Raw genomic sequence first — 270,328 nt, forward strand, 5'->3', positions numbered from 1 at the left:
GAGTATCAGAGTCGTGATACTAATGGTAATATGGTGTGTACATATAGATTTGATGAAGAATTAGTAAGAACAGCTTTCATTTACACCTTACAAGGACTCGCTGTATTTTGGTACTCACTTGAGGAATGGCGTCTGAAAGGATTACTTCCGTATGTCAGTGTCTGGACTGGCCCAAATCGAGATACCATTTCGTTCTTTCTCTTTCCACAATAGCGAAAGATACCGATAATCGAAGGAAAATTAACTTAAAATCTCTCAGCCTTTATTTCTCAGTTATTAAATTAAATTTTTTTGTTGAAATTTCAAATGAGAATATAAACAACAATATACATTAAAAATAGTTTATTTTTTGCCGAAATGCAATTACAAATTCTTTTACAAAAGGCTATTTTATTTCTTCTTTTTCTTTTTCTTTGAAGGCCTTTCCTTTGTCGTCTGTGTTGGTTGTTCAGGAACATTTGTTTCTACCTCCATTGGCTCTTCTGGTTCTTCATCGATTTCTTTCCTTTTGGAGCCATCTACCGGTGGAACACTGAAACCTGGGATCTATTATCAGAAGAAATAAATTAATACAATATACCATTAAGAAGTTTACAAATAGAATTCAGACGAAAGTGAGGGAGATTTGATATACTAACCCCATTTGGTGAGCAAAAGGCTCAATATTTTTCCGACTACCACTTGTTCATTACCAAATTGCCCTTTGTCGTTACTACCTCAGTACAAAATAGAATATTTGTTACTGTTTTATGTTTCAGCACAAAAGGACCTTATAATGACTATCAAATAAATACATTATATCCTAATTCCAGTTTATGGTACAGATCATTTATGTGGTGACGTGGAAAATAAATTTTAAAATCAAATGAGGTAATTTAAAGTACTAAAATAAATTTTGTTCCTAGCTATAAATAAAACCTGTAACACAACTGACATTAGAGATAATTATTCGAATTTAACGGTGTCCAAGTCTGATTTTTTTATTTATTTTTTTTTACCTACCACTATACAAAACCTCATTACCTAAATAGAAAAATGAAGACTGAAAAGTAGCTTAATTATTTCTTTTGTTTTCTGATCCTGTAAAAGTTTACTCTATCTTTTTTCTTTCTTTTTTTTTTCTATCCACTGATATCAAAGTACTATAAACAGTTGATCTACAGAAGTGCAAAGAAAAATTTCGAAGAATTCTGTTATTTAGAGAAACTAAGTGTATCTTCAATTGTGTCATACCTTCCCTATTCTGTTTCGAACCATCGTCATCATCTATGGAACTTAGGTTTCCTCCCTGCAGAGGTTCATTTCACGCCAAACAAAAATTATTATTGGATTAGAGAATCAACTTCAATCTTTACCCACTCTCAATGTCAGAACATGATGCTGAGTGTGCATAAAATATTTTGAAGTTGAAAAATCATCAGGCGGTGTGACGTTCGATGTTTAATGAAATTGTAAGATGGCGCGAAAATGAGGCTGAATGAGGATAAATACTAGCAGAATGCCCATTCTTCGTATGGAGAGAATGTTTCATTTTGGACATGAAGGGCACTAAAACTGTCACCAATCAACTTAGAGACACCCAAAACTACGAATTCAACACTACTATCGGTTATTTTCAATTATTTTTACACGTCATCATCCCCCCTTAGGAGTACTAATGGGGGCTGAATTTGGATTTAAACGGCATCGCAAGTGACACTATTCATCTCTGCAACCCCGAAAACTATGGATTCAACACTCATATCGGTCATTTTCGATCATTTTTATAGTATATCTACCTCCTACTCATTTTCCAAGTTGCGGAGTTGAATTTGGATTTAAACGGCATCGGAAATGTCACTGTTCGTCTCAGCGACCCCGAAACCTATGGATTCGACACTAATATCGGTCATTTTCAATCAGTTTTATGTATCTTCCCCCTCTCCTAAGTTGCCCCATCAAAGTGAAACGATAAAGAACATCCCAGGCCCGAACCTCATCTATGTTGAAAATTTGATTGAGATCGGTCGGATGGTTCAAGAGTTATTGGAGCTTGATATTAAGTCACAAACATAATCATTTTCATTTTCATTTATATAGATTAGGATAGAGGTAGTAACAAGTGGATTTTTAGTTGGCTTTTGTCAGCGCATCCTGACAGGAGTTAGTGTACTATGTTTTTGTATGGTTACCTTTGGGAATTGTCTATGATGGGTGACATCTGGTCCCACTTAGCCCAGTCAATGAAAGGTGAAAACGAGACAATATTGGAAGAAATTTGTAACAAGCTTATTATCCAGTACTCATTTACAGGTATTTCTCGCAAGTTCCCTGATTTTCCCCCGGTGTTTATCCTGTTAACCCACTTTTCAACCATTTACAGTATCAGTCATACCATCGTTACCATAGACCCTACCGTCTATAAATAATGTTCAGTAAACTTTGAGCTGTTTAGGAGAAAAAAATCGATACTTGCAAAAATTTGCGAGAACACCCGCGCGCACCGTGTTACACGGGCCAATACCGGTGGCACTGTATAACAGCTGCCCTGCTAACTCATTCGCCTCTCTGACGTTACCCTTGTCTCTCTTTTAGGTGTGATTTAATAAATAAGAATAATAGAAATGCTTGTAATGCAATAACATTCGTAAATATTATAATTTTCTTACAAAAAGTAGGCAGATGTAAACAGCTTTATTCTCCTGAATAAAAGTTCATATTCAATTGCACTACCAGGTTCGATTCTGGGAGAATTACCCCTAATCCTTGAAACTTTTTCCATTATCCACCAGCTATGAATCCGCCGTGTTCTAGACTGGCAACAACCGGCAGCTGTGAAATTTACGCCATTTATTGATTAAAATCATATCTTAATAAATAATTAGCACTTTTCACATCATCATGGATCTCCCACCCATCACTGCGTAAGTAATTTTCGTTTAGGCTTTATTTTGTTTTCAGTTATCGGTCAATTTCTTGTTCAACAACAATATATTTATAGTGTATAATGATATTTAAAGTAATTTTACAACATATTTACAGTAATAGCAATTCCTCTGTCTTCGTACATAAAAATAACCTCCACTAAATCCGTGAACACCTACTGGATGTTCTTTAACCTCTTAATATACGGATTTTAAACAGAAAAATATTTCGATTTTAATGTATATTTTAAATTACTGAATTGAAATAATCATTTAGAACATTACACAGAAGGCTGTTCGTTGTATATCCGACCTTTTCGATTCAGTGTTGCCAACTGGCGTATTATACTGGAACTATGGGTTTGCTGGTGGGAGCAGTGTTGTGTCTGACCTTGTAGGTGTGTGAGTGTTGGTAATGAGTGTTATCAAATAGCGCCGAAAATCAAGCAGTATTGGCAGGGTAACGCAATGACCCTTTTCCATGCAAAGTTTTCGTACGTATGCACTGTGAAATAGTGTCGGGAGAATGGGTTAACATTCGGGGTGACTACTGCGAAAGCTTTTGTGGCCCGTTACACACAATAGGCTCTCCCTGCGAAACATTCACTCACGAAGACCACAAAGAAAAGGACTGCAAGCAAAGTGACACCTGTAGCGCTAAGGGGGATCCGTCAATTGGCGTGCCAAGAAAATCCCCCCGATACAACGTGATATGGGCCACAGATCCCACCTTGCACCGCGAACTGTGAACAAAACAATTCGCAAGCGACTCAGGTTGAAGTATGTGCGGAAGACTCGTGTACACTACCTGCTACTGCGTCATATTGAAGAACGTAAGGCGAATGAGAGTTCTAAATAGAAGAAAGTTGTCACAATGGATGAATCACATGTCCATCTCATTGTTTGTGGTCACATTCGGGCGATCACATACCATAACATTGACGGCAAGGGGTGCAACTTTGTTCGTCAGTGCAGCGAAAGTTTCCCTCGTCGCTTTATGGTTGTTACGGGATTCGGATATGAGTCAGTTGATGATAAGCATTGTGGGCGAAAACGTAAAGGTGAATGCAAGATACTTCCAATAATCCGTTCTTACCTCTATCTATCGGCGAGACATCATATAATTGTATGAAATGGACGCGAACCAGGTGATGATCCATATGGACAAGGCTTCGAGTCATACCGTCAGAACATCACTACGTTTTTGTCAGGAAATGGCACAGGAATTAGGAATTCGTGTCATTCAATTTGAAGACATTTCTGTGACAGAAGCCAGTCCAATGGACTTTTGGGTGTTTGGACTTAGAAACGACATCTTCAACATCGCCGCCCGCGATTCTAGATGGTCTATGGAAAGCTTTAGGGAGGATTGGGACAGAATTTCCATGCCTGTCCTGCGCCGGAAATTGCTGCAATGGAAACTGTGATGCCGTGTGATAGTCCACAATGCTGGGGCAGGGTGTCTACTAAAATTCCGAAATGAAATTTCGTGACCCTTTCCTTCGCAAATCATAACATTTAGTAACATTTTCAAGTGTAAATCTGGGTGCAATTTAGGCCGAATTTTCATGCGTGCGATAGAAGTGTGGTTTGTTTGCGATTTTGTAGGATCTAAAGCCGACCAGAGACATTTTTGGTGGTAAATTTTGACGTTTTATAGAACCAAATTTTCCAGTCTATACTTATATTTGCACAGATAAAAAAAACTCGTGACCCAAAAGCTAAATTTGGTGACTTTTTCTTGACTTTCGTGACTGATAGACACCCTGTGGGGGTCTAATAGAACATGATCGATGGTGGCGGCGAGGTGAGTACCCGTCAAAAATGGTCAGATATACAATGAATAACTTTCTGTAAATGGCGATGATAATATTGATTATTGACAACTCAACAATGAAATACATGCATCTGGAAAATCCTTTAAATAAGATCCCGAGTATATTCGTGGTCCCAATGAGACCAATACTACCTATGGAACTTCCGAAAATAAGCAAGAAAATGCATTTGAATAATCAAAATAAAACAGTACTGAAATATCGATTAGTGTACTTAGACAATTGTTTATATTTTATGGACTGTCATTAGTCCTAAAACTTGTGTATATTAGTGTATACACTAAACATGAGATCTACTGTTTATATGTTAATGGCTGTGTGATAAGCTCTGAAGCACGTAAACAACTTCAAGAGTTCTATCTGGTGGAAACATACAGACACATAGGAAAATGAGTATAATAGTCTTTTTAAATGTACGGGTAAATAGAAGTTAGCACAGGTATATTCGAAATTTTATATTTTTGATAAAATTAAAGACCCAGGTATTCTCGGGCTTTTATGTTAAGAGGTTAGAGAACACTTTCGAAAGTGGGCTACAAGATAATGTCAATCTTACAGAAGTAACGTATGTGCTTGATAAAGATATTCTCATACATAGTGTTAGTGCATGATACCGATGGCTAAGAAATCGAACCCAAAGAGATGTGAGGATTATAGAACTATTAGTCTCATATCTCATGCAGCTAAAATTCTGCTCCGAATACTGAACAGAAGGTTATATGGAAGAACAAATAAAGATGTTGAGGAAGAGCAGTTCGGGTTCAGAAGAGGCAAGGGCACAAGAGATGCTATTGAATTATTAAGGGTGATCGGTGAAAGATTTATAGAAAAAGCGAAAGAGGTGTATGTTGTATTTATTGATCTAGAAAAGGCTTTTGACCGCGTGAATTGGGAATTGTTGTTGGGAGTTCTAACAAAGATAGAGTTGGAATGGAAAGATAGAAGACTCATAAGAAACTTATACATGAACCAACAAGTAAGTTAGGATAGGGGAAGAACTGACGGAAGAGAGTGCAATTGGAAGGGGAGTTCGACAAGGATGCTGCCTCTCGCCAACACTATTTAATGTCTATCTAGAAGAGATAGTGAAAAAGAGCCTACATGATGATGATGGCATTTCGGTAGGAGGTAGAATGATTAGATGCATAAGATTTGCAGACGATATGGCCCTTGTTGCAGAATCTGAAAAGAAAATCAATAAAATGTTAGAAAAAATGAGAAGGGGCTTTGAAGAATATGGGATGAAAATAAATGTTAGAAAGACAAAAGCCATGGTGATTGGAACGAAGGGGTCTGTGTCAAATATAAAAGTAGGAGGGGAGAAAATAGAACAAGTGAATAGTTTTCGATACCTGGGTAGTGTTCTTAGTAATGACATGAAATGCGAACGTGAAATAAAAGCAAGGATAGGAATGGCGAAAGAAGCCTTTAAAAGAAAGAAAAGTCTGTTCTGTGGGACCTTGAACAAAGATGCTTCGTGTGGAGTGTTGTGCTGTATGGGGCGGAAACGTGGACATTGCGTAAGGGTGACGAAAATCGACTGGAAGCCTTCGAAATGTGGGTGTGGAGAAGAATGGAAAGAGTTAGTTGGGTCGAGCGGAAAACGAATGAGAGAGTGTTAGAAATGGTGGGTGAGAAAAGAACACTTTTAGATATTATTAGGAAGAGGAAGAGAAACTGGTTGGGACATTGCCTAAGAAGAGATTGTATCATGAGTGACGTCCTAGAGGGTATGGTGGCGGGAAAGAGAGGGAGGGGGCGAAGGAGACTACAATTAATGGATGATATTAAAACAGAAAGATCATACGCGAAGACGAAAAGGTTAGCGGAGGATCGTGGAGCATGGAAGCTTCTCAGCTGCGGCAAGTGACCTGCCAATAAAGGCAGAATACCTATGATGATGAGCAGAATAATTCAATGCACAGTGAGAGAGTAAAGAAGTATTGTGAATATGCAATATTTAACTAGGAATAAAATGCATTTGTAGTATCTGATGGATATCTAGACCACCTAACCACAAAAAATGAAGAGCAGAAGAGTGGCACAGGAAAAAGTGATAACCAGTTTGATGCCATCTAATCTTTCACGCCAAAAGAACGAACACTTTTTACGAAACAGAAAAAAAACTAACTTATTGAAATCAGTTGCATTGCAAATGAAAAAAGGGGATTCTTTACCCTTATGGCAGAAGATGATGCTGACTTTGTTATAGTACGAGATGCCATTGAAAAATTGATTAGAGCCCAAAGATTGTGGGTGTTGGTTACTACACAAATTTGTTGGTTCTATTAGTAGCTCTTACTCCACAAAACAACAAAATGTATATTTGTGAACCAAGAAGTAGTAAGGATGACACCTTTTTTTTTTTTTTTTTTTTTTTTCAACGTTGAATCGCTACTTCATCAGTACAGAGAAAAGAGAAAAGCTCTCCTTTTTGCAAACAAAGTAACTGGTTGTGACACAACATCCTGTTTCTATGAACTGGGGAAATAAAGTGCTGTAAATATTCTTTAAACTTCAAAAGAGGCAGTAAACCAGGATTTGATGTATACGTAATGGATCTGAGTCAGAATTCCTGACCGATACTGAAAGGTTTATTCTACGTTTGTATGGAATGCGTCGCTATATCTATCTAAATGAAGCACGATATTTCAAAATTACTTTGATGACAAAAATCTACCCTCAGATCTAAATTCGACCTTGTCAAAGAACCTACCACAACAGAAGGATGTAAACAATATCCACTCAGCGTGCACTTAAAAGTGTTGAGCTGGATTGGAAATAATTTGTCGGCAAATAAATGGGGATGGAAGTTGGAATCAGGATGGAAAAAACAAAAAAAAGAAAAAGAAAGGAGAGTTCTGCAGCCAGTCAAAACACTAAAGCACTTTTCATCCAATCTTTTGTATATTATGTTTTGTTCCTCCAAATCACGATGTGAGAATTATTGTGGGTGTCCAAAGATTGGATTGAATTGCTCGTCAATGTGTAAACATTGCAATGGGCTGTTCTGTGTAACGCAGCAATTAAAGTTGATTGTAAAATTGAAGTTTTTATTGATGACGAATATGCACATGATTAATTCGGGGGTTAACCTTTGAGTTTGATTAAAGAGGTTTAATGATGTACGTTTTTATTGAACTACTTGGAAAAAAGGATTGGATTGTAAATATGTAGAGGTTATTTTCATATACAAAGGCAAAGGGATTATTAATACATTACATACAATGTAAAATTACTGTAAATATTATTATATAGCAGTGGCGTATTAATAATGACACGCTCAAGCTCTTCCTTACTGCTGCAATAGCAAAATGATTCAACTTACATACAGCATGTTCTATTTGTGATCCGATGTTTTATTTTTATTTTTTTAAAGAAAAAAGAAACAATTGTCACAAAAAAGTGTTGTACGGTCATGTTTACTAAACTTACTTTTTAGAAGCCCTATACAGGATGTCCATAACCTCTTGGATCAAATTTATACAGCTGATAAAGGAGTCCAATATACATAATTTGAGATAGGCAACCGAAGGTCGAAAACGGTTAGTTCAAGCGCCACGTCATCTTGAAGTTGCAGCAATCTGTAGGAACAAGTACGACGTTTCAATAACAAATGTATTTATCAAGTGAATGTATCCTGCTTTATTGTGCATAACACTACATCTAAGTATGTAAAGTTTAGTACAAACACACTACTGCTGCATTGTACGTACCAAAAACTCACAGTCACTGTGTACAGTGACGTCCACCAACCTTGATTCACGTAGCACAACGCGTAAGGAAATTTTGCCTTACTCGCTCAAATATCCCTGGTGTCTCTTGCACAATCAAGCAGGCAGCTAGGACTCTTGCAAGCAAGTCATCCTCGGATTCTACTGGCGATTCATATACCAAGGACCTTCCTTCCTTCGTGATGTACTGCCTGAACTATTGGAGACTGTACTTCTAGGTGCCCGCGCGAGAATATGGGTGCAACATGATGGCGCACCTGCCCACTTCGATGTGGATGTTCGCCATTATTCGAATACAACTTTTCGTAATCGCTGGATTGAAAGGGAAGGTCCCATCCTCTGGCCAGCGCACTCCCAAAATCTCAACCCTCTCGACTTTTCCCTTTGAGAACACATCAAGTCCTTGGTGTATGAATCGCCAACAGAATCTGAGGAGGACTTGCTTGCAAGAGAGGACTTGCTAGCTGCCTGCTTAATTGTGCAAGAGACGCCGGGAATATTTGAGCGAGTGAGCAAAATTTCCTCAGGCGTTGTGATACGTGAATCGAGGTTGGTGGTCGTCACTTTGTACAGTTATTGTGAGTTTTTGGTACGTACAGTGCAGCAGTAGTTTGTTTGTACTAAACTTTACATACTCAGATGTAGTGTTATGCATAATAAAGCAGGTTACATCGACTTGATAAACATATTTGTTATTGAAACTTAGTACTTGTTCCCACAAATTGCTGTAAATTCAAGATGGCGTGACACTTGAACTAACGTTTTGGACCTTCGGTTTCTTATTTCAAAATGCGTATATTGGACTCTCCTATCACCTTTATAAATTAAACCCAAAAGGTTATGGATAACCTGTGTAACTACTTATTACACCTCAGCTCGCATTTGTTTTTACCTATATTACCTATATTAGCAATAATTATACTGAAACATACACTAATCTCAAACTCTAAATCACTATATTTTGATGAGAAATTACTTATCTTCCATCGCAGTTCAAAATCAGACATTTAACTATCATGTCGATTCTCTCAACTATTATAGAATATCTCCTTGACAACGGTTGACACCACTATATCAACGTACAAACAGAAACATATCTACCAATCTACAGACATTACCTACGTTATTTCTTTCTTTCTTCTTCTATAAAAATGCTTGAGCACTGCTGCCCTGATTACAAAGGAAATATATAAAATACAACGTTGTCGTTGCACTTGTGTATAACACTACATAATATTTCAGCAAATTAGTTATATGTCGTATTCTTCTTTTTTATGAGCTCTGTGTCGCTAGCATATGAAACGGGTGCGAGAAAGTGGATGAATAAGTTGTTGAGTGTGTTGTAGACGAAAAGATTGGAAGAAACATTTTAGTATTTTCGTGTTTCTGTAAGTTTTTTTTTTTTTTCCGTAAAGATACGTGAGACGTACGTTTGGCAACATACGTTGAAGAACTGTAACAGATATACATGCAGGGAATAAAAATCTGGATTGACATTATCCGAGGCTATCCGAAACAAAATAAAAATGAAGATAAGAAAACCTATATACTCTCTTTCAGCTTAGTAACTGACAATTTCCCGAGTGTCGTCAGAAAATAATCCCTATAACCCTCAATATTACTAATGACCATGAACAAGTTACTTGATATATCATGGACGTCACACCTGCATTGAATATTGGATTCCTCTGGAATAAATAATGTATTAAGAAGGATTTCACTGCAACATTTATGCTAATGATAACAACCTTAATAATCATAATGTATTACCTCAGGCGAAACAAGCTTGAGAACAAGTTTCTCGCGCTGAACATTACTTCTGTCCAAACTCAGCTGAACAACGACTGGATCGAAAGGTCGAAAAACGACTTTCCCACATCTTTGAGAAGGCTCCTGTAACAAGATTTCAAATATAAAGGTAAACAGAATTATTTACACCCTACAACAAGTAAACAAAAGTAGTACATTCAAGAGTTTATTCAAAATTTCGGTTACAACGGAAATTAGGTTCTTTCGTCGCTCACTACAAGACTGTTATAAAAAGAAGTACCCATACTGATATTTTTTACAATAAACTTTTGCAGTGCAGTAAACTTTACAGTAAACTTTTGCAGTGCATCGTAAAACAGCCTGACGGAAATTATTAACAAAATGCTTTCTTGGGTCAGGAAATATAAAAGGAACAAATAGTTTTTTCAAACGTAATGTTTAAAGTATCAATAATTTTATTTAATAATTATTACTGGGAAACCTTCTATTACTAGATAACTATTCCCAAAATAAGATTTTTATTTGTAAATGAAATATGTTGCGACATCTTACTATAACATCTATCATTTGCCCTAAGTTCGTTATATCAGAGTTTCTGGAACTAATTAAAACGTAGTTTAACTCACTCAAAATAAAATATATTTAAACTGATGTATTTTCAGAAGATTTTCTGCATTTACCTTTTTATTTTTCACAAAATTACTTCTTTATAATTGACAATATATCCACTATTAATGTCTTCTTGCATATTCTATTTGAACAAAAATATGTTTATTCGTGTCTGGCCACAAAACTTAACAAGTTTTGCCATAGAGAACAAGTTCATGTCTGGCCATAGAGAAAAATGATAACATACGTTACAAACTGTTGTCCATATCAACATATCCATATTTATAAATGTTATCGTTATATTACACAGAATACAGAAATAAAAAAAATAAATCAGGTACCATTAATAATTTTCGTATTACTATAGTGCCTATATTTCCATAATCTTACCTTTTTTCAGTTGCCACGAAAAGAAAGAGGAAAACACAAAATGAAGATAAGTCGTATCACTTTCCTTTGATTTTTTCTAATAAATTTATTACTGTCGAAGTGCAAGTCATTTCACAAGTTGTATAATGTAGCTACTTTACAGTGATCTGCTCGTAAATTGCAGCGTGAGTTCACTCATTTCTCATATTAGCTGCACGCAAAACATTTACGCAAACTTAGTTTATCCGGAAAATTTTGAGTGTTTCTCTAGAAGAATCCAAGATTTGATTTTAGATTGATAGAAAGTTGAGCTGAGTTGAGTTGATTTTGAGTTTAACGTCCCTTTCTGCAATGAGACTATATGAGACGGGACCTACTGATTAATGTGGAATCAGAATCACATGTGCTCCCATCGTGGAGCCGAATCAAACCCGGGTCTCCCACGCCAAAAGCGCGTACGTTAACTGCTTAGCCACGAAGAAGCTCACTGATGGGAAGTTTTGTGCAGCTGAAACGGGTAGGTTTGTCTAATTCCTTTGTTTCCCCATTTTTGTCTTGGCACAAGTTTACAGTAAAATTTATTGTTCTGAAGATACCAGCTCATCCTAGTGATATTTACATTATAGACAAAATACTAAAATATAAAATTGGAGTAACGGGAGATGAAATGAATGGAAGATAAAAATAAGTATAGCTAAACGACTGTACTGACTTAGATTTCATTAACCTATTTCATCTGACTGAAATTTCCGATTATTTATTTTGATTTGCAATGTATAATAGAAATTTTCACACATTAAGAAAACAATTTCTGCCATAAAATTTGAGGCGATCTGATGTTTAGAACTTTTTAAATTTCTATTTAACCACTGACAAATGTTGATGCTATCGATAACCAACGAAATGAGTCACGTCCAAGATAATTTACTGAACTTAATTTATTGTTAACCCCCAACAAATACTTATCTTCAAAAGATGTGAGTACGGCATATCAACATAAAATACACTTACCTCTTCATTATATACAAATTGCACGTTAGATGTCTTATTTTCTCCTACCGATGTCAAATATAAGGTACCTTCGAGTCCATATTTTGGAATTAAGATATGTAATGCGTTCTTACGAATGAATAACACGTAGCCTTGTTCATCATTCACTCTCTCTCTGAAGAACAGCTAAATAATAAAATAGAATTTAAAAAGAATCACACTGAATGGAATTAACAAAACAAGCATAAGAGAAGTTTAATATCATAAAATAAACATTAATCAGATAGTGTTTGTTAATAGGATAGTTAATATAAATACAATATTAAGAATTTATTTTCCTCTATAATTATATTTTAAAATTTTATCAGACTTCTTAGATGCGATACTCAGCAGTTACGCCGAAAAGAAAGGACATCTTATGAACAATTAAATGAAAATCAAACTGTTCACTAACACGTAATCAAGTTTCTCTAACATAATACTGTGTTTATATTGTACATGGTATTAATAATTTGACAGCAAGAACAGTACTAATTTCCAATGTTGAATGTTAGGGAATATTTGAAATTTAAGAATGTATTATTTGTTCTTTTAACGAACAGAACATATATTTAACAAGAACATAGATATTGATTTAAATTTTTTTTAAAAAGGCGTAAAAATGCTTTAAGTTTCGGTTTATCATTTTATACGAGGTATTAATAAAGATTACTTATAACGTTTTGGAGGTTAATCTACTCATAGAAATAAGAAAACATTCCCGTAAACAATTTCTCAGTGTCTTTATTTCAGAAACACAGGCTACCGAAAGTGTGGCAAAATTAACTTTGGAAGCTAAATATCTCCAAAACGACTAGATATAGAGCTGGGGTAACACGTTATCGTCTTACGCTTGTAATCGGCTCTAATCAAAAACGCCTGAGTCAGAATGTTTTAGTGGTGTTGCAAGGGATTCCGGAAAGGAAGTGATGGATTCTCCGTATATTTAATTGGAAAGTCAGATGCGACTCATGATGTACAGAACGACATCGCAGGAAGTAACAAGAATTCATTGGGAGAACATCACATCTCGAACAGAATCAAGATCGCGAAGAATTTCTAGCGTGTTGTGTGTGGTTTTATAATTACAGGAGAAAGTAAATGTTGGGAAAATAAAAAATACATAAAATCTTTGGTTTAACGGCACACAGTTGAAGTAGATAGGTGGTTAATAAAAGTTAATGATAATGGAGCACGGTGATTCAGTGATAGTGTGTTCTACAGCAAGGAGTCCCTAGTACGTTCCCAGTCGAATGGGTGGATAACACCGGTCCTTTTTTTTTTTGGAAGGAAGTGTACTTCCACTTCCTACTACATTCTCATTCCATCAAATTCTTCCATAACCACTAAATTTCATTTACCAGCAATCTCACTTAGCTCACAGGACATGATTGCGCGACTAAAGGTTTTATTTTATCCACAACACTAATTCTCTGCGATAGTTATGAAACCATATAGAACACGCTAAACAATCAATTTTTATTACTTGCTGAGATGTTCCACACGTCATGAATGGGGTCCATCTTTCCAACCGAACTATCCAAAATCACTTGCATCGGAACTAAAACAATCGGGTCCATCTTTCCAACCAAACTATCCAAAATCCCTTGCATCGGAACTAAAGCATTCTGATGCATTTCTGGATTAAGCAGATTATAAGTCTATGATGATAATATGCCGCCTTACACTATGGCTAACAGTTTTGTAGATATTCACTTCCAAAGTTCATTTTACCACATTTTTGGTAACTAATATATATATATATATATATATATATATATATATATACACCTGAAAAAAGTGATCCCAATGAAATGCTTACTGGATTTCTTTCTTGTTCCTGTGGGTAGAAACACCTCCCAAATGTTGTATAAGATCTTAAATAATCCGTATATACAGACTAACTATTATTATTATTATTATTGTGTTCTTATTGTTGTTTCTGTAATTACTACTTCGTGTGAACTAAGGTAACCTTAAGTTAAAGATATTAAATAGTAATATCTTTAACCTCAGACATCTCTGAAATTATGTAAACTTAACCCGAAAGCTCTGCACACATCCTTCTAATCCTGTTCTAACACTCCTAAAGAATATTGCAAAAACACTCTCAGCATACAAAAGCTTTTTTTACCCGCAGATCAGAAAATGTCCATTGACGTTAGGCGACTTATAGATGTAAAACCATAGATTTTAACATAAAAAGCGTAGCGCAATATAAAAATAAGTATTTAGCAGTTAGAAATACAAAATACAGTGAATGGTTTCAAATCTACATAAAATATGTTTATTAAAAAACCCAACTAAATACAAAACATGTAATTGCAAAAACAGACGTTCTACTTGAATAGATAGACCCCGCGTAGCGTAGTCGTTAACATTCACACATTCGGTGCGAGCGGTCCCGGGTTCGATTTCCAGTAAGGGCATTCGGTCGAAAAAGTGTAAAAAAAGATTTTTCAGGGCAGCCATCCTGAATGAGGTTTTTCTGGGTTTTCCTCATTTACACCAGGTAAATGCCGGGATGGTACCTAACATATAGGTCCCAGGCCGCTTCCTTCCAACCTCAATCCTTTCTTCCTTCCCCTTCCCCGGATAGTGGGCTCGCCGAGAGATGTCATCCCTCATACGTGACGAGCTAGCATGCCCACAGATGTCAAAAGCCCAGAAATCTAAATCCTAAATGAATAGGTATAAATTAAAAACAGAGAAACAGATGCTAGGTTTATTATATTGGAACTATTATTGACAGTAATCAAGACGATTTAAATAAAACGTGACATTCTCCGCGTTAAAATTCTAGAATACAGGATCTGACAACTCTCAGCACGTTTAATTTTTTTTTTCCTGTTCATGTTTGACCGCCGGAGTATAATTAAACAATGAACAAGAAGTTTAGTTAATGGATTAATTTCTTATATACGTTCAAGTAATTCCTTAGTTAATTTTCTTCTGAAGGCAAAAGAATTTATTCATTCCAGTCAATAACGGAAATATACTTACATGTGTATGAAGGGCAACTGAAGCTCTTCCTGCATATTGTGCCATGCGGTTACGGTAGTTCAAATTATTACAGATCTCTTGGATCTTACGTTTGTCCAATAGTTCTCGGTATGTTGTATCTGCTCCTATGCATACAGCTAATAGGCGGTGAACTAAAATATCTGCATACCTGAAAACATAACAGAAAATAAACATGGAATAATTATGATAGATTGATTTGATTGGTTGGTTGGCTTGGAATTTATTTTATTTTATTTTATTTTATTTTTTTTTAGCACCGAGAATATATAAGAAGTGGATCTACAATTAAACGTGGGATCCATTTTCAGCACCGAGCATGTATACGACGTGAATCTACAACTAAACGTGGGATCCCTTTTCCGTACTGGGAATATATAAAATATGGATCTACAGCTAAACGTGGGATACCTTTTCAGCACAGAGAATATGTAAGACATGGATCTATAACTAAACGTGCGATCCCTTCTCAGTATCGAGAATATATAAGATGTTGATCTACAATTGAAATTGGGACCCATTTTCAATACCAAGGGTATTTAAGATGTGGATCTACAATTGAACGTGGGATCCCTTTTCAGCACCGAGAATATACAAAGTAGATCTACAATTAAATGTGGGATCCCTTTTCAGTGCCCAGAATATATAAGCGTATGTGCAAACGATACAGCTAGTACAGTTCTAATTAATTAATTGGAGTTTAATGTTTTTATGGCGATTGGCAATTGGAATTCTGGCGATCAATTTTGAAATCGGAAACTGTTGATTTCTAGCACTTTCGGTTTAAATAGAAAATTAATGGAAGAGATGGAATCTATTCTTGGAACGATGAATCGATTTCATAATAATAATAATAATAATAATAATAATAATAATAATAATAATAATAATAATAATAATGTTTATTATTAAATGTTTAAATGTTTATTAGGGACAAACAGCTACAGCCACAAAGTGCCCCCAAGAAGGATTATACAAATATAGGGCGCTTACATTTAAATAACAAAAATGAAACATGCAAAAAAAAAAAAAAAAAAAAAGAAAAGAAAAAAATACATGCAATGGGTATTACAGATAGAAATACAATGAAAAGCATAATGAGAAAACAAATAAGCAGAAATATCATCTTAAGTACATCTCAAACAAGTACACCCTGTCATGAGACTAAAATAACATTGATATGAGTATACAGTAGGAAAAAAGTATATAACATATTAAAAGGAACATACATATAGTCAAAGTTACAAATGAACATACATGAAAATCATAAAATAATATAAGCATGATTTTCAAATCAATTGACACCTTAATTAAAGTACACTCATACAAATACAGAAATAAAAATAAGATAAATTTACCAAAGAATACAAAATAAGCATATGACATATGAAACTCATAACCGAGATAATAATAATAATAAAAAGAAGTGTAGTATCCAAAAAGAAAGCAAAGATAAAAGAAAAAAGATAATAGGAAAAGAGAAAGAAAGTTAAAAGAGAGAACAAGAAAACAACCTAAAAAAAATTTAAATTTTCAAAATTAAAAAAAATTTTTTAAATTTCAAATGGCACCTTACAAGTTAAAAAAAAATATTTGTCCTTTAGAATTTTAATTAATTGTGAACGAATTTTAATAAAATTACTTTGAAAGATATCTATAGCATTGTAGTACTTATTGGCTGTATCTTTAGTTTTATAGATTGAACTCTTCAGGGTAGGAACATTCGAAACAAAGGGTACAAAATTTCTAACATTGCGATATGGAATTTTTATGGACCAGAGACCATCAATAGAAAAGACACCTTGAAGAATATTATGAAAAAAACTTAAATCAAAAATACACCGCCTATCAGTTAGAGGTAACAAATAAAGCTCTTTAGATATGCAAGACAGACTCTTATCTTTGAAGTTTTTAAACTTCCATCGTAACCAAGCCAAAAAATTGTTTTGAACAGATTCTATAGCATTTACAAAATACTTAGTTTCACAATTCCAAATAACAGTGCAGTACTCCAGATGGGATCTCATATTGCAAATGTACAAAGTCTTACAGGTGATGACACTCGAAAAATTACGGCATAGACATTTTAACATAGCTAAGTTCTTCCTAGCCTTTGCTTATTGAATAATAACTTGTTATCCAAAATTATTCCTAAATCCTTGACATAGGATCCAAAATCGATTCTCTGTTTACCGACTGTGTAATTATACAAAAGAAGATCAGTTTTCCTTGAGAAAATTATGCCTTTAGTTTTGGTAAAATTCAAAGGCAAAAAATTGGTTTCAGACCACTTGACCACTAATTCAATATTATCTTATAAGGATACTTGATCTTGAAAGGTTTTAATTTCTTTAAAAATTTTTATGTCATCGGCATACATCAAATATCTACAATTTAACTTCTCAGGTAGATCATTTACATACAACAAAAACAGCAACGGACCAAGATTAGAGCCTTGAGGCACACCAGATGTTATATTATGAATAGAAGACATATAGCCATTATACCTTACTTTGAATTTCCTATTGTTTAAGTACGAATCTAGCCACTTTATTATTTGATTCAATAATTTGTACTTATACAACTTACTTATCAATAAGTGATGAGGTAATTTGTCAAAAGCTTTGGCAAAATCAAAATAAATAACATCTGTCTGACCACCCGATCGAATAACAGAAAACAAACTATGTACAAAGCATGCCAAATTTGTAGTAACTGATTTACCATTTATAAAATAATAATAATAATAATATAATAATAATAATAATAATAATATAATAATAATAATAATAATAATATAATAATAAGCTTTTACCGTTTTCGTTCTTTGAATACCAATATTGAACCTGTAAGTACTAGTTAAGTTCAACCTTTCTGTTTTAGGAGTGTTGCCGGTAATAATGGTATGCTTTCTAGACGCACTGAATCGATTCCAAAAAAACGTTTATTGATACCTCATACTTTTTTGCTCTGATACCTGCTGACAGCAAACGAACGGACATAGCCGTTCTATAAGACTTACAACACATGAATAGGATAGTTTAGAAGATTAGAGCAACACAGAAGATCTAAAAAGAAAACTTAAAAAATTAAACTAGGTCCGCAAATTGTCCAAAATAGGATAGAGTGGAACTTATTTTGGTTAGCCTGGTTCCGATCTACTTGCCAGTGAGATGTCATCTGTTAGACTAAATAGCTGCAGAGATCCGAGCACTCCTAAGATAGGACACTACTTGATTTCGTTTATTTTCACACTACAAGCAAAAAGCTATTCCCGACAGTTCTAGGTTTTCACGATTATGCCCTGTTTATTAAAGGAGATGGATAAATAAAACAAGTAAATGATGAAAAATAGATGATGGAATGAAGAGAACGAAAATATATGAAAGAACCTTGAGAAAATTCACGGAAAGAAGCTCGTTGTTCATCATCAGCACACATGGCCTACAATCAAACCTACAGCCTTCCTCATTGCTCTAGTGGCTAGCACCGATAGTTTTGGTACACAAGTTCTCGAGTTCGATTCCCGGTGCAAAAGCATCGAACGCACTACAGTAGTTAAGATCCTAATTTCAACTGTAGATATCGACCTATATAGCACTGCTATCAATCACACAAACCTACTATTTTTACGAACCCACTCTATAGTATTTACATACCTACAAAATATGAGTACATTCTGCCTACATTGTATTTTAAAGTAGGAAATTGTTCTGACAGGCAATGAAAGTAAATAGTAGCGGCTCTGCAAATATCTTTGTTTTGTGTTCCACGGTTATGCTCTTCAGGCTGAAGGAGATGGATGAATAATAAAGTAAAGGATTATAAAAGGATTTTATGGACTGAAAATGTGACCCCCTCCCGCAAATAAAATGGACACAATATTGTCCGCCACAAATTCAAATGCCCTTGGGTCGAATCAAGAACCCCACGCACCAGAACTAAGCGCTCTACCAATGAGTCCCCATAGCCCCGTACACTCCAGGATCTTGATTTTGGTATTTTGGCTATTCCAAAAATCGGCATTTCAATGGCAGTAAAAATAAAACTATTTGTACCGTCCACGATAATATCGATGTGTTTGACTGTTATTGTTTGCATTTGTGTTGTGTTGCATACTACTACATAGTAAGTTTAACATCTCTTGTAGTACTAAGGTTATATAAGGCGTGGATCTACAGCTTAACATGGGATCCAAGCTACATGAGCTCCCGCCGAGAATCGAGCAGGAGTATCTACAGGCGGGTTCTAGGGTGCAGGTTGCGTCATGGGATTTTTTTGCGGGGGAGCTTATGTTTTCATTAGAAATGGTACAGTCAAACTGGAGAAATGGTAAATTTACGACAAGAAAGGACATTAAAGGAGCAGAATTGTAAATTTGTAGGGCAGAATGGTAAATTTAGAAGGAACAATGGTAAACTTGAGGGGGTGTGCCCAAGCTTTTGGGGGGATGGAACTGTAGAATCGAATCCAGGTCTTCCACGCTGAAAGAATGTTATTTGCACTACTTGATTATATATTACAAGATCTTGTAGTTCCACGATTGTGTCCGTTAGGCTAAGGATGATTAAGGCAAGTAAATAATAATAATAATAATAATAATAATAATAATAATAATAATAATAATAATAATAATAATAATAAAGAAGAATTGGTGGAATGAGAATGTGGGAGTACCCTGAGAAAAGCCACGAACACGATGTTGTCCATCATAAACTTACTTGGTTGCAGAACGAACCAGGGACCTACGCACCAGAGGTGAGCGTTCTACAATTGAACCACCGTGCCACCCATATATTAGAAGAAAAAATACAAATAGTAATAAATTCAAAAATATTAACTAAATTCCCAATATACTGACACAATACCTTCTAATTGGAGACGTAAAATGAGTATATATTGGCGCAGCAAGTCCGTAATGAAAAAATTCCGCTTCCTGCATCATTCCACTGGCAAAATACACAGCCTGCAACATGCATCTCGTTGCCATAATTCTTAACATGGTGTTGAAATATGGATTGTCCGGTTTAACTGCTTTGTCCAGTGATTCTGCGAGAGCTTTGCCAGTTTCCACATTGATTTCAAATCCCTACGAAAATAAATAAATACAAATGAATATTAATTAATAAATTCTGAATAGATAATTTTTCTTCTTTTCTTAATATCAGAGTCAACTAACGTATGATGATAATAGATATGTGTTCATAGAATAGCTAAGGGTAGTTAAGTCTGACAGAACTGGGAAAACTGCTGAACGGAAAACTACCTTGAAAAAAAAAGTGTTCTACATGTTCACCACCATCCTCAACATACTTTCTCATTTTTTTTATTTATTCGCTTCTTAAAGCATTAACTGCAAATTTCGTTTGATGTTAGTTGTTCACCTCAACATTATGTCTGATTAGAAACTGTATCCTAATTATAAAAGAGAAACATCCGTACCTCCGTTCGGATACGCCCTTCTGGAGAACTAATATAATAAACACCTAAGTTAGATCATGGTCCACTTACGCGCCAAAAATCTTCAAAATCGGTCCAGTATTCTAGAAGCCATCAAACATTTTTACATTTATTTTTCTTTCTACAAATACTTATTTTTGATATACTTAAGGTATAAGATACGAAATGAAGTTATGGTCATTGTACGCTCTTACATAAAAGTATTCATACAACCAATTATTTAAAATTATTTCAAACACTAAAGTATCAATAGGCACACGACAAAGATGAAATAACACAAAGGAGACTGAACGTTGAATTAATCTGAGATCTCTGAAAAACAAGAAAAGCTAGTCATATCATTGGTTAGCTAAATTGATAGCGTAAGCCGAACGGCAAACAGGAGATCAGGGTTTGTGTTTCGGTAAGTTCAACGGACATGTTATTTGTACCAGTCCATGTAATTCTTTATTAGCTGAATGAAATACCTACCAAATTTTTTCCAGCCTTGATAAGAGGTTCAAAGTTCGCAGGTGGGGGCTCGGGATGTCGCCGCAGGACAGCACACTCTGGAAATTCTTCCAGAATCTTCTTGGCAACGGAGATATTAGCGAGCAACATAAATTCTTCCACCATGGAATTAGTTTCTCGTAGTTGTTTAGCTTGAACTTCAATAGGATCATGGGTTTCACTGTCCACTTGGAAACGGATTTCTGGCGATGCCAAAACTAACGCTCTTTAAGATAAACAGAAGAAAAAAGAAAGTCAATATGTTTTTATTTTCTTCTACTAAAATAATAATGCATTAAATTCCACTTGTCATTGTTAATTGACTTGAAAAAAGAAAAAAAAAAAGTTCTCAATCTGATCTCTATGTGTATATGTATGTTCGCGATTATATTGAGAACCGTTAGTCATATTTCGATGGGTTTTCTCATTATACGAATAAGTTATAACTAAGGGAAGTTATTCGTATATAAGATTTCAAAAAAAATAATAAATAATTAATTATTAAAAAATTCAAATAATTTCAGCAACACCTGATGAAAAAACTAATCTTGAAATATGCGGTAATCGATAATCTAAAATCTAAATGGGGTTGCATATAACCAAGGGGTTAAGAACCTTCCTGTAGCCAGCTTTCTCCAAATGGTTTAGCTCTGTTTCGTGATGGATGTTTCGATCATTGGCGATGTCATGACTGCTTACATGCAACTCTTGCTTAACTTTTGCCACAACATCATCCACTTTTTGTGTGATTGGTCACTCGCTCGATAAGCTTCTTGGATATCAAAACTTCCAGAAAGAAAGCGAATGAACCACCTTTTCTGGCTGTTGCTTTTGATAACGTATCTTGCTCATGAACAGTACAAATTACAGAAAAATAATCGACTTCAAAAACGAACTAAAAAGCATAAAATAAAACCTTCTTTTAAAAGAAAAGAACTGAAATGAAATATTTAAGTTTTACGTCCCACAATTATGCCGGCTAGGCTAAAGGAGACGGTGAAGATGAGAAATGAATGAAATGGTGAAATGAAGAAAGCAGGAGGACCCCAAGAAAATCCACGCACACGGTGTTTGTACACCACAAAATTAACTTGGCGCGGGCTGGGATCGAACCCAGGATCCCATGCACTAGAGGTGAACACTCTACCACTGAACTACCGCGGCTTCTTTTAAAAGAAAAATAATCGACTTTAACAAAAGCAGATAAAAGTGCTAAAAGCAGAAAATAATTTATTACTATTACCTGTAAACATTACTTGAAGTCGTGCCAAGCCAAATGTATTAATGGCTCATAAAATTACCACCAAAATAATTTTGTATTAAGCAATAATGATGTATGAACCCTATGTTATTAATTTTCCTTTACTAGCCTGACATACGATATGTCTTCAATTACAGCAGTTACTCAACTGTTTCACAAAACTGAATCAACACTACAAATTCTCTCTTGGAATCTCCAGTCAGAACCGTGCGCCTACCATGTGAATTATACCCTGCACAGGATATAATTTTAGTTGAAAAATATCTGGGTAAAGACCTTTGATTTGTAATAGACATGCTTACCGTATTGGCCTGAATATAGTAGCTTACATTAAATGCGTTTACCTCCAAGGACTGTAAATAATCCTAAGCAATACCTATCACCCTAAAACTATCAATAATGAGAATACAACAAAACGAAGAAAGAAAAAGCAAATTAAAAACATAGAAATATTATCAGAAATATAAAAAGTAACATAAACATAAAACTGAAAAAATGACACCAATTTAACTTTTTATGGGCAGACGAGGTATAAGCTAACCTCTATCTAACTTAAACAATGACAGTTACCATGCAATACACAATTCACTTCTGATGGCATGATATTATTGGCTTGTCCATACACAAATTATGTCGTCCTTTCGTTAAGATACGTTTGAAGCTGTGCAAACGATCGTGCAAATATATCGCTATACAGAACCATATTGGAACCACTTCACGCAGATTTAGGATTTAGATTTCTGGGCTTTCAGCATCTATGGCCATGTCAGCTCGTCACGTTTGAGGGGTGATATCCCTCGGTGAGCACACTATCCGGGTTGTATCACCCCGCCATTTGCCTAGTGTGAATGAGAGAAATCCAGGAAAACCTCATTCAGGATGGCTGGCCTGAAATATTAGCCGTCTTTTCATGTGTTTGGTTGGTCAACAATAATTCACCCTATCGGCGAGGAGCGTTAAATTCCACATCTCATAGCTGGAGATATATATAATTCCACGATAACAGCGAGCAATTTAAATAGGATGTATTCACGATTTCTAATAAAAATGGCAAAATTGCTTGTCTTCAGTTATCACAAACCCTAAAGTTTTGCCAGATGTCCGGAAACAAGAATGGTTTCCGTTTACATAGTCGCGTCCTTTTATTTATTTATTTATCATCAAACTTGCTTCCAATTTCACATTCTAATCTGTTCTTCCCTTTTTCTTAATAATTTCTCCTTGATCTTTAGTACCGACAGTTTCCTCTCCTTCAAATTTTTCACATACCTCGGCTATTGAACACAGGAGCTTCTGTGGATTGAGTCATCCAATCCATTTGATTAATACTTTTTTCAATTTATTCATTTTTATCTTTCTCTCTATTGCAATTCAATAGTTCAAAATGCATATTTTTAAATCTAAGGGCACGACACCCTTGTAACGTCTTAATAATAAATAAATAAATAAAATATATTCATTAATGGCACTTGTCTGCAAACACAATTTTAAACCAATATGAGTAAATTAAGGTAATATAAATTACGGATTTCCATAAAAAAAACAGAAAAATCAGTTCATACCCGTTGTCTATTCTCTTTTGTTTTAGAATCTTTGCCAGCTTATTCAATCCTCTTAGAGATTTAGCTAAAGTATCCTGTTGAGTTGGATCATCAATCTTATTCTGGGCTTCCTCGTATGTCATTGCTCTTCTTGACCTGTGAGAAAATTATGAATAAAAGAAGTTACTACTGAAAATTTTAATACACTCAAATATTTGAATATGTCAACCAAATGAGTGTATTTATTAATAAATTAACTTATTAATAAACATATAAAACATTATATCTGTATCCTGATGCAAAATTAACCTATTACTAGAGTACAGTGTTTTAGTCCAGGGAAGTTGAAAGATTATACTGAACGGATAATCCTACAGGCCCAGTATTAGCAACTGTACCAGTTTATAAAGCTCTAAATCGTCTCTTTATTTTATCTATAAGAACTGAAACTGTCTTGGCTGTTTCGTTCGACTAGAGTTTAGCGTCCCCTTTCATCACCGAGGTTATATGAGCTGCTCAGCTTAACGTGGGATCCGAACCACATGAGCTCCCACCAGAATCGAACCCGAGTCTCCACTGCTAACCATTCAAGTTTTGTCTTATTTCGGTGTTTCCTATCTGAAAACAAACTATAAAAAAAATCCCAGAAAAATGTTCATTTGGTATCGAATAAAATTTTACGCGAGCTAGATCAGTTACGCATAAAGGCATACTCAATTATGATATAAATTAGAATGGTGTAGAGTTATTTTGCTTGATTAGTTTAATATATATTTTACAGAATATTAACAATTTATACTAGGCGACAACTGATTCTACATCTAAATTTATTCAAAAACGAAGTTAAATCCAAAATTAACTAAAATCATTTCACTATTTAATCTTTGAAATAACTAAACTTTTTATTCAACTCCAAATTTATTTATTTTTAAGTTCTAACAGCCCTTTTGCTCTTTATTCCAACATTGGATTACTATTAATCCATGGTGCTTGGGGTCCCGGGTTCAAACCCTGCTCCTGCCAAGTGAACTTTGTGGTGGACAAACATCGTGTGCATGGGTTTTCTCGGTGTTCTCCCGTTTCCTCCCACTTTCTTCATTCCACCATTTCATTCATCTCTCATCATCACCGTCTGCTTTAGCCTAACCAGCATAACCGTGGGACGTAAAACTCAAAAATTTCATTTCATATACTATTAATCCAAAAAAACTTATAATGATATATGTCGAATCTAAATCTTTTCCTTAACGACACATCAAACAAACTAAAGCCAATAAAACCAACGCAACGTAACGGGGAATGACGCTTTTATATATTACGAGGCGCACATCATAAAAAGGGCAGATAATGTTTTATGCATAATAACCTAAAAGGACACAAGAAAGCGCATTAAAACACATTTATTATGGTGCACTTAAAGGGCGTACGCCTAAATACATGTATTGCTATACAGTAAAATGTAAAGCAATATAGCATACATAAGTAGCACTACGCACAATGTAGCAGTATGTACATATATATGTTATACTCTATGTAATGATGATGAGCTTGGTTCTACAGAGTGTGTTAACAAAGTTTCAGGGCTGGTCTCAAAGTAACAAATGCATTACATATTTTTCTACAACGAACTAAAAGTCTTCAAAATATGACCCTTGGGCATCAACACACCGCTGCCAGCGGGTTTTCCATTGTTCATAGGCTCCCTGGAGGTGTTCGCGCACTAGGTTGTGAAGGAACATCGTCGAAGCCACCTGGACCACTGGAATCGTGCCAAATCGCTTCCCTTTCAGGTCTTTCTTGATTCGGGAGAACAAAACAGTCGCAAGGAGCTTGGTCGGGGCTGTAGGCTGGATGCGGCATTGTTGCCACGTTGAACTGTGCCAAAACTTCACTTTTCCCATCTTCAAATCTTCTGTCACTAACTTGAACACAGTAGTAGGACCCAATCCCAGTTCATCGGCAATTAATTTAACACTAAGACGATGATCAATGTTGAAGAGTTCACGCACTTTCACCAGATTTTCCTCAGTTAAGCTTGTTGCAGGTCTCCCAGGGCGGTCATCGTCTTCAACGTCTTCGTGGTCCTCTTTGAACCTCTTGTGCCATATGCAAAGCATTGCACGTGACATGGCGTCTTCTTTGTAGGCTTCCTGAATCATACGAAAAATCTATATAGCTGTTTTATTCAGTTTCGCACAGAACTTGACAGCATAACGCTGCTCCAAATGTCGCTGCATTTTCAACTCACTCAGGTTTCGACGGGAGCCACTAGCGATCTACTCACTCTCGCGTCTCGGAGGTAACTGACGCTTGTGCGGCGCTTAGCTGACACTCCCCTCTACTGCACCCTGTCAGTAGAACGGGTTTGCGCGTGCGCCCCTATACAGATAACACTCAAGTCTTGAAACTTTGTGAACGCACCTTGTATATCATTTAACTCTTGCTGTGAAACTTCGTTTTAAGCACATATCTATATTCTATAAAGAAAGTTTGGAATGTAATATTCATAACAATGAGTAAATGCAGTACAGCATCCTTAACCGTCCCAGAACTATGGGATGAATACGTTTACTGATTTCTAGCCACATTTAAAACCTTATATTTTGCCTTTTCTTTCTTTCTTCGCCTATTCAGAATAAGTTAAGTCTGGTTTAGCGAAGACGAAGTAATAATAATAATAATAATAATAATAATAATAATAATAATAATAATAATAATAATAATAATAATAATAATAATAATAATAATAATAAGCACAGGGTCTGTATTTTAAGTAATGAGAATATTTTTGTCCTGACGCGACTATACGCCAGAGCGCGCTGGGACCGGTTGGAGTCGGTAGTAGCAGGTTTGACATTGAAAGCGTTCCACGCGGCAGTTGCCTGCTGGCTTCCGTTGAGGCATATTCACGCGCGGCGTGGACGTCTGCAAAGAAATTTGTGCAAGAGCAAAACGCAGCAAAGCACTGAACAGCGTTGAATCAAATTTTGTGTTCGCCTTGGAAAATCTGGTCCATCAACGATGGAAATGATTCAGAAAGCGTACAGCAATGAAAGTTTATCACAAGCTCAAGTTTTTAGGTAGCACAAAATATTCAAAGAAGGCAGGGAAAGCGTGGAGGACAAACCACGCGCAGGTCGCCTGTCAACCTTAAAAACCGGAGACAACGAACAACGTGTGCGAGATTTGCTTAACTCGGCCGCGGCGTTTTAGAGTGTTCGTTTTATCGCGGATACGCTAGAATCGATAAAATGGTTGTTCACAAAATCATCATCAAGGATTTTAGGATGAGGAAGATATGCGCACGGACAAACAAATGCAAAACCGCGAGGTCGTTTTAGAACGGATTGAAGAAAACTCTCAATTTTTGGACAATGTCATTACCGGAGATGAAATTGGATCTTCGAGTACAACTCCGAAACAAAACGGCAGAACATCGAAAGGCACACTCCGCAGTCGCCTCGGCAAGAAAAAGCTCGCATGTCCAAGTCCAGAATCAAAGTATTGCTATTGTGTTTTTTGACAAGAAAAATGTAGTCCACTCGGAATTTGTGCCTGAAGGACAGGCAGTTAATGGCACCTTCTACGTGGAAGTGTTAGAAAGATTGAAGAGGCGGCTGACCAGAAATTGCCGCCGATTGGAAACTTCATCACGACAATGCGCCATGTCACACCTGCTTCGTGGTTAGAGAGTACATGACGAAAACTGGCATCACAACGATTCCTCAGCCTCCCTACAACTCCGACCTTGCCCCTGGAGACTTTTTCCTATTTCCCAGAGTGAAAAAAAGACCTCAAAGTGCACTACCACGGAACCCTGGATGCTGTCAAAGCGGCTTGCACGCGTGCTCTGACGGCTGTTCTAGTTGCTGACTTTCAGGGAGCGTACGAAGCTTGGAAAACTCGCCTGCAGAAGTTGTTGCGTTCAGTCGAATAATAAAAACCATGTTTAAAAATGTTTGTAAATAAAATCTCCAACTTAAAGTGTGTTGACGCTCAAGGAACATACTTTGAAGACTACTACAGGTTTGTAGCGATATCTGTAATAAATTTTGTTTTCATGATTTATTCTCATTACTTAAAACACAGACCCTGTAAGTAGTTCAAGGCCATAAATTAATTTTACATTATCTATTTCTACCACACATAAGCCTTTACGTTAAATATTATTACTCTTATCCTTTTCATCTATCCACCTAGTAATGACTCTCTTGCTTACAGTTCCTTACTGATGACAGAAATACTGATGTGATGATCTGTACTCACATCATCAGCTACAGTTCCTTACTGATGATCTTATACATACCTTATAATACTTTTGCAGTACCGTGTTTTTACTATTTCAGCATCGTGTGTCATTTCCCAAATGCAAGAAAAAGCAAATCGCTCTTCTCCACCACGAAGGGAACATAAATTGGAGCTGAGGAGTTCTATAGAAGTAAACAAATAAACAATTAATAATAGTAATAAATTTATGCACAAATGTATACGCAATATAAAATGTAAATTTAGTTATGAAGAAAATATGGAATTAACGGTGAAAAATAATCGATTTTCATTAAAAAGAAGCTCACTAACTAAATATAATGTCTACTTTTATTCTGAAGAAAATCAGTAATGCAATGGCACTTATTTCCACACCATTGATACGAAAAACATTCTGTAGATTCTGTATAATATATAAAGAATGAAAAATGCACGACTTGATCGAGAATTATATGGAGGAATTGGTGTGATGTAAAATCGATTATTTTCTCCATTTATTATATGTAGATCTCAGTTATTCTACTAATGTAATATGTTCCTTACCAACTTCTCGGTGATGGTGTTTGTTATCAAATTTGAACTTCTTTGAAAACAAAGGGTGAATGCGTGCAAAAACCTGTAATATGACTCCCTCATACTTACCCTATTTGCGCCTCTTAAAAACAATCTACATGAACATCCCTCTAGGACATGGAGTAAATTAAATTCACTGTAAACGGACCAATGGCAGAAATGTGTAAAAATCAAACGACAATACTTCAACAGCCTTAGACAGTACACGAAACTTGTAGCTATTTTGCCATTAAATTCTCATTTTTTTCCTTTCTGTAAACAAACTTCTACAAAATCAGAGTATCACTTTCAGAATGACCCTTAAAAGTCTCCCTACACGCCCCTAAATTATTTCTTTGTTAAAGTTGGCCTTGACAATTCACTTTCTCATTTCCCAATACTTAAGACCTTTCCCAAAATGAAAATGAAATGAAATATTTAAGTTTTACGTCCCACGGTTATGCCGGTTAGGCTACAGGAGACGGTGATGATGAGAGATGAGTGAAATGGTGGAATGAAGAAAGTGGGAGGAAACGGGAGAACCCCGAGAAAAACCACGAGCACGATGTTTGTCCACCACAAAGTCCACAGGACACGAGCTGGGATCGAACCAAGGATCCCAAACACCGGAGGAGAACGTTCTACCACTGAGCCACCGCGCCCCCTGGCCTTTGGCAAATTGGTAGACATTAGACCACAGGGTATGCCACTCAGTGATCTATATAAAACCTTTAGATTACCCATAAAATCTCCTACCAAAAACAAGCATAATTGTTTGCATTAAAAGAATTTAAAAAAAAGAAACAAGAAAAAGAAAACAAATATCAAGAAAATTGTTACAGTAGTTCTGAAGTCGCAATTGAAACGCCCTGAAACTACTTCCTCCTACCCGAAAACAGATTTCACCACGTTTTGTGAAAATCATGCCATTAGCATCGTTCTAAGGGTGAAATTCACAAATATTCATTCACTTAACCAAGGATTTCTTGCTTTAGGTTATAGGATATAAGTTACTACACAGCTAGGAATTAGGGCTCATGTACTGTTACAGAAAGTATTTACAGTGAAACCTCTACTAACGGACACCTCTATAAAGCGGACACCACCCGTAACGAACATATTTTGTAATCCCCAAACATTGTAATAGGGAAAAACATATTGGCAAACCTCTCCAAAGCGGACACTCTCTAGTACGGACACGGACTGTCTTTTATAGGTATTATTTACCTCCGTATTACGGACACTTTCTCTAGAAGCAAGTTGAAAACTGTACTAAAAATACATTTTTAGTAATTCATACATGTGTCACCAAGGAAGCATTGAGACAACATTTTGCTCCTTCAACTGTCTGCTCAGCAACCTAGACGAAGCGTCTCTGTTTAACAACTCTTTTAAGTCCTTTGCTTGCATCCCACTCCGACTCAAGTTGTTTTAGACACAAAAGTGATTCACAGTTGCCCGCTGTTTGAGATGAAACGTCATGGTAGTGTCCCGCTGGAATCTCTATCAAACCAGAAAAAAAGTTTAGTGCTTTTTACCCGCAGGTATGCATATTGTCTCAAAAAGGACATTTCTGGACTGCAATTAACCCACAAATTAAAGCGACATACTGAAAACGTAGGAAGTAGTGATGAATGTAAAGTGCAGAGAACTATGACAACTTATTTCCATGTTGTGCCTCGAACATAGAGTATTGGATGGCGGAGAATACTGCAGGTACAGTAACATTACTGAAATATTCGTAAATACATAATTCATGCAAAAATATATTTTTTCTAATTGCATATTACCTTGTTTACTAATTGACGTATGAAAATATTGAAACCTCTTTAAGGCGGACACCTCTCTATAGCGGACAAATTTTGATTCCCCACGGCTGTCCACTTCAGGGAGGTTTTACTGTACTTTTCGATACGACTATAAAATACACAACGCAAGGAACCTTTTTCTGAAAATGCTTTAGTACTATACTCACTCACAAATCACGCTTTTTTTATTTATCTATTTATTATTATTATTATTATTATTATTATTATTATTATTATTATTATTATTATTATTATTATTATTATTATGAAGGAAAGGCTTACCATTTTACAAACACTTTTCGTAGATTTAACACCAATAATGGCACCAGCGCCTTCATTTTATCATCATGTTGCGTGTCGGATAGAACTTTCACAAGAGCAGCATCTGGCCCGCATATTTCTAGCTTCCTCCATCATTGTACCAAGCAATTTTTAGCAATATCACAATATTGCGAGCGGTGACATTGTGACTTTCATAATTTTTTGGTGTTCTTCACTATTCAAATGCATTTCTCAAATTATGAATGCCCACATATGTTCTGAGATACTGCTTTAAAAGTTGTAACTCACACGCTGGTAACATATTACTCACCAGGAATTGACTACTTGTTTTATTTTTAGGAACGTTAGTGTGTAACTGAAGCTTGGAACTTTCTATAGTATCAAAAAAGAAGATTTTAAAAAAAGGCAATTTATGGCTTATAAACAACAAAATTAGCTTCTTTTGTTATTAAATTAATCTAATAATATGCAAAATACGGCAAGTTTCGAATTTCAACTCCAGGAATAACGAAGAGAAACGTAACATAACCTACCTGGTACCATGTCTATTCTTTTGTCCACCAAATAAACTGTAGTAGCTCTCAATGCTGCTTCTTTGTCGAGGGCGTTGCCTGGTCTTATAAAATGACTCACATCAGCAATATGCACACCAACCTGAAGATAAAACATAATTATATTTTATGTAGTTGGGTCAATCCAAACAATTGATCAAGAAAAAAGAAAAATTGCCGCTCAACCTTTTCAAAAAAATCTAATTTTTTCATGAATGTTTATACTATATCAGAGTTCTTCAAAACCACGATTAATTATTTTTCAAAACATCCCGTAGCGACGCAGCGGTCGCCACCATTTTTCTTTTTCTCGATTTCAGGCGTTTATGTTGTTTTGAATATCTCAGCATGTATTTGCCCTAGCAAATTGAAAATTGCTGGGCGTGTCCAACTTATGCAAAGCTAAAACTTTGTCCTCTTAACATTTTTGCCTAAAACCCTTGAAGGAGGTGAAATCGGGGCCTACAGTAGCAACATTTTTGGACATTGAAGACATGTTTGGGAAGAGGAAGAAACTGACGTAGAAGTCTGAATTTTTGTGTGCGTGTAGTCCGGGGTCAAACGTTTATACTCAAAAATTTGCATACCTGTAGCTGCTCCCAAAGGCCTGAAAAAATGTCGTAAAGTCGGGGAATTATGCCAATTTGCCATATTTCACTGTCCAATATCTCCAATAGGCCTGAATAAAAAAAAAAATGTAATTTTGGGAATAGTTAGTCCTTTAGCATACCAAAACACACAATAAAGCGCGTTTTGTATTTCTGAGCAGAAGGGGCCAACATATTAAGGAATGGCAACATACTCTAGGAGGTGTTTTGTTGACAAATTCAACTGGAAATTCGTTGATGTGAAGTAAAATAAAGTAGAATGAATGGCTAGTCCAATTAAGGCTCTCAAGCTCCTTTCTTTCCTCTAGTTGTGACTCACTGTCTTATCGCCCACAGAAGCACTGGTGAAAAATGCCGCTGTCAGCAGAAGGAGAGAAAAGTCAAAATGCATACTTGGTAAAAAGGTCCGTAAGTACTCAAGAATGATATTCAATTCTGTTTGTTGTTGTTTTAACTGTCAACTCATGGAGGAGACTGTTGTCCTTTCGTTTGATATACATTCCCCAGTCAGTGAACACTCACTCATTGTAAACACTGACTGAGGAATGTGGATCAAACGAAAGGACAACAGTCTTCTGCATGAGTTGACAGTTAAAACAACAATAAACATAATTAAATATTGAAACAGCGAGTAGCAAGAGACTTCACATCAACGAATTTCCAGTTGAATTTGTCAACAAAACACCTCCTAGAGTATGTCGTCATTCCTTAATATTTTGACCCTCTTCTGTTCAGAAATACAAAACGTGCTTTATTGTGTGTTTTGGTATGCTAAAGGACTAACTATTCCCAAAATTTCATTTTTTTTTTAACCAGGCCTATTGGAGATATTGGACAGTGAAATATGGCAAATTGGCATAATTCCCCGACTTTACATTTTTTTTCAGGCCTTTGGGAGCAGTTACAGGTATGCAAATTTTTGAGTATAAACGTTTGACCCCGGACTACACGCACACAAAAATTCAGACCTCTACGTCAGTTTCTTCCTCTTCCCAAACATGTCTTCAATGTCCAAAAATGGTGCTGCTGTAGGTCCTGATTTCACCCCTTTCAAGTGGTTTTAGGCAAAAATGTTAAGGGGACAACGTTTTAGCTCTACACAAGTTGGACACGCCCAGCAATTTTCAATTTGCTAGGATAAATACATGCTGAGATATTTAAAACAACATAAACGCCTAAAATCGAGAAAACACAAAATGGCGGCAGCCGCTGCGTCGCTACGAGATGTTTTAAAAATAACTAATTGCGGTTTTAAAGTACCCTGATATAGTATAAACATTCATGAAAAAATTAGATATTTTGGAGATGATCGAGCGGCACATGCTTGATCATTTAGAATGGATTACCGGGGTTCGATTCCCGACGGGAGTTTATGTGGTTGGGATTCCACGTTAATCAGTAGGTCCCGTCTCATATAGCCTCGCTGCTGAAAAGGATGTTAAACTCAGAAACAAGTTACAATGGACTGACTCAGTTAACTTTTACATACATAGGCGCCGACTAAATGAGTGCTCCGGGACTCAAGCACCCATTGAAGATTTTTAACGGGTGCTCTGAATCCACTGATTTCTCAGTTTTCCTTTGGCCAATGTTGCAAAACACATTTGCAATAGAAAAAACAAAATTTCCATGTTAAGAGTTTTGTTCAATGCAAAGTTTAGTTGATCGTGGTAAAAATAAACACACAAATATTATAAATAAGTAAATTAATCCTATGCCTTTCATTTTATTACAGTATGTGCCCCCTGTATTATTACAATATGTGCTCCCTAGTGTGTATTGTGTGTCCCCTTGATGGCTGTTCATGCCTATCAGAATCCACTAGTTTGAGAACCCTGGTCTCTTGGATCTGTTAAAAAAAATACGAGACTCGAGATATGATTTATACAGGGTGTCCGGAATGGGACTGACGGTTTTTAAAAGTGTATAGTTTTAATATGGTCAGAGATACAGAAGAAAAAAAGACATTCATATTGAAGGAAAAATCAAAAAGTTTTGTCCAGCAAATTTTCACACTTGAACAACAACCGGTGACGGCGCTAGTATCGCCGATAAACAGAAATGGCGTCGGCAGTCGAAAAGGCGCAATGCGTGTGGACTCCACGCTCTCCTGATGTTACCCTCCTGGACTTCTTCCTGTGGGGGTATGTGAAAGACCTTGTGTATTCTGGTGAAAAGGTACGTAACCTTGATGAACTGAAGAACCTTATTACTAATCGATTGCTTAAGTATCACCTCAAATGTTACAGAATACGTGAAGAAAGATTAAGTTCAGGCTAGATATTGTAAGAGTTACAAATGGAACTCACATGGAGTTACACTGAGTTACAATGACTTGTAAGTAAGACCAATTAAACTTTTTGAGTTCTACTTTAAAATTCTTTTTTTTTTTTCTTCTGTATGTCTGACCATATTAAAACTATACACTTTTAAAAACCGCCAGTCCCATTCCGGACACCCTGTATTAGAAGTATTGAAGTGTCAGCACCCATCGAAAAAAATTAAAAGTCTATGTCCACATCCTATTTATATCTTATTCCTCTTGTTCTAGTAAGTTCCTCACAGCAATATTCGCTTCTCGCAATAACAACCTGACATCCGTCATCTTTCATAGGTGTTTCACAGTCGAATTGTGTCTAATCACGCAAAAGCATCAGAAACGGACATTTCAACAAATTTCGCGTTTTAATTATATTAGTCACTAAAACCATTATTTTCTCTGTGTTATTTTTCATTTCAAACGTCATTTGTTTTTCTAATAAATTATTCATTAATCGATCCGATCATTAATTCTTTCTTCCATTAATGTTATTTAAATAATTATTTTCTCTAAAACTTTATTTTTTATTCGTACACTATTCTTTATTTCAATAGCTATTCGTTTTCTTTAATAGTTGTTCCATATTTTAACCTCTCTTAATTTATCATTTAAATAATTATTAGCTTACTCCAATAATTACTTATTATTCAGGTAAGTATTCGTCAACAGTAATTACTCGTTAATATAATAATATTTCGATATCCTATTAACTATTCGTTTATTCTAACAAAAAACAGTTTCGTTTCACAATTGTGAAAATACGCTAGACTTTGAACTGTGCGAATTCAATGTTGAAACAGATCTATACCTTTTGGCTGCAACAAAGGGATATCGCTAGATGAAGCTTGTTAATCTGACGCTGAATACATATCAAAAACACTTTCTTGTTGTCTTAAAATTATTCGTTGAATCTATTCCATTAAACTGCGTTGCTCAGGGACGGCTTTAGGATTTTAATATTGGGTAGGCCCATTCAATCGCTCAGGGTTTCTTTCAGAAAAAAATGTTCCGAGGGGGCATATTTGGTATTCCGGGGGACACACTGCTGATACTGTTCTATTTATTACATTATAGAGGTATTATTTTGGTCTATTCCGGGAGGGCACTTTCAGAGCTCCGTGGGGGGAGGAAGTGCCCCCCATAAACATGTCTGGAAGAAACACTGCCCTCGCTTATGGATACATACACATTTGATTGAGTAATAACAGTAGGAAATTACTTTTACAGTAGTGGTTGATGCTATTGGACAAATAATTATCTACAATTAATGCAGTTACTCTTTATTGTATCTTTTTGCGTTTTTATATTTTTCAAAATTTTTGGGTAGGCCCGTGCCTATCCGGTGTACCCGCTAAAGCCACCACCGCTGTTGCTATGTACCACCGATTTTAATTCAATGGCGAACAAAATTAAAACCGAAAATGGTTGATTTTTACCATTCCGGTTTGAATAGAGTCTTAACGGAGGATATGGATACATCCTTGGGACGCTGAATCAATTCCAAAAAGCCGCTTCTAGCTATCTATTACAATTTTTATTCTATGACAATAAAGGTTGAAGCTGGAAGTACTAGTAATTTCTTACTACTTCCGGTTTTAGTAGAGTAATATAGGCCAAACAGCACTATTTTTTTACATGTTGAATTTCCGAGAAACTGCCTATCGCTATCTACTACCGTTTCTGTTGTATGGCAATCAATGTTGAAACCGGAAGAACTAGTAAATGTTACCACTTCCTATTTTAGTATAGTAATACGAGTCGAGATGGCACTCTTTCTTGACTTGATTAAAAAAAAAAAAAAAAAAGCTTGTTTCCATCTGTTACCATTTACATTCTATATATATCAAAGTTCAAACCGGAAACAGTTGATTTATATTACTTCAGGTTTGTATAAAGGGCTAATGGAGGAGATGGTGAATATATTCGTGGGACGCTTAATCGGTTAAAAAAAAAAAAAAAAAAAACTGTCAATGTCTTTTACTGTTTTTTCTTCTATTGAAACAGGACATACAATTAAATTTCAACCACTTTCGGTTTAAACAGTGTTACGGGTGGTGATAAGTATGTTGTCTTGAGATGCTGAATCGATTCTAAACATTGTTTGTCTCTTATCTATTACGTTTCTGTTCAATGGCTAGCAATGTTCAAAAACAGATCGATCGCAAAAATATATTCACTTACCTCGTAATTTCCATTTTCCAGGTCTCTGCAATGGAGTGCATCGTCAATATCAGTACAGCCGGGAGGGTCAACACTGCAGATATCTATATGCCGAAGATCTTCTCGTTTGGCAACATCCTACATGAGAAAACAGAACAAGCGTGAATACTTAGATGCTCTTATAAAATCCCACACGACAAACTATTAAAACATAAATTAAATAAGTAATACCCGCGACTAAACCAGGTTTCCCAAGTATGGATTGATCCATTCCAGGACAAATATCCGACGATACGCCTATGTATATTCATTTATCTGGCAATGATTCAAGAACCGAGGAACATAGCTATTACCAGATATTTGTATTTTTTTAAAAAAAGTTTGACATATTTCGACAAGTATCTGTTGTTCATTTATTTCCGCTGGGTTCCAAATTCGTGAGACACATGAAACTTACATTGCTTACGTGTATATTCTGCATTGAAATATTATAATGATAGAGAGAATTGCACTTTTTTTTTTTTTAAGTCTCTGAAAGAGAAAAACTTTAAAGAGCAAAGATAAGTAAAGCAGGGAAAATTATTTACATGAAAATAAAGTGAAACATACACGCGTCTATGCTTTCTTCACCTAGCAGATATTTGGACCCGAAAGTTGAGTTTTAGATCCTTGCATTTAGATTGAGAGTGGAAGTAACAAAATCACTCTGCTCATCCATTATAAAGCTAGAATTCTAAACACCACACAATTAGTTTTATTACCAGATATATTTTTAACCCAGTTCTATGATTTACATTTTTAAAGTATATAACTGCATGAGACGCGTATTTCTTTCTTTCTTTTTTTTTTTTTTTATGAAAATTTAAATTTCGAAGAAGTATCTTTATCAACTTCACAAATAAGCTAAAACGAAATAATACTTTTAGTTACATGGCATATTCCACTCAAACAAATAATGTTTAGGGTCGCACTTACTGGGATAGAAAAATAGCAAATTTTGGTCTTACTAAAAGCATCACTAACTTTTTATTTAAAAAAAAGAAAAGAAAAGAAATCTTGTTTTTAAAAGGATTGTCAGTACACAGAAGAAAAGGTACTACTCCGTGAACGCACACGGATGCTCTTCTTACAACCGCTCCTGATGGGAAGATCAGTCGTCGTTCCTCAGCTGTATTTTTTTTTTTTTTTTCTGAGACTAGCGAATGCAACAGTTGCAATCTTGTACTTTATTTTCTTACTGTGACCAACGTACTGTATACTCATAATTCAAGAGATGGAATATTGAATTCCGGGATTGCAAGCGTCTCGGTGAACAAAAAAAAAAAAAAAAAAAAAAAAAAAAAAAAAAAAACTATCCGGGACAAGACTAGAATTATTGTTAATCCCACCCAAACTGAGACAGTTTGGAACCCTAGACTACACCAGTGGTTCTCAACCGATGTGTCGCGACATACTGGTGTGTCACGCAGTCCCCTAAGGTGTGTCACGAAATTTTGGAATTTAAAAATCATGAATTTAATAATAATAATTAGTTAAAATCGATACAGACTGTACCAGTCAACCCCTCCAGCGGTAGCAGTAATGCTCAGTGCTATATAGAGTCCTTATAGAAACTAACTGGTTTCACTACTATAATAGATATTATTATTATTCCTATTATTATTATTATTATTATTATTATTATTATTATTATTATTTATAATGAAAATATCAAAGAAGTGTGTCGTGACGTCCTGGACCTTCAGTAAGTGTGTTGTCAGTCAAAAAAGGTTGAGAACCACTGGACTAAATTATCACACATTAACTCTAAAATTAATATCTCACACACCTACAGGTCCTACGTCCGGTCTCTTTCGCAGGTTATTACCAACACTTCTCTCGCGGGATTTTCTGAGTAGCTTGGCGGTAGTTGTTTACTGCCACCTGACCACGGCGGACTTCGCCTGAGACCAATAGTTCACACCAAAATTATTTACCCTATTATCATTGTCATATCCTCTAGAATAAAGTATTCAATTTGCCTTAGGAACCAAGAATTATTTAATTCGAAACACTTGTATCAGAAAAATGCGCTCCCATGTGCTCGAATGGTTATAACCTGCTCAGTTTGTTCATGTGGTTTTTGGTTCGATTTTCTTTGGAAACAATTTTTAATGTTCACTCAGTTAAAATATATTTAGTTGCCATAGCTCTTATGGACCATAATACCAAGGAGTTCATACCCGCAAATATCTCAATCTCATGCAGTCACACCAGTTCATAACACACATTCGGTTGTAATGGAATGGTGGCCTTGATCTTCCCTGGGACCACTGACTTTTTAATTTTACACTTCCAACACTAATTACCAAAGACCAATAAAAGATTCCTTTGCTTTGAATATGCTATCACTGGCGCAAATCCCGGGGGGATGAGGGGTACATGTTTCCTCCAATTTTGGAACTGGGGGACTGTCCCCCCATTATCCTATTTGAAATATGTTTTTTGGAGAAAACTGTGATTATTTGTGTTTGATTGCCGCAAAGGAAAGTGAGATGAAATTGACGCTCCCCCCACAGAATAAGCCTCAAATCTGCCCGCCACCAAATGTTGAAGACAACTCTGCTCCCTGATCCTCCACAGGATTGTTTCTCAACTTCACAAATATTTTGAACTTCGCTTAACAAAAAATAAATAAATAAAATAAATAAACAAATAAATAAAAATAAAAAAACAAAAAGAAAAGAAAGAAACGATCTTACTTGTCCCCCCAATGTTGACAGATTTGCGCCCTTGTATGCTATAACGCATTTTCATTTACTATAAAGTGACATTTTTGTCATTATCTTTTAGTAAAAGAAGAGGAAATTCCAAAATTATAGATTTTTTTTTAATTCGGGAAGAATTCTTCTCGCAATCGCCTAAAATTCTTAATTTTATTGAACAATTTTAAGATTAAACAAGTAGCAGTGTCGCAGTGTAGCCTACACCAGACCGGAAAAAGTTTGGTTCGTTACACTATACTCAACGTGAAAACTGAAGTTTGAATTTTCCCTCACTCTTTATTCCTTACTCTAAAGTTTATTAAGATGAATGATTATTTTAAAAACAGAAAACACTTAAGTCTAAATCTGTCGAGTAGAAAACCAATTAGTTTTATTTTAACGTTGTAACTCACGGACATACTAGTATTTTACAACCTGAGCATTATATTAACTCACTAATCTGAACAACAATGAGAGCAGTTTATCAAGCAAGGGTGATATTCATAATACTTCCGTAGGAATACGTAGGAACCAATTTTTGGTTGTCCATATCTTGGGATCAACTGGACAGAACATCTCTATCAACCAAATAGATTCCTAAGTTTTTATTCTCTGCATCCTAGCCAAAATTGATGGATGATTCATCAAATATTGCCTGAGATTGTGTCTCCTGGACGGACACACGGACAGAGTAAATATATAAGGGAATTTTTGGCAAACCGAACTCCTTAAAAAATTATAGCATACGTACGGCCAACATTGCAAAGTTTCAAATTTCTGATCCAAATAGTTCGGGAGTTATGTAGCGAATGTGTGCATGCTTCAATTACATAAATCATACCAAAAAAAAGTTGGAATTCAGTTCATCATTCGAACTTATACAGACATGATTTTTTTAAAAAAGCGAATAATTTTATTAGAAACAAAGTAATAAGCTTACATGGAATTTAATTTAATCTCCTTCAAAGTACTATCCTTGGCTAGCAATGCACTTATCTTAATGTTGAATCCATAACTGGAAGCATTTCTGCAAGGCTTCTTTTGGAAGTGGGTTCAGTTGCTCTATCGTGGCCCTCGCAAACGCGCATGTCAGAAATGGCGTCAAAACATTTTCCTTTAAGCATTGTTTTAATTTTTGGAACAAGCCAGAAGTCGCATGGTGCTATATCTGGAAAGCACAGCGAATGTGGACAGACAGCAATATTTTTGCGGGTCAAACATTGCAGATCAAAAGCAAGGTGTGGCACGGCGCGTTTTCGTGGTGAAGAAGGAAGCCATTTGCCCACTTAATCTGCGGTTAAAATGATTTTCACGGACCCATACGAGTTGTTTAGTTCTTCGGAATGCTTTCGAATAAGTATTCCCATGTTTGAATAAATCATTTGTGTCACTTTTTACACGTTTTCATTTGTTTTTGACGTCAAAGGACATCTCGATCGTTCTCCGTTTTCAACCGACTCCTTGCTGCTTTTGAATCGCTCATACCACTTGTAAACAATCTTCAATGCCATTGCTACATCGCCAATACACTGATTTTGACATTTCGTGAGCTTCTTTGGCACTTTCTTTTTCAGCTTAGAACAAAACTTAATGTTGGCGCGCGACAGACACACTTAACGCGTCCTCACTCTTCTGCCTCTGGAAGCCAACTAACATGTCACAATTCGTTCAAACTCGACACTGGCAGTACCAAATGTTTAGACTACCGGGCTTACTAGCTGAAATGGATACAGCATCGATAGATGGCACTGTGCATCTACATTCAACTTACTTTTTGATCACACCTTGTACGTCTGTAATGAAAGGATCATTTTCTGAGAATACGCCTCTCAAATCTAAAAAGAAGTTGTGTATGACATACTTGTAATACACCCACCAATAACATAGTTGTAATAAGGTAGGTGCAGGTAAATACGTCATGTTAAGGTTGTTGGATTTTTTACGGCCTTAATTTACATGAAACACGTAGAACAACATATGTGCGTTGCAGAGTAGCCTTTTCCGATTGTAGAAAAAATGTACCAATGAGGCCACTCACTTATATTTTGTACCCAAGGTAAAAAGTGTTATAAACTGCCGTATTTACCAAACATGTGCAGACAATTACGCCAAGTCTAGGATTCTACTAGAAACTAGTAATAAATCTTGCAACTGCTTATATCGTCTGTATTATGCTAACTCAAATATTACTACACAACATGGCTGAAGCAAAACAATAGAATAATCAAAGTGCAAGATGAAGATAAAAAGACAAAATGTATAAACGATAACCTTCAAAGTTGAAACAAAGTTCCAAACTTAAAAGTTTTAGTTCATAAGAAGATTTAAAAACAGTGTCACTGTACTGTGACTTAAAAATACTACACCGATATTAAGTGGAACATGTGTCTTCTGCAGTCAGTCCTGCACAAACCCTGGCGTATTTCGCTGCATCATGCTTGGTATTGATTTAGTAGCCATAGAATCACAAATACTGAAGTTACACTTACAAAACGAAGTGTTCCTAGACGGTCACGAAATAAGGCATATATTGTTGTAAACCGACAATGGTCTAAGTTAGTACGGTACTAATAACGACCGGTACTAATACGGTACTAATTCTTACCTCTATTGAAATAATAACGCACTTCCACGGAACCTTCCCGAAGCAAACAACACTGCACGACTTGGCAGTCTCAGCACTGTTTCACGGAGTATTCGTCAAATCGGACTTGTCCAAGCCCGTGGCACATATTGTAGGTGCATTCTAGCGGATTTCGTCAGAAACGTCCCAGCATTGAACACTTGCACCTGCAGTTACCTTACATCATCTTAGCGAGGGAAGAAGCAGACTTGGCTCCCGTTCTGTCGCATAGTAGGGCCAAAGCACTGAATTCTTGTCAAAAAGTAGGAATGCGCAATATGAAGCAGAAAACTGTATATATAACAAAAGTTCGGTGCGTTTGGTGGCTACAATAATTTATTAAATATATAGAAGAAATATTTGGAATACAGTTTTTAGGTGGCACGCACCAAGATGCACTATATGTACATGTCTTTGAAAGTGTAAAAGAAGATCCGTGGTCTGAAATGTTTAAGTTATTTCGATATTATTTCATCAAAAATATAGAGTTTTACAACACAAACGGAAATATTCCTTATATTCGCGCCTAAATTATATAACATATTATATGATTGTGATAAACACACGCGTGGGCAATACGCTTTCTTTGGCAATTTACGATTGGCTTACATTCTTGCGCATGAGAGGAAAAAAGTCTAATTATTCAATTTACACCTGAAAAATAATAAAATTAAAGAAAAGTTCTTGCTTTTCAAAATTATTTCAAAGTTGTGGAGAATTCGTTATGACAATGAAGACGCCAGGACGATTCAATACATAAAAAAATATCTCATCGCAAGTTCTCGATATGAATATATTGAGTTGAGTTGAATTTGAGTTTAACGTTCCTTTCAGTAGCGAGGCTGTGGAATCCGAACTACATCAGCTCCCGCCGGGAATTGAACCCGGGTCTCCCACGCCAAAGGCGCGTACGCTGACCGCTTAGCCACGAAGGAGCTCAATATGACTATACAAGGATGTCCAATATACAACGTAACCCGAAGTTTGGGATAGTAGAATTTTGAACTGAAGCGATACACAAATAATGGTTATACCAAAATGAAGCCTTGTTCATGCGTATATTTTTAAGCTAGGAAGCAACGATTGAATTACACTAGGAACCACACTGTGTTGCCAGATGTAATCGAATGTGTAAAACAGTTGTTTTTTTTTTTTAAACTTATAAATTGACTCATAACAAATACGTATGGATGTCCTGCTTTTAACTTTCTGTTTATTTAGTTGGAGTAGCTTGTAAACTATGGAGCAAAAAAAAAAAAAAAATTTTTTTTCATTTCCAACGATAACGAATCAGACGAGGCCTTTGTAAGGGGGAACTAGGAAAATCGTAGTTTTCATAAATTAACACTCTGAATTGGCAACACAGCTGATGTTTCAGTGCATCAAAAGGTGTGTTAAGGATCTGTCTACATTATGCAATTCCTGAAAACAACGAAACAGAAACTTTGAAATTATCATGATAAAACTTCTATTCACATGCACCCGGCAACATTGCTATTCATTTCTATGGGGCTAGAGGTATACGAGAACAATTCTAGAACTATACAAGACCTGGAAACGAACATTCGCAGTGCCATTGAGAACATTAACACTTTTACTCTCCGTCAAGTTCTGCCAACATGGTGAAACGTGTGAACCAGTGTTTGAATCAAAACAGGGGCACTTCGTGCATCGCTGCAGAGCTGACAACTCTTTACGTGATAGTAGCATGTTGCCGGGTGCATGTAAGTAGAAGTTTTATCATGATAATTTCAAAGTTTCTGTTTCGTTGTTTTCAGGAATAGCACCATGAAGACAGATCCTTAACACAACTCTTGATGCACTGAAATATCAGCAATGTTGCCAATTTAGAGTGTTAATTTATGAAAACCACGATTTTTCTAATTACCCCTTACAGATGCTTCAGCCGATTAGTTATCAGTGGAAATGAAAAATTCTTTTTTCATAGTTCACAAGCTACTCCAACTAAACAAACTGAAAGTTAACAGAACAACATCCATACGTATGAGTTATGAGTCAATTTATACGTTTTGCAAAAAAAAATTGATTTACACCTTCGGTTACATCTGGCAACACCGTGTGGTTCCTAGTGTACAGCTCACAGATGACGAGAAGAACCCTAAAACAGGGGTAGCGGGGAAGGGTCAACGATACGGTAAGGCCATTTTTGGTTTTTGAGGTGTGGTCTACACTTAGATGTCGTCTGCTACTCCGGGTAAAGTTATATGTGTGCTATTCCGTAGTGTCATTTGAAACCCCCATGCGAAAAGTAGGCGAGCCCATACCTACGTCACACTACTTCTGCTAGGGTTCTTCTCGTCATCTGTGAGCTGTACTTCAATCGTTGCTTCCCAGTTTAAAAATATATGCATAAACAAGGCTTCATTTTGGTATAACCATTATTTGTGTATCGCTTCAGGTTCAAAAGTTGTACTATTCCAAACTCCGGCTTGCATTGTATTTTGGACACCCTGTATTATCAGATATATTAAACATATGATTTACACGTATCCTTAACCTGTTCAGGTTGTTTCATATATTGCATCGTGCAATACGTGGGCTCATTTCACGGATTTGATTGGAACAAACTGAGCTGGAGCGAAATCTTTCCGCTACGACATATTTAAAAAATCACAGACGTATTATGCCATATTTTCTACTAAAATGCCATTCTATCGTTTGACCATAGTTAATATGCCGTCAGTACCACAGCATTTTCCAAATATGATATTAAGTAGTACTACTACACATCATATCACATTCTAAATATACAAAACGAAACATATGGGTAACCAGGGCAAGAGTGAAAATGCTATTGACACTGATGCTATTCAGCCGGTTCGCGAGAACCGGTTGTTAAAATATTTCGAGTTCGCAGAACCGTTTGTTATAGGCAGACATAAACACACACACACATTCACACACGCAAGATCTAGCCAAGAGTGGAAGAAAGACTCCAAACAAATTTATGAAAACATCTCTTTATTTTCCTGCTTGTTTGCATTGTTGTGAAAGCAAGCTACTTTGAATTGTTTCAATTCAATAGGCAGACACAATTTGAATAAGAATTCCGGAATTTCGCCCGGAATACTTGGACCTGTGAGTGTAATGAATGTGATATATATATAATGCCTATTACGTGTGCTACCTATTTGTTTTCGTATGATTCCGATATCTGTATCAGTTCCGGATATATGTGTCTTCGAAGCAATGTGTACGAAATATCGGTCTTTTCATCGATATCTCGGACGATTGCTTGTCATGACCCATACTGTCATTTCTCAAAACATGGCCCTTTTCTGGTGGGACACCCTATATATATATATATATATATATATATATATATATATATATATATATATATATATATATATATATATATATATAAAGGCGTATTCCAAAAGCAAGAGCGTATTAAAAAAGCAGACGCCCGTGCGAAACAGGATTTATTGCCAGAAATAGGTGCCTACGGCTACTTCACTTTTCCACATAATCACCATGCCGTTTCAAACACTTTTCGCAACGCTGCACCATCTTCGGTAAACTCTCTGAATAGAAGTTTGCCGCCTAGGATTGGAACCAGTTGGCAACGGCCACTTGAGATCCTAGTCGTTTCCAAAACGTTGTCCAACAAGCTACTGTTTCAAACGCAAGAATAGGAAGTAATCGTTGGATGCAAGGTCGGGACCGTATGCTGGATGATCAAACAGGTTCTAATGAAAATCTTGAATCTTCTCGACGACGACAGCGGTATGAGGACGCGCGTTGTCGTGAACGAGGATGATTCCGGATGACAGTTTCCCGCGGCGTCGATTCTGAATTGCACGTCGCACTTTAGTAAGCGTGTCACAGTACACGTCAGCTGTAACTATTGTCCCACGTTCAAAAAAACCAACAAGACGCTCTTGTCGTACCAAAAGACAGTAACCATCACTTTGCGACTCGAATGAGGGGATTGCTTAAACTTTTTTGATTTGGGTGAACCTGAATGGCGCCACTCCATGGACTGTTGTTTGGATTCGGTGTTGGTGTACGAGATCCACGTCTCGTCGCGCGTCACAATGTGAAAATAAACATAATTTCCCTGTTCTTGATAACGATCCAAAAACTGTCGGGCACTGCACATTCGTTGCTCTTTTGTGCTGGTTCGTAAGCATTTTCGGCACCCACCTTGCACCGTGATATCCAAGCGTTTCTGTGACAATCCTGTAGATGATAGTCCGTGCAACCCAGGGAAAGTCATAAGCTGGAGCACTGAGCGTCAATTGCTGATCACTTCGCAGTTTTGGGTTCACTTGCTCCATGAGGTCATCTGTCTGAATACTAGGCCTGCCACTCCGACCTTTATCGTGACGTTGGTGCGACCATTTTGAAACTCGCGACACCATTTGCGAACCTTTTCTGCACTCATTAATGTAGGTTCATACACAACGCGCAATTATCAATGGATATCAACAGCAGAAGTTTTTTTTTTTTTTTGCAAGCAAAAACGCATCACACGGTGCACTTCACAACTAGCGGCAGAAACAATTCTCGCGGCCATTGCGATCTGTCTTCCAGGCAGCCAAACTCCCGCTGAATCAAGACAACCACTGCAGTGGCTTCGTCAATAGTCCGTCATTGGTGTTTCATGCGTCAAATTGTGTTCCGGCCTATCTCATTTCACTATACATCGACGGTCCTTACTTTTCGAATACGCCTTGTGTATATATATATATATATATATATATATATATATATATATATATATATATATATATATATATATATATATATATATATATATATATACGTACAGAGAGAGAGAAAAAACCGGTTGTTAAAAAATTAGGATAGCACCACTGGCTATTGAAGAAGAAGTGGCAACATCGGGAAACAAGCGAATGTTTAAAATTAATTCGGCAAGACACATGTTGGAACAGAAAAGAAGGGAAACCGTGTGTGTGCAGTGTGAAGAACAGCAGAGTGGAAAGTTCGTTGCAAAAGGAAAGAAGTAAAAGATCCGCAGGTAAATGTCACAGTATATAATGTAGTTTCAGTTGAAGGCACAGGACTGGAAATATTTCGTGACAAAACAGTATCAAATTCGTATTTCTTATCAGTGGTACGCAAAAGATAAAAATGCTCAGACGAGAGATAACAGGCAATTATTGGAAGATACCTGAGGCGGGGCAAGAGTGTACGTTCACCCTTGTCCCTTGTGGTAAAGTTGGGTAAAGCAAATATAGGAGCCAACATGTAACATTGTGTAAAAGACATTTGCAGGGGTAAGATAGAAGTTGGCGGCCGTAGACTACTAACAAAACGATTGCATTATCGTTTAGAACAGCGTTTCCCAACCGGTGTGCCGCGAATGGGCCGCTGGTGTGCCGCGAGGAAATCGAAACAAATTATTAATTCGATAGGGACCAAATTGCAAGACAAGGGGGAAAATGTATATTTGTATTTCACATTACTATGAACCTCTACTATAAATCTACAATTTTAAGTTTCATACTGTTACTTTTCTGTACATTTTTAATGTTGAAAAACGTATTTATCATTGTCATGACCATTATTGCTTCTTTATTGTTGCAGACTATTTCGTAACTTGAAATTTTAACATATCATTCAATAAATTCAACAAAGCAAACATGCATACAAATTACCTACATTTTTGTTTTAAAAGTATAGGGATTTGTTTATTTATTCGTTATTTAGTGATCTTTCCTTTTAGTTAAAGGTTAGATACAGTTTTCGAAAGAGAAAATAGATTTTTAAAAACCCGAGTCCTATATTTCACAATCTCGTGCTGCTAGAGGCAGCCTGTCCCTCTAAGAAGACATGAACGTTGGAAGGAAAGATTCCAACGCCTAGTTAGCAGGCTAGAGTCTCGTTCGTTATCGGAATCTCGTTTATGGGACATAATTGGAAGCCCCAATCCCTAGCACGAAGGAGGTTCAGCGGGTTACCCGGACCTTTCGGTCAGGGAAGACACGTTGATTCCTTCAGTGTGGCGCGCGTGCGGCCCAGAACATCTAAGGGCATCACAGACCTGTTATTGCTCAATCTCGTGCTGCTAGAGGCAGCCTGTCCCTCTAAGGAATCAACTATGTCCCAGTATAGGAATCAATCAGTCCCTCTAAGTCCTATATTTCAATGCAATTGTTTATTTTATTTTAAAATTAGAATGAAAAATAAGCATAATGATTTAGCACGGGGGAAAATCAGTGATCGAGCTTTCTTCTCTGTAAGAAGGAGATCAGTAATCACATAAAAATACCACGGTATTTTATATTTACAAATAATAATAGTAATATATATATATATATATATATATATATATATATATATATATATATATATATATATATAATATGGGTGTGCCGCGAGAATTCAAGTTACACCTGTAGTGTGCCGCAAGTTGAAAAAGGTTGGGAAACGCTGGTTTAGAATATCGAGTTGTTGAGCATTTGCCATGTCGCACGGGAACATAAAAGAACCTAGAAGCAACAAATAAGCAATTCGCATCAAAGTCACCCACATACATGGGTACGCCCTGCCAATTCTGTGGGAAATTATTTCCGATACCCCACACGGTGAAATGTGAATTTCCTGTATCATATGCAACAAGTGATCTCACGAATAATGTTCCCCAATCTTAAAGGAAATCTGTATATGTGTGTGACCACTGTGTGCATTTTTGTGCTTCGTGATGAATGTTAAACTGATTTATCCTATTTTCATATTTTGTAATTATAACGTGTATGATATACAGTACTGTAACACTTGTTGGCAGTTCCGTTTGACATTAATTTGTTTGGTATTTTATAACTTCCTTAGTTCTATGTTACCAGTACATATAAATCTATATGATTCAATGTTTTTTTTTTTTTTTTTTTTGTGTGTGTGTGTGTGTGTGTGTGTGTTTATGCCTACGTTTCTATGTTTTGATTCGACTGTGCATTGTTGCCCCAACCGTTGTTTACTCTTACACCCACTACATAGGGCAAGAGTAGAAAATTTTTCCTTCGTCAAAACTATGTTATTCCTCTGTATCCTTTGTTTAATTTGTCGCAATTAAACTGTATATGTTATTAGAGATAACAGACTTTCACATCGAAAACATTGCGTTTTTCTCTGCCACCATTCCATCGCAATTCTTTGATTTACAAAAAGTGTTCACTCTTGCACTGGTTGCCCATACATGTGGGTTGTGTCACCATGTTTACCAGCCACTGAATATCTATACGCAACATAGGGATATCTATACGCATTCAAAATCAACTTTCTATCTTCTGTCACTAAGCAACGCCTCTCCGGCTTCAGCGGATAACCAAGTTTACACTGCCATGAGCTCATTGTAAGCTACTATCACTTCATTTCCTGCACAGTATCTTATGTATACACTATTAAGGCTTCATTATAACAAATTATATCGAGTCAATATTTTACTTCATTTTTCGAGTTTTTGCCAAGAATTGCCTGGTTTGGCTCTACTGTGCGTCGTAATGAAAAGCATGCCGTAACAACAGATTCAACAGGGAAGGCATTTCTAACTTTATTAGAACGAAAGGTTTTAGGATATATTCAAATTCGTCGCTTGCAGTTTGCGTTCTTACACATCCTAGGGTTTAGCGGTAAATTTGATTATTTTTCCAAATTTAACCTTTGACTTCCGTATGTTGAACGTCTAAAATTAAGTAATAATAATAATAATAATAATAATAATAATAATAATAATAATAATAATAATAATAATAATTTTCATTGTAATGCTTTTAATTCGGAATGAAAAGCATCAGCTTTTATTAGTACTAATAAATATTAACTTACAAGCATCACAGCAACGAGCATGATTTGTGTCACATTATTTCCGGTTTAACCTATTTTCCACTCCCACTTATACAACTACAGGTATATACCGCTGAGGTCACGGTGGAGCGCTCACTTTTGGTGCGTGGGGTCCCTGGTTTTGATTCCACATTGTGACAAGTGGGCTTTGTGGTGGACAAATACCGTGTTCGTGGGTTTTCTCGGGGTTCTCCTGTTTCCTCCCACTTTCTCCATTCCAGCATTTTCATTCATTCACTCATCATCGTCGTCGTCGTCGTCGTGGTCCTTACTCTTGGACGTAAAATTACAAGTTATTTTTCCCTTCAATTATATACCACAATTTAATTTCACAGTCAAGAATGCTGAATAGAAAGGCAGAAGGGACAATCACTTGCTACTTGCATGTAGAAAGAGAAGTGAAGTATATACAGCAAAATCTGTTTTCAGCGGAATCGAACGGGGCATGCAAAAATTTCCGTTAAAAGGTAGGTTTCCGGGAACGAAAGTAAACCTATGGAAAAAAAAGCCTACTGAAATAAAGTAAGACGCTGTGCATGCCTTAATCAGTTTTCAGTATTTATTTCTAGTACTAATTAATAACGCAAAACTTACAATGAACAAAAAAAAAAAAAAAAAAAAACCGTATACACATTAACATTTATTTTTTCCAATACTCAATGAGGTTTTCTGTACATATTACTGCTTGGCTACTTGACTTTCCACAATCACTTTAGCCAGAGAAACCGCACTAAGCATACCAGTGTCAAATTTTCGACGTAAGGCAAATTGTTGCAGTTCCTATAAACTTTAGATGGCACCTTGAAAGTCTTTAACTACATTTTTCTTCCAACTCAATGTCATATTTCTTTTCATCCTCCACCTCTTCTGCTTCTTTAACTTTTCGCATAATTTTTAATTACAGCATCTCTATTTGTTGTGATAAATTCGGTTTGCATATCAATGTATGTTTTACTGACAACGTACTGTATTGTATATGATACCATCATATAATATTAGATTTGCTTACTCACCCACTACAGTATTTAATGTGTTGCCTGTAGTTAATAAAGTTATGAAAGGTGCATCAATAACACTAGTTAACAAAGGTTTTGTTACATAAAAGGAAATACCTGTTCTTAAAGGAACTTTTTGCGCTGAATTCGAATATACACTCGGTTTTTCTCCATCACGTATGATTTTCCCGTAACAGAGGGATTTTCGGGAAAATCCCTCAAAAATTTCCCTTTTCGTTTATTTTACACCCCAAGATCTTGTCCCCTTGCATATACTAACATAGAAATTATACCTAAGTATACTTTGATTCATATTTAACAAACCCTCCAAGTTTCGTAATAATCGCTTTATTCTTTCTATAGAAATAAATATGTTTGTATGTATACTGTGTGTACTGTTTATTGCACCTGATAGTAATGCTTTCAGATCTCTTAAGTTGAGGTAAAACGTTTTGCTTTATTACCACAAACACATATATAAAATATAATACAATATAATTTACAAGTGTGACAATTTACAATAAACAATAATACAAATGTACCAAAAGGTCATGAAAAGACAATCAAAACTATCACAATATATGAAACTTCCATTGGGTTACAAAAACGTACACTACTTCCTTCTTTTGTAAGAAATGTTGCATTCTCTAACAAGACCCTAACAATAGTCCCCCATCATTGAAGGATCCCATCGTCCCTGGTACCTTTTCTCCATTGCCATTATATCTTGGTGGAATCTTTCCCCCTGTTCGTCGCTGAGAGCACCTAGGTTAGCAGGAAAGAAGCTGAGGTGGGAGTGCAAAAAGTGGATTTTTAAAGACATCCTACAACCCAACTCTTTGTATTTCTGTATCATGTCCTGTACGATTTCTGTGTAACTCTCAGCTTTGTTATTGCCCAGAAAGTTGCGCACAACACACTTAAATGCTGTCCAGGCAGCTAGCTCAGCACTGTTTAACTTGATGTCAAAGCTATCATCAAGCATTAATTTCCTAATTTGGGGACCAATAAACACTCCCACTGAAATCTTAGCATCACTCAGGTTAGGAACTTATCTCGCAAATACTTGAAACCTTCACCAGATGTGTCCATGGCTTTGACAAAGTTTTTAATAAGTCCTAACTTGATATGAAGTGGCGGTAGTAATATCTTATTAGGATCTACCAAAGGAGCGTATTTGACGTTGCATTCTCCAGGTACGTAATTCACTCTAGGTTCCCATTCCTTCACTTCATAATGTTTGTCATCAGCTCGGCTATCCCATGAACATAAAAAACATTGGTACTTCGTGTAACCGCACTGCAGTCCTAATAAAATACCAACTACCTTGAGATCACAACATATTTGCCAACAATGGTCCTTGTAATTTATAAGATTTAGCAAAGTTGACATGGTGTCATAGGATTCCTTAATCTTCACTGAGTGCGCAAGTGGTATAGAAGGTTTTTTATTTCCATTATGTAAAAGGACAGCTTTAAGGCTGACCTTTGACGCGTCGATAAATAACCTCCATTCTTCTGGAACGTAAGGAATTCCTAGCTCTGCCATCAACCCATTTATATCCGTACATACGCACACATTATCTTGCATTGAGAAATAGCTTGAAAATTGAACATGCCTTGTCCTGTACACTGATATGTTCGTTTCTGCATCCAATAAGTTCCACTGCTGGAGCCTTGATCCCAGAAGTTCCGCCTCTTGTTTTGTCAGGTGCAAATCACGGACTAGGTCATTAAGTTCACATTGACGGATGAAATGTGGCTCGCGAACACAGTCAGGAATGAACGTTGGATCCTTGGATGTACATGTTGATGTCGATGGTTCATCAAGGTCATGATCATCATCAGAGTCTTTTGGCCATATCTCTTCCCAGTTGGTAGGGGGCTCGGGAAGTGGAAGTTCTTTTGCATTCTGTTACATTTGATAACAAATATTGATAACCATTTCATGAACAAAACGAAAAAAACTTGGAGAATTGTATATATATGTATTAAGATATACATATACTGTACGTTAAAAAAAAAAAACGTTGGAAGTACATTCTATTTTTATACACGTTTCTAATTTACAGAGAGCAATACAAGTGTGTTGTTGACTATTGTAAATATTCATTTTTATGTCTGTGTTTGTAGTAATAAAGCAAATCGTTTTTACCCCAACTCAGGAGATCTGAAAGCATTACTATCAGGTGCAATAAACAGTGCACACAGTATACATACAAATATATTTATTTCTCTAGAAAGAACAAAGCGATTTTTACGAAACTTTTAGGGTTTATTAAATATAAATCAAGGTATACTTAGGTATAATTTCTATGTTACTATATGTAAGGGGACAGGAGCTAGGGGAATAAAATATCTGAAAAAGGGAAATTTTTGAGGGAATTTCCCGAAAATCCCTCTGTTACGGGAAAACTGTACGTGATGGAGAAAAACCGAGTGCATATTCGAATTCAGCGCAAAAAGTTCCTTCAAGATCAGGTGATTTTTCTCATGTAACAAACAAAAAGTTTAAATTTGTTAACTAGTGTAATAATTGTTTTACATGCATTATAAAGAACGCAAGCGGATACACACACCTTTCTGCATAATAATTCACGTAAAACAAAACTTTATTAACTAAAAAACAAATCGAACCACTTGGCATAGCGGCCCATTTGTGAGCCTAAGCCTGCTCCAGCGCCATCCGCTAGCGATCGGCTGAACTACGTCCAGTCTAGGAGCAAGCACGTGGTTAGCGTGCTACAACGCGCTGTCCCTAACGACCGTCATGTCTTATATTCACCTGACTCCCCAACTTGTCTCACGACGCTGGGTGGACGCCGAAAATTGGGAAGCACCAGTCAGGAATCGAACCCGGGACCACGCGGATATGAATCCAACGCTCTAACCAATAGACTACGAACATAAATCCAACCCTATTTTATTAACTACAGGAAATATATTAAATACTGTAGTATTGAGTAAGCAAATCTAATGTTATGACACGTACCTATTTCCAAGAACCGAAATACGTGGGGGACGGGGCTTTCATGCAGGCTCGTATCCACGGGGGGCAAGAGGGGGCCGCCCCCAAATTTTGGCTGGCCCCCATAAAATTTCACGGTAGGCTTGCAAATGAACTATAATATGATGATGAAGTATAACATGATTGGGTCGGGCCCCCCCTAACTTCCACCGGGCTCCCCCTAATTTTTTGGGTTGGCTACGGGCCTGCTTTCATGTATGGTTATTACGTTGTTGGATATCCAAACAAAGATACGCAAATCCTGGGGGAGCCAAACTTTGAGGGAGGGTCCCCTCAGGTTTGGCACCAATGCAAACATCTTATTTAAGGTATTTATCTTTCTTTGTGTGCATATAGTAAATCTATGCATATAGTCCGTTTATTACGTTCATAGATACATACAAAATACGTTAATATTCCTACGTGAGTCACGTAGAGTAAGACAATTTTCTGAGTATAAGATAGCGGGTACGTTTAATTGCTTGTTTATTCTGCATCTGAGAAATTGTTTAGAATGGTAGCTATACATTGCTCCTTTCTATTTCTGTTAAAGAAGATAAAAACATTTATTATTTAGATATACGTCTTCATTTATATATACAACGATGGCTATATTTGTAGTAAATCTGTACTTGATATTTCTCTATAATATACGCGCCCACTTGCATTCCGTTGTTTCAATATCCGCCTTCAATTGTTTCATATCTTAAAATGGTAACAAAACTAAGTATGATCACCTAAGTCTAATCAAACTAGGAACAACCCATGGGTTGGATGTGTTCTAAGCGTGCCAGAAATAAGATCATACGAAAGATCTGGCACAACACTCTGAATAAAATAATTGCGTTATTGCAGTGAACATGGAGAAGAAATCTAGCAGTACTAGTGCCAAATCGACAGATAGATTTATAGATAGATTCTTACTCCGATTCAGAAACAAACACGATTCACGATCATCTACTACCACGTCGAACCAGATGCAAATGCCAATAACACAAAAACCACAAAGTGGTTCAGATTCGCGAGAAGATGAATTCTTCAACGACTTTCACTATGACTGGCAATACAGGAAAATTACTTTAGAAGATCTTGGTCCATTTTGTGATCAACTGGGAAAATTTCTAAACTATGTGCGAGGAATTCAGGATTTAGTACACCTCACGTATCAATTACCGAAGTAAGTAATGCGGATGACGAACCAATGTATATAAGAATGTGATATAAATTTAGGAAATCCCTGATTACATTAATTAAAATTTTCAAGCACAATAACAAAAACAATAAGAACATAATTATACGTACATTTAAAAAAATCTTTATCACCACGAATGCCAGATAACTAAAATTATAATTTCGACTATATTCAACGGTTTATGTACAAAAGATAGTAGATTTTACATTGCAAGTTCCAGTTGGAATCCTTGCACAGACATGATAAGTAAGACTAATAACATAAGTACGATTAATTTACAATTTTTAAAATGATAAATGGTGTTGTATATTTACAGTTAAGACATGTTCGATGAAATTGTGCGAGAAACACCGGCATTACTAGAGCAGACGGTTTTACCAAATTTTGACAAAGATTTCTTACATTTCAAGTTAGGTTAGGTTGGGTTATTAGGGCATTACTCGAGCAATCAAATCTTTAAATTGCCGATCTGGTAGAACTGTCTGCTTGAGTGAGCCCGAAACAGCTACCCACATGTGTTAGGTAGTCACTATAAGCTAGTCAAATTGTCAACATAGGGCGAAGCAGGAGGGCCTGCGTGCGGGGCAAATTCGTAGCTAGCAGGCGCGTTTGTGCAGTGGGTATGCACGTAAAGGCTTATTTCAATATTTGCTAGCATGAGTTTGTTCTCATGGTTGAAAGTAGGACCTAGTGCAATTATTTGTTTGCGTAGGATAACACAGGCTGCGCAAAGTTAACTCTTAAATAGTGAACTCTTATTTTCAATAGAAATGTTGCTGCAAGTTTCACGTATTTAAATGCTATAAAAGAAACAATTCTGAAACTTGAGATACGTTTTATTTCTAGTAGTAATTCCATACATAAGTAACTATTAAAATACCGGAATTCTAGTGATCAAATTGGGCAGCTAATGCTGTACGGACTCTGTGTTAAAACTCTTTCCGTTAGAAAAAAAAAAAAAACTGAACGATGAAAAAAAATGAACTATGGTTTCGATTCAGAATAATAGCAGAACCCAATCTGGCCAGCTTTGCTCGTACATCCAGTAAGTTAAGCCACGAATTAAGTTATATCCAAACAAGGGGCTCTAAAACCATTTGACAAATAGAATTCTAACACAATCTTGAATCTCTGCCAATAATTTTACATAGCGAACACACGCTGTTTCTACTAGCGGCTCTTTTAGGTTTCGTTATCATCACGATAACTTTTGAAGTGAAGTATTTAAGTTTTATCCCACGAATATACCAGTAAGACTAAAGGAGACTGATTATGAGAAATGAATGAAAGGGTGAAATGCAGAAAGTGGGAGGCAATGGGAGAACCCCGAGAAAACTCACGCACACGTGCTTGTCCACCAGAAAGCTCACTTGGCGCGAGCTGGGATCGAACCAAGAACCCCATGTACCAGAGGTGAACGCTCTACCACTGAGCCACGGCGGTTCACAATAACTTTTGAGAGGGAAACGGACTTCATATTTGAAATCCCTAGAGTAGACCTCCCTCACAATGTGGTTAAGAGCAGTTTAGAGCTATTATTCGTTACCTGCATGTTCAAAATAAACTGGAAATGGATTGTAGAGGAACTCTGGTGTTGTTAGCTTAATTGAGGTCATTGAAGGTATGACTACACCAGTTTTGAACGCTTATAGATTTTACGAAACACCTGTTGGTCTACTATACTCGTTATTATAATAATTTTTGTTGCTGCTAATGCTAAATTGCACTTATAATAAATTTTGAAACACAAGTATGGAAGCAACGAAGTGAGAAAGGGATGAATGAACTGCAAAACAGAAAATAGTTTTAGGTTCTTATGCAACCCTGAAGTTATGGTCAGAATCTATTGATTAACGTGAGATCCAAAACACAAACGGGGCTTGAACCCGGTGCAGTTGGGGTGCGCAGACCATCATGCAAGATTGGCATTTACAGAATAGGCCAGGGTTTCTCAACCTGTGGTACGCGAGCCGCTTTTGGTAGTACCTACGACTGCTGGTGGTATCAATAATTAATATACTTTGGTGGTACGCCTGTGGAAAAGGTTGAGAACCCCTGGAATAGGCCATTCCGCACCACATTACGTTGCCTACAAAAGCTGGATTAGAGGACTACGCCACTGGTCCCAAGCCAACACAAAGAGAAAACGTAGGTATGCATTCATGTAATCAACACGTAAATTATGAGTTTCTGTAGAGGTAGGGGTAAATGTTCTTGACAACGAAATAATATACGTGGATGTCTTTGAACAAACCCTGTATACACGGACCCCTCCAGTTAATATAATTTTCATTAGAGACCAGGACATGCCGGTAGCCAGCCCAAAAATGTAGGGGGGGGCGACCCAACCATATTATAGTATAGTTCATTTGAAAGCTTACCGTAAAAAATTTACGGGGCCAATAAAAATATAGGGGGCCCGTCCCCCCTAGATTCCCGTGGATACGAGCCTGGACCAGGATATGCTATCTACATAGGGAATTTTCTTTGTCTTTGTCCCTGGCACGCTGTGTGTAATACTCTCCTCGACTGCATTGGTTTGGTGGTTAAAATATCGAAATTTTACCTCTGGAGGGAAACCACGCCCTCTGTAATGCAACCAATGGATGGACCGAGGCTATGCGTGTGACGTCACAAACCATACATGTTTAGAAAGCAGGTTTGAGTGCCCAGTCAAGTGGCAGTGTGTTGTTGAGCAAAGATGTAGGAAAGTGCTCCATGAAGAGTACAGAATTGCGAGTCACTTCCCTTTACGTGTTCAAACTGCATATCTAGCTGCGAAAAGCATCAACAATGCATTTTGGACAGAGTGGTGAATAAATGAACCATACGCTGTTGGTTTGTCAAATTGACGTAACATTGAAGAGTGGATCACGTGCCATTGACAAAGAACATGTTTTGATGAGCTCCTCCTCAGGAACACCTTGGAAACGAAGCCTCGGAGATGAGTTAAGCACACCACACCATTGTAGCTCGGCGGCTCCGCGCAATCAGCATGGTGAAAAAGTTACAATTCATATGATTACGCAAGGCTCGGCTTCTGGGACTATTCCGCTCTCTTGTATGTACGGAATAACCGAGAAGGTTTCCCGCGCGGACTTGTCACTTTTGACGGAAAATGGATATGCTACGACAATTATGAAAGGTCAGGACAGTGGTTGGATCATGTTCAATGTCTGGGGCGGTTTCCCAAACCACACCCTCCACTTACAGAAGGTGTTGTAGCTGTTACGGTGATCCATAATATTCTTCTTCGTCGAGGTGAAACCATCACTGCGGATCGTTACAGTGATGAATCCCATGAAGTGGATCGCAAACTTTTCCGCGAACAATGGTCGACAGACATGATGTCCTCATGCTGTACCAAGAACACGCCCACATATCGCTCAAAGGATGGTCCAGACTCCCCATGGGGTGCAGTATGAAATAGTTTCTTAGCCACCGTATTCTCCTGATCTCTTTCCCACCCGCTACCACTTCATTCCGGCACCTCGACTACTTTTTGGTAGGGATGAACTTCTCTGATGAACGGGTGGTTGAGTTCATTTTCACATTGCAGATTTATGACTTCTTAAAGTCTAAAAAAGTCACCTGTTTCACCCGAGGCATGGGCATTATATAGTATCCTATAAACATTATTCTTTTATAGTTTCCTTTCGCACAAGGGCAAAATAGTGTGATGTAAAGCTCAAAAAAAGAATTAAATTAGAATCTTAAAAAAAATCTAATAAATATCAAACAAATATTTACAATTTATTTTAGAAATCCAAGTGGAATAGTGAGGTTATTTCTAAGTATGCTTAAAGAACGATAATCGTACATGCCATAAATTGATACCAGTTAAATTTAGGGTAATTCAGACAAGGATCTAATGCTCAGGTATACACTGGATAAAATGGGCTTCAATCCTGCTTTACACTGGATAAAACGGCAAACTATGGTTTAGCTCCTCCCTTGATCATATCCTGGATACGCCACTGGGGTAATTCATAAAGATCTTTATTGTTTTGCAGAATCGTGCTCAAGTAACGTAGTATTCCTGAATGGAAAGAGCAACTACCAAAGTTTCATTTCGTATTGCGAAAAGCTGCTAGTTCGTGAATGCGATTCAGTAGCAGGAAGAACAGGATCATAAAAAATAAGAACTGTTTTACAAACGTCAGAGCTTTTCCACTAACTCTACTTGTTCTACAATTGAATCTAGCGGTGAAAACTGCTTGTCAGAAGGTTAGTGGGAAATACTGAGTTTTTAGAAGCTAATCGCTACAGGCACATAATATCAAATTATAGGAAATTAAGAAAAAATCAATATTAGAAAGTTATGTTAGTTGAATAGTAAAGCAGTGACAATTATGTTCCATTTTTTAAGCGCAGTTGGAAAACATCCTTTCCAGGAACTTTTTGCTTGTATAAGTTTAGCCTCTCTCTTCAGCATCGAGGCTAAAAGAAACGTGGACCTACGGTTTAAGATAGAATGCGAACCACCATAATGTGTTCAAATTGTATAGTTAAATCTTGTTCTTAATTTCACTGTTACAGAAGAATGTAAGTACATCCCACACTAATAGCCTTCCTCCCATCTATCATATTTATAACAGAACAATCCTCTCTACATTTCCTAACCAGTTCTGTCTCCTCTTTTATCTCCTGTATTGTCACTCTGTCCTTCATCTTATAAACAGCTTCTCGTTATCAGGGTGTCTATCGGTCACGAAAGTCATGAAAAAGTCACGAAATCAGAAAGCGGTAATGAAAGTCACGAAATTTAGCTTTTGGGTCACGATTTTTTTTATGTATAAATATAAGTATAGACTGTTCTATGAATATAAAAATTTGTTCTATGAAACGTCAAAATTTACCACCAAAAATGTCTATGGTCTGCTTTAAACAGTACCAAATCACAAGCAAAGAACGCTTCTATCGCATGCATGAAAATTTGGCCCAATTCGCACCCAAATTGCTCCTGAGAATGTTACTAAATTTTGTGGTTTGGGAAAGAAAAGGTCACGAAAAAGTCACGAAATTTCATTTTGCAATTTTAGTAGACACCCTGGTTATCTGCTTCATCCAGATAATCTTCTCAATTTTTCCCTTAAGGGTTTTACAATTTTTTTTTTTTTTTTTTTTTTTTTTGTTCATCGCAGTGATCATGATGTTATTCCGAAAATGCTTCACTCGAAACGGCTGATGAGTTTTTTTTTTCTTTTTTTCGCAAATAGGTATCTTCTTCCTTCTTCCTAAAGCTTCATTCGCCATTTTATTCTTGGTATTATTCCTAGTTCACACGTAAATCATCACTAATACTATTTCAGCTGGAACCCAACCGACCATACACCCCATGACAGCTATCGAGGGTACAGTCGTCTAGTGATGCACGTTGAACTGTGGTGTTTTGTCAACATATCGACTTTCAACGTCATCATTTTTTGTTTTCTAAATTGAAGTTCACTTCTCTTAATTTAAGCATCTCTCCAAATGCCTCACGACAATGCCAACAGTGGGAATTCTGTCCTCATTAGAAATCGAACACCAGACCAAATGCGCTAACCCTTAGCTGCATATGAAACTGACTCATTAGTCACCTCTTTTTTTACTACTCCTTCAGCTTCTACATTTAATATTACTCCCTTTGACTCAAACTCAATTACATTTGTGTTCGTTTTTTTAATCATTAGGATTTTTATAAACCGATTGGCCAAGATGAAAGATAAGAATTTAAGGGTAACTTGACGCGACCGCGACTGCTCCTTTCTGACTAGCATTATCAAACACATAATCTTTGGGCATAAACTTTTAAGACACTAATTCAGAACAGGTTCCAATGTTAGAAAGACCGCGTTTATTTTAAAGCAACTGAGATACGCCTTTTTTCCTTTATAGAACTAAGAATTTTGTACATTTTCTAAAGAAGTATGTTTCAATCCATGTGCAGTAACAATTATATATTTAATCTAGAACATATATGCACGAAAAGTACTTCTGTCTGAACGATAGTGATTTTTTATATACATACCTACATACCTTTTTATATACATACCTACAAAGTTGGCAGTGATGGCGGTAATTACTCGGTCCACGTTGCCAACCAATGCGAAAGACAAGGGTACGGTACTAATATACGCCGAATGAAGAGCAAGTAGTGAACAAATGAGAGAAGTTTGGCACGCCAGGTTCAACATCTGAGAAACACATGCGATTGGACTAGTGATACAACATAGTCTTACTAGAAATGAGGAATTGATATGTTTACGCGAGGTTACGTGGGGAATGCCATTATTGCCAAGATGCCTCTTCTTTGCTTTGGGGATTTACTTATTTAGTCTTATTTTACATGGCGAAGTTAAGGCTAACCATGCCTTCTCTCCCACAACAAGGTTAATGATAAAGAGACTTTTAAGTACATTAAAAGAAATAATTATGAAATAAAATCTTTAGTTTGACCTACCGCGGTTAGTTAAATCTGTCTTGAAGATAAAACAACAAAATAAAATGAATGAAAAAATTAAGAAAAACAGAATTAGAGGAGAAAGTGGAAAGAAATAAGAGAATCTCAAGAAAATCTAGATAAATGATAATGCTTTTTTAAAAAAAAAGATATTTTCCATTAGTAAGATACTGCCGGATTCCCATTTATCTCACAATTCATTTTAGAAAGTACTAGTTATAAACCTAGTCACTTCACTTTACTTACATTCGTAATGCTTTTTTACAGTGCACTTCAAGACCGTTTGGACACTCATGCTAACGAACTGGATTGTCTATATAGAGAGGTGAAGAGTTCCCTACACTCCATACAGCGAATTAAACAGCAAATACGAACTGTTCGCAAGGAAAAGACATCAGTGAAGAAAATATGGAAGAAGATACAAGACGAAGGTAAATTACGATACAGAAAGAGTCAGAAATATGGCTAAGGGTTCGATCCCATGCTTGACCATGTTTCGTTTTTCCCGAATAGGGTAGTGGCATTTGAAACAAAATACGGAAATCAACACCAGTGCTTAGCACGTTTTATTTATTACTTTGCCTCAATTTATATACACAAGCAACAATATTTTAATTATTCATGCATTGTAATATGGGCCATAGATTGGGAAAATATCTACATCTAAAGGTCTATGATTAGTAATATTTTCCAGAAAGAATTAACATTTGAAAACCAAGAAACGTTAGCATGTAAAGATAAAGCAGCCTGAAAGAAATTCGTCAATCTGCTCCTCTTTTTTTCTTTTCTTTCAGCGCAATAATCCACTTCCCACACCGATGGAATTTACGCACAAATGTAAGCGAAGAATAACTGAAGGCAATACAATAGTACGTCATAAGTACTGGTATTTGATTCCAATATTTGGCTTTCAAATACCATTATTCTGTTTTCAGAAATTATAATGTCAGTGCAACACACAATCAAAAGTGTCATCGTATTTCTGACTCAACCTATATATACTTAATTTCCTAGGGTAATTGAAATTTCTGAAAGAATAATTCACCTTGATATGTTTCATAGTATAAAGGAAAGTTTAATTAAATGTGGCAGAAATGACGCTAAAAAATTGAAAGACCTATGTTTACGGAATTGTCGGAATGAGGCGCGATAATCGCTGTCGATTTATACATCAGCTTTACATTGTTGCGGCAAGAAATCAAAATCAAGAGGCGTGGTGTTCGTGTTAGAATGTTAACTTTTGTCCATATGTTCTATGTTCATCCATATTATTCATTCCGTTTTAACTGCAGTCAAATACAAAAAAGCCAATTTTAAATGAAAATAAAATAAGATAAAATCTTACCTTAATTGTTTTGAGAAACAAGGAAGGACAAACAGTCAATATATCCTACCACAAAAGAGTAGTGTTCAAAATATATTAACTTGTAGTTTTACTTGTTTATGGTAAGCAGTAATTCCAATTTTATTTCTTTCGTATTTAGACTAAATTTGACAACCCTGTTCAGGATACATCGTAACCTTTATCTGCCATGGTGCTTTAAATGGAACGCTCACTATGACTGTATTTTTGTTTTATTATGTTAAATTCATATCTTTATTTTTTTCTCTACTCTTCACATCTTTTTAAGTCTAGTTTCTCTTGTTTACTTCGTGACTACAGCTGTCCAATTCATAGTAATATTGTGTTTGTGCTAAGAAAATGGTCTTTACAAAGACTGAATTAAATACATAATTAAAAAGTTGCACGGATTAGTCTCTGATTGTATTAATTCAATTTGTCTTTGGGCAAAGTTTCGATATACATCTCTTGAATTTGATAGAAAAACTTCAGTAAATATTGGAAAGATAGTGAACACGTGATGCCACCTGTTGGTAACTGGAGTTCATTTACATTTATCTCAACTGTTTTCATGTATGTGAACGGATACTGTATATTTGTTTCGTGCGCGTAGTACTTCGTTCGATTCCTAGTGGAAGCAATCAATACTGCGGCTCTCTCGACCAACAACAAGAACGATATAAGAATCTAGATTTTCATTCAACTTTAATTCTAAAGAATTTCAAACACATTATTACTGTATTATGAAAAGTATTTATGCATTCCAGCTCAAGAAGAGATATTATTAAAACATATTAGATTAAGGGAAATGGGATTGATCAACGCTATTTACTTTCAGTTGTACTATTTTCGGAGCCAAACTAGAATCGCAATCAATATGCGCTGTACTCGGCATCGAGCGGGAAAGTACGCATGGTAGTAACTGACTAGTCTGAGTACTTGAGTCAAGCATGACGTACTTTTACCAGTACTTCCAGCATTATCTGTTTCTAGTGGGTTCAAAATGGTTATTTTTACACTGACCTACAAATACTATGATGAAAGAGAACACTACAATTTTTGCTTAAATTCCTGAAAGAAGGCATTTTAAAGACCACATGGATACCGATAAGGAAGGCAAGAAAATAAATGTGAAACACACACACCGGGCTATGCTTTTGTTACATAGCAAATATATTGTTTGGAACCTAAAATGCGAATTTTGGAACCTTGCACTTAGACTAAAAGCAGAAGTGACGAATTTACTTAACTCATTCATTGTGAACTTAAAGTTTCTCTTAAGCCAAAATCATAATTTAATTATGCAATATATGAGGTAAATATTCATCAGTTTAAAAACTTAGTACTATATTAAGTTAACGTTTTTCTTCTTCTTCTTCTTCTTCTTCTTCTTATTATTATTATTATTATTATTATTATTATTATTATTATTATTCACTGAGTGTATCAATAAATATCCGTAGTGTAAAAACTTAATACTTTTTAATTCACTGGGAGTATCATCAAATATAAAATTTTCATTAATTACTCGTAGTTCATATTTCAGAAACGCGTGAAATGGAGAATGTAATAGCCTTATACGACAAACCGATGTACACAAGATGGGAAAATATCAAGGGTACACAAAAACCAGAAACATTGGAGCTACTTTTACAGGACATAAAGGTAAGTGATCGTATATCCTTCTGTACATGATAATTCCAAACTTTACAAGAAATAAGGTAAAGAAAACTACTGGAAGCTTAAGATGAACGAAACTTGAAAACTTTTGGATAGGGTTTACTAAAATACTATAAAGAAGATCGAAACCAATGTTTCTTTAAAATTCTCATATATGGTATTAAAATGAAGGTATTCGTATAATGGTTATGATATATTATTTTTAAGCAATAGGGGGGTCAATCCAAATGAAATCGACCAATGATGGTTGCTGACGAAATTTAGTTTTTGATTAATTTTTTTACCTAAGTTTGTACCATATTCTGGGAGTTGAAAACGGGTATTCATTTATTTTTTTAGCCGCACAGGTTTTGTCGTAGCGGCCATTTCGTATAGGCGCCTGAACGTATTTTGAACTTTTCAGAGAATTCCGTTAAACGCTGTAACATTTTAGGTTTTAAAGATAATGAGTTCAAACCAAAACCACATGAAAGGTAATGGAATGGACAACATTCTGTATTCTGTGGACATTGGAGACGTACTTTAGAACGTCGGGGAAAAAAGCTCTGAACATTGATATTGGAAACCTAAACATGTCCGTTTTGGAATGTATATTTTGAAACAAAATAAATAAGACTCACTTTTAATTTTTTGTCTACATAGAGACTAGATAATAGACAACGTCCCAAACAAGTTTCAGATCTCAGAACCATATACTTGATTTTTTGGAAATTTTTAAACATTACGAATTTTCGAAAATCGTGTATTTTCACCATCAAATATCCCAGGAAGGACGTGAGTGAAAAATCTGAAATTTGCACAAAATACACGATAGTTGTGCAGTAACACATGGGTAAAATTGCATCATTGAGACTTGAGTAGTTTCTGAGTTATAAGTTTTTTCTTTACTGGGACTTAATATCATGAAGTGCCATGAGGCGTGGATATAAACTTTGTATGAATCGTATCTTGTACAAAAAAAAAAAAAGCGTCTGTTATTTCTTTTCTGCCTATAGCGCTGCTGTTAAGACATCAGTGAGGTAAACAGTTGACTAATTTGTGAACATGGTTTGGCACTGATATTGAAAGTACAACCTGTAGAAATTGTGAACTCTGTGGATGTGAGTTCCCGGATAACCTTAGTGATTGGCACCCACACCTTGTCATTCGTAGGTAGTTTAAAAGAAGTTCTTGGGCCATGGGGATGGAAAAAAGAACAAAAAGATCGTCCTGACTGATGTCTTTAGTTCTCTCAATCCGCCATTTCTCGTCGTAAATACAGACTACGGTATCATTAGGTGCAAATGACAACATGCTATGTTTTGGAAGTACGGAAGCACTGCAATCAGTAATCACTGCTATGTTTTGTGTTTGCGTCAGAGATACAAATCTATGATATGATCTGGTATTGATAATTCTCTTACAAGTAACAAATCTCGATTTTCTTGCTGTTTGACTGCACTTCTTCTGATGAAACATAGATAAGTTGTATGTCTGAGATACTATCAACACAAAACCTGAACATCTGTTCAGTTGTTAATATTTCGAATTTCACATCAATGCAACAACTTATATCTCGGAAACAACTCAAGTCTCAGTAATGCAATTTTACTCATGTGTTACTGCACAACTATCGTCTATTTTGTGCAAATTTGGAATTTTTCACTTGCGTCCTTCCTGAGATATTTGATGGTGAAAATACACGATTTTCGAAAATTCGCAATGTTTAAAAGTTTCCAAAAAATCAAGTACATGGTTCTCAGATCTGAAACTTGTTTGGGACGTTGTCTATTATCTAGTCTCTATGTAGACAAAAAATTAAGGTTGAGTCCCATTTATTTCGTTAAAAAATATACATTCCAAAACGGTCATTTTTAGGTTTCCAACATCAATGTTCAGAGCTTTTGCCCCGACGTTCTAAATTACGTCTCAATGTCCACAGAACAAGGAATGTTGTCCATTCCATTATCTTTCATATGGTTGTGGTTTGAATATCTTTAAAAACTAAAAAGTTACAGCGTTTTACGGAATCCTCTGAAAAGTGCAAAATACGCACACGCACCTATACAAAATGGCCGCTACAAACAAACCTGCACGGCTAATAAATAAATGAATACCCGTTTACAACTCTGTGAATGTGATACAATCTTAGGTAATAAATAAATAAATTTTGTCAGCAACCTTGATCGATGAAAATTGGTCGATTTCATTTGGATTGCCCCAACTATAACAAAGTCTAATGTATTACTGTAATTTCCACATATGAACTTTTTTCTGTGTTTTAAAAAAAGTTTAGAATTGTACACGTATGTATGAGGTACAATTCTAGACATAACGATTTTGCAAAATTGTGTTTTAAGTTGCAAGATCACACACAGTTCAAGATAGATGAATTTTGATAAGCGAGTCAGTAAAACATGACATATAAGAAATAGTACGTGCCTATAAAAATTCTGATTCCAGCAACTTTTTTTCATTGTTTCGGAGTGGCATGGTTTTGTTCCAGTGTTTTCCTTCAATTTCTACTGCATTTTTTCGCCTCATAGTTCCAACGAAAGCTAATATATATATGAAATAATTCACATTTTTCCGCAATTTACTTCATACTTGAAAGATTTACAGGAGTACCAAATACCATTTTCTTTCGTGAGAGAAGTTTGGGTCCAACTTCTGGTAAGAATGCATATGGTTCGGAATTCAATTAATTGATAGGATCACTTCTCATATACTTTGTGCTGAAAAAGAACGTTTAATTTGTAACACACTCATGTGGGTAGCATTATAAATCAGTAGTTGATACACGAAGTGATAACTAACCTGCATCGTCTGTTTGTCAAAATCTCACACTCGCATTATCTTCAGGCTATTAATGATGATATTATAATAAAATACTTATCGAGTTAAAGTGTGTTGGTACCTGCCGTTGTTATTGTCTCTCTTGACACGTAAGAGAAAGACATGTAAAACTACTGCTTTCTTCAGATAAAAGTATGTAATTAAAGACAATGGGCCTTATGCAGAGTCGTTTTGACGTATGTTTAGCATCATACTAAAGGCCTGACTACTGCAGGAAACATGTTAGTCGAACTCTTTACTATAGCACTAATCACGCGTCACAAAGACTCTGCAAAAGGCCCACTCTGTTTAGAGGATGTTAAGTAATAAGCATTATGTATGGGAAAAGAATGTTTAGTGTTAACTACATACTCTGTGGTAGGGACATGCACTTATAGTCTGTGAAAATAGTTGTGTTGACAGGTTCCAGGTTCTAAATAGATACAGCAGATTGACATGCGAATGTATTAAATTTTGATATTTAAGCGAAGTTTGTAGATTAGATTCTATTCGTTTACACGTGATAGTGTATTTGGAATGATCTTAATACACGACGTAGTTAGGGGAAAGTGGGTACGATGACATAGAAGTACAACACTCGCCCTTCGCCTGTGAGAAAGATCCCATGCAACCGTTATGACATTAGATTGAACAACATTGTCTCCATAAATCTTCCTGGAATTTTTCCATACGCTTCCACTATCTTCATTCGACTAACTTTCCATCATCATTTAAGAGATCCATCCACTTATAGCCACTATTGCACCAGACTGCTTCAAATTGTTCTTGTATACAGCGGGCTGAGCCAAACTTTATTATTTCACTTGATTTTTTGACGTAGCTCAATACTTCGGTTTATAAGCAGACGCACTCGACATGACGGCTCCGATAATATGTGCTTTTTCGTATTTTTACTACTTTTGAAGAAGAAAGCTATCAAATTCTGGTCATCAGACATAAATTTTGATCATGATAATATTGAGTTGAATGATTTTCAGGATTTTTTTTTTTCTTCCATACGACAATGATGATAGCAGTGGTGTGGAATATACCACACTATAGCTATGTTATCAGTAACATGTAGCACTGTCTGTGGTTTCGTTAGGGTCTGAAGTATGGACTGTCAAGTTGAAAAGAAGGGTCATCTCAGGACACATTCCCCTGCACGAGTTCAAGAAAGATTCTAATGCCCCACAGGCATCCAGAGATATCTGTGCAAGATGGAGAGGACACTATTGCAGAAAGGACCCGCTGGAAGTGATTTGACAAGTTTCGAAATGGAAATATTGACCTGAATGAGGTCCCACGTTCTTGTCGCTCATCTTACGTTGATAGGTCCATTTGAACGACTTGATCCACCGTGCTCCGGTCAAAGCACCCGGGAATTAACCACGGAAATCCCAAGTAAACAGGCACCTGTTGTGCAACACCATCAACGTATGGGAAAGGTTCAGAAACTGAGTTCGTGGGTGCCTGATTCGCTCAGTGCAAACAACAAAACCACCGTGATGCCATAGTTGTTCTTTGGTTATCATCCAACGTGAATCCTGTCGGCAACACCATTTTCTCTCACGTATTGTTAACGGAGATGAGAAATATTGCCCGTACGGCAACTTTAAGCAGAGGAAGGAATGGTTCATCCCAAGAAGACAATGTTGCATATCTGATGGGACAAGAAAGAAATGATCTACAGTGAACTCCTACCCAATAATCGTTTCATCATTGCTGCTGTATACTGTGATCAACTCCAATCTGTTCATGCAGCGCGTAACTAAAAAGGTCGAATAAAAGACAAGGACAACGCTAAACCAAATGTGGCTTATACGACAACTGTTCTCATTTAGGAGCTTTAAGATGTTCTTTCTCACCCGGCATATTTTCCAGATGTGCTTCCTACAGACTACCATCTTTTCCAGTCCCTGTCGAATGAACTCCGTAGCAATCCTTCAAAAACAATGAGCAGCAGCAAAGATTTCATTGACGACTTTTATGCAACCAAGTCAACGGCTTTTGTTTTTAAGACATCCAAAAACAGCCTGAACGTTGGGTACAGATTGTGGACAATGCGCAGGCATACATCAGTGATCCATTGTCTGGTTAATTCAGCCCTCCAGCAAGATATGTATTAGTGGTTTCCAAACGATACGAACTAATGAATCAACCCAATAGATCCTGACCGGAAGTTGTACAGTTGTTTAAAATTACTATGGATGAGTTGCACTTAAATGATGCAGAGAACTTCCGAAATCGTTTAATATTCAACGAAAGTCCTGTTTATCTACTGAAGAAAACAAATTGTGTCTACTGTACAACTTCCTGTATAAAAGCGACACACAAAGCTCGAGTAAGTCTGTAGTACCCATGAGATAATTAGCAGCACATTACCACATGTGCAGTGAAACCTCCTTTGACGGATACCTCTCAACAACGGACACCTCTCAGATCTTTTGTCCCGGCAAAAATATATGTTCTCTTATGAAACAAAACCCTCCCTTTAACGGACACTCAAATACGGACGCGGATGGTCCTTTTTTTTTTTTTTTTTCAAACGTTTCAATAACCTCTTCATAACGGGCAGAAATTATTTTCTGTTCTGCAATATATTACAGTAGACATAAATGTTTTCCCCCCCACAAATATATCTATCATGAGCCTAGATCTGGTGAAACCATCAAACAGAAGAGCTTCAAGCTGAACTTAAAATTCTTTTTTCTGCCCGCAATAAACTGGTTTCTGGTGGAAATTCTAGAAAACCATCAATAGGTAATAACACTCATGCAGGGTCAGTCGTATGGCCAAGAATTCTATGAGAAAGATCTTCCCTTCTTTAACAAATTTAGTCCTTTTTCCTCTGGGCCTTGCATCTTTCCCGACAATTTTATAGATAACAAAACAGACATTGTTTTACAATAACATTTTTAACGAGCAATGTTTCCTTTCTTACTTTTTTTGGAAAGCAACATTTTTCTTTTACTTATGATACTGGAACAAGTCTGGGTTGGAGCTTTCCCGGCTTCCTTTTCCACTTTCTCTAAGAGGATACTCTTTGTGATTGGGGCTGTGTCAATAAACACATGCACTCTCAATAACTTGCCTTTTCATCCATTCCACTAACGAAGATTCGTGCCAGTACAAAAACACACACACATTATGTTTCTTCCTCAGCCGTATTGAGCATTCTCAGAGGACACTTGCTAATGAGTTTTATTACCCTTGTAGAGGAAGAAGCATGCCTTTTTTGCTAAACAAAAGAGTTTAGCTGGTCAGTTGGTTTCTAACGCATCTTTTGAGAAGGATCTGAAAATTTCAAATAAATGTAAAACGCTTTCCTCCCTCCTTTCCAACACACGCAGTATCTTTCGCAGTATACGAATATATTATTACACCTCCCAGCAATATTATTGTTTAACAGAAATGAATTTCTCCTTCATCCCTCCCAGTAATTCAAATACGTACTAAATGGAGTATTTTCATATTGAATTTCACATATTTACGCTCATATATAATATATTTACTGTATATTATTGCGTACAATTACTGTTTGAGAAATTAAATTTCTGTAACCTCTCTGTAACGGACAAAAAATCATGTCCCATTGGTGTTCGTTATTCAGAGGTTTCACTGTATTATTATTATTTTATTGTAGATGTTAGTACCATTCCATATTGTTTAATGATTGAAAATACTCGAAGTTTCAATAGTTTTAGTATATGAATAGAATACTTTTGTCTTGTTATTCATCATATTTCTTTGCGAGTACCTACCGTCGCCACGAACCCTCCCTCTCTGGTCTTGGTTCTTGCGTGTTTGATTTTGTAATAATCTCCTCACTAGCCGTTGGCAATTTTGAAAAGTTGTCTGCCCAAGGCAAGGAAGAGAACACTAATGGCTCCACGTAAAGGGAATTAACGCCTTCTCGGATAGCAACTTTTAAAGACATAATAATGGAAAAAGCATACATTTGAGGTGGTTATATGTCTACACTTACCAGTATAAAGTCACCAGTAAAAGCTCTATATGTTCTTTGAATAACGATTTCCTAATGAGATGATCACTTGAAATGCAGTTTCCGGTAGTGTTCAAAGAGTTAGTTTTAATTACGTCAAAAGAAACTGAAATAATATTTAGTTAAGGGACTGAACTGACGTAGGGCTAAAATATTAAAAAATTATGGTCTACATCAAGATATTTAATTACCGGAACGATTTCGATGAAAGATTCCATCATTTTCAGCGACGTTCTTTAAAAATATCAAATGTTCCCTTAATCACATCCCTTGGTGCCGGGCATATCTCGTTACCAGTACCAATTCGTTTCACATGTGCAAAGCAATACCTTCTTACTGAAATAAAACAAGTAGGCTCAATGATGGCATTCCAATTAAGCCACAATCAATCAATTAATGAGAGAAAAACTGCAAACGCGTCAATGGAATCATACGCAAATAATATTGCACATCCGAAGAGTACCTGTAAAAGTCCTTGGAGATCACGGTCGACACCAAGAGATGTGATTAAAAGAAATAGTTGTTGTTTTAAAGAACACAGTTGGTGTGTTAAATATCTTGACGTATATTAAGGTCAGTCTTAGTTAATGAATTAATATTGGCCGACTCGGCCAAAAATTATTGTCAATAAACATGCAAGATGTATATAATCACTTTTGAAGGCGATTATACAGTAATATTGAACTGTACGTTAAGTATAGATACTGCTCTTCACCAGTCCTTTCTCACTTGTAGTTCTACATTCGCTCCTACTTTACTTGCTTATATTGACGTTCTCCTTTTATTTCTCTCAAGAAGGTCTATATTTAGAGTCCAATAGAGTCCAATATAGAGTAGTTTATAAATCCAACGGCTGTTTCTCATACATGTTCGTACTAGTGTTGAAATTCGTTATTCAAATAACTGTTCATATTTCAATAATTACTCAACCACTAATATAAAGGGTGCGTTCATTAAAAGAACGGCAAATTTCGTTAATACTGGAACAAAGGAATATTTAACACTATACAAGTCTACTAGTTAAAATATATATATATAGTGTGCTTCAAAACAACAACGACAACGTTTGGGAGGTGATTCCTGATACCATAATAAGACAAAAAGCGTAGACCATCATAGGTGCACAAGTGCTTCCTTTCGGAGTTATAGGCTGCCGAAAACATAAAAAAATGAACTTTAAAGGTCCATAGTTTCAAAACTATGGGACCTACCGTAGTCGGGTCAAGACTTCACTTAGGAACTAATATGTGTGCTATCCAAAAATGCATGTTTCAGAATCCTGCGATACTCACGCAACAATTTTTATAGAGGTAGTTGGTGAGTACTTCAAATTATATGCCCGTAGTCGAATTCCCTCTATAAAAATTGTTGGAAGTACCTCAGGATTCTGAAACATGCATTTTTGGATAGGACATATATTAGTTCCTAAGTAAAGTCTTGACCCGACTACAGTAGGCCCCATAGTTTTGGAGCTATGGACTTTTAAAGTTCATTTTTTCATCATGCTTTTGACAGCCTATAGCTCCGAAAGGAAGCATTTGTGCACTCAGGTTGGTATATACTTTTTGTCTTATCTTGGTGTCAGGAATCACTCCTCAAACGTTTTCGGTGTTGTGTTGAAACACCCTGTATAAGTAGAATGATACAGCTAACTTTATAAACAGATTACACACATAGTTCTTCCTCAATGGATTCCTTCTATATTTTCGTTTTCGTCTTTATTCGACTCGACTTATGTTAGCAAATCGAATGTTGAGAAAGGTAGCCGTCGACAACAGAATAGTTTGAGAAAGTCACATACAAATCGTTGTCCATTATAATTTGTAATCCTGACGCTCTAAGAGACCGTGTTTGCTAATAATAGTTACTTAAAAACAACGTGGGATTGAACCAGGGATCTCTCGCGGCAGAGGTAAGCGTTCCATCATTATCCCTTCTTATAATGCAACATTTTATTATTATTAGAGCGTCTGCACACGTCGCCGGCAATGACGGGTCCGGTTCCGACAGTGCCAGGCGATGGAATCGGCGGCAATGTAATCAAATAGTAGCTTGCACACGTTTTCCGACCCGACAAAAAAGCCGGTTGAACTCCCGGGACCGACAAATGCAGTCGGCCTAGCCGCCGACAATGTCGGTGTCGGCTCCGGCTCCGGTTTTGTCGGCGGCAATGCTTTCTTATGCGTGGATACACACGCAGCCGGTAATGCCGGAGGCGGCTTGCTGATAGGTTTCTTCAATGTGAGTGAGTGGCAAAGATTATGTATTCTTGTTTCTTTTCTTGAATTTGGATTTTTTGTTTACTTCAGTTTTTTTCTGTTATTTTCCTTTTTTCACATCACTTCAATATATAATGAAGAATGAAATAATCAAAATGGCTGTGAGGTACCACAAATATAGCGGCTTGCTATTTACATAAATTCTCAGCAAGGGAAATTCGGATCTTGTTTGAATTACCCAACTACGGCAACGCAGAAAGTGAGTTTCACAGATGTATGTATGTATATTAATTTATCATCTTCTACAGCCGAAACTTACTTAAACGATTTAGACAAAGGGGTCGTCGTTGGATTCGTTTTGATAGAGAATAAGTATGAGCATATATGAAGTCATAATAAAAAAATCAACATGGCGGAAATGAACAAAATGGAGATATGAAGAAATTATGAATCTAGGATAGTTACCCAGTGTTTATCCTGTTAATTATGCAACCCAGTAGTAGGGTATGAATAACCTTCATAATAAGAAAACAAGGGTAACATAGGTTGTAAATAACATTAAAGTAAATAAAAACTAAAACACAACTACAGACAGAATTGAAAAAGCACAAACAGATCAAGAAAATTTCCAGTCTTGTGATTGCATGCTGCTTTACCCTATAGATCATAATAAAAATATTCATGTACTGTGTGTCTAATTTGACATTTGCTCCATAGAACGATTGTGGACTGAGTGAATAGGCAACCGTAATGCTGCCTTTTCAGATTATTATTATTATTATTATTATTATTATTATTATTATTATTATTATTATTATTATTATTATTATTATTAATTTAAATACCGTGATCTCAGCCAGTTTCAATTTTGAGAAACTTAAAGAGATGTTAAAATTATGGCAACAAAAGTGAAAAAAAAGAGAAAGAAACCATATAAACCTCGTGCGCACACCACCAAACACACACACCTTGTTTTTTCGCTCTTCTGTTTAGCCTTCCTCGAGGGGAAAATATAAAAAAATAATAGTTTGCAAGACTGCTTATATCAATCATTGATAGCGATCAGGTTTCTCCTAAACATTTTCTTTTTGTGTGGATTGCCTTTCTTGGCTCTGTAAGATCATAGTACGTAATTTGAAAAAAATTCGAATCATCTTTCCGCAGATTTTCATATAATGTATAAAACGAACCTTCCACATAACGCACTGTCAACAATGGATAGATCCAAATCTTTCTAGTGCTGCTTTGTTTTCTCTTTCTTCGCCGTTACAGCAAGGCAAGGAGATATCATTTGTTTATTGGACTCATGTTCTCTCGGCACTGGCATTACCGGGATGTGTGTGCAAAGCAACACCGGCACCGGTTTTGCCGGCCACGTGTGCAAAGCAACCCCAGTTCCGGTTCCGGCATTGTCGGTGCCGAGGCCGACATTGCTGGGGAAGTGTGCAAACGCTGTTAAGTATTCTGTCTGAAGAGAGAACATTTTTTTTTCGTATTAAGTTCGCGTCTGAAGATGTTTCTTCCACGTTTCTCGATCTTCAGCTTCCTCTTTTTACTCCCAATATTATCTACTATTTTTCAAATAATCGATCACTTAGTTCTTTTTCCTATTTCTCGCTTTCTTCCATCTTCCCTTCTGTGGCGTTATGAGAAAACAATCTCTTCGCAACATATATTCAATCCAATTAGTCTTCCTACGAAGGATATAACTGAAAAGCGTCTTCTTCTCTCCTACCAATTTCAAAACATCTTCGTTTGTTACTCTCTCCGCCTGTTTTCCATCTTCTTCCGCAATATTGCGAAACTCTGAATACTTCTTCTCTAACTTCCGTAATATCCATGTGTCCGAACCATACAATATAATACTTCAGATATAGCACCTGACCAGCTTCTTCCTTAGTCCAATATTAAGCCTGCTCGGCAGGAGTGGTTGTTTTTAGATGAATGCCTCTTTGGCTACAACAATTCTTGATCTGATCTCTTTAGTGCAGTAAGTATATCTCGTCAAAAGATTTCCCAGATATTTGAAATGATAAATCTCTTCAAGTTTTCTTTGTACTACTGTGCATCCGTAAGGGCGAGTTTCCACCAGATATCCTCATGATTTCAGACCTATCAATGATTATTTCCATCACATTTTCTCAGTGTCAAATATTTTATCCATAGTCTCCTATAATCCTTCTTCGGTTCTACTTATAATAACCGCGTCATCCGTATATCTCACCTTGTTACTGATCTCTAACTTCAATTCACTGTAAACGTTGAATAACAGGGGTAACATACTATATCCTTGACTTACTCTTTTCCAAATTTCCACACTATTGATTTCTCCTTGATTCAGGTGCAATTTCACTCTGTCATGTGTACAGGTTGCGAGTGAGTCGACGATCTCTCCAGTTGACCCGATTTCTGTAAGTATTTTCACTATAATACTGTATGATAAAATTGACATTTTCACTATACACATGACATTTGATAGGATTATTTTTATTGCACTTTCTTCTATTTAATTTTATGAATCAGAATTCAGCTGTTTACAGATCGATACAAAATAGTTAGCAAAATTAAAATCAATTAATCTGAAATGTTTATCCACCGATTGTAAACAAAACAGTTTTTTACAGTATTCAGTTATTTCTTGGTACTTATCACTGGAACGTTTTGCATATAATACAAGTACTGCTACATGCTGGTACATTTCAGTCAGAACATGAGTGGTAGAACGCAGCATTGATTTTGACATTTTGCTCTACTTTTCGGAGCCGCAGTTTGCCTCTGTGCGAGAAACCAGTCACAATCATGAACCCTTTTGGGAAACTCTCTGCGCACTGCCGGAAGAACATGCTTCGGCCCTTGGCGTCAACAGGCCTGTATGTAATGACGCAAACCTTACCACAGTCTGTGAGGTCAATCCACGCCTCACCACGGGTAACAACAAACTTCCATCGATCGCCCGCGAAATGACGTTCATACAGCCTCCTGAAGTTCCTTTTTAGCTCAGCTACATGGCATGGTTTCAGACCATGCACACTGCTCTTGTGAATGATCGTGAGGAATAAATTCCTATTGTCATCTGAGATGTGCGGCACTTGCTGGTCATCGCATGCTATGTGGGCAATTTTCAGAGGTCGCCATATGTCGAACCAAACACCATATCGGTGAGATCCTTTTAACGACCTACACGACAATTACGCACTTGACACATTTTTATAATGCACGATTTCGTAAACTTAGCATCGGAAAGGGCCACAATGGACCTTTCAGAATGTGTTCAATTTCGGCTGCATCAGACGGAATAAGTACTTGTGAACTTTGTATAAGTAAATACAACCTTATTTACATTTAATACAGCTCTTATCTTAATAATAAAGAGCAAAGACAATTCATCTTCAGCTTCATCTATTGATTTTCAAATAAAGGCAAGCAGGAAGGTGCGGAGCGACGACAGTTAATTATTAGACGTTCGCGTAACCCACAGGCTGACACTTATCGCTAATATAATAAAACGTGATCGCCGTTAGGGAAAGACAAACAACAATCTGATACTTTACAATGTATTTTGCTACATACATAAATAAGTAACAGTTATTCCAGCAAAATAAAAACTGGCAACGAACGACACGTTCTAGAGTCACATAAGTTAGATTTTCTCGAAAACTGCCATTGAGAATTTATCCTCAAGGATGTTATCTTGCTCAACTCAATGTGAACTGTCGTTTAATAATGTGTCTCATATTTGGACAATATTAGCTATGAGAGTAAGTCAAAAATTATCTGCAATTTTTACATAAGTCTTGTTCGTACTGACCTCTGTCCTCGTTAATTTTGTTGTTATACTGTTGTGGTCATGCTACGAAAGTTTGATCATAATTCCTCCATTTGTCTTTCTTTTGTTACAGATATATCATGGCTGCTTCATTAGAAGTTTGTACCAAAGAGGAACAACAAGTAGTGATCCAGTTTTTGTGGTCGGAAGGTGTATCAGGAATCATGGCTAATTTCCACACGATGTGCCACTTCATCAATAATCACTTGTCTGTCTAACAGAACTATGTCACGTGCACGCTCAATGTTGTCTTCATCTGTGGACGTAGATGGTCGTCCGCCTCCTTCCTCGGGCATAACACTTGTGCGACCATTTTTGAATTTTTCAATCCATTCGTAGACACTCCCTTGCGATAATACACTGTTCCCGTATTGTGCCGACAGTCTTTGATGGATTGCGGCCTCTGATATAACTTCCGACGACAAAAGCCGGATCACTGCTCGTTGGTCCTCTTTGGTGCAAACTGCTAATGGAGTGGCCATGATCTGTGCAACAAAAGGAATTAGGATCAAACTTTCATAGAAAGACCACAACAGCAAAACAATAAAATAAACTAGAACGGAAGTCAGTATGAACAGTATAAGAAGAGTTACGTCAAAATTGCGAATAACTTTTGACTTACCCTTCTAAAAATTAAAATTTACGAGTTAATGATAATTTTAAGCTATATGTCACTGCTAGTATCATAATGATGGTATATTTCAGTCTCAGTTCCATCTCAGTGACTCACATGATTCTCGTACAGCTTCAGTTTTTAGATTTACAAACTAACAGTTATTTTTCTCCATCCTCTTAAACATTACGCATGAGCTTCTATACTGACGCATATCATTTTGTTCAGGTACATAAGAGCTATCGATTTGTATGTTTCACCTTTTGACAATTTTTTCGTTAAATGCTAATAATATTGTATTTTAACTGTTTGTTCTAAAACTTTTTTGAAACTTCCTTGTCAGTGTCAACAACTGTGATATTTTTAATAATTTAGTATATTTTCACAGCACCACGACGAAATCGATATAGTTAATACGGATGAAACAACAAAAATTAATTTAGCAGATTCATGTAGAGGCATGTTTCCTTGAGGAAATCGATAAACTATGATGGGGCATGGTGGCTCAGTAGTAGAACGTTTACCTCTCGTGCATGGGGTCCCTCGTTTGATCTCCGGCCAAGTAAGTTTCTGGTGGACAACATCGTGTTCGTGGGTTTTCTCAGAGTACTCCCGTTTCCTCCCACATTATCATTTTGCCAATTCATCCATCATTATTCACGTGCCTTAATCATCCGTCTCCGTTAGCCTAAAGGACATAATCGTGAGACGTTGAACTGCGAGATTTTATTTAATTTCATTTCAAAACTATGTTTCATATTCACATCAAAGATGTTTAATGTGAGTCTCTTTATTACTCAACACACATCGAGTCTGTATTCAAGTTCCTGTTATTCACGTTGTGGCATATGAGGATCGAAATGATGTAATGGCTTCTGTTACGCCTACTTTTAGATGGATGGTAAGGATGATTTGGAGGTTTTGTGTACAGCGCATCTCCCGAGAAAAAAAAAAAAAAAAAAAAAACTCAAGGCATAACATCCGAGAACCATGGATGCCAAGGAAATATGAAATCTTTAATTGAACGTCCCACAGTTGTGCTTTTTTATTATAAAGGAGATAGGTTTATGATAGTGAATGATTATGAAAAAAATTGTGGAATGAAAATATGGAAGCAAACTGAAAAATATGGTAGTTCAGTGGCAGAAGAATATAATGAAATCTTGAAGTTTTACGTCCCGCGGTTATGCCGGCTAGGGTAAAGGAGACGGAGATGATGAGAAATGAATCAAATGGTGGAATGACGAAAGTCGGAGGAAACGGGAGAACCCGAGAAAATCCACGCACGTGATGATTGTCCACCACAAAGCTCACTTGGCGCGAGCTTGGATCGAACCAAGGACCCCATGCACCAGAGGTGAACGCTCTACCCTTGAGCCACCGCGGTCCTCTCACAAGGAGACTTACGGAAGTACTCATCGATTTGAATGAAACTTTGCACACTTGTAAAAATAATCGACACGTATTTTTTTGTTTCGGCAATGGTGAAGATTTAAGGGCAGAAACCACCCTTTGAACGTTAGGGGTGGTCTCGAAGCATAGATAGAAAACATTCATTTAATATAGAAGAAAACATACTGCCAGGGGTAGGGTAGGGCAGCTGATTCAGAATCTGATGTCAAAATCACAACATTAAAAATGGCGGATCCAATATGTGATTACGATTACAAAATGTCTTCTGGTTTGAAATTCTCTGCACTTAGCCAAGAACAGGGGTTATTACGAGAAGGTTGCTGACGGATTTGAAATCCCTTTCTATTGATTTAAAACCCCTTTATTTTAACGGAATGATTGAATAAAGTGAGTCTCTACACCTCTCCCTATTCGGGGTACTTATGTATAGTGAGTACTCTCGCCTCTAACTATGTCAGAACTTCACATATCCTCAATTATGAATTTAATGAGAAAACGATTCACAGTAATATTTCCTTTAAAAAAAAAGTTTTTAAAAAGTTAAGAAAAAGTTAAAAAATGATATTTCGTTTCGGTAAACATTGTTTCCACCAACCTCACCTTATTACAGTAATAACTGTGATAAATCGCAAAATGCAGCACAATCTTCTTCCAACTAGCTGTTTTTGTATCACGCATATCTAATAAGATTTACAAATCTGGGAGAAGAAAACTGATTATGAATCAGTGATTTGGATCTAAATTATTTAACTACGGAAATGTAAATATATGTTATAGTTGTACGGGAAATATCAGTAAAATGTCTCAAGATGTTTTTCTACGGCCTAAAGACGAACACATCAAGAGGCTGAATCCTACCAGTTGTTAGTGCCGAATGGTTTCTATTTTGAGATACTCTTTTGTTCATAAATTAGGTTGAAAATTTGATTAATTGTGACCACTCTACGAATCTAATAACAAAAAAGATTTTGCATTAGGCGTCGGGAGAAAAACTTCTTGAAACGTTGAAATCATGATCTCGCAACACCTGATACTAATTTCCCCGAATTTGATGCTTTCACAAGGACGTTTTCAGATTAAAAGATGTTATTTTGGACTATAGAGCCAAATATTCCATTCTTCTGCAACATAATTAACAACGACGATAACAGAACACCATTTTCAGAAATTAAAGGCTGTATTGTGTAGTTGTAAGTCATAGATTTATAGACTGTGCCACACTTTCTACTGTTTGTCTCTGTAAAGTCTGGTGCGAGGGGTCCATAGTTCGATCTCAGCACAATGTAGTTTATGGGAGACAACATCTAGTCCGTGAGTTTTCTCGGAGTTCTCCCATTTCGTTCCACACTGTCATTCCACCAATTATTTCGTAATCGTTCACTTTCATTAATCATCCGTCTGCATCTATCTACAGGCAATAACGAGGGATCCCCTTTCTCAGTCGCCAACTAAAAATATTTTCCCCACGAAACGATGTTTACCACGAAGTCTGGGATGGCACCAGCGACTCCTCGCACCAGAGGTAAGCGCTCGATATTTAACTACCACCCCCTTCTAGACGTGAAGGAAGGTCACTATCGGCAGGACAAGCTCGGCCAATCCATCTGTTTGGTAATCGTACTTGAAAATTGAGCTGTCTTCTTTGTGAAAATGGGAGGTGTAGGTACTCCGTCCCGTCAGAAGATGAAGCCTGGATATCTTGTTCTAGGACGGCAAAAGCCATGTCTATGCCATGTTTAAACTGTCACTGTTTCCTCATCGAAGGGAACCATGGTGGCTCACTAGGAGAGCAATCATCTCTGAATCCTTAGTTAGATCCCAGGTCTGCCAAGTGATTTTGGATTATAGCGCAAAACACATTCGCAAAAAGAAGTAAAACAAACAAACTGCAACTACTTACCCGTGTTTCGATACCCTTTCGAGGACATTGTTCTCCAAAAGATTACACCATTAGAAGGTTAGTGACTAAAATCCGTTTCAAAAGACTACAAATGTTACTATGCAATCAGCAACTGAAGTTCCACTCTTGCCTCGCGTAATTAATGTTTCCTATTCCAATATCACATAAATTAAATTAAGAATAACATTGGTCTACCCTATAATTCTCTCAGTGTGATACTGAGCCAACGATATTGATTTTTCGATGAAGGGACAGAATTTCTGTTGCTTTTATTGGAAAAGCGATGTGATAATTTAATTCCTATCACGCATCTGTAAACAAACATCAGTGGCCAGTATTGAATTTAAAATAATCCCCTTGTATGTCTATACATTGGTTTAGGACGGTATTTCCATTTCTGAAAATAGCCGTGGAATTCATTTTAGAATCAGAAACTTTCAGAACGTGCGCTTGATCGAACCAATACTCCATCAGCTTGAGATTTTGGATTCATTAATTGAAGCATATACCAACACGCCTACTCACGTCACTTCAACAAATCCCCACAAGGATTATACCCTATTTTAAGGACTATAAGACGCACCTTAATTTTTAATCATTTTTTTTTTAAATGCCGTAACATTTTTACAATGTTTATTATTAGATTGCAAAGCCAGACTTAAAAAATTCTTAGTTTATAACATTGCGCACGCACTGTTTCCAGTTTTTCGCACAGTTTGCGGTCTGTATATTCTAATCTGTGGTTCTGGATTTGTGATGGTGAAGCGGGAGGGAGACAGTGAATCCCCGCAACTCATGTTCGTCGCATCAGTGCACTGCTGCTGCCAGTTGAGTCCAATGTTGCCAGATAGAGATAGGTTCTCCGCAGCATTGAATATATGGCCATTTTTAAGACTGGCGGGAATTTTAAATCAAACACTGGACATTTTAATATTAATTTACAGTTTAAGACGCACCTGAATTTTGGAGGCAATTTTTCGAAGAAAAAAGTGCGTCTTATAGTCCGTAAAATACGGTATTACTTTGCTGTGCCTGCAATTAAATTGTTACTTGTATTTTAAGTACGTGCGTTGTCTTTACACTAATTCTTATTTTTATTTAACAGTCCAAACAACAGGCCCTTGATTACCTCAACACATTGGCGACACGTAAACTTGGACAGCTTCAAATCTTCATTCCAATGCATCAGCAAGAGGATGGTTCCAAGACCACTGTTACAGAGGATAAGCCAGCTCCTTCGGCGATACCTAGGCGACCTCGTCATGGCTCCATGAATGAATTTCGTGCCTCGTTCCGACGACGGAGACCAGCTGAACGGCAAGAAGCAAAAACATCACAGCCATCTCAAACCAATGATCTACCTTTAGTCCCGTTCTCTTTAATAAACAGACCTTTCCATGTTCTTACGTCAACGGTGACACAGGTGGACGCTGCCAGCAGTGCAAATAATGTAATAACGAGTTCCAGCACCAACTTATCTAGTTCAAATACTTCCACGATTTTTGGTAGCGGATCAAGTTCTCGAACCAACAGTGATACAATGGGAACAGAATTCCAAACGGAGATGAGATCTGTCTTGCAAGCGCTGTTTGGAGAAATACGAACTCGCGGACAAACACGACCTAACAACACAAGTGCTAGTGTTACTGTGAATATTGACCCGCCTGACACTTTAGAACATATAACTGAAAACCATAACGCAGACATTGAATTATATAGCCTTGGTGAAAGTCCTTCCCAAAACCAATGAACACTACGGGTTATTATCTCAATTTTTTTCTTTCTTTTTCTTTCCATTTAAAAAGGGAGTCCATAAGAACAGAGGAAATACCGACACAAATGTCCCTCAACAAAATATTTGTTTTATGCGCTACTTGTTAAATTTTTACTTCTTAATTCTTAATAAGCACGGGAAGGAAGCAGTTATTTTAACGAACAATTATTCTCTCCGATCAATTCTAAATCATACAATGAACCAAGACCACTTTAATGAAAATATATTTTATTAAATAAAGGCTTAAACTATTTGTATAAATTTCTCTTTATTTTGTGGCTACCGCCATTTATAGTATTTATTAATAATAAAAAAGGTCAATAAAATAACAAGTAAAGGAAAAATATTAATGCAATGCTACTACCAAGAATATTTGAAGAAATATAAAGCGCCTGTAAACTGTCTGAATAGATTGTACGGGCTTTTTTTTTTTTTAAATACTCTATCACCAAGTATATAATTTTTTAACATAAATGCGTCCTTCTTAATTTTGTAAGTGGATCCAAAGATTTAACCAAGGTACTTAAGAGTCTACATTATACGTATCATGTTCGTGACTTCAAATGAAAATTTTATGTATTGAGTATGGTTATGTACTGTATACATATATGTTTCAAGTTTATCCCGTTATTTTTCTCTCTTATTTGATTATATCATTACTACGGGGTCCCCTGTACTGTAGAAGCGAAGATAGATTACTTCTTCCAGGATACAAAAATTTTCTCTTTAACGCTTGATACCATTTTACCTCCAAGTCTAAATAACTTCAGCTTCAAGCATCGACACTCTATATTTCATAAAAATGTTCCACTTTTCATGAAATACAAAGGTCATTTCATAAATAATGCACAAGTTGGCAACATTATGCAGTAGATGATTCAATTACAATAAATCTTGCTTCATTTGAACTTGTGTTACACATCTGGGCTGTGACAATTGTTGGAATTGGGGGCTGCAGGTTTTTCGGTACTGTGTCTGTTGACGACGTAAGAATGAAACTTGACGTGGCAAAAACCCGACAGAAATCCACAGTGTTTTACGTGAAGTTTGCGGAGAGGTAACAATGGACCGTGGTAGTTTCTCGTTGGGTTACTCGTGTTTGTGGTGTTTGTGAGAGCCTCATATTCCCACGACCAACAAACTGTCAACGAGTTCAAAGGTCAAACAAAATATGATCACCAAGGAATCTGATCAGGCAGAGTTTGATGTGGAAGAGGTATCACAACACTAGTGTATTATCGTGACTTCTTACAAAAAAATCCAAACTCCGTTGCGGAGGCTGCACTACTTATGCTTTAGGACAACGCTCGTCCACACTTCGGGAATATTGTAAGTGAAAAGCTATGCGAATACGGTTGGGAAGTATTTGGTCTAGGAATTAATTCGTGCGGGTGGACAAGAGATGGCGCAACGAACGGAGCGTCCCACAGTTCCGTGTATCCACACATGTGTTGCAAACCCCTGTCATCGCGTATCGTTCGTAGTATAGGGCAGTGGATTAAAGCGTCAACAACACCAGTTTGTAGTTAAGTGAACATGGCGCAATTTGTGCCTGATAAAGTGTTTTTGCGGGGTGTCCTGCTGCATTACTTTAACATGCAGAAAAGTGCGACTAAAAGTCATCGTATTTTGGTGGAAGTGTATGGTGACCATGCTCTAGCTGAGCGAACGTGTCAGAAGTGGTTTGCACGGTTTAGAAGTGGTGATTTCGGCTTGGCAGACCAAGAGCGAGCTGGACAGCCAAAAAAATTTCAAGACGAAGAATTGACAGCATTGCTCGAGCAGGATTCGTGTCAAACGCAGGAACAACTTGCAGCAGCATTAGGCGTTGATCAAACAACAGTCTTCAAACGCTTGAAAGCCATGGGAATGATTCAAAAGATGTCACATTGGGTTCCACATGAATTGAAAGACAGAGACGTTGAAAGACGAAAACCATTTGAGAATTGCTGCTTCAACGACAGAGCAGAAAGGGGTTTCTGCATCGAATTATTACGGGTGATGAGAAGTGGATCCATTACGAGAACCCTAAACGAAAAAAGGCCTGGGTGAAACCAGGTGAACCAGGTCCATCACAACCAAAACGAGATATTCACTGTGCAAAGGTTATGCTGTGCATATGGTGGGATATGAAAGATGTGGTGTACTATGAGCTGCTGCAACCGGGTGAAACTATGAATGGAGAACGTTATCGACGACAATTAATGCGTTTGAAGCAAGCTCTGGCCAGAACACGAACAGACATGATAAACTTATTGTTCAACATGATAACGCTCGCCCACATGTCGCAAAACCGGTCAAAACCTATTTAGAAAATGTCGGATGGGAAGTTTTACCCCACCCGCCGTATTCACCAGACGTTGCTCCTTCGGACTACTACTTGTTCGATTGCATGAACAACGATTTGATTGGACAGCGGTTTACTTCTTCAGAAGATATCGAAACATGGGTCTCTGACTGGATCGCTTCCAAGGATGAGGACTTCTTTCGCCACGGAATCCGTACATTGCCTGACAGATGGGCGAAAGTGGTGGCTAGCGATGGACAATATTCTTCTTAAGGTATTTATGTATTTTGTGTTTGTACTACAGCTTCAATGTGTGCGTACCAACCGCACGAATTAATTCCTAGACCAAATATTACTTCATGCTCCCTACAGTCCGGACATGAGTCCACCACCAAGCTTCTACCTATTGCCGAAGTTGAAACAGCCTATACGTGGATATCGTTTTCCATCTCTTGAAGAGCTTTTTTTTTCTGCCATTACCTGAGCCATTCGATACCTGAACAAAAATGGCGTCTAGATGGAATACTAAAACTTCCCGGACGTTGGGACTCAGTCATCAAAAGCAGGGAGACTAGACTGAAGATTTGACATAGATATTATAAAAATTTAAACACGTAAGCAAACAAAAATTAGTATGCATTATTTATGAAGTGACTCTTGTACTTTAAAATATTATTTCCTGAAATATCCTTCATCAATTTCAACCTGAAACAACAAGCTCCACAATAGAAATCTCAAAGAAAGCAGACACGCTGTTTCATGAAAATTGGTTAATGTATTATTATTATTAAATTATTTCAACTTCTTAAGGCTTTTAAATTATTTCAACTTCAATCGCAATAGCAATTAATGAGGCGTTCCGGGTAGTAAGAGCGAATTCAACAAAACTTACGTGCAGTCCGAAAGTTCGGAAATTTTCTTTATGGTGTTCGAGTAATAACATCAAACTGTTTCTCGTGTCTGTATGTATAGTTTGTGGAAGTCGTTCCTCTTTCCCTTAGCAAATAAAGTTCAACAACAAATGGATGATCATTTCCATCGTTAGAAGTGCATTTTCAGGAAACAAGCACTTGTTGAGTTAACCCTTACTGAAAGGAACGCCTCAATTATTTTCCGAAAGAAACGCAAGCTGCACGTTATTTAATGAAAATAGGAAAGTTTTAATAAAGTTTACCGTATATTTGCTTTTTAATCGGGGTAAATTTGCACTCTTATTCTTCATCGATTTGCACTCAAAGCAAAGGGGAGGGATAGGAATTCACAGAAAATCTACGTCATTTTTTACCATTTTTTTAAAAAGAATGTTGTCAAAATGTTATGTTATCACTAAGGCCCGGGAGTTTATGTTATAACATATATTTATTTTACATGGAAATCGGATAATGGGGTGAGATCACGTATCAGGCGAAAACCAGCTGAAATAAGCAAAGTTGATAGGACATATTTTGACATTTTCCAATTTGGAAACATATTTTTTTTCACTTTTCTAATGATAAGACATATTTCTATATATATTTTGCAGTATACTGGCACAAAATCGATAATTTTTTAATTTTTTCTTATATGCCTTCTGCCAAAGTAATAAAATCCGCGTTCCCGCTGTGGTCGATTGACCTTGTATCAGACTATGCGAAACGCATTTGGTTTTCTACCAGGTTAAAATTTAGTATGGGATAAATAATACCGCCTTGCGTTATAATGCCGAAAATCGTTTAAAACAAAAAGCTCTCTGGTCATTGTTGAACGTGCGCACGACAATCACAACTGTATTTTTTTTTCTTTACATTTTTCCTTTTTAATAAAAACAAACAAATTAGAATTTTGTGCTGAAAAAATAGTTATTTTTACGTCAGTCAAAATCAATAGTAGTTTTAGCCAGGTATGCATCGGAGCAAGTGTAGAGAATGCCTCCTGTGAAGCAATCTGTTTCGTTGAAGTTGAGAGCACACGTTGCAGAATTTGGGAGCGATGTGTTCTCTACAGATGACAAGTTATTGTTCTGTAAATTCTGTGAATCCAATGTGGGATATTCGAAGACATCTTCTGTATTGCAACATTTAGATACGACGAAGCATAAAAGAAGCATTCATTATGCTCCTTCTTTTCTACAACCAATAGTACACATCTCTTAAGTGGAGTTGTATAACATTCCAGGATAGCATGACGTACAGACTGATGTTTCCTTTTTATAGTTACGAGGCGGAAACTAGTTAGTTGAGGTTGAATTATTTATTCCCCTCTACTTTTTTACTCTTGAACACTGACAACTCGACACAACACCACACGCAAAGTTCATTACGGTTGGATAAATTTTATGAAATTTATCGTGGAAAAAAGACAAATGCATATCGTAGAAGCACACTTACGCTCGCTTCAATCTTTATACTGTATATTTGCGTTTGTCATGGTTTTAAACTCAAAACGTCATATACGAAAAAGTTAAGGTTTCATTTTGCGTTCACAATCCATTCACATCCAAGATCACGTAAGTATCGTAAAATTCTGAATCCATGAAGACCCCCTCTTCCTATTTTCTGTTAACAAAGGATTACAAAAGAAAAGTTAATTTACAGTACGTACTGAGTGTTTTTAGAACTTACTATAAGACTACACTAAAATCAAATTATATACCGATCTCCCTTAGTTCTCCTCACTGGAAGGGTCCACAAAATCCAGAAATTGAGTTGAGTTGAATTTCAGTTTAGCGTCCCTTTCAGCAGCGAGGTTATGTGAGACGTGGACCTACTGATTAACGTGGAATCCGAACCACATGAGCTTCCGCCGGGAATTGAACCCGGGTCTCCCGCGCCAAAGGCGCGTACGCTAACCGCTTAGCCACGGAGGAGCTCACAAAATCCGGAAAGTTTAAGGTTAAAGTGGTGGGCAAGGAAGAGGGTGAAGTTAGAGCTTAATAACATTTATGATTCTCTTGAGTAAACAGAAACACTTGTATGTCTGAAAGTAAGACGACCTCATATTTTTAGCTACGAAATTGCGGCAATTTTTTTAAAAAAACTCAGATTCAGAAACATACGGTATATTATATATAAATTTCTTCTGTACAAAAAAAAAAAAAAAAAAAAAAAAAGTAATACATGTAAAGCACAAAGCCAAAGTAAACAGTTTGTATAGTCTCAATTGACAATGAAAATGGGATTACCGTAGACATATCGGTATTTTATATCCAAATTTAGTATAAATTGTACTATGCTCCCTCCTCTGTTGAAAGGGGTGCCGGCGTTTGTTGATGCGAATCGAAAGAGGAGTTAAGTACTACGCCAACATAGATAGCTGGACAATACATGTATTTAAATATGTAAACGAAGTTGAGATTTTCATTTGTTATTTATTTCGTCTCCTCCATCTTGCCTGTCCATGTATTTCATTCCTCTAAACTACCTACTTTCAGCCTTCATTTTAACATTTGGCGTCCAGCTGAACGCTTCAAAGCTTCTTTCCTGTTTTGTAATTTTCCCTTTTCTCCCTCTGTATTTGATGAAGTATTTAGCGGAAGTGCTAATAGTGTATCTTTCTTAATGTGAGTGATTATTTGCACTATTTTCTGTTAATTCATTTTCCATTCCCACTTCGGATTTTTTTAATTATTATTCTTTCAATTACGCCCTCAGCACCCAATTTATTGTTACGCCAGTGGGCCTTAAAAGATTGTAGATTGTAGTGTTAGAATCTACGTCCGTTACTCCACACAACAACTCTCAAGTGAAAATATTGCAATAGATAACTAGAGCGATTATCTCGGCCAAGTTTGTTAATGGAGTCCATCTGTTAGCATCCTTATATGTAACAACGACTTACGTCCGTCCGTTAGTCTAGTGCAGCGTTTCCCAACCTTTTTCAACTTGCGGCACACTACGGGTGTTACTTGGATTCTCGTGGCACACTTATAGATATTATTATTTGTAAATATGAAACAAGGTGGTATTTTTTCTGTGATTATTGATCTCCTCACAGAGAAGAAAGCTCTATCACTAGTTTTTCTCCGTGATAAATCATTATGCTTATTTTTCATTCTAATTTAAAAGTAGAAAACAATTGCAATGAAATATTGGACTCAGGTGTTTAAAAATACACTTTCTTTTTAAAAACTGTATCCAACCTTTTACTAAGTAGGAAGATCACTAAATAACGAACGAAGAAACAAATCTCTTTTACTTTTAAAACACAAATGTAGGTAATTTGTCGAAAGGGTTGAATGATATTTTAAATTTAAGTTACAAAATAGTCTTGAACAATGAAGAAGCAATAATGGTCATAACAATGATAACAATTATTTTTTTTTTCAACATTAGAAATGTACAGAACAGTAACCTGGTATGAAACTTAAAATTGTAATTCATAGTAGAGGTTCATAGTAATGTGAAATATAAATATGCATTTTTCCCTATGTTTTACACTTTGATTGCTATAAAATTAATAATTTTGTTTCGATTCCTCGCGGCACACCAGTGTGCTGCGGCACACCGGTTGGGAAACGCTGGTCTAATGTTTCCCAAATGGCGTACCGCGACATACTAGTGTGACGCAGACTCCTATGGGGTGTGTCGCGATATTGTGTAAAATTTGGAGAAACAATATATAAAATAGAGTAGGAAGGATAAAATACATTATTTGAAACGAGCTCGAGAGAATGAAAACTACAGCTCTTGAGTTGGGAGATTCTTATTGTTGACATGGTGGGTGCTAGCTGTACAAAGGAGAAGTCACGAAGAAAAAGGGACAAGACGATTGCAATTATTTTGTGGCCTAAAGGTAAGCGTAAGCCATCGTAGAAGAGTAACTTTCTCTTACCCTTTTTCTTAATAACTAGTTAAATCTGGTGCATCTGGTAACAACACACAAACTACCAGTAACTAAACTTTCAATGAAAAAACGAATGGTCAGACTTGTAAGGCGATTCTACCATGAACAAATTCCTAGAAACTGCAATATACAGTTCTTATGCATGGTATCAGTATCCTACAATCGCAAAACGGGCCATAAAAAAGTTTTGCTGCTATTTTCAGCGTCACTTTTGTGTGAATCTGCATTTTCTACAATGCAATGGAAATAATGAAATCAAAACAGAAAAAACAGACTGGTACATCTTGAAAATGATCTGCGTGTTGGCCTCTCAACCACTGTAAGGTCACTTATTGACAAACTCTGTGGAACACATTAAGTGTTGACTTCACATTAACTTTCGTTGAGAGTCAAAATATATATATATGGGACTTCCGGTGTATTCCAGGCACTTATCTTTGTCTTTCTCTGATGCCACTTAACATGTTATTTGTATTTAGAAGAATCACCCCTTACGTGTACACATCTGTCTGCGCACACTGGATGCCGGATATTTAGAATTAGATGCTACATATTATTATTACCAATATATTATTATTATTATTATTAATCAAAACAAGTAATCAAAACTATTATTAATCAACAGTTGACACTGCGTTAGTCAACACAATAACTTTTGAAGGGAAGTGAATTTTTGAGAACACTCTATCCATATCCAAATCTCTACTATTGAAACAAATGTAGTAAAAGTTAAATAGCAGCTAAAATTTCTTTAGCGGTTGACATCTACAAGATGAAACTGAAGCTTCTAATGCGAGATCCTTTTTTTTTACCACCTTATTATAATATTAACCTCCATTAAAATGCGACACTGAAGACAATAAGCTGCTTTGTTACCATATATAAAATTGAATACTTCTTATCAGAGCCTATACAGAAATCAATGCCTACTAAGCTTAATAAAATATAATTTACAACTATCAAAAACTATTACTATAATACGATTATCTAATTTTTTTCTCCACCAATCTGGTCAGTTCGCATAAGGGATTTTCCGTATTCTAGGATGTTCCTTTTTTATTCTACCGAAGGCCATATTCCTAAAAGGTTCTTTCGACATAGAAACAAATTTATTTCTTTTATCCGACTATTTGTATCAGGCATCCACCTACTCCAACCAGTTCCTATATTGCAGTCAACTTCTTTCATCAAGATCTGATTTTGTAATCATTTCACTTACTGATTCTTGAAAATTTCTTGCACTTTCAAGCTTTCGGCTCTTTCCTGGAGTTTCAGCAGAGGATAAAAATATAATAATAATAATAATAATAATAATAATAATAATAATAATAATAATAATAATAAATAAACATTAACGAAATATAAAAGAATGGATCACCGGGGTAGAGCAGTGTAAAAATACCTTGTCGATTGTTGCTTGTCACTCATCAAATAGTGCAACACACAGTGAACTTCCGAACTCAAGTTGTGTGTTCTTTCTTTCAGCCTGAAAAAGTTTTGCAAATGTTTATGCTGTAATTGTCGTGCCAACATTAGATGCATATTTAATTAAAGTTCCTTATTCCTTGTCCTATAAAATCCATTCAAACATTCCATTAGCATGATTGACCCCATACGCAGATGAAATTATTGGAGATTATCAGTGCGGATTTAGACAAAATCGATCAACTATCGACCAAATATTTACCATTCGACAAATACTCGAAAAGAAGTGGGAATACAATACCCTGATACACCAACTATTTATTGATTTTACAAAGGCTTACAACTCGGTTAGGAGAGAAATATTATACAACGTTCTTACAGAATTTGGAATACTGAAAAAGCTAATTAGATTAATTAGGATATGTTTAAATGAATCCCAAACAAAGTCCTGTAGGAAGATTTTTGTCCACGAGTTTTCACGTTGAGAATGGCCTGGAACAAGGAGATGCATTGTCGCCATTATTATTCAAGTTTATCCTAGAATACGCTATACAGAAAATCAAAGATAGCAACCAGGGCCTAGAGTTGAATGGTATTCACCAGGTTTGGCGTATGCTGTTAATGTAAATTTAATAGGGGATGACAGAACAATAGAAAGAAATGCAGAGGTCTTATTAAACGCTTGCAGGTACATGGCCTTAGAAGTAAATGCAGAGAAAACTAAATACATGGAAGTTCGTCGGGATCGTAATACAACAAATTATGGATGCGTTAAAACATCAAATAATACTTTTGATAAAGTGGGCACTTTCAAATATCTAGGATCAATATTAACCATATTCATGAAGAAATTCAATGTCGACTAAAAGCAGAGAATTCGTGTTATTATGCAGTTCAAAATCTCTTGTCGTCACGAATTCTGTCGAGGAATTCGAAGTTAAAAATATATAAAACGATAATCATCCCTATTGTTCTGTATGGTTGCGAAATATTGTTGCTTATTCTGAGGGAAGAACATAAATTGAAAGTATTTGAGAACAAAACGCTTTCAGTCTTAACTGGAAGACCAATCGGAAAACGACCGATAGGAAGACCTAGGCACAGATGGGAGGACAATATTAAGATGGATCTCGCAGAACTAGGAACACAAAGTAGAAACTGGATCCAGTTGGCTAAGGGTAGAAGTCAGTGGAGAGCTTTTGTGAACGTGGCATTGAACCTCTGGGTTCCATACGCCATAGAGTGAGTTAGTTAGTTATTTCTTGTTTAACATTTTGAGTTTTTAGAAAAATAAACAAATTTTCAAAAACAAGTCTCTCTATTTCATTCTTGGTTCCAAACAAAATTCTTGAGTCTACAATTTTGTGTTGTGTTGCATTTACAAGTTTCGAAAGACCTGTTTTAGTATCTTTAAGATATTCCTCGCTATGCCTACATAACCCTCCGGGCAACTGCATTATATCTCAGATTCCAGATTTTTCATTTGGATCGGTGTAATAGCTCTTAAATTGGTTAACATTCTTTTGGTTAACATTCTTCTTTGAAAGGTTCTAATGCTGTGCGCAAACCGTATTAAGTAAAAATTTTGTTCAATTTGAGGAATACAGGTTGCCCAACCACTTAGATACCTAGTTTCAATAAGGAATCGGTCTCTTTCTTTAAATCAGATTCTAATAAAGAAACCTTACAGCATGAAGAAAAACCTTTTTCCACATATTCGCATTGATCACTAATGAAATATATATATACACTGTGTACCTGCAATGAGGCTTCTGCTGAACACTTGTAATAAACTTATTGTCTTCTAAGATTTAGGCATAAGTAGGTAAGTTTACCTTCCTCCCTATGTTCCATGGTGAACGTTAGGGTGGATTTAATTTAGCTTTCTGGTTAAGAAATCATACTGCGAATTTTCTTTCTACAGGAAAAGTACGTCACCAACATATCTATGGTACCACACCGCACATAAATCTTGTCTGAGTTTCTTCCTTTCAAAAATGTGAAGAATTAAGTTAGCCTCGAATTGAGATAAAAAGTTGCCTATGGCTAACTTGATGAAATATGTCTTCGAAAAAAAAAAAAAAAAAAATCATGTCAAACATCTGTATATGTATTGTATGTACTTAGCTTCTTCATGCACAAGGTAAAACTTGCGGACTCAAAGACCAGTTCGTGTGGGATAGAAGTATACAAATCTACTATATCAATTGAAGCCATTTTGATATGTTTGATTGTTGGTTAGATCACAGATTTACTATGAGTCAATTCTTTTACATTTCCTTGGCTTGTTTTTAATTCTATTTTTATCATCCATGAATAAGGCTCCAGGGATGAGCCGAAAGCTCAAGGAAATGGAAGGAATTTTCAGGAATCAGAATTTAAAGTAAGTGAAATGATTATTAAATTCCTGTAATTGTCAGCATTTGTTCAATTTTGTAGTGTGTGCGATCCCTAAAATATTTGTAGAAGATTTTAAATCATATTTACATTCTCATTGGTAAAAGAGGATTTTTTTCTCTTGTATAACACAAGTTTTCGCTTCCTCAATAGCTACCAATGAGGTCTGACAGTGGGAAAAACATTGGTTAAGAAGTGTGGAAAATTGTAATCCCTATTTGAACTAAGACTACACTCCTGACGCAACAGCCGTTAGGGGGCCAGGGTATAACAGAAGGCTTGTGGCATTCATGCTTTTGGAGTGATGTGTGGTCAAGCACATCGGCTTCCCTTGCCATTAATGCTGGCTTTCTAGACTGGAGTTCGCTACTTCTTTTTTTCAAGCAGCTCCCCAATAGTCATCATGACGCTAAGTGGACCCCGCAATGCCAATCATTTAGTGAGTATGAATGGCCGTACATCTTTCTTTTCATCAGACCCAGCATCTTGACTTCGCTGATCTTATGAGAACCGGATTTCAGTGTGAATAGGGCGTTGGCTCTCCTTTTTGAATAGATCATAGAATTTCTGTAATAAATTTATGACCAAAGATTCCCCTCATTCGTCCCACAGTACCTCTCTTTTTTCTTTGGCAACCAAAAGCCCCTCCAACCTCTTGATTTTATCCTTAGTCATTTTATGTTTAATGTACCGTATCTTTCAGGTCGGTTTATTATACTCCTCGTTAGTACAGATGAAACATGAACCAAGCTCAACCTCAATTCATTGATTTTTTTTTTTTTTTTTTTTTTTAATTTAACATACAACTCCATCATGTATCTCAGGGAACAAACATGGTGCCGTATTTTCAGTTGTCGCTCTTTTGTTGAGTATTAGTATTCTTCCTATTTCTTCTACTCTATACGTGTAGAAGCGTCAGCTAAAATGTTTACAGCTGTGTATTATAATAATATTTTTTCAACTAATTGCTAATAATCGATTTGTTTTCCATCCCACTTCGACATTTCTACATTCCAAATACATATATACAGGAATACCTTGCATATTGCTGTCAACTGGTTCCTAGAAATGTCTGCAGTATCAAAACCGCGTTGCTCGAGATCTATTTACATTGAATTTGAATTGAATTTAGTTCATGACAAAAATTTTGGATGATATAAAAGTTTAATATATATATACTTCTTCAATTGTAAATAAAATAATGAAATCTAAGGTTTATGTCCCACTGTTATGCTCTGAAGCTAAAGGAGACAGATGATGAATGAAAGGAAATGATTACGGTCTGAGAAGGAACTAGGCTGAATATTCTACCATTGTGTCATCGTGTCTCCATTCTTTTAATTGTAGATATTATCATATTCCAAGCCAATATTTGACTCAATCAATACAATAGTTCCTTCTATACGTGCTATTTCCTGTTTTTATTTGATTATTAGAATTTGAATTGGCAAATGACATCTTGCAGAACGAATTCGTAAATTACATTATTTTACATTACATTCATAAATAGATGTAATAATAAAACCCGTGTTAAAGCCAAGTATTCCTGCATATAAATGACCTAATAGGTCACATGTACTTACCTCTTCAGTGATTATCCACGGAAGTTTTGGAAGGAAACTTAGAACAGCTTCTGAGAACTTGCTGTGTGGTACATCGTGTTCAATCAACAGGACCTCATTCTCTGTCTCCTTGTCACCAATGTTACCCAGTGCACGAACAAAGTGGCCCTGCAAGTATAGTATTAAAAAACTTCAATAACGCACAAAAGGAAATCAAGATTGCCACAAACCTTTCATCAAGTATTCAGTAGTTCCCATAACCAACACAAAAATTTACTAACAAAATAACACACGAACAACATCCTTCCAATTATCCAAACTTAGTAAAAATAGGTAGAAATACAGTTTTAAGTAACAAGGTAGGTATGCAGAAAGCTAAGTTTTCACGAATTATTAACCGCGTATTCATAGCATTCCGCATATAACAAACAGAATTATATGCCTTAGATATTAAAAATTACAGGATACAGTGGTAGAACAAAAGCATAATAACGTCAGACTACAGAAAGGAAAAAGCCTTCATATATAAAATATAACAAGTGATGCTCAGCTTCAGGCAAGTTACAGCAGTACATTACACGTTATAATGTAACACCACACAGGATACAGTAAATACGAAGTGTCCTAAAATAGTGTTTACACTCTTTGAACTTTAATAACAGGAGCACTAATAAGAATAAGAAATGAAATGAAATTTTTGAGTTTTACGTCCCACGGTTATGCCGGTTAGGCTAAAGGAGACGGTGATGATGAGTAATGAATGAAATGGTGGAATGAAGAAAGTGGGAGGAAACGGGAGAACCCCGAGAAAACCCACGCACACGGTGTTTGTCCACCACAAAGTTCACTTGGCGGGGGCTGGGATCGAACACGGGACCCCAAGCACCAGAGGTGAACGCTCTACCACTGAGCCACCGCGGCCCCTTAATAAGAATAAGAGTTGAGCATTTTTGGTGTTCTTAAAGTTATGTATATTCAAATTGATTCCCATTCGTAACGCTTTAGAACAAACCAACAAATTAGCAGTTATAGTTTCTAAGGCAAAAGGAACACATGTAGTCTTTATTGTATGTTTCACGTCACTCAATGTCTGTGACTTTGTGGATATCTACTGTTCTTACTAAAGAGGGATATCTGAGTGGATATTCATACAATTTTTTGTTAACTTACTGACTTTCTAAGGAATGTTACCTCCAGAAATATATGCAAGTCTCTATGGTAATGAAATGGAGCTCCACCTTGTTACACAAAGCAATTTTCATCTGAATAAAATTGCTGAAAAGACACAACCCTTTCTCACACGGAACGGTAGTTTTTTTCACTTGTCACTGTTCCTTTAAGGAAGAATAGTTTACAATTCCTGTGAAGGACAAACAAGCACCATACTGTTAACCAAGGAAAATTAATTGCTCCTTCCCGCGCAACTTAGGATTTTTTATTTGCCAAGTACACATAATTGGAACGATTGACAGTACCATTCAATTTCAAAATAGCCTGATCAGATCGTCAACGCAATAAAATGCTTATTACTGTTGCATACGATCACAATCAACTTACAATCCCTCTTATTTATCCCTTCGTTTTCTTCCTTGCAATAGCTGTATCCAACGCAGTACTGTCGCTAAAGTTGCCAGTCGTATAGAAAAGTTCGAATTTGCAACTTGATCGTAGATTAACTTACGCGGACTACGTTAAAAATATGCGAGTCTGCACACATTATTTTAAAATACGAGTGATTGCTTGTTTTTCTATCTCTACATACGCATCTCGTACTCCCGAACTTATATTACCATCTACGAACACTCTTAAGTATCAGCTGAATCAATTCTGCACCATTGAGAAAGGCATAGTGCATAGCTATTACCCATTTATACTAGGAAGCTAGATCAAATACATTATTCTTTATCTGGATGCTATTTTAAAAGGTCAGTAATGACACATAGAAACTGATACGAAATTTTCCTTGTATTTTAATGCTGTATATTATTATTATTATTATTATTATTATTATTATTATTATTATTATTATTATTATTATTATTATTATTAACATGGGTATTCTGCCATTATTGATAGGATACTTGCTGAAACTGTGAAGCTTCCATGCTCCACGGTCTTCCGCTAACCTCGTCGTCTTCACGTACAGTTTCTCTGTTTTGATATAATCCACTAATTATAGTCTCCTTCGCCTCTCCCTCTCTTTCCTGCGACCGTATTCTCTAAAACGTCTCATGATACCGTTCCTTCTTAGCAAATGCTGTATATCAGTATCACTTTATCATTGTAAGCTCAAATTATACTAAAAACTGTTCAGGTGAATTATTTTCTCTACACACAATTATATTAAGATTGGCATATACCTTGAAAAATTTATAAGAAAAGAAAATTTATCAAAAGTTATTTACCTTTTAACTTGGAACTTCATAGCAATAGATTATTATTACTTCAGAAACACGAAAATACAAACAAATGATATTGAAATAATCTGCTAGACATTAAAATGCAACAATAAGGAAGTACAGAATGGACATTTACATCTGGAGAATACGTAGCGGATGGAATGATAGTAAATTAGCGGTGTAGCCACACGACCTATCACGTACGCCGACACATTCCCTGAAAACAATAACCGGAGACAGGCTAGACAGCTGCAGTTCAGTACTGACAGTGTGTTGCGGCGACTTCAGTATGCCTGGAAGGTAAAACAATGCCTCGTCATCAAATGTAGTAGCAATTCTGGCAGCCGCTTTTGATCGCGGAAGAAATCTTTGAAATTAAATGAAATCTTTGTTTTACGTCCCACGGTTATGCCGGTTAGGCTAAAGGAGACGGTGAAGATGAGTAATGAATGAAATGGTGGAATGAAGAAAGTGGGAGGAAACGGGAGAACCCCGAGAAAACCCACGCACACGGTGTTTGTCCACCACAAAGTTCACTTGGCGGGGGCTGGGATCGAACCCGAGACCCCAAGCACCAGAGGTGAACGCTCTACCACTGAGCCACCGCGGCCCGTGATCGCGGAAGAACTATGGTATATCGGGCTACGGATTATTCTTCCGTGATATTAGTGACCATGTAGGGAGGAACGCAACCATAATGATGAGAACATGGAACCGATGGCTCCAGGAAGGCAATGAACAACCACCTGCAGAATTCCAGCGGCTGCATCATACCGCGTAAGACAATTTTTGTATGTATGGCTATAGCAGACTCAAATACGGGCGCACAAATTCGCAGTCCCCCTGAACTGTTCGATGTCATCTGGTTGGATGGGGCTAATTATTGCGGCACATTTGACTGCACAGCATAGGCCTGTGCACTTGCAACGGTACGTTAAACGTTGAGCACGGACAACCGAATGACACGACATTATCTTCACGGGCGACGCCTGCATTCTGCATCGCCACACCAATGCGGCAACTGGCGTTATGGTATAGTATACCATTGGACTCCGTACCCGTTGGCGTCTAATAAGCATTGACGAGTCTTTGACTAGCCAACGGTACATCGACGAGGTGTTGGACCCGTTCTGAATAGAGACAGTTTTCAACAGAATAATGCGCGACCGTATGTAGCACGTAGCGTCCTATAGATACAGTATTTCACTGTTCTCTTGGTTGGCGTGTTCACCTGATCTCTCACCGACTGAACATGTCCGGTCCACAATTGCACAATGCTTCGCACACACATGGCTTGTCATATCTTAGAAAGCTATTCAGGGTCTAATATTCTTTACGACTCGTCGTGCACCAGCCGTTCTAGACACCCGCGTTGAATACACGCTACTGACCTCCTGGACTTCCTGCTACGCTCTCGTGTACTGTCACCCATTACACACAGCGATCCTAAAAAAGCATTTCACAATTTTACTAAGGTTGATTGAAGGGTAAATGTCGCACTCAAAGAAGATATAGGCCCAAAGGTGTAGCACGATGGAGTAACAGACTTCTCAATATAACCACGGCCAACTCCAAAACATATTCTCTAGAAACGCTACCTCACATGCATAGGCTATTCTAGCAGCAGACTTCGGCGTCAGAAGTTTCTCACTCAAATTCAGGAGAGAAAAGATATTACCTGGTACAATGAATGGAAAAGATATTACCTGATACTGTGAATTCGACAGTAGAAGAATGGAAGCGGTCTGATGAATTACGATCGTTTGAGCCGTCTAATAAATCACGATCATGCATACCGATCATGTAGTACCAATACTACAAGCCGGTAGCGGCCAGTGTAGTATGTTGACATAGTCACAACTAGGTTTCCTGGTAGTTGCAGACAAACGCATAGTTGATGTCTGGTACCGGTACGATAATCTTAGTACGTACTTGTTTTTAAACGTCTTAATCAGTACAGAATCAAAGTAAAATATGTACGTGTAGAATATGGTATCATTTTGCAAACCGAAAATTTTGCACCGCGTTCCACACCGAGAATATATCCATTTTAAGTTTTTTTTTATGCATAAATTGAATACAATTTTAATACTCTTTTCATCGTAACTTTCTCGTAACAAATAACCAGCATCTTTTGCTTTAAAATTATAAAATTATTCAAGGTAAACTTATATATCAGCGTATAAATAACGGATTTCAAGTTATCTGCACTAAGTACGCCAAAAAGTAATACAACAATATGCAAAATTTTTTAGCAGCACGATGTTTCTAACCAAAAACGTTTTTTGTTGTTGTTGTTTTCAAATATTTTTTTTATTTTCCCCTTAGTTACAGTATTAACAACCAGCTTAAATGTCCTTTCTTAGAACGGGAAAAATAGGTTTATGGCAAATATATGAAAGGTATATTTCAATCCTTTTTGCAGCCACCTTCGGTTAAGAATTTGAATCGAGATGAAAAGATAAGAAACCTAACTAGACCCAAGTGCTACTTTAAAAAAAAAAAAAAAACTTTCAAACGATACGGCCATTATTGTTTGCGCAAAATCTACACCCGTCCCTTACAATACGCATTTCAATCCAAGTCGAGGGCTAATGATAAATACTTAGGTCAACCAAAGATATGTTAAAAAATTCATTTTAAATGTCCTTATTTTTCGTCATTTTATGAATACAAAATGGGAAATTAAAATATTACAGAAATGTTGTTCCGTTAGAGGCATAATTTTCGAAAACCCAGGGGCACGTTTCAACTTATTTTTAATAAGGATTCTATGTACCGAGTTCTAATTTGAAGGCCGCGTGAGATACATATTTTTATCATAAATTTCAACCTGTCCCTTCTTAGGATATGCATTTTGATGAAAGTGACAAGAAAAAACTCAGGTCAAGTGCTAAGTAAACTCAAAATTCGTTTTAAATGGATCATCCGTTTTCCCTTGATGAAGAAACAGACAGCGTCGGTGTTATTTTTATTTTATATACCTAAGTAGAGAAAAACATAGAAATTGCTTCCCCCTTAAAAGCGGAATATTTTAAAACTCTGGAGCATGAAATGATAAAAATTTACTCGATCCAAGTGCTATGTTCAAAAATTCATTTCAAACGGTTTAGCAGATTTCCCGTAATGATGAGACCGACAATGTCGATTTGAACATGAAGGGAAAAAGAATAGAAATTATCCTCTTTCTCCTTCAGAAGCGGATGAGGAATTTACATACTAAGTTTCATTTTCCTAACTTGAGTAACTCTTGAGACACTATTTTTGGCATAAATTTTGATCCGCCTCCTCTCCTTGAGATAGGCATTTTAATCAAAGTGACATGAAAAAACAGCTTGAGGTAGGTACTATATTCAAATAATCATTTCAAACTATTCAGCTCATAATATATATTATATGTAAACGTACCAGTTACGGTAAAAGGCTATGATATGTTTGCATGATATGTATAACTCTGAACTAAAAATTGAGAATTGAATGTTAAATGGATTCAATCTTTTTCTTCAAGTGTTCTGTACAATATGAAATGATTAAATTAGTGTACTGTGAAAATTCTTGGTCTATTTATTATAATCTTTAATATATCACATTCAATTGCTGTCCCAGAATAGGCAGAAATATTGCATTTTATTTCTGTTTTAGCAAAATAAATTTGATTTAAGTCATTGATTATATATCTATCTATCTATATATATCTATCTATCTATCTATCTATATATATATATATCTTTCGATTTAAATCACTTTGACGATTTGAATAAATTAACCCAGCCAGCGGACGACTACCGACATTTCATATCTTTGCCACGTTGGATTGACGCTGTACAAAAGGCGGAAAGAGACTTATAAGCTATTAGAAAGATAGAGGTCATAATTTTGTGATAGGTCGAAGGTCGGTGTAACTTTAATCTTACTGTAAGTGTAACAGAATTCTGACAATAAAGAATTAAATAAATATAATTACGGATAACTTACCATTGGATATCTCGAGTTTCGTGGCCATGAATCAATGGCAACAATTATTTTCTGCTTACTTAGAACATCGGCTTGCCTCGTCTCGATTCGAATTTTGGGTATTTTCTTCTCAGCAGGAATGAATATATGTCGGACGGCCTGAAATAGAAAGAAAATTATATTTCAGAAGTCTATAAAAGCATTATTAAAAGTAGTGATCCACACACAGCAAATATTAAACTAACCGTTTCATAAAATAGTAACATTTTATTATGTATTGACAATAATTTTCAAGATTTAAAATCTTTATTTGCAACTACAATGAAAATTAGTGATTTCTTGATAATTGCAAGCCTAAATAAATTGTTTAATATGATTTCAATAGAGTTTCAGTCGATTTCTGGAGGGTAAAAAGGCAATTAATAGACATTGTTTAAAAAATAAATAAATAATAAAACAATCTGATTATTCGACATAAAGTGAGATAAGAGAGATTTTTTTCAAGACAAGTTCTTCCTTAATCATTTCGTCTACCTACAGAGCTTCCTAAGATACGTTAAGGAACACAAATGTCACCAAAAGAACATAACGCGTGTTAATTTGTGTCACGATGCAAGTGGGAAGCGTTCCCAACATTTGCTGTAACATGTATGCATGAGTTTTTAATGGGACTTCTTTTAATAGAAAATCGTCCGGTGTCCCCGATAAAAGTGCAAAGGGGGCGCAAAACGACCATGTTTATTGCGCGCTATAATATAGTATACTAGCAATTTCCTGTGTGGACTTCTACAGTGGTTTTTGAAGGAACTCTTTTACAACAAGTTCGTCATCAAAAAATATGAAATTCAAGAGATAACCGATGTCCCTAATCTTGGTTCCACTCAAATGCTAAAGGTAATGTAAATATTAAAATTGGAATAAGATTAACTAATAAATAAAAAATAATAATTGGCTATTTTTAGAAGTTAATAAACTTCTCCTCACTGGCATGAATAATGATATAAAAATGATTATACCTAAGTGGATTGTCAAATTTTTCCAATTCGCCGAGTATCCTCTCTTTCTAAATCTGTCACCCTATTTTAGCAGCTACCGCGCGCCTTTAGTACATATGATCTCGGGTTCAATTCCCGATGCGAGAGCGTTAAACGCATTACGCTGATTCGGATTCCACCTTAAATTGCAAAGCCACGTCTCATGTAGCCTCGATGCTGAACAGGAGCGCTAAATTTCAACAAAGAAACAAACAAGCACACAAACAGCTGGATTTGGCGTCTTAGCACGGAAGAGACATATAGTAATTTGATTATTTAATACTACATGTGCTGAGATTAAAATGAACTTAAAAGCAGAAAATAATTTATTACTATTACTGTATCTACACAAAAAATATATCTGAAATCGTGTCAAGTAGAACAAATATACTGTATAATAAAAATTACTTCGATGGTAATTTTATGAAGCATTAATATGTCTGGCTTGACATGACTTCAATTTTTTTTTTTTTTTTTTAGAGATAATAGTAATAAATTATTTTATGGTTTTTAGTGTGTTTTTGAAATCCGTTATATTTCTTTTAAGTTTGTTTAATATTTCCAGTTTCGAGGTCCAAAGATACTAGGAGTGTTCAAAAAGTATTGAACCTTTGGCTGGCCAAAATACATTTGACTGATTTGGAAATCCTAAATACTAATCCCCTTCAAAGTAGTCTCCTTGGTAATGCACACACTTCTCCCACCGCTCCAGCCATTGTAAACACTTCTGAAAGGAAATTTTTGGAATGGTGAGCAACCGTGTCGTAGCATTTCGCATAATATCTTCTCTCTTGACTCAAATCATGTCCCTTTTAGTGGTATTTTCAGCTTGGGAAGTAACCAAGTCACACGGAGCCATGTCGGGTGAGTAGGGAGCCTGACAGCACACAGGAAGGTTATGTTGGACGATGAAAACCTGAATCAAATTTCGCAGACATTCTCCTCATGTTGAAATTCTCGTTCATAAGTGAATGGTTTCCGCTTAGGTGTCGCCAGGCTTTTGGAAAAATTTGATGCAATATCGCTACTCAAGTTTTCCTGTCATTTTACAAAAATCTTACATCCGACGACCGCTCACTACACGTCTTCACTCGTTGGTCAACTGACTCTTTCTGCGGGCAGGAAAAAAATCACAACTGAGCAAGAGTGTCCCCTCTACATCTACACTGAAGAAAGTCTTCCGCGGTTTATTGGTTTACGCGGGAAAAAAATAAGGTTCGATGGGTTTTGAACATACCTCGTACATCTCGCAGTGGGTGACCAATCTCAGAAAACGTGGATGATATTCAGACAAAAGTGGAGAAAATCTGGCATGTAAGCTGTCATGACCGTCAATGACCTAAACGTCCATCACCAAACAGTGTTAAACCATTTGGAGAAAGCTTCCTACAAAAAATGTTAACCCCTTAGTTATATGCAACCCTCCTTTGTTGATTATCCGATCACCGCATATTTCAGGATAAGTTATTCCATAAGGCGTTGCAGGAATTATTTGAATTATTTTTATAATTAATTAATAAAATGTTTTAAACATTTTATACATAAAAACCTTCTGTGGGAATAGTTTGTCGATTAGTGAAAACAGCATCGAAATTTGATCAATGCTCCTCGACATTATGACCAACATACATGCATACACATACGCATATTGTAAGGTTTCATACCCTCAAGTATAAGTAACTGCATGCGTTTACTATAAACACATGCTCCTACCACGTAACACGTGTTATTGTATTCAAACAAACAGCAGCACACGACGGAAGAAAGTTATCAGGAAGACACGAAGAAATCTCGGAAGGAAAAGGAAGACGGCCGACTTCCCCTTCAAGATGGTGTCTATAAAAGAGAACCGAGCCATCCGTGCCAGTGCTTATCGCTAACCTACCTAAACTGTCTCCCGAGACCGCTATGGGTTACGTAAATTTCTTTTAATTACCGTCTGACGCCGCTCTGGGCTTAGACAAATAACCTTCAAATCAGAGGCCACTTTGTGCCGAAGATTTTTCCACACTGGAAATACATTTTTCTAGACTTTGAATTACTTACAAGACTATTGTAAATGTTTATAGAAGACTTTATTTTGTAATAAAAGGTAGGGTTCAAATCCCGAACTTATCACTCAGACTCTACCGACCACTCTATTGCAATATACACACTCAATTCAAACTGGGAACCTTTTGTTTTATTTATTTATTTATTATTTTTTTTTATAAAATCAGTTAAAAAGTAACTTAAGTACACTTACCCCTTGAACTGGACTAGGCTGTAGAATTCCACAATACTGTCTCCATTTTCGTCTGATAATCCCGACAACCTTCCCTGTCGGTCGTTTCTCAATTACCTTCCCTTTAGGTTTGATAACGTCCTCATCCTCTAAGATATCACCTATAAAATTAACATCATAAGATTATAATTTTTAAAGACTCTGAAATATTACGCACAGGATATATTGCTGTTATAGATCAATGGTATTTAGCTGTGTGTTGGGTTGCTGAGGAGATTCTCATTCGTATGGTCAGGACAGAAAAAGCTAGGGGTAGAAGTGTTTTCCCTGGTAACTATTCATATTGATTTTAAATTATTTTTTACATAAAAGTATTGACTTGTATTCTTTAAAGAATATTTCAGAACATAGTAAGCATGGAGATTTGTATGAAATACCCTAATAGTGTTCCGAACATTGTCTCATATGAGGTATTACACTTCTGAGATTGTGATTTCAAAGACAAATAGTAACGTTATTAGAATTCTTAAAAACATAGAAAACAAAAACCATGATGTGAATATGTCTTAATAAAATATTTCTTTAAGCTGGTAATATGGTCAAAGTGTGTGGTAATTAAAGCAAACAAGAGTTAAACATCTTCAGGAAACGACCATGAATGAAATTTATATATTTAGTCAGATGAGGATAATGAAAGTACAAAGCCTCGCCTACTTGGTTTACATTATTTAACCCTAATAACTTTTTTTTAATTATTATTTCGTTCACTTCAGTCCTCGCGGATCTTTTTACGAACTGAATAGGTATGGGAAAAGTATTAGTTAACTTTATGAATACATATACGAATGAATTGCTTTACTTTATCAACATTTGTATAAAACTGACCACAAATAAAAATGAAATCTTTACGGGTATGCCGGTTAGGCTAAAGGAGACGGTGATTATGAGAAATGAATGAAATGGTGGAAAGAAGAAAGTGGGAGGAAACGGGAGAACGCCGAGAAAAACCACGGGCACAGTGTTTATCCACCACAAAGTTCATACGACGCGAGCTGGGATCGAACCAGGGACCCCAAGCACCGGAGGCGAACGCTCTACCACTGAGCCACCGCGCCCCCGACCACAAATAACGTAGGGATTACAGCTCTGAATGTTATTTCCAACCAACCAACAAATAAAATTATTAAATAACTGTTTGTATTCCAGAATCCAATTTTGTTCTGTTCCGTTCTGACTTTGTCTTCGTATACAGGCAGTCCTCACCTTACCTCAATACGTCGTTCCAGTGCTTTTCGTCTAACCATAACCAAAGATCTGTCCCAAACACACACATGAAAAAAAATACACAAAAAAATCATAAAACTACTGTTTAATAATACTGCAATGCAAAAAATCAACTACATAATATACTTTATAAATATGATACAAGATCTATCAGTATCAATGCCGCTGGTAAGAAAACACAAGTGGTTATTAGTAGTTTAAGAATAGTTAATTGCCTTATTAATTCGTACCTCACTCACTATACTACTATCAAAATAGAATTTACAAATTAAATACCACTTCTTACTTCAGATGCAAGTACCGTTCGTAAATTTTACTTACATAAAGAATTTCTTACGTAAGTATGAGACTGTTTGTAATTGATTAAGTTTTTGACTAAATTCGGAACAGCTTGAAGAATTGCAAATGATCAAAAGACGTAAATAACAATGTTGACTGACACTATTCAAAAAAATTTGAGTTCAAGATATGTTTATAGATAAAATATAGTTCTTAAAATACAAACTTACTTTGGTTAACATCTTGTTTAAACTTAGTATATATCATTATTTGCGCTTCCGTTTTTATTTGAACTTGTTTACGGTAAGAACATAGTTGAATTTATTTATTAATGAAGTTTCAAGTAAGCCAAAACCAGTGTTTTTATTAAGCGGTATCGCATCGCAGTTTGCGATGCAAAAACATGGAAATGTGATATAGATTGAAAAATCTATAGCAAATTGCGATGCATTTTATTATTACCACGGAAGCTAAAATAAGGAGCAAGATGCAAATAATATAATTATTATTTCAAGAAACTTTTCTTCGAAGGGTCGGTCGCTGCTACAAAAAATGCCACGATTTTGGGTTACAAAAAAATTTCCATTCTGTCTTCCCTTTCCTTTGTCGGGTTGTTGCTAGTGGATCATCTTCCAAACTTTCTTAGGTTTCTGGTCATCCTATACTTGTTTCTTAGTGTATAATAAAAAATATAAAAAATAAAAAATGTCCCTTAAAAAAAAGAGCATTGGCAGTAGAAAAACCAAGTTCAAACTATATTGGAGCAAGCCGATACATAATGTAGTATGAATGGGATTTGGATATGGTTAGTAAAACGCACAAGTGTGTACAATAGACCACTGAAAAAGGAATGGTATTCTTCAGCGCCGAAAATATAGAAAAATACACTCGTCTTTCTCTCTTCTCGCTTTTCATTTGAAGTACTTATATACCGACTGATATATTGGATGCCCATTTATGCCCCTTGTAAAAACCAACATACAGCAGTATTTCCAAGATTTCTCCTCGCCAGACGCCACGAACCTAACTCAAAAAACATTCCGAACTTAAGGGACTTTCTCTCCCTTTGTGTGTGTGTGTGTGTATGTATGTGTGGATCTGAAAAAAGAACAACCAATGCGACGTTCTTCTCAGCCAAATAGTGAAGTACTTTCGTATTTATTGGACTTCTTTTATGAACCTATAACAGGGTGTCTACTAAAATTCCAAAATGAAATTTCGTGACTTTTTCGTGACCTTTTCTTCACCAAATCATAAAATTTCCTAACATTTTGAAGAGCAAATTTGGATGCAAATTAGGCTGAATTTTCATCCATGCAATAGAGACGTACTTTGCTTGCGATTTGGTAGCGTCTAAAGCCGAACATAGACATTTTTGGTGGTGAATTTTGACGTTTTATAGAACGAAATTTTCCAATATGTACTTACATTTGTACAGTTAAAAAAAAAAAAAAAAAAACGTGACCCAAAAGGTACATTTCGTGACTTTTTCGTGACCGATAGACACCCTGTACAATTAGTCATTATAGTACAGAAACTGCGATGCAAAATTTAAAAAATGAAATTTGTATCGCAATTTGCTACACAAAATGTAAATTGTACAGAAAGAAAAAAGAAAAACGCTGTCCAAAACGTACATTAAAGATATCATCTCTGTATTTACCTGATATTACTAAAGAAAACCTTGGAGACAAGTAAGAATTGTCGACATCAGAATTCTAATTCGCAACCTTCCGACTGCAAAGTGCTAACGCTAACCACATCTACGCATGCATACGAGTGCCTATATGCATAATTGTTTGATTCTGGTTTAACGTCTTCAGTGAAAGCTACGAAACACAGACTTATAGTTTAGATGTAATCCGAACTACATAGGATCTTACCGTAAATCGAATTTCATATCCCATTAGAGCACAGTTAACGGAACTAGAAGGCGCGCCCTCCTAAATTCTACCTGTTTCTGTGAATTATGTTGTACAATAATCCAAAAGTATGATTGGTTGTTGCAGTTTAACGTAATTTTTTAGCATTAAGACGTTAATTACAACTTAGCATGGGATCCAAACCACGCTAGCTCCCACTAAGAATCAAATTCTCATCTCGCGCCACCAAGAACGTATGCTAACCGCTCCTATAAAGCTGCAAGGAACTTTCCACAGGCACGGTATACTCTCTTCTCTTATTATTTGGTGCTGATTGTAAACTTTCCTTCCCCATGAATAATGCTAATTGCTTGGACACGCAGGAATTCTCCTAAGACGGATAAATATGTGTACTATTTATATCCGCTCTGACATAAAATTCACGATTCCATGCTTTCAAATATTCCTTCTTCGAAGGAATCATCTACTGAGTGTGTAGTGCTGAAACATGTGTATTAAGAAGTGAGCGGATAAATCGCTGAGGAAGGTACACGGAAGAGATTTCACTTTGGCATTATCACACATCCACTCACCTGCCTACCTCAGTATACTACTCATCGATTTATCTGTAAATCTAAAATTAATTCTTTCTTTTATATTCTCTGATAAATATTGTAATAGCACCTACTTACGCGTATGAAAAGCCTGACTTTGAAAGCTACCAAAAGCTGTACAAACACGCGCCGCTAATCACAGATATTCACGTTTAGTTGCTTTTTAAAAATCGGAAAGTATACATATTTCAGTACATTAAGCTTCCTGATTGCAAAGTTGCTTTCGAAGTTTTGTCTTGACTTTTCTTTGCATCCACTGCAAACGTTTTGATTTTTGACACACCACTCCTAATATCTCATCGAACACTAAGTTGTGGCAAACATGGTTTTGTACTAAATTGATCTTCTAAGCTGATTAGAATAGTATTCTTCGACAAATAACTGGTGGCTGCAGGTAGGAAGTAAGAATGATTGGAGCATAGGAGTTTCTAATACGCTGCTCTCATGGGGTTACAAATGGATACAACTAAAAATTGACTTACTTAAGATGGTGGTAGTATAAGTTTCTCTAGAATCAACGAAACCCTTAAAACTTTTACAACTTGTTAAAAGAAAAAGAAAACCATTGATTCAAGTAAGGGTATGTTTATACTTTATCATAACACACAGTCTGTTAAGATTTAACACAAATATGTGTTACATTAAGTTAAAGTTATGCATTTTGACCTATTATTTTTTTTAATTACAAGTCAAACTTTAATATTACTCTGGAATTATCTCATAATTTTATCTATCTATATATATCTATATATATCTATCTATATATATAGATATATCTATATCTATATCTATCTATCTACATCTATATCTATCTACCTATATCTATATATCTATCTATATATATGTGTGTGTGTGTGTGTGAAAAAGATATCTTTATCACTTAAAATTAACGGCTTGAAATAGGATAACTTAACTACATAACACTATACAAAGATGTCTGTTTTTTATTTATTTATTTATTACTCAACACAACAGGCAGATGCCCAATTAGAGTGTTAAAATATTACAATACATTTTACAACAGTTTTTTAGTGCCTTACAGGACATTGTACATACATCAATTTTATCATATTTTTGGCATAATTTGTAATAGACAGAACATAGTCTCCAGTTGTCTATCAAAATAACAGTATTTCCATATCCATTGACACTAAACTAGATTTTATGGAAATTATGAGGCGTTATCTAATTCAACTGCTATGGAAATCTTGGTGCAATACTGTAAACCATAGGATTGTCTTGTTTATCATAATAATGTACTCCCATTGATTGTCTGGACTATCTTTACTCAGATTTAATTTTGGATTCTTCGTCCTGCTGTAGTAAAGATTCGATTTGGTCTGTAAATGATGAAAATAGTTTTTCCATGCATATCAGAACAAAAACAGATATTAAATAAATAACGTTCAAGAAATAACTGCGAGTAATAACATGCTCGTCAAAGTTGACAGGAATAAAATCAACGAAGTATTATAGCTCCTTTAAACGCCACGACACACCACTCCGGTAAACAAACTTTCGATTTTAATAAGTAATGGTTATATTTTACTCGTACAAATTTCTATCGAAAGTATGAACTCCTATCATCATTGATATTCTGCCATTATTAGCAGGTCACTTGTCTCAACTGAGCTGCTTTCATGCTCTACGGTCTTCAGCTAACCTCTTCGTATTCATGTACGATTTTTCTATTTTAATACCGTCCATCAATTGTAGCATCCTTCACCCCTCCCTCTAGCATATCCCTCATGATGCAGTTCCTTCTTAGCCAATGTCCCAATCATTGCTCACAAGGGATTGCTTACTCGGCTTAGTGATAAACAAACTACAAACGTTGAAGAAGTAACACAATACACGAAAACTACCCACATCTGTTTGTAATACAAGAAGTTCTCAGTTTGTGAGTAACTCGAATTCCTAATAGTTATCAATCGCCGCTCCGCTACGTTCCTGCCTCCTTGCCTTTATTTGAACATGGATATTGATTATGTGAACATGAGCATGCTTTGATGTTTACTATTAAGAGAGATCTCGAATTGTTAAACGGTAAAATTTTCTCAGTAGATGATAGATTACATTGTGAAGTTGCCATATCAGTTTCGAGGAGAAAAATTGTTAGACACGAACACATTTTATACATGATTCACTACGAAGGGAAATGAGAATTTGTATTTTCGTTTCATTCAACACAGCTCGCTTTCAGGTTATTAATTAATTATATTCAACAATCAAAAGTGATAATTTCAACTCACGAAAAGAAATACATTTATCTACAACTAGATAAGTTATCTCTACGGTGAACATCAAGAATAGGTCTACCAATACAAAATAATTACAATATCCCCTTTTGAACAAAACAGACTCTTAAAATCTTTAAAAATAAGCAACGTTATATTCCTTGGTGCAGGGTACTTTACGGGAGCTTTAAACATTATGGCTATAGATAAAAGTAAAATAATTTTTACTGCAAAATTTTCCCAGATGATGGCAGCGAAACATTATACAGGGTGGTCCAAAAGTAAGTATACACCCCTGCATTGATCAAGTATAACATTCTACTTTATAGGTTTATTTGCTTCAGCTCTTCAGAGTATAAGATGTAAGTAAAAACATATTAAGAACAAATAATAAAGAAACTAAGTCTACCTGAGGATAACTATAAGAAATTATATAAAATGCAATTAGCTGATCACTATGGTACTGTATACCAAATTTTGGGCCACCCTGTATAAAGATATGGATAGTTGGATTAATCTGTCTGTGTATAATGTATGTATGTATTCCAACAAATGTGCATTTCTCTGGAGACGTCCAAAAAATTTTCGTTCGCATAAATTTTCCGAAACTGCATTTCGATTTCTCCGCATTTTCTAGCCTCAAGTGTATTGTCTTTTCAATTTCAAACATTTCGCATGTAAAGCTATGTTTGGCTATTTGTATACAGAGAAGTAATTGTCAAAAAAAGAACAGATGTACTGAAAAATATGAATAGACAAATTCAACATGATGCCGTATAGGTTTAACTATTTTTCATACAATTCAATATGTATCTGATACTGTTTCAAAAGCAAACTTAAAAGTAAAAGATAAAACTTATGATTCTTGCGTCAAAAGTTTTCGTTTTAGGCAGTAAGGTATTGTTCGAAGTTTTGGTAGCTATATTCTCGACTAGTTTAAAAAATATACAGTATGTATAGTTGTATACACACCTGTATAAACTCCATTACAACCCTAACTTAAAGTGAGCATACCCAACTATAAAAGCATCAGATGGGTATAAGCCTCATACCCTCCATTACACTCTTGTTTATAAAAGACGTGTCCATATTTTGGCTTTTCAAATATGGTAATCTTATTCCAGTATAACCCTGGAAAGGATACGGCAACCTCAACCAAAATTGGTACACATATGACTTACCACTCGAAGAACAAAATACAGAGAGTAAGACACCCTTATTACCGTAGAGAGGTGGAAAGCGGGTGCCACGTAAATATAACTGAAAACGATCGATATTAGTGTCGAATTCATAGTTTTCCAGATCGCTGAAATGAATATTGATACGTCCAATAACGCTTAAGCCGAAGTTCGGTCCCCATCCGTATGGGAGTGAAAAATAATGGGAATCAGGAAATCAGTTGACCCGCTGAAAATGACTTTTGGAACATAGTTACTACCCATCTGAAACTGGCTTTTTATCATATTACTTTGATTCATACAACATATTCTGGGGGGGGGGGGGGGGGCGTGTTTCAGAATTTATGCTAAAAGTAAAGTATCTTACGGATTTTTATCATTAAACTTTCACTGAAATAAGTTACGTATCCTAAGCGACAGGGGACTTCACAAATCTATTTTCCCATGTGAAGAACGGCCATTTCAGCTAGTTTCGATAATTGAGAGGATAAATCAATTTTTCATTTCTTCAGATTTACCAAAGAAAAATTAAAATAATATACAAGTTATATTTTCTATCTTCTTACCTGGATCTTCCTCGACATCTTGCAGAACAACATCACTTGGGGCCGACCATTCACTTTCTGGCAAAAGTTCAACAGCAACAGTATCTCCATCAACAGCTCGATTTAAACCTTCTCGTCCTTGAACTAGGATCTGAAATTAAGTTTTCGCTAAGGATAATGCTTGAATTGTACAGCACTATTTACTATGCGTATACATCATGGGTACAAGTGTTAATCCATCTTGTTCAAACATTATAGTTTAGAAACAAAAGAGATATGTGGTTTACTGATTAAATAATACAACTGCACTACATATACCTAAAATTCTTGATGTTTCATAAGATACTATTCAAATGATATTAGTATCAAAGAAGTATTGTTAACCAACTAATATTTCAGAGGTTATATCTCCATTTCACAAAAAACTATGACTTGCCAAACGCTTGTTGTTTGGTGACGTTTGGTCAGCATATCGATTACAAAGCACTTATTTCTGACTTTGATATCAATAAATAAAACAATCTACGATTCATAAAACTTTACTAGAATTTTGGAATATATTAAAGAGTTGAACGTTTCAGCTTGGAAGTAATTAAGAGACCACATGTAAGGTAAAATGCTTGTCTTATGTAAGAGATGATACAAAAATAAACGCGCTGAATCTCTTTTGGGAGATATTTTGCTTCAATTTCAGCAAAATTTATTTTCTTATTTACGCCTATAATGCCTATATACTATTGATGCTATGGATTGCTGAAGCGAGAACTAATTTCAAACCGAAACTATAGGATTAACACACACGAGTTCTATAAAAATCTGAATATGATTAATAAATATTCAGGAAAATGTGTTACATAAAATTAGAGAATGCACTCCATTATTGGCCTATTTCAACTGCAAGCAATTAAAACGAATGGAAATTCTCAGGAAAAAAAGACCATACTCGACAAAATTGTACATTTTACGGAAGTTGTCATATAATTTTTATTTCAATCTTCAGCAGAGAGTTTGTGAGATAATTAATGGACTTCAACTGCAAGAGTGGGGATTATGTGAACACCTCAATAAACTTATACACCATATTGTGTCAAAATAGAACAATATTTACAGAAGTTATCATGGAACATATTTTCTTATACCGGGAGGGGGAGGAATAGTTCACTCTCTAATTCTCGATTGATTGTAAATCCCCTAACGGGAATGATTGTAAAGCCACAGAAAGTATACTTCATGTTCCATGAAAATCTAATATTTTTATGAAAGATATGTTGGACATATTTTTTAACCTGAGGGAGTGAGTAAACATACCACATTAGGGGACTAAATTCACCGCTCATTCTTGAGTGACTGTAATCCCAAGCACAGGGAATTACGGAAAATAGTCACAGAAAATGCATATATTGTATTAAAACTCATGAATTTTACATAAGTTATCATGGAAGTCTTAAAAAAAAAAAAAAAAAAAAAAAAAAGGTTAATTACCACTACGTTATTCTTTATATTGACTTCACCCCATGTAGACTGAATAACTGGGAAGCCTTAAAGAAAATGTACGACATATTACACTAATCCGAACAGTTGTAGTGGAAATCATCAAGAAACATATTTTTTAAATTGGGGGAAGGGAAACGATCCATACCACATGAGGGGGTGAATTGACCGCTAATTCTCGATTGTTTTTAATCCTAAACACTGAGGTTACGGAGGAAAAAAAAATGAAATGAAATCTTTGAGTTTTACGTCCCATGTATGCCGGTTAGGCTAAAGGAGACGGTGATGATGAGTAATGAATGAAATGTTGGAATGAAGAAAGTGGGAGGAAAGGGAGAACCCCGAGGAAACCCACGCACACGGTGTTTGTCCACCACAAAGTTCACTTGGCAAGGGCCGGGATCGAATCCGGGTTACGGAAAAAAAGTCAAAGAAATTGTACATTACACCCAATGAATTTTACAAAACTTATCGTTGAACTCTAAAAGAAATCACGGGTAGGGGGAATGAGGAGGGTAACTCTACTATTTTATTCTTTAGTAATTCGAATTCTCTGCAGAGGGGATAATCAGGAAACCGGAAGTAGTAGATTTCTGCCACTTCCGATTTGAATAATAATAGATAATATCTATTATTAAAACGCCAAATCGAAGCCAAAAAACCGCTTTACTCTATGGCTGATCGTTTTTGCTCTATATAGATCAATATTGAAACCAAAAGTTGTAGTGGATTTCTACCACTTACAGCTTATAACACAGTAATACGGGTGGAGATGGTATCTTTTCTTAAGCCACAGAATCGATTTAAAAAATCGCTATCTATTACCGTTTTTGCTCTATAGTGATCAACATAAAACCGAAATGGTTCATTTGTAGGCCTACTACTTCAGACACACAAATCTCCTCCATGGATGAACTTGGTTCCTTACTTTTGGCCCCCTACATTCTGGCTAAATTTAATCGTGATCCAACGAGTAGTTCTTCAGATTTTTTTGTCTTCCGCACAGACAGACTGAGTAAATATATATATATATATATATATATATATAAGAGTTTTGGTAAACCACACTCGTTAAAAAGTGAGAAAATTAGTTTAGTCAAACGTAAAACCGAAGACAAACTGACAGGGATAGTTAACTGTCTGAATTTGAGGTTAACACCCCTTTCAGCACTTACAGCTAGATAAGACTTAGACCTATAGCTTAGTGTGGGATCCGAACCATATAAGCTCTCACCGCGGATCGAACCCGCGTCTCCCGCACCGAAAGCGATTATGCTAACCACATATCCACGAGAAAGATGACAGAAATAGAAAGAAGAGAATATTGGAAATACTTAAAAAAAGATTAAAAGAAAATGATTAGGGTACTGCTTGAAAGTCTGTACTCGGAGGAAATGATAAAAGGTAAGGCAACAGGAAAAAGAGGAAGGAAAGAAGACTACACTAATGGATAATATTAGAAGATAATGGTTACGTTAAAAATTGATTGATTCACTGAATGGAAGATTAGTGTCCCTTCTTGCACAGAGGCTATATGAGAAGTGGCCTACAGCTTTAACGTGGAGTCCGAAGTACACGAGCTCCCATCGGGAATCGAACCCGAGTCTCCCGCGCCAGGATTTTCTTTTCACTAATTGATATATTGTGGTAAGAAACAGCATGAAATATATCTAATAGGTAAATGTATCTCATATACAATGTCATCACCGACTTCTACGTGTCATATGGCACTAATACAGTTTACAATTGACCTTTCGCGATTGAAGATTGTGTATAAGAAGTTTACAACTGCATTACATCTATGAACGTTGGTGACTGCCACTATTGGCACTCGACTGAACCACACTGACTTTCCTGGAGCATCTCTCTTTGTAACTGTTAGTCTTCTTGGTCAGCCACTCCACATTTGTCACACAGAACAGAAATCACAGTTTTGAGTGGAATTGTATTCTCCGTTCCTTTTGTGGAATATTGTTGTGTGTCGCACATCTCATGACGAAAAGACAGTTTTTCTAACAGGGAATCCATACTCATCCTTCCCAATACCAACTGAATTTCTCCCTCCCTATGGGTCTAGTGGCTAGCGCATGTGTACTTGGTGCAGGAAGTCTCGAGTTCGACCCTTGGTTACGGTGGTTCGGATCCTTCTTAAATTTTCGGCTCGGCCCGCGCTGGCTCAGTGGTAGAGGCTTCACATCTGGGGTCCGTGGCTCGGTCCCAGCTCGCGCCAAGTGAACTCTGTGGTGGACAAACACCCTGTGCGTGGGTTTTCTCGGGGTTCTTCCGTTTCCTCCCACTTTCTTCATTCCACCATTTCATTCATTTGTCATCATTACTGTCTCCTTTAGCCCAGTTGGCATAACCATTTGAGGTAAAACTTAAAAAAATTTATTTCATTTTTTAAATTGTCGATTCACGGCTGATATAGCCTGTGCTGATACGAAGCAACAAATAATTAAAAAAAAAAAGTTTGCCGACAATTCACTACTTCGCTACTCCGTATTCTGTTAGAGTACTACATGAACTAATGTGAAACACGTGGAAATTTTCTAAATAAGTACTTTTGGTACAAGTGTAGTTCCCAAAGGCACGTTTCACCATGCGATCATAACCGTTTGTACATATCCCAGCCTACTACACACTTAAGGTTGATACTTATAAAGCACTCTTACCGATTTCTCATATCCTTCTACATTCACAGAACCTTCCAGAAAATTTTCTCTCGACGCATAGAAGGTTCCTTGTAAAAGTCGTCCTGCTTTGATGTCATCGTGTATCACACCCGGAGACAAATGAAGAGGAAAAAGTGGTTCCTTTCCACCTTCATGAACAAAATTCCTTTTGGACAACTTGTCCCACAATCCTGGATGATCAGTGAAGCCTTCCACATACTCAGTAACTAAAAGGAAACAAGAATAAAATCTATAAGATTTATACACAAATTCATGTCTCACGAATTACAACTTTCACAACATGTACCCTAATAAATGGCAACTAAGAATTATTTGAATTTCCACCTCAATTCAAGCCTTGTTTATATTTTTAGCTGTTACCTCAGCCTAAAGCGCCCTTCTTGTTGTATAGTTGTTTGTGAAAATTGCAACACCGAGAAAAATTTGTCCGAATGTCACCAAACTTGGAGGATGAGTGGAACCGTGTGATTAACTCTGCAAAGAAATGGCGCGCAAGCAGGCATGCCAGCAGAAGTTGGCACGTAAGCCATAGTCTAAGGCTTTAGAGTTTGTAGCAACTGCAAACGATAAGGACGTAGTTGTAAGCGTCTCCTAAAAAATCTCCACACAGACGGTTGCACTGCAACTATCGATTTAGCCTTTGCAAAATGTACAACAAAAAAAACTTTCTGCTCACTAGTCGCCATCTTCGCTACAAGCGCTTTCTAACGGCAGACAGAGAAAACAGTGCATGCGCATGCGTGTGTACAAAACTGCTTCAGTTGCTCTTTCATTTGACGTATTATCTATAATTGTAAATTAATTGTAATAAATACTACAAAGTCTTAAATTCCTGACATTAATTTCAAAACACCCTGTATTTATTTATTTAAATTAATTTCTATGATTATCTTTCAATGCTAAGGGAAACGGTGGTAATGATAAGGTGAGATGAAGGAAGTGGGAAGAAAAAATAGAACGCCAAGAAAAGCCAAAGACAACGTTTTTGTTTACCACCCTCCTGCAAAGCTCATTTGGCGTGAGCCGGGATCGAACCAAAGGACCCCCAGCAGAAGAGACGAGCGTTCTATCACTGAGTCACCGCAGCTCCTAATCAAATTCTAATTTATGTAATTTTCATTAGTTGATTTTTCCTTAAGAAAGAAGCTAATTATCGAATATACGAGGTATGTTCAAAAAGCATTGAACCTTATTTTTTCTCCGCGTAAACCAATGAAGCAAAGAAAACTTTCTTCAGTGTGGATGTAGAGGGGACACTCATATGCAGTCGTTTTTTTTTTTTTTTTTTTCCTGCCCGCAAAAAGCGCCAATCGCTGGAAGACGTACAGTGAACGGTCGTCGGATTTCAGTTTTCTGTAAAATGACACAAAACTTCAGCAGCGATACTGCATCAAATTTTGCCAAAAAGCTTGGCGATACTCAAGCGGAAACCATTCAAATCGGATCGGTACATTCAATTTTGAACCAGAATAGGGACCCGATTTGAGTGAAGAGAAGACATCATGCGGAATGCGACGGCACGCTTGCTCACCATTCTAAAAACTGTGTTCCAGAAGTATTTCCAACAATGGCGGGAGCGCTGAGAGAAGTGTATGCATTACTACGGAGACTACTTTGAAGGGGATTAGTATTTCAGATTTCCAAATCAATAAATTTATTTTTGCCAACCAAAGGTTCGATACTTTTTTAACATACCTCCTATGAATTAAACAAAAGGTAATAATTTGAAACAGAAAATTAAGGGGCATAATGTGTACCAACCATTTTAGAGTGAGTCTATACAGTTCATATTAATATTGGTATGTATATCATAGATTAGAAATACATAGAAAAATACACTCTGTGACGTTATAACCAGGTGTCAAAACTCAACTGGATAATATGTGATTAGTGCATCAGCCTCTAAACCGGAAATACTCAGATACATAGACACATGTTACATTATTTAATATCATCAAATGAATTTACCTGTGCTAACTTTGATACCCTCTTTCTCAGCTTTCTCCTTGTTACCCTTGTCATCAGTCAGAAGAAGAATTTTCACTTGTGACGAGCCATCCGCACCACCTTGACTCAGCTCCAAATGTTTCTCGTACCACAAACACGCCGTACGAATCGCTCGGTCGTTGCGATCATTCACTGATTCCTTTGGCTGTCTTTCTACATACGTATCTCTGCAGAAGAAGAAAATAAATATGATAATTACAAGAAGTAAATAAAAAAAATTAACAGAAAATTTGAAAATTGTGGTTACTGATGATGCAATCCCACTGCTTATCTAGGGTCCCCTTACTTTAAACCTGCATCTTTTGTTCTAATAAAAAAATGAGTCAAAAACATTTCTCTTTATGAATGACGGTCACCGATACAGGACTTTGATCTCCTTAATGTTGTATTTGAATGATTTAAGATGCTGAAATAAACCCTACACTGATGAAAGTAATAGAATATTACCAAAGCTGCTCACATTCATTATTTTAGGACGCAATACACGGTGGTAAGTGAAAACACATTATAAACATGTGTCAATTTCTGTCGTTAAATAGATACTTTATTCCTCATATATTCCGAAGATGCTTATTGAATAATAAACTAAACATAGTGAAGTCCCTAAAGTATTAGTGAATACTGAAATAGTTTGAATTAACGTATAATTCTCCGAATTTGCAAGGCAAGATTATACGTATATATTTGATTTGCTCGTCTCCAGTAACAAAGGTTTCTTAATATTTCAAAAAGCTGCTCTCGCTTTCCTTCATAAGGAAACCAAGGGTTATATTCAAACCATTTGATAGAATAAACTTATATATTTAATAGTGAATGAACTTCTAATGGAATTACGAAGAAGGGTATGTATTAATGAAATAGGATCATTCTACGTACGATAATTTTTGAAATGAAATGCAATGAAATCTTTAAGTTTTACGTCCCACACGTCCCATGAAGTGTAGCAAAATTCCTCAAGTGTTAAACTAAATATGATTAATATTTAGTTATAAATCTCAATCAAATTTTAGCTTCTTTATATATATATATATATATCCCGTGCAAAATTGAAAAAGAAACACTTTCATTTAAACAACAAACCAGCCGTCTTAGAATTTGTATGTGAACCCCTTGAGCCTTTGTTGCAATCTCCAGCCACGGATTTATCTTTATTGGTGGAAATTTCTTAAATTTAGTAATTTTACGTATAATGCAAAATCTATTACAAAAACAAACAAATGTTAATAAAGGAAATTCTGACTTCATCTTTGATTTTTATTAATGAAATTTGTGATTACCTAATCTTTCTTGATATTACGTTTCGGACTGTCTTTACTTAGTATCCTTCAAACACACTCCTTTCAATTAAGGATGGAGGACAGTGAGATATTGTAATATCTTAAATGGTATGTTTGGAAATTTTTAGATGCTTAAAGTCTAGAAACTGCTTCTTTGTTCTCTTTAGATTCCCTTAAATATTCACAGATCCTTGTGCTTACGTTCCTTGTAATCATGCCAATGTATGTGTCAACACACGCACAACTAATTTAGTAAACCCCACTTAACCCTTTCGTGCATAACGCCCTCTGGAGTGGACACTGCTGATTGGTTACGATTGTGTCCTGTCGGAACTCTCTACCCGCAACCCAAGTGCATTCTTTTTCAATAGAAGTTACCTGGGTGGCCTGACGATCTAAATTTTTCTGCCATCTACCAGGAAACTCTGAAAGCTGGGGTGTGAAGTCGTCGGTGCATACTTGAAACTGGCATGGAAGAGGCGTGGCGAGTTCTGAAATATCTGCTGACATCTTCTACAGAAGGTGTGCCACGCAAGTGATTTTTTTTTCTTTTCTATGTTACAATGTCTGAAACAAGCTGACATCATGATATTATCTGGTTTTGTTCTTGTATCTACAAAAATCATCCAAACAGACATGTCCCATGTAGTGGACAGCATGCACTTGAAGCACATTTGTCTGCAACAATCTGTCCACTGTAGTGGACTTCATGCATCTATTGAAGAAATGACTGGTTTTGCAAAAAATGGTGCTTGCCACTCATAAAAATGTAATTGGGGCCTCTATGGCAACCAATAAGCCTCTTCAAGACTTCTGACTAATATATGTGTGAAATCTGGGTTCGATTTCCAGTTGATGTCACTACACTTCACTCCAACACGTTATGGCAGACAAAATTGGTATGTTCAGAATACCTCCCAAAAAAACACCTTTCCTGAAATCAATCTAAATCAGGAACATGTAGACCTGTACACACAAACTGCCTTGAACATATGTTACTCAGTATATTGAGGATGACGGAAATGAATCAGCATAAGCGAAGGAAGAAAAGGAAACTGAAGATCCTCCTCTGAATAGAAGGAGCCAAAGACTACAACAAGCAAAAGTGTGGTGGTCAAAATATGGCAATAAGTTTTCTCAGAATGTTTCTCCATTTCTTAAAAATAACAATGTAAGTATTACAGGAAATGAACAAATTGATTTGTTTTCGCAGTTATTCACAGATGACGTTGTAAATGACATTGTTTCAGAACAATCTGAATGCGAATCAAAATGGCAGTGTTGGTCTTATGATGAAGTTTTAAGTTGTAAAGTTGTAGCTGACGTAATGTCAGTAAACCGATTTGACCTCATATGGAGATATCTACATTTCTATGATAATTCAAAGCCTAGAGATGCGAACGAGACTTTGTAAGTTATGATATGTACTGAATAAATTGAAGAAGAGATTCGAATTTGCTGTGAATGATGAAGAGTATGAATGCATTGACGGGTAAATCATGCCATTCAAGGGTAGACGTAACACAAACCAATGTATATCCACGAAGCCGAAAGCTTGGAAGTGAAAATTTCGGTAAGTGCACACAGTAGTGGTTATATGTACAATTTTGTTGAATATGTTGATTTTTAACTCTTATTGCTTGTACCAAAATCACTTTGGCAAGTTTTCTACAATATAACATTTATTCCATGTATTTTTAGTGCAATTTTGCAAACTTTATGTGACACAATTCAGAAATGATTATCTTACCCAACATGCATAAAGTCCATTCAAGTGGACAGATAAAGATAATAATTAAATTGAGTTGAGTTGATTTTGAGTTTAACGTCCCGTTCAGCAGTGAGGCTACATGAGACGTGGACCTACTGATTAACGTGGAATCCGAACCACATGAGCTCCCGCCGGGAATCGAACCCGGGCCTCCCACACCAAAGGCGCGTACGCTACCCTTTAGCCACGGAGGAGCTCAATAATTAAATTATGCTAAGATAATATCAAATTTCAAAATTTTGGGTTTTACATGTTATAGTACATCAAGAACAATCTGCAAGAAAAAAAATAATCATAACATGTCAATGAGAACATAATTCACGAATGAAAGGGTTAAGGATATTTTAGGAATAATTAACACTTCTGACTCGAGTATATACACTTATTTATTAAAACTAAAATATAGTGTAACGGTTTCCACAACTTAACGTTATCTTCATCAGACACTAACTGAAAGAGATATCTTCAGAGCATAGAATTATATACTAAACTTGAAAGTACTAAGATTCGTTGTTTGTATAGGAAGTCACGTGAGTCTTTCTTCCTCGGACCTCATCTGTCGGGCATCTGCTTTGACTTAATTACTCTTCCACCTGTGTGTATCTTTTCCAAACATCTGTAATTCACCTGTTGTTTATAATTGACCAAATTGCCTTAAAAACTTTTTCTTAGTACTCCCTTGATACGTATTGCATATAACTAGCATTACATATATAGCTGTACCGTCGCATTACATAACATTTTGGAAGTATTGAGAAGGATACCGATCTGTATCGGATGATTCAGATATTTAAAATCTAAATTAAATGTTCAACTTTTTCGCATCGAAACTCGTAAACAAACTATTAAAAAACGAAAAGTAAATAACATATAGTGTAGATGACATTTTGTGATTGTTAACTGGTAATTTAGTTTGGGAATATGAACATGTAAATGGATAGAGACTCGGATCAAAATGTCTAGTGCTAAAACCAACTGTAAAATTACATTTGTGCTTAGATCTAAAAATAATAACCAGATAAAATTAAATAATTAAAATTAGATCGAGCTGTTGCAATTAATATTCTATCAATGATTTGCAGTTTTACAGAAACATAGTGATTTATAATTAATTAGTACTTTTGATGATGTCTGTATGCATATATACATTGAGAATCTAATTCTAGTTTTGAAAACAGCCATTTACAGAATTCGATGAAGAAATACGAGTGATTTTAATAATACGATAAAGTATGAGAATCATGTATAAAGATTATAATATATATATATATAATGAATACTTTATGTGTAAAAAAAAAAACTGTGGAAAGATTTCAGAATTGATTTTAATTAAAATATCATATAAATATATATGTTTTCTTAAATGCTGCATCATCTGGTCGACATTTTCATAGAGTTTAATGCACAGCTTGAGTATTACTAGTCAGACGTTCTTCATTATGGGAGTTTCTCCATCAGTACACGAACCTCACATACGAATATACATTAAATGTACAAAGTAACATTACTGTAAGAGCAGGTGAGTTACAAAATATATACTAAACTTGGAAGTACTAAGATTCGTTGTTTGTATAGGAAGTCACCTGAGTCTTTCTTCCTCGGACCTCATCTGTCGGGCATCTGCTTTGACTTAATTACTCTTCCACCTGTGTGTATCTTTTCCAAACCTCTGTAATTCACCTGCTGTTTATAATCGGCCAAATTGCCTTAAAAATTTTCTCTTAGTACTCCCTTGATACGTATTACATATAACTAGCATCAATTCCCCGCTTCGTTGGGTTAAATTAAGAAAAAAAAATAGTAATATGATCCGTTAGTCAGTCACTTTTTACTATTAGTAAAGCCTTCTTTGATATCGGTCATTTTCAATGATTTATCACTCCTCCCTCCCTTATGTTGCGGAGCACGCATCGGAAGTGTCATTGTTCATCTCAGCGACCCCCAAAAACTATAAATTCGACACTAATATCGGTCATTCTCGACCACTTTTAAAAGCCTGTACCCCTCCCTTAAGTTACAACGTGAAAGTGAATCGATAAATACTATCCCAGGCTCGAACCTCATCTATGCTGGAAATTTGATCGAAATCGGTCGGGTGGTTCAATAGTGATGAAGTCCCAAAGACAGTCACTTTCTTTTTTATTTTTTACCTAGGTACATATATATATATATCCCCTTCCCCTCCCCTAGTTGCACTGTCAAAGTTACATGATAAAAATTATCCCACACCTGAACGTCAGCTATGTTCAAAATTTGATCGATATTGGTTGGGTGGTTCAAGTGTTAAGTTTTATTTATTTGTGTATATAAATTTTCCCCTCCCCAAACCCTCCCCTAGGTTTTATCAAAGTGATATAATAAAAACCATTCCAGGTCAGAACCTCATCTATATTGAAAATTTGATTAAGATCGGTTGGGTGATCTAAGCGTTATGAAGTCACAAAGACACTTTTTTTTTTTTTTTTTTTTTTTACATATATATCTCCACCCTCCCCCTTCCCTATGTTGAACCGTCAAAGTGAAACGACGAAAAGATCCCAGGTCAGAACCTTATCTATGTTGAACGTTTGATCGAGATCGGTCGGGTGGTTCAAGAGTTATTAACTCACGAACATAATTACTTTTATTTTTATATATGTTGATTTTTTTTATATCCCCCCCCCCAACCCTACGTTGCTCCATCAAAGTGAAGTAACAGAAACATCTCAGTACGAACCTCATCTATGATGAAAACTCGATCGAGATTGGTAGTTTGGTTCAAGGGTTATTAAGTTTTATTTATATTTTTTTTATAATTCCTCCTCCTCCCCTAACTTCTACCGTCAAACTGATATTAAAGCACTCCCTGGTCCGAACCTCATCTATGTTGAAAATTTGATCGAGATTGGTCGAGTGGTTCAAGAGATTAAAAGTCACAAACATACTCACTTTCAATTTTATAATATAGATTTAAATGTAACAAAACTATACTAAATACAAATGATTATAAATACAATATAAAAAATACATACAAAAATAACAAAAAATGTAACAATATATAAAACTATATACAGGGTGCGGAAAAAGTCCCTGAACAGTCCAATTTATCGCGAAATATATAGATGAGCAAAACAAACAAACAAACAAACAAACAAACAAACAAACAAACCAAAAAAAAACGTGTTAAATAGTTTTGAAAAAGCTATCCAATGATACCAAGCACAATCCCTATCAATTTCGGGGGTAATTGTGGTAACTTTTAAAATTTTAAATGGGAACCTACATTTCTTATTGCACATTTGGATTCTCCAGAAAAAAAAAAGGACAATGACTTGGCCCAAAACTGAAAACAGCGCCTTCACGTATGGCGCTTGACTCGACACACAAGAAAAAGGGTAGTACCAAAACATTATGAAAATGCGAATTTTCAGTCCGGTACTCTGTGGCCATACGATTACCGTACTGGATTGCGGAATCAAAGGTCCTGAGTTTTATCCCTGCTCAAGGCAACGTTTTTTCTTTTGTTATTCAAGTTACATCAATACAAATTTCGATAATTATTTTGCAAACTAGTTTTATAAACTGGTTCTTAGTAATAGGGATATTAGGGTTAGAGTTTATAGGGTTATTTACAACACAAACAATGCATTTTTTTGTCGCAATTTGCATTTTCTTACAACTTAATAAATTATGGACAAATACATTATCTTTATTGCAGTTAAAATATATGAATTCATTATTTGGGTACAAAAAATTCACATAAAAAATGTTACTCTGCGAGAGATCGAACTCTGGATCTCTGACTCAGCTATTCATTACGCTAACCGTATGGCCACAGAGTATGGGACTGAATTTGCATTTTGATAACGTTTTGATACTCCTCCTTTTCTTCTGTGTCGATTCAAGCGACATCCGTAAAGTCACTGTTTCCAATTCTGGGTCAAATCACTGTCCCTTTTTCTGGAAAACCCAAATGTGCAATAAGAAATGCGGGTTTCCATTTTAAATTTTAAAGTTAACTCAATTATCCCCAAAAGGGGCGGGGATATGGGGTCGCGTTTTGTATCATTATATAGCTTTTTCAAAACTATTTAACACGTGTTTTTGTTTGTTTTGTTGATCTGTATATTTCGCGATATATTAGACCGTACCGAGACTTTTTCCGCACTCTATATAAATATATGAATATTAAATATATGGATATATATTACATGTAAATCTGTCTAGTCTTGCTCTTTTCATTCAATTTGTTCCAATAATTTATTTCATAGCTTATGTATTAACAGCCCAGTAGTCCAGTTCATTAATTTATCATTCTTTTCTTTATTTATCCTTTGTTCCCTTCCATTTCCTTACTATCGGTCTATTCTCCCTTTCTAACCCCGTACACATTCCCAATCTATATCATGACCCGTTTCTTTAAGATATTTTTTCTCTTAAGTCTCACATCATCCCTATGTTATTTTCTTCTCTTATTTTCTACTTTTAAAGTATATCTAATATGCATCAAGGGAGGACTAAGAGAAAGTTTTTAGGCAATTTGGTCGATTATAAACAACAGGTGAATTACAGATGTTTGGAAAAAATACACACAGGTGGAAGAGTAATTAAGTCAAAGCAGATGCCCGACAGATGAGGCCCGAGGAAGAAAGACTCAGGTGACTTCCTATACAAACAATGAATCTCAGTACTTTCAAGTTTAGTATATATTTCTATGCTCTGAAGGTACTTCTTTCAGTTAGTGTCTGATGAAGATAACGTTAAGTGTAGAAACCGTTACACTGTATTTTAGTTTTAATAAATAAGTGTATATACTCTAATCAGAACTGTTAATTATTCATTTAGTGAGTTTTAGAGTCGTGATGGATAGAAGGACATTTTATCCACACGATACTTCTTGTAGTTGCTGAAAGTCTCTTAATTGTTGATAGATAAAGATTTTCTTTATTTTAGTTAAGTACCGCTATTATTTGTCACATATGGATCTCTCGGATGTCAAGTAGTTTAACTCTAAAAAACTGATAAATTGGTCTATTGCTTTCATTTACTTACAGACGTATTCAAATTATTAGACTCAACATTCAATTTCTGAATATTTTACTGTTCTTACAATATTACGTGAGAAAATACGTTCGAACTTCGTCCAAATTACTACTTTGTAACTCTGTCCTAATTTCTACTGGGTGTGGTATATGCTTTTCAATATCAATAAAACAAATGCGTACGTAACATTCAAATATAATTACTATAAAGTGTGTATATCCAAATTGGAAACAAAAAATGAAATGGAATACTTACAAGAAAATTATCTCTCACACAAAGATTAATATTTCTTATGAAATATCTTATTAAGTCTTTTATCCTTTGTGGCATCCTATGTATGAGTTTAGCACATGTTGCCTTCAATTCAGCATCGTGATACTACAAATTGTTGATCTCCTTGATCAACTGAAGTTTGGTTCTAATGTGCTTCTTCTCTAGCTTTTCTTTCATGAAGCTTCAAAAGTTTTCAATCGAGTTCATATCAAGACTAGTGCCTAGACACGGAAGAACATTAATTTCGTTGCCCTCGAAGAATTTTGCCTCAGCTTTGGCCCAGTGGCATGGGGCTCCAACATGCATAAAGATGAACTGTACGTCGTCAAACCAGAGTGCAGTCTGGGAAAGCAGTTCTTGAAGAACTTGTAGGTATTGGTCGTGCTTCATTATCCTCTTTACTATATACAGTCTTCCAGGCCCGAAGACGAAGATCACACCCCAGACCATGACTGAAGTAGGATGCTTCACGGTTTATTAAAGACATTCCAACTTGAAATCCTCCCAGGTCAACGTCGCACATATTGTGAACATTCATCAGACACAGAGATACATGATTCATCACTGAAACACACTATTCTCCAATCCTCAGCAGTCCAATATTCTAGGCCACGTGCCCATTCGAGGCCATGATTGGAGTAGACTCTAATTTTTGTTTTCTTTCTTGACCATGTGCTTTTATTCCCTCGGTACAAAGAATCCTTCAAACATTTTCAGACCAAATCTCTGCGCCATACTCAGCCATTTTTATGCTTAAGTTGCACTTATGTTTCCCAGAGCCAATCTTTTTAGTTTTCTGATATTTCTTAGCGATAGCTTTGGTTTTCGCCCACACTTCCCAACCCTATTCTGGTTCTTGTTCATTTCAACAGAGATTCTACTCACAGATTTTTTTTTCTCTCCCAACTCTACTAGCAATGTATTGCCGTGTATATCTTATTTCCACCAGAAGTATTTTGTTAAATTCCATTTTACACGGAGGTCTTTTGCTTTTCCCATTATGCTGCAATTACAGGACTACACAGAATAAAAGATTGATACACGAAACACGTCACGATCAATTCAAACTGGCCTACTCGAACTGTTGAACGCTTTGAATGTCGTTAACTTCTTGCGACAGCAACCACAACACTTTACACTGTAACTTGTTGATAGGAACCACAAAGCTGTCTACAACTGAAACACCACTTTCAGAATTCCCCCCTCCTCTCCCTCACTAATACCATCTGCTGTTCAATAGTGATATCATCACTTTAACTGTACAGTAAACAAATGAAGGATCCTATATTGGTGGTTTAACCATTAAATTAAATGTTCTAGAACTCTGAAATTAGGACTCCTACATCAATTTTGCATTCTTCGAGCGTGAGTTTAATAATTTAAAAACGTCTGTATATGGGAGGGTACTCTTTTAAGAGATTTTTGTAAATAGTAAACTACAAAACTATAAACTATGTAGGTTTTGGTTGTTAACGTAACAGAAATAAGAAATGTTCATAAGATAATGCATTTCAAACTTCACTCTAGAAAAGCTGAATTTTGGAGTTAGGGCATTAGGCATCCGAACAGTCCATATTTTGATTGAATTGATTACCAGAAAACAACTATGTGCCTACTTACTTGTGATGTTCATTGACGAAAGTATAAAACCTTCGGTCAGGGTTCACTAAAACATCTTTCAATCGTTTGTAAATTGAGGAACTTCTGTGCTTAACTTCTTCCAAAACAGTTTGCAGAATTATTACATTATAAAATGCTTCTTCCTCTAATACGTCAATCTGAAAAAATAATCAACACATATTGCAATTAAAAATTTAAATTTACATATGTAGTTAGTTCGTTGATGGATGATTCTTATATAAATAACTGGTGGAAGTCCAGGCAAAGAATACAATATAATTGTATAATTAATATAAAACGGGAAATCTGAATATCATTCCATTCTCTTTGCCTCTTTACAAGCGGAATTTTCGAAAATGCTGCAGTAGATTTCACCATTTCTAATGAATGATTTATAAATCAAATTTCGCGCCTCCAACTTACGTGGATCCTCATACTTAGTATTTTCTGAATAAATACTCAGAAATTTTAATATATACAAATTACACCCTTTTCCCTTTCAGGAGAGGAATTTACGAAAACACTGAAACACTTATTTCTAGAACTCTAATTCTCTAAGTTGAAATAATTTTTTGCCAAATTTTATATATATATATATACCACCACTAACGATCATATACGGTAGCAACACAGCAAAAATTTACCCTTTGCTCTCCATTTGACATTATTCAATCGATCCGAACTTTTTCAAAAATTTCATATTATGTACTCAATTTCTCTATTGAAGTTTAAATAAAGCCTTGAAACTGTTATTTTTGGCTCTAATTTCGAAAGAACGAAAAAAAAAAAAAAAAAAATTTAAACTTCAAATTTTATTCAATTCATATCCTTTGGATATTACATCTTTAGTCGACTGTCCATGGACTATCTGGCTGGCATCACAACGATGAGGTCAACTCTTAAACTACGCAATTCGAACAATAGAGAGACTGTTTTAATGCGTGAGAATGTTTTGTTTCCCAGAGAGTGAACGGATTTTCATGGGAACAGCCCTTAGATGAGGGTGGAAAAAATCATGATTTCTTTTTAAAAAAATCATTTTTGTTGATTTCTTTATTTAAATCAAATCTTTCTCTTCGTACAATACAAGTCGCGAACTGAAGAAAAAACATTAGGAATTAGTATTAAATGTTAATTATGCCATTTAAGTGAAAGTTTTCGAATTAATTTCCAATCCTTAATCTATTTCAATCCCAAACAATGTTTCTTAAGTATTAAGAAAAAAGTATAGCAACGTTTATCAACATAACACTTCTTTTCACGAAAGTTGCTGATACTTGGCAAGGGTTTTTTTTTTTTTTTTTCTTTTTTAAATCGAAACTAGCTTGCGGCACGAAATCCATACAAAATACGTAAATTCCGCTTAAAGTTATAAAATATTTAGTTCGTTCAATAATGATTGGCACTCCCCCCTATAACTGGTGCCAAGTAGCAGTTTGAAATGTTTGTTGATGTATGCATTAAGATAGACTATAGTACTATCAAACCCCACTAAATGGTTTTCTTTCCTTCCGTAAGTAGCAGAATGTAGCAGCAGTTGTTTCAACGTGCCAGGACGCTGGTGGACAGCGAAAAGACAGCATGGAAGCAGACACACATGGGCAACGGTGGACAGTGTGGTTTCTCTGGAGGGAAGGAGTGAATACATCAGACATCCACAACAGATTATTAGCCGTATGTGGGGGCACAGCACCAAGTCTCAGATCCGTGTTTCGAGTATCCGAATTCAAAGAAGGCAAAGACATTGCTGCAAAAAACAAAAGCACTGGGCGTCCTGCAACTCCACGCACACCAAGCAATGCCGCGCGAGTGAATGATCTGATAATGGAGCACAGTAGAATCACGTTTGATGAACTAGAGAAAGAAGCAGGTCTATCACGGGGTTCCCTCTACACTATCATTCATGAGGATTTAAAGCTGCACAAGGTGTGTGCACAATGGGTGCCTCATGACCTCACTGTTGCACAGAAACAAAAGAGAGTGGAGATTTGCCAGCAGTTGATGCAACAGTACAGTGTAAATCCGACCGAGTTCTTTGAGCGTCTGGTCACCGTCCTCTACGAGACTCCAGAGGAGAAACGCCAGTCCATGGAATGGAGGCACCAATATAGGAAGTTACGTGCGCCGCTCGGTACGTGCTGCGGTACGTGAGGTTTGGGCGCCGCCGTTTGGACACTGGACGTTTGGGTGCGAAGCCATTTGGGCGCGAGTTAAATTAAAAAGTCATCATGTTAGGCGCTGAGTACTAGGTTCTTATCAAGATATCACAAGGTGTCTACTGCAGTGGAAATCCTTGAATTATACTGGATTTTGTTTTACATACTAGAAATACTGAAATTTCAAAATTCTAAAAACTGAATTAACAATTAAATTTTGTAAATTTAAGTTTCAACCAAAGTTAAGTGTGTTTTTTATTTGATAACTTTTCAAGCCAAAGATAAGTAGACCAGACTAGATATGATTGACTACATTACATACATAGTGAGCCTATTCCATTTAAAAAAAAAAAAAAAAAAAAAAAAAAAAACCTTAAAGCAGGCCTTCTACTGTAGTTACGCAATAAGTGTGAATGTCAAACACATTTCTAGTGGCTAAATGACCAATATATATGTACACTTAACTATTATTTTTCACTTTGAAATCGTTCTTTTTTTCCCTTTCGCCACTTTCTATAATGCAGATTAAATGCTTACAATGGGGCGGGAAAAAAGTGTGTTAAGTTTTTTTGATTTTTATATTAGAATGTTAATAAAAAAAAAAAAAGTAATACTAGAAATACGGCATACTGCAGTTCCTAAACTCAATGTCTTTGACACACTGTATTAACATCTTTCCCTCAACTCGATTAGGATTTAGGATTTTTAGATTTCTGGGCTCTCGGCATCTAAGGCCATTTAGCCCGTCACGTTTGAGGGAGCACACTATCCGGGGAAAGGAAAGGAAGAAAAGATTGGGGAAGCAAGGAAGAGGCCTGGACCTATCAATTAGGTACCACCCCGGCATTTGCCTGGTGTGAATGAGGAAAACCCAGGAAAACCTCATTTAGGGTGGCTAGCCCGAAAGAGCGTGTTACACTTTTCCGACAGAGTGCCCCACCGGGAATCGAACCCGGGACCGCTCGCACCGAAGGCGAAAGCGTTAGCGACTACGCTATGCGGGGCCACTTCCCTCAACTGGAGTGCGCGGAAATCTTTTATTGGTAGTTCTTTATTACACTTAAGGAAGAGAAGAGTTTGGCAAACGTAATATGAAAAAAAAAAAAAAATTAATATTCATAAGTATGTAATTATTAACTTTAAAAAAAAAATACAAAAATTAAATCAATATGTTTTAATTAACATTAAGAAAATTTTTAACAGTTCGACTATTTCCTTCATTTCCTAGCTTTCTTATATAATACAAAAATCAGATCAACATTAGATCAGAAGTACAAGAATCGTGAACAAGCGAAAAATCAATCCATGTCGAGGTTAGGCAACAAATGCCACAAACGCATTAAACTATTTAATTTAGATGAATAAATAAGATAGAGATGGAAAATATACAGATAAATAAGGTGAGATAAAGATAGAAGTGTAGGAAATGTATATATCTTGATTCGCGCTTAGTTTTCAGTGCCTAGCTTGCTTTATATGTCATAAATTGTGATTTTTACTATGTACCTCGCGCCCAAACGTCCTGTCCCGCACTGGAAGCCCTCGTCCCGAGAAGACAAGGATGGGACTATTCGTGCAGAAACAAATGGCGACCGTTTTCTGGGATCAGGAAGGGATACTGCTGGTGGAATGGCTCCCTCTCAATAGTCCATCAACAGTGAGAGCTACTGCAGTTCACTGCATTGACTCCGCCGACGCATCCAACAACGCCGACAAGGAAAATGGGTTCGTGGCGTTCTTCTCCAACACGACAATGCACGACAACATGTCAGTCGCCAGACAATTGACACAGTGCATGAACTACGGTTTAGTGTACTGCTGCATCCTCCATACTCGCCGGATCTGGCTCCTAGCGACTATGCTTTATTCGACACAGTGAAAGAGGGCATGGGAGGTAAAAAGTTCAACACAAATGATGAACTCCAAGCATTTGTCCGCCAGTGGCAGAGAGATACCCCCAAAGAATGGTTTGCTACACAAATAAGCAAGCTTTCAGAACGGTGGCAAAGGTGCATAGACATTGCCGGGGAATACCTCTAAAATAAACTGTATTCGTTTGTTCAATAAATGGTTCCTGTGAAAACAAATTAATTGTAGTGCCAATCATTTCTGAACGCCCCAAGTAAAAAAAAAAAAAAAAAAAAAAAAAAAAAAAAATCGGAGAAGGGATCGGACTCCTCTAAATATGCCCCTATTGTCTGGGAACAAATACAGATGTACACACGAAAGAATTTTCATCTTAAACATCCGCGGTGATTTCCCCGATGGAATAATCAAAGGCTTAAAAACCCTGTGTTACGAAGAGACGAAAGCAGGAGTTCCCCGTTACCCGTTCAGAAGGGGATTTTTCCTACTGTTGTGTACATATATTTGAGTCTCGTTGTATTATGATTATCTTCCATAATAGAAATAACAGAACAGAAATGAGACTTTACTTATTTTCACTTTAAATTAATTTATTTCCGAACTTCACTTAAATCAACGATTTTTAAAAAAACAAGTAATTTAAATCAATCTGATCCACCCTGCCTTAGATCACTGCCATCTCTAGTCTTCTACGGACTACGTTGGCATTGATCACGCAACGCCTCAGTGATTTAATTTTGTAGTCGCTTACCTAGGTTCAGTACAGGAACCTTGCAGCCGAAAAACTGTTCAGTTTTCATACAGCGCTTGACACAGTATTGAGTGTAGTTATAGTTTGTATCTATTTGATGTAGAAACAGTCTAGTGAAATATCCGATAGTTGGTTATACAGGTATTAACCTATGTGAGTGCGAAGTTATGCAACTTGAGTGAAAGCATAGAACATTAGCGGCGCCAGAACATTCTGCAATGACAGAATTATTTGAGAAGGAAGCCAAAGACAACCTCACATCGCCCAAGTAAACTAGTGAGCAGTTCAACACGCCCTCTCCAGAGTCTACTAACAGAAGAGGACAGTGGAGCAGCTTTCGTGTATTTCGAATTCGTTACGATTTTACAGTGTGGATAAATATTTAAAAGTGTATGCAAATATTATAATACTCTGAAACAGCTGCGCAAATCATGGAAAGTTGTTAAGTACATTATTTTTACATAATCACATAGGCACTACTGAAGTCATAATCAAAAAAGGAATATTTCTAACTTTACGAGCTCGTTTTAAAGATAGTTTGTTTTTGCATGATATTTGTTTAACGACTTCTTGTATATTAAAATGTGTGTGTGATATTTTCGTTCATCATATTTAATCTTTTAATACAGTAAATGTCAATTTACTTATTGTATTTTATCCTCATGTACAACAAACTTGTAGGAATCTACGAACAGCCAAATAATACATATTGTAGCGCAATTTATAATTTTTTTCCCTACGTTGGGTATTACTTTCTCCTTTCGGAAATCTAGCCTATGAAGGGAGGGGAATACTCATGGAGCTTCCAGCTTCTACCTGTGGTCGGCAAGAAGTAGAACATTAAGTTAGTGAAGAAACGAGAGAGAGAGATGAAATAATATAATTTTATTATTCATTCCGTATCTATTTCCTGAGCTACACGAAAGATCACAGATAGGCGGTACAGCCTTTATCACTGAAAGTGGTCCTCTCTGAGATACGCTGATCTAATATATATATATATAAACTGTTCCCAATGCTTTTAAACTTCTACATTTTAGAAACTGTATCCAAATTCTAGTTAAACTACGTTATTGAATAAATTCGGTACAACCACGACAAGCTGAACTTCCATTGTATGGAGATAACCCAATTGCAACATCAACCGATTCACGATGCTGGGTCAACATAAAAAATTATCCCCATACAGGGAATCCGGAACCACAAACATCGAAAGCACATGTGATAATCGTATTTCCATCGGCTTCATGATTGTATTTCCGAACATATACAACAACTAGTTCCGGAAACTACTGCCCGTTCACACCTTGCAAAGCTCTGGCGGCTCAAGTAACCGCCACTTAGAGTCAACCCGACTTAGTTGTCTGTTCGCTCATTGTGTGCGCTACCAACGTTTTTCTTGTTTGAATGAGTGCTTGGAATAAAAAAGAAAAAAAAAACTTGTGTTCCATTGACACTCATACCTAACAGTTCACTTTTTCGTTTAAGCTCAATACTCGGGAGTTTTATTATTTATTTACTTATTTATTATTATTATTATTATTATTATTATTATTATTATTATTATTATTATTATTACAGAGCCAAGAACAACAATAACGTAAATAATTTATTCTAGTTTGTGATAAGAGCGTTCGTGTCTACGGTCCCAGCGCGGATCGAATCATAGAAGATTAAAACGCAACAGCAATGGACGTAAAGGTAAGTTCTTTTCAATATTAAATATAGTTCGATTATATTCTGTGAAACGCTTTGTAAGTACGTCAATATACTTTTTTCTGTTTGCATTTAATTCTTTGTTTTGCGTTTAACAACTACACGTTTATATGAGTAGTAAGAACACGTTTTAATAGAATAGGTCACGTTTTACAGTGCAGTGCTACAAAAGGACAAGTACAAATGTCAGTTCTTCAAAGTCTGCGTTCATCTTTCATTGCATGACAGACGAAGAAAGCACAAATTTATCTCATTACATTAAATACTAGGGCATAATATATGTTAACTATTGTGTTCAGCTACATGTTACTATAATTTACACATTGATATGACTCACCTGATCGAGTACAACATTCGTATCTAACAACAAGTAATGTGGATAGTCATGTTGCTTGCACTTCGAACTTGGACGCGCCTCTAAAACCAGCTCTTCCCGTCTTTGTTCGCACAACATACATACTGCAGAGCCACACCATATATCATCTCGCAGGTAGTGTTCTCGAACAATCTGCAAAGGACAAGCCATGTGAACTAATGAATTTAACTGTAAAATGTTAAAGATTTTCGCATTAAGAACAGAATTGTGATAAACACTGATAACAAATTAGTTATTTCAAAAAGAGTCAATTCATTCAAATTAATCAATAGAGCGCAAGTAATCATTTCTTTCGAATCAGCAAAGTAGTTAAGGAACTGATTCGTGATGAATCGATTCGTCTAAATACACTTGGTAACGTCCAGTTACTTTATGTTAGAATAACTGTACATAATTTTGATCTAAATTACTTATTATAATTTAACTATACCTAACTTAAATCCAATATAGTCTTATCCGTATCACGAAGTAATTCTATATTAACGAAACAGTTCAACGTGAACGACACCTCTGTCGACTAAATCACCGACCTAAAGCTCATTTTTGGATTTTTTTTTTTTAAAAAAGGACATTGGGAAAAATAACTTAATTTCGAACTTTATTAACCAAGCCTCGTATATTCTCTAACATTCTAGAAACTCTTTCATCATCGCCTTGGTATTTTGTACGTTAGTGTTGGTAGGCCTTACTTCGATTTTACGGCCATATATGACCGAGGAACAAGGACTGTTCACGTGATAATAGCGTGCTTAGAGAATGTTCCTTCGAGTCTGATCTTCGGGACAATCACTTTCCACCTACGCACTTTTATAACTAAAAGCTTATTGGATAATAATTCTGGTCCCGACGCTAGGAGTGAACATCGGGTTTTTCCCAGTTGACCGTATACAAGCTTTGGTTTGCTAACTAGAAAGCTCAGTGTGTTTTTGGTACGCGTGCCTGTTGGGCAATTTTTCGAAGAGCACCCACAAAGCCGAGTAGGGTGCGTCACTTCCCAAGATTAAGAGGGAAGCGCTCCCCTTGGAAGAGTCGAGCTAAAGTAAAAATTCGATTTGTGAGTCGCACATAGTAAACATTAACATTTTCAAGTGTGTCTATAGTATCGGTGTTTCCGTAATGAACGTTTGAGTTTGAACCAGCGAGTAACAAGGAACTAAGAGCTTCAGTTAAGACGATCACATATTTCTGTTAGTGGAAAGCTGAATTGGGATCTCGAAGTTACTTACACCGCTCCAAGCTCATCCTGGCCTCAGCCTAAAAAACTTCCTGCCAACCTGTCATCTAGTGGATTCTACCCCTGGGCCCCAGCGATATCAACTGACCGGTCGAAGATTAACCGTGAGTAGTTAAAACATTGATTCGTTCATATATTTTAAAAGTCACCACTTCGTTACACGTACTCGAACAGAATTAAAAAGGAAAGATTAAAATAATTAGAGAACGTTCATAATAATTACTCGTTTGTTTGTAATTATCTGTATTATTTTTAATTGTATATTTCATATCTAGCAACATTATATTTTTACATAGTTTAACTAGGTCTTGTAATTGATATTGTTTAGTGAATTCTTGTCCGTTAATACTCTCGCCAAAATTCACCATTCATACATATTTTACCTTACGGTACTTATGTTTTATTGACCTGTGTGCCCAGCTTCGGTTTCAATGAGATATAAGTGCGGAAGTGATTGTGCCCTGCCGTGGCAAAGCTGGGTAAATGCAAATGAATGTTTAGGCTTATAGAATTTCAACGCCGGCAGGGAAACACGATTACAACTACTTCTAAACTGGTAACGTGTGTGAAGATTTCTGCCTTCCTCTGAAACCTTGTTGAATGAAAAGTAAAATAGAAACTTTTATCAATCGTATAATTAGTTTTTTTATATATAAAAAGTACAATGAACAGTTTCTACATTTATCAAAGACAGTAATTAGTTGTCCTTTGTAATGTAAAATTGGAATGAAGTTCCTGATAAATGTAATTCACTTATTCAGAATAGCTGACAACTATACTGAACTCAGCTTCTTAGACACTGAAAGATGCATTTAATTTCTTCTTTTTCCTTGATTCAAACTTGGAATAAATTTTTAGATAATTTTAATTAACTTTCTAGTTGGTTGTAGAACCTAATTACATATGTAAATAAACACTTGAACAAATTCCCATACATGTGATCAGTTTAGCCATTTTTATACGCCATCGATAAAGGTGTCTGCATAAACTAAAGCTGTTTTATTAAAATTCGACTTCTCTGTGATATAAGGTAAAATTGTATCTTTGAGTTATTCATCATGATTCTATAGCATTTAGCAGCAAATTACACATAACTTATCCTTACTACAAATAAATATTCATTTATCTACCATTACATGAATAATCATCTGTTGAAGACGGAAATTGTGACGAATGTTTTCTCCAGGGTGGAAAAAAATCATGATTTTTTTAATAAAAATCATTTTTGTTGATTTTTTTTATTTAAATCGATTTTTTTGATTTAAATCAAATCTTTCTCCTCGTATAATACAAGTCGCGAACTAGAGAAAAACATTAGAAATTAATATTAAATGACAATTATGCCATTTGAGTGAAAGTATTTTGATTTAATTTCGAATTAATCCTCAATCGTTAACCTATTTCAATCCGAAACAATATTTCTTAAGCATTAAGGAAAAAAAAAAACGTACAGCAACGTTTATCAACATGACACTTTTCTTTTCACGAAAGTTCCTGATATTTGGCAGGAGTATATTTAAAAAAAAAAAAAAATAGAAACTAGCCAGCGGTACGAAATACATGTAAAGAACATAAATTTCGCCCAAAATTAACTAATTAACTCTATGGCGTATGGAACCCGGGGGTTCAATGCCGCGTTCACGGAAACTCTGCACTGACTTCTATACTTAGCCAACTGGATCCAGTTTCTATTTTGTATTCCTATTTCTGCGAGATTCATCTTAATATTGTCATCCCATCTGCGCCTAGGTCTTCCTAATGGTCGTTTTCCGATTGGTCTTCCAGTTAAGAATTTGAAAGTGTTCCTATTTTCTTCCATCCTGGCTACATGACCTGCCCACCTGAGTCTCCTAGACTTGATGACCCTAGCAATGTTTGGTAAACCGTATAAATTCCTCGTTATGAAGTTTCCCCCATTCCCGCTCTTCTTGGGTCTGAATATTCGTCTCAGGATCTTGTTCTCAAATACTTTCAGTCTACGTTCTTCCCTCAGAGTAAGCGACCATGTTTCGCAACCATACAGAAGCAGGATGTCTACCAGTCAGGGAAAGTCAGTTGATTATGCTTGCTTGCTAGACACCTTGAGAACAACAGACATATATATTTTAATCTTCAAATCCCTGGACAGAATTCGTGACAACAAGAGATTTTGAACTGAATAATAACACGAATTCCCTGCTTTTAGTCGACATTTAATTTCTTCGTAAATATCGTTTTCGTCTGTTAAAATTGATCCTAGATATTTGAAAGAATCCACTTTATCAAAAGTATTATTCGATATTTTAACGAATCCAAAATTTGCCCTATTACGATCCCGAGGAACGTCTATGCTATGTATTTAGTACATAAATTTCGCCTAAAGTTTTAATTTTTTTTCGGAAAGGGGATCGGACCCCTCTAAATACGCCACTATTATCTGGAAACAAGCAAATAGACGTGGACATAAAAGAATTTCTGTCTTAAATGTCGATGGTGGTTTCTCCGTTGGAATAGTTAATGACTTAAAAACACCATATTACGAAGAGAAGAAAGCAGGATTCTCCCGTTACCCGTTCAAAACGGGATTTTCCCTAATCATCCTCTGCATGATACTTGTTTTTATACTGTGCTGTACATACATTTGAGTCTCATTGTATTATGATTATTATCTTCCATAATCGAAATAACAGAACAGGAACGGAATTTTATTTATTTTCACTTTAAATCAATTTATTTCGGAATTTGATTTAAATCAATGATTTTTATTAAAAAAATCAAGTGATTTAAATCTTGATTAAAATCGTGATTTAAATCAGACTGATTTAAATCAATCCACCCTGGTTTTCTCTAGAGTATATATATATATATATATATATATATATATATATATATATAAAACTAGCGACATTAAACTGTCTGATTGAGAAGTAAAATATACGTTTTGTTTTATATAGGTCCACAAGCATTGTGTGTAGCATAGGTAGCCAATGTGTGGACCGCGGTCCCCTAGTCGATCAACAAGTTGTAAGAGGATATCACAGTGGTCTATCTGTATCGATCACTGTTTAGTGTTCTTTAATTCCTTTTGTTGGGCTGTGAACAGACAAGCAGACCGCCACTGACTTCAGAAGTTAAAAAAAAAAAAAAAAAACTAAGTTTAGTGATTTTCAAATCTAAAAAGAGTGGACACGACTGATGTATAGGCATTTGATTGAAGATCAACAAAATTATACAAATAAATTACAACCAAACTGGTGTAGTTCTCTTTAATGCACTACTATGAGCTTTCCAACTATTAACATATGTAATCACTATAGATTTATTATGCACATGACTTGAAACAATATCAAGAAAATTGTAAGTATTTCAATGATTACCAGAACACACTATTAGTCTCTCGACAAATCTCATCAAATGCTTTCCCTATAACACACCAAATAATACATTCGATCGCGCCTCGTTGCTGGGCGTATATGAAATGCAGTTCCGAAGTTACAATATCAATCCCCATGCTAAAGAGCAATATATAAAGACAATGTAAGGCATATCCTCTCTTCTAATATACAAGGTTTGTCCGGGAAGTGGTAGGACTGATTTTTTTCACTCCAAAACGTGATGAAGGAGGGTGATATTACTGCGCTGGTGTTGGGTGATGATGGGTCTTAGCTACCAGCGCACCGCCGTCAGTAGTCTTCAAGCTTCACGGAGTGTAGATCGAGTTTAAAATCAGCCCCTTTCAAGATGCCTTGCCATATCCACAATGAATCGTTTGTTAGAGCAGCGTCACGCGGTGAAGTTTTGCGTCAAATTGGGTAAGACTGCGAGTGAGTCCTATGACATGATCAAGACTGATTACGGAAGTGATGCCATGGATCGATCAAGTGTTTTTGAGTGGCACAAATTGTTTCGGGAGAAAAGAGAGCAAGTTGATGATGAGTATCAGTCAGGACGCCCTTCAACGGCAAGGAATGGTTCACAGAGAGTTTGTACCGCCTGGTCAGACTGTGAATGTTGAATTCTACGTGGAAGTACTTGAAAGACTTAGAAAACGAGTCGCTCGTGTACGTTACCAATTGCTGGAACTTGGAATTGGAAGCTTCATTACAACTATGCGCCGAGCCACACCGCCTTTGCTGTCATTGACTTCCTGACCAAACATGGCATCACACAGCTTCCCCAGCAGGGCGGAAAGACTTAAATCACTTGATTTTTAAAATAAAAATCGTTGATTTAAATCAAATTCCGAAATAATTTAAAGTGAAAATAAGTAAAGTCTCGTTTCTGTTCTGTTATTTCGATTATGGAAGATGATAATCATAATACAATGAGACTCAAATGTACAGTATGTACAGCATAGTATGAAAACAAGTGTCATGCAGAGAATGATTAGAGAAAATCTCATTTTGAACGGTAACAGGGCAATCATGTTTTCCTCTCTTCGTAACATAGGATTTATATTGTAAATCGTTAACTAATCCAACGGGGAAATCACCATCGACATTTAAGACGAAGATTCTTTTGTATGCGCGTCTATATATTTGTTCCCAGATAATAGTGCGTATTTAAATGTGTCCTATCCCCTCTCCGAATTTTTTTTTAAGATTTTATAACTTTAGGCAAAATTTATGTATTTCGTGCCGCAAGCTAGTTACAATTTCCTTAACAATATGCCCCTGCCAAATATCAGTAACTTTTGTGGAAAAAAAAGTGTCACTTTGATAAGCGTTGCTGTACTTTTTCTTTAACGCTTAACCTTTCAAATTATATAACTTCTTCAATATTAGATTTAAAAAGTACCAATAAAGCTTTCTACTTCGTTTTTCCAGGACTGAAGGCATTGTAGAGCACGTTACATGTGCTTTCACGCCTCTCTGCGACGGGACAAAGGATGTGAGAACTTCATAAATTTTAAAAAAAGATATTTTTTGTTGTGCCTATTTTTATTATTTTTTGGCGGGCCTACATTTATCATTCAGAAGACTGAAATTCTGCACACTCGTTCAGTGCACCCTTAGTATTTTTCAGATGTTTTTCAGATCTCTACGTGAAAACAGGGGGGTCCAGAGGGGCAAAAATGTAAAAAAAAAATGGATATTTTTAACAAAAAATAGTTTTCTTCGCGATTTTCCCGCCTAAGATGGAGACACATGAATGGTACCATCTGAAAGGCTGTTCTATTCTGAAGAGAATTCTATTCTATTCTAATGTACGAATCATGATCTTAGGATAAACAGGGATGTCTCAGGAAACTGTTACCTATGATCCTGTTTTATACGGGAAACTGGGGTATTTAGGGATATTATTTTTCGCGGGCTTACTTTTGCATCTAGAACTTTGAAATTTTGGACACTCATTCACTGTACCCCTTAGTATTTTTTAGATTTGTTTCAGATTTTTGCCTTTAAACAGAGGCGGTACAGAGGGTTAAAAAGTAAAAAAGGGGATATTTCTTAACAGAAAATCCCTTTCTTCGTGATTTTCCAGTCCCAGATAGCCTACACGATGGAGACATTTTGGTGGTACCGTTTGAAACTCTGTTTTATTCTGAAGAGAATAATGCACAAATCATGATTCTAGGATAAATAGGGATGTCTGAGGAAATTTTTATAGGTAATAGTATACATGAGAACCCCCTGATCTGCGTTTCTTCTGTGTTTTATTACCACTTCTACATGAAATACCATAAATTTTCTACGTAGTGCAATAGTAAGAAGTATCCATGTGCACAAGACATGCGATATGCGTTAAATTCCCCCCCCCCCCCCACACACACACATAGTCATAGATAAAGTACAAGGGCACTACACATGCAGATATGAAGTACAGGTACGTTCTTTTTTATTTTCGTATCAGTCGATAAGTAAATAAAAGTCGCATTGTTACCCCCTTTCTAAGTTCGTACATACTCAATGAATAATCCCTAAAAGTATGAGCGTCCTGCTCCTTCGGGAATTGATGCAGCTTCATGTATACTATCCTTTTTATATTACATCCGGGTCATCTGGGTATTGTTGGAATGTTCTTAGCTTATTGTTAAATATTTTTGCCGTCCTTACTATTCAAGATAGAAGCTTAAAATTTTGTACATACATTTAGTACAAAAGGGGGGATTTTTTCCACCCTTAGTATTTCCCAGTTGAGTTTGAGATCTGTGCGTTAACACAGGGAAGACCAGAGGGGATCAAAACTTGAAAAAAAAAAAAAAAAAAAAAAAAAAAAATCAGAAAAAATCCCGACTTCTCTCAAAATTTTCCGCTTTAGGGACATGATAGAGAAAATGTGAATGTTACCGTCTTAAAGGCTGTTTTATTCTGAAGAGAATGAGGTATGAACCATGACCCTAGGATAAATAGGGATGATGCTTGACTGAAAGTCTATAATTAAAAAACATAATTTAAAATTAAGAAACATTGTTTGGGATTGATATAGGTTAACGATTGGGGATTAATTCAAAATTCAACCCTAATACTTTCACTTAAATGGCATATACTAATTCGTAATGCTTTTTCTCCAGTTCGCGACTTGTATTATACGAGGAGAAAGATTTGATTTAAATAAAAAAAATCGATTTAAATAAAAAAAAAATCATCAAAATAATTTTTTTTAAAAAAATCATGATTTTTTCCAGCCTGTTCCCCAGCCACTCTACAGCCCAGAAATGTCGCTCCTGCAGACTTCTTCCTCTTCCCCCGACTGAAAAGGGTCATAAAAGGACGGCACCACGGCTCGGTCCAGGCCATTCAATAGGAAGCTGAAGAGCATTCCAGTTTCTGCGTTCCAGGGAGCTTTCAGTAATTGGCAGAGTCGCTGGAAACGCTGTGTTGGTGCAGAAGGGGCATATTTTGAAAATTATTAAGTCGAAGTGTCAAAATTGTGAATAAATTATTTTTTAAAAATTCAGTCCTACTACTTTCCGGGCAAATCCCGTAGTTCGACAGAATAGGATTCATCTGTTATTAGGAAAGAAACCTAACCTAACCGAGGTATCGTAACTTCATCTATCCTAAACTAACCAATCCATAAGTAGATATTTTCACGTTGACATGCTGGCGGGCCTTAACGGATTTAATCCCTTTTAAATAATTAGAGAAACGTTACCGTTCATACCGCTATGATTTCTAACCAATTAGATTCGTGAGGAACTGTTCCGAGGAACGAGTTCCTTAGAAATCGATTAAGTAAATGAATAATTCAAGTAAAAATCTCACATTTGATCAATTTCAAGACTGTGCCATACGATTTCCTGAAAGGGGGCTAGTGTAGTTTTGAGCACCACATTTTGGAATATTTACAGACAAAATTCAATACTTGGTATGACAAAACATGTTTATAAGGAACAAATTTCCGCAGGCGACAGAATAAATACAAAGTAATACAGCTGTATTTTATGGTTACAAATGTAGGTCACTAGTGTAAAATCATTACAAGTGCTTTACGACGGATAAAGTAGCTGATTGCATATGAAAGATGACTCTATTGGATGCTATTTTTCACTGGCGGTATATTTCTGCACAGTGAACAGAATCTGTATTTTAAGCTTAGAAGTGCAGCGATATCAGTATGCTGTATGCCATGACAAGTGCTGTTGAAACTCGTACGATTACCAAAACTCATTTCTTTTCAGCACTCTCCTTTACGCTCATACCCACCATCGCGGACGACCCCTCCGTGGGCCCACCAGCTTCGCCCTGCTCTGACTCAGATAACATTTCTTTTTGGCACTCACCTAGCACAGGCTGGTTGGTGTTTTTGGCGCTGTAGCTTTTATGCCACACATCCGCAAGCCGTATGTATACGCAAATTGTAAAATAAATAAATAAATAAATAAAAATAATTTTAAAAATTGTAAATCTTCAACAATTACTCCGGAGAATGTTCCGTTAAGGGGGTCCAGTAATTTCTTCCACACGAAAGTTGCAATTTCTCCGCTTCTTTCCATTGATTTTCGTTTGATTACATAATATAACGTTATATTAGGTTAGGTTAGTTTTAGACCCCCTTAACGGAACATGGACCATTATTTCTAATGGCTCCTGAATTTTATCTATGTCACGTGAGATATCTTCATGTCGCCCAGCAGAAACCTTTTAGGAGAGAATAAGAAGGAAATTAGTGAAAGAACAAAAATTTTTCAACAATTATTTCTAGTGGTGCGCTAAAAGTGAACCAATACCGAAAGTTGACTTACTTCGGTAGTTAATAACTTGGTTTTAATTATGTATAGAAGTAGCCCCTAGATTTAGGTTAGAGTCTAATGCCTTTCAGTTGCAACATTATATGAAACGTATACCTACATCTTAACGTGAGATCTAAATGACGTGAGCCTCCTCCGGGAATCGAACCTGTCTCTCCCGAACAGTAAAATTAGAGAGTAAAGTTCTTTAATAAATTAAAATACCCCAAACCTACAATTCGTAAGTGTATCTGCTGGCTCCGGTAAAATGCAAGTGACACGCATTTCTATATATTTTAATACTATTTTAAACACTAGGGTGAATCAAGCAAGGGCGAAATGATGTAAGAAGACACACACATACAAAGCATTTAAATAAGGTATTTTAAAACATTACCTTCAATATATTTCCTTTCTTTGTTTTTCTTATAAACGTCTTTTGCGTTAACATGGTTATAATAACTACTCAACTCTTATTTGGCACATAACACTCATCAACACGCTTCCATTTTCGAATGTCTTTTGTTCATCTGAAATTTACGCTCTCAGAATTTCATTTGTTATCTCGTTCCACTTCTTGACAGTGGATATTTCGTTTCTTTTTTTTAAGTTCCTAGAGGCCTTATGCAGAGTCGTTTGAATTTTGATTAGTGACTTACTAAAGAGTTCGACTAACATATGTTTCCTGCAGTAGTAAAGCTATTAGTAAGATACTAATCACATGTCAAAACGACTCTGCATAAGGTGGTATAAATCTAATACTTCACAAGCTACAAACTATGGGGCCTATGTAGGGTCGTTCTGAATTGTGATTAGTGCCATACTAAAGAGTTGACAAACAAATACTTCTTGCAGTAGTCAGGCCTTTAATATTACGCTAATCATACGTCAAAACGACTCTGCATAAGGCGGTACGAGTCTAATTTTCACAAGTTCTCATAATTTGTGTGGCTCAAAAGTTTGACAAGAACTTGTGTACAGGACAGAGTTTTCACTAGTCAGTTATCAAATTTACAAGTTAGCTTACATACATAGAGAACGTGTACTATATGTTTGATTGTTTTCGGTAGTGCTAGTTAATTCAATCAAAAATAGTGATAACAGAAGTGAAATTAAATATTTTCAATGCAATAAGAAATTCTAAATATATTTAGTTTGATAGTAATTTGACATAAAGTAAAAGTAAATGAATGAGCAAAACTAGAAATATTGCAGACGTCCCAGACCCAGGAGCTCGCTGAAGCATACAGAAGTAATTCATAAGTTCGAAACATATATTAGGGTAAAATAAGTAAATCTACATTAATGAAGATTAATACTATCTGGCACACGCTATATATAAAGTAATAAAAAATAATAATTCAACTAATCTTAGATTAGATTCCAATAACTTCGGTACATCAAAGAACGTCTAGTAAAACGTACTATAAACATGTAAGTAGGCATGGTGAAAAAGTCCAAATGTAATTTAAATGTTCAAAGATAAAAATATTAAATTAAATTAACACGTTATTTGGAATGTATATTTTAATGTTTGCTTAAAATAAACTAGAAATTTTCCTTTATTCACAAAAATTAGATAAATCAATGAGCATTTATTTTACTATACAGTTTCTTGGCCAAATTTGCACCAAGGATCTTATAAAATAGAGGATCTGCCCTTACAACAATATCCTGAAGCCATATGTACCAGTTTCTCCACTCCTACTCTGCCCACTCCGCCCAATAGGATCGCAATGTTTTGAGCCAACAATCATGGCGGAAATGAATGTAGCCAATCAGGCAATGACAGAATCGAGAGTAGCCAAGCAGACGTGCCGATGCTCGGTTGTTTTTTGGCTTCATCGATTTAATAGGATGAAGATACATATGGGCAGATCCTCTATTTATAACATCCTTGGTTTGCACTCTGTATCAGACTCTTAATTATTTCAACACGAGAACACCAAGCTATTTATGCGTGTTAATTACACAAACGCCGTTTCCAATCTCTTGTAGATGTTTACGAGTAAACTACAAACTAACAACACCAGAATAGTCTTTTCTAAAACAGAATCATTGAAAAAGTAAATTAGTGCTCTTGTAACACTAGTCAAAAGTGTTGTAGTTAGTATTTTACGCTTGTAGGTTCGAGAAATAAATACTCGTATATTTATACAATCATATGAACAAGTATTATAAGCATGTGAACAATTATCTCAATCATATGAACAAGAATTACTATTCTATTGTGCTGCCAAAATGTCTTGAGCCGTGGCAAAAATGCGAACTAAAGCTCACACCCTCACCCACCCACGCGTTGAGCCAATAGGGGTTCAGCTGTTAGTAAGCGAGAGAAAGCGAGTGGAATTCCTCCAGCCGATAGCAGCGCTTTCTACGGAAGACTAGGGATCAAGTCAATGTGTCATATCTTTTAGTAGCTTTGAGAAACTGGTCACGGTTCTGGGGCCTCATTATGTAATAGTTCGTGACAGCTCTACGTAAAATTTGCGTTTACTTTCTGAAAATGAATATAATATAGTAATTTTGACATAAAGCGCCAGTAAAGCAAATCTTCAACGTTGGCATAATCTACTCTTCGCCCCTCCGAGCGCGATGGGCGATGGTCACCTCAATATTTTTTTCTCGTCCCTTCGATCCCCATTTTTTTATGTACAATCTGTGAATAATAACAATAATAATATGTAGAACTAATAATAATAATATCCAAAGCAAAAGAAGCTTAGTTTCCTTGCCTCCCCTCTTGCCCTAAACTACTATCAAAAATCCTTGAGCGATATTTTACTGTACTATGAGCCGCAAATTTTGTGGAGCGGGAGATGTCATTTGTGGTACCCTTCCCAATATATGCAAAACGTAGTTTAACGCTAATAATGCAAAGGCGCGTAACTGGTATCCATGTATAGCAAAACACAGAATTTGCGATGTGTACATGTATACTTGCCGCGACCTTATCCTGATAGCCGAGATACGCAGCTTCAATTCAGGCGACTCCGCGCACATTACATAGTTCCTCCCGTTACACAAGTAAAACATTACTTAGGAGATCAATTCAAAGAGCTAATTGAGTTCAAGTATATAAAAATGTCAATACAGAAACAATATTTAAAATAAATGATACTACATTTATTAGTAAAGGGTTATGAAAATGACGTCACAACTCAGAATCGGAAAGAGAGAAGGAAAGAAAGAAGTGAAAAGCCGGCAGCTAAGATGCGAGTCTCTTGCAAGTGTTGCAAGATTATAAACTTGAAAAACCTTATAACAAAAGCAGAGGACCAGTAAAATTACTTAATTTGTCAATGTTAGAAACCGTCCACAATGGATAGGAAATGGCTTAATATTTTTATATGATATATAAATTAAATAGAGTAACTACACCATAAGAAACTTCATGCCTGCTGATAAATGAAACAAAAGGAAGAACGGAATTCACATGTAACTTCTGCAATTTTTGTGCAGAGAGTAACACTGCTCTGCCAAATATCATCTTCGCGTGTGCGTTAGAGTGAGTACGTGGGTGTACTGAAACTGAAACCATGAAGAGTGTTAAGCGCGAAGTTGAAAATATGAATGAATCCGAATTATCATCTTCTCAGTATTATCGCAAACACGAGGAAGGGAAACCTCTTTATAGTCAAGCAAAGTAAATTGCCAACAATTTGTACGCTCGACTAAGAGAAAAAAATGCAGACACAACTATTGAAGAAATTGTTAATATGATTGTTGCCGGTTCGCTGTGGTTTACTCAGTGTCAATGTAGAGTTGCTGTGCTTTTAGAAAAAAAAAAATCGTATTTTTAATTTATTGTGTGGGAGGGTGGCTGCTCGTATGTTTCTGTTTATGATTGACCATTTCCAGGTAGATATATGAGAATAACTTCATTTCTTATCCTTTCTTACCTTAATCAATTGAAATGAATAAGCAAAATAGTTTTCATGCTCTCGGGTTTTAATTGTGAGGATTGCAAATACATCACATGCGAATTTCCAATACATTTATTACTATTGTCGTGTCTTCATGAATTATTAAAACAAATAGACCAAAAAACATATTTTTTGTAAGCGGCAGGAAAAGGACGAGAAATCATCGCTCCGCGAATATCAGCTGAAACTCAGAACAGCGCCAGTTGAAACCCTGGCGATTGAGAGCCAAACCAAAACACACACACACACACATACAAAGGCTTCCCTGTGAAAAGGTTCGCGCGCCGACATGTATTAATGCGCTTGTGATGCGGCTCTCAAGTTAACATTGCGTTTAGTATAGTAATGGAATTAGGTCCGTGAACCCATTTCGTTATGATATGCGTCAATACAATACAAAATGTGCTAAAAAAAAATGAATAGTGTATCTCTGAAAGAGTAATCTTAGTTTTCAATTTCGATAATGAGCATAGAGATTGTAATTGAGTTTGAATTATTTTCGTCGTGCTCCAAAAATTTTAACGAGGACTAATATGAAAACAAGCAGCTTATAACATGTAACATAACCACGTTCGTCTTTTGGTCTCATTCCGTACAGTTTGCAAAATTTTGTGAATGCAACGTAATGCCAAAGCTGGAATAAACAATTATGACCATTATGCCAATATTCGGATACTAAAATGTATATTTTGCATAGCGTTGATACACCACTGTACGAAAATAGACCCTTTGGGCCTTATGCAGAGTCGTTTTGAAACGTGATTAGTGATATAGTAAAGAGTTCAACTAACATAAGTCTCCTGCAGTAGTCGGTTGTTTAGTATGACGCTAATCATACGTCGAAACGACTCTGCATAAGGTGGTTTGTCTTCATGTTAATTTTGTAATTACTTTCCATCAATAGTTGAAATACTGCTAGAATCATATGTTTTGCCGAAAATAAACAAACAGACGAGCAGCACAAGAGTTGTTTCAAATATGTTACTTGTTCAAAAGTATCGTTTTCCAGTTATTTTTGGGTGTATTCTTGCTGGGTTTTGCGCAGGATTTCTGTATAGGTATTTATGCGAACTTACATGTTAGAATTAAAATTGGAGTAAAGTTCGTACATGTTGAATAATATCCGTGAATGTTCGTGCTCCTTGCTAATGTACCTTAGTTTCGTTCCTTTCGTGTATTAGAACATATTTGCCAGAGTAGCATAATTCATGTCTGAAATACACGGTTTGAGGTTTTTGCGTGTTGCATTCTTGTACACTAAAGAGATTATGAAGGACAGTACCTATTATTTATTTATACATATGGGGATATAGTATACGTAAGACCGTCTGAGTTCCAGAAGAAGCTGGACGCTCATACTTTTAGGGATTATTCATTGAGTATCTACGAACTTAGAAAGGGGGTAACAAACCCACTTTCATTTACTTATCCACTGATACGAAATAAAAAAGAACGTACCTATTTGCCCTTGTACTTTATATGCTATAGCGCATTACATTATATGCAACAAGGATTTTGGTCTGCATCATGATATAAATTTAAAAATATTTAACATTTTTCGAATCGAAATCAACAAAATTTATTCTAGAAAGTAAAAACTATGTTATCTGTGGTAAAAATAGGATGTTAAGCACATATAATGAAGACAACGCAGTGATTTAATTTGGTAACGTATAAATATATAATATGAAGTATCCTCGCGCACGGAAGACAGGGGGTTCTCATGTATACTATTACCCTGCCTTTTTAAGGTCGTACATAGTCTATGAATAATCCCTAGCAACAGAAAGGAACCAATGAGACCTGTGATTAATACTAACAGTGACGGGATATCACTGCCTTGCCCAAAGTAAAGAGTTACCGTAAGAAGTATCCATGTGCACAAGACATGCGATATGCGTTAAATTTCCCACCCCCTTACACACACAGTCATAGATAAAGTACAAGGGCACTACACATGCAGATATGAAGTACAGGTACGTTCTGTTTTATTTTCGTATCAGTCGATAAGTAAATCAAAGTCGCTTTGTTACCCCCTTGGTAAGTTCGTAGATACTCAATGAATAATCCCTGAAAGTATGAGCGTCCAGCTCCTTCGGGAACTGACACGGCTTTACGTATACTATATCCTTTTATGACAATTTCCCTGAATGACATTTAGAATCTTCGTTTCATGGCTCCAGAACTGAAATTAAATCTTTCAAATGTTACGTCCCATGCTCATGCCGGCTACACTAAAGGAGACGGTGATGATGAGAAATGAATGAAATGGTGAGGAGGAAACAGGAGAACGCCGAAAAAACCCACACGGTGTTTGCCCACCACAAAGCTCACTTGGCTCGTGCTGGGATCGAACCAAGGACTCCATGCATCAGAGATAAACGCTCTACCACTAAGCCACCGGTGCCCTGACTTTAGAACTCAGTACCTTGTTTTTGTTTAAATTGTGATAAAGGTGGACAACAACGAGTCCTGCGGGGCTTCTAACCCCTTTGCTCGCCCAGCTATATTTTGTGAAGTAACACAGATCTGGATATGTGCAAGACTGGGGGAGAAACTGAAAGCTATCCATTTCCAGCCCTTCACCTATAACGGATTACGTCTCTCGGCGAGCACATTGTCTACGGAGCAAGGTTCTAGAACATAGGTCCCCTTCCCATTTAGCTGTAATATAGACAGAAAACAACGTGCCCTACGAGGCTGTAACCCGCCTTTACTCGCCAACGCTCGATCGGCAATTCTGTGTGAATTAAATATTAAACTTCGGTACAGAAAGAGACCAACTTAGCTACTAACCTATATGGGGGAGACCTGTGTTCTAAAACCTTCCCGTCTACGTTAGTGAGGATGGAAGCGGCCTGGGAGCTGTATATTAGATACCATCTCGGTGAATTAGGAAAGACGTAACTGAAGTTGGCTGGTCGAGAAAGACCGTGACACCTTTTCGACCGAGTGCCTGCAACGAGATCCAAAGCTACTCAGTACTTATTATTAACGTACAGTCCGAACCACGACTGGGACTCAAATCTGCTATTTCATAGACCATCTTGCGACATGAAGGAAAGAGGAATCCATGATCATTTGAAATCAACCGCACAGTTTAGGCGGTTGCTCCCACACTACCTCGGCCCGAACGAGGTTGAAATCTTCGAGATTCAATGTGTGAATAGCATCTTCTGAATTAATCTTAGAGATTTTGTTTCGCATTTATTCCGTTAAGCCCCGCTAGCTTCTCGATATGACAGTAATTACTTATGCATAGGTTAGGTTGTGTTTGATTTCTTTCACTACTTAATATATAGGATCGTGCGGTAGGGCTTATCGGAAATTAATCCTTTTATTTTAGGTACTACTTTTCATCAAATTATTCCTTAAGAACCCATACATACCGCTGAAAATTGTTTACCATGCTTCATGTGACGCTGTAGTAAAAACTTGATAGTATCATCTTGATTTTTTATTTTGGAATTCCTGCAGAAAATTTTTGACTTACAAAAAAAAGCTCATCGCAAAAAGACAAACAAAGTTCTGCTATCGGGCATACCGGTACAATGTGTCAGAATTGAGAATGTGTATTGTTCAGCCCGAACTGTGTGTAATCTAAAGCAAGAATCAATACTTATGTGCCAAGTATCTGCTCGGGTAGAATGTTAGAACTAGGTTGTGCACGAATGCGTATGGGGTGTCGATCAAATTAAAGTCAACTAAATGAGAGTTAAGTATGGCAGGCGGTTGAAAATTTATCCTAGGTCAAGTGCACTGTTGATTGTGTTCTCTTACCTTTCCTGTAATCTTTCTACAAACCAGAGAGTCAAACCAGTAATCTTATGAAATAGTACTAGTGATACGGTACTGTGTGTATTGAAGAAGCAAGCGAAAATTTTTATATTTACATTTGCTTCGTCTTTCCTTTAAAAAAAGTTAAATACCAACCAACAACAATCATTCTTAACTTTTCCAGAACCTTATCTCACAAAATCTTTTTTTAAGTAGAATTTATCCTGAAACTTAAAGTTGCGGCATTTTTTACTGCTTTATGTTTGAGTGATGTGTATAGGCCTAACTCGAAGGATATTGGTTTATAGGCCAATAGGAGCAACTTGAAGGCCTAATAGAAATTGTAGTTGTTTCACGAAAATTAGGCATTTTGAAGGAAATTTACCGTTAAACATAACTGATTTGATGAATTCGCCCTCTTCCCTCCGATTGATTTCGAATTAAACAAAGCAGTAAGTCTGTAACTTCAAACAGAACATAATCCTTGTTTTATAAAACTTTGGAAATTTTTACAAAATTTTCTCAAAATACATTTTATTAAAGTGGGAGGGGAGGTAAAAATTAATTACCTCCTCACTGACCGATTACGACCTAATGCTGTGAAGATGATAGGTAGTTTTAGCAAAATGTACCCCTTATGGCACGAAAATCGAACTTTTGTTTTTGTTTTGATGATTTTTTTTTTTTTTTTTTTTAAATCGAGGGCTATTCAATCCCACATTCCTAATTGATATTCCAGAAACTTTAGATGCCAGAGTGCACGCAAATCGAATAATTATATGAGTTATCGTGTTTTTATTTATTTATTTTTTTAATTGTGGGAAGGAGTATTCACTTTTCATTTTGCTCGAACTCCGTGAAGTGAGAAATGTGGAAAAGTCTCGAACATAAACCGTGTTGCATAAAAATCACATAATAGTATGTAGAAACTTCTTTGAAAAATGTGGGAAGTAAGAATTCATCCTTCAAAAATAGCGGGGAAGTGAGTCCACGCCATATTCTTGAATGATTTTAATCCTTGCAGTGGGGATGTTCTCAAGCCTCAAATAATATACTCCATCTGAAACCTGTCGAAAGAAATTATTTTATTATATTTATGTAAGGAATGTAACCCCCCCTTCCCCAGCCTGGAGGACCAGGGTTTTCTGTCGGCGTTTTCTTGGACATAAATATAATGAGCAATGATACAATTTTTTAAAATAAAAATAATGGAATTAGAAAAGTTTTTTTTTTTTTTTTTTTTTAATTTATTTTGTTTCACGTAATTGTGTTAAATACAATACGTCCTTAAAGTTAATATTATTGAATGGAATAATATAGTAACAATTTGAATGGAATTTAACTGGTAAGAATTTTATTTAACTCCTGACGGAACTGCTCTGTCATAACTTTCATTTTGAACATCCATAAAAACGAGTTAGAAGTACTTTCAGTTACTTTTCGGTATACATTAACTTTCCAGTCACCCTGTAGTAACAATTAATATAAAAAAAAATGTATAGTAAATAGTAATTATATTTTTAACAGTCACTTTATATTTCCTGCAGACAGGTATTTATAAATAATCATCTACTACGTAAGTATATTTCAAGGAAAACTTCTTCCTTTTCGTCAGGGAGTGACCCCTTCACATGACCCCTATTTCTCATTCACATATCGACTCTGTGCTTATCCTTGTAAGTGTTACACTTGAAGAACAACAATAAAATTTTAAAATTGAAAATCTTAGACTGTGTAAACGTCAAAGAAAATTAACGAAAAAAAAAAAAAGTTATTTTTAGGCGGACCTCAATAAATAAGAGCTTTCTATACAGCAAGAACTACTGATTGTGTAATTGTACTGAATAGTTAGTTCTTGGTATGTAAAAAGCTGTTTATAAACTAGCTAGTCAAACACAATGAAACCGTAATTATTTTGTATATTTCTTTACGTTAATTTTCGTTGAAGTTCAATCAAAGATTAGCAAAGAAACAGGTTCATGTAAATAAAATATGCAATCATTGCTGTCGAATGAAGAGATACAAGTCTTTCTTGAAATATAGCCGAAGGTTATTCACAAATATCTGTCCTCAAGGAATATGAAGGTGAATGTTAAAAATAGAAAGATAAATGTTTCTATGTTCTTTAAGTAACTACGTAGAAATTACTTTTGTTGCAGACAATCCTACATGACCGACCTTCCCGAGAAGCGAGCTGCTTTGTTTAAAGCTGATGAAGAAGGGAAAAAGATATTTCAAGCCAAAATTGAAGAAATGAAAGCGAAATTAAAATAAAAGAAAGTAGCTGTTGATGAAAATATTGTTCAAGATTTGAAACACCAATGTGACCTGCTACAAACAAATGAGATTTTTCCGCATCTATTGAACTAAATAAAATAATATATATCAAATATCATGGCGATGTTCAAGTTTCTCAATTTATTTTTTATTAACTTGTAGTGGTAATGTTATATGGTGATGTTTTGTTCCTGTAAAAGCAATAGTACCAATGTGCAGGTAAATCTGACACAGGTACAATCAATGATAAAGTAATTTTTTACATGTCAACTTATTTGGTATCTCGTTGGGTCAGATTTTGCATTCCTGCTTTTCTCTATTGTCAATATAATATTTCACCAATCCCCATTGAAACTCGAAACGTTCATTGCGTCGAAATTAAATTTCTAAAAACTGACTGATTACGGTTGCAGTGCCTTCCCGTTGCTAACAAGGACAGAGTATGTATTAGCTGTTACCGATTCCATCTAAATTCACATGTATTATTCATGACAAAAGGGCAGATCCTTCTTTCGTTCAGTGTATTATGCATACCGAGACTTAAACTTTTAAACTTGAAACTTTTCTTGACTGTTGCTAGATACTGTCTTTTTCAAGTCTAAATATGAATTTTTGTGGTACATGTATTTTCCAATTCGTAGGTCAGTGGTTCGGATCTCGTAGCTAGTTCCATTTCTATTTATTCCCCTTGCCATAATTTGAGTTTGTGTTGAAATTCGTGTGCTTTCCTTTTTTTTAAATAGTGTTTGTTCTGTAGTTATTTATTTGTTTATTTAGTTGTAAGAGTGGCCAACTCTTGCCATATGCGACAGCGAAGACATAAAAAATGTGACGGAAGTTTACCGTTCATGCTACAATAGAGTATAGCATTAAACATCAAATTCTGTATAATTATGTGGGCAGTGAGTAAGCACTTGCTCAATCATAGCCCCCTTCGTCAAAGCGGGTTATGGTCTAGCCGAACGTGGTGTTAAAACAATTCATTGTTATTAAGTGAGCTTCTGTAATTGACGTACAACATATAAATTATCTTTCTTTTCATGTGCTTTCGCTAAGAACAATCATTTAGTATACATAAATTTTGGCGTAATGCAAATTATGTACTGGGTGTACACCGTAAGACTCCAAAATTTCAAGACCCACAGTGGCTTACTGGTAGAATATTCACCTATGGTACATGGGGCCCTTCGTTCGATTCCGGCTTGCTTTAGGTGAGTTTTATGGGGGACAGACATCGTATGCGTGGATTTTCTCGGCGTTCTCCCGTTTCCTCCTACTTTCTTCATTCCATCATTTTATTCATTCTCATTATTATCGACGTAACCGTCGGACGTAACTGTGAAAGCTTTCATTTTATTTTTTCAACATTTCAAATAAATGTAAAAGAAATGAACATTTGTATTCCAACATTATTATACATAAAATGATAATATAATTTTAAAAGTTTTATTGTAACACAAATTAGTACCTTCAGTTCAGTACACTAGCATATGGGCGCCTTTGGTGGCACGAAAAATATGTAACCTGTAGTTAATGTCAAGTCAAATGCAGCATTTCTAATGTGACAAGAGTTTGTGGCATGTTTTTAAGTCCAGTATGTTGTCAACTTCTGTAGCGTACACTTCGTCTTTAACGTACCCCATAATAAAAAGTTTGGAGGCCATGGTGCCTCAGTGGTAGAGCGCTCATCTCTAGCCCCTGAGATCCCAGCTTCCGCCAAGTGGACAGACACCAGGTGCGTGGGTTTTCTTAAGGTTCTTCCTTTTCCTCCCACTTTCATCATTCATCTCATTATCACCGTCTCCCTTAGCTTTGATGCATAACTCCAAATAATGATAATCATAGTAAATAAATAAATAGTCAGTGGCTAATGTCGTAGAAGCCAAGAAATTGATCCGCCTTGGCCAATCCAATGATTGGGAATGTAATATTTCAGGAACTGAAGGACTTAGTATGGTGGGGCACATCCTACTGAAACATTACTGTCAGCTGCGTGTGTGCTATATGTGGTACAGCAAATCTCTCCAACATATCCAAGTAAGAGTTAACGGTAACAGTATCTTGAAAGAAAAGCAACCCCACAATTTCATTATTCAGAAGTCCACACAAAATATTAACTTTTGGAGTCTCTCTCGAGTTTTCTACAAATGCACGAGGGTTTTCAGCATTCTAAATTCCTACATTGTAGTGATTTACTTTACCCGATAGGTGAAAGGAGGCTTCATCTGAAAACATTATGGGAGGTAAACGTGTATCGTTATCAGCAACACGATCCAACGTAGTGATTGCGAATGTTTCGCGCTTTGATCGGTCATGAGGCTGGATTTCCTACACAAGTTGTATTTTGTATACATGCAAGAGCAGTCAGCGATGAAGAATTTTGTGAACTGTCAGCCTTTTCATTCCTAGTTCTCTCTCTCTCTCTCTCTCTCTATTTGATAATTGACTTCTTTGGACTCCGTTCGAACGATCTGTGTTCATTTTGTAAACCCTCTTCCTGAATGCTGTAATTTCCACCACCACAGCACTGCTGTAAACTGATCACTTCTTCTTTTATAGTCTTGAAAGTCGAAGGATCTTTATTGTATACGACGAAAGTTTCGTTGCTTTGTCACATTTATTAGAGATCGCCATTTTAGAAATGATTACTGCTGCAGCGCTAGTATGGTTCTAGGGCGAATTTAGCAATCGAAAATTGGTTAAAGGACGATAGTTTCAATGATCATGAAGTTTACGAAATTACCAAAATACTAGAGGTAGTCTATTAACAAAGTACTTTACATATGACAATAAAATCCACAAACAGAAAAGGGGTGTGCTGTGAGTCCCGTTTACTCTCCCTCCTTTTAGTAAATATAGTCATGAAATATTTTGAAAATTATCCGGAAACACTTTAAATTTCTTAGGTATTACAGATTTATAGATGATTCTCATTAGTGTATAAAAATGATGAGAAATTCCAGAACCTACTAGAATATAAGCTCAACAATATTAAATTAAACCCCGAAAAATTACCACCGAGGTAAAATTAACATTTTTTTAAAAATTTTAATTAATGATTAATAGAAAAGCAACAAATTAATTTGAAATTATATATGGAACAAAATGCTTGTGACTATTCATACTAAATCAGTACATTCTTACAAAAGGAAATCTAATGCTTAAATTAATTTGTCTTACGTGTGTACAGAATGGTTTCATTGAGTCAAGATCTTGAAGAATAATTGTGATTTATTTTTCGATGTAGGGAAAAAAATCTTACATTTCTACTAAGATCAAAACAAAAATTAAATTACTGAAAAATGAATATCTTATGTGGCCAATCTTGTCTTACAAAATCAAGAAACTAGCTATTAAATTTGGTTATAAAGTACTTTATTCTAATCACGTAAAGGGAGGAAAATCACTCGCCGTTTATAATAGTTATTTTCTTGATAATTTGGTTCACTCTAGTCTATACAAAGTCAGTTGCAAAGGATAAATCATATATTGGCATGATCAAAGGGAACAAAAGGGTTAAGATTAAGGAATACAAAATTGGTCTAACTCTCAGGATTATCAATGCTTGACTACGTCAAGACATTAGATTAAATATGTAAGAGTTTTACACGTTTGCGAAGAAAGGTGTACGAATCGTATTTCACGTTCATCAAAATTTTGAAAAAAGGATTAAATTTGGACGAAGATAATTCGGATAAACCATGGCATAATATACCGTATTTTACGGACTATAAGACGCACTTAAAAACCTGCATATAAAATTCAGGTGCGTCTTATCCTCGAAATTAATATAAATATGTTCAGTGTTTCGTTTAAAATTCCTGCCCCACTCTTTAAAATGGCCATATATTCGATACTGCGGGAAACCTATCTCTATCTGGCAACATTGGATTCAACTGGCAGCAGCAGTGCACCGATGCGGGGATTCACAAGCTTGCTAACACTGTCTCCCTCCCGCCCCCGCCATCACAAAATTGCTTAAAAATTAAGGTGTGTCTTACAGTCCGTGAAATACGGTAATCAACAACTTTTAACAAACGTTAGTTAAAAGTAGTCAGAAGTTCATATTAACAGTTCTTAAGAGATGTAAAATAGCAATTAATTATAAAAGCAAATAAATACTAACATTCAGAATTGGCATTTAAATTATGGTAAGAATGATAAAAATGAAAAATACTGTACGCTTCGCACCAAAATTGTATTTAACACCAAACCGTCACTAAAGCATTTTGGCAACTCTGACACCAGTAGTACTCAGAATATAGCGCCATGTTAGTTTCAACGAATTCAGTCTGTTTGTTATTATTATTATTATTATTCGTTTCTTAGTTCTTTTCAATAATAAGTTACTGATATGCTTCCTTGCCCGATAACAGCTCCGTACAGTTTGTGTCATTAAACTAATTATATAAATTATATACTAATAAAAGGACGAAACAAACTGGATCTTTTTACACCAAATCCTCTGCACGTACGAATCATTAACTGTATAAATACATATTTGTAGCTTGGCTCAAAACCAAGAAGCTCGCATTATTATCGTCCTTAAATGGATGACATGATTCCCCCCACATATTACTAATAAATAAATGCCAATCTATGAACTCCAAATTTACCCATACGTAGAAAAAAAATCAGAAAGATTCCAAGTGCGACCTAGAAATAACACGCAGTACCATTTCGGCTCGAAGGATATGGGTGTGACAATATGGACCAGTGCGACTGCTAGGAAAATATTCTGTACCTACTGGGTTGAACGAAGGTACCAAAGACAGATTTAATAATTTGTTATGAAATCAGTGACATTACATAGCTTATCCTTGCATAAGTGACTAATGCGCGTGCTTTCTCTACGTATGATCCCTGGTTCAATCTGCTATGAGAGCTGCTCGCCTCAGAGTAGTGGTTCATATTAGTGATACCTAAATTCAAATAGTTCATTAATCGAATAATAAATAATTATTCGAATATTGAAAACGAATATTCTGATATTCGAATAACTAGTTTTAACGGGGGACGTTGAGCTCTGATCAACGAATGAATATAGTTGCACTCCAAGCGTACTTGAAGTATAGTTAGGTAAATGTCTATGTACAGTATGTTTACAACGCCTTGGTTCGATCCCAGCTCGCGTCAAGTACGCAAGCTTGGTGGACAAACACCATGTGCATGGATTTTCTCTGGGTTCTCCTGTTTCTTCCCACTTTCTTCATTCCGCCATTTCATTCATTATTTCATCATTACCGTCTCCTTTAGCCTAGCCGGCATAACCGTCGGACGTAACACTAAGATCTATATTTACAACACAAAATGTCTTGATCATATGCTTATATCTTCGGTCGTGTATGAGAAAAAGTCATAAGGTGCCCAACTATATGTTTCATTGGTTTAGTTATAACAAATCTGCGTTGGAGGTTGTTTTACAAGTGCTAATGGTTTCTTAATGTTATCTGTGTGTTACCTTCTACCCTACATTTTGTGAGATAAAAGGGTGAAGAACGACCACACCTGCTTCTGAAATGTCAAAGAAACTTTTGTTCAGATTGGTGGTGCAGTGGGTGTATTCAATTTTCAAGTTATTATGTTAAATTCATTCTTTCATGGGCAGCGGATATTTTTTTCTTCATGTACAGTCAGAAACAATATTAAGTACAGATTGGAGATATCATTTCTTATACTTCCAACCTACACTTAATATTGTTCTGACTGTATAATATATAAAGAACAAATATGTGTTCATATGCTATTAAAAGTAAAATCACGAGGCGCCCACAAAGAATAAACTTAGTACACTTTCTTATTGTGAAATATCCATTTAACTGTGCTTCACAATTCCAAGAAGTTTAATTTTCCTTTTTGTTTTTAGTTGTTAAGTGATTAGGGTATTAGATTGATGTGTGTAATTGGAACAATGGTATGGAACAAATCGAAAAATATAAGGAACATGTAAACATTGTCGTATCGTATTTTTTATATACGAGCCATTCCATGTCAAATCAACACACACTTCAAAAAAATTATCTTGTCAGATTCTGATGAAATTTGGTATACATTTTATTACCTTTGGAAAATGACAAATCCTGATATTTCAAATTAATATGTGAGTTGCTTTCGAAATTACAAGCCCCCATTTCTCAAAATTTCCCAAAAATTGAGACATTTGCAGTTGACGTGATATTGGTTAAAGTGTCTTTTTAAAACTTATGACAAAAAAGCTTTCATATGGAATATACTACTATAGATTTAAAAAAAAAAGTTTCGAGAAAATAAAAAAATTTAAATTTAATTTCTTCAAAAAACCATATTTTGAAATTTTTCAAAAAAAATATATTTAAATAAAGTATTCGAACTGTTATGAGTGTATCCCCTTAGTTTTATTTTAGGATCAGCATGAGATCACTTGTTACAAGAATTTCCACTTCCAAACGTGGAGTTTAAGTTTATATAAGTCCTTGTTGTAAAATAAATGAAAATATTTTTCTGCTTTTGCAAAAATTGCAACAAATATGAAAGTACTTGTCAAACTTGATGGATTACTTCTTGTGAAGCATTCCACATGTTTTGAATGTAGGAGCAGAACTCAACTTGACGATTCACGCAGAGATTGCGCAGACACGTTCAAACATGCATCGACTCGTTGACACTGAGGTACTGGACTTGACATAAACCTGATTTTAGTATACATGTGTACAGATATAATGGCATTTTGCTGCAGCAGCGTTTGAAAAGGATCCCTGTGATGGATTTGGTGGCATATTCAAGAGGTTGGCAGAGCAAGCAAGTCTATAGTGTCCATATGATAATCAAATTTTTATACCCTGGCAGCTTTTCGACTGAACAGCGGCAAACTTTATTCAATGTATTGTACACTTGTTAGTCAAGAAGAATTAAATGGATTTGTACAGCGGATGCACTGTGTAAAGTGAACCTTGTGATCCTGTGACTATGCACCTTGTCTGACGAAGATGGAGTCACAATTGAAAAACGCCTTTAAAGTTCACTCTAAACTTGAAAGAACGTTAGCAGTATCCAGACTTGAACTTCCAAATATAGACAAAAACCTCGTCAATATTTTTATTTTAGAGTGTGGTATATTATTATTTTGATTTTAATACATTCTTATTTGTCTCGTGTGATTTATTACTATTATTATTAAGGAACTAAATTAAAGGTCTTTTCAACACCACGGTTGGAAGTAAAAGCTTTACGTAACAAATAGTCCCATGCTAAACTTACACTAAAACTTCGAGGATGCATTCACAAAACAACCCAATTTTTTCTAATTTTTGAAAATTTTAAAATATATGGCTTTTTGGTCAAATCAAATTCATTTTTTTTTTCTCTCTCTTATATACGTACCACCTGAAAGTTCTTTTCGTAAGTTTAAAATGACACTTTAATCAACATCCTAGGTTCTTCAGGTCAGCCTCAAATGCCAATCAAACAAAAGTCACTCACGCAATTTTTGGTAAATTTTGGGAGCCTGTAATTTCAAAACCGGTTCAGAAATCAACTTGAGTTTTCACCTTGTTCCACATACTGGTGATAACGGTTAAAATATAAATTTCATTGCTATCTGTAAAGATCGATCTGAAACCTTGTGTTGATTTAATATTGAATGGCCCATTCGATGAAAACATATCGAGATTACTATTCTCTTTCATTACCTTAACGACGAAGAATGTAATTTTAAAAAGAAAAATATAACTTAAGATAAAATATAACAATAAAATTGCTAAAATGTAGTAATAGTATTTATGTAACCGAAAACTTCATGTACACTTCAGTTATTGATAGAACTCGAGTATCATTTTTATTACACAATGTAATGTACTAGATCTGTTTTCGTAAGGAAGACACAACATATTGATAATTATGCAGCAGTGAAATATTGATACACACATTTTTAATAAGAAAGCAAAATTATTTTACTACTTACGTAGTAGTTGTATGTAATGTAACTTTTAAAAAACATTTGTTCCTCTTGTGTGTTTAAAAACAAAAGACTGACTTTGTAATAAAGTGATGTTAGAAAATAAAATATATTCCTGTTTGGTAATTTTTCTGATTTTAATTTGTATCTCCATATAATATAATATTTTAATTTGAAGTTGGCACACCAAAGCAACCATGCATTGTGAGAAACATGTATTTTAAAGTTGTTGCTTTGTGTACGCTTATGTAGAAGTTTCATTCTGCTCTACGTGGAAATAACATTCACGTTACGAGATGCTTATGTTTGAAACCAATGAGGCAGTTGGAGAAACTAGCCGGAGATAACTCAATTTTAGGGAAGATTTTTTTTTCCACGCTAATATAAGGGACATTACTAAAGATAGCAACCAAGACCTAGAATTGAAAGACACTCATTATGTTATGACTTATGGTGATGATGTCAATCTCATAAGGATAACAGAAATATAGAAGTTTTATTAAATGTCTGCAAGGACATGAGATTAGAAGTAAATACAGAGAAAATTAAACACAAGGAAATTCGCCGTGACCGTTATACTCCTAATGATGGATATGTTAAAATATCAAGTAATTTTGATCAAGTGCATACTTTCAAATATCTAGAATAACATTATCAGTCCAAAATCATATCTACGAATAAATTAAATGCTCACTGAGAGAAGGTACATCGTGCATTTTAGTCCCAATTTTTTTGTCTTTGTGAATTCTGTAGAAACATATGAAGCTTGAAATACATAAAACGATAATTATGTTTGTTGTGCTGTATGGTTGCGAAATATAGTCATGTAGCCACAATGAAATGAAAAAAAAAAAAAAAAAAGAGACACTTTAAATATTTTAAATGAAAACCGAACGAAAAAAATATTAGGGAGACCTAAGTGCAATGGAGAACAATAAGATGGGCCTCGCAGAAATAGGAATACAAAGTAGAAACTGGATCCGGTTGGCTAAAAAAGACAGAAGTCAATGGAGATCTTTTGTGAAGGCGTCATTGAACCTCCGGGTTCCACAGGCGTTGTGTGTTAGTTTTTTTTCACAGTGTAAAACCACGCTATACTTCAACTATTGGAATCTAATATTGAGACCGAATCAAGGGTGAAGATAAAACCTATTCTTGGGACTGCATCCATATAAAAAAATTCACTTCTTAATCTTTACGATTTTCCTTCGTTATATGTCAAAACGAATACTGAACAGAAGATTGGAAGAACACATGAAAAAGGGCAGGATAAATCTTACAGGGTACGACTTCAAACTGAGAAATTCTGCAGAGCAAACTGCTAAAACCATTTTTAAAAATGCATTTGGGCCAGGAAGGCGAATGAACTTGTTCTTTTCTAATTTCGTTCCGGTAACACAATGTTGCAAAATGAGCCGTATGGGCACTGATCAACATTAACATTCGGATAAGCCCTTCAGGCACACTGTAAAAGAGGACCCTCAGAAAAGTGTTCGTATCATTACAGATGAGTTGGACACACACTATACCACTGTTATTGGAGCTTCGTGCAATCAGTATGGTCAAAAATGGGTGCCATAAGAGTTATGACCGTAAGGTGTGCAGTTCTCTGACTAGGGAGTACCCGGGATGGTTTCGTGCATCAGATTATTATTATTCTGATGAGAAAAATGGATCTACTACGATAATCGTAAAAGGTCAGAACAGTGGTTGGATCGTGAATAATGTCCAGGGACCTATTTCTCGAAGTTACAAGTCTTAATATGTTTTTTACAAGTTGTACAATATCCTGAAGTAGAACTAGAATAATAGTAAATGTCACTTCTAAACACTAATGCTGATACCTTTAATTCATCATGATTTCATGTTATATACAATTGTACAATATTCATTTTGAAATTTTTTAAAACTAGTATTACAAGACTAGTAGTTTCGAGAAATAGGCTCCAGAACGTTTTCCAAAATGCCTAGAAGATATTGTTATTGGTATGGTGGTTTACAATGATGGTGAACCATATCTTTTTCAGCCGAGATCAAATCATCATTACATATTGGTACAGTGTTCAACTCCATAAAATGCACCGCGAACTTATCCGCAAGCATTGTTTCCTCATATTGATCAACAAGGTTTGTCTACATGTCGCGCAAAGAACGGTGCAAAATCCCTACGAATTTCAGTACGAAAACTTGAGACGTACATTTCAATACAACTGTTTCTTTTTAATTTTTGCAATCTACTTTTTAAATAAATATGCTACGGAAGAAGTCCGTAGCTGATAGGTAAAAGTATTATGGTGTTGCCAATACAATGTCTCTATATTGAGAATCATTAGGTTGTTTCTTTATACTGTATTATATTGATCCTCTGCGTATCATACAAAAACTTTATTTTAATAGTTTAATAATTATACAAAATTCACATCAATACACACGAACATCAATGGAAACAAACATTTGTTCCTTATTTTATCTGGAAAATAAAGACAGTAACACTTTCACTTCAAAGATATATGTTTTCACTATTTCCTAGAACATGTCGCCTAAAGATTCTTCGATGAATTTCTTGTAGACGGACATAAACGTAGCCACAAACGCTTCCAAATGAAAAATGTCTTTATTTCCCTGGTGAAGTCGGTGCTCGTAGAAAGCAGCCTTCTCCGTAATTTCAATTTTCAGCTGGATATCGCAATTCTTGATCAACTCTTTCAACAATCTCTGAAAAAACAAAACACAAATAGAAAAAAAGAGGCTCATATTTACTGGTAGTGTTATACACCATGTTAATCCTGTGTAGTAGAGAATTTTTAATATGTTTTTTGTAACGAAAATAATAAAGTTCTGCAATTTCTTACTATAAGTCAAGAGTAACACCAAGATCAATAATAATTATAATAATAAATACCACAAACAATGCCCAGAGTAGATGTATAGTAAGTCCATCACAACTATTATTTTTGTCAACTTCCCTGTTGAATTTTCAAAATCAAAGACGAATAATTTAAGGAAAATTCATTTGGAAGGTAGCGGTCACCAACTCCAACCAAAACATTTGTATTTACAGTAGAATTATGTTAAGGTTTACAACTTGTTTACGAAATTCTACATCATATAGAATAGTTTTATTTCTAAAAATAAAGGTGTCGGTACGCTAACCTCAGGTTCGTAATGATTAAAATAGTGGCATACCCTTCAGGATATTATTATTGTTATTAATATTAGTATTATTATTAACAATAATTATAGTCCAGCAGCATATCACTGCAGTCTTGTAACTAAAAACTCTTACGTACATATATATACGTAAATGATTCTTACATCTTAGTGATTTGTTGTTTCTCTCTCTCTTTGTAAACGGGCGAAAGTAAGCTGCTATTGTTTGTTTTCAAAAGGCATCAAGAGTTCTACAAATACTGAATTTCAATAACAGCACACATAAGCAGCAATAACAGCTTTTACATAATATTCTTCAGAATACTAATCATGCTACCAAAATGTTCTAAAAACCTCTACTAAATTAATGGATAAACTTTGCGAAAAAAATCTAGACGTTTTCACTTAATCTCCTTCCTAATAATGAATAAAAAAAATTAACCGATACATTAAAACAGGAACTAAGCACATGAACACCTCCGTTCTCATTAAAAAAGGTGCCGATACGCCGTACAGTTGCGTACTGCCAGAAATATATATATAGGGGGAATGGTAATTCGATGCATTCCTTGCAAAGGAATACTCTACAAGTACTTTGGGACATTTTCACCTATATGAACCGGGGGTCCCAAATACATAGTTTCTGAGTAATTTCCACATGTGTGATTTTTTTTATTTGCTGGCTAACGACAGGTGCGCGAGAAAGACCCACTTTCACACATCGTAGAACGATGACATTTTGCATGTGTAATCCTGGATTCCTATATAGGCCATTTGTAATGCACATCTCGTCACTCTGCACTGTTGCTGTGTTATAGGTCCGAAAGTGAAGTAAGGTGTAGAAATCCAAAATGCATTACTGCACCTCAGAAAGCAGCGTGGCAACATCGCAGAAGTACTTGCCTCTATGAAATGACTGCATGGTTAGGGAGAGGTGGAATGAAGATGGTGTGTGGTCAAGAGAAAACGCGAACTATGACGGATTTCATACCCAGGGTCAAGCATCTGTCTGGCCAACATTCTAACAGTGAACGGGTACATTTTTTCCACGAGGCGGAACCTTTTGTCAGCATGCCACTCTCTGCTTTTATTTTTCACAAGCTTTTGTTAGTGCTGCAGTGCTAAATGTGTTATTTTGTTATGATTTTCCAAGGTTTACATTTTTACATTTGTAGAAAGCTTATAACATCAAGTTGACTTTGTAGCTATTGGTACGGCAATGGTCGTTAATTTTGTTTTGAGTTATTAAAGCGATGTATTCGATTGCTATTTATTTGTTTATTATGTATTTATGCAAGAAAATGACTGAAGGAAGGGTTCGGACCTTCAACTACGGAGTCACATAGGTCTTTTAGGTGGGTCTAGAATTTAAGAAACTGGCCCTGACCTTCTAGAAGGTACCACCTCAGCCTTCGCTTAATGAGAGTGAAGAAAACCAGTGAAAACCTACTCAAACCAACGACAGCGCGCCGACGTATCACCAGCAAAGGAAGTCCGTGTTCAACTCTGAGCGACCAAAGTGATGATCATTTTATTTGGAATCAGCATGGGGTTATTACTATTACTTTCCAGGTAAAGGATACCAAAATTACCAGGATATACTAAGCCTCAATGCTAGGTACGTTGCGGGATTCTGTGAAATACCAGAGCGTGGCATTCTGACAAAATATTTCCACCTCGTGGAAAACAATCACCCCGTTCATTGTTAGAATGTTGGCCAGACAGATACTTGACGCTGGGTATGAAATCCGTCATAGTTCGCGTTTTCTCTTGACCGCACACCATCTTCATTCCACCTCTTCCTAACCATGCAGTCATTTCATAGAGGCATGTGCTTCTGCGATGTTGCCACGCTGCTTTCTGAGGTGCAGTAATGCATTTTGGATTTCTTACTTCACTTTCGGACCTATAACACAGCAACAGTGCAGAGTGACGAGATGTGCATTACAAATGACCTATATAGCAATCCAGGATTACACATGCAAAATGTCATCGTTCTACGATGTGTGAAAGTGGGTCTTTCTCGCGCACCTGTCGTTAGCCAGAAAAAAAAAAAGTGCAAATTACTCAGAAACTATGTATTTGCGACCCCCGGTTCATATAGGTGAAAATGTCCCAAAGTACTTGTAGAGTATTCCTTTGCAAGGAATGCATCGAGCGAGAGAGAGCAGAGCGAGAGAAATGAGTCACTATAATTGGCTGAACGTGCTGTTGCCATAGAAATAGTTCTTGCCTGATTGTTATGACCATGTGCGGGAAGGAAAAAACAGAAAAGCAACTATCAGAAAGGACAAATTGTATTAAATGAAGTGTAGTCATTATACTATGTTCCTTTCACGTTTACCGTAATTATCCTTTCTCGCTTCAGGTAACGTCAACAAGACGTTTAGAAGAAGTGTTAAGGGGATCTTATACCTTTTGCCACTGGTTTCTCAGTCCCCATAAGATAACATGTAAATTTTACTTCATGAATATCTAACGAAATATGGTACGTAACAACTTAAAATCTTCCATATGAATAGAGAAAATCAATAGAAATTAAATAGTTGTTTCAATTTCACGCTTAATGACGTAGATCGCGAGTAATGAACATTTTTTGGTAATATTATAGTGGACTATATATTACATAGCGGCTGAATGTATCTGCTCCAATTTGGTCTTCACGAACAGATGTGCTGCTGACAGGCAGGGATTTCCCTCCCCCTCTCAAGTCCTTTTCCAATGGGTGTGGTAGAACGCCCCGGGTGCCACCCTCATCCTATTTGTTTCCTTCGTTTCTGCAGAGCAGGTAGATTTTCTTGTAAACGCCAGAAAGAAAGAACACGACAATTTGAACTCTTTGCTTCTTACGATTTCCTGCTGCTGCATTAGTTAGTTCCAACTTTATAATAGCACTGCCTCAATTGTAAAAAATATACTGTGGGTAGTAGGATCAAAAGTTCGATACAGATCATGGCTGAAATTTAGCGTTCCTTTACAGCACTAAGTTTGTATGAGACATTTACATGAATACAAATTACATAATTCCCTCTAGTGACTGGGATTTGAAATTCGCAGCGGGTAGTTACCTCCACTCCCTGGCAACATTATGCAAATTTTCAAGAAGTAATGAAAAAATCAACTTTACTTCAAGATCCATTCAACAGAAACGATGGACTGAAACCCATAAACCAAATTGCCTGTGAATAAACATACGTAAGTAACACTTTAAAAATACAGCAGCTCTTCCCGTTGGTATAGTGCCTAGCTCGCTCATTTTGGAGCACTGATCTCGGGTTCGACAGCCGGTGGAGGAGCCTTGAAATTTCAATGCGTTACTAAGGATACGGATCCCACTGAATGCTCCGTAATCATTAGTCTCTCACAACACTGGTGCAGAAAGGGAAGCTAAACTCTAAACCCACAAAGCTAATCAAGCTAATAAAGGACAGACGGAGTTATGTCACCATAATTTAGACTACGTGGGCGATTTTATAATGTTTCAGACTATGGTCATAAATATAAGTAGAACTAGGGCTTCGAACATTTCTAGTTCTTGTTACTCATTTTATTCATTTTGTTTCCATAATTTGTTCTGTAGTCTATAAGGACAATTGTACGGCATTAAATTCAAAACTTCAAAACTATTTTTTCTTTCTACTTCTATTGCGGCTATTTATTCAAAAAATATATCATTTAGAACTCGGGTGATTCTTTTTGATACACCATGTACTTCGGAAGTTCTCGCTACCTGAATATCTCATTGCGAAATTAAATGAAATATTCAGCTTGACGTGCCACGATTATGACGGATAGGCTAGGCTGAAGGAGACTGTGATGAAAAATGAATTAAATGGTGGAGTGAAGAAAGTTGGAGGAAACGAAAGAACCCCGGGAAAACCTACGCGCACGTGTTTGTCCACCACAAAGTCTACTTAGCGCTAGCTGGGATGGAACCATGGACCCCACGCACCAGAGGTAAACGCTCTACCACTGAGCCACCGTGGTCCCTCATTGCGAAATGATAAGCATTCACATCCCTCAATAACTTTTTAAGTTCTACGCCTCATATAGCTTCGATGCTATTCAGGGACACTAAACTCCCAACTATACACATTTATACTATTTAACCTTGTAAGCTTTTACTTTTCTTTTAAGTTAGTGGTAGTAATATTAGCTCTTACTTCTCACTATATTGAAAAAATCTATTGGGACTATACTACATTTTGATTACATGTTTGCACAACGACGATGCCTATACCTTGAATATAACTTCAGATGGAATGCAATGCACAAGCAATTCATATATCCTCGTACGGACGTCGAATAACCTCTGTGGACTCTGTTCTTGCAAAATCAGTTGAGCTGTTTCCGATATGTAGACCTCCCAATCTGGAAGAGTCACTTCCTGATTCGGCTGAAGTGGATACCTATTGGAATAAAAACAGTTATATTAGTTTGAACTAAGGAAAGATACCACAAAATAGTAAGAGCATTATTACACAACACTACCTTTCTAATGTTTTCAACGGCTGTTGGTAAGATCAAATTGATATCTTACATACAAGGAGGACCATTTATTTCGTAACTTTTAAACCAATACATAAAACTCGATTAAATTTTGTAACAAGCAAATATTACAAATTTCTTACGTAAACTTACCGTAAACATCCAAATTTTGGAGGATTGTACAACAGTAGCAGCACAAAATGGGCGCGTCAATGATATCGGAAGCACCTTAATGTCAAACACTGCGACCATAACATCATGTATTTCTAACAAAGTTACAGGAAAGTAAATATTTTACTTTCTTCAAGAGATTGTATTTCGCAAAAGTGCTTAGATAAGTATCACATTCACTTACGCAAAAGTGCTTAGATAATTATCACATTCACTTACGCAAAAGTGCTTAGATAATTATCACATTCACTTACGCAAAAGTGCTTAGATAATTATCACATTCACTTACAGAGATGGTTTTCAATAGATTTAAAGATCTCAACTCGTTCTGAAGATATGTTGAGCATTGGTAAAGTTCGCAACAATGGTTTAAAATTATATAATCTTGAAAACTTGTTATAACTACAACTACCAAAAACTATTGTTGTAATGTTATAGAAACAGACAAAAGCAACACCTTTTTGCTATAAACGGCATTACTTATTTAACTAACATGTTACAAAATGTCATCAATTTTTAACGATTATCCACTGATAGAAGTTATAGATTATATATTCACAACAAAAGTGACTTACAGCTATGTACTTGACTATGCACAGTCATGTTACTATTTCTTCTAATCAAAAAGAAGTTCTTCACTTCTCTCTAGTTTCAGGTGTGATCCTGTGAAAATCAATTTCGCAGAAATCACACCTAAAATTAACAAGAAGTGAAGAACTTTACTACACTAAAACAACTTAATGATCTGAATGATATAACTGTACATAGTCAAAATAAATGTTAACCACATAAATCTCAAAATCTACGATAATGTTTGCGGAGTTTAAAGCTGCCACTGGAGAATTATGTTTACAACAGCCATAAAAAGCAAATTTAGTGGCAATCATGTTAGAACAACAAATTTAAAAGACATACTGCAGAATTCTCATTAATTGTTAATTTACACAACAGTCTTTTCATAAAATCAGCGAGTGGACTCTTAAATACAGTGATAATAATTGGGGAATTTAAAACCGAAATGAAGTCTACAAAATACTCTGTGTAAATTAATGTCTTTTATGAAGAAACTAAAACTAAAACTAGAGATATGAAGATAAGTGGTCCGCTTACTCAGTATAAGACAGTTGCTAATGACGTTTCTAGTGAGGAAGAAAATATACAATTAAACAAATAGGGATGCACACGGTAATTCACTTTTTTTTTAATCGATAAGTTTAAAAATTATAAGAGCGTTTCAAGATAAGTGGTTTACCCACTGACTCATTCCTCATCAGATCTTCGAAACTTTTAGGTGCAAAGCGTTCATATATTGTATAAATATTCTCCTCGCATCCTAGGCTTAAGATAACACGCTTGTCGCTATTTTGTGTAAATCAACCCTAACGGAGGAAGAAGGATTTTTCTTTTTATTTTGTAAAAATAATCTTTAAATAAATGAGCGTGAGTCCGTGGAAACGCAAACCCCAACGATGTTACTTTGCAAACACAAGCGAGTGCGAGTCTCACTGAGGACAGTGGTCCTAAGATCAAGAATGTTAATAAGCAAGAGATCGAGCTAGCGAGAGTCCCATTGACGATTGTAAGCCCAAGTCCTGGCAGCGCGAGCTCAATGAAATTACTAAGTGTAAGTCTAATTGACGATACCAAGCTCAAGCCCTTAGCAAGCGCGAGTTCAATTAAATTAAGAAGCGAAAGTCTCATTGAAGGAATGAGCCCGAACCCTAAGTGAGCACGAATCTCATTGGGGATAGCGAACCCGAGCTCAATGAGGTTAACGAGTGAGTCTCATTGACGTTAGTAAGCCCAAGCCCTCTCAGTTCGAGTTCAACGAAGTTACTAAGCATAAGTCTCATTGAGGATACTGAACTCAAGCCCTTAGCAAACACGAGTTCAATCAAGTTAATGAGTGCAAGTCTCACTGAAGATAGTGAGCGTGAATCTCATTGGAGATAGCAAATCCAAGTCAATGAAGTTAATGAGTGAGTCTCATTAATGACTGTGAGCCCAAGCTCTTAGTGAGAACAAGCTAAATGAGGTTAGTGGGCGCGAGTCTCATTGACGTTAGTGAGCTCAAGCCCCATGAGCGCGAGCTCAATGAAGTTAATAAGTGCAAGTCTCATTGAGAACACTGAGCTCAAGCCCTTAGCAAGCACGAGTTCAATCAAGTTAATGAGCGCAAGTCTCATTGAATATGATAGAGCCCGACCCCTTGGGTGAGTGTGAACCTCATTGAGGATAGTAAGCCTACCCCATAGTAAGCGCGAGTTAAACGAGATTAATAAGCATGTCTTTCATTAAGGATAGCGAGTCCAAGCCCTATGAGCGTGTGCTAAATGAGGTTAATGAGCATGAGGCTCACTGAGGATAGCGGGCTCAAATTCTTAGTAAGCTGTCTCATTAAGGATAGGGCGAACGAATCCTTAGCAAGCGCAAGCACAATGATTTTAATAAGCGTGTCTCATTCAAGATAGTAAGCCCAAGCCCTTAGTGACCGCAAGCTAAATAAGATTAATGAGCACTTTTGAGGATAGCGTTCCCGAATCCTTAGTAAGCGCAAGCTCAATGTGATTAATGGGTGTGTCTCATTGAAAATAATGAGACAAACCCTTCGTAAGCGGGAGTTCAATTAAGTTATTGAGCGCGAGTCTCATTGACAATGAGCACGAGTCCCACTGAGGATGGCGAATCAGAGATCAAGTGAGTTGGAGTCTGAGCTAGCGCGAGACCCAATGAAGCTACTAAGCCTGAGCCTGCGCGAGGCCCAACTGCAAAATGATCAACTCTGCACTACTTTTAAAATGTCACCAACACATTCCCGTTTGGTAGGTATGTCAAACAATACTAGTACATTGATTTTAATTATACTCCATCATTTCATTACTTACTGTTCCGATTTACATGCTTCACAATGAAGTATAGCTCGCCTCAAATTTCTGTTTGATGCTTGAGCTATTCGAACTGCTAATTCTGGCGGCAGGGAAACTCCTTCCTTCTTGCATACATTCTAAAGGAAGAGAAAGGAAATTAATAACAAGAAATCTATTTTACAGAAATGTAAAAGGAAGTCACATATAATTCCCATTTTGATTTAGTTTCCTATTCTTTCTGTATTATGTTAAATATTATTTTAAATGGTATTGCATGTACAGCATTTGCGAATTTAAACTACTATAGAATTATCATTTATTTAACTATACTCATTGCCTAATTTTGAATATTTTTATTTTTGTCAACTTGGAAATCCAATGTACTATCGTAATTTGTGCTAGTTTTTTTTTTTTTTTTTTTCCTGATGATAATCTAGAAATTTTAATCTAGCCAGAATTGGATATGTAAAATAAAATGAAATCTTTCAGTTTAACGTCCAACGATTATGCCCTTTAGGCTACGAGAGACAGATGATTAAAGCAAGTGAATGATGATGAAATGAGTGTGTGGGAGGAAACGGGAGTGCTCCGAGAACCAGAAGTAAGTGCTCTACCACTGAGCCACCGTGCCCCCTTTCCAGTCGAAATATACGACGAACTGTTGACATGAACGTAAATTAGCTTGGGAGGAAAGAATGTCCACCTGTTAACATCTTCTAAGACCAGCTAAAGCTTGAGTAAAATCAAGTTTATTATGTCTTTCAATAAGGGTTTGGCAAAAGAAAATTATATATTCAACAGACAAAACTATAGACGTTGGGCAATATAGGTTACTACAGGATAAAGTAAGTATCTCTGAAACTACACTTGAAACTGTATGATGTCCTTTGAACTATATATTTCAGGAAGCACTAATTTCTAGTGCTATAACTCATGTAGATAAAAAGTGACTTTAGGCTTGTCCACGATATTGCATGATTACACAAAATTGAATTAATTACTTTGTACAGCTCGTGTGAAAACGTGAAAAATTCACTTTAAACTGTATTACAATTATTATTCCAGATCAACAAACACCTACAGCCAACTCCCTAGCCACACTGGAATACCGCCGCTCATGAAATCAGCGATGTTATGATGTGTCAGATCTCGGTCAAAGGAAAATAATTGACCAGATGGTGTTGGCATTGCAGCGATCATCCACGTCGTGAGAATAAATGGGAAGCTACTTGAAAGAAAGAAGTATTGAACTCTGGTCTAGAAAGCCAGTATTAACGGCGAAGGACGTAGATGTGCTGACCACACATCACCCCCGTAGGTCCTGTTTTTTTAATGAACACCTAGGCAACAATTCTACAGGAACAAAAAACAATTTGAGATGGACATATATCAGTCTTACATCTGAACCTTTAGTTCTCCTTCTTAATAATGCTCAGCATTTCTCAACAATAATTTCTAAAAGATACTGTAGTACATCCTACTAAAAGCTGAGGGTCTAGGTCAAAACCCCCACACTCAAGAAATGTCAAAACGCCCACACAAACGGTCATAACCCCCACACAAATGGACAAATCTCCCAAACGCACGAACGGTCAAAACCCCCACAGCCAAAACCTCCACACTCAAGAAATGTCAAAACGCCCACACGATCGGTCATAACCCCCACACAAATGGACAAATCTCCCAAACGCACGAACGGTCAAAACCCCCACAGCCAAAACCCCCACACTCAAGAAATGTCAAAACGCCCACACAATCGGTCATAACCCCCACACAAATGGACAAAACAGCCACACATAGCAACGGTCATAATCCCCACATAAATGGACAACTCCCACAAAATCGGACAAATCCCCCACACTCTGAAATGATCGTCATTTCACGTCTTTGTTGCGGCTCTTTATGACGCCCAAGAAGAATAGTTGCAACATCAGTTTAAGTGGAATAAAAAATGTTATTAAAAAGTACAAGGGCAATACATGAGTATGGGGGTTTTGTCAATTTGTGTGGCAGTTGTGACTATTTCTGCATGTGGGTGTTTTGTCCATTTGTGTGGGGGTTTTGTCCATTTATGTGGGGATTGTGACCGTTGCTATGTGTGGCTGTTTTGTCCATTTGTGTGGGAGTTATGACCGTTGGAGGTTATGACCGACTACCAGTGTGGGGGTTTTGGCTGTGGGGGTTATGACCGTTCGTGTATTTGGGAGATTTGTCCATTTGTGTGGGGGTTATGACCGATCGTGTGGGCGTTTTGACATTTCTTGAGTGTGGGGGTTTTGACCGTTCGTGCGTTTGGGAGATTTGTCCATTTGTGTGGGGGTTATGACCGTTTGTGTGGGTGTTTTGACATTTCTTGAGTGTGGGGGTTTTGGCTGTGGTGGTTTTGACCGGTTCCCAAAGCTGAAGGGTATACCAGTTAAACATACAATGATTCAACAGCCCTCTTATGCAATTTCGACGAATACGAACGGTTCATGATTATTATCACAGCTTTAAAATATATTTATTATTAAGATTTCAATCGTCGTTTGTTTACCTGCAAAACTTTAACAATATCCTCTTCGGTTGGTGCTGGCACACGAATAGCCAAACATCTGCTGCGAATGGCAGGAATAACTCTGGAAGTGGATGTTGCCCACATAATCAAGCGACAAGTTGCCATGTATTTTTCCATCGTTCGCCTTAAAGCGTGCTGGGCATCCTTAGTTAATCGATCTACTTCTGATAAAACCACAACTGAAAGAAAAAAAAGGAAAATTATAGAAGTTAAAATTTTACAATGCACAATACGATTTTTTTTAAATCATGAAACTTCATTACTTATTCTACAAGTTCTATAATTTCTGCGCTGCACGCCAACGCTCTATCGCACGCATATCTTCATTTGGAAGGAAATAAAGACTTTGTTCAGGATTAACGAAATAACGAATAGAAATTAGTCTGTCTTAGGCAGGGGTGGATCCAGAACGGACTTCTGGGGGGGGGGAGGCGGTGGACTGTAATACTTAGAGCTACTTTTAGGAGCGTCAAACTCGGGGATGGATTTTATTTATATATAAAATAAAAAATGTTTCCTCTTCTGGGGTGGGGGCGATCGCCCCGATCACCCCCTTCTGGATCCGCCCCTGGTCTGGTCTTAGGTAGATTTTCTCTAACTTGGAATCATAATAAGTAACACGACATCTTTCAAAACTATCAACTACTTTAATAAAGCCAACGTAAGTGAAAGAACTGTTAGTACATGCCGTAGAGATCCAAGATTGAAACCAACGCAAGCCATCCTGCTTAAGTTTTCCATCTTCTACAAAGCGAATACTGGGATATATAGGCCCTGCCGACTTCCTTATGTTTCATCTTTTTGCTATGTAAAATAGGTTAATGTCTTGAACATTGTTATTAAAACTAACAATAAATTATGGATTCAGCTTCCCATAAAAATAGAATTCAGAATTCCAAATAATGGTTACTATTTAATGAAATTTCCATCAAACATTCAGTTTTACCAGACTTGTTATAACTTCATTTGGCCTCACTCTATTATAGACAAAAACTTGGTGCAAGTCGCAGGTGGGAAAAGCTGCTAACTTTTTTCTTCTTTCCACGTTGTTCAGGGTGTCCAGCGACCATTTTTGAAATTTCAGCACATTTTACTGAATTTTTCCCGATAGAACAGTGCTCGATTTTAGCGAAATTAATATGATTCTACTTTAATTGTAAATGTGTACGCCATGCTTTTCACATAATTGAATTATTGTTTATGTTCTCATAGAATCAAAGCTTACCACTGTAAGTCTTATAAAAAGCTGATAAGCATTGAACAGTATTACACTGAGCTCATCGAGAAGATACAGTTGGCATTAACTAATAGTCAATACCACCAATCCTTTGAGTATTTTGACAAAATAATATGCCATATCATCACTAATTATAAATTTGTGCTGTCACACTACCTACTTTTCTTTTCAAATCCTTCATTTGCTCTCATATCAACACTACTTCCCGGATCGTTTTGTCCACAGCTCGCTTTTTCCTTTCAACTCTTTGACTACTCTAGCCTGCTTCTTCTTTTCTTCTCCCTTCGTTCAAGATCTGCTGTTTTTCAATGGCCTGTTTGTAGCGCGCTTATGAGTTTTGTAATGCTTGATTCATTTCTTGTTATATCTTCAACATGCCATAGTGTTATCAAAGAGCCTTCCTTTTATTTCGGAGCCAAACACTCTTAATTAATCAACACTTGACGGTCAAGACTGGCATTGACATGTGGCAGTACAATCATCATTTTAACAAAATCAGAAACATATTCAAAATCACTTATTTCGTTCATTATGTTCAACAACAATATTTCTAAATTATATTTTTTTTCTAGTACATGATTCAGCTACTATGAGAAAATACATAAACATCAATTACATATCCAAAAGACATTCAATACAAGTTTGAACACACTACGTTATCATTTATTTACTCACCTATGGCGTTGTTCTCTGCGTACAAGACTATATCAAATTGAACAACACAAAAGAAACCCACCTTTAAACGGTTTTCGCACTTTATTCACATTGGTGTTTTTTGTACATTTTTCATACAGCGAAAAGCATTTATTTCACGCAAACTTTGCAGCAGTTTTACCCAATGATAACGATAACAATCAGAAAGTTTGTAACATTTTAATTATTTTTTACTTCTGTTATAAAAGTTATTTTGGTATAAGTAAAACAGCATGTTTCAAGTAATATTGTGGCAATTTCACCCAACAATATCAATAAATGCAATCATCTTGAAATCGAATTGTTAGAAGATATATTTGGCTTTTATTTCGCATGCCTATCCCCTTTTCTTTTTCTACCTGATATAAGTCTTTTAAAAATGCATTTAATTGCCAGATAGATACTCATGTAAGCACAGGAATCAAAATATAAAAGCAGATGGAGTGCTACTAACCATTTAAAGACATTAATCTAGTACCCAGGAGTTCTCAAACTTTTTCAGTTGAGGCTCCCCTCAACCACTAGTCTGAACGCGCCTCCCTTGTCAAAAATGAAATGTGTCAAGAACATAAATACATGTGTTCCTAAAAGGAAGACAATGACTAAGATAAACTATGTTTCATTTATTAATCACTAATGGAAATATCTCATTAACACTGGTGATCCACATTGTACACACTGACTACACATTTTAATTTTATTAACCGCTGTTAATAATTATAAATTGTGGTAAGTCAGATATTTATGTTAAAATTGAAAAATACGAGCAGAGAGGGAATTTACATAAAAACCGACACATTTAAATGTTGAGCAAAGTCAATGGGATGTGTGAGCTTGTTTTGAGTCACACAATTTATTAAATCTCGGTAGATATTTTTGAAATGACAAGACGCATCTCTTTCTGGAGATTCAATTTTGACCTATATTTGGATTTGATCACCGCCATGGCTGAAAATCCGGTTTCGCAGAGATAGGAAGTTGCAAAAGGAAGGAAGGCCTTCTTATAATTCCGGATACTCATTCCTTACTGAGTTCCAAAATTCAGGCAACAATGTAGAGAGAAACTTGGTCTTCAATGTTCTGTCTGAAGAGAGATCAATGAGGTATTCCTCTTCTCGGGTGGTGAAATTTGGTGGATTCTTTGAGTTGAATGGGTTCACGACCCAGTTGTGCTGTGTGTCCTCTGGAAAGTACTTCTCAAATGAGACATAAAGTTGTGTTAAGAAGACATACTACTCTACAGATCGTTAGTGTACATCTAACAAGCATTATACACGTTTAAGCTAAAGGTGAAAGGGTCATCCCTGATTGTAAGTGGAACAGAGGTGATACAAAGGGTTAGTCCACTATGTATTACTAAAGAAGAAGGGTGCAGACTCAAGTATGGGTATTGCATTATAAATATGTCCTTTTGTAGGGTCTTTTTTTTAAAACACCTCGCGCTTCCTCTTACAACCTTTCGCGCCTCTCCAGGGTGGCGCGCCGCACAGTTTAAAAACCCCTGATCTAGTATAATTTTCTCACTAACATCGCCATCCTTGAGAAATTCGAGTAATATACGTTCTAATTTGCAAAACTCTTCAGAACTGTCTCTGGGTACGTAATCTCATCAGTGGAAAGCAAACAACATTTATCAGAATTTAATTGTGTTTAGTTATCTGTAGTACACCTCACCGGACTCTACATCTTAAATGTTTAGTAACTCAGTTTTACTATATATATATATAACCTTACCTTTAAACTCTCTTTGTCCGGTTGAATCCAGCTGATGAGTTTGTGCCATATTCTTGACCAATTCCTGCACCACCACTCTGTCATGAATACCAACATCGCTAGGATTCACTTCTATGTGGTAGTTGCTACTTACAGTCATTATCTCAATCTTCTTCTTTGAAGGCGTCTATGAAGATAGAAATAATAATAATTGTTTTCCATATTATTTTTTTAAAAAAAGAAGAAACATTAGTAGAAAAAATTCAATATTTAATATAATAGAATTAAAGTGACCTAGACACAATTATGGAAAAGTGGATTGATTTGGGCGGATTTAACAGACAGAGAAAAGAGCAAATAAGTGACACTGTTAATTCATACCAGTCCTCAATTGAGTTTATATTGCATATAGAATCTTAAAGCGAAAATATTACGTATAAAATTGCATTCGCCAAATTTAATAGTAGTATATAGCTTCTGAAACAGACTATCAGGTAACCAAGGAAGTTCGTCCGGTTTTCGACATTCGTCAAACACGGTCCACAAAAATTTTAAACACCCAATTTATTCTTCGAAATTATCACTATTGGCTTCAATGCTATGTTCGCAACGAGACACCAGCTTATAAATGGCCTTTTTGAAGAAAGAAAGAAAGAAAAAAAAAACTTTTTTTCTAGAGTCCAAAAATCGAGATACAGCCTTTGTAACATCGTCATGTTTTTGGAACCGCTGTTCCCGTAGATAGTTACCCATGGCCAAAATCACGTAATAGTTCGATGGGGTGACGTCCAGGGAATAGGGTGGATGAGGCAGAACTTCCCAGCCCCGAGTTTTGATCACCTCTTTGGTCGGTTTTGCCGTATGAGGTTTGGCAAGATCGTGGAGAAGGATAACTCCTCTTCTGTTGACCAGTGCTGGCTGCTTCTGGAGCAGTGGAGCTAAAACTCTTTGCAATTATGACGAGTAGACTTCGGCTGTTATGGTTTTTCTGCTTCCTATATATTCATAGTGGACTAGCCAGCGCTGGTCCACCAAACACACAACATTATCTTCTTTTGGCGGATGTCCGGATTAGCGGCCAATTAGATCGAACCAGAAGTCGACCAATGATGTTCCCTCTTCCGGCTATTAGACATGATCCGCTTTCTCGTCATATGTTAATCCATGATCCGCTTTATTATGGCGCGACAGCAACAAGCGGATGTTCAATCGTTGGAACTTATTTCCCTCGGGCAGGACATGAGGAACCCACTTGCTTAGCTTCCATGTCATCCCAAGGTTATGAAGACGTGATCGAATGATTTCGTCAGATACTCCAAACCTGTGTATAAGCTCCTGGCACTTTTGAAGAGAATTCTGTTTGATTTCCTCCTCCAGCTGGACTTTGTCGAGTGTGGATGGACGACTAACATAAGGCTTGTCTTCAAAGATCTCGTCTCTGGAAGAAAAGCGTCTGAACCACTTTCAAGCAGTCGGTTCACTCACTGATGTCTCTCCAAACGCGGAGAATATTTTTCTAGCGCCCTTTGCAGCTTTATTTACTAATTTGTACTCGTAAAGCAAATCTTCCTTCCCAGCGACATGTTCTTTTGAAGACTGCGGTTCCTATAAAACAGATAGCAAAACACGCGCTCTCTACTGAATAAGGTTTGAAAGGAATGTAAACATATGACGTCATCAGAATCAATTTGACCACACTAACACGACAAAAGTAACTGCTCTCAAAAGCTGCACCAACTTTCTTGGTTACCTGATATAAGAGTCTATCCATACCGCAAGTCTATATTCTTAAACGGTACATGATAAATTTTTATTTAAGTTTACAACTTACACAAGCACATATTCTGAAACACGCTTGTCTAAAATATCTCTTTTCGCTCTTAAAATGACAATGAATATGTAACAAACAAAATCAAATTCAGACATAGGAAACCAGGATAAAGATTCAAAAAATGTAAGATTTATGCATGTATTCAGCGAACCGTCGATTCTGACGAGAGGAAGGGAAAGGAAAGTTAAAAATGACCTAGAAGTATACTTTTACTTTGTCCTGGTCCACTGTGTTATAAGTTGGTCATCACTGAATTAAAGTACGTATAATTTTCGTTAAAATTTACACTAGCCTTTCAGATCCAAGCTGCATAATTTAACTGTGTTAAATCAAATTTACTTAGAAAATAAACAAAGAGACAGAATGAACATAGAAAAAAGAATCTTTTGTTCTCTGCAATTTACAGAACTTTATCATAGTAAAAAGACGGTATAATTGAGAGAGTCTTGACTATTGACCTCACAGGGGTTCCAGACCCGACCTCTCGCCTGCCAACAATTGAGTTACAAGTGAGAAAGACCAGATCTAAAGACTTTTGACTGTTTACAGTTCCTATCTTTACTGACCGAACATTTATTAGCAATTCGTAAAAACAATTCAACGATAGCGGCTATTTTAGTTGAAGAAGCTTTGGCGATTGTCTTCGTCTGTTATTCCATAATTTCTATTGATACCTACACCAAATATAATAGCTGAAATGATAATAAAGTTACCACAAACTGCATCTTATCCATTCGCAGTTTCTCGACGCCTCCGCCATATAATTCTCGCAAAATGCAAAGAATTCTGGTCTTTTTGCCTGCTCCGGACGGGCCATACACCAACAGGTGAGGGAAGTCTCCTTGCTGAACCTATGAAGAAACAAAGGAGAAATGACTAAAAATAAAGTTATGCCAAATAGACGCAACGTGATAGACATCAAAATAGAAAGATGAAATAACCTTTAAAAAGTCTCCTAATTTACTGTTTTCATTTACTTGAATCTCATCAAAATCAAATTTCTTACTTATTATACTTATTTGCGATTTTTTGTTCAGGGATGCAACGAAATCCTGCAGAGCAATTTACAACTTCCCGTACTCGCCACTCTGTCCAAATCACATGACTCCAAATTTATAGCTATTTCCAACACGTGCGTAGTAATTTATCTACAGTTAGAAATTGATAACTGGTAATTAGCTGGGATTAGGGTTAGGACTTAAGATTTAGATTTCAGGGCTTTCGGCATCTATGGCCATTTAGCCCGTCACATATGAGGGTTGAGGTCTTTCGGCGAGCACACTATCCGGGGAAAGGGAAGGAAGAAAGGATTGAGGAAGGAAGGAAACGGCGTAGGACCTGTATGTTAGGTATCATCCTGGCATCTGCCTGGTGTGAATGAAAACCCAGGAAAACCTCATTGAGGACAGTTCATCGGAAAAAGATTTTTTACACTTTTTCGACCGAGTGCCCCCACCGGGAATCAAACCTGGGGCCGCTCGCACCGAAGGCGTGGTAATTAGATGGACAAAGGCACCACACATCATCCACGAAAATTGTTGTTAAAACTGTTTTACTGTGCCTGATAAATCCCATCTAAGCTGAGCAATATCGTATGTAAGAGTTCCAGTCATCTGATCAACAGTGAGATCATACTTTTCCTTCAACGAACTCGCACTCAAAACCAATTTGTTTAACATATCATACACTAGTCAGAATCAACGCTGAATCCAAAACTAAACAGGGTAGGTAATATTTAAAGTATTGCCATGTCAGATGGGGATCTTAAGCCAATCGCTCACTTCCATTATTTTTAATTCACAGATTTTAAGGCAAATCTCTGGTCAATTTACTCTTGAATGTACAGGGTACGGCAAAAGGATCTGATGTTTTTTAATAGCAAAATTTTGAAGAAGACGTCATTAAAGTGATGTCAATTTCTCGCCATGCATTTTTCAAGTCTCCTGCCGAGGCTGTCAAAAACGAGCTCCAACACTGTGTTTGGTGTGACAGCGATTTCTTAGCATATGACCCCTATAAGCTCGCCCCATGTACATGGTTATTTACACCATCCTCGATTTACAATATCCCCACAAGAAAAGTCACAGATACTAGAAGAAGCGTTCGGACTAGCCTCCACATCTTGTCTTACGTGATCAATGCTGTCTGGTCTCCTGGCTGACCTTGGACTATTTTTTGACTTCCGTTTAAGAGCTGACCCGTTTCTCTTAAGTTTTCTATCCATAAGAAAATTGTGCTACGGATAGATCACATCGTTTCTGATCCACGTTGAAGTGTTGGCGGAATTGATGCTTTGATTGAAAAAAAAAAAAAAAGGTTTCCACGAGAAATGCACCATGCTTACACGACCACAGCTCCATGGCTACTGATAAAGTCACACCTTTTCCTCCCACTACACTTATTCTCATTGCTACGCACCAATTAAACCGGCAGATCATTTTGCTACACGTCTAGAAATGGAAACCACTTGGCTGACGTCATCTTTAAATCCTAAGAGACTGTTTTCAAGATTATTATTTAATAAACGTTAAATGGCACATGTACCCCAATAGGCTGACAATTTTAATATACAGATCCTGTATCAAGTAATATATAATAAAAGTACGGCCAATTTAAGTAATATCTAACCTACGTACAGGTCTATGTTATGTACCTAAATACATGCAAAGTAAAAATAGAAAGAGTTAACACATTCTCAATACGAGGAAAGATCATAACAGCGCTGGCGCGGAAGACGAATTACCGGCAAACGCAGCATGGCCAGTCGACCTAGAATTTTGTTGTTGGCGCAACTAACCTTTTCCGCCTACCGAAGCAACGAATTTCTAATCAATAACTCAAACCTTCAGTTGCTGGACATGTTGCTACTTCCTACCTTCCCGTTGCTGTTGTCAGGTTTCCTCTTATTTTGAGGGCTATGTATAATAAAGTGGGAAAAAATCTACTACTAATAATGATGGTCACCAACTTCACCAATAAACATAATACATTTTCTCCGAAATCGAGACGGTGCCGGGTAAATCTTTACTTTAGATTTCATGCATTAGTGATTCGGTCATACGATTCTTCGATTCAGTGATATATTTGATTCTGGTTTGGTTCCGCTAGGTTCGTTACTGTTTTTCATGTGGCCTATGCTGTGTGGTTACACGATTCAAGATGGCTTCTACAAGTAATGGTATGGTTATTCATGTTCCTGTAAAAGTTAAGATAAAATATGATGAAAACTCCGTGAAGTGCAAAAGAATTGTAAAAATGGAACTTTGTCTACTCCTGTGATAGGTTGCAACGTTTTAAATGTGGTAAAATTAAAAGTGAAGAAATAATTGAAGACTGCAGTGGTTTTGAGTTGAGTTAATTTTGAGTTTAACGTCCCGTTCAGCAGCGAGGCTATATGAGACGAGGATCTACTGATTAACGTGGAATCCGAATCGCATGAGTTCCCGCCGGGAATCGAACCGAGTCTCCCACACCAAAGGCGCGTACGCTAACCGCTTAGCCACAAAGGAGCTCTAGCAGTAGTTTTGTCCAACAAGCAAGCAACATGGCAGCCGAGTTAATACGCATACATCTGATGGCTATTCTGATAGTTTGCTACAGGTTATTAAATGTTTTACAGGAGACATAGGATTATTAAAATTTGAAAATGAAGAGCTAGGAAGAAGAATGAAGTAGACGCCTGACAAGATTATCCTGTATACAAGCCAATTTCTACATTAGAGTTCTCAAATGAACTCAGTAAGAATCTTGGAAACGAATCAGTGAACCCACATGCAATGATTACTAGAAGTGAAGTGTTCAGTGAACAGTATTAAAGAAGTAAGCAAGAAAAAGATGTTTTTTTATAAATATGAAAACTAGCCTAAGGTATTCGTATATTGACAGTCATGGTAGGGGATTGGCAGAAAAGAGTTAACCATAACTTGAAGCAGAATGTAGCAGCGTCAAACCTGGTGCAAAAAGCGTTGATCTTCTATCGTGCGTTGATAGCAGAATTTTAGATGCGGGGGTCAACTATTTTGTTACACTAAGTGGAACTAATGATGTAGCTTGCGACGAGAGAAATTAGGTTGTCAACAGTATTAGGAGTTGGCTCTCTGAACTAAATTACTGTTAAGATAATTGTAGACAATATCCCACACAGATATGATATTAGTGAAGAACTATGAGTTAAAGCTGTTCAAAATACGAAATGTAAAGTTAAAGAATTTCCGCTATCTTATTCAGAATGTGGAATTGTTAGACGTATGTAATTTAAGTAGAGAGATGTATACAAAACATGGCATGCATTTTTATCACTTAGGGAAAAGAGTAATCAGCAGGGTTGGCAAAAACCATGGTTTTTATTAAAAAAACCAAAAAAACCGGTTTTTATGGTTTAAACCAGGTTTATTTGGTTTAAATAATTTGCTCTATGTATTCATATCATATATGGACAGAAATAAGTTTGTTTCGCCTTGATGTTATTATGTAACAGCCGGGTTATGCTGGAAGGGGTCACATAAGCTTAAAGCGGAATAAAAACTGCTTCTCGAGTTACATCCGAGAGAAATTGTCCTCCATTTGAACTCGGAACCAGGACTAATTGGCCACAAATGCGATACGTCTGCCGACTCACTCACGAAGAAATCCTGATAAAAATACGTTGTACTGACCTTACATGCTTCTTAATATAACTGTCAAGAGTTATTTCAGGACAAAAAGATGAACAGTTGCACAAGTGAAACCATTATACAGAATTACATATGGACAATTTCAAAGTACTACAGAAGAACTAATTTAGTTCAAGTTAGTTAACAACGACTTTTATTGGTCCAAATTAAAGAAATACAACGACTTAATTTGCATATCAGTTAGAAAAGTGACTAAAGATACGAATTATTTGAGTCCACTTTGGCTCAGACTCATTTATACATAAATAGATACCAAAGATACTTCTCATTTCACTAAATGCCTCTCGTGGGGTCTGTATGACCCCCCCCCCACACACACACACACACACAAAGTACGATGTATTTTATCAATAGTAAACATTGAAACAAAACAATATTTAGAATTTTTCTTTGATTGCAATTACACAACAATAATAAGAGCTACAAAAAATCACAAAACGAACATTTATAAACTTATATAAAAAAGTTGCTTCTGTAGTATAATCTTTTTGAGTAATGAATGGGGAATTTAGGTCTGAATATAATACGAATAATGTACGGGAGTGAAAACTGATAACTCACAAATGTGTGTTCATCAAGATTTTACAAACACTTACACTTTTACGAACATTTTTCGTTATTTGGTTTAAACCAGTTTTTTTTTTTTTTTTTTTTTTTTTTTTTTTTTTTTTTTTTTTTTTTTTTTTTTTGAAAAAACCAGCTGGTTTAAACCTTGGTTTAAACCAGCCAACCCTGGTAATCAGTATTAAGATCAGTGAGATAACTGACAAGGATCTAGATGTTAAACTTAAGCATAAGGTTGCAAATACCAATGCCATTGTCAGTACAGGAAAACTTCTCCCGATCCCATGAGTAAGCTGAATGCTACGTGAGGTCGAGTGAAAACCTCACGTCTAACGAAGATTTTTGATCTTATAGAAGCAAATGATTTTAGTAAATGTTTAAAAAGAAAAAAAAGTTATGTCTTTCAAAATTGTAGTACTGATATAAGCAGGGAGAATTTACTGTTAGTATAGTTAAATTTTCAATTGATAAGACACAAATTATCTGAACTTGAATTAATCTTACCTCTGCTTCCTTCTGATATTGTGTGTGTAAATGAACACTGTCTACATAATGAGATGAAATTTACTTGTATATACGAACAAGGTACGCGTTAGCTGCTATTTTCTGTAGAGAAAAAAACAATACGCGGTGGTGTAACCATTTATGTAAGAAATGGCACCAGCATCAAATATGCAGTCCTTAACTTACGTTGCTTTTGTGTTGAGCAGCATTTTGAAGTACCTGGTTTGTTACTTAAACAAAAGAGAGTAATAGTTATTTCCTTGTATCGGATACTAACTTCAGATATAAATATTTTCCCCTAATGCCTGGGAGAAGGTAAATAGCTATCTTAATAACTACAAAAACCACAAAATATTTTATATTGGTGGTATAAATATTAATGTCCTTATTAATATATCTACTAAAGCACTATGTTGTGAATCCCTTAGGTCTCATGACTTATTACATTAATGATCAGCCCACAAGAAACTGATTACGTTTGCATAATGCTTTTACTAACGAAGAAAAAAGTAGTTTATTGTGCGGCACTATAGTCTTTGTTATCTGACCACGAAGGTGTATGGCTTTCGTTTCCTGTAATACCATCAAAAATGTTAGTTATTGTGTAACCAAAAAAATCCGATTATTAAGTGAAATTCACATACAAAAATTTAAGATCTAGGTTACGGAACTTAAATTGGGAAAGTATATTTTTAAACTGTACCACTATTTGGGAAGCTTTTCACAATGTTATGCGTCCTTGGTTTACGTATTAGAATAAATGCTGGAAGTATATATATATTGAAACAGTTCTTAATTGGTATAAGCCACGTTAAATCACAATGGGATCGACTAATCATATTGCATAATAACTGCCAATACTACACGATTACCGACTGATAAAGAAAAATATAAACTGCTAAAAAGATACATCCATAAAAGATATTAAAGCAGCAAAACTTACTGCAAATTAAAACCTGATAAATAACTCACAGAATAAATGTGCAATAGCTTGGCCTATTCTTAATAAGAAAATCAGAAAACGTGCTGTTCGAGACCCCATACCAATATCTGAAAGCGAGTGTAATGAATACTTTGTGAACAGTATAACATAAGTGATAAATTAAAACGTGAAAACTTTCTCTGAAAAATAAAGATATTGACTTTAGAAGTTTCCTTACACAGCAAACTGTAAGTAATATTAAGTCAAATTTTTGGTGGACTGCAATAAATACCAGAACAGTTTTATTACATGTTAGTAAACTGAAACCTTCAAACAGTGAGGATTCCCATGGATTTTCAAATAACTTGTTAAAAAAAATAATTGATGTTATAGTTGAACCTTTAATTTACATATTTAAATGGAAGCTTCTAGAGGGAAGCTTCCCTAACTGCCTTTTGTTGACAATCACAGTACCCATACATACGAAAAGCGACAAAAGTAAGCCTAATAACTATCGTCCTATATTCTTACAAGGAGGAAAGTACTTGGGCTCGAACGGGTTAATACGCACAAAAGGCATAGCATGTATAATGTTAGCATCCCGGAAGCAAACAGTGATGTCCGTTTTTCTACAAGATTGTGTAAACGTCCGCAAGAGCAGAGCAAACTACAGCATGTGCCATAATTACAGGGCGTTAGCTCCCATAGGTCGCGCTTCATCAAACTTTGCTATGGTACCCTGCTTGATTATCTTTAACTGTACTCTACGATTTCCTTTGAACGCAGCCGTGTTTTGCCGTTTCTTTGCTACATATTGTAATACGTATTTAATATTGCTTTTTGTCTTCAGTTTCGGGTATCATTGCAGGAGTTTTTTTATATGAGCTGAATCCGCGTATGTAATAATCCTGGAATATATTCTCTAGTGTGATACCAGTAAACTGTGTCATCACATTGTCGACATTACACCTTTTCAGCGACGGTTCGTATTCACTTTGGCTACTTTCATTATCCCTTGCAGGACTTACAGTGTCATTATACGTTCTCACTTCTTCCTCTTCATTCTCTAGAAAATCTTTACCACTGCGTTCTAATGTTCGGAGACTTTCAGTTTCTAACTGATTTCCATATTTTTGTATAATTAATTCTTCTAGAAAATATGCAAATGTCTCATCTTCCAGATCAATTCCTTTCTAATGACGTACCTCGCATCACACTTTCACTCCAACCAATCGCATTACATTCATTGGATTGATTACCACTCTCCGCGCCATTTGACGTCTCACTACAAATTCAACCTTTCCTCATGCGAAAAACTAGTATTTGCAGCTTTATTGTTGGAAGTAGTGTAGTGGTAGACATGAGGTGGGCTCTCTCTTCCCTTGTATAGCGCCATCTATTGGTGCAAATTTGCACCATCTTGCGGACAAACTGACATCACCTATCTTTTTAGGGGTACTGACACTATTCATCCTTTTATTTCTACGCATATTTTTGCGGTCGAGCTCACGTACTTTCCTTGACGGTCAAATTCGCACAAATATAAAAGCATGTGTAATGTTAGCACCCCTGAAGCAAATAGTAATGTCCGTTTTTTGCAATCTGGTGTAAACGTCCGCAAGAGCATACCATGCTGACAGGGCGTCTATAAATTCTGACTCCGGGCTATTTTTGCGGGAACGTTTGAGTGTATGGAAACATCGGCGCACACGTATCCCATTATTTTTGGGGGAAAACATGTTGAATGAAAACGTATTACCCCAGGGGCCCCCGTAGGGTCCACCTCACAATTTTCAAATGGAAAGGTGGGTGAAGAAGTATATCGTTTGAAAGGCATTGTGAAAAGAAACAAACTGCAAGAAGTCCCAAGTCTGTATGCGCACCCTATGCAAAATGGTGGTCATAGACACTTTCATGACAACTGTGTTGACATTTTGACTATCTACCATTATGTACATGGTGAGCGTAGAGATTCAGGACTTGCTTCATCTTGTTTCTTTTCACAATACCTTTCCAATGATATACTACTTGACCCCCCTTACCATTTGAAAATTTTGGTTGGACCCTGTCTGGGACACTTCGGGTGACCCTGGGACACAATTTTTTCATTCAAAATATGTGCCTCTAAAGATAATGGGATACACTATGGGGCGTCTATTTTTTCATTCACCCAACCATTTTCTGCAGAAAATGGCTCGGAGTCAGACAGTATAGACGCCCTGTAATTATGGCACGTGCTCTACTTTGCCCTGCAGACGTTTACAGCATATTGCAGAAAAACGGACATCACTGTTTGCTTCCGGGCTGCTAACATTACACATGCTTTCCTTTTTGTGCGTATTCACCCGTTCGAGTCCAAGTACTTTTCTTGTTAGTGCCAATTATTTCCAAAGTTTTTGAGCAATGTATTAAAAATCAATTATCAAACTATTTCAAAACGAATAAACTGCTCCACACTTCGCAATTTGGATTCAGACTTTTTTTTTTTTTTTTTTTTTTAACGACTAAGGCTGTAGAAATTATAACAACACTATAATTTTGAAAGTAATTTATATATGTGTGCAATACTGCTAGATCTGAGTAAAGCTTTCGATACAGTGTTACACGATTTATTGGTTGCAAAATTATATTATCACGGTGTTAGAGGATTTGAGTTATCATTAATGAAGTTCTATCTTAGTAATAGACGACAGGATGTCCGTACTGCAAATAAAAGGTCAAGTTTTTTTGAATGTAACATCATGTGTGTCTCAAGGGAATGTGTTAAAACCTTTACTTGTTTATATGTATATAAATTTAAAATGTCATCTACACGAATAAAGTATAAAGAACTTTATCTCAATGAACCTACGACAAACCTTCATTTTTATCTTGGGAATCAGACGTGACTAATGTAGATGCATACAATTCTGTAAATTTTCTGGGAATCTATCTTGAATATTGTTTTTAATTCGCAAACTAAGGACAACAGTTACTGAAACCGTGTTTCTTACAACATTTTATGCTCTTTTTTACTTTGTCATTTACAATACAGTAAATTATCGTGAGGTAATTCATCGGGTGCTCAAATTGTCTTCAAATCGCAGAAGAAAGATATAAGAGCAATAAGAGGTTTGGCAGATTATGTATCATGTAGACCATTCTTTAAGGAAATGTAGAACGTGACAGTTCCTTCTAGGTACATTTATGAATGCCTTGTACACATTAGAAAAAATCAAGATGGTATTGGTTATCGTAATAATGTTCATTTATATAATACAAGACGTAAAGATGATTTAAATACCCAACATGTTAGGCTAAATACATACCAAAGAAGCTATAAACATACTGGCATAAAACTGCATAATTTATAACATCGATTTCGAAAACCAATGTAAGGCATTTCTTGTAAATAATGTTATTTATATTCATAGTATTAATGAATTTGAAGGGAAGTGTAAATTATAACATATAATCTGAGTTTTGTATATTATTAACGCTGCCTATTGCAACAATCATTGTTTAACAACAATAAAAATTATTCTATTCAAGTGTGTTGCTTAGGAGTGTTTATTCTATTAATTTGAATGGCTAATTTAAAAATGAGATAAGTCATTATCCATAGTTTATGGTGATCGTTTGAAAGTGAGTTATGAAGAAAATGTTCTTGCTATTTAAAACAAGTATCTGTTAAGAATGGAACTTCTTAGTAAGTCAACATTGCAGGTGCGTGAAATTCTTGTATTATCATATGTTCATATCGGTATTACTAAATATGAAAATAACATGCATTAGTGTTCACTTGTTGCAACATTATGTTCGAGAACTATCTTTAATTAATTAAATCTTTGTAGAAAGGTTTGTTTCGCGCAGGGCATGCCTGGCCGGGGGATAAAGGGGAAACGTCTCCCTCAGAAAATTTTATAGCACAGACTCTTCCCCAATATTTCGACAATGATGATATACTGGAATAGGAGCGTCGATTGTCAATTAATGATCCCTGCAATGGGAAAAGAATTACAATTTTATTGAAGAAAATTCTGGAACAACTACCGGGATATATAAATGGAGTACAGAACGTGACGAGACTGTATTAGCTACACCGACAACTACCATAAAGTGTGCACACGTTCAATTACAGCAAAAAGGAACTTTTGAAATATACCTTTACAAAAATAATAGATTCTAATTGAAAGTACGCAGCTCTTAAGAGTCTTTTTATTTTGTACAGCTACCGCTTTGTGGAAAACTTACAACTTGCTTCCAAGGCAAAAATATTTCGAATCTCACTTACGAGGGAACCTATCCAAGTGCAACTCTGACTTCGAGTCGAGACTATGGCCGTTCGATACCTTGTCCCAAAAGAACATAACACGAAAACGGATACATCCTCGATCGCAACCGTTGCGAAGATATAAGCGTGAAAAGTTAGAAATTGAGCTTCAAACTATACATTACAAAGTCGGATCCCGGGTCAGATTTTTCGGAAACGGTCGGGTAAGGAAACTCAGCGAATACATATCAAATTAGTGTGGGGAGCCCAGCACCTTTTGAATGAAAGATTTGTGTCCCCGGGGCACTCGCAGGGTCCCAGGCGGGGTCCAACTCAAAATTTGCAAATGGAACCAGGGGTCAAGTAGCATATTGTGTGAAAGCTATTGTTAAATAAAAGAAGATAGAACAAATCTCAACTCTCTACGATAACCCTGTGCAAACGGGCAACTGGTCAAAATGTCAATACAAGAAATGAAATCTTTGAGTTTTACGTCCCACGGTTATGCCGGTTAGGTTAAAGAAGATGGTGATGATGAGTAATGAAGGAAATGATGGAATGAAGAGAGTGGGAGGAAACGGGAGAACACGAGGAAACCCACTCACACGGTGTTTGTCCACCACAAAGCTCACGTGGCGATGACTGGGATCGAACCCTGGACCCCAAGCACCAGAGGTGAACGCTTTACCACTGAGCCACCGCGGCCCCCAAAATGTCATACCTTGCACTTTTAAACGTGTTTTTCTGTTTTGTTATTGTCGCAATTTAACGGATTTAGAAGAGTGGCCATACATTTTCTGATGTAGGTTGTATTGACATTTTGACCAGTTGCTCGTTTGGGTTATCGTAGAGAGTCGAGATTTGTTCTATCTTCTTTTATTTAACAATAGCTTTCATACAGTATGCTACGTGACTCCCGGTTCCATTTGTAAATTTTGAGTTGGACCCCGCCTGGGACCCTGCGAGTGCCCCGGGGACACAAATTTTTCATTCAAAAGGTGCTGGGCTCCCCACACAAATTTGATTTGTATTCGCTGGGTTTCCTTACCCGACAGTTTCCGAAAATTGGCCCGAAATCTGACTTTGTTATGTATAGTATGGAGCTCAATTTCGAACTTTTCACGCTTATACCTCCGCAATGGTTGCGATCGAGGATGTATCCGTTTTCGTGTTGTGTTCTTTTGGGACAAAGTATCCAACGGCCATAGTCTCGACTCGAAGTCAGAGTTGCACTTGGATAGGTTCCCTCGTTAGTACTTATCAAAAGTTTCATGCTCAGTTTCAAATATTTCTGCCTTGAGATTTTATCCTTACTCTTCCAAGAAAGCGGTAACTGAAAGAAATAAAATGTTGCTTTCTAAGTATCTAAAATGGTTCCTTTCTTTCTAAAACTTTAGCACTACAAAGAGAAAAGAGAAAATGAGGAATGATATCTTTTATAACAAACCGACTCTTGTTGTATTGGCTTTGTGTTAAAATAGCAGTATTGTTCGCCAACCTCGATAATCGATGAAAGACACATTACAACACTGAGTTTACCTTCGGAAATATAACTAAAAACTTGCCTAAAGAAATCATTTTCTTCATGTGCGGGTATGTAGATCTCTTTTCGTGTGCTTTTTAACGTACTGTTCAACTTCATCAACTGGACTGTGTGAGCGTGCGCCACTGCTTTTGAGTGGACGTGTTTTCTCCAACAGTTGTTTAGTCAACTGAGGGATTACAACCTGCAGCTGGCAATAGAAGTTAGAATCTCCGTACCAGGTTACCATCATCATCAGTGTCTACAGGAGAAAATCCTCAATCTGCATGTCTAGCAAGTGGTTCAGATTCTTCCCATCCTTTGAACTTTAAGAAGCCCCATCAGGCTTTCGTGTTACCTACAAATTTTCCACAACAATCTGTGAAAGGTCGAACATTGAAATTTGTGCCACTTGGTTCCAGACATTTCCCTGACTGCCCGTGGACCCAACGTCATTTTCTGTTTTTACTGTATGACTCCTTGAAAAACAATAACGAAAAAGTTCTTATTAAAAACATGAAGACACTTTCACTATGTAGGATTTTGCAACTGGAGGAAGGCTAAAGAGAAATTCTGTACGCACGGAACTTCAGAAAGCCATAAGCTGACTGTAATGCCCTACACGCAGAGATAAAATCCAATAGAAAACCAAGTAAACAAATTTCAGATAAACAACTGAAAGCCAGGAAATGTCTGGAAAAAATTATTTCAAGTATACGCAATCTTACAAGACAGGGACTTGCATTTAGAAAACATGACTTTCAGTTGATGAGCTTTCATATATGTAACAAAATCAGATCTCAAAATCTCTGTTCTTTGTCATTTCTGATGGTTCTCGTGATGTGAGTAGTAAAGAACAATTAAGTATTTATGCCAGATGGATTGATGAAGATCTCTGTCCTCACGAAACTTTTCTTGTCCCTACAGTACAAAACTACTGGCGAGTTTATAGCTTCAGTTATTCTCGATGCGTTAGTGAGATTCCAGCTTCCAATTGCTCAACTCAGTGGACAATTTTTTGATGGCACTCAAAATATGAGTGATGTAAACATTGGTGTTCAATCTACCGCATATAAACAGCAATCTCTTGCCTTGTACGTACATTGTGGAACTCACTGTGCCAATCTTGTGATTAAGGATGCCTGTAGTGCGTCAGAAATAGAGAGAAACTCTTTGCAGTAGGTGCATGAACTAGGAGTACTGTTTTCGCACTCACTTCCAGTGTGTCAGATCGAGGATAATGCTAGTAGTCCCGTCTCAGACATTATAAACATTAAACCCTTGGGTCCCACTAGGTGAATTTGTAGACTCAGTCATATAGTGGGAGCTGATGAACATTATAAAGGGTACGAAAAGATGAAGACTGAAGGAATTGTCAGCACATTTCAGAATCAGTAGCTGGGCTTTTGCAAATTTTTGAAGAAGTATGTATGTTTCTTGGGCTCAAAATGGCTAGATGTATAACCAGCAAGTAGGAGCTTCTCAACACGACACTTCAAGGCAAATTTTCAGTGTCAAAATGGGAAACAATGCAACTCATAAATGAAGATATAAACTTGAATAATATGCTCAATCACTGACCTCAAGTTCATTATACTGTCATGAAACCTACAAGCCAATAGCATCGCCCTGGAAACCTCATTAATTTTAATTAATTTTGTCAAGAGTAACATAAATAGGATTTTTGAGCCGCTGGAATAGGACCTGTTACCCACTATTGATAGGACTTATCCCAAATTGCAGATTTTAATTCATGTCATGTAACATTTTGAAAATTTGGGGAGGGGTGCAGTGCTATCAGCCTGTCTTTAAATTCGTCCCACAATGTTGAGTGAAAGGTATTGCCCCCCCCCCCCCCTTAGAAAATTTTTGGTGGGCATGCTTATGTTTCGAAGCTACTGCGAGACATTCTGTCAATGTTATTGGTGTGCCCACTTTAACTGTGGAAGTCAACGTGGTACTGTTTGAGTGCAGAAAGTATAATGTTGGAAGAAAGAGAGAGAAAAGCTTAGATTACAGGTGAAATTTGTTTAGAAACTGTTGATGTTTTTGTCAGTGACTGTCCCAATAACAACAAAAGGAGTTCTGGAAATTTATTAGATGTTATTTCGAAACTATGTTAATCTCACTATTATTACGGATTGCTGGAGGCGTTACTCTTTGTTAAATAGTGCTGGATGGAGCCACTTCACTGTGAATCATTCATGTAATTTTGTTCATTCAATTCCTAGAGCATACAAAATATTGAGAGTATATGGTGTCATTTGAAGAGAAGATTCGCGGTTCAGAAAGTATGATGTTGCAATTAGAGTATTATTTATGGTGTAGGAAATTTGTATCGAAGCTACATTTGGTCAAAAATATCTGATTTTTATAAAGCATGCTAGTGAATTATATTCTTCACATTTAACATTTCGGATGTGTATATATTTTTTTCTTATCCTATTTAAAATTTATGACATACAGTGTTGGCGGGGGTTGGGGGGGGGGCTTGCTTCCACCAATCTTTGTGTTTCTCGTAGTATATATTGATACTATTTCTTGTTTTTTTTAATGGTTGGGAGTTAGGGAGGTTTGTCACCTAAAGTGCATAATCTAAGATGTTTCTACTTTACATTTACATTCTTTTTTTTTGGGGGGGGAGACTATGGTGGTCCTTGGTGTTATTTTTCCGTAATCATCTTACACACTGCCTATCTCTTTGTTACCATATAAAAATGACTACTTCCTTCTCCTTAGAAATCGAAATATAAGCTAGTATCAATGGCGCCAAGTGTGTCCTACGCACGGTTTGAAAAAAAAAAAGAAAAAACACACCTAGACCATATGGGTTTTTTCGGGTTTAGTTGTTTTTTTTTTTTTTTTTTTTTTTTTTTTTTTTTTTTTTTCGAAATATTTCAATGTCTTTGGGGTAAAAGTTAAAATATGATTTATATTTCAAGATTTTCATCGTGACTTGCAACAATTTTCTATTCACTGCTTTTTGAAAAAAAAAAAAAAAAAAATGGCCAAATGGCCACCATTTTAAAATTTTATATGGATCGCCGAGAAAATCTACATAGCAAATTTAGAATGGCTCGCGCTTCTGCCCTCAAAATTTCAACTTAAAAGTCTGAAAATTGCGCTTTGCGGCGTGGATACCCGCTATTATGAAATTTTACGTTGGTATGTCGCCAAAATCTATACAGGAAATTTCGTGTGTCTCGCGCTTGTAACCTGAAAATTTAAACTTAAAAGTCTAAAGTTGTACCCTGTGGTATAGGCAAACAAACAAATGTAGATCGAGTCATCCCAGGAGCCTCAGTGACGTTCGCCAAATGTGAATACCAGATATATCAATTTAAAACAAAGATATAATTCATGTTTTATAAAATAAATGGTTTTACTGTTGAAGTTCACTTCCGATACTTTGTGCGTTCAATTACGGGAATTTCCAAAGTACTTGTTAAAAGACGGTTCTTTCCCGAAAATTAATTTTAAAAACTTAAAGAAAGATATAATTCATATTTTACAAAGTAAATGTTTCAAAATGTCTTAAATGAAATTAAATATCTTGCAGCGTAAAATAAATAGTTTTATTGTTGAAGTATGCACTACCGATGCTTTGTGCGTTCAATTGTGGGAATTTCCCAAGCATTTCTCTTACGACGGGCCTTTCCAAAAAATGCAGCTTTCCTTATTGTACATCGAAACTTCCACTAGTACGGAAGTTTGAATTCAGCACTTGAAACAGTAAGCGTTACGTAGTCTTCGGAACTCCGAGCATTAAACTTCCTAAATTTGACAAGAATTTTTACGTTATTGTTGGTGTTGAATCTACAAAATGGTTATTTGAAGAGTAGAAACAAATGACTGAACTAAACTGTAGTTGTTGGAAAACCAAATTTTACTGAAGAATACTTATGTTATCATCAAAGGTAAGAAATAATACTAATAGGTCTTATGCATTTACATATTTACTGGTAGTACCAGCACACATGGTCTTAAACCCGTCAAACGTATGAGGGATAACGCACCTCGGCGTCGGCGAGCATGCTATTCACGGAAAGTATTTTCTAAAATATAAAATGGCATATTTTACTTCAAATAGGCTATAAACACAATCCATACACTAATTTCTTCTATAATTATCCCAAGCTAAGGTATTTTTAAAATTAATTAATTAATTTATTCATTTATTTATTCAGTGCATTCAGAATTTTATAAAAGTCTTATGTTGAATGTTGTTGTATATTTTAAAGCAGGGTGGATTGATTTAAATCAATCTGATTTAAATCACTTGATTTTTTAAATAAAAATCGTTGATTTAAATCGAATTCCGAAATAAATTAATTTAAAGTGAAAATAAGTAAAATCCCGTTTCTATTCTGTTATTTTGATTATGGAAATTAATAATCATAATACAATGAGACTCAAATGTAGAGTACAGTATAGTATGAAAACAAGTGTCATGCAGAGCATGATTAGGGAAAATCCCGTTTTGAACAGGAAACGGAGCAATCCTGCTTTCTTCTTTTCGTAACATTGGGTTTGGGTTTTAAAATCGTTAACTATTCCAACGGGCAAATCACTACCGACATTTACAACGAAATTTTTTTCTTGTGCGTGTCTGTTTGTTTGTTCCTAGATAATAGGGCGTATTTGGAGGGGTCCTATATCTTTTTTTTTTTTTTTTAATTTATAACTTTAGACGAAATATTTATGTATTTCATGCCGCAAGCTAGTTCTGAGTTTTTAAAAATAGGCTCCTGCCAAATATATAAGTAACTTTTGTGAAAAAAATGGCATTTTGATAAATGTTCCTGTACTTTTTCCTTAATGCTTAACCTTTTAAATTATATGACCTATTTTTAGGTGATAGGGTAGAATCTTCATTATTCGATTAAAAAAGTACCAATAAGGCGTTTTTACTTCGTTTTATTCAAGACTGGAGGCATTCTAGAAAACGTTACATATGCTTTTACGCCTTTCTGCGTTGAGGCATAGTGTGTGATGACGTCGTAAATTTAAAAAGATATTTTTTGTTATGCGTATTATTATTATTATTTGGCGGGTTACATTTTGCATTCAGATGACTGAAATTTTGCACACTCGTTCAGTGCACTCCTTAATAATTTTCAGATGTTTTCAGATCTCGTGGTGCAGAGGGGCAAAAATGTTTAAAAAATGTTTTTTCGTAATTTTCCCGCCTCAGATGGAGACATATGAATGGTACCGTTTCAAAGGCTGCTCTATTCTGAAGAAAATGATGTACGTACTATGCTCCTAGGATAAATAGGGATGTCTCAGGAAACTGTTATCTGAGATCCTGTTTTATACGGGAATCTGGGGTATTGGGGGAATATTATTTTCCACGGGCTTAATTTTGCACCTACAAGATTGAAATTTTGCACATTTACTCAGTGCATTCCTCAGTATTTTTCAGATGTCTGCCTTAAAAAAGGGGGAGGGTCTGCAGAGGTAAAAATTATATATATATATATATATATATATATATATATATATATATATATATATATATATATATATATATATATATATATATATATATATATATATATATATATATATATATATATATATATATATATATATGTATGTATATATGTATGTATATATGTATGTATATATGTATGTATATATGTATGTATGTATGTAACAGAAAATTCCTTTTTTCGGAGATTTACCCGCCTCAGATACATGATGGAGACATTTGAAGGGTACTGTTTGAAAATTTGTTTTATTCTGAAGAGAATAATGTACAAATCATGATCCTAGGATAAATAGGAATGTCTGAGGAAATTTTTATATTACATCCGGGTCACCTAGGACATTGTGCGAATGTTCTTAGCTCATTGTTAAATAATTTCATCACCCTTACTACTCATGATAGAAGCTTGAAATTTTGTACACACATTTAGTACACCCCTTAGTATTTCCCAGCTGATTTTGAGATTGTCCGTTAACACAGGGGATCAATTTCTTTTAAAAAAAAAAGTAAAAAAAAAATGCCGATTACTCTCAAAATTTCCCGCTTCAGGGACATGATAGGGAAATGTGAATGTTACCGTTTCAAAAGCTGTTCTATTCTAAAGAGAGTGATGTATGTACCATGATCCTAGGATAAATAGGAATGATGCTGTAGCTGCTTGACTGAAAGTCTATAATTTACCTTTAAAAAGAGCCATAATTTAAAAGGGTTAAGAAACATTGTTTGGGATTGATATAGGTTAAGAATTGGGGATAATTTAAAATTCAACCCCAATACTTTCACTTACATGGCATAATTAGCATTTAATACTAATTCCTAATGCTTTTTCTTCAGTTCCCGACTTGCATTATACGAGGAGAAAGATTTGACTTAAATCAAAAAAATCGATTTAAATAAAAAAGATCAACAAAAATGATTTAAACAAAAAATCATAATTTTTTCCAACCTGCTTTAACGTGAAAGCATCTAATTCGCCCAAGGAAGTCCAAAATCTGATAAAAATCACTTTCAATGTGATCACCTTAGTTTTACCTATATAGTAACAAAAAGCTCAAGTGGTGTATGCTCCTGTTGAGTTTTTTTTTTTTTTTTTTTTTTTTTTTTTTTTTTTTTTTTTTTTTTTGCGCGCGTGATGGATATGAGTTAACGTCATGTGCTGATAGTGTTGTTCTTCATGTGTTCTTGCTTATGATTTGACCTTGTTACAGGTCCATTTTGCTCGTGTTGCTTTCTACTATGCATTAAGGTGTTTTCCTGGCAGCACATATCTAATAAAGTGGATGTTCCTTTTTACAAAGAAAAAAATCAGGTTGTCAATACTGTACGTGTCAATGAAAATAACACTCTTTTTCAGCGATTATTTGTCCTTCATGGTAAATGTTGGGCTGGATTAACCCATCTAGAGGTCTGGGGCTAGAAAAAAAAAATGCCGCCTCTGCTGATTTCGCCTAATACATTTCTGTGAAAGTTCAGTAGGAAAGTTAAGGGAATATATTTCGTACTTTTGGTCATATTTTATTTTATGATGATGAATGTACCTTCATGATTCTTTTTAGATATCCAGTTGAAAATTTTATCACAGTGGAAGCCCCCTGAGGTCCTCCTCCCTTAATCCGGCCCTGGGTAAATGGAAAATTTAACTGTGAACCACTCCCCTAGTTTCGTTAATTCTATTAGTAGGGCAAACACGCAAAATATTGATAACGTTTGGTACCATTCAAAAAGGAGTTTGAGCTGTACGCATGGTTCAAAATGAATGCTGATGTAGTTCGGCTATGAGGCTATTTATGGAGCAAGAAATTTTCTTGTAATTATAATGCTGGGAAGAAATATTTATTCATAAACTAACTTGCCCAACTATATTCACCACACTAAAATTTCAAGTATTTATTTATTTTTTCATTACTTTAAGATACATACTTGTTTCTGGTCTGGGATTGTTTCCTTTGCAGCAGGCCTACATAATCTTATAAGCTGTTTGTATTAGTTTTAGCACTTTAATTGTTGTCAGGGGGTTGGAGGACTTGCCCACCCTCATGTATATAGTCTAATGTAAGATTGATATTTCTTTCCATTTCAGCTTCGGGCCTTAATAATTTATTTATGTTTTCTTATTACACTGTTCAACAACGAAAATGTAAATTGAACAAAATCAGCTAATTCTTATTGATTTTGTGGTGCTGATCACGAATTTGATAGTCATTTTCGAATATTAGCTCTACTTTTCGTTTTACAGGCATGTCTAATAATAACGCTTTAAAAATAAATATATTCGCTTCGTTTGGGGTAAAATGTTACACTGATCCGGCAACACTGGAGAAACTATATGAACGCTTGGTTTCATTGTGTTCCTTATCTCAGTAGTGTTCTGCTATTGTTAGAAAAGACAGGTTTAGTGCAGTTATCAGCGTTTTGGGTGTGACGTTTGTGTATTGCAGGACATAAAAATACAACTACAAGTACGCAAAAATACTGGTATTTCGAATGTATATTTTTAAATAGTTGTCGGAACTATTTCAAGTGACATTTTGAGGATTTCAATAAACAAAAATTCCGCGAAATTGTGTAAACAGTGCGGATAGCTTCTGCTACGTGTGTGGGGAAGTGACATTTTCCTCACAAAAGCAGACTATAACACCACTAATAAGAAAAGCCTATCAATATTACTTTGGTTGTAAAATTGGAGACCAAGATAAATCTTGGGCACCCCACATTGTGTGTAACACTTGTGCCAGCAATCTAAGAAATTGGATTAATGGCAAGGGGTGCTCAATGCCTTTTGCAGTGCCCATGATTTGGAGGGAGCCAAGCGACCACATCAGAGACTGTAATTTTTGTATGGTTCCTTCCGTCAAGAAGGGAATTTCCACGAAGAAGAAGCGGGCCTTGATCTATCCTAACATTCCATCTGCAATGCGCCCTGTTCCACATGGAGAAGGACTACCTATTCCTGACCCACCTAAAGAATACGATCTTTTTTCTCATGATGATCAAGAAGTTGAAGCTCCTGAATCAAGTACTTCGAAGGACCCTACGTTTGTTGTAGAAGAACCTCCATGTGAACCACATAGACTTACTCAAGAGGAACTAAGTGATCTAATCAGAGACTTGGACCTCTCGAAAAGCAAAGCCGAAATTTTAGCGTCACGCTTAAAGCAATGGAATTTATTGCAGGAAAAAGTAAATATTTCAGTGTATCGGAATAGGGAGAAGATGTTCACTTCATTTTTTACTATGGAAGACACACTTGTGGCATGTACAGATGTAAATGGTCTCATGAGGGCACTTAAAATTAATTACGAACCTACGGAGTGGAGGCTCTTTATAGATTCGTCCAAGGTGAGTTTAAAGGCAGTGCTTTTACATATTGGAAATGAACTTCCTTCAATTCCTGTAGGTTACGCAGTCCATATGAAGGAATCTTATGAAAACTTGAAACGTTTACTTCAAGCCATTAAATATTACGATTTTCAGTGGCTCATTTGTGGTGACCTTAAAGTAATGGCACTGTTGCTAGGTATGCAGTTAGGGTATACAAAGTATTGTTGCTTTATATGTGAATGGGACGGTAGAGATCGTGGATCTCATTACCGCAAAAGTGATTGGAGTACCAGAGAAACTCTTCAGCCGAGAGTGAAAAATGTTCAGCATGAACCACTGGTAGATCGTAACCGAATTTTGCTTCCCCCTCTACATAGTAAATTAGGTCTTATGAAAAGTTTTGTTAAGAGCATGAACCAAGAGGATGAGGCCTATAAGTACCTAAGAAGACAATTCCCTCGAATAAGTGATGCCAAAGTTAAAGAGGGTGTTTTCATAGGGCCACAGATTAGGCAACTATTCAAAGATCACAAGTTCGACGAAATTCTCCAAGGTGAGGAGAAAGCTGCGTGGGAAAGCTTGAAGAGTGTTTGTTCACAGTTCTTGGGAAGACACCGAGCAACAAATTACAAACTGGTAGCAAAGTTGTTATTGTGCTACGAAAATCTTGGTTGCAATATGTCTCTGAAACTCCACTTTCTTCATTCACATCTAGACTTCTTTCCCGAAGATTGTGGAGCAGTAAGTGACGAACATGGTGAGCGTTTCCATCAAGATATTGCAGCCATGGAGAAGAGATATGAGGGAAAGTGGAGTTCTAACATATTGGCCGACTACTGTTGGACTACATAGAAGAATTAGAAAGAGTTGAGAAATATGAGGAAATGTACAAGGAGGTGACATCTATGGAATTTCGGAGGAAACAAGGGAGTATTATGATGGCAGTAGAAAATAAGAATGGGAAGGTAGTCAGCGAGAGAAATGAGGTCATAGGAAGGTGGAAAGAATACGTTGAAGACTTATATGAGAGTAGGGATAGACCGTGTAGCCTAAATGTTGAAGTGGAAAATGAAGTAGGCGAGGATGATAAAGGATTTAGTATTCTTCGGGATGAGTTTGAAAAGGCTATATCCGAGATTAGGAATAGAAAGGCAACAGGAATAGATAACATACCAATTGAATTCATTAAAAATATAGGAGACAAGGGAAAGAAAGAATTGTGGCGACTATGCAATGAAATATATGAAACAGGAGAATGGCCAAGAGACTTTCTGAAAACGATCATGATACCGATGGCTAAGAAATCGAACCCAAAGAGATGTGAGGATTATAGAACTATTAGTCAAATATCTCATGCAGCTAAAATTCTGCTCCGAATACTGAACAGAAGGTTATATGGAAGAACAAATAAAGATGTTGAGGAAGAGCAGTTCGGGTTTAGAAGAGGCAAGGGCACAAGAGATGCTATTGGATTATTAAGGGTGATCGGTGAAAGATTTATAGAAAAAGGGAAAGAGATGTATGTTGTATTTATTGATCTAGAAAAGGCTTTTGACCGCGTGAATTGGGAATTGTTGTTGGGAGTTCTAACAAAGATAGGGTTGGAATGGAAAGATAGAAGACTCATAAGAAACTTATACATGAACCAACAAGTAAGTGTTAGGATAGGGGAAGAACTGACGGAAGAGAGTGCAATTGGAAGGGGAGTTCGACAAGGATGCTGCCTCTCGCCAACACTATTTAATGTCTATCTAGAAGAAATAGTGAAAAAGAGCCTACATGATGATGATGGCATTTCGGTAGGAGGTAGAATGATTAGATGTATAAGATTTGCAGACGATATGGCGCTTGTTGCAGAATCTGAAAAAAAAATCAATAAAATGTTAGAAAAAATGAGAAAGGGCTTTGAAGAATATGGAATGAAAATAAATGTTAGAAAGACAAAAGCCATGGTGATTGGAACGAAGGGGTCTTTGTCCAATATAAAAGTAGGAGGGGAGAAAATAGAACAAGTGAATAGTTTTCGATACCTGGGTAGTGTTCTTAGTAATGACATGAAATGCGAACGTGAAATAAAAGCAAGGATAGGAATGGCGAAAGAAGCCTTTAAAAGAAAGAAAAGTCTGTTTTGTGGGACCTTGAACAAAGAGTTGAGAAAAAGACTCATAAAATGCTTCGTGTGGAGTGTTGTACTGTATGGGGCGGAAACGTGGACCTTACGTAAAGGCGACGAAAATCGACTGGAAGCCTTCGAAATGTGGGCGTGGAGAAGAATGGAAAGAATTAGTTGGGTCGAGCGGAAAACGAATGAGAGAGTATTAGAAATGGTGGGTGAGAAAAGAACACTTGTAGATATTATTAGGAAGAGGAAGAGAAACTGGTTGGGACATTGCCTAAGAAGAGATTGTATCATGAGGGACGTCCTAGAGGGTATGGTGGCGGGAAAGAGAGGGAGGGGGCGAAAGAGACTACAATTAATGGATGATATTAAAACAGAATGATCATACGCAAAGACGAAAAGGTTAGCGGAGGACCGTGGAGCATGGAAGCTTCTCAGCTGCGGCAAGTGACCTGCCAATAAAGGCAGAATACCTATGATGATGACTGTTGGACTATTGCAAGGGATGCTCCAGATGTAACCTACAAAAGACAAGCCAAGCGAAGACGCTCAAAATAAAATAAACATATTCCTGTACAAGGGATCACTTGAAACTTTTGTCTACATTGCAGTGTAGTTCTTGCACAAAAAGGTATTTGTACATATTTTTCACGTTTTGATGTTAATACTGATTTTTATTACGGAATTGTTAATGTTTAACTTGACCACGGTTACTTTATTTTCTGTATCGCTGTGAAACTTCATTTTCTGTACCGTATTTGCGCAATTTAGAAAAAGGAAGTACAAGGGAAGTACAAAGGAAGTACAAGTAGAAAGCTATAGGTTAGGGTACTTCTTAACTCCCCAGCTTATCACATCACAGTGAAATAGATAAAAAAAAAAAAGTGAAATGTAGGTTTTTACAAGGATTTTGCTTAAATGTTCTATAAATATAAATACATTTGTATATATACAGCTACTGTTGTACAAGGGCGTTTTTTTCACAACCTGAGCTAAGAAAATTCTTCTATTATCATTTCCTTTCATATTATGCTTAAATGAATGTAAAAATCCCAATTTCAAAGAATTTACATACTTTCGATCAAAATTTGTTGAACAGTGTTATCTATTGTGTGTGTTTTATAGCAGACGAGAAATATGGAGGTTATTACTGTAATTTTTTCTGTTCCTATTTTATACATTGCACACTTCAAGTTCTGATAAATTTAGAATTGAAAACAAATTATCTAACCGCGTCAGGGCAGGAGAGCAGCAGGGAGACCGGAGCGACAGAGAGGATGTGCTTAAGCGATGGTGACTGCGCGCGTAAGCGTGGATGTTGAAAAAAACACTATGCTACTATGGGTCAATTCCTTTGTTAACACATTCACTACGATTACATACATTTATGGTTTGTACAATTCCGACAATGCCTCCAGGAAAGTATGGACAATTTAATAGAGAACTTGGCAAGTCTTTACTTTGACTCAAACAGTGACATTAATCGGTTCTTATAGGTTCAGTCACTTCTTGGACTGTTTCTGCGTGAGTCGCTTGTTGGAATTGCTCGTGCCTTTGGTGTGACGTCGTAGTTCATGATGGTAGTTCTTATTTTTCCTACTAGGTGTCTGCGTACAGTCATATGGTAATTTGTTCGTGTGATGTCACATGTACTTTCTGCTTGTATGTGTGCTGTTGTTAGTGGAATGCGGGGAGCGCGTAATTGAATTTTCGTTTCATGGCGACGATCGAGTTTGCAAATGCTATTGAGAAACCGTTTCATGAATTTAATAGAAAGAACTTGAACTTGTCGTTCTTAAATAAGTTTGTATTAGATTCGGATATTAACTCATATCGCTTTGCAGCAGTGTGTGGTTTGAGTTACAGAAAACCTATCATGGTTGTGGTCTAAGGCTGAAGATATTTCCGACGTATGGTAAAAGTGGGTAAAAGCAATTATGAGTTCAATATTCATGAGTGCGCATATATTCATTTTGAGCTCAATATTCATTTTCCTATGGCGAAATGGTGAGTGTTTTCTTTTTTAATTCATATTATCTTTATTCTTGATTTGTTTTGCATTTGGGTATTAGGCAAAGTATTTGGTTTGCTGGTGGTTGTCCTATTGTCTTGTTGAGATGTAATTTATTTTTCTTTGTCATGCACTGATTTATGATTAGTGACGATTTTTTTAAATTTTTTTTTTCCTTATGTTAGCTTTATGGTAGTGGTGTGATTATTGTTATTTTGGATGTTTTTATGGTACTTGAGCGGGAGGTTTGGGGGCGGTATCCCCCCATTTAGATCTCAAAATTGATAGTTACCGCTTCACTTGAATTGATTTCTCGGAAGACTTTAGGAATGGTGTTTAGTAACATTTTGGCCCTTGTACTTATAGTATAATTCTTAACATCGTACATTACTTTGACTGTGATAGTAACTGTAAGCGATTCAACTGATCCGGTTCCGGAGCAGTTTAGGAATGATTCCTAAACTGCTCCGGGAACCGTATCAGATGAATCGGTTGAAGTCACTGTTTGAGTCAAAGTAAAAATTTGCCGAGAACTTAAATAAGAACCCTGATACATAATATTAAATCTGCTTTCTTCTTCTTTTTTCTACCACACAATCAATACGATGTTCACTTTTGAATATATAACTTCCTCCATTTCTTTATTTTCAACGCCTTCCTATATTTACCACATTTTGTGCTCAATTTCAGTAATCCGCGCCTTTCCACAAAACGTAGTAACTCTTGGTTACCACCACCGTGACTCCTATCGGAACATGACTCATTACACTGTTGTGTCTGGATCAGCATGCCTCCATTTAAAAAGTAAGTAGAAATACGCAGCTTTCCACATGCTAAATGAAATGAAATGAAATCTTTAAGTTTAACGTCCCACGCATATGCCGGTTAGGCTGAAGGAGACTGTGATAATGAGAAATGAGTGAAATGGTGGAATGAGGAAAATGGGAGGAAACGGGAGAACCCCGAGAAAACCCAGGAGACGTTTGTCCACCACAAAGTCCACACGGCGCGAGCTGGGATCGAACCAGGGAACCCAAGCACCGGAGGTGAACGCTCTACCACTGAGCCTCCGCGCCCCCTTCCACATGCCAAAATAGCACATTAAACTACTTTAGTTCTTATGAATTTCACATAAAATAACCGATTCATCATTTTTTTTCCTGTAAATTTTACGTATTTTTCACATATATCTGGACCGACTCTCCGGCACTCATCCCAATTATAAGTACACACACTGCATTCAAAGAATAGAATCGTTCACTGGATATATTCTGGTAAAGTTCTAGAACACAGGTCCCCTTTCAATTTAACTGTAAGAAAGACAGAAAAAAAAAGTGCCCTGCGGGGTCTAACCCTCCTTCACTCGCTCACGCTCGCTCGGCAATATTATGTGACTCAAATATTAAATTTTGGTGGAGAAAGGAACCAACCTAGATACTAACCTATATGGGAGGGACCTGTGTTCTAGAACCTTTCCATACATTCTCGTCTTATACCGGTTGCAGTTACTGTCCTAGTCAAAGTAAAATCTTGCCGAGTTCCATAAACACACATTGTTCTCTAAGTAATATCTTTATCCTACAGGTTAACCCAAATATTAATAAAAGTGCTGGCGTAGTATTAGCACACTACATTTTGAAAGATTTATAGGTAAAATTCACTACTTTGCATGAAAAGACAAGAAATAAAAACTGCAGATGACAGAATTAAATACAAATACAATTGTATTCTTGGTTTACAAGTGTAGGATTATTAGAGAAAATCATTACAATTGGTTCACGATGGATAAAATAAGTAAGTGCATATGAAAGATGACTCTATGAGATGCTATTTTCCACCGGCGGTGTATTTCTGCCCAATGTACAGAAGATGTATTTCACAAGTGGAGAGTTGCTAGTATGAAACCATGATAAGTACGATTGAAATTTGTAACATAGACAAAAACTATTTCGCTTACGCGTACACCTACCATCGCTGACGCGCCTGCTCCCTTCGAATTACCTCCGCGCGAGCCCACCAGCTTCGCCCTGCTCTGACTAGGTTAGATAGCATTTGTGCCTTTTAGAGGCCACTTAGTACAGAACCACTAGCTTTTATGCCATTTATCCGCAAGCCATATTCAGACGCAAATCGTACGACAGTTTTAACTTTTCAACAATTACTTTCGGGAGCCCCCTTGAATTATATCTATGCCAAGTCAGATATTTCCTGTCGACAAGCCCAAATCTTTTGGGGGGCAATAAGGAAATTAGTGAAAGAATTATATGTTTTCACCAATTATTTTGAGTATTGTGCCAAAAGTAAACCTGCAAAGTAAAATGGGCTCAAAGAGCTGACGCTTCTACCAAATAGATTTATAGGTAAAAATATGTGAAACATTTTTGTGAAGGAAAGAGGAACTGAATACAAGTAATTTCGCGTTAAGTTCCAAAGTTGGTCGTAAGTTTCTAGTAAAATTTACCAGGAAGAAATGAATAATTTGCGGAGTATGTTTAGTACAAGAGGTCCAGAAGCACGTAAAAAACACAAAATTTACAGGAGAAATGGGTGATGCAAGTACTTAGACCTAACATAACGTAACCAAATCTGACCTAACCTAACATAAACTTACCTGAACTAACCTAAACGTAATGTTAGTAGAAATAAGCGAAATTATATTATCTTATGGAAAATTATGCAGGACTTCTACACTAATATAACATAAACTAAACTATCCTAACGTAACCTAAATTAGCCGAACCTAACTTAAACTAACCAACTCTACCCTAAACTAACCGAATGTGAACAGAAATTACCAAAATTGTAACATTTTTAGAGAAAAGAACTGGACCCCTTCTGCTAAACATAGGGCTAATTTGCTTGTCTGTGTGGTTGATAATACCTTTGAATTAAATATTAAATTTTGGTAAAGAAACGAACTAATTATTACTCTTTTAACCAAAAAAAAAAAAAAACTAAATTCCTGTCAGTGCACAGCATATTGAAATGAATTTTGAGTGAATTGATTGAAGTGAATTTTCATACAACTCATGGTCTGCATTTAAATAGCTTGGGTAAATCCTACGTATGTGATAAAATAGTAGAAATAACCCTAAACCAATATTTTGGTAAAAGTACATTAGGTAGGGTTATACCGGTACTTCCAAAAAACGGGTAGTAGTAACTGAGGTCGATCGAACAAGAATGGTACACCCTATTGTGAATAGTAAATCTAATGCGTCCAAGAGTATACTAGGTTTAAGAGATAACTACAATTATAGTATAGGATATATTAATATACAAGGTCTTGATATGAAAACTTTGGTCCTAAATGAAGTGGCCAATGAGAATAATATCGATGTTATCTGTTTGTCTGAACATTGGTGTCACGAAGATAATATTAAATTTAACAAACTGGATAATTATCACTTAGTAAATAGTTACTGTAGAAAGTGTTACATACGAGGAGGGGTAGCTATATATTTAAGTACCGAGATTAGAAGAAATTGTAATTCGTTAAATCTTGAACACCTTTCTGACGAACTAAACTTTGAATTTTCAGGAATCGTCATTGGTGATATAAAACTAATTATAGTATCTCTGTATAGATCCCCTAATGGAGACCCCTTTAAATTCTTAGACAAACTTGAAAATTTATTGAATTATCTTAGCAAGCCTAATTTTAATAATTATAAGATTATTATTGGGGGAGACCTTAATGCAGAGTTTGATGTAACAACTAATAAACAGACAGTCACTGAATTCAAAAATATTTTAAGACAATTTAACTTTTACTACGTAAATAGTAAGCCCACAAGAGGTACTGCATGCATAGATAACATAATAACAAATATTAATAGAGCTTATGCTACTAGTACAGTTATAGACTTTGCCTTTTCCGATCATAATTTGGTTTTACTTAAGATAGATAAGAAGAATTTCGAAACTCTCAATATTGCAGATGTAAAATATGTTACCACTAGGCCATTAACTGAAGATAAACTGTTAAATTTTAAAACTGCCTTATCTTATGTAAATTGGGTCGATTACCTGGGCGGCTCCAGCAATGTTTATGGAAACACACTATCAGCCAATGAGGTTTTCAAACGTTTTCTTGATGTGTTCCTTCATATTTTCAACTCACAAATTCCAAAAAGGAAATGTAAAGTTATTACTAAAAACAATAGAAAGGGAAACAGAAACAACAAAATGAAATGGTATACTCCAAAATTAGCTAATATGAAATGTAAACTAATGACACTGTATAATCGATATAATAATGTAAAGTCTAAAACAAATAAAGATGCATATACAAGTGCTAAGAAGGAATAGAAGCTTGCTATAATTACAGCTAAGAAAACACACATCATGAACAACATTGAAGCATCAAATAATAAATGTAAAGCCGCATGGAAAGTAATAAATTCTGTTGCAAACGAGAATAAGAAAGAAACAATTCCTATAACATCCGATGAATTAAATAATTTTTTTATTGAATCTGTTGACAGAACACGTAGCAATGTAGTATGTTCAACTACACTAGGGTCAAACACCACTATACCAAACCGTGTACAGCATACCAACTATAGATTTAGTTTTGTAAGTGTTACTCCTAATGAAATATATGATATAGTCAACAAAATGAAGTATTCTGAAAGTACTGACATATATGATTTGTCAAGTAATATAATTAAAAAAAGTAATAGATCATATATTATTTCCACTCACTTTTTGTATCAATAAATGCTTAATTGAGGGATATTTTCCAAGTGTGCTCAAAGTAAGTAAAGTAGTTCCAATCCATAAAAAAGGTGATAAGAGTGATCCAAGTAGTTACCGGCCAATTTCTCTAGTCCCTATTTTCTCAAAAATAATAGAGGCAGCTATGTATTCTCAGCTGAGTAAGTTTTTTAATGAGTATAATTAAATAAGTGAATCTCAATTTGGTTTTAGGGCAGGCCTATCAACAGTTAACGCCATTGACGTGCTGGTGAGAGAGGTTACACAAGCTTTTGAAAATAGGTTCTTTGCTCATGCTACATTTTGTGACCTGAGCAAAGCTTTTGACTGCGTAGACCACAGTCGACTCTTGAATAAATTAACTAGTTACGGTATAAATGTCACTGGACTGACCTTAATTCAAACATATTTGGAAGACCGAAAGCAAGTTGTCTTTACAAACGGTATACAGTCTCAAATGAAAAGTCTAAAGTGTGGCGTTCCTCAAGGGTCGGTGCTTGGTCCACTGTTGTTTACCATAATGATCAATGATTTACCAAGTTGTGTACAAGCTCAATCAATATTGTATGCTGATGACTCCACTTTTGTGAACATAAACCACGATGTAGATAACCTTGTACAATTGGCAAATAGCGTTCTAACTCAAGCAAGTAAGTGGTTTGAAGCTAATTGTTTTCATCTCAATAGAAGTAAAACACAACACATGTTATTCGGCTTGAGAGAAGTTCCAAATATTGACATAACAAATAGTGTAAAATTTCTGGGTATTTATGTCGATAGTAGGTTATCATGGGAACCACATATTCAGTATATAGCTAGTAAATTATCTAGAGTTGTCTACCTTTTGAAAAGACTGAAACATTATGTGTCGGATGGTTACGTAAGAACTGCATATTTTGCATTCTTTCAAAGGGCAAATTTTTACTTTGACTCCAACTGTGACTTCAACCGATTCATGTGATCCGGTTCCCGGAGCAGTTTAGGAATCATTCCTAAACTGCTCCCGGAACCGGATCACATGAATCGATTACAATTACTAACACAGTGAAAGTAATGTACGATGTTAAGAATTATACTATAAGTACAAGGGCCACAATGTTACTATACGATGTTAAGAATTATACTATAAGTACAAGGGCCACAATGTTACTATACGATGTTAAGAATTATACTATAAGTACAAGGGCCACAATGTTACTATACGAAGTTAAGAATTATACTATAAGTACAAGGGCCACAATGTTACTACTAAACATCAATTCAGGTGAAGCGGTGACTATGAATTTTGAGATCTAAATGGGGGGCTACCGCCCCCCAACCCCCCCGCTCAAGTACCATAAAAACATCCAAAATAATAATAAATAATCACACCACTACTATAAAGCTAAGATAAGAAGGGAAAAATTAAAAAAAAAAAAAAACACTCGTCTCTAATCATAAATCAGTGCATGACAAAGAAAAAAAAAATTACATCTCAACAAGACAATAGGACAACCACCAGCAAACCAAATACTTTGCCTAATACTCAAATGCAAAACAAATCAAGAATAAAAATAATATGAATTAAAAAAAGAAAACACTCACCATTTCGCCATAGGAGAAATCTCATGAATAATGAACTCATAACTGCTGATTCCACACACGAAAAAATAAGATACCAAGAACTCATGCACAATACTCAACATTACTAAAAATGTTCCTTTCCGCACACACGTCGTTTTATTAAACCGAGCACACTTGCTATTATTACAAACAAGAAACCAATAAACGTCCACTTTTAGAATACGTCGAAAATATCTTCAGTTTAGACCACAACTATGATAGGTTTTCTCTAACTCAATTCAACCAATTCAATTACGCGCTCCCGCATGCCACAAACAGCTGCACACACATACATGCACACAGAACATGTGACTACTAACCAACTACCATATGACTACACAAACACCTAATGGGAAAAATATGAACTAAGACGTCACACCAAAGGCACGAACAGTTCTAACAAGTGACTCACGCACAAACAGTTCCAGGAAGTAACTGAACCTATAAGAACCGATTAAAGTCACAGTTGGAGTCAAAGTAAAGACTTACCAAAAGGAATTAGAATTATGACAAATTCACATCAAACAGCGCATTGTAAACCTTTATTTAGAAATTTGAGAATATTAACTGTGATAAATTTGTATATATATACAGCTATTTTGTTCGTGAAAAACAGACTACCTGAATTACAATGCAGATACAACTTGCATTCGTACAATACAAGGTACAATAAATTCATAGATGTACCATATAGGAGACTCAATAAGTCGAAGAACAACTATGATGTAATAGGCATAAAATTGTATAATGGGTTGCCAAGTGAATTATCTTCAAGTCCCATGAATGTGTTTAAGCATAAATTATACAATTGGCTAATAGAAAGACCGTTTTATTCATTAGATGAATACTTTACGCAAATTAAATGTGAAAGTTAACATATTGTAATTTTGATGTATATTTTGACGTTGTCTATTGCCATAATTGGTTCAAGGACAATAAAATTATTATTATTATTATTAGTGATAGTGAAAGTATTACAAGTATAAGTGTCCTCTTCTACTATTCTCGCCGGAAAGGTTCTAGAACACAGGTCCCCCTATATAGCTAGGTTGGTTCCTTTCTGTATCAAAGTTTAATATTTAACTCACACAGTACTGCCGAGCGAGCGTGAGCGAGTGAGGGCGGGTTAGAGTCCCGAAAGGCACGTTGTTTTCTGTCTTTATCACAGCTAAATGCGATGGGGAACCTGTGTTCTACAACCTTGCCATTCTCGCCTATGCGTATACCCCCGTCGCCGACACGCCTGCTCCCTACGGACGCACCCCATTGCTAACGCTTGAATCCCCCTGTCGCTCCCCTCTTAAATGGCTACGTAGCACAAGTTGGTTCGTGTTTTATGCACCGTTGTTTTTATGCCATACGTCCACAATGTACTTATACTAAGCCCTCCTGAAGTCAATCCGCAAGTAGTAATGAAGCTCCTCATTTAGTGCATGCACTGCTAAAGGAAATACAAAGCTCTAACCTCATCTCAACATGTAAGAAATGTTTCAAAATTTGGTAGAACCGTCTGCTCAAGTAATTCCATTAAAATCGTTTTATATATTGCAATTACAAATTAGTATTGCGAGATCAGTTTATATACAATACTAATGACAACACTACAGCTGGTTGAAATATCATACCAAAGAAACAAAACTTACCAAATATTTTAAACGAAGTGCTTGCTCCTTGTGATAATCTAGCTTTGAAAGCATATTTGGTCGGTGTTTATCTATCCATAGCGTCATTGTGTATGTATTTTTGCAAGAAGTTCCAAAATATTACAGTTCAAGTACAAATTATTCCGTATCCGTGTAAGTTCCCGCGCAACGCATATTGATAGTGATTTGTTTGCCATAGAGTATATGTATACTTCTTAGAATAGCGACAATGGGACAATGCGACTAAAGAAATTAAATTTTATAACCATGTGTAGGGAAACGATTACTGATCCAAAATACAATTTATTCTTCTACGATATCTTCTTGCCCTAGCGAAGATCGCTTTCCCGGCAATTATAGGCGGTAATGTGAAAGGAAAAAGACGGAAGAATGAGAAGAATCTTTAGAGATGATTATAAGATGCGACATGCGAAATGACGTAGATCGTTGTAAATATAGATAGTAGGCGTGTAGAACGGAAGTAGAGAGGGTGAAAATTAACGAATTGACATTGAAGGGACCAGAACCAAGAAATTTATGGATAATGGTGGAAAATGGCAGGTGATGTTGCTGGTAGAGAGGAAAAGAGAAAATGAGATTATTGATGGTGCCAGTGTCAAGACCACAATTACAGAGAGGAGTACTGCGTTTTCGAAGAAGAAACAAGGTTGGGGAATATAAAGAATGTGAAGTCTGTTACGGAGAATAAAATGGAAGTAGGAGGGAGGGGGAGTGTGAAGGAACCAAGATGGGGAACGGAGAGAACAAAGACGGCAGTAGCGTAGCCAGGATGTGTGTTTGGGGGAAATGTCTGTTATAGGTACATATAGAAAAATTACAAACAAAAAATATATAAACATAAAAATATATAAAAAAAATACAAACAAAAAATATATAAACATAAAAATATATAAAAAATTACAAACATCAAAGTACCAAAGTACATTGTCGGACCTCTTTGGGGGGGCCCGCCCCACCCCCCTTCCCTACGCCACTGAAGGACGGTGCCAGTACCAACATGCCTTTGTACAAGAAGCATAATAAGCAGTCCAGCGTTGGAAATGAAGTGAAGTAAGGAGCGGAAAAAGGTCGATAGGCAAGACTGAAATATCAATAGGAGTGCCGTGAAAGGCTTCATATCGGGAAGCTGCATCAGCTAGTGAATTCCCGAGGATATCTACATGGCCCTTAGAACAGATTAAGCACGTGTTAAAGTTGATGGAAGTACGAAGATGAAGAAAGAGACGGATTTCAGGGAGAATTCAGGAGGATTTCGAAGTTCAAAGGGAAGATTAAATATAATTTTTCAAGACGGAGAACTTGATTTAAGTAGATTGAATGGAAAAGTTACTGCATGTAATGGGAACTTTATTATACCGTAGGGGTCATTCCGTACGCTTTGCGTCAACGTAACGAAAAGCCTGTATTTTTGTTTGCAATAATAGCGATAGTAGTGCATGTTTCGCATTGCATTACGCTTCGCAATATTTGGTAAATCTAGTACGAAATGACCCCCACAAATTCAATTTTGATGGAGCAGGTCAAGAATCTAAGACTATATATTATGTTACGACATATTTTGTTCTCGTTTCATATACACTTTAGTATTACCTAACCGTTATTGATAACTGACTCTTTCTTTCCTGTTTCAACAGTGCCGCTATCGTGCTTCTGGTTTATAAACGTAACGCATCCTATCTGCATATGCAGTATTGGAACTATTCACAAGCTATTGTTTGTTTTATTAATTTTTCAAAGCGTTGTTCTTATCTAACGTAAGACAGGAGGGACGAGTTCATTTTGGGGGACTGACTTATGTTCACCTTACATTTATATATGCATACCAACAAACAACAGAAAGTTACAGCTAGGTTCAAGTGGTCAAAATGGACCTCAGCTCCCTGGCCTCCTCTTCGCTATGGACATAGAGTGTACATGCACATTTCAAAAAGAAAGGGTTTGAAAATTACTGCTTCAATCCCGCAACATGCTATATGCATTTTGTAGTGAGCTATTAAGATATACAAAAATCCAGAAAAGATATGAACTTAGGAGCTTGAGCCTTTTCCTCCCCCTGCTAAAATTCTGTGTATGCTACTAATGAACATCGTTGTATCCATGGGTTTCTCTTTCCTCCATGTAATGGTCGAATTTTCATTGCACTAATTTCTTCTTTTTCATTTCATTTCATTTACCACATATCCTAAGAGCAGGACGGGAACATTGAAACTATAACTTTTCTTTTTCATATACTACGTTGTGTAAATTAGTAATACTATAAATACGCAGTTGACAATGCTGGAAGTAATATGTACTGCTACTTTCTTCTTCCACCATGATAACAGCGGGGCTAAGTGCCCTCCCCTCATCGGTCAGCCTCGCATCATAAGGTCCCGCATCAAATGGATCTGATGATGTAGATCTAGGCGTTTGAAACCTTTGGTTGAAATCATCTTGAAGAAGGCCAGTTTCAATGGATTGTTTTCTCATTCCTTAAAGAGTCCCTAGAAGTCTTAGCTTCGGAAACTACTGTATATTTGTCATAGAGACTCTATTTTGCCTTCCTCACTCTTTCTATATTCACTGAATTTCGAGATTAGAGATTCTAAAATAATAATAATTCAACAAGAACTGAAAGTAGTAAATTTAAGAAATAATAAACACTTCTGACCAGAGTATATACACTTGTTTATTAAAAACTAAATTACAGTGTAACGGTTTCGACAACTTAACGTTGTCTTCATCAGACACTTCATCAGAGTTAGTGTCTGGTGAAGACAACGTTAAGTTATCGAAACCGTTACACTGTAATTTAGTTTTTAATAAGCAAGTGTTTGGTCAGAAGTGTTTATTATTTCTTTAGTGAATTCCAGAGTTGTGATGGATAGAGTAGTAAATTTAGTTTTAACTCTGTTTGAACACCTCACTTGTGCTGCATGGCTAGCGTACGAGCTTTCAGTGTGGGAGACCCGAGTTAGATTTCTGATGGGGAAACTCATATGGTTCAGATTCCACATTAAGCTGCAGGATTCCGCTGTCTCATATAACCTTGATGCTAAAAGGAACGCTAAACTTTATAATAACCAACTCACCCTATTTGTTTATTTAATTTGTCTTAACCTCTATATAAAAAAAAAAAAAGTTGCTATTAGGAGATACTAGCATCAATTACCCGCTTTGCTGGGTTAAATGAAACAAAATAGTAATATGTTCTGTTCACCAGTCATTTTTTACTATTACTAAAGCACTCTCTTATATCGGTCATTTTTATATTTCTCCCTCTCCTCCTCCTCCAGGTTGCGTGGCTTAATTTGAATTTAAACGACATCGAAAGTGTCACTGTTAATCTCAGCGACCGCGAAAACAATGGATTCGGCACTAATATTGTTTATTTTCGATGATTTTATATATCCTCCCTATGTTGCAGGGCATGGCATCGGGAGTGTCACTGTTCATCTCAGCGACCCCGAAAACTATGGATTCGACACTGATATTGATGATTTTAGTTCATCTTATATATCTGCCCCTCCCCAAGTTGCGGGACTGAATTTGTATTTAAACGGGATCAGAAGTGTCACTGTTCTTCTCAGCGACCCTGAAAACTATAGATTCGACACTAATATCGGTCATTTTCGATCATTTTTAAATATCTTTCCCTCCCGTCCCCTAAGATACATCGTCAAATTAATATTATAAAAACGACGAAGGTCCGAACCTCGTCTATGTTGAAAATTTAATCGAGATCGGTCCGGTGGTTTAAGAGTGAAAATTAAGGATGCGCACGAGACAATATTTGTGGCTGTCTCGTCTCGAAAATGTATTGTAAAAGTGATGTCTCGACTCGAAAAATGTATATTTCACTATTGGAAGAGCCGTGTCTCTACTCGAATTTTGTCAGGAAAATCCTGTCTCGATTCGTCTCGTGCGCATCCCTAGTGAAAATGTCACAAAGACAGTCACTTTTATTTTCACTTTTATATCTCTCATCCTCCTTCCCCTCCCCTACGTGGCACCGTCAAAGTGAAATGACGAAAACATCCCAGGCCCGAACCTTATCTATTTGAAAGATTGATTGAGATCGGTCGGCTGGTTCAGGAATTATTAAGTTTTATTTATTTTATATATATGTCCCCTCCTCCCCTTTCCTCCCCTATGTTGTACAATCAAAGTGAACGATAAAAAAAACTACCCAGGTTCGATCCTCATCTGTGTTGAAACTTTGATCGATATCGGTCGAGTGCTTCAAGAGTTAACTCATTGACATAATCACTTTTATTTTTATATGTATTGATTTTTAGATATCTCCCCCTCGTCTACGTTGCACTGGCGCAAATCCCGGGGGGACGAGGGGGACATGTCCCCCCCAATGTTGGACCTGGGGGGGACTGTCCCCCCCAATAATCTGATTTAAAAAGCGCTTTTTCGGATTTGTGTCCGACTGCCCCAAAGGAATGTAAGATGAAATTGATTTCTCTGGGCTTTTCCATTTTTTTAAAAAAAGAATCGTATTCTGTAGTATTTCAAACTGAACTTCGTGCTGTAGTGAGTTTAGTAGTCTCATCAATATGTATTAATTCCACTTCCGCTATTTGGGCACAAATTGCAATAAATGCCAGAGGAGGATATGCCCCTCTCCTCATGCTGGAAAGTTGTCTCAGCTGTAGGTACGGGCACAAATTCCGGGGAAATGGGGAGACATGTCCCCCCCAACATTGGAACTAGAGGCTCTCCCAATAATCCGATTTGAAAAGTGCCGATTTGAAAAGTGCATTTTGCAGATAACTGTGATGAGTTGTGTCCGACTGCCACAAAGGAAAGTTAGATGAAATTTGTTTCTCTTGGCTTTTCCATTTATAATGAAAATGAAGGCGTGCGACTGTGCGTGACGTAACCTCATATGAAATCTTATCTCCTCCTCTCCCCTAGGCCCTAGCACACGAAGAGTATATAGACTATCCAATGTCAGTAGAACCCATCTTTTCAGTAAATGCGCATTTAATATATTTGTAGTATCAGCCTAGGCATCTACTCATGCTTCGTAAGCTAACAAACTCTATAGCCTATGGAACTCGGAGGTTCAATGCCGCGTTCACAAAAGCTCTCCACTGACTTCTATTCTTAGCCAACTGGATCCAGTTTCTACTTTGTATTCCTATCTCTGCGAGATTCATCTTAATATTGTCTTCCCATCTGCGCCTAGGTCTTCTTAATAGTCGTTTTCCGATTGGTCTTACCGCTAACACTTTGAAAGCGTTCCTACTTTCTTCCATCCTGGCTACATGTCCTGCCCACCTAAGCCTCCTAGACTTGATGACCTTAACAATGTTTGGTAAGCCATATAATTTACGTAGTTCGTCGTTATGAAGTTTCCACCATTCCCCATTCCCGTTCCTCTTGGTCCGAATATTTCTCTCGGGATCTTGTTCTCAAATACTTTCAGTCTATGCTCTGTACTCAGTAAGCGTATGATTATCGTTTTATACATTTTAAGCTTCAAATCCCTCGACAGAATTCGCGACGACAAGAGGTTTTGAACTGAATAATAACACGAATTCCCTGTTTTTAGTCGACATTTAATTTCTTCGTGAATATGATTTTCGTCTGTTAATATTGATCCTAGATGTTTGAAAGTATCCACTTTATCAAAAGTATTATTTAATATTTTAACACATACATAATTTGCCGTATTACGGTCCCGACGCACTTCCATGTATTTAGTTTTCTCTGCATTAAATTCTAAACTCATGTCCATGCAAGCGTGTCTAATAAGACCTCTGCATTTCTTTCTATTTTTCTCATATCAACCCCTACTAAACTTACATAATCAGCGTACGCATAACCTGGTGAACACCGTTCAGCTCTAGGCCCTGGTTGCTATCCTTCATCTTCCTTATAGCGTATTCCAGGACAAAGTTGAATAATAATGACGACAACGCATCTTCTTGTTTCAGGCCATTCTTAACGTGAAAGCTCGTGGCCAAAACTTTTCCTACCCGGACTTTACTTTGGGATTCATTTAAACATGCCTTAATTAATCTAATTAGCTTTTTCGGTATTCCAAATTCTGTAAGAACGTTGTACAATGTTTCTCTCCTAACCGAGTTATAAGCCTTTCTAAAATCAATAAATAGTTGATGTACCGGACTACTGTATTCCCGCTTATTTTCGAGTATTTGGCGAATGGTAAATATTTGGTCGATAGTTGATCGATTTCGTCTAAATCCACACTGATAATCTCCAAACATTTCATCTGCGTATGGGCTCATTCTTGCTAATAGAATGTTTGAAAGGATTTTATAGGATGTTAACAGAAGAGAGATGCCTCGATAATTATTACAGTCAGTTTTGTCGCCTTTCTTGTGAATTGGAACAATGATTGATTCTTCCCACTCTTGTGGCAATTCTTCCTTGTTGTAGATAAGGAGAATGAGTTTGTGTATCTTGTTCCACAATTTTTTGCCTCCAGCTAAAATTAACTCAGCCGGAATTTCGTTTGCACCCGAGATTTGTGTTTCTTTAATTTCTTTATAGCGAGTTTTACTTCTATTCGATTGGGTTCTGGAATATATGATTCTGCCGTGTGTATCTTTCTTTCTCCACGCACATTAGTTTTTGGCTGCGTGTTAAGCAAATCGTCAAAGAAATCTTTCCATCTATTTAAAATGCTATCTGTATCAGTGAGAACTGTTCCATCAGCTTTCTTACATATATAAGAACGAGGTTGATAGCCTTTCTTAAATTCGTTGACCCCTTTATACATGTCCCGAATGTTTTTATTTTTACTATCTTCAAGTTCCTAAATTTTAGCTTTCAAAATATCGCGTTTTTTTGTTCTAAAAGTTTTGGAAGTTCCTCGCCTGATGTCTACGAAATTTTGTGTAGTTACTTCATTCGGATTTTGTAGCCAACGTAATTTTGCCTATTTTCTCTTCTCTGCTAGTTTGAACCATGGTTTGTTCCTACGTATTATTTCCGCGTGTCCCAATTTTTCTTTTGAGAGAGGATGTTTCGTAAGCAAAGAAAAGAATTCAATTGCTGGAATATTTTTCTCTCTAATCTTAAGGTTACATCTGTTAAGTAAAGAGTATGACATGCGTCAGATTTCTGAAACGATTCCTGTAATGTTATTGAGATTATAATCATTTTGCTCAAAGAGTATTGTTGCGTCACACATAATTGATATTCTTTCTTCATAGTTTTGGGGAAGTCGTCATTTATATTATTATATTACTATAAAACAATTTTAACGTGGATCTTTGTGGATGCCTAATTAGAAACATACCAATTATAAATATGCATGTATTCAGATTTCAGAATGTTTTCACGGCAGTGATTTGTAATACTGATATGTACTACTACTTCATCTACATCACCTAATATATAATATACTCTACAACAGTTGATCAGATTCATCTACCGTAATATGAGTTTCATCTCCCTTATCTAGAATAAGCCTCAAATCTGCCCACCTTCCAATGTTGAAGACAACCAATGGCGTATTTAGGATTTTCTTTTGAGATCTATGCCCAATACAAGGAAGGAAGTGGGCAATTGCCCACCTGAGTTTGAGAATTAAATATATTTTAATTTATGCATAAATTGAAGTTATAATGACAAGAATTACAGATCGATAAATCCTATATGATATGACACAAAAATTTAAAAGTGAATCTAACGCTTTATTCTATTCATACAAGAAAAAGAAAGCATCCTCTTGGCCGTCCTAATTTCCCGGGCTAATTATTCCCCCGTTTTGATTTTCTTTAATTCAAACATTTCCTTCTTTTAAAAATAACTAAACGATATAATTGTTCCTTTGTTATAATAACTAAAGTCCTGTCATGTTGATATCCGCGCATGTTGGTGTGGAACACTAGTTTCGCTTATCAACTCCTCTTAGTTTTGGTGTTACTGATGACGGCCAACTTGAATCACAACTGACAACGGTCGATAAAGTATGATAGGCGAAATGAAAGTAGTAACGTCAAGAAAAAGAAACAGAAAAATAGAAAGGATGACAGAAAGAACAATTAAGGACGCGGTTCTTACATGGAATGAAATTTGACAAATACAGTATTATTTCTAAACAAAAAGCATAAGAAAATGGAAAGTCAATGACATTCTTAGAAATGGTAAGAAGGATTATTGTTGTACGTGGAATGCGTAAAACTAACAAATTATTTCGAGGGGAGAATGAGCCCGATAGCCTCCTAAATTCGTCACTGAAGACAATTCTGCTCCCCTGATCCTTCTCAGCATTGTTTTTCAACTTCATAAATATTTTGAACATCGCTTATATATATATATATATATATATATATATATATATATATATATATATATATACGGGACCATCTTACCCGTCCCCCCCAATGTTGAAGACAGATTTGCGCCTTTGCTACGTTGCTCTGTCAAAGTGAACGATAAGAACCATCCCAGGCACGAACCTCATTCATATTGAAAACTTGAACGAGATTGGTCGTTTGGTTCGAGTTACTAAGTTTTATTTATTTTTTTTTATATTTCCCCCTCTTCCCCTTCCCCTAAGTTGCACCATGAAAGTGAATAGATAAAAACACCCCCAGGCCCGAACTTCATGAATGTTGAAAATTTTATGGAGATCGGTCGAGTGATTCAATGGATTAAAAGTCACAAGCATAGTCACTTTCAATTTTATAATATAGAATTGAAAATTGTACTAAAATTTCATATAAATATAAATCGAAAATCAATGCAACAATTAGTGGCAATACAAATAACGTTAAAACTAATCTAATAGTACGTTGTCAATGTATTAACAATTATTAGGAGTTAAAGCATTTAATTATCTCGCCTAGTAACACAAATACTGAATTACTTATAGTGTTCGTGTTCAGCTTAATTCTCTATAATTATTTTAAAGTGGTCCTCAAGAAAATAACTAATCTTTTAAATATCTAAGAAAGGTTTCTGTTTTTAAAATATGAATCACACTAATAACTGGATGTTGATAATTTGAAAAATGACCAAACTGGAAATGTAAAATTAATTCCTATAAGGTAAGCAAGTTAGAATGAACAAAAATTTAAAGGTTTGCTTTTTCGTAATGCATAAGACATATTTTCTTTCTTTCTTTCTCTCTCTCTCTCTCTCCATATATATATATATATCTTATATATAAAAGAGAACGCACAAATCCTTTGTTCCCTCATCACGCTAATACGGCTGAACCAATTTCTTTTATTTTTGGGGGGTTATTAGGATTTGGACCCTAGATGGTTTTTATCATATCACTTTAATTTTTAATTACCAGTGTCTTGAGATAATTGACCATTCAAGTGTCCATAACGTACAAATCCTTTGTTAGTTCATCATAGGTAAAAATAAACGTATTTATATGCAACCCGCATGACCGTGTCACTCGGCGGGTTAACATAAATGACAGGCGATATAATGTTAACATTTACTGCAATCTACTATGGTTTTTATCATATCACTTGAAAGCGAAAACTTCCGGGATGACCGCAGCGAAGCGGGGCGGGTTAACATAAATGACAGGCGATATAATGTTAAGATTTACTGCAATCTTCTATGGTTTTTATCATATCACTTGAAAGCGAAAAAGTAAAAATTATCTAAGTAACAAAGTTTATTGCGTTCCGGGGTGACCGCAGCGAAGCGGGGTGAACGCTGCTAGTATATATATATATATATATATATATATATATATATATATATATATATATATATATATATATATATATATATATATATATATAAAATATGCAAATAATTCTATATTACCCTGACTTATGTAGTGGGTCTGCCAACAACACAAAACTATGTATGTATGTTCCTGTTTGGTTGTTTTATCCCAAAAATTTAGATATTAGATTTCAAAGATCTATTCCTTTGGTTTACTTAAGTAATAAACGCAGAAAGACGAAATAGAAAACAAAAAAAAAAAAACTAACCCAAACAAATACTTCTAGCTGAGTATTATTATTACCATTTTAATTGCTTTTTGTCTCACAAGTCAGTTTCGTGTCCATAATTGTTCCTTATGGATGAATCAAATGATTTCCTCACTTCCTCCTCATTTCCTCAACCTAAACGCAAAAGTCTAAAACATATTTTCGGTCCCTCAAATAATGTTTGTAAGGTAAAGAAAGCATAGGCCTGTGTTTCACTTTATTTTTATGTAAATAAGTATCCCTCTCTAACTCATCTTTTATCTTTTGCTCTTTAAAGTTTCCCCTTTCACAAACCTACACAAAAATTGCGATTTTCCCTTTTGTTATAATGCAAAATTCAAAATATATTAACATCCATATCATCATCGACAAATTGTCACTTTTCTACAGATTCAGGAAAATGACACTGGCTTCATTGGTGAGCTCTATGGCTAGGTATCTGATGCCTGGTGGCCCCTAAACGATCAAGGCAAGATTTTCCTTAGCTTCCGTACGGACTACAGGAATTTCGAAACTTTTTCCTTCAGGGAGATTTAGGGAGACGAAGTCAGTGTCTACGTCTGGATTATCCTTTCACTCCCAAAGACAAGAATAGCAAGCCTGAACCTAGCAAGAAGAAGCGAGGGTGAATAAGGACGTTGGCCAGAAACTGAAGACAGAAGAAATTAGACAGGAGCTCTAGAAACAGCACATTGACTTCTCCAACATAGTCCACATGCTGGAAAAAATATTGGCCATTTATCTTTATTCCGGCTCTTCTACAACTCTATAGCTGTTCAACAAACAACAATTCATCACGGAAGGAGTTTAGCTCTCCAATTGTCACCATTCAGTGGAAGCGTCAAGAAACCCAGCCAAGACAGTATCCATGTAGAAGTTGTTTAAGCATGGCCATTCAGGACTTTTTTGCAGAAACGAGAGGATCTGTTGCCGCTGTGAGGGCACATATCACGATAAGTGCACGAATCTAGTGAATCCAAGCTTTTATGCTACTTGTAAAACAGAAGGCCACTGTAGTGTTCAAAGTACTTTTCACAATGACCTTAATGCAACTAGATCTAAAAAAAAAAAAGTCCCAAAAATTACCTTGGTAGATACCCTCAGTAAGGAAGCTGACGCTTGAAAAGGCCCATCCTGCATCTAATCAGAAGACAGAGAATGTTTCTCTCCAATCAGAAGGGGCGTATCCTAATCAACCAGACAACTTCTCCCCTGTTCAAAATTTCTCTAATGTTGCACAGCCTCTCATCCAAGAATTACACAACTATCACAAGAGCTACGAATAATGCTAAACATGTATTCGTTGTTTTAAATGTTTAGCAAAGTCATGACTCATGCTTGCATAGTTTCCATTATTTTGCGACGCACGTTATATTCACAAATTTAATTAATTTCTTATGTATAACTTGCATTCTGTATCTCAATTCAAAGTATTTTAGTATATTTTTTGTTGCACATAACATCAACAGTTCAAATAGAAGGAGCTCATCATACATCAGGCGCTTCGTCTCTTCCTCAAAGACCCTTCTGGATCCAGGAGTAACATGCCCAATGCATTTCAAAATTTGCAACTTTGATTCTCCAATTTATCAAAAGTTGCCAAATCATATCCTTTGAATAATCCGATTGATGTATAATCACAAGTATATATTAATCATATGATAATAAGCTCTGGTAGAAAGGATTACTGACTAGAAGTCTCAGTTCCGTCCGGTAAATGTCAAACGCTGGAGGACGTTTGCTGTCACCTTACGGTGAGATGTGTAACTTCTACTATCTTTGCATAAAGCAGAATTCAGATGTTCGTTTTCATTAAAAAAGTATCGTATGGAGCAACGGACGCACGTAAGTAATCGTTATCCGTTAAGACGTTGACGAACTGACTCCGTTAATGAGCTCCGCCGTGATAATCGCTTTAGCTGCCTACTGCAAAAAAAAAAAAAAAAATAAATAAATAAATAAATAAAATAATTCAAAAATTCACTTTTTGTGCACTCAGGGAGACGTTACTTACCCGTTAAGATGTTAGCGAAGGACTCCATTAACAAACTCGGAAGAGATAATGGCTCTAGCTATTTATGGAAGAAAAAGAATTCAAAGTTTCACTTCCGTTCGAGAGCTATTGTTAGGAATAATGGACGTTCGGACGTGCTAGTATTACAATATCAGTAGTCCCAGTTCCGTGATCCCAATAAATTAACAAGTGAGTTTCACTTCACAGTGTAAAGCTATGGTAGACCTCCAAATTATAAGTATTCAATTATAATTACCCTTGAAGTAGTATATAACTACTGGCTGCAATAGCTTAAGAAGATAAAAGATAGAACCTGCACCTCGAATGTTGACATTCACATCAGAAAGCCATCACTCACTATGTCTTATTGTTTTAACTCTACGGCGATAAAGGTGGAAACTGGAATTCGTTAATTTGAACTAATTCCGGATAGAATATATGGTTAAGGAAGGAGATAGAACTTACTCCTGGGAAGCTGAATCGATTGCAAAAACTGCATCTCGATAGCTCCCAATATTTTTTGCTCTACGAAAAATCAACATTCAAACCGGAAGTAGTAGAGAACTTCAACCACTTCCGGTTTTGATACAGTGTTGCGGGTTGTGACGGCATATACCTCAGAGACCATCAATCGTTTGTACAAAACGCTTGTCGCTATCTAATACGAGTCTTGTTCTGTTACGATAAATGTTGAAACTGGAAATTCGAAGCACTTTCGGTTTGAATAGAAGCTTAACGCAGAAGATGGAATTTATTCTTGGGACGCTGAATCATTTTTAAAAAATACCGTTTTTGCTTTATGAAAATTAATAATGAAGCCGGAAGTAGTAGTAAATTTTAACCACTTTTGGTTTTGATAGAATGTTCGGGATAGTCATGGTAGTTGGCTTGAGACGCTAAACTGTTTGCGAAAAAAGAATAAAAATGCTTCTCACTATGTGTTACCGTTTTCGTTCTGTGACGATAAACGTTGAAACGGAAAAGGTTAACTTGAACCACTTCCGGTTTGAATAGAGATTTAATGGAGAAGATGGAACCTATTCTCGGGAAAATGAATCGATTACAGAAATCAGAAAACCATATCTAGATATTTCTTACTGTTTTGCCTCTGTAGAAATCACTATTGAAACTGGAAGTAATATTAAATTTGAACCACTTAGGGTTTTGGAAGTGTTCGAGATAGTCATGATATGTTGTCTAGAAACGCTAAATTGTTTCTGAATAAAACACTTCTCGCTATCGTTCGTTTTATTGGAATAAACTTTCAAATCGGAAATGGCTAAATTGAATCACTTTCGTTTTGAATAGAAAGTTAACAGAGGAGATGAAACCTATCCTTAGGATGCCAAATCGATTGCAAAAAACCACATCTCGATATCTTTTACCATTTATTCTCATTAGTAGAATGTTACAGAATATAAAATAATATGTAGAATTTACAAAAATACAATGAATCAAAATATTAGTGTTTTTTTTTTTTTTTCGTTCAAACAGGATAATAATACCTGAGCCGAGATTTCTCCGTACTCTCTTGATTGTCAATCCATGCTGTAGAAGGTAATCTTTCTAATATTGTACAATCCTAAAGATAAATCTTCGTTTCAAGGTAAGTGCAACAGAATTATTTGTAGTCACTAAGTTGAAAATACAACTATCAGCTGTATATCCAGTCGAATAAATAATACGAATATTGCGAGAGTTCCTGAAGCAAAAATGCACGTGATTTTTTAATACAATGCAGCAGAAAACTTATTTAGCAAAATATTGCGAAATAATTCATGTTTTATATCTTCAAGAAAAGTCCAAATTTAGTTTATTTTGAAGGTCTCATAGTTGAAAAGTTGTTTACCAATTATACTATATTAACAGTAGAAAAATCTTTCACGAAAGATTATGAAACTTGTTATGTGATATTGTTCATTTGAAAACTCAAAACTATTGTCAAAATGTACAATGGTTATCCATTTAATTTCCGGACTGATGCTGTAAAGGATCATAGGGACAACTTACCACCTATTCGTGCTTGTCTCCTTCAAAGTACTTTCCTGTCCCATCTGCACACCGATGTAGCGATCGCTGAAAACAGCCCTAGAACACTTGTTGTAATGTATGCCGAAGTCCAGTTGTCGTGATACCCTAGATCTCCGATGATGTCAAATCGTTTTCTTTTTAAAGTGGATTTCGTGTAAGAAAAGAAAGAAGTCATATGGAGCTGGTTTAGGCGAGCAGGGAAATGTTATTCGAGTGGATGTTACTTTTGCTCTACAAGTCGAAACCATTTCTGAAGTTCTGATGCGAAGCATTGTCGTGATGCAAATGCCACTGGTTAATCGCCAACGTGTTGGGTCGTTTATGACAAACGGAATCGCGTAATTGTTGTAACATAGTTGCGCAGACTTCCTTATTGGCAGTCTGGCCACATGGAATAAATATGTGATGTACGATCCCTAACATGTCAAGGAACACAATCAGTATCACCCACCTGGGATAGGATTTTTCTGGTCTTTTGGGATATCGGAAAGCCGGGGGACTTATATTAGGAGGCATTACTTCGGTTTCGTGGTCGTCAGCGTAAACCAATGATTCATCATCTCTTACGATACTGGAATGTCGGATCGTTGGTATTCGTTTCCTTCAGTTTCCTGTTGATGGTGATACGAATGTAGTTCTGTGTGAGGATCCTCAGCATGAATTTCGCCGATACATGTTGTAGCCACATATCTTGACGTAAAATTTGCTGAAATATACCGATGTATATATTCAGTCGACGATCAGATCTCACTAGTGCACTGGCCAGAGTGAATTTTTGACTCTTTGATTGACGAATGGACAAGCCATCCATTATCATCCACGGACATTCTTTCCATTTGGAAACAAGAAAGCCACTGATATTCATTGATGCATCACCGAATGCTAATTGCAACATTTAGTATATATTTTATAAAGTTCAAAATAAAATTTAATAAAGATTTGTCTTTCTTTTCGATCATTTATTTCACAATCCAACATAGATCACACAACACATCCTATGCAATCACATCTCGCTGAACACTGCCTGGGCTCAGCGATTAGGTCAGTGGAAAGGGAATTTTGGCTAGAGATTATGAAAGGATGTGCACCAAAAGATATGTCTTGCAAAGAATTTTCGAGTGATATGTTACTCCCAGGAGCGTCATTTTCGATTTTGCTTGGGGGAGGGTGAGACCCTTTAATAGAAGTAAAATTTCGCGTTTTTCACTGATTTACTACTATTCCATTGATAACATCTATATAAATCTCAAATTCAGGAAGCAATTGCCCCTCCCTGCCCCCTAAATGACGCCCCTGGTTACTCCGATCACCTTTATATTCAACTTTTTTCTTTTTCTTTTCTTTTCTTTTTTTCTTTCTTTCTTTTTTTTACCTTACTCTAATCTCTCGCGTAAAATTATTGGAATAAAAGGCTTGGATTTTGTTCTCCTATTTTAATTAATACTGCTAAACATGCTAAAAGTTGAATTACTTAATCGTAATGTAGTTTCTGTAGTTTGTTTATCTGCTATTTAGCATTGGTATTACAATTTTATTATCCTAAATTTTGAGTCTCTCCACTACTCGGCCTGCTTGTTATTTCACATAAACACAGCAGTGTCAACAAATGAGAAAATGTTTAGAATAAATTTTAATATAACGGTAACCAAGAAAGTTCTGTCGCTTTTTGTGGAGGTCTGTGTTCAACAGGCCCTTACACCGTGAGTTGAATGCAAATGGAGATAAGGCGAAGGTCAGTTGGTGTTGGTATATTCAACTTACAACCGGTTGTCAGTTCAGTTACACCGTGAACTTGCGTGAGGACAGAGTGAACATAAGAATTCCACAGAGCGTCATTAGGGCGTGTAAGCTGTACGAGTTCAAACTAGGGTGAAAAGACTCTGCAGCGGGGCGGAAGATATGCCAGGCCTTTGGTGAGGGTGTCATGACTACGCGGACAGTGCAGCGGTGGTTTAACAAACTTAAGGACGGTACGAAACACTCGAAAACGCACCACGTGCTGGAAGGTCCAACACAGGTAAAAAACTGAAGATTTTCAGGCAACTATTGAGGCGAACAGTGGCCAGACATGTGAGGAACTGGGGCTACAATTCAGTGTGAGTGGAGAAATCAATCAGCAGGACCACCATCAACTTGGGAAGCACTACAAGTTGGCACGATGGGTCCCACATTATTTGAGTCCGGACCAGAAGGCAACGCGACCAGAAACCTGTGTTTCTTTGTTGTCTCGTCTGAGGAAGAAGGCGTTTCTGGACAGGGTGTTGAGATGTGATGAGAAGTGGGTCCTGTACGAAGCTCCACGGCGCCGTCATCATTGATTAGCATTCCAAGAACCGGTTCCAAAACAGCCGAAACCAGTACTGCTCCAGAAGAAGTTCCTCCTGTGTGTTTGGTGGATTGTTCGCGGCATCGTGCATCATGAACTGCTACCAGCTGGTCAGAGCACTAACGCAGCTGTGTACTGTCAGCAGTTGAGCCGTGTTTAAGAAAAACTCAAAACTCACTTCTGATTCGCAAAGGGGTCCTCCTGTTACAGAACAACGCTAAGGCTCACGTGGCTAGGATGACCCGGGACACCATTCTACGCCTTTGATGGGAAACACTATTGCATCCGCCATACTCCCCGGACATTGCACCGTCCGATTACCACCTGTTCCATTTGCTGGACAATCACCTTAGAGGACGCCAGTTCAAATCCTTAGTAGAGGTGCAAAATGCACTTGATACCTTCTTCGCTTCACGGCCCAGCAAGTTCTGCCAGCGATGAAATCCATAACCTTTCAGAACATTGGCAGAAGGTCGTCGATTCTAATGGGGACTATTATTTACCTTTCAGGTACGTCTTGGGTGATATATCGATGTTCGAAGGTGGTGGGTGAAAAAGCGACAGAACTTTCTTGGTTACTTTTATTTTATTATTTTTTTTAATGCGGAATTTCACAGTGATCAGAATAATTAGAACCAAATATCATGCATGGGAGAGTCGTTAACGAAAATTATCATTGCAGACGTAATAAACTTTCAGATGAGTGTACTCAACCCTTTAGTTCTATCAGTCCTAGGAACTCATCCTTTATTTCATATTGAATCGAAGAAGTGATATGTTCAGATATACTCTGGTAAATCCAATTAATAACGCCCGTTATCTTTTATTAGTTTGGAACTTAATTTACCCCACAGAATATTCGTGGCCTGACCCCTTCGTGACATTGACAGTCAGAATTGAAAATTCCTTTTCTTTAGATTTTTCTTCTATACAGGTTATGATGAAGAGTTTTAAGTAAACATTTATTTAGTAAGAAAATAGTATTGAATCATTGAAATTATAAATATATTCAAATACATCGTAAATTTTGTGAACTCAGTTTAGAATTGACATTTGATTGCAGTATTAATGTATTTAAGTTTGGAGCTGTATATGAATGCACAATTGAATAGATTTTTTTAAACATGTAATTTAATTATTTCGTAGTGAATTAAGACTTCATGTGTTTCGTTTAAATTTTTAAATTTAGTGAAAATCAAAGAAGGCCATATCATTTCCTAATTCTGATAGTAATAAATTGATACTTCAATTACCAGCTAAAACGAACTGATCTAAGAAATAAAATTATTTCTTAGATTAAAGATGGTTGAGGCTGGACAATAAACTCTAAATATAAGAATATTTTCATAACTATTTCTTGCGTTTGGGCGCACTGATAGGTAAATTTTGCCTTATTTCCGAAACTCAATTATAATTTCGGACATGAGCTTAAAAAGTGTAAATTATATATATATCATGCAGCTGAGCCATCAAATTTATTGTCGGAAAATGAATTGGAAGATTCAATGAATTTTGTGTTTTAAATTCTGACAGTCTAACTCCGGTAACTAACTTGAGAATGAAGTCAATAAATCTTGTAAATAATTTTCAAATATGTAACAATTCAGTAAAAGAGTCCTCCTGTCAGCCAAGTATCAACGCAATTAGAGAAATAGACTATGTTATTTTATACATTTCAATGAGATTTGTAAAACTGGAAGATTAGGAATTAATTATGTGAAAAGCAAAATACTCATAATTTAAAATCAAAATTCAAAGAAATTTCCCAATATTTTATGTGAAAGTACTTAATGAGCTCAGTAAGAAGGAATAGGAAGGAAAATAAAACATAGGCATTTTCAAATAATAATCAAACAATAAAAGGACTTTTAGACGTTTCATTTCCAGCAAGTAAAGAAAAGCAGAGCGATCCCAGTAAAGAAAAATATTTCTATATTACATATTACAGAAAATCTAGAAAGGAAAATAGTTACTACGTAGTGTATGTAAATTTGATTTAAACTACTCGCTGAGCAAAACAACACGTTTATTGTAAAAATTATTAACGTGTAACAGTTTCGCCAACTATACACTCTGGCTTCATCAGACATTTGATGAAACCAAAGTTGATAGTTGGCAAAACTGACACACGTTAATAATTTTTACAATAAACGTGTTGTTTTGCTCAGCGAGTAGTTTAAATCATTTTTACGTATACTAAAAGCAAAGTTTGAACAATGGAAAACATTATTGTAGGTAGTGTATGTTTTAAGCAAGTTTTTATAGTCGACCTCAATAACAGGATCAATATAAATCTGCTTGACTATTGCTAGAAACCAGACAGACATTAACTTGTAACTTTGTTCACATTGCTCCTTATTAACATACGAGTAGAGGACACTACCGAACCGTTGTACTTATCAATAGAGGCAAGCATGCTTCGTAGACGTCGTTACCAGGAAAAGACTGCGACATTGAGTGAGAAGATGGTACCCATGAGATACAGTCAAATACTGTAGAGTCCGAGGCCGCTGTAAGTGCAATACTATCATGCAAAGTTAATAGTCTGTTGGAAGATAGCGAGAAGGATTCTTCTAAGTGATTATGATCGTGGCAGACCTGTTGGTCGGCTCGAGGCAGGTCAAAGTGTCACAGAGGTTGCAGATGTGATGGGCATATAAAGAATGTCATTTTCAGACTTCATAAGGTGGTTGCTATAAGTGGAACACCTTTGCGTGTACGAGATGGTGATTAGCGAAAGTGTACAACAATTCTACAGGAATCGGCACATGAATTAATTGGCTAAAAGGAGTTGATCTACAACTCCAGCCCAAATTTCGTACGCGTTTGCCTGTGCTGGCGTCCGTATTGCCCCCAGATCAATTTCATGTCGACTGAATATTGTAGGGTTGTGTAGAGAACAACACTTGGATATGGGGTATAGGGGTGATGGACCAAGCACATTCTCGACGCAAGATAATTTACTGAAGAACGTATTCTCTACCCAGATCTTGAAAGGTTATATTCTTCTTTCCCTTAATGCAGCGAATTCTGACTTTATTTATGTGGATGTCCACGCGCACGGACACAGAACTGTACAAATTGCAGAGACCTTGAAGAGAGAAGCTATCAAGCGTATGGACGGGTCAGCATATTCCCCAGATTTTAATCTCACCGTATACGCTTTGGATGTTCTTGGAAAACGAGCTCCATAGGTTAATCCACACGTCGGAACCTCCAGACTCTAAAGACTGTCCTTAAGCTAAAATAGTGCAAGTACCTCCGGTTCTCTTGAACACCCTCGTCGACAATATGTCAAACAGATGTGAAAGTTGTGCTGTTTAAGGTGGCTATAAACCATTAACTGATGTGTTTAGAGCTCTCTGCACTCATGGCAACTTGCATTTTACGTCCTCCCTCCATATTGTTTTCTATATTATTATTATTATTATTATTATTATTATTATTATTATTATTATTATTATTAATAATAATAATAATAATAATAATAATAATAATAATAATAATAATAATAATAATAATAATAATAATCTTTATTTTAGTGCCGCGAACAGCTTTTGGCAAAAATACAGCACTTGGTATCAGAGTATGCGATGGCATAATAATACTACTAAAAAATAAATAATAAGAAAGAAAACAATAAAAAGAAGGGTACTAATATAAAACACAATGTAGCTAAAAGTCAGCTAAGCAGAAATAATTCCTTGTCAACGCAGTAAAACTTATCAAGTTTTCCATCCATCTAAAACAACAAAAAGCTAAGAACAGCAGTCATAAAATTACATTTGGTTAATGTTTCTAAACGTCATTGATTAAAAACTGCCAGTCAGATCACATAAAACTTTCACATTGTTTGATACAATGTCTAAAATGAGCTTAAAGAATATGTCAATCTTTTTAAAATTTCACATTTCCAATTCAGAGGAACTAAAATCATGGTATTTCTTATGCTATGATTTGGCACTTTAAAACATATGTTTTGCAGTAGCGGCTCGTAGTCTGTACAAGCACCGGTTGCAATGTTGCAATATCAAAGGTATGTAGGTACGCGCAAGTGTTCCCCTCCCCCAGCATTCTTGAGTCTTATCCAAAAAATATTCAGGAAATATGAAGAGGAAAGTCTTAAGCTCTATTTGTATATTATTGATTAAATTATTTCTCTAATATTGATTTAATATATAAGCTATTTCCTTTTTTTCAAACAACCACTATCAATGTACGTTTATACACTATTTATATACAAAACCTCTACACTCATGTTATTGAACACGAGATAAATCGAATATATAGTATGTGCTGTAAGCAATGAATGATGGCGTTAATCCGAAAAGAAGAAAAAAAACAAGAAAATTGCATGCACGTAGTTAAACAAAATTATTTAATTATATAAACTATGCATTATTATAGAATGGAAGGTCTTTCTTCGATCTTTTGGGCTTAAAAGTTTCTATGACTTTATTGAAATCTGAAATGCTGCTCGCCAAGTTTCTCTGAATAGAAAGCTTCGCTACCGCAAATATTTTCCGCTTTATTTTCTTTAGGGTCCAGAAACACCTCTCTCCTCCGACAATATGCATTTTGTTAGCATTTCTTTGTAAAAATATGGTACAAAAAGTTCATTTTCAGAAACCACGTATTTTTGTCTGTAAAGAAGCATGAAATCTAAGATTTTTTCCTTCGAAAAAAAAATAGTTTAACATTCCAGCAAATTAGGCTAAAGAAGACAGATGAGTATTGGAAGTAAATGATTTGATATTAATTTATGCTCTCCACCGGAAATCTAACACGAAATCATGTGCACGAAAGACACAGAGCTAGGAATTAGACCAGTAGTAAGACATTTTCTTCTTCGAGACTCGATTGACCCCCCCCCCCCCAGAATAGGATTTTTTTTTTTTTAATAAAACATCCCAAGAATTTTCACCTTTGTATTATAAATGTTAAATAAAATCTATTGACTTCGAACGACCGCCCCCCGAACTTTCAGCCTGAATCCGTCCCTGCTACCACCAGACTTACATTTGTTCTTTGCAAGTTTGTTTTGTGAATAACTTCTTTCTTCCAAGCGTCTGTATCTCCCTCACCCTATCAATTGAGTCAAGCGCTGCTAAGCGGAGGAATTCGTAACTATTACAGAAGCTGACCAGTCAGTGATGCCAATTGAAGGGAAATTTCCCTTGGCGCAGGGAAATTTTGAGTAAATTTTGGAGAAAAGGGAAAAAGGGAAATTGTTTGTAATCTCTCAATATTGCAGGGAAATTTGAACCTCTTCAATATGGGCGAATACTGGGTCATTAGTGTATGTGTGTTTGTGTAATTTTACAAATTTTCTGGTGACTCTGCGCACAGAATTATAAATTCTTAAGGCTAGTTTTAGACGGAAGCATTTATCGTAGCATTTCTCGTAGCAAAAATCGTATCATCGATATCCTACCGTGTAAAGTAGCAAATGCTATAGCATTTCCCATGCCATGGCATATCCTATGGCATTTCTTGTCGATAGAACCTGCTCTATTTCGTAGCATTTTTCCCAGCATTTCTGCTCCGATTGCAGCGCCATGGTGTGTTAAAAAGAAGCGAAAGATTTTGTGTCAACTGTCAAATATCCATGCTCTTTTTTGTGTGTGTGGGAAATTGAAATGTAGTAAAGAAAAATGAGTTGGAGTAGGGATACTATTATGTTGATTAAAAAATATGAGGGACATCCTTGTTTGTACAAAGTTAAAAGCGTGCAGTTTCACTATACGGATCCACACAGAAATTCATAAAAAAAAAATACTTTTTCGTTTCATTTATTGTACCTTCAGCAATCATTTTTGAGGTGTGCTTTTACATTCTCCGGTGCAGGTTCACTTTAGCAGGTCTTCTTCAAGACAGCTGGCAACGTGTAGTTTTACCATACGGATCCATAGTATAAGTAGTAGTAGTAGTAGGTGGAAGAGGAGTAAGTACTAGTAGGTGTATTAGTAGTTGGAGGAGTAAGTAGTAATAGTAGTAGTAGAAGTAAGTAGTAGTAAGAGTAGAAGTAGGAGTACTTAGTAATAGTAACAGTAGGAGTAGGTATAGTAATAGTAAGAGTAGTAGCAGTAAGGTAAACGCGCCGGATTTCGACAGGTTAAGGACCTTTTTCAAAATCAATTGCCTATTGTGGCCATAATATTGGTCGGTGTTGGTCCATTTTTTTCCTTAAAATGTACAGTCTCAATTAATACTAAAAGTCATTTCAAGGCTCAAATGCAAATGTTAAAATTTTTTATGAAACTGGAACTCGCAAATGGAACCCGAATTCGACACACTTCACCTGGTTTCGACAGTTGCGGTATCTGAATTCGACACCTTCAATTATATCCATGTAAAACATTAAGTCGGCATTATTAGTAGTAGTAATCTCTTCTCAGCTTCAAATATTGTTTTATTATTATGCAGAAATTATCAGACGGGCAAAAGAACACAACTTAAATTTTCTGAACTGAGTAGTTACTTCGATGATCCTCAATTCGACATGCAGGAACCTGATTTCGACATTCCATATCGAACTGAGGTTACAACTATCGGAGAATTATGCAACAAATAGCTTTATGAAAGACTCTGAACATACTTGTACGTTTAGTTATTCAGTTAAAATTATATTTGCACTACTGAGTATAAATTCGACAACCTTGTCGAAATCCGGTTCACGTTACAAATAAAGACTCGTGTTTTCGACAACCCCCCGTTCATGTTACATCACAACCTTTGTCCTCACAGAAGAAAACAAAACGCACTGATTGAAACTCCTTTACAACATTAAAGTACCACTATTTGCTTGAAGCAAACCTAACTTTAATAAAAGTCTTACGAAAATAACCTGCCGTCTTATGATTTTCTTAAGATTATGTGTTTTTTCTCGAAGAGTGTATCACACATACAACAATGTACTTCTTTTCTCCATGCGTATGACTCATCTACTGTAACCGCACTTTTGACACGAGAAAAGACACTCCCATAATGTTGCCACTTCTATTCACGATCGCAGGGATGACATCTTACGCTTATTTCACAACATTGAAGCACAGGTATGTCGAATTCGGGTGCCTGTCGAATTAAGGCGCGTTTACCTTAGGAGGAGTAATAGGAGACTTGGAATAGTAGTAGTAGTGGGAACGGGTTAGAAGCTCCGAAGTTGTTGGTTGGGTTCTGTTCTCGATACAAAATGGGAAATTACAGCAGGGGCGTCATTTCAGACTTTCCTTGGGGGGGCCAAGAGCTCGACCGACATAAGAGTTTCACGTTTTGTACTAATATATTAGTAGACAATCTATTAAAGTATATGTATTCCTCAAACTCTTGGGGGGCAATTGCCCCCTCCTGCCCCCCCTAAATGACGCCCCTGATATTACAGACTTTCCAAAAGTTTATGGCAGCTTATTGAAGATTACGTGCATTTCAGGTTCGACTTTCATTTCTATATTTCCACATAAATATGCATCTCAGATGTAAATGCACACCATATTTCCATTACTTATACACTACTCTATTAAAATATTAGAAATTTCTTCTGTAAATTTTAAAATCTATGGATCTGTGTAGTATGACTGCACCGTTAAAAGTCCTTTGCATCATAATAAGCATATGCGGAAAAGGGCTTTAGAAGAAATAGTGACTGAAACATCTGTTTTTAGTTTTGGAGCCATAATTGCGCTCTTCTGCAGTGATTTGTTTGCTACGTCACGACAAAATGCTTATCAAGATGCTACCGTGTAAAAGCACAATATACTTTTGATGCCATAGAATATTATGCGAGATTTTTGGTAGCACATCTGCTACGAGAAATGCTACGATAAATGCTTTCGTCTAAAACTAGCTTAAGAATTCCGCATCTCTAAACTTTGATTTAGTTTGTATTGTGCTTACGACCATTCCTCGTGTACAGCCAAAGACAGTAGCAGCTAGAGTTTTCTTTGTAACTGTTCGTATTCGTTTCAGTAAATATGGGAGTGCTGTTCTTAAGTAAGTACATACCAAATATATACTTAATATTTTCTTTGTACCTTAGGTTACTTAATATTAAAATCTATCATGATATCTAGGATAAAAATCAAATTTACATAATATTTATTTTATATTTTTTAATGATTTATTTAGGTTGTCCGTCCTGACCGAGGTATTTGTAGGGTTTTTCCTCAGTCACACCAGGCAAATGCAGAGATTGCACCTTTAACGTAAGTCCGACCTACACCTTTCCATATCCTTTCCCCTCCTCTATCGCGACGCCTTAGATACCTAAACAACAAATCAAGTTCAAATTCTGCGTAAGCTCAAACGAAGGCTGTCAGGTATCTGCTTGTATGTGGTTATAAGATTGCGGTGAGAGGGTGGAAGCGAAAACGATTAAAAATACGTTTACTAAATACAGTACTTGAACGGTTTGGATGAAGGGAAATTTTGTCCGGAAAAGGGAAATTCTGAAGCTTGTGAAGGGAAAACGGCTCTGAAGGAATTGGCATCACTGTGACCAGTTGCGAAAGAAAGTGCAACCGCAAGAGACCAATACGGGAAGATAGGAGCGATACAAGAATAAATCCACTTCCCCATGTTAAGAGATAGGAGCTCGCTGCCATATGCTCAATGTTACTGCTTCCAGTGGCAACGTTCGCTGCCACTGGAAATGTAAATCTCTCTCTTTCTTTCCGTTTTTTAATTGACTTTTTTCAGAAATGCATCAATACTGTTTTGCGCTCAAGAGCAGACGTTTATTTTTTTACTGATACACTACTTTAACTTAAAAATATTTTTAGTATTAAAAAAAATATCCGGTTGCACAACCATGCAACATATAGTACCAGCCGCCGCTGATGTTTTGTAAACAATATTCACTGATATAAATGTTATCTAGTATTTTTTGCATGCATACTCCGTCGAAATTTTTTCGTCTATTCATAAGGCTTTCTAAACCCCAATAATCAGTCCAATATTCATAACTATGTGAGTAATAGCTCATTTTAATTTATAACATAGAAGTCGAATAAAACATTTTTGCACAGATTCAATCTTGTTTGTCAAAGTTTTAGAAATGCTGTTCCAAATTACCGAACCAAATTCTAATTTTGGTCTTACAAGTAATTTATATAGAAATACATACGTTTTATCTCTTTGAAATACAGGCCACTGTTTAAAAATAAAACCTATTATCCTTCTGGCACCTTGTACAATACAATTTATATGATTAGAAAACTTTAACTGACTGTCAAATGTAATACCTAGGTCTTTAATAATGCTTACTTTCTCAATTTGTACACCATTGACCTCATATTTACTGACATAATATTGAGTTTTATTGGTGTATGTCATAAATTTTGTTTTCTTATCATTAATTTTTAGAAAAATTATTTCTACACCACGTGTTTACTGCATTTAAGTCTTGTTGCAGTAAATAATTATCGAACTCATTGTTGACTAATCTGAACAACTTCATATCGTCAGCATATAGGAGAATTTTAGAGTATTTTATTTTTTCTGTCAGGTCATTTAAAAATAAAGAAAATAAGATAGGGCCCAAGGGCGACCCTTGTGGTATTCCGTTTTTTACATAGCCTACACTAGAATGTACAGGTCCGATTTTAACTTCGTAAGTTCTGTTTGACAGATAGCTTTCAAACCAGCGAATGTACAAAGGTGACAAACCAATATTTGATAACTTGCTAATGAGATACTTATGACTGACAGAATCAAAAGCTTTTGATATATCTATGTATATTACATCGACTTGCAATTTATTTTTCAGTGCGTTATAGGTAAAGTCTGTAAAATGAATTAGATTTGTTACAATTGACTTGCCCTTATAAAAACCATGTTGAGACTCATTTAAGATATTTCTTACATTAAAATATATGTGTTTATGGACAATTAGTTCAAATATCTTCGAGAATGCATTGACAAGAGTTATTGGCCTGTAGTTGCTTGCAATCTGTCTATCACCTGATTTATACACCGGAACAACATATACTTGCTTCCACATTGAAGGATATACACCTGTACGTAATGAAACGTTAAATATATTTGCCAAACTAGTTGAAAGTTCAGTTGCACAAGCTTTTATTATAATATATTATTTTACTATAATAATAATAATAATAATAATAATAATAATAATAGTAATAATAAAATTTACATCCTGTTTCTTTTCAAAATCGGGAAATCAAAACTATTTCTTGATAATAAAAATAAACTATATCTGTACCCATATATCGGCCACTTGATGTATCCGGACCATGTTTCTAAAAGTTATGGGAAAACATTGTTTCTTCCCTGGCAATTGTCAAGTAGTGTACGTAGATTGTAGAAACGTTGTGGAAATTACAATGAATTCTCGATCATCCGGACTAAATGGATATAGTCACATTCTAGCTGTGACTTTGAGTGAAAATTGATCTTTTATTTGTGCTAACAATATATACTTTAATACAATGACATAAAATACACTACAAGTTTACATTCAGCACAGATTTTGCAAAGCAAACAAATGTTAACTTTTTAGAGACGGCTTTAGAACATAAACACACAGCTGATAGTTTCATTGAGAATATGTATGGTATATAAACAATACTTGGACGGAGAAGACGGGTGTGGTACATAAACCTCGTTTGTGTTTAATTTTTATCAAATAAGGCATTAGATACCCAATCATAGACTTGGTTGGCTTTTAAGGCGTCCATTTTCTTTCTCTGATGGACTGATTTGAAATAGCCGTCTAATTTGTGAAATAAGTCATTCTATGTAGTGGAATAATATACGTAGTAATAAAACGTCAGTTTAAAGATTGTTTATTTATTTATTTGATCTCTGAAGAAGGGCGTCCCTAAAAGGTTAATTCAGTATAGCATAAAAGTCTAGGATATAGAAGATGGAAAGTCAGTCAGGGAATACTAACTTGGAACATCTTTAGAAGTAGCGTGTACTGCTGGTAATATGTATTTGTACTATGTCGTTCACGAAGATTTGTCAAGTTGATTGCATTACTAATTAAAGATTTCAGAAGAAAGATGGATCCGCTATAGACAGATAGTAATGTTGTTTGATTGTGGTAATTTGGAACAGTTTGTACTATTTTCTGTTCAGGGTCGGCCTGAGACAATTTGCCGCCCCGTGCAATGGTATTATTTGCCGCCCCCTTTCCTTAGAAAGAACAAATCTTAAAAGCCACGATTTTAAGTATGCTACCCTATCATGAACAATGAAGGTGAGGGAAAGTGCACTCGCACTCAGAAAGGCTCAAATACTAGATCAATACGATCTCGTTGTGTCTGTTTTTTTTCTTTAAATAATGATCTATTATACTGTATTAGTGAAAGATAAAGTAAACACACCTGCAGAGGAAAGATGGTAATCCTTTTTATAGAATTCAATATCAAGCTTCAATCTTAATATAGCAGTTTCATCTCCACTGCAACCAAGGGCGACCATGTTGTGGTTTGCAATGGGGGGCAAGTATAAGCGACGTTTCAAATATAGGTACAAATTTTGCTGTAATTAATGTAAAAATTCTGTTGGGTTTTTGATATTCTGAAGTACAATTTCCTCTAGGGGGCAAACGCCCCACCTTGCCCCCTGATGGGCGCCCTTGACTGCAACTAGCTTTTTTTATCTTAATTTCTTGGTTTTCTTTCTACGTGTGTTAAAAACTTTTTTTAAAACATGTTTCCACATTTAATGATAAAGAACTTGTTTATGACAAAGACAAGATTAGACTAGTTTTCATATCAAAACTGTGATAACTATCTAAATGGAACAGATGTTGCTACTAACTATATATAAAACTACATGAGATGACATAAATTAAAGGGGTACTTCCGGTACACGTGGAAAGTTGAAATTTGGCATGATTGTAGCTTTCCAAGACTAATCGACAGGAAAATTGTCAAAAGTGAATATTTTTAATTTTTAGGGGGTCCAAAGAAGGGATGAAGAATTTCCCCACGTTATTTAAATGAGTGTTTTTTGGACATATAATATCAAGTTTTAGGTACTTAGAATTGAAATAAAAACTTGAAATTCGGTATACTTGTACGTTTTCGTTAGCGTTAACTAAGTAAATAAGTAAAAGTAAAAATTTCCAGCTGTAGAGTGGTTTTATGGAGAACTGAAAAATCTTTCCCATGTTATTTATATGCGACACCTTTTACACCCCCAAATTATTGGGCACTTTCTGTAGGGCTACAATGATTAAATTTAACATGATTGTAGCTTTTTGGGACTAACCGACAGAAAAATTGCTAAAAGTGAATATTTTTAATTTTTAGAGGGGAGGTGAAGAAATTGCCCGTGTTATTTAAATGGGCCTTTTTTTGGATCTATAATCTCATATTTTATTATCTGGAATTGGAATAAAAACTTGAAATTCTGTATGCTTATACGTTTTCGTTAGCGTTAACTAAGTAAATCGCTAAAAATAAAAAAAAAAATCCAATTGTAGAGTGGTTTTATGAGAAACTGAAAAATCTTTCCCGTGTTATTTATATGGGACATCTTCTACACCCCAAAATGTTTAGGCACTTCCGGCAGGATTAGAATGATGAAATTTCGCATGATTGTAGCCTTTCGGGACTAACCTACAGGAAAATTGCCAAAAATGAATATTTTTAATTTTTAAGGGGTCTAAAGGGAAATGAAGAAATTCCCATGTTATTTAAATGGAAGTTTTCTTTGGGATACAAAATCTTATCTTTTAGATAGTTGAAATAGGAAAAAAACCTTGAAATTTGGTAGAATCGTGGATTTAAGAGGTGCGAGGCCGTAGGCCGAGTAAACGTGAGGGTCAGGGGGCGAAGCCCACAGCGGTGCCAAATTCAGGAAATGTAATTAAAGATCAAATGCACAAAATTCACTCTTGATGCTAAGGCTGATACCTAAGAGATGCGAGGCCGTAGGCCGAGAAAATGAGTGGATCTGGGGGCTAGTGTATATATATCCAAAAATGTATTTCTATTTGACCTAGAGTCATGGTTCAAACGTCATGTTCTTTAATATAACAAGCCCTTTCCAACGGTACCACTCACATGTCTGTATCGTACACCTGAACCGGAAAATTAGGAAAAAACCTGAAAGTATTTTTGAAAATCCAGCCAAAACACTTTGCCCCTCTGGCCTAGGCCTGGGTTGACGTAGGTATCTGATTTTTTTTCTAAAAATACGTTGTCATGCACATAATACGTGTGCAACATTTCAGTTTTGTATCTTGAAAACAAAGGGCGGAAAAATTGCTGAAAAGGTCGGAAAAATATATATTATAAAACTTTATGTGTCATTATTATTTGGCTTAGAGTCACGGTTCAAACGTTATTTTTTTCAGTATAACAAGCCTTTTCCAACGGTACCACTCACATGTACATATCATATACTTGAATCGAAAAAATTGGGAAAAAACGGAAATTTTTCTGAAAAAATCACCCCCTTGGAATACTTGCACCCCTCGTGCTCGGACCCAGTTTCACGTAGGGATCTCAGAAAAATTTAAGAAATATCCTAAGTTACACACAATTCGTATGCAAAGTTCCAATTTGATATCGTGAAAACTAAAGGCATGAATTTTTTTTAAATTGACCTTACGAAATAATAAAAAAGTCACCCCCTCCGCCCCCACTTGGCGCCGCCAAGTTGACCATCTAATTCCAAAACGCATCTGGGGTGTTCTTTGGTCTATCCTTGACTTGACTAATAAAAAACCCGGCTTAAATACCTGTTATAGAATCTAAATCAGCGGTCAAAGACGATACTACGCCATGGTAACAAAAGTTACCAAAAATCCTAAAAGGGCTAATTCCAATGATACTGGTATACACTGAATCAATGGTTACATTTTATCATATCTTTCAATCTTCAATAAGAGAACATAAAATCTTCCCTGTGCTCATTCAACCAAAAAATGTCGCAGGGCATGCGTCAAGAGAAGGCATTAGAATGCTATTTGCAGGATATTGAAGTGTTGTATTACTGGGAGCTCGTACTCTTATTCTACACGAAAATTTTGTTTGTTAAAATATCGTTTAAAAAAAATTAAATCATGAATCAAGCAAAAATTGATTTAACTTTAAATTCTAACTACACAGTGACTCCAAATGGATAAAATCGATAATAAATAAATAAATAAATAAATAAATAAATAAATAAGATGTAGTTATCCATAAACACTTCACTGCAGTATTTCTTCGTCGTTTATCCATTATTTCAGCTTCGTAATAATCCGTACTTTGTGAGAATAATTTTAAAATCTTGAACATATCCTTTTCTTCTTCTTCTAAACAGGGGTTAAAGTGAGAAGAACGTAGGGGTACGTCGTTCTCCCACTTCCAAAAATATATATGGCGTTCCTCCACTTTCTAAAAAATTACAATGTGCAAATATAGGCATGAGATGCCATAGATTCCCCTATCTTTTCAGATCCCCTAGATTTTCAGATCAGATCTACTCTTACCCCTACTTCTAAGCCTTTTTCCCAGTTAGCTCGGGTCGGTTTTTCAAATAACTATCCTCCACTTGTTTGTATCTTGTGTTGTATCCATTGTGACAGTGGAAAAATTCCGACGACGCTGCCCTCCATAGTATCTCAAAATATTGATAATTGTTTGAATAAATATTTTAAGGGGTATTCTATACCAATGTTTCAAATATATGTTGATATTTAAATCTTAAATTTGTCTTAAATAAAAAAAATTAAATCTGGCCTAACCAAATCAATTTTAATAAATAATAGTGCTATACTTAATAAATCAATTATAATAAATAATAGTGCTAAGTTTAATAAATAATAGATAATATGCCTGATAAAGGTTACATTGATGAAACACTGTTATTTATTAAAAGTATTTTGCTTTGGTCAGATATTACTTTTATATAAGGTAATACAGGTCCAAAGCTAGAATGAATGTCACTTAAATTTGTATTTTAGTGGAAATCCTCATTATCAGTAATTTAAAGCACATAGATCCAGCTAAAGTGCTAACGTTAAGCTTAATGTAAAACATTTTTGATATACTATACTTAAACTGCTTAGATCAATATTAGAATAATCATTTTAAATTTTAATTAAATTTTACTTTTTTACATTACTTTAAAAATGATTTTTCGTAAGAAACGATGGGAATAAGTTACAAGGACTAATGTTACCGTAAGTTTTTGTATCGTAACTTTTTTTTAGTTGTTTTCAGTAAATTTGATTGAAATAAACTGAGGGGACAAAAAAATGGTCACCTCCTGGATATATCACATTAATACCGAGTAACACCACCTCTGGCCCTGACAACCGCCTCGATTCGACGAAGAAGGAAGTTTACAAAGTTCTGTAGTTATTTCACAGCCACTTGCAACCACTGACTGATCAGATCACATAAGGTCACCAAATTGCTGGAATGCTGATGTCGGCATTTCATCTGCTATTCCAAAGTGTCTCTTAAATTTTCAATGAGGTTAAGATCAGATAATTTAGGTGGTCAGGCAAGGTGTGAGAGGGTACCTGCATGTTCATCAAACCATTCATACACGCGTGCAATCCTGTAAACAATCAGTTGTAGTCTGAGAAAATTAGTGTGTCCAGCGTGGTTATCATGAATATGTAGATTGAAGGGAAGCTCCTGATCACCGAGAATGTTCCAATAATCATTCTAGTTCGTGTTCACGGTCATCTGAATGAGCGAGCCCAACGCACCCCTAAAACATCAAACTACACCCTTCACACACTGTAGATGAAATGCCTCACTTGACCGCTGATGCACTCAACGCCTTGCGTCATTGAGAAAGAGGCAAACTTTGATTCATCAAACCACACAACACGCCTCCAGTCCACCGCCATCGCGCCATCCCATTTCGGTGTTGTCTGGCCCATTGACGACAGGCAATTTTATGTATCATCGTGAACAAAGGCTTCTTTGGATGTACCCGATTCCATATTCATGGCATGAAGTTCTCGTCCCAATGTTCGCTCGGATATGGGTTGAGATGGGCCTGTGTTCACTGACTACAACAATTCCTGCCTACTTTAAAACCGATTCTCATTCACAAGACGTGACACCCCTCTTCAGACCCTCTGAGTGAGGATTTTTTTTCACTACAGTTCTCATGCCCTGTTTTATTACCACCAGTGCTACACTATTCCTTGTGCACACGTTAGACGACGTGCGTCGATCAAATTCACTGACTGTGTGACCATGTGCACACCCAAACACAATTGCCCCTTTTTCCACTCTGACACGTCCTTGGCTTTGACCATTTTCACCCAATATTTCCGTACTGGACATCATCTTCCTCACTCAACGTTAGTGTTATGGTCACACGGTACTGATTCAGGTACACATCACAACGCCACTCCTATGCACTTGTTCGAGCATCAGGAAACAACTTTTTTCTGTGCAGGGATGACTATTTTTTTTTTAACTGGTGACCTTAGTTTCAAAAAATACGGATTATAGTGTTTCAATTTTCACAGTGAACTAAGAGAAGACTACAATTGTCCTTGTAACAGATGCAACTCTATATAACATCTAATCTGTATTTAGGATACTAAATCATGAAACAATCTTACCTCAATAACATTCATTTCCTTTAAATATACCAATTTTAATGTGCATATTTTCCAAAGACACGAAGGTTAAAATGAAGCGTTAAGAAAAGAAAATCAAACAGGCAGAGATTTGTCTAATGGAGCGCATCTTTAATATTTGGCATACGTCACTGTTGTTGTTCTTGTTGAAAATGTTAAAATAAAAGGTTTTCGGGTAAGAGTATCGATAACTAATATATACTAGTCGAACCATCGAAAAACATATACATAGTCGTGCTATATATATTATCGATAACCAATATTCAATTGCCTAGACGATAGTAGAGAAGAAAACTGCGCCTGACTCGGTGCTCTAAGGCTAACCATAAATGTGTAACAATGTTTAAATCCGAGGTTGGGTAGGCCAGGAAAGAAGTTTATCCGGATGTTTCTCAACCGTGCCTGAACAGCTCTTACTGCGTGTATCTACACACTGTTATCTTGAAAGACTGGGTTGTTAAGGAATGATATGGAATGCGCATGATCACATAAAATCTTCACATAATGATTAGGAATAATTCATATTTTGAGAATGATAATAGGAACACATCTAAAGAAACTGCAACAGAAAAACACAGTAACCACTGTATTCAACAGTAGACAGATAGGAAGTAGTAAGTCCAAAGCATATGCCTCTTCGAGCGGCACTGTACATAAAACCACCCTATTTTTGGAAACAATGAGAAAGATAACTCATCGAAAAATATTACTTTCTTCCTATTATCGGTGGTCCGCACTTCATATCCCCGGCACCATCCTTTTGCGCTACCACCTTGATAGCAGTGACTAGTGGTTCTAAAATTCCAATCCGACCGCAAATATTAGGTTTAGGACCATAATCCTTATCAGACTCAATTGTAGAATCGAGTTATTGTTGATGCTAAATGATTTCTGCAGTCAGTTGCTGGTTCTATGATTCTTTGTAACAAGTTTTCAATATTTAGCAATCACTTTTACCTAGGTATAATTTTGGTCTACTATTCCTTTTGATGGTGTTTTGCAATAAGTTCGGTAGTACAAGCCTGAAATGTCAGGACATTTATGAAGTGTGTCAATCACTGACAATGACACGCTGCCAGCAATCCGAAAGATTGCTGACATCCTGAAAGACGCCATGCGTAGCACTATAACTACAGCTCTGTTGAGTAGTAGTTTTTAGCTTACCAAAGCTAGTGAGCTTTTGCTACTTAACTGACGCTTTAGAGGACCAAAACAGTTGAATTTGCTTGGTTGGAGATCAGGTGAATAAAATGATTGAATTCACATCTGGACATCGTGCTCATCAAATCGCTGCATAACGATGTGACCTCGCATTATTATGGATAGTGATGGCCTTTGATAAGTTCTGCAATTGCATTCAATTGCAGACTTTCACTCAAGAAATGAACGATAGATTTCTGCATCCACAGTCATTTCCAATTAAAATATCCGCAAAAAGGAGTTTACTCTTCGGGGTAAGTTTTCTTCGGATGAAGTTTTCCGACAAAGCCTATTACAAAATTATTTATACTTCATAAATAAATATTTGAGTATAAACTATTTTATGATACAGTATTTAGTTTAAGAAATGGAAGAGAGCAAGTTTAATTCTGCGACCATATTTTATATTGTATTTTTATTCCTATATTCTATCCTAAAATTTCATTCTTTGAAAATAATAACACTCAGGGATCGAAACCTAAAAATCTCAAGGAAAGAGATAGATATTGAGGTAAAATTGATTTATGCTTAGATTTAATTAGGTAATGATTGAAGTTGATTTTATATTAGGTGAAGTAAGTAAACTATCGCTGTCTTAAATATTTATGTTCTTAGTAGTTTCTAAAATACTATATATATTTTTTTATGATTATGTTGTAGTTCTATGTTAAATGAAACAAATAAGTATAGGAAAAAGATACAAAAAATATTAGCTTTGTTTGACTACACCTACTACAGTAATTCTTAAATTTCAGGTAAAATATAACACATTAAGGATGTTATTATTAGTGCGCTATTTTTATATCACATTAAATACAGTCCTAATCTATAATATTTATGATACAATAATATAAAAAAATAATAAATGAAACTCGCTACGTCCTAATAAAAATCACTTAGTTTGTTTCCTTTTGCTTTATAAACAGAGTACTTTTCATATCCAAGGAATCCTTCTTTTCGCTTAAAGTTTTGCTAAACAAAATCCTGATATTAACAACATGGAATACTAAGTGGATCGATTTCAATTTGAGGACTAACTGTTTGTCTATCTCTACATGCCTTTATTGACAAATTGTCTTTTCCTGATCATATCAGGCATTAACCAAAGGCTGATTTTTCATAGCAGACAGTGCTTTTGGGTAGTAATTTAACAATCTCACCACCCGAAAGACAAAACTAATCAACAACTGATGGTAGTAATAACCAGTATCTCGAAATACCCCGTTGAATTTGAGTCAATGTCCATGAGTAAAGAAGTATTAAAATATTTGTGAATAAAGTACGAATAAATACTTTATTTCGAAGTATGGTAACAAACAGTAGAAATACTATATAGATTCTTATGTCTGTCAATGTTTATAAGAGCTATTCATTATAATGAATGCATGTGTACCATTTCAAAACTAAAGTAGATTCATGAAGGGTCTCTGATTTTTGTAGAAATCAGTCTTCAACAACAGCCCGATTCCTTCCATATGTGTTTCTATATATGTATGTATTTATTTATTTATTTATTTATTTATTTATTTATCTTATGGATCAAACATCTGGAAGTCTTATAATGACATTCTGGATATAGGATGAATAAAAATATCAGAACTTGAGAAATTTTGGTATTCATATTGGTTCCCTTCTATCATGAGAATGTGCAAGATGTTTGTAGATCGATTCTCATTTCGTTTACTTTTTTTAAAATCTGTTCTCAAATCACCCATGATTCATTCAGTGTTCAACTCGCAATACACAATGGGGACTACAGAGTAATGATAGTATACGTAATGAACCAGTGTTTGTGCTGAGGTTTTACACTAATCCTAGTATCGTAAAATCCTCTTTACTGTCACAAATCTTTCATAGTTTAGTAAACTATGAAAAACTTCAATATTACGATAAATAAAATAAATACACAACATATTCAGGGTTACCACTCGTCTTGGAAATCCTGGAAATGTCCTCGCATTGATTGATTGATATTTTTGTTTGCTATTCCTTGTCATAATCCTGCATATGTTGGTGGTTGGTGGGCTTTCTTTCTTCCACAGGGTGGTTGGCTCTCTTCTTCTTTCATCCACTAATCTGTCAACCCGTTCTTGGATTCTGTGTTCACTAGCACTTTCCTCCAGAAACTGTGTTTTGTACCAGTATCAATCCTCTATAGATTGGTGTATGATAACATTTTCCATAAAGACGTTCGTGCAATCAACATCACGAAAGAAATGCTGCATCATGCCTTCCATGCAAGGCAGCGCTATGTGGCAGAGCTGGAGAAGATAAGGACTGTTGGAAGAGAAAATCAAGTGCAGAGCAAGAGAAAAGAGATAAGTGAAAATGTACAGCAGCTGTAGAGAAAGAAAAGGAAATTGATGGAAACAAGTGAAGCTTTGGAGACTGAAGCAAACCAGCTTGCACATGAAGCAGAGCAGAAGTCTTGCTTTACTTTATTGACAAAGTCAAATGCTATCCTTAGAGCAGCTTCGCTAAAGAAGAAAGAGATTATGTCTATAGATGAGGAAATCATACAACTCCATATCCAGTTGAAAAACTTGTAATATACTTCCTTTATTCCCCTAATTATATCTGTCACGCAATAAGGATACCATGTATTTTTGTTGTTTGAAAATTTTTTCGATGCACAATTAAAATGTAATGTAGAAAGAATGAAAATACATGTGCTGAATCGAGTGGCTATAAGGGGAATTGGGAGGAAAATAAAACATTACGCTCCGCTTTGTGTATTTTATGGTTGTGTATTAATACTGTACTTGCATTAATATTCACTGAATAAGCTACTGTACTTTTCATTTCACTGTTGTGAGTTTTGAACCTACAGTTGCAATCCTGTTATACCTTCCTGTGTCGAAGTCCTGGAAATTGATTTATCCTGGAAACGTCCTGGAAATGTTTTGGGGAAAGAGGGGAACCCTGTATATTTAAACGAACACTGTAAGCACAAAACATTCTTAACTATAAAACGTAATCTATAAATCAGTTAATATCAGTATGTTCAACAAAATTCAACCATTCACGCTTTACTACAGGTATTTTAAATATAAATACATTAATTTAATAAGTTAGGATTTGATAAAAAATTCGAGTTCAAGCTCAGACACCTATAGAGTCGGATGTTAACCCATGTCAACTACACAAATATTTCTGTCAAATGATATTGTATTATCTTTTTATAACGGTAGATATGATAATTGATAATTTATTGTTCACTAATTAACTGAATGTTCCACAGACAATATTTGCTCAATGTCAATGTCATGTAATGTCATATATAAGATTGTTGGTGGTTGTATCTGCCACTTGTAAACAATATTTTTTCTCACTTTTCAATGTTGATAATGTTGATAATATTAACATTATTAATACACTTGTTTATAATTAATTGTTTGAGTTTATAATTAATAATTATAAGTAGATAATGTTGTAAATAGGGAGAGTTTAATAGAAATATTATCATTTGAAAAACTTATTCCTCAGCCTTCTTGAAGATTTTTCTTCTTTCTTGTTTTTAGTTGTACATTTCTTTATATTTGAAGCTATTTATGATTAATATATATATATATATATATATATATATATATATATATATATATATATATATATATATATATATATATATATACACAAGGTGAACGCTAGCATCTCCATGCCATTATAAAATTAACATTTGATGCAATGATTTATAGCGAAATTGAATTAAAAATTATTTTTAAAAAAACATAAAATGCCTAAAAATTACACACGCTATAACCACTCAAACATTTACATAATCTTATTCGATAAAAGCTCTAAAGTTGAACGATTAACAATTTCTTTGAAACTTTAAATTGAATCAACTTCTATATTGGAATATGAATTTTCTTTATAAGTTTATAAAATATTTCAGATGGCTTCACAGAAATTGGTAACTGTGAAGATCTCTTACATTTTTTCGTTTCAGATGGACGAAGAAGACTCTGACTACTCACAGAGACGCCCATGCAGGAGAGGACAATAATAAAAGGTAATATCTTTAAGTGTAAGTAGATATAAGTTAATTTAATTAGTATGTAAGTACATTCGGGTCTTATTACTTTCTTTATATTTATGGAAAGCAGTAAGATCTGAACTTGGATTCGAACCACTTAGAATAAAGTCCCGTAGAAATAATTAGATGTAAGGAGACACATCCAGGTACTTAATACTTGTCCGGATATAAGTACTAAGCACTTGGATACCCTGATCGCGAGTTGTGGGGGGATGGGTAAACTAGTTTCTAATTTTGTTTTTTGCTTGTTTCTTTCTTTCTTTTCAGATCCCTAATGAATACCCAGAGATGTCCAGGCAGGAGAGGACAACCATGAAAGGAGAATGCTTTAAATATAAGTAGATATAAGTTAATTTAATTAGTATGTAAGTACATTCGGGTCTTATTACTTTCTTTATATTTATGGAAAGCAGTAAGATCTGAACTTGGATTCGAACCACTTAGAATTAAGTCCCGTAGAAATAATTAGATGTAAGGAGACACATCCAGGTACTTAATACTTGTCCGGATATAAGTACTAAGCACTTGGATCCCTTGATCGCGAGTTGTGGGGGATGGGTAAACTAGTTTCTAATTTTGTTTTTTGCTTGTTTCTTTCTTTCTTTTCAGATCCCTAATGAATACCCAGAGATGTCCAGGCAGGAGAGGACAACCATGGAAGGAGAATGCTTTAAATATAAGTAGATATAAGTTAATTTAATTTAGTATGTAAGTACATTCGGGTCTTATTACTTTCTTAGTATTTATGGAAAGCAGTAAGATCTGAACTTGGATTCGAACCACTTAGAATTAAGTCCCGTAGAAATAATTAGATGTAAGGAGACACATCCAGGTACCTAATACTTGTCCGGATATAAGTACTAAGTACTTGGATCCCTTGATCGCGAGTCGTGGGAGGATGGGTAAACTAGTTTCTAATTTTGTTTTTTGCTTGTTTCTTTCTTTCTTTTCAGATCCCTAATGAATATCTACAGAGACGACCAGACGGAAGAGGATAGCCACGACCGTCCTGCAAGTCATAGGGGGGAATGGGAAACTAATCTGTTTCTGTTTGCTTTTATCTTTTCAGATCGCCCACAATTCAGTAGGTTTTGATGAGGAAGCAGGGATGAGAGTCCACATGAGAGGATACGTGGAGGACCTGAGGTAAATTAAATTATTATTGAATAAACTATTAATAACTTGATATAGTATTAGGTTATGAGTTTATATTTCCATCGTTTCTTATACAACCAATAATCAATATTATATAATACATTATGTTAATTGTATTATTAATTCAGTTTTCTTCCAGGTAACAGATTTCGCAGAAGAGAAAGTTCTTTACGTTGTTCAACTATATATCTTGTATTTCAGAAGCATCTCAAGTACTTGAGAATGTCTTTGAAACACACGCAACTGATTTGCTGAGTTGAAACATTTGAGAGCTTTCTCTTTCCACAACGAAATCACCATTTTTAACCACACCAAATGCAATTTTATTTGAAATGTCAAATACAAATTGCATTAGACAGTCCTAAGTCTGTGTAAAGTGGGAAGGAAAATTGTGATTTCATTTTCTAATTCGGTTCTTAGTAGAGTTTGTGTTCTGTACGGTAGCTTTTCTGCGGTTTAGTATTTTAACCCCCAAGACTACGATATATGAAGATATGATATATGGTCGTGTCGTTTAATCTGCGGTCTGAAAATTTGTACCTATCGGAAACTGAATTTGAGTCTCGCTACGGAAGGTAAGAACGATAACAATTTTGTCCCGACTATACCAACAACTAGGGTAGTAAAAATCACAGCACAAACTTATAGTTCCTTTTTTTTAAAGTAAGTTTATACTGAAGTTAGTCCTTGGTTGCATGATAATATATATATGACACACATAAATGACAAGAAAGTTTGACTGGGTCTCTTAGAAAGTAAGTCAGGAAGTAATTCTGGACACTTTTCTTAATACGTTCGCTTCTAACTGGCTGATTTACTTGAAATTTAGTTTATACCGTCTGTTTAATAAAGTATTTTGAATAATAGCAAATTTGGCTCTTAAAGAAAGCACTCCTTCCTCCAAACTGAAACTGCACATGACCAGCGTTTCTTTCAGAAACAATGTTCCGGGGGGGGGGCACACTTGATATTCTGGGAGGGCAAAGGTGCAATACTATTATATTTATTATTAGATTATAGACATATTAATTTGGTCTCCGAGGGGGGGGGGCAAATGACCTCCAAAAACCGGTCTGGAAGAAACACTGCACATGATCATAGTTAATGCGAAGTTTATTCTAAACAATTAGCCGCAGAAAATAAATGCTTATTTCCAGCGTGCAAATTGAATATTTTTCTCAGCGAGGGATGAATTTCATCCAGCCTCTCTCTCTCTCTCTCTCTCTCTCTCTATATATATATATATATATATATATATATATATATATATATATATATATATATATATATATATATAGGCAGTAACGTAGCGTGAACTTTTGAAATGGGTAGGCTAAAATTAGATTCGTAGCTTGAGGGTGGCTAGGAGGGGCCCAATCCCCTGAAACTTGCGATTTTTGTTGTATGTATATATGAGTATAAAGTGAATTTAAGTTACCTCCCCCCCAAAAAAAACTATCCCGCCCTTATTTAAACGATCACGTCTTAGTGTTCTGACTACGCTGTAATGCTTGATAGAAAAATGCTAATTCATGCCATATACTTTGCATACAATGCAAGAAAAAGTATAAGAGTAGTTCTGCTTCATATTTCCCTTACACACACGGTTTCCTTACATATGCGATACTCGCATATCACACATACACTGTATTACTGTTTCAAAGAAACAAATAAAACCGGATAGCTATAGGACTATCTTAAGTGTAACTTTCCCAAATCATAGACAAACTTAAGCACTTCACCCACAAGAACACAAATCAGCATACTAATGGAAAACAGTACAGCAGTAGCTCACAGTCAATTGATGATTTTTACAGAAAAAGCTACTTTTAGATTGAAAGTATGAAAAAAAAGAAACTATACCTCATCTGAGGTCACCTTCAGTATCGATCTTCGAAAAACTTGCGGATAGCAACGTAACGCAAAAAATACAACAAGCAATTATAACTGCTATGCCAATTTATCGAAAACTTAAATGTAAATTTTACGCTGTGATAACGCAAACCAGTATGCAATAAGATCCCTGATGTATTAATACTATTCATAATAACATAACATTTTTATTCTCTCTGTCTCTCTTTTTTTCTTGGTCAAAACTCCTTACTGAATGTGAGCTTCTAAATTTTTCATAGTCTCTGTTCTATACTTTCTTACAAGACCGCATCCTGTCGCTTTCGTTTCGCCAAACACCCAAAAGGCTAGCCTTTCGTCAACATTCGTCCACTTTCGTTGCATCATGTTGAATTTGTGTATAGCTCAAGAAGTTTTCGTCTGCTGAGGGTGGCGGGAAAGTGATTGTCACCGCCCCATTCTCCTAATTCCATGAGAGAAGCGGAAGGCTAGCCGCCGATAGCCTTTAATGCGTTCTTGCAGAAGCTTCGCTTTAACTCGCTTGATTTTGAAACAGCGTATTATAAGATAAATGCATTTTAATAAAATTAATTGTATCAATATCCAAAACCAACATTTGAGGCTGATGTATAAATAAATGGATAGGCTAAGCCTTATAGCCTTAATGGACACTACGTCCCTGTATATAGGGTGTTACAAAAGTATGCTACAGTATGTTGAGAACAGATTCCTCACATCAATACAAGAAAAAAGTTCATATGAACCTGTGCTCAAAAGTGGATAGCTTCGGAGTTATTGGATGTCGAAAACGTGAAATAAGTGAACTTGAAAAGTTCATAGCTTCACTACTATGTGAACTATACAAATTCGTACATTGTAGGTTATTTCTGCTGTGTGGAGAGATGCACTTAAAAATAATATTTATGTTTACAACCTAGCTAGTCAAACATATCAAACCTACGTGCGGATTCATTTTGTTATGTGTGTGGAAACTATATTGGTCCGAGCATTATTATTATTTTTTTTTTTCGTTTAAAAGTTTGTTTGTAAGTTTGATTTCCAGTCAGTTTCATCATTCTAGGGTGTTTGGAAACATAATATGCCTAAGATCTTGAATCTTCAAAGTTGTAAATTGATTTAAGTGTCTTGTAAGTAGTTTTAGTGAATCAAAATGTAAAAAGAATAGAAGAATGCAAAATTCGCAATCTGTTACTGCCAGAGTAAGATCGATTAGTCTGTGAAATATAACACATGATCATTTACGAACATCTGCTCTCAGGAGATGGAAGTAAATGTTAAAAATATAGTCGAATAAAGGTATATTCGAAATATGTTAAGTATTGTCAAGTGTGTTTTGTCGTTCTCAAAGAAAATGTGTGGTTGTATCAAATTTTGTCGTTATACGACTCTTTAAGAAGTACGAGATGCTCACAATCTCGAATCTCAAAAATCGGCTAACCTGTACATTGGCTTTGAAAAAAAAAATCTGCCAGTGTGCTTTGTTAATGTTTGAGATCATTTAAAATCAACTTTATCCATTCTATGGTGTTTGGAAATATGATATACCTTGATCCCAACTCTTGAGAATTGTAAATTTATTTAATGGTGTTCGAAAGAATCTGAAATTTAGTTAGTTTTGAAGATAATCAGTACCACATTTAATCACTCTTAAGATGTTTGAGAATATGAGTGCCTACTATCCATTTCATAAAGATAGGCCCCTGACTTCGCGGTGCTGCCATGACGTCCAGTCAAAACTTATATTTCATTGTCATACCTCGTTGGAATTGCTGGAATGTTGTCTTTTCAATACTTAAGATATAAAAATTTTCTTTGTACTGTGTACTGAGAAAAAAATAAAAATTAATGAAAAAGTGCGTATTTTTTCGTACTTGTTTGGTAGATCAATGTTTATAGAGCTATATCTCAGAAAAGAGATCACGTGAAATAATTTCCTGTGTACAGTATGTAGATGCATCCATTAACTGTAAGATGTGAAAAGTTCAATTTTCATCACTTGATATTTTTTGTGTAATTAAAACAAATGTACGACGCTCTGATCTCCTTTACCAAGGTAGGTAGAGAAACGTACAAAACACTGTTCGAAAATTTGGAAGTCTAGTGTTCCAAATATTTGGAACTATAAACAAAAAAGGGTTTAGTTGGTAGAGTATTTATTTTTAAAAAAATGTTTACTTCAACATATTCTCTGCGTTAAGCGGTGAGCCATGTTGCAACCCAATCTTTAAATTCCCCGCGCTTATATGAAGAAACAGCATGCAGTAAATGCAAGTGCGGCAACGCTGTCGTGCACTGTTGTCGCGTTCAGGAAGCTTGTAGCGCGAAGCCTACTTCATAAGAATGTAATAGGAAAAGTATTTATTATAACCTTTCACATCATAAAAATATTAATGCATGCACACTTATGTCCAAAATTATTGTCGCATGTCTATAAATATGTTATTGTAGGAATATAATTTGATAACGAATTCGCCTGGTATTTCTTATAATGTTAGTATGTGTATAATCGGCAAAGACATGTATATTAGGGTGCATCGAATTTCCACTTTTTTTGAAATCAGCTTACCCTTAGTGATATTTTTTTGCGAAATGGCCTCCATATAACGTATAAAAAATTGCAAGTCGATTGGTCAATATCTTTAGGTGCCACCAACGGCCAAAAGTTTTAAAATTTTGTTAAAAAATAAATATTATTTTTAAAAATGTAAAATATCTAGTTTTATGAAATATGGTTATCCTATGTGGTTTTGTTTCTGTAAAAGGTCAATATTTTACGTGAAAAAAATTTCAGCTTGATGAGTTAAGTCATTCAGGTGCCACCTGTGGCTTAAAATATGGACAAATGTGTCCCTACTTTTTCATTTTTTTAAATTAAGTAGCATTGTTTGTGATTCATCTGGATCGTTAATTAGATAAGAAAGATTTTGTTTTACATCTGCAGCTATTTGCTTATTTCCAAACGTTAATGATTGAAATGACCCAGAACTCACCATGAGGAGGTGGCTGTAGTTCGAGTTCCGCCCACCCGTATATACTAATGTTGCATATGGTAGTGCAAGTCATATTGTTACTCTTTTACCTCAAACTGTTTTTCTTTTCTTTTTTGTATTACATTCTGGTATGTTTTTTCTTGATTGTAGTGTTAATAGGACAAATCTATGTCGTGCTTCTTGCCCACATACCGTTGATGCCGCTTCTGTCCTCAACTTCACCATTCTTTCTACCGCGCGAGTGTGACAGGGTAAGGATGTAATATATTCATTAGCCATTGGAGCCGTCTTTACATTTTCTCTTAGCTTCTGCAGGCTCAAGTGTTTCGTCAGTGGTGACTCTGTCAGCGTCATGCTGACCAATTAATCATATCACCAATTAATCATCATACACACGAATGAACTCCCATTTCGACATTTGATTGAATTTATAGACGGCAAGTCTACTTTACCAAATACATTTAAAGGACCAATAGGATCAGCACTTCCAATCTGTGAAGAGTTGTCACTCCAGATTTTTCAGCCCGTTCCAGTAGACTGAGATCTCAACTTCACTGAAGGTTCATTAAACACGGATCAAAAATAAGTGCTGAATATCTGCCAAGCGGTTTCTTCAGGAGAATCGCCCATTGAGTTAGCTCACATGAACCCTGGTAAAATCCATCAAGCCAGATGGGTAATTACAGCAAATAGAGTCTTACGTTTGTGCGTAGGAACAAAAGAACCCACGAATGAACTTAAAACCATCGTCCAGTACATCATGATGGTCTACGCGCCACTCCGGTTTGCTGTGATCCGTAATACATTGTGTGCAGAAGAAGCTCGTCATTTGTGGCAACTCATCACGACTTCTCGCCACATGGAAGCGAAATACAGGAAAATAATTGATCCAATGTCCGTAGAAATGCGTGGTACGGTCATCCTGAAAACCTACTTCTATCAATGTTGACTGACCAAGATACTAACGTACGAGAGCTCGGCTGGAGGCGAGTCCTAAAAGCAAGACAAACGACCCAATCTGGTGATCGCGTACCGGTACGAGAATTCGTCATCCCTGAAATCAACTTAGAAGCGACAAACTATGTTGATATGATTAATTGGTCAACATGACGCTGGCAGAGTCACCACTGACAAAACACTTGAGCCTGCAGAAGCTAAGAGAAAATGTAAAGACGGCTCCAATGGCTAATGAATATATTACATCCTTACCCTGTCACACTCGCGCGGTAGAAAGAATGGTGAAGTTGGGGACAGAAGCGGCATCAACGATATGTGGGCAAGAAGCACGACATAGATTTGTCCTATCAACACTACAAACAAGAAAAAACATACCAGAATGTAATGCAAAAAAAAAAAAAAAAAAAAAGAAAAACAGTTTGAGGTAAAAGAGTAACAATATGACTTGCACTACCATATGCAACATTAGTATATATGGGTGGGCGGAACTCGAACTACAGCCACCTCCTCATAGTGAGTTCTGGGTCATTTCAATCATTAACGTTTGGAAATAAGCAAATAGCTGCAGATGTAAAACAAAATCTTTCTTATCTAATTAACGATCCAGATGAATCACAAACAATGCTACTTAATTTTTAAAAAATGAAAAAGTAGGGACACATTTGTCCATATTTTAAGCCACAGGTGGCACCTGAATGACTTGACTCATCAAGCTGAATTTTTTTTCACGTAAAATATTGACCTTTTACAGAAACAAAACCACATAGGATAACCATATTTCATAAAACTAGATATTATACATTTTAAAAAATAACATTTATTTTTTAACAAAATTTCAAAACTTTTGGCCGTTGGTGGCACCTAAAGATATTGACCAATCGACTTGCAATTTTTTATACGTTATATGGAGGCCATTTTGCAAAAAAATATCACTAAGGGTAAGCTGATTTCAAAAAAAGTGGAAATTCGATGCACCCTAATGTATATGGCAAATTTCATGTCAAAGAGCAGTAAATAAGAACAATAAAACGAAACTAAAATTTTCTTATCCATTTAGGAACATTTTGTTTTACTCATGCCAATTTTCGTATTCTTTTCCTATGAAATTTATTACAAATATACATTTCCCGACTCTACATATAGTATCAGTATTAAAAGTACCCTGCAAAATCATTATCAAATTATATTCTTACAAGAAGACAGTTATAGATATGCGACAATAATTTTGGACATGAGTGTACACATCTCAATGTAATCGAATGAGCTCCTCCGTGGCTAAGCGGCTAGCGTACGCGCCTTTGCGTGGGAGTCCCGGGTTCGATTCCCGGCGGGAGCTCATGTGGTTCGGATTCCACGTTAATCAGTAGGTCCACGTCTCATATAGCCTCGCTGCTGAACGGGACATTAAACTCAAAATCAACTCAACTCAATGTAATCGAAATAAAACGTTGAAGAAACACATCCAAAAACTCATCTCTTAATCTATTTACTTCATTCACTTTCGTCATGGCTTTGTTGACTCATCGCTGCTCCTGCTATCTTCCCTAATATTTATAAACAATGGCTCCATTTCTACCTCAAGATCTATCAGTATACACACTCTACAGCTTACGAACATGTTAAAGGTTAAAAAGAAATGTAGCCCTACTGTAGCCTTGGCAATCATATGTTCACCCAAGTTCTACGATCAATTCCCCTGCCGAATGTAACACAGAATGAGTCCTTTGTTTTCTTTCAACGAAAGTAAACAATGCAATGAGTAGGTGACGAGGGCGTATTTGCGTCTAATCACGTCGCACTGATTAAATCTTCAACACTTCCCTTCGGTTCGTAGGCGTCAAAAACTTCCACACACACTCACATCATATGGGTTCATTGCAATGAAACGGACGAATGGGCATTTATATTTTTGTGAGTATATCTTGTGCTTTTTTATTGAAAAAAAAAAATAGATATTCCTTCACGAGCGGCGATATTACAAAAAGAAGAGGCAAAATGTTTAGCGATAATGAAATTGCAGAACTGATGAATGACTCCGACTCAGACGGTTATGAGTTAGTAATTAATAGTAAGGACATTGATTATTCTGTGCTCAGTGGCGTATCCGGGAGTGAACAAGATAGTAACTCTGTTTCAAGTAAACCTGAAGCTGCGCCGGAAAAAAAAAAAACGCGTCATTCCTATTCAAAGGCAGCTTGAAGCTCTTAGATCTGAAAACAGATTTTCTGTGAAGTGTAAACTCAATATTACATATCAACTAAGGTTGTATCATATAATAAACTTTGTGCATGTTTTTGTTTCTGTGCAAGTGTATTTTGTACTGCATGCAATAAGTGAAAAACTGACAAAAAGCAACAAATTTTCGAGGACCATCACATGCAAATCCAAACAAGATAAGAGTTTGCTTTTCTAATTTTGAACACTTGGTACATTTACTGTATATCCTGTTAATTTCTAAGAAATTGGTTTAAAATCTGTGGAGAGAGACATTACATCTTAAAAATATCTCTAAAAAGTGCCGGACAGTGTGCGTGACAAGTTTAAATACCCGTCCGGCTGAGAGTCTATACGCGCCAGGAAAATGTGGCAACGTAACACTCCGTATAAACTGCGATAGCGAATGGCGCAAAGCAGAAATAATCATAATGTCATATTTGTGATTGTTTATCTTTTAAAACAAGTCAAAACAGTTTGGTTGAAAAAGCTATTTTAAGATCTTTCTAAAAGTTTTTTCAGATTGTTAATATACCGCAGCAATTCAGAGATAATTATGTCTCACTTTTTACTGAATAACAAGAAAGTTACTACGTGTTGAGTAATGAAATTTTCAGAACTTACAGGTAATATATGCATCTACATATCGTGCACAGGAAATTATTTCATGTTATCTCCTTTCCGAGATATAGTCCTATAAACATTGATTTATCAAAAAAGTACAAAAAAAATACGCACTTTTTCATTATATTTCTATTTTTTTCTCACTACACAGTACAAAGAAAATTTGTATGTCTTAAGTATTGAAAAGACAACATTCCAACAATTCCAACGAGGTACGACAATGCAGTATAAGTTTTGACTGGACGTCACGGCAGCACCGCGAAGTCAGGGGCCTATCTTTATGAAATATTTAATAGATAGTAAGTACACATACCACACCAAAAATTTTAATTTGTTTTTCCTTACCAGCAGCGGCAATTTCCTCTCCGTCTCTTCCCTCCCTTTTTCTTCCTTTATTTTTTCTCACATCAAATAAGAAAAAAAGTTCATATGGACTTATCGTCGGAAGTGCATAGTTCCATTTTTTTTTTTTTTTTTGCTAGCCAGAGCTAGCTACCCGCTCGAGGGTTACGCCCTCTATGGGGAAGTGGGTAACATTACAATGGGAAGAAATAGGAGTTGTGGTGGTTGGTCTATGGGATGTTTGTCTTACTGGGTTAGAAAAGGGGTATAGGAATGAAGGAAGGTGTTATCGTTATTATACAGAGGATTTTATTTTATTTTATTTTATTTTATTTATTGATTTTTAGCATTGGTAGGTTGAACATTGTGATCTTTAGATCACAATCATGAGGTGAAGATGAGATGGCCATGGCATGATGTGGTGAAGTGCGAATCACAAACACAACACTGGGTTATGTTAGTTGACTGATGCTGGTTAATCTTCTCGCTTGGGGGCTGCTCCAAGCATTGATGAAAGACAAGGGAAAGCCCAGATTAGTAACAGAGGTATTACAGTGCGTATGATGGACAGATGAGAGGCTGTGGGTCGTCGGTCTTCAATTCTTCTGCTAAGTGGAGGTACCTGTGGTTTGGAGGTAGAGTTAGTTCCATAGTATAGAGTGCCGAAAATATGATGTATAAACAGGGCCGGCCTTAGGTGGTGCGGGGGCCGATTGGGGGCATTTTGCGGAGCCCAAGGTTTACAACTAACTTGCACCATGGTCTGTAGAACGAATATATATATATATATATATATATATAATGTTTTAAAACTACTGTTGAAAGTCTTTGTATTTTAATATGCCTTCTCCAAAATCAATGCAATTGAATTGTGCTGCCATCTTTGGAATTCTTTTAAAATATACGTTTGTGAACGTTTATAAGTTTGTGGCCAATCATTTCGACAGTGAGCTCTCGGAAACTACACGCTCTAGAAAGATCACGTTTTCACTGATCGATTGCAAATTTTGCGTAGATTGTCCAGTTCTAATTGAATATTTAAAAAACATGGCCATTATTTCTTTATTACATTTTTACGGGTACACTGCAAGTGTTGAAATTAAAAAAAAAAATAAAAAGTATCATATGCTACGTGTTATACATTCCAATACCACATAATTGCATATAGGGGTTTATATCACTCAGGCATTTGTTTCTATGCTAAATTATAATGAAAAACAAAGGATAACCATTTCTCCGGTCTAAGTTGAATCTTTATTGTTTGGAGTGTTTTGCCCAATGAACACCATATATCACTGACATAATTGATTGTATGTGTAATGTATTAGCTTATTTTAAAATATATACAACGATAATCATGCCTGTTGTTCTGTATGGTTGCGAAACATGGTCGCTTAATCGGAATGAAGAACATAGATTGAAAGTATTTGAGAATAACATCCTGAGACGAATATTTGGATCCAAAAGAAACGGGATTAGGGAATGGCGGAAACTTCATAACGAGGAACTACATAATTTATACCAGTAGTTCTCAAAGTGGGGTCCGTGGTGACCTAACTAGGGGGTCCACGCGGCGCCTAAAAATTGAGATGTGTTCTAATAAAACGGAACTCACAGCTGTTACGCAAGAAGTATTTTTTCGTTACTAAAAAGAAAGCAATTAAAAATTATACCTACGTTTGTAAATTTAAATGTTTTCCTACTTTACTAAATTTCTGCTCTGAAGTTGGTCAACCGTTATATAGGACTACTTCAAAGTAGTAGTCCTTTCTTCTTTGTTAGGGCACTTTTTCAAAATTAGTTATGCATTAACTGTACGACATGGACTTCATCTTCAAGTGGCGGAAAGCTTCCACCACTACCACTAATTTCAGTTAAAAAAAAAAAGAGAAGAGAATGTTAGTCATCAAGCCTCCCCCCAATTCTGGAATGAGAAACCCTTCCCAAAATATGTTTCTAGATCCGCCACTGCGAGAAACTCTTGACTCAAATTGTTTTGCGCGTGCGCTGTGAGTACGAAGAGTTGTCTAAAAAGGCATTGCAACATTTGATGCCTTTCTCTACCACTTACTTATGTGAGCAGACCTTTTCTGCTCTTAGGAGTATTAAAACCTTAAAGCGAAATCGTCTTAATGTGAAATAGGACCTAAGATTGAAGGTGACAAAAATTATACCAGATTTCAATGCTATTATGGAAAAGCACAAAGAATTTCATTTCTCACATTAGTGACGCCACATTTGAGAACGTTGTTTATCAAGTAAATTTCGTTGTTTTTTTTTTTTTTTTTTTTTTAAATGGATTTTAGTCGAAAGTTATGGTATTTTCAATTGAAATTTCGTTCACTAGGAAACAATCATGTATCTTTAGAATAAATTACTTATTGCATTGTTATTTTTCTTGTCAGTGATAATTCTAATTAGTATATTTTTAATACCATGTAAAATTTCAGATAGCATTGCAAGGGGGTCTGCAGATCACTTCCCGAATGAACAGGGGGTCCGTGTTATCGGAAAGTTTGAGAACCACTGATTTATACGGTTTACCCAACATTGTTAGGGTCATCAAATCCAGGAGGCTCAGGTGAGCAGGTCATGTAGCCAGGACGGAAGAAAGAAGGAAGGAACGCTTTCAAAATTTTAACTGAAAGACCAGCCGGAAAACGACCATTAGGTAGACGGCGCAGATGGGAGGACAATATTAAGATGGATCTCGCAGAAATAGGAATACAAAGTAGAAACTAGATCCAATGAGCAAAGGATAGAAGTCAGTGGAGAGCTTTTGTGAACGCGGCATTGAACCTTCGGGTTCCATAGGCCATAGAGCTAGTTAGTTTATGTATTTGCTTACTACAGACCGGTACTGCATGCAAGAAGAAAGAAAACACTGATCATACATGAATTAAAAACTCCAACTGGAAGTAGGCTCAAATCTTGCAAACGGTGCGAGATATTGAAAAAGTAATCGAAAAAAAATCTCCCCTTTACGGTACTTCTTGCCGATTTTTATCAAGACGTCTTTCACTTGTGTCTGCAAAGGGACATGTACAGATGTGAGGAACAGGGAGATTCATGCTCATATGTGAATGATGCGCTGTGTAGAGAGCGCAGGTTCAGCTAGTATATTATATATATATATTGAGAGAGGGAGAGAGAGCTCTGGTGGTCTACTGGTTATATCCATTCCCCCCCTCCCCTTATAATATTTTTCCATCTGCAAAATGTTCTGGTGAAAACGCTCAGTTTGTTCATTGCTTGTAGCAGCTAATTTTTCAGAGAAATAACTCAAATGGAAATGCAGACAGTGACTGAATTTTAAAATACATATTTCACCCTTGTGCCTCGCAATTTTTCAAAAAGGTTCTGTACCAGTATTTCATAGTTTTTCTCTCTTACAAGTAAACCTATCGATACCGAAATCTAGTTTCTGAACTAAACTTGACAGAGAAGTGTGGAATATCAAGAAACGAGAGTAAGCAAAATTTAAAGTGCTTTCGTCAATAAAGACGGTCGCAGTGGCCGAAAACCTGATTGATCAAAATAAGCCGTAACAATTTCAAGTTTGAAAATTTTATTTTATTTGTAAAACGGGTAAAGGGATGAAAAATAAAAACACATTAACCGACACCGGGAGAAAGTAGACATCTTTCTGAGGGTATGCTTATCATGACCGCCATCTTGAAGTCGGTCATCTTGTATCTTGCTAGGCCTTTTTAAATAGGAAGGGGTCATATATCAAATTAGGTTAGAATTTTACGAGAAATACAATGAAGTATATGTTTTCATAAGTATATAGTTGTAATGAAATGCACATTGATATGAATTCGTTGGTTCAAAGATTTCTTATCAGTTGTATCTTTCTGAAAAGAACTCAAGTCAGGAAAACCTAATGTACGCCAATGAGAACATCCTAGGTAGTTACTTATGAAAGGTATAATCAGCTTGAAATCGTTATCGACTGCAGACAAAATAAAATGATGATACAATCACAAACCTTAAGGAACTGATGGAAGATGGATAACATATTTTCCATTGGATTATTCCAGTTAGAAGACAAACCTTCATAAGCAGCCACCTATTCAGTACACACTAGTGTAATTGGGTTTTCCTGGCTTGATTTAAAAAAAAAAAAAAAAAAATTCGCAGGAGAGGGCAAAGTTTGTCCTCTGGTTTTATATTTTTAATATAGTCATAATAATTGAAAGAATATTAAGGGAGTCGCACTGAGGCTGATTTGATACCATCTAGGTATTCACGGTAGTATCACATGACAATCAGTAAGAACGCCAGGAACTTTTACTTCGTTAGTGGGGTGTTCAAAATAAAAGAGGGTGTGCACCCAGAATAATGATATACATTTTTACACAAAGTCAAAGAAAACTATATTTTTACGCCGAGGAGTGTGTGTAAGGAAATTTGGGGGTGTGCAGAATACACCTTGGACATAATGTTTATTTTTACAACAGAAGTTGTAAATGTAAAAAAATAAAGAAACTACTGCAGCATTAAATTCAGAAAATATTTACTTATGCCTGGAAACTTAACACAAACTATTCATTTACTTGTTAGGGAGAGGCCATACCCTCACTTGTGGAATCCGTGTATGTATCTGTATTGCAATATGTTCTTGTGTGTACTTGACAACAGAGTACCAGAGCCATCTTAACGGTACCATGGCCACTTGGTTGGGGGCCCCACGAGTAGAATGGCATGTATTAGGAGCAAAATTTAGTCATAGGGACCACAACACATTTGTTGCTCTGGGGCCTAATATGCTGTTAAAACGGCACTGGAGAGTAGATTTGACTGGAGACTGGACAGTAGAGTAGACGGCACAAGTGGGGGCCCGAATGGGAGCAATCGGTCCAATCGGCTTAAGGCCGACCCTGTGTATAAGTGTAAGTGATGTATAGCTGCGGATATTTTTTTCTTTCTTTTTCTTTTAAAGGAATCTTAGGTATGAACAGTGCAGTAGAGCTGGTAGAGAAATTTCATTTAAGTAGTCGAAGATTGAGTAAGTCCTCCTCTAGGTTCGATGACGACGAAGATAGAATATTGGGTTTATCGGTTGGGGATCGAATGAGTTCTCTTCCGGAATAGGAATTGACTGTCCGGCTAAGTAAGGACGGTCTGACAAAAAAAGATTTAATAATACATTTTAATGCAATCAGGTCTATGAAATTTGTATAAAAATCGTACAAATAGATGTAAATTACTTAAGAGGCCTCATTAAAAAAAAAAAAAAAAAAAATCTTCTACGTTTAATTTCATAAATGTAGAAAATGCTTTCCGAAAAATTATAGTCTCTATATTTTTTATACCTTCTGTAGCTCTATTCTAGGAAGTAGTTAGTTTTTTCTATTCTATCTCTGGATGAGACTGGGAAGGAGCGAAATGAGATTGAAAATTTTCACTTGAAGAAATATGTCACATCTTATCTACTATATAGGGTGAGTCAAATTTAGTGTTACAAGCCAATATCCTGCGAACTATGCATCAAATATGAAAAATGTAAAGCGTCAATGTACAATACAGAAGGGCCTACAAAATAGGTCAAACACGAGGTTCCCCTTGCCCCCATTTTGGGGGAAGGGGTGTACGTAGAATTTTCAAATGGCAACATAGGTTGAATGATACCATTCTGAAACAGACTTGCCTGAGACCAAAACAAATGTTGTACTAAGCTCTCTGGTTTTCCATGATCTATCAAACAAGGTATCACTCGACCTACGTTGCCTTTGTAAATTCCAGGTTCACCCCCCTCCCCACAAAATGGAGGAACCTCAAATTTGACCCATTTTGAAGACCCCTCTGTATTGTACATTGACTTTTCACATTTTTCTTATTTGATGCATAGTTTGCAGGAGATTGGCTTGTAACATTTATTTAACTCAACCTGTATATATTTTAGAGAGCAGTTTTTCAAAAAATCTATAATTTTTAACAAATGACATGTGTTGCTTTCTAAGGTGAAAAGGATGAAAACTACAATACCAGGTTAATCAGTGGCCTTAGGCTAAAGCAACACACTTTAGACATCGTTCAATCTGCCATTAGATTCCCTGACGAAATAAGTGTAGTCTATGATGCAGAGAACACTGCACCGGATGAACATCAGGAAAGTTCTCCAACAAGTAGAGATACCAGAAGAGATGGTTGGTTGGATTAGAGTTTAGCTTCCCTTTCAGCAGTTATATGAGAGATGAAGACCTACAGCTTAACATGGAATCCAAACCATATTAGCTCCCGCCGGAACTGAACTCGTGTCTCCCGAGCCAGGAGAAAAGGTGGTAATCCGTGAGAGAGAGAGAGAGAGAGAGAGAGAGAGAGAGAGAGATGTCAAGAATACGGTACGTGACGAAAGGTTTCACTTTACAGAGACATCATTCCTCATACATGGCGAGCTAACACAGCCATAGATGCCAAAAGGCCAGACACCTAACTCTTAATCCTAATCTTTTATCATTAGTGAACAAGCTACATTTAATGTATCAGATGAACTGTAACGCTGGCGTTTTGCTACTTGCCCTAGGAGCGTGTAGCAAAATTCGTTCTTGAATAAAACAATGAAACAGATTTACACT

General features: G+C 36.0%; 3 protein-coding genes, 1 long non-coding RNA gene and 1 other non-coding gene across 7 annotated transcripts; 2 read left to right on the forward strand and 3 right to left on the reverse strand.

Annotated features, from left to right (window-relative positions):
- Positions 1 to 327: 327 nt before the first annotated feature.
- Positions 328 to 146,056, reverse strand: Dis3 (exosome complex exonuclease RRP44-like protein Dis3). Its single transcript, XM_081752414.1, has 19 exons — positions 145,898 to 146,056; positions 136,076 to 136,246; positions 129,250 to 129,407; positions 119,248 to 119,453; positions 117,259 to 117,485; positions 113,117 to 113,246; positions 105,118 to 105,257; positions 101,860 to 101,997; positions 95,507 to 95,653; positions 36,590 to 36,706; positions 31,463 to 31,583; positions 28,328 to 28,451; positions 24,043 to 24,177; positions 21,202 to 21,445; positions 20,139 to 20,359; positions 15,253 to 15,421; positions 12,232 to 12,396; positions 10,243 to 10,365; positions 328 to 546 (listed from the first exon to the last, which is right to left on the reverse strand). Exons 1-19 carry the CDS (start codon positions 145,949 to 145,951, stop codon positions 391 to 393), a joined length of 2,946 nt encoding a protein of 981 aa, XP_081608540.1. The 5' UTR covers positions 145,952 to 146,056; the 3' UTR covers positions 328 to 390.
- Positions 54,462 to 83,327, forward strand: LOC145681061 (uncharacterized). Of its 2 annotated transcripts, none has more exons than XM_081752412.1 (4): positions 54,462 to 54,946; positions 61,674 to 61,837; positions 64,283 to 64,413; positions 82,325 to 83,327. In XM_081752412.1, the coding sequence occupies exons 1-4, from the start codon at positions 54,630 to 54,632 to the stop codon at positions 82,967 to 82,969; spliced, it is 1,257 nt and encodes a 418-aa protein (XP_081608538.1). In that variant the 5' UTR covers positions 54,462 to 54,629; the 3' UTR covers positions 82,970 to 83,327. The 2 variants fall into 2 exon arrangements, with proteins under 2 accessions (XP_081608538.1, XP_081608539.1); XM_081752413.1 differs by having other exon boundaries at positions 64,295 to 64,413; positions 82,325 to 83,316.
- TRNAR-CCG (transfer RNA arginine (anticodon CCG)) lies at positions 106,140 to 106,211 on the reverse strand. Its single transcript has one exon. It is a non-coding gene; the product is annotated as a tRNA-Arg (tRNA).
- Positions 146,057 to 150,270: 4,214 nt separating the features above from the next.
- LOC145681064 (uncharacterized) lies at positions 150,271 to 163,541 on the forward strand. Its single transcript, XR_014130718.1, has 2 exons — positions 150,271 to 150,484; positions 155,363 to 163,541. It is a non-coding gene; the product is annotated as an uncharacterized LOC145681064 (long non-coding RNA).
- A 2,242-nt stretch (positions 163,542 to 165,783) lies between these two features.
- RfC38 (replication factor C subunit RfC38) lies at positions 165,784 to 215,651 on the reverse strand. Of its 2 annotated transcripts, XM_081752416.1 has the most exons (8): positions 215,464 to 215,585; positions 211,529 to 211,652; positions 182,834 to 182,971; positions 180,311 to 180,476; positions 176,626 to 176,825; positions 174,108 to 174,226; positions 170,804 to 170,972; positions 165,784 to 166,128 (listed from the first exon to the last, which is right to left on the reverse strand). In XM_081752416.1, exons 3-8 carry the CDS (start codon positions 182,852 to 182,854, stop codon positions 165,940 to 165,942), a joined length of 864 nt encoding a protein of 287 aa, XP_081608542.1. In that variant the 5' UTR covers positions 182,855 to 182,971; positions 211,529 to 211,652; positions 215,464 to 215,585; the 3' UTR covers positions 165,784 to 165,939. The 2 variants fall into 2 exon arrangements, with proteins under 2 accessions (XP_081608542.1, XP_081608541.1); XM_081752415.1 differs by lacking the exon at positions 211,529 to 211,652 and having other exon boundaries at positions 215,464 to 215,651.
- Between the last annotated feature and the right edge of the window lie 54,677 nt (positions 215,652 to 270,328).

Source organism: Thermobia domestica, chromosome 3 (genome assembly GCF_964235325.1).
Source record: "Thermobia domestica chromosome 3, izTheDome1.hap1.1, whole genome shotgun sequence".
Classification (NCBI taxonomy): Eukaryota; Metazoa; Arthropoda; class Insecta; order Zygentoma; family Lepismatidae; genus Thermobia; species Thermobia domestica.

What these genes read in the sequence shown, in the direction of transcription:
- LOC145681061 (XM_081752412.1), top strand. Translation starts at nt 54,630, where the DNA reads ATGGAGAAGAAATCTAGCAGTACTAGTGCCAAATCGACAGATAGATTT. An exon ending in CTCACGTATCAATTACCGAA is followed by an intron (nt 54,947 to 61,673) that starts GTAAGTAATGCG and finishes GCTTTTTTACAG; the next exon opens with TGCACTTCAAGACCGTTTGG. An exon ending in GAAGAAGATACAAGACGAAG is followed by an intron (nt 61,838 to 64,282) that starts GTAAATTACGAT and finishes AATTACTCGTAG; the next exon opens with TTCATATTTCAGAAACGCGT.
- RfC38 (XM_081752415.1), bottom strand. Translation starts at nt 215,550, where the DNA reads ATGACGCTATGGATAGATAAACACCGACCAAATATGCTTTCAAAGCTA. An exon ending in CACTTCGTTTAAAATATTTG is followed by an intron (nt 182,972 to 215,463) that starts GTAAGTTTTGTT and finishes GTTTCTTCATAG; the next exon opens with GTTCAGCAAGGAGACTTCCC. An exon ending in TGGATAAGATGCAGTTTGTG is followed by an intron (nt 180,477 to 182,833) that starts GTAACTTTATTA and finishes CTATCTTCATAG; the next exon opens with ACGCCTTCAAAGAAGAAGAT.
- Dis3 (XM_081752414.1), bottom strand. Translation starts at nt 145,951, where the DNA reads ATGTTAACGCAAAAGACGTTTATAAGAAAAACAAAGAAAGGAAATATA. An exon ending in TCAAGGCTGGAAAAAATTTG is followed by an intron (nt 20,360 to 21,201) that starts GTAGGTATTTCA and finishes TTATTTTCGTAG; the next exon opens with GGATTTGAAATCAATGTGGA. An exon ending in TCAAGCTTGTTTCGCCTGAG is followed by an intron (nt 547 to 10,242) that starts GTAATACATTAT and finishes TTCTGATAATAG; the next exon opens with ATCCCAGGTTTCAGTGTTCC.